We start from the raw sequence: 288358 nt of genomic DNA on the forward strand, positions 1-288358 counted from the left end.
ACCAGTAGGGAAGTAATTCCAATATATATTGTTGAATAATTATTGTGGCAATATGAAAAATATTTCCACAATTCTTTAGTCTACACATGTACTTTAAAGCTTTAATAAATGAGGATGCGCTTTGGTAATGAACCTATTGTCATGATGTGCACCAACTACTGTGGTTTCAGTAGTTAAGGTGCTTATGCAACTTGTGGCGTTTGTTGCAAATTTCTCTACTGAGCATTCTCCAATTTCTTGATCTCTGCTCATACCATACGTAGTGATTAGTATCGCATTGCAGCCTTTTTCCCTATCTATTGGTTTTTATACTTTACCGAAACAGAACTCCACTTCATATACAAACAAACCAAAACCTGTGGAAAAGTACAAGTAATATTTTCTTGTGCATTTTAAACATCCAGAATACAATCTACTAATATTTCAAGTGATTTTTGCACTGAAACAATTTGAATTATCAAACCATTTCAGTTAAGCAGAAAAATGGGAACTTTGTGCTAAAATATTTGAATTATCAGATAATTTGAATTTAAAAACTTTGAATTAAGAATACACAAGTTCCTTTTCCATAACTTTATTACATGTTGTATTCTCAATGAGAAGATCGACCTATGCTGGCCCTCTGATAGCGCTAACTTAGTCCTATTTCCAATACCCTTTCCCTATACCATTTTAAATTTATTTTCCAAATATTTATCCACTTCCCTTTCAAAAGTTATTATGGATTATGCTTCCACCTCTGTTTCTGGTATATTCCATTGTCCCAACAAACTTTTGTATGAAAATAATTCTTCTAACCTCTTTCTTCATTCTTTTGGTGATCATTTTAACTTTATGCCCTCTAGTTCCTGACTCACCGACCAGTGGAAATAATTTTTCCCTAATTACTTAACAAAACTCATAATTTTGAACGCTCCTATTAGTTCTCCTCTTAACCATTGTTCTAACGAAGAGTCCCGGTTTCTTCTGTTTCTCCTCATATAATTAAAGGCTGAAGTCCCTGGTTTCATCTTAGTGAAGCTCCTTTGCACTCTATCCGTGGTCTTAATATCCTAATAAGGGCAAAGGAAGCATTGGAGTATTTTGTAGCACACATAACCTCATTCTCCAGCTGTAGGACTTTCTTTAGCAATTGCTCTGGTATCAGAACTTAAGTCACCTAAGTATGTAAAACTTGACCTTGTCAAAGCTTCCTACCTCAGGAATATCAAATGATGCTACAATGAGATCAACCTTGATGATTGTGCTAGCTTTGACCGATGCTACAGCAGTCATTGTGGCACCAGACAGCATGTAGCCATCAGCTATACATGATGCTGAATATTTGATTTTCATGTCTCACTCGAGGCTAGAGCTGTTCACATTGATACAACTGTTATTCCTGTAAATATTAGGACCAGTTGACAACCGAGAGCCAGCCTACTGAGAATAAGCTTTGATTCCATTTTCACAGCCATGTAAGAGCTCACCTCACATGTTGCAGGTCTGTTTTTGGGCTCTGTAGTCTTCTTCTTGGGCAGTCCCTCGGAACCGAGGATGACTTGCTTCCACATTAAAAATGAGTTCGCAGCTGACTGATGAGTCCAATGCGGGACCTACAGTCTCTGTCACAGGTGGGGCAGACGGTGGTTGAAGGGGCGGGTGGGTGGTGTGCCTGGGTTGATGTGCGCTCCTTGCGCTTGGCTTCCGCTTGCTCCCGGCGAAGAGACTCGAGGTGTTCGGCGCCTTCCCGGATGCTTCTCCTCCACTTTGTGCGGCCTTGGGCCAGGGATTCCCAGGTGTCGATGGGGATGTTACACTTTTTCAAGGAGGCTTTGAGGATGTCCTTGTAGCTGGAGAGACACATCGATTCCATCGTAAGTGTTCCCTCAAACTAGGCAATAGACCAGCTTTATAGAGCGAGTCCATGCATTTGAGTCATCCAAAACTCTGCTGCCCGTGCCCTAACTCTCACCAAGTCCGGTTCACCCATCACCCCTGTGCTCGCTGACCTACATTGGCTCCTGGTTAAGCAACGCCTTGATTTCAAAATTCTCATCCTTGTTTTCAAATCCCTCCATGGCTTTGCCCCTCCCTATCTCTGTAATCTCCTTCAGCCCCACAGCCCCCCGAGATATCTGCACTCCTCAAATTCTGCCCTCTTGAACATCCCTGATTATAATCGCTCAATCATCAGTGGCTGTGCCTACTGTTGCCTAGGCCCTAAGCTCTGGAACTCCCTCCCTAAACCTCTCCGCCTCTCTTTCCTCCTTTAAGACGCTCCTTAAAACCTACCACTTTGACCAAGCTTTTGGTCATCTGCCCTAATTTCTTATGTGGCTCGGTGTCAATTTTTTGTCTTAGAACACTCCTGTGCAGTGCCTTGGGAAGTTTTACTACGTTAAACGCGCTATATAAATACAAGTTGTTGTTGTTGAGAGTTGGTTGCGCGGATGGCTATTGTGAATCTGAAGTAATTGAGGAATACCAAGAATTTTCAGGAGGTAAGTGTGAGAAAGGTGAAGGTCACAGTCATATGATTAATAATACCTGCATTGTTTGTTATCTAGGCTTTTATCTTTCGGAGAACTATCAAGTGGTCTTGTCACATTGGTGTATTAATGGCTGTTCTTCTGAGACTGGTGTGAAGTTTAACTGGAGCGAGTGAAAATGTTCCCCTTTCCCTAGCATCAAAATACCCCTCGAAGAGTATTAAAACGGAATTTTACAAATGTGGTATGAATTCTGTTGAATCTCTCTAGCAATGGAGGTAGTCCTCTGTTAATATTCCACCTACAAAGTATGGTAAATCACTTATAGATCTGACATATGAAGTGCACAAGAAAATGTTAGATGAGCAATCAGCTACAATACTGTCTGGTGATAAATAGAATGTTAGAATACATGATAAAAGCTGAAGCAATAATTGCTTAAAAAACTTTAATTTGTCTGAGCTAGTGATTAGTTGTAATTATCTATGAGCCATTGAAAACATCATGTTTCAAGAAGGATTATCAGTACCTAATAATTGTGTTTTCAAACTGTAAGCCTCCCAATTAACATCTTAAATAGAATGCAATTTATTAGTACTTAGAATATACTTAAATTAAAAAAAATTACCCTTTTTTGTTTTTGAGATTTAAAAAAAGAACTTTAGAAGTGCAAGATGTACATTTTGTTGTAAATAATCCCATAATCACAGCTTATAAGAACACAAGATTTAGGAGCAAGAGTAGGCCATATGGCCCCTCGAGCCTGCTCCATCATTCAATATTGTCGCTGACAGATACGTCTGATTGAATTTGCAGACATGTACATTAGTTTAAAGGTTTTTTTTTATATGTATGAGAATACCAAATGAAATGTGTATAATCATTAGCATGTATCTGGTGAAGTAGCTGTGAATGCTGAATATAATCGGTCAGCTGCATAATTCAAGAAACTAGCCAAATTTCTGATCATATCAGCCAACTTTGTTTCCCTTAAGGGAGCTATATATTCCTGAAATAAAATTGCAGACAACTTTGCATAATAAAAATTGATAAATTTATAATGTCAATTATTTAAAAGAAACACTATTAAATGACTGGTATGGGCCTTAAGTGAAAGAGTTGGGCAGTCTCGGTTCTAAACCTAATAGGGTGAGGTGTGCAACACAAAACTGTTCATAATGGTAATTTTGGTCAGCATTGCCACAAAGGTGGGCTTATGTTGGTTGTGAAAAATGTCACACTGGCACACTAGGTGGGGCACTTCTTGAAATTTAATTCCTGAATCATGTGAAAATGTTACCCATTCACTAGCACTGACATTTTTCACCTTGAAGAATACTAAAATTAATGGCCCTGAAATTGCACCACACAATTGTAGTGTACAAATGCTTTATGCTTTCATCTGAAATTCCTCTTTCCAACATTTTAGTGAATGCATTAAACCATTTCAAATAAATGAGTTAACACTCCCACTAACGTCATGGAGGGAGAAATTTCAGATGAGCACATGAAATCTTCATATGTTAGGATAACATGGTGCAGTTTCAGGGCCAATCATTTTTTTAAACCAGCCATGGACAACATGATCTCTCTAGCATTCAGAGGCAACCAACTTGATTGCTGTTAGTGAAACTCTATAAATTGCTTTAAAAAATTTTTCTCACTTTACCATATTGAGGGATACTAAACAGAAATAACACCGAATATGCATTAAATTAAATACATCTTTATCTGTAGTGCTTTGTTCCCTTAGCGCGAATGCTTTTCAAAACATGATGCAGAATTTCTATATTATACCATTTGACCTAAAGGTCACCACTGATCATTTCATCGAAGAATGGTCTGAGCCAATGTCTTCTCTATACCGTTCTATGATTGTCCAATAGGAATTTTCTCTCTTTCCCTGAAGAAATTGATTACTCCACTACCTGAAGATTCATACATACTCATCTGCCTGAAAGACAGGTAGCAAAGTGTATATTAGGACTCTTTTGATTGAAGGAGCAATGGTGTACCGCTGCTCACAGGCTGTCTCGCGCTGTGATTTATTTAAAGTGTTGATTATTATATTTCCCTGGTTGATTGACTGCATTAAGCCACAAACATTTTGGTTTCTGGCGACACAAGATTCAAACAACTGCAGAATATTTTAACCTATTTTTCCACGTGTATTGGAATTCCCAGTCCTTGAGCCGCTGCTCCGCAGAATGTATCTATTGAACTTAAAATGATTTTTGTACTTTAGTGATTTGTACATGAACATCCTGTTCTAACACAGGCTAAATATAAAATTAAAAAAAATAAACTGCATAAAAATGTCACCGTGTTTGTTTCCACCATTTTATATCCATTATCTTGCCTATTACTGTAATAAGATAGTTGTGTTTTGTCTTGGCATCTTGCCTTAATCAAGCAATGTAATAAACAATATAATCTTGTTGATAATATTTAGGCAATGCATACTATATAATTCCATCTGTTGCAGCAAAGTTTTTTCCTCACTTTTGGAATATCTTGGATATCCCATATTTATTAATCTGCAGTGCTAGTGCAACGTATCTCTACTCAAATTTCCATATCCGGTAAAACTGACTGTGCCATTGTGTAATGATTTTGTATACAGTGCAGTAACTCCGCATTAGCACCTGGTCATCACGTCAAAAGACAGCTAGTCAAAGGCAGCGTTGTCACCATTAAATAGTATGTTCTTTCCTAGAGTTTCAAAATCCAGCCTAATAGTTGCAAATCAAGCTATCTGTCAAACAAAGAAGCCTATTTCACTAGTGATTTGGGTCTGTGGTACTTCCATATATGAATTATTTATTGGTATAAAAATCCAGTGTATAGATGTCTGGCATAAAGATTGCATCCATAATACGATAAAAGATTACACATATTGGTTTTATGATAGAATTTCTCTGAAACCCACAACCATTCTGCATTGGCATCTAATAAGTTTCTTAAACACAACACAATACAGTATTAGACTATCAACAGAAACACATTTTCAAAAATGTTTTCTGTTCTTTGAGTATATATAAAGTAAATAAAGTTTAAAAGGAAACAGTAGAAAATTAAGATTATGAAAGATTTGTATGTATCTGACAGGCCAGATGCTATTAAATCCTTTAGAGAACCTGTAAGAGTATGGAAGGTCCACTTTTTACTTACACTATATTAGCAAATTTAGGTGAAATGACATTTTGAATGCTGATTTACACATTCCCTATGTAACAACAGTAATTACACTTTAAGGTAGTTCATTGTATGTGAAGTGCTTTGCAATATTTGAGATGTGATCAGGTGCTATACAAATGTAAGCTTTTTGTTTTTTAACATGAGAACCTTTTCACTTTGAAGGCAGCTAATAGTTGTCCTTCACTTTTAGATATTCCACCTATGAATGAGTGAAATTCTAGCTCTGATAGTCTTCTTCATAGTTAGATAAATACAATTGTCAATTCAACAAAGAAAGTCTACACCTAACTTTGGAATACTCCATAAACTTTTTTTTAGGATACACCTGACACTTCATGTTTCTATGTTAATTATTTTGCCTTCAGCAGCAGTGACACCAATTATGCTGAAAAACTTGTGGTTTTTCCAAGTTGTTTTGGTAGAACGTGCATGTCACATACAGTACAAGCCAACAATGAATGGAGAAAACACTTTGAAAATCAATTTCTTAGGTAAATATTAGAGAAGAAAGGTTTTAACTGTGTGAGCTGTAAAGGTTCTATTCCAGAAATGGGCAGTAACAATCAGTGCCCAAATGCCTACATCTATAACTGAAGGAAATGCATATATTATATATTACAAAAAAGAACCAGAAACTTGCAGACAAATACTATAAAAAGATGGCGATGTCACTGTCCACAGCTAGCATTCTGCCATTCATAAAAAGGACCCAAGGGTTCTTGGGGAATTTTGTTCGTAGGGTCCTGAGTCAATGCTGATGTCCTTAAACCTGCTGTAAGTAAATTCACACCATCGCTGTAATTTTGAAAAAGAATGCCTATTGTACTCCTTACTCAAACTTGTTTTCAGCGAAGAAAAATAAAAAGTCAAAGTTAACCTTCCAAATAAAATCAAGTTGGTAACAGTGGAAGTTCTAGGCCATTGAAATTGACACCGAAGCCACAAGTCATTTCGGTGCTAATTGTAACAAAAATGAAGCATTTATATCTGATTTATGGTAGTATTGGCTCATTCCTTTCTTTCACAGTACATATGAGGTTAAAAGCCAGGTTCATTCACAGAAAATGACCCAGCTTGTTTTCATATAAAAACTCATGTTTTTTGTGTGACCAGGTACCCGAAGGAGAGGCCAAGCCATTCAAATACAAACTTCTTTGTTTGATTTTGAATTGAGACATATTTATATTTTCTTTGTCCTAATCATCGATTGAAAAGCATCTCTCCGTCTGTCTTGTCAAAATGAGGTAATCAGGGAGAGAGAGAGAATCTGTCCCATAAAATGTTAACATGCGGGGGCCCCCGTAGCCTTTGCAGTTCAGCACAGCAGACTCTTAACCTGCTTTCCGGGGGGCGGGGGAGTTAAACCTACAGCTACTGCAAATCTCGTCTCACATTCACTGGCCTGGTGTAGAAATTGTGATATTTTTCAAAGCCTGGTATCTTACGGCTGTACTCGGTCTTCCCAGTTGTGCTGCAGACCCTCTTAAAGACCGACAGTTGTGGGCCACCGGTGGGCGCCGCGGGGACTGGAGTGCGTAATCGATTTAAGAGGCCAAATTTTAATTTGATTAATCGGGTCATTTAAAGGGTTTATTTGTTTAAGGGTTTATTTTTGGGTTTATAAAAAGAGGACAGTTGTGGGCCGTGTGACCTAGTTACTCACATTTAAAACATCTAATTCCCATGGAATTGCCCCCTCTGTGTTTTGTTTAGCTGTATTGACCGGCTAGCCCTGCGTGGACTGATCAGGAGACAGCTCACCAGTTGGACGGTGTGGGACATCTGACTTCCCACATGCGTGACCATTTCCTGCGCGATCGAGGCCAAAAATGATCAGCATTTTGCCCGATTGCATGTTTTCTGAGTTAACACCCATATCGTCAAAACATCTTGGAACCACTTCTAGAAACCAAATCCCTTACTATTAATTGACTTACCCCTTATCAACTCTCTCACTCTTCCTATCTAGCTATAATTCCCAAATAACATGAAGCTGTCTGATTAGTTCTATCTAAATCCCATGAGGTTTTCCGCAACTTCTTAAATATTTGCCTGTACGCTTCAGGTGTTAAATCATTTGCATTAAGAACAGCACGCTTTACAGTGGCCTCGTTTGCACTGTCGATTCGATTCACATGGAAATATTGTGAGCGTTTTACCACGGAAGGCTGATACGAGCAATTTGGCTCAAACCTCCTCGTTCCACTTATAAAGAGTATTAAATATGAAGAAATAACAACAGATATGAAGAGTCGTGTTTACAATTATCGCAGGCTTTACTGTTACCCTTGCAATATCGAAAACGGCATTCAACATAAAACTGCCTGTTTTAATCTGGTCCCATATGCCTGTTCACTCGCATGGAGTCTATGGTTTGCCCTATCGCTGCGGGCATAAACGTCGAGGGCCTCGATTGCCAGTGGGCAGTGCCATCCCTTTGGCGGCGTTTGTCTGCAGGTCTCTCTGCAGCAGATGGCACGGCGTTGCAACTCCCTGCTGAACCGCTGCCAGGTCGCTGTGCCCCAGTCTGGAGATACGATCGCTGGGACAAGGGCAGGTGCAGTCGTCTGGCTCTGGTGCCAGCCGATGTTCCTGGCATGTCTTTGTTCTTCATCCTCTTGTTTGAAATCTTGTAATAAGGGGAGCATTGAAAGCAATCCCCATAGCTTTCAAAGGAATGGCAGGTACAAAATAACAGTCCACCTTTAAGGGATAATTTTACTGAAAATCGGAAACAAAAAGAGAAAAAGTTGGAAATATACGGCAGGCAATATATAAAGGAAAAAAAAGACTTGCATTTATATAGCGCCTTTCACGAGCACCGGACACCCCAAGGCGTTTTACAGCCAACAAAGTAGCTTTTGAAGTGTAGTCACTGTCCTAATGTGGGAAACGGGGCAGACAATTTGCGCACAGCAAGCTCCCACAAACAGCAATGTGAAAATGACCAATCATCTGTTTTAGTGATATTGATGGAGGGATAAATGTTGGCCAGGACACCGGGGATAACTCCCCTGCTCCTCTTCGAAATAGTGCCATGGGATCTTTTACCTCCACCTGAGAGAGCAGACAGGGCCTCAGTTTAATGTCTCATCTGAAAGACAGCACCTCCGACAGTGCAGCACTCCCTCAGCACTGCACTGGAGTGTCAGCCTAGATTTTTGTGCTCAAGTCCCTGGAGTGGGACATTTAAACGACAACCTTCTGACTCAGGCCTGGGTGCTACCCACTGAGCCACAGCTGGCACTATATATATGTATCATGGAGAAAACAGTCACCATTTTTTCTTGTACCTTTCTTCATAACTGAACGAGCATATTAATAGTAGAGGAAAGGAGAGGAACAAATAATCATTAATGGAACCATCGTCAGATGATGTAACAGATCATTTCCATCAAGCAATAGAAAGAAGTATCACATAAATTAAAAACATTAAATTAATAAAAGGACATTGTCTGGCCTACTTGATATGATGTCCAGTTTGACTGAAGCAACTGTCCCAAGATTCAATCGCACAACCGTGTCTCCCAAAAACAAAGTAACACACAACCCTGTTAATTGAGCTTAATTTGTGTCCGTCTCTTCCTCCTCCATGAAGGTACCAGAAACCATTAAGGAGTTTTGGTCCAAACAGTTCATTCTCCATAGGATATCATGTTTTGGATATAAAATGTGGAAATGTTGAAAAATAGGAAAGAAAGACCTTAATTGCAGCCACGAAGGAATACCAGACAAGGACAAGCTTTTGGCGTGAGAACAATGGATTCAATGAGAGGGGGTGGCTGGTCAATTATGTTGCCGGTTGTTTGAGGCGGCGGCGCCTTTAAATACCATTGTGGAGGGCGGGCTAAAGGAAATGACGATCTGTTTTGAAATCCAATTCATCTTGACAAGTCATCTGTGATTTAGACCAGCAGGATTAGCCATCGGCAGAGCTACTTAAACGCAGTTGCTGACGAAATTCGCTCACTTTCGTGCTCTCCTATATAAAAAAAAAGATGGAGGTGGCCGTGGATGCTTATCTGGCTGTGCCGCTTCTCTTCACCGTGCTGGCTGTTCTTATTGCTTCTTTATATTTGAAATTCAGACCTTCCGATGCTAAAGACGAGGCGACGAGTTCGAAAGTTGACGAGAGCAAAACCGCAGAGGAGCCAAAGGGCGATGCGGGGGAAGAATTGGCCAAGAAGCCCGAGGATGTGAGCGAGGAGAAGGCGGAGAAGAGCGCCGAGGAGTCGGGGAAAGCCAAAGGCAAAGTAACGGTGGAGGAGCTCGGAGCTGAAGAGGGGAAACTCCAGAGCGAAGACACGAATAAAAAGTCCGAGAAGGAGCCGGCACCACAAGAGGAGGAGAAGAGCCCCAAAACTAGCGAAGCGAAGCAAGAGCCCACTCACCCCGAGAAGGTTAAAAAGGTAGTTATTTTTTTTAAAAAATTCCAAGAATGCATTTTTTTGTGTTGCAAATGGGCTGCAGTTTTTGCACACGTACTATTACTGAAAGCGAAATCTGTGATTCTGCAGTTAGTAGGAAGGTGACGTGGAGCAGAAATCCAGATGTGGTCATGTGTCAAATACCCGTTCAAGGTTTTTTTTAATCTGAAGTTGCGGTTTCAGGCGGCCTTTGCAACAACTAACTGTTTGGGAGGCGAGTGTTGGGAGGCTGTCACTGGGGGCTGAGACGAGGCTGCGCCACTGCTGCATTAGACTGTCTGGCACCACCTCAGTACTCGATCAATAGCCCCTCCACTGCAGCACTCGGCTCGGCGTATTCCTCACTACACACCTTCCGCCACTTTCCAAGCTCCCAAGAATTGTGGGGGTTTTTGTTTAAAGAGATGGCCATGTCTCAATCATTGATCATTTACATTTTTAATCGACTGCACCTTTTTTTTTAAATAAAACTTTTCTACAGGATATTTTAACAAAGCGGTGACTTTTTTTTTTGTGTGGGGTGTTAACTACACATTTAAACCTGCATTCTGAATGCCAAGTTTGTCAAATTGCACTGAGATAACAATGGTCCCGTGGAGTGGTTGTGAGCTCGCAGTCTGGTCTGCCACACCCGGCTGCTCCGAATCCCAGTGCTGTCCTGGGCATGCAGCAGGTGGAACTGGACCAAGTCCCCACCCCTCTCCTCGCATGTGACCCCCCCCCCGGGCCCACTCTTTGGGAACTCAAGCCAGTTCACCTATTGGTTCTGTATGTCTTGGAGCGTTGCTGCAAATCGCGTTTTTGTTGATTTCTGGTCATTATTTGTTGATTTCTACACGAAGCCCACAGGTTTGCTTATCCTACTGCAGAACAGGAACTGGTCATTTGTTTATACCGCAACTCTAAGAATTATGTTTAAATTAGAGTCTTGTCTGATCTGACGAGTGAGCTAGAGGAGACCTGTTCAACACCACATGGAGTAGAAATCTGCTGTGATGTAATGTGTAGTTTAAAAGGTTCTCGAAGACCCAGTGGACCTTTTTTTGAGTCCTTGTTCTAAAATGTTTTGGAGTCTCCATACTCCTGCCTGTGCTCTCCACATTCATATTTACCAGTTGGAAAGGGAGCTTTGTGCATCCCAGGTGTTCATCTGAAGAGCGCTCTCCTGGGCAAAAAATTCCAGTTGGTGTCGGACACTAACAGATACAGCATCTACTGGCCAGCTCCTGTTTGCACCTGAAGGCTTGGGCCCATATTCACACAAGCAGTGTACCTCATTTCCAGGTTATCAGTCAGTATCCAGGAGAACCTCCTGTTTTTGGGTACAAACACTTTGAAAACATTTATTTACACCTTTTAAACACCAAGTATTATGAAAATAGTGGCATTCCATTCAGCATATTGTCCGGCCTATTGAATATAATTATCCTAATGTTCAATTTGACCCAACTGGGTTGGGGAGTGGAAGTGATGTCTCGTCGTGGTTGGGGGGTTCATCTATCTGGTTTATTTAATCTTATGACCTTGTGTATATCCTTTTTGAGGGGGAAATTCAAGGAAAAGGAAACTGGGTTGGCTTTTGGTAGGGAAAGGGCAGACATTTGGGTATTTTGATGTGGCCTGCTAATTCATGCAGTTTACTTAACAATTTGCAAATTAGTTAGAAGTGCATTTCAATTTGTAGTTCTGGGAGAGAAGTGAATAGGGGGGGGGAGAATTAGTTAAGTATCAACTCCTGCAATAATTCTAGATGTCTGGTATTAAACAACATTGATGCACTATCCCCAAGTGAAACTTTGCCTCCACAATTGATGTGCAGCCTGTGCTGCTGGGTATCTTATTTGTACAGTGATTTTATGTCTATTGGTTCTGCTTCTAAATTAAGTAGGTAGGATGGACACCACATTTATTTAAAAAAAAAAAAAAAAAATTAAAAATGGATGCTTCCAAGATGACACGACACCCTTATCTAATGAATAGCTGAGCTTAACAAATCAAGATGGTCTCTTGCACGATCCCTGATTTGTGCTGAGTTAGTTCTTCTCCACCAGGACAACAGTAAGGCTTTTACAGTTGATCTGAATGCTGCTGTTAAGGGAAACTTGGCTAGGGTTTCTGATTGCCATCCATTGATCCCAGCTCTGTGTGCATGTTAAATTTTTGGCTAGGATTAGATTTGGGTATGATTTTTCCCCTGCTCCCCTCTTTTGTGACTAGCTTTGATGATTCACTGTTGTAACTAGTGTCGTGGGCACTGGAGTGAGGTACTGAAGGACACCTGAGCCTAATTGAAATCTACCCAAAAAAGCAATCAATGGTATGAGCAAAAGATGGAAGACAATTAGCACTGCTTGGGGGGAGTGATGAAGTCTTAGAAGATTTTAGATACTTGATATATCAAGGAGATGATGAATCATTCTCCCTGGCTCCACTCCGGAGGAAAGTCAATGAAATGTCAATTTCTACAGAATTGGAATGAATAAAACATTTGAGAATCCAGGGGTTTAAAGCTACAAAATTCAGTGTTCCATATACTTGTCCACCCATAAGCTGATCACATATCTACTTATACATGTGCATGCATAGCATATTTACAAGTTGAGTTGCATGGTGCAGTTTGTGATCTGTACACTTTTTTGGATTTGTTTTGTGAATATCATCCATAAGATAGATAGATATATTTTTCAGCTAAATGTTGAATTATGCAACAAATGTGCTTGGTAACTCTCTTGGGAACTTAAACTTAGTTCAGGAATGTATTGTATTTTAAATGAAGTAAGTTACACTTGCCACTATTAATGGAAAATCCAAATAGGATGGTTCAGTAGGAAACTCCAAATGTAAGTCGGTTGGATCACTTTTGAACCCCTGAACACACTGCTCCAAGCTTTGTTTGCAACACTTATAAATCCTGCATAATTGGCACAATTTCCACAAATTTACCTGCAACATGAGGAAAAACAGCATTTGGAATTTCTGAATTTGTGCAAGGATGATGGACACTTCTGATGGAACATAGTGATAATACAGTTCAAGGATTTAAGGTTACATATAAATAGTGAACGTTTTTAAAACTAGCAGGTTAAAGGCTCAAAGCTGAAGTGCAGGGCATCCCCAAAATATTGAGCTGAATTTAAGGATTTACTGCAGCACATTTGCCATGTCTTGCTGTTGTTTTCTTGCATTCATTGCAGGGGGATGAGTTACCAATTTTTATAGCACTGACGAGAATGAAGCAAGAAAGTTGGGTGGGGGGGGGGGGGAACCAATTGCTTGCAACTTGGGTGCCTGTTTTATTAAAGGGTTTTGTCATGTGTACTGAGATGCCATTCAGTTACTGTACCACTGTAGAGTACATTCCCAATTACTTGAGCCTTTAATAAACCTCCCATTCCTGCTATAATTCCAGTGATTGATATATATTTTAGCTGTGCCCTTTCCCTGGCTATAATAGGATGCCCAGAACTGCAGCCTAACAATACCTTGCACAAATCTGTACATTGTATTTATATTCAGTGGCCCTGTTTCACATGACCTGCCATTTACAAATCTTTGACTCTAGCCTGTGCTATTCAATTATTCACTCATATATTTTAAGCACAATTTTGGGCAGATTTCCAGTTGTGCTTGGTGTGGAGCCTTGCCTGCTGGGAGCACATATTGGGAACTCTGTGCAGCCCATGATTTTCATTCATTAAAATTGACCTTAATCTGTAAAGTTTACCTGCAGTCTAAATGACTTTGAATTGTGAAATAATTAAGTTTAGTACTGTAACCTTGTGAACATGGTCACGCTGAAAGCTTTATGCTACCTGTCTGTGCACCACACTAATGTCATTCTTTTTGCTTGTATGTGATTCGTTACTATTTTCCTTCACAAAATAAGAGAAAGACTTGGATTTATATAGTGCCTTTCTGGACCTCTGAACATCCCAAAGTGCTTTAAAGCCAATTAAGTACTTCTGAAGTGTAGTTACTGTTGTAATGTAGGAAATGCAGCAACCAATTTGTGCACAGCAAGGTCCCACAGACAGCAATATGGTGATCACCAGATCATTTGTTTTGGATGTTGGTTGAGGGATAGATATTGGCCAGGATACTGTTGGTCATCTGCCCCCCCCCACCCCCTCCTTAACCAGTGTCCAATGGACTTGGTGAGTGTTTTTTAAACGAGAACAGCAGTACTATGGTAACAAGTCTTCAGAGACCGGAAGCTTTTGAAACATTGTCACAAATTATTATATTTTGCATCATCTTGGCAGGAAGCAATCTTTTTGTGGGAATGTCTTATCTGTACTTGGCCTGTTCCAAACAATTTACAGACCTGTAAAGCCTTGCTCATGTGAATTTGAGAATTGCTTGTTTTTGTTTTGAAAGCTCAAGTAATGTGATGTTTGTCACTCTGGGGAAAATAAATTGCTTGAAATATTTAATAGGATTTGGAATTGGTCCCCCTATTTTTTTAATATAACAACAAATCTCTCCCAGCTTTTCCCCAGTGCCAATGTCTCAACACAAGTGAGGAACAGCTAGGGTTGCCAGCTCTGGACATATTCTAAGGGTTTCATCACAGGACCCCTACCCCACCATTTAAAAAATGTCCCATGATATTTCTCCTAGGTTGCTCGTAGCAAAGTTGTGGCAATCAATCTTTAATTCCTGGAGACACTGCTGGATCGGTCACCCGATAGCCTGCTAGGAATCTCAAACCTCAATTCAGTTGAGTGGTTTTGTTTCGTTTCCAAGATCTTCTGTGGGGAAGATCTAGTGGTCATTCAAAAGGCTTAATTGCAGTTTCAGATTGAAAGGCCAGATCCTTGCTTAATCTGCATCTGCTTGTTTTAGTTCTTTGCTATCTAATGATGCACAGTCCAGCCCTATGGTGAGAAATGATATTGGTGTTTGCACAGTGAGGAATATTCATTTAGACAAGGAGTGCATTTTCTCTGATTGATTGGCTAGGATGTTGATTCTAAACCTTCAGGTAAAAGTCATAGTTTGTGCAGCAATGTTTTTGAATTCTAAATGAATCTGCAGGAGTAAAACCTTTTTTAGAATTGATATGTATTCAGTGGCAAGCCCCCTTTTTAAAAGTGTCCTATGTTAGCCCTTGAAGCATAATGGCCACAAAGCTGAAATAAACTAAATGATTCTCCTCCAGTCTAGGTAAGAATTCCCTTGTCCATTAACCTTGGTAATCCTTTTTGCAGGTCCAAATACTATTCCTATTGCCTTTTCTGTTTTTTGCAAACTTTACAGCATTTTTTGCAAATTCAGTTTTTCATTTATGCTTGAAGACTTGTGGATGTCATGTTGGCCATTGACAGCTTTTGCATGCTTGAATGGCCTGAAATAGTCCAGTTTTTCCCTGAACATTACCGAATTGATTCCAATCCTATGTTAGACTGGCATGAGGTGCCATGTTTACAAAACATTGCGAGCACTTTGCACTTTGTCTAAAAAGGCATAAATCTGTTTATGCTGAAAAGCAAGCTCCACTGAATCACAATCCTGCCTCGAAGGGGAAAAATATTAAACCTAGTTGATGTCCACTCTGGTTCCAGTATGAGCCAAGAGAAAAGTTTGGTTTTTTTTCCTCCAATTAACTAGTTTTGTTTTAAATTGAACTGACAATGGGGTGTGAATCTACCATTTTGATTCTGTTGGTTAGTGAATGTATTCAATGTCCACTTCATTCATGTTGCCACTAGTCAATCTCTCAACTGAAGGCAACTTTTAATGTGCAGGGTTTTTTGTTTTAAACTAACTTCACTGACTTTGAATTCAATAAAAGGTGTCTGCCATTTTGGGAAGGGGGGGAAATTTTTTTTTTATATAATGTGAATGACAGCATACCATGTGTTTATAAACTGTAGGAGGAAGCTTACCCAGACCTCTTATTCCTTCTCCCCCCCCCCCCCCCCCCACCTCCTCCACTTTGGGTTTTGGGATCTGCAAGAGTGTGAATGTACAACAAATGTCAATGCTGCCTATTATCACCTAACAGCCAAATTTGTCATGTGGCCCAATTGAAAGCTAGTGGTGATTGTGTGTTTACACACTAAAGTCTCTGGCTGTAAGTCTTACATTTTTTAAGTTCAGCTGGGCAGCCTGAACCAAATTCCTCCTAGGAACATGCTCAGTGCAGAAATAAAGCTAATGGGAGAAATAAAAACAGTTGGAGGTGCAGGAAAATATGCTGCTCCAACTGGGGGTTGGTCACATTGGGTAGAGCAGAGGGAACTTTATTTTCTATCTGCCCAATGTGATGAAATATTCCATCATCACTCATCAGTATTTCTCTGCCTGTGGTTGGTTTCAGTTTCATTTCCATTGTATTGTACTGTGTGTAGGGCTCCGCCCATACCTGGCTCCTATGTAAGCTGGCCCAGCTTGCAGCACATCCAGTACGGCAGACCTCTGGATGGAAGATACATTCTCCTGTGTGTTACCTTCTAAGTCAATAAAAGCCTTGTTTTGTTTTGCTAACATCGAGTCTCTGATCTATTGAGGCACATCAATTTTATTGACTTAATTTTCAACACAATGGATCAACTCTTGAAACCCGAACGTTTGGATTTGGACCAGCATGCTTCGGACACATCGGCACGCTTCGGACACTGGTTTATGTGTATGGAATTCTTCCTGGACAATTCCGCAGCCGTCAAAGACGCTACAGACGCTGCGAGTATGAAACTCGGAATTCTGCGGAATTGGGTAAGCCACCGGGTTTACCCCCTCATCCAAGACGCCGACACGTACCCGGCCGCCTGCGACATCTTAAAGGCACATTACCAGCAGCCTACGAATGAGGTGTATGCTAGGTACCTACTCGCGCACAACGACCTGGGGAATCGGTGGAGGAGTTCCTAGGCACCCTGAAAACGCTTGGCAAAGACTGCAAGTGCCAAGATGTAAAAGCCGCAGTGTACAATGACGAGCTTGTTCGCGATGCCTTTATCACAAGCCTCAGCTCCACTTACATCCGGCAGAGACTGCTGGAAAAAACGGGATTGGACCTGAAACAGGCTGCGGACACAGCACGATCCCTGGATGTGGCCCAGAGAAACTCGGACGCCTACTCTTCAGTCCACGTTGCCACGTGTGCACCAAGGGCGCCGCCATCTTGGAAGGCATCTTCCCAGCCCGACACTGTCGGGGGGCCCCCCCCCCCCACCACCGGAAGCCCTACGAGAGCCGTGACGCGTCGGGGACCCAACTGCTACTTCTGTGGGCAGCCGAAGCACACCAGAAACCTGTGCCCGGCGAAAGGCACCACCTGCTTTAAGTGCGGTAAGAAGGGGCACTTCGGGAAAGTGTGCAGAGGGAACCCTGCCGGAAAACCCGCCACCGCCGCGTGTGCGCTGTGGAGCGGCCATCTTGGACGCCATCTTGCCTGACCTCGTGGGGTCTGCCATCTTGTGAGCAGACAGCGTGGACGCCATCTTGCCTCGATCAGGGCCCAAGTGGCATCGGTCACAGTGGACCAGACCAGGCCGCACCCGCTATCCAAATCAATGGTAGACATCAAGGTAACGGGTGCAGGGTTAAATGTTTAATTGACAGTGGAAGCAGTTTTATCCACCCTGAACTGGTACAACAACTCTCCCTAAAGGTGGTCCCTACTCGGGGTACCATCTCCATGGCTGATAAAACCCAGACATTGACCATTATGGGTTACTGCACGGTACAATTGTCCGTTAACGGAACTGTATACGATAATTTTAAAGTATTAATCATGAAGAATCTATGTGCGAGCGTGATCTTGGGCCTGGATTTCCAGTGCTACCACCAAAGCATCACGCTCAATTACAGTGGGTCCCAGCCGCCCCTCAGTGTGCGGTCTGGCTACCCTGAAGATAAAGCCGCCTTCGCTATTCGCGAACCTTACCCCTAACTGCCGGCCAATAGTGACCAAAAGCAGGAGGTACAGCTGGGAGGACAGGCGGTTTATCGCGACCGAGGTAGACAGGCTCCTGAGCGCATTATTGAACGCAGCAATAGCCCGTGGCGTGCCCAAGTGGTGGTGGTAAGGGGTAGCGAAGAAACGGATGGTGATCGACTATAGCCAAACGATCAACAGGTATGCCTACCCGCTACCCCGCATATCTGAAATGGTGAACCAAATCGCCCAATACTGGGTGTTCTCCACCATCGACCAAGTCCGCGTACCACCGGCTCCCTAGAGGACCGCCCGTACACCGCCTTCGAGGCGAACGGATGCCTCTACCAATTCCTCAGTCCCCTTTGGGGTGACGAATGGGGTCTCTGTCTTCCAGAGGGAGATGGACCACATGGTCGATGACCACCACTTGCAGGCAACCTTCCCCTACCTCGACAGCGTCACCATCTGCGGTCACAACCAGCAGGATCACGACTCGAACCTCGAGGTTCCTAAAAACCGCACAAAAACTCAACCTCACCTACAACGAGGACAAGTGCGTTTACAACACCACGCGCCTCTGCATACTAGGCAGCGTGGTGGAGAATGGGGAAATCGGACCAGACCCCCACCAATTGCGCCCCCTACGGGAGCTGCCCCTGCCCAACACTCCCAAAGCCCTGAAAAGGTGCCTGGGGTTATTTTCTTATTATTCCCAATGGGTCCCCAACTACTCTGACAAAGCCCGCCCCCTCTTGAAAGCATCTTTTCTGCTCTCTGCTGAGGCCCATGCCGCCTTCAAAAGCATTAAGCAGGATATTGAGTGGGCCACGCTACAGGCAGTGGACGAGAACACTCCCTTTCAAGTGGAAAGTGATGCGTCTGACTTTGCCTTGGCGGCCACTCAACCAGGCGGGGCGGCCCGTAGCTTTCTTCTCGAGGACCCTCCAAGGGCCCGAGATCAGACACTCCTCCGTGGAAAAGGAGGCCCAAGCCATCGTGGAGGCAGTGCGCCACTGGCGCCACTACCTAGCCGGCAAACGCTTCACCCTACTTACCGACCAGTGGTCGGTAGCGTTTATGTTCAATAATAAACAGAGGGGGAAGATTAAAAATAAGATTCTTAGGTGGCGGATCGAGCTCTCCACCTTCGAGTATGACATTTACCGGCCAGGGGCCCTTAACAAATCCCCCGACGCCCTCACGAGGGATGTGTGCCAGCGCCACCGGGGATCGGCTACAGACCCTCCACAATGACCTCTGCCACCCAGGGGTCACGTGGCTGTTCCACTTCATAAAGTCCCGCAACGTACCCTACTCGATTGAGGAAGTTCGGTCTCTGACCAGGAACTGCCACACTTGCGCTGAGTGCAAGCCTCGGTTCTACCGCCCAGATAGAGCCCACTTAATCAAAGCTACACGGCCCTTTGAGCGGCTCAGCTTAGATTTCAAGGGCCCCCATCCCGTCCGACTGCAATGTTTACTTCCTGAACATTGTGGACGAATACTCCCGGTTCCCATTCGCCTTCCCCTGCCCAGACATGACCAGCGCCATGGTCATTAAATGCCTCAACAGCCTGTTCGGTATGCCGAGCTACATCCATACGGATAGGGGGGCGTCCTTCATGAGTGAAGAGCTACGCCAGTACATGCTGTCCAGGGGGATCGCCACGAGCCGTACCACCAGCTACAACCCCTGGGGTAACGGTCAAGTGGAGCGAGAGAACGGGACAGTATGGAAAGCAGTCACTAGCTGTAAGGACCAAAGGCCTCCCTATCTCCCGCTGGCAGGAAGTCCTCCCAGATGTGCTCCATTCGATACGGTCGCTATTGTGTACTACCACTAATGCCACGCCTCATGAGCGAATGTTTGTCTTTCCCCGGAAATCCACCTCGGGCGTATCCATGCCGTCATGGCTCTCCACCCCAGGTCCGGTATTCGTGCGAAGGCATGAGGGGCCACAAGACGGACCCTCTCGTGGAGTCAGTGCACCTACTCCACGCCAACCCCCAATACGCGCATGTCCGGCACGCCGACGGAAGGGAGGACACCGTGTCCATAAAAGACATCGCCCCAGCCGGTAACGGCGACAACCACAACAGCAACGACCACGGCAACTCTTACCCACCCACTACTCTTTCATCACCCCCGGAAGAACACTGACCAATGGTACCCCCACCAACTACCCCTTCAACAACCCTGGCGGCACCCCCGGCAGAGACCCAGGAGGCCACCGGGGACACCCAGCCGACACCAGTGGCACCACAACAGCCACGTCGGTCGCAGAGGACTATCAAACCCCTGAACAGACTAAATCTATAGAAGGGGTGAATGTGATGAAATATTCCATTCATCACTCATCAGTATTTCTCTGCCTGTGACTGTGGTTGGTTTCAGTTTCATTTCCATTGTACTGTGTGTAGGGCTCCGCCCATACCTGGCTCCATACCTGGCTCCTATGTAAGCTGGCCCAGCCTGCAGCACATCCAGTACGGCAGACCTCTGGATGGAAGATACATTCTCCTCTGTTACCTTCTAAGTCAATAAAAGCCTTGTTTTGTTTCGCTAACATCGAGTCTCGGATTTTTTGAGGCACATCACCCAGGCTATAACTGACCAGTATATTTGGAGTATCTAAAATTGGAGTGTTCCATTCCTCAGCATTGACTACTCTTGCCTCAACCAGTACAGTAGTTAGCCACCGAGTATTGCTGGGAATATGGTTTTATTTGGAGGGGTCAAAAAATCTGGATATTTTGTGGAGCTGTCTGATCCTATTGGGCAGTTTTGTGAGAATTCTTGGTAATATACTCCCTATTGAGGCAGAGACCCCCTTTAGGAATCACTAATAGTTAACCACGGGAGTGTGATGAAGCTTGGGAGTGCCACTACTTTCTTTCCACCCTCATCTAGTTTTGTTCCCCCCCCCCCCCCCCACCCAACTAACTACCAAGAATGTGATTTTTATTACTCAAGGTCAATTGGACCAGGGAATGGGGGTTGGGGTGAAATTCTGTTACTGTGCGCGTGTGGCAACTGCTGAGCCACCTCTTTACCATGAGGAAACAGTGAGATGGTAGGTGCCAGTGTTGCTATTGACAGCCTGCTTTGTTTATGCAACATACTGCTATTTATTTATTAAATGGACTAACTTAACTTGTGAACACATGAATTGTACCATTTACTTCATGTTGCAATTTAGAGTCTAGCTTTGGATCTCCATGCTAACAAGCAATGCAAAAGATCAATCGAGTTGGGTAATCCAAAGCAAATAAGGAGATGCAGTAATAGAGCAATATAAATGTTGAAAAAGAAATGAGTGGGCTACCTTTGTTGGTATTTGTGGATATTCACATGCTAATTTGTGAAGTTCAGTAATGGCTAAAACTATCGTGATTGAACAAGGATATTATGACTTTAAATGGGACAAATTAAATAGGGAATGTTTGCTGTTTGTAATTGTGTAATTAGAAATGTTATCAGGAGTTTATTAACAGTGGCAGAATTTATTTCATTTCCAATTGTTGACTAGATCCATTGTGTGGGGATTGAAGACTATTGTACAGTTATAACTTGATATTGAGAATCATCCATGTTTGAACTAATGTAAAAATTAATGGTTGTGAAAATTAGCCTTTCTTAAATTGCTTTACATGCAACCTGAAAAATGTAATCTTTAGGGATGATGTGTACAGCACTAACAGATTAGGCAATGCATAGGAATGAATCTAATGTCTGACTTGAGTCATGTGCTTTCATAGTCTTTGGCTATGATTGATTATAACTGGGTTACTAGGCATGTTTCTAGGTCCAGGCATTTTTCCTTCCTGGAGGTTTTCCATAAATTTACTTGAATTCATTAAGGTTTTGGAATGCCATCTGAAAGGATAATGCTTCACATGATTTGTTGCATGGCCTTTTTTATCCCTCTGGTTTGCTCAAATTGCTTCTGTGGTGTCTCAAATTTTGGTTGGCTGTTGGCCCCAACATATTTGAATTGTTTGCATTTCAAATGATTTTGGGACAAGCCAAACTGAGTAATGCTTTTAATCATTGCAGTTAATAAGTGGAATATATACTCATTGGATTTTAAGCTTCAAAGTTGGAGCGGATGTGGGCTGCAGAATTCTGAATCTGGAGGTTATGAAACGAGTGAGGAAAGTATTGGACAGGTCAATCCCTCGGTGATGGTGTGGGAGAGAATAGGGATGTATGTGGGCAGTGTTCCAGAAATGGAAGATTGCAATCCTAGTGACAAACTGGATATGTGGTGATGAGCTCAGTAGCTGGTCAAATAGCATGCTGAATCTTGGCACTGTTGAATTTAGCTTTGGGGCAATCTAGGCCAAAGGTGTTAGTAAGACTTTTTAATTAATGACTCCTCCATGACTTGACTGTTCAGTTAAAGAACAGCAGCATTGGAGGTGGAATTGGGTGTGACTGGCAGATTTGTGGAAGCCTACCCCTGGAATGAGGTGGCAGCTCATCACCACTAGTATATCGCTATAATAATATGGATTTTTTTTTTTGTTCAGCTTTAAAATAAACATACCCAATAATTTGGATAAGTTTAAGTTGGTTAATATTACCTTTTTAATAAATTTGAAGAAAAACCACAACCTGTTTTATAAAGGTACCAAGCCAAATAAATTTGGACGTGAGCACTTGGCAGAAAAACTCAACTCTTCAAAAACACATTCATTGAAGTAACTGCAACAGAGGATGAACAAGATTTGAATTCTAACCCTAGTAACTGACGAGAGGATTTTTTAAATGTATAACCAGTCTGGTGAGATGCTTCTGGTCTTCCCAGCATTGTTAAACAATCTGATGCATGCGATCTACCATGCCAGAGATCAATTGAATCCGCTATCTTGATCCAAAATTTCAAACTTCTGGTAATTCTGCAGGATAGATAATCGTGAACCCTTTCTCCTGGAAATGCTAGGCTGATTGGGTAATTGGGTCTCTGGTAGATCTGTACAATTGGCCACACTGAAATATCAGGATGAGGTGTTTCTGAATCATGCTGTCTAGAATGTGATCAACCAAGCGGCAGTAAGTTCAGCATACAGTGGTAACCTGAAGCAGCTTTATTAATGCAGCTGAAAATGGTTTTTGTGTCCAGTCAACTACCTGGGTGTAATCTGATTTTAAATAACTAACTTTAAAAAAAAACTGTGCAATAACAGTAGTTTTAGTAAATTAAATATTTTAATAATTAAAAGGTTGGTGTCCTTGCCCAATAAAATCAGCATAATTAAGATCCTCAAAGGTCTCCATGTGGGTGCCATTAGCAGAAACTCACCATGGTGAATAATTTTGATCTGGGGTGTGGCCAGTTTTGTGGGTGGGACTGGCTTACAGCGCAATGTTTTTAAAACTAGTGCAAAAATCTCACACGCTTGCAATTTCTCTTGCACTAGTTTGGCTTTTTAATTTTGGGCAAATTGTTAAAACCAGCACAAAATGGCAGAAGCTCTAACCACTGGTCTTTTTTGAGCCAATTAACCTCCGTACTTCTAGGTTTATAGAGTAAGTTTAAGGAGTTAAACAATAGATTGAAATGCAAGACTTCTGTGGTGGTGGTCTCCCAATTGCTTCCAAAACCATGCACTGGAAAGATATTAAGGAGATGAAGATGCAAGTCAATGTGTGGCTGCAGTGCTAGTGCACAAGGGAAAAATTGGCTTTCTTGATGCATTTAGAAAGTTCTGAAACAAGACTACTGAAGGGACAGCATGTATCGCCACCAAAACCGCACCAATATCATAGAGAAGTGTAGTGGGGTGGGGAAAAGTCTAGAGCAGGGTTAATGGAGCTTTTAGAATAGAGATGAAAAAATATTGCCAGAGAAGAAAAGGAAGAGGCTGTTGAAGTAGAAAAGGCAAGGGGCAATAAATTCCAAAAAAGCAAACTAGGAAAGAATAAAAGTCAATGCAGAAAATTGGAGTCTGGATTGAGTGATACAGGAATGTGCAAATCATTCAAAATAAAATTGCAGAATTTGGAGCATTAATAACAATGGAGGAATGATTGTTGCAGTACTAGAAATATGGGTTATTTTTGGACATGACTAAGAACTTGATATTCCTAGTTTGACATTTTAACAATATGGTGACAAAGGGATTCAATATGGATGGAGGAAGGGAAATGATATAATTCTTTGTGTGCAATAGCATATCCCAAGATTGACCATGTTACCTTCCAGTTTAAGTGGAGGATGCTTTTTGAAATGTATCTCATGCTAATCAACTAAGTTTTTCTAAAGCCAACTTGTATTTGATAAATTTTAATCTTTAGATAATGGAAATGCCACAAATGTAGTGCATATAGATTTTCAAAAGTGTCGGTCTAAGGAAATGTAACTAAATTGTCAGGAAACACAAGGTTCTAATTAATAGGTGCTTCTGAGTACAGAATGTTTGGAATTGGTGTCCACAAGATCTGTGCTTGGTCCATATTTGTTCATTGAGTCTGTCTTGGATATTCTCTTGCAGTGGTCCTACCTGTGAGTGGTCAGATGGTCTTGCATTCAGAAGTGTACCTACACAGTCTAATACAGTAGCATAATCCAGACCAATGAGATCACCTTGTGATTGGAACTGGATATCCTGTCTTTCACAAATGTGACTGTGCCCTTCTCTTTCTGAAGGTGGATGCCAACATTTTAGTGCAATGAGGCCAGATACAAATCTCTAAGCTGCTTTATTTGATAGCAAGCAAATGAACAGACAGAATAAAATGTAACCAAATCTCTCCTTGTTTGAACCAACCACAGAACCTTTCTTGAATAATAAAATATGCCACTGTCCCTGTTAGGCTTGCATAACTGAGTCAGCCTTTGATTCTGACACAATCTAGGCTGAAAGATGGGTGAGCATCCCATTGCCAGGCATTGCTTCCTCCCCAGACCTAGTTGGCTGGTTGTCCTTTATCTGTGTACCTAGCCAGTGGGAGGGCTGCCTTTTCTTTGCTTTCAGTCAGTCTATCTGATGCATCTCCTGCTCTCTTCTCTCCTGTCTCTCTTCCCCACGACCCCCCTTCCCAGCTAGCTCCAGTACAGATTGAAAGAAAAGATTTAGGCTATTTTACACATTAAGGGTGTCCTGACTTAACTGGCTTGGGTTGAGACTATATAAGAACTTTCATTTATATCGCACCTTTCACAACCTCAGGACATCCCAAGTGCTTATTTATTCTCCTTGTATCTGTTTGAAATACCCAATGAGAAGTGACATTTCACAAACTGGTTTGTCTAATTTTAATACATATTTTCAATACCTATGGCATGTTAATGTGAATTGTCTATTTTTAAAACTCAGCACTTCAAGGAAAGGCTTATTGATACATTGAAGACTCTGACGAGCACAATATCCAACTTTGCTGCTGATGAAGACCTGCACAATACTTTAGGAGGATATAGCTGGGTTAGTGGAACAGCAGATGTGTGACCTATGCAATTTAATGTGGGGAAAAGTGAGATGCATTTTAGGAGGAGAAACAATAAATAGGAATGTGTACACTGGTGGTGGTGGGGGGGGAGAATCTGAAAGGTGTGAATGAACAGTGGGATCTAGGAGTTGGATTTGTCATATACGCTATGCAGAGCTGTAATGGCATCGGAGGAATGATTCTTTTGAGTCATGTGGCCCATATTTGTTCCAATACCCTTATGTTGAGTTTAATTTGATGCCCATCATTTCCTGCTTTAACTTTTTTGCTTTCACCTTGAGTAACCAGCACATCCCATAGGCTCTTAAACAAGCTTTGTTCACCATGCCCAGAAAAAATACAGATCTGACTCCCAGTTGCTTTGAGACCTTTTGTTTTGCCAGCTGAGACATTAAAAAAAAAAGAGAAATTGACATCTGCAACAGGATGACCATCTGACTCCCTAGAAGAAATCAAAGGCAACTTTAAGGGTGAGATCTCCTCCAAAGTTATAATCCCAGCTACCTGCACCTACTTGAGCTTCTGCCTGTGGTTCTAAAGTGTAGGTCACTTGGGAACACTTGAATAGTTTGAGGTTTGCACACACTGGTGTGGACATTTTATTTAAAAAAAAAAAAAAAATAAGCACAGGAAGCTTAATCCTCCCACCCTCCAGAACAGTTCATGCAAGAAATGCACACCTCAGCATGGGGGGTAAAGCCACTGAATATAGAATCCAGCTGCAAGGTTTCAGTTAACTTGAGGTGCAGTCCCCTTTTTCTCCTTTGTCTCCAGCCTCAAAATACTAATTGAGGTAGTGGGGATTTATGTAATAAGAAATTTACAAAAATGCACCCCAGATATGGCTCTAAGTTCTTTTATTGTATTTAATTTTTATCTTAGTCTCCATGCAACAAGTTAGAGATAATTAGATCTCTCTTGAACCTCCATTAAGAGGGCATTCTTTGATTTGGGACCAATTAATACAGGAGCCTAAAATCTCATTACGCCCAGCATGGAATATTACATTGCATATATGGGGGTGGGGAAAACTGCTTTGTACAGCAATGAGAATTTGATTTTTTTTTTTTTGGCACAGTAACCAATCTGGCTTTTATAAAAAAAAACCGTTACTATGCCAGCCCAACTCAGTCGAAGTCGAAGCCCTATGTCCCTCCTACTTTTGTAAGAAGTTTGCCTGCAGTCCTTGTCTGATTTGTTTCCTTATAAGTTGAAGTGTTTCTAAGGTGAATCATTCATTTCTTCATAAATGAATGACTTGCTCTAATATGAAGCATTCTTAACATATTAGGAATAGAGCTGCATTCCCAATCACATCACTAAACTAAATGTTCAATTTTATAACATATTTTAGCATGTGGATGGACTCGCCATTTTTTATGGCACAATTAGAAAAGATATGCAAAACTCAAATGATTTTCACTAACTTGCTGAACTAATGCTTTTTCTATCTATAGCCACCCTGTCTCCAGGCCACCTGTTTACACTTACTCTGTTCCTGCACTCTGCTGTTTTTTTCTGTAACCTTAATCCTTTTTTGACATCTCTCCCCATGCTATTGCAAATATCTTGCCATCACTAAAGTAGATAATTTTCAAATGTCTTTTCTCTGTTATAGCTGAGATTGTTGTAAGTGTCATTTACTTGTAAGTAAAAAATGGTGAAGGTTGTACTCGTAGATAGCTTCTCCTTTTTAATGCTAGCACAAAGATTAATCGAAAAGATTGTATAAAAGCAGAACATTAATGTCAGAGGAAAAATAGCTTGTGTTAAATGATAAGATTGAGGGTTTTATAAATGCACATTTACTAATATGGGTAAGTTTGTGTTTGGCTTCAATTGGAGATTTTTTTAATTTAGTGGCTAACTGATGGGAAAGTATATGGCAATAAAATATTCAAACTGTTTGCATTGCAAAGTTCGGAGTAGGCAGTAAAATAACAAACGCTGGGAAAAACCCAGCAGGGCAGCATCTGTGGCAAGAAACTGAGTTAACGTTTCCGGTTGAAGACCCTTTGCCAGAATGGGGGGGGAAAAAAAAAAAGCAGGGAATGAAATGGATGAAAAAGCAAGTCTGGGGGCTGGGAAATGGGGAGGGGATGAAAGAACAAAAGGGAAGGTCTGTGAGGTGAAGAGACATTGAGATATTCAAGGTGAGACGAGATGGTAATAGGACAAGTTAAACAAAGGATGGCTCTAGATGAAGTGTGAAATGTGCTGGCAGAATGAAAGACGGCTGCCATGTTTTTTCTTCTCCCACATGGTGGCTGTTTTTCATTCTGCCAGCGCATTTCACACTTCATCTAGAGCCATCCTTTGTTTCTTAACCTGTCCTATTACCATCTTGTCTCACCTTGAATATCTCAATGTCTCTTCACCTCTCTCAGACCTTCCCTTTTTGTTCTTTCATCCCCCTCCCCCATTTCCCAGCCCCCAGACTTGCTTTTTCATCCATTTCATTTCCTGTGTTTTTTCTCAGTTCTGATGAAGGGTCTTCGACCTGAAACGTTAACTTTTTTTTTTCTCTCCACAGATGCTGCCCTGACCTGTGGTTTTTCCAGCATTTTCTATTTTGGATTTCCAGCATTTGCAGTATTTTGCTACCGAGTAGGCAGTGAGGTTTTTTTCCAATGATATTGTTTGTTTAATTTAGATTTTAAAAGGCAATAATGAACCAATCCTTGTGTTGATTATGCAACTGATTTTGAAATGCAATCTAGTAGTCTCAGCTTACATTTTAGCAATGCAGTTCTGCAAGTTTTATTAAAAAAAAAAAAGAACTTTCCTTCCCAGTCCCCAAAGCCTTGTGGTACTCTTCACTGACCAGAGGCTGGCAAACAATCCTCTCCTTGGCCTCTGCAGCTCTTGAACTGACTGGAAAATGCAGAAAATTGAGTTTTCCTGGGGGGATGGCAGGAGAGGAGGGAGAAAATGGTTGCAACTGACTAAGTGGGAATTATAGGTGAATCCTGGACATGATAACATCTCTGGCTGGCTTGTGCTTGGTTGCTGTGCCTAAAATGATTTGGTTTTCAGTTTTTAAATGGATTTTTAGGTACAAGCTTAATCTGTCTTCCTCTGCACCCCCAAACTTAGCAAGCCACGTGCTTTCCTCATTGTACTTTAGTTCTGTGTCCCTTCAAAACTGCATAACATGCTGTGTCCCAAATCATTGTTTTTTCCACATACACCACTAACCAGTTTACTAATGTAAAACTGAAAAGTAAGACACTGCTTTTTATTAAATTTTAAAATATTTTTACCAAATTCTACCCCCTTGCCCTGACTGAGTTTAATTTTGAAATGGAAACTGAACAAAGAATGGGAATTGGCATATCATTAACTAAAATTGTGTGTGAAAGTGTTTGATGTGGACTACTAAAAAATCAAAAATGGTGGCAGAAAGATGTTCAACTAAATTTTTGGCTTACTCCTGTAGTGGCCTGCATTGCTTGACTAGGTTGCATATGTCAACTTTCTGGGTTTCATTTGAAGCTGCTGATGTCTTTTTGGGTGGGGGGGTGGTGGGCATGTTCTTTCTGACTGCACTCAATGTGGCTAGGACTTGCTGAGCATAAATGGAACAGTGTTCCAGGCACAGCATCACATTTGGAAAGTACAGCACGTCATCACTAACTGAAGAACAGTGAGCAGGAGTCAAACTGCACCTGAAATCAAATTTACTATTACTGAGCTTTACTTTTGCTGTTTTGTTCTTTCTGTAACCTTGTTAGAATTTTGGATAGGTAAGGTAAATCTGATTTTTAAGGATTGGCATTAGCCCTTTGCTCTTTGACTGACTGACTGACTGGTGATCAGTGCCCATAAATGGCTCCATGAAGTTGGTTGGAAGGATCTGTCCTACATGGCCTTCATTTCTGAACAAAGGGATGGAAATGGTCAAAGTTGCAACAGCTTATTTGAAATGCTGATCTATGCATTTGACAAACAATGGCATGTATGGTGTTCCACTTCTTGAATGCCAAGCTGTGATCAATGGAGGATGTTAACATCTAAATGTTAGCACTCGCCTTGCTCTAGTTGTTTGTTTCTGGTAGGAGTTCCAAATTTCATGGGTGCAATTAAATTTGCAGCATAAATATACAATATTGCATCTAGATGTACTAACAGACCAGCCTGACTCTTCATCCAAAAGTCTTGTGCTTATTGGACTTCCCTTTTGAAATGTTCTAAAGGAACATTAGACCTCTAATGATTTTAAGTCATGTACTTCTTTCAATGTCTTGATGTATCCTTTGGTTTCTGTGTATTCATTAGCCTGTAAGTAAATCTCCAAGTAGTTTAGCCTATAGTCTGTTGGCTTGGTATTTTTGGCTTTTTCAGAAGAGATGGGGGATTATGGTGAACATCTCAAGTGATCTCCAGTGAACAATTTGTTTTGAGGGTTAATTCTTAAATCTGGGCACTTGGCACACGTACAGGGCAAGTGTGTAGGAGACTTGATCTACATATGGATACCACATTTTTGGCCTGAACACTTGTGAAAATTCTCCCTTGGCACAATTGTACAGAATTTTAACTGTTAATCTCTTTTATATAAAAAAAGTGTACTGAATAAAATAAATTTTAGATTGATCTGGTCAGATTTTCATGTTGCCTGTAGTACTTAAAATTAGGTTAGAAAGTCTTTTTAGCAGTAAAACCAATATGGTTACTACCAACACCAACTTGCATTTATATAGCACCTTTACTGTAATTTTTATATTATAAAAATATGCACAAGGTTGTAGGGCTAGAGGTGGTTAGAGATGATGAGGGCTGAAGCCATGAAGGGATTTGAAAATAAGGATGAGAATTTTAAAAAATTGAGGCAGAGACCGGGAGCCAATGTAAGTTGGCAAGCACGGGTGATTGGTGAATGGGACTTGGTGCAAGTTAGGATATGAGCAGCAGAGTTGAGGGTGAAAGATGAGATCCAGCTGGGAGAGCATTGAATAGTTAAGTGTAGAAGTAAAACTGGCATGAATGAGGGTTTCCTTTAAGTAATTCAAAACGCTGAGATAATGCATTGCTCCATCTTTTTTCACATCTGATTTTTATTTTAACTGTTTTAATCTTATTTTGACTAACTTTTTCACTGTCTAGCTTGTGGATACTTGAGCTAGTGCCTGAAGGGGACCCCCCCCCCCCCACAGCTTTGTTCTTAAAACCTAAAATTTGAGATTGCAGTCATTAAGACATTTGAAGCACTTATTTAAGCAGCTGTTGGTAATCTTGCTTAGAATGGATCAAATGTGCTAAAAAAAAATCTTGACTGATCTTGGTGGCTCCTGAAGAAACTGCCTCTGTAGCAAAGCATCAAATTGTAGTCTTGGACATTAAAGGAATTGACCTTCAGCTGAACTCCAGTCTCTTTCCCTTTGTACTGAGGACCTGTGTTGTGCCTCTAATGTACAGTCCATCCAGTTTATCCAAGTTGGCTTCTGAACCACATTCTGGGGTAGTTTCGGCTCTGAATTTGTTTTGCTTGAATTTCTGCTCACTCATTTGCATATTGGCAAATGAACGCTTCTGTGAACCAGTGCATTTGGGCAGTGTTTCTGGAACATTGTTTTCCCCCCCCCCCACTTTATAAAAAAAAAACTTGCTATATCTGGTGCAATTTTATTAATACAGTTGAAAATGCTTAAACTAGTGCAATCTAGCAGAAACTCCAAGCTTCTCATTTAGAGTCTTAAAATATGTTGAGGGTGGGAGAAGGAGAGGGACAATGTTAAAATCTGTCTTGTCGATCAATTTAACTTTTAGTTACCTGGATGCAGGGGTTGAGGAGGGTATACTTGCTACCTTATTTTTGGAGGCTGGAGCAGCCCAGTCAGGCCCAGATCATAGATTGAAGACTTCAGAGATTAGGGACCAGAAACGACCAAGTTTATTTTTCTTAATCACTCTTACCTGGAGCACAGGAGGAGCTGGCTGAACAACCTCCTATTATCCAGAAGATACACATGTGCCTGAGACACAGCAGAATAGCCCTTGTATACTTTCAAAATACATCTCCACTGATCTACTGTGACAGATGCATTTTGGAAGTACATAATATGTATGAAAGGATTAACTTCATTCAGAGTAAATGTCACCTGTTGCACCTTCAGAACATAGAAACATAGATAGGAGCAGGAGTAGGCCATTTGGCCCCTCAAGCCTGCTCTGCCATTCAATGTGATCATGGCTGATCATCCAAATTCAGTACCCGGTCCCTGCTTTCTCCCCATACCCCTTGATCCCTTTAGCCTTGAGAAATATATCCAACTCCTTGAATATATTGAATGTATTGGCCTCTACTGCCTTCTGTGGTAGAGAATTCCACAGGTTTACCACTTGCAGAAATTCCTCATTTCTGTCCTAAATGGCCTACCCCTTAGACTGACCCCCTGGTTCTAGACTCCCTGACCATTGGGAACATCCTGCATCTAGTCTGTCCAGTCCTGTCAGAATTTTATAAGAACATTCTAAAGTGCTTCACAGCCAATGCAATACTTGAAGTTCAATTACTTCTGTAATGTGGGAAAACATGGCAGCCAATACCACACCACACTAACATGGACTGCTTTGTCTTGGATGGTGTCAGTCTTCCTCTGTTGCAGGTGCACCCATTCAGGGAAGTGAGTATCATCACACTTCTGACTGAGCCTCTGAAGCTTCCCCACATAACTTTGGTGCCTAATTCCAGTTTTCACCTTCTACAATATCTAAAATACCTTGTAATATAGTGGCTAGCATTGTGCACTGTATTCCAGGTAAGGCTGATCCCGCTCACTGTACAAACATCACCTTTTGTGATCTATGCTCAATTCCCCTCTATGTACAGCCCAGTTTCTAATTTATTTAACAGGGAAGTAATCTTTGCTTCTGCTTGTGTTCTCCACCAGTCCTTCCAAACTGCTTTCCTGTGGCATGTCATGTAGAATAATACCATGTAGAATAATACCATTCAGCTTGTGATGCTTCAGTGAATCACATGGAGGCCAAAAATGCATGAGTATATAAGCAAGAATGAATTTGGAATAAATATATTTTGCTTTTATATTACTAGTGTACATGATTCACTATTACAGCTGTTTTCAGTCCAGTTTAATGGGGTATATTCTCATGAACTAGTCCAAATGAGAGTTTGACTGACAGATTCAAAATACTGAAATGTACCAAAGTGTCAGCTGTCAATTTCTGCAAATATATCCAAACACCCTAATTAATATAAATACCTCCTACATGATGTACAGTGCCCATTTTTAAAAATTCACTACTGGTGAGCAGGCTCAAGTCATAACATTTACCCACATGAAATGACTGCTTAAAAAGAAGCATTAGAACTGACTGCCTGATGATTTTTGATATTTTTAACACATCTGCCTAGATGTGAACTGCCACACTTTGAATTAGGCAGCTATTTTGAGGTGTATCCACAGCAATGTTTTTATTTAAACCAACTAAATTGGAAAAATACCATTGTATAGGGTTCACTAATTTTAAAAGCCACAACTCTCAATGGACTTGCTTGAGCATATTTGATCCCTGATGAGTGTACAACAACTTGTATTTATATAGCTCTTTTAACATAGTAAAATGTCCCAAGGTGCTTCACAGTATTAAAAGACAAAATTTGACACCAAGCCACCCAAGGAGAAATTAAGGCAGGTGACACAATTTGGTCAGAGGTTGGTTTTAAGGAGTGTCTTAAAGGAGGGAAGAGGCAGTGACATTTAGGCAGGGAAATCCAGAGCTTGGGGGCCTAGGCAACAGAAGGCACGGCCACCAATGGTTGAGCGATTATCAGGGGTGCTCGAGGGCAGAATTAGAGCGTAGATACTTGGGGCAGGGGTGGGGCACTGAAGGAGATTAGAGATGGGGAGGGGTGAGGCCATGAGGGATTTTAAAACGAGGATAAGAATTTTGAAATCAAGGCATTGCTTAACCAGGAGCCAATGTAGGTCAGCGAGCACAGCAGTGATTGATGAACGGAACATCTTTCCTGCACAATAGCCATTCTAAAAGTAAGTTTTTGTTCTCTGCAGTTGCAGCCTGCAAGCATTTTGATTTGGTGAAACTTCCTTGCTCATTGCTAGTAGATTTAGACCCCTGCAAATTATTGACAGTATGGAGGTGAAATGTTGTCTCATCTGTTAAAGGAAGTTTTACTTCAGTGGGTTTGCTAGGAAAATCGGATGGTTGCAGAAAGTGGTAAATGTTCTATCAAGTTGTATAAGATTATCAAACAGCTGTATTAACCAAGTTGTTTAGTCATAATTGAATCCAGGAAAATGTACAAAGCAGTACTACTGTAACAGGATATAACTGTTCCAAGTTACTGCTATTTGAAGAAAGCCAGACTTGAGAGCCTGTTATGATGCCTTGTGTTGGTCAGAGGTCGTACAAAAAACAGAACTGGTTCTTGTTACTCGTTCAGTGCTTGATTTCTCCATTTGCTGCATTCGAGCAGGATCAGTTGCAGCCAGGTTTTTAGGCAAACAAGGGTTGATTGATTGCTGCACCATTTGGTGGCCCAGCTGAATGCTCCCTTCATAAGAGGAATGCTGGTTATGTTGGCATGGTGACCACTGACTAATCCCAGTTGTTATGAGTGGGAGACAATTTTGTCTGGAGATGTTAGAAGTAACTGGCAAGTCTGAAACTTTAGGTTATATGTGGCTAAGAAAAGCTAGATATTTGTAGTCAAAATGTGAAATGAATCTGAAAGGTGCTATCTTTGGTTCCGTGTATTAGGGTCCATGCTGAGATTTGGATTCTCTACAGGAAAACCAGCAGAGTTCATTTCTGGTAGGTACTGACTATTTAAGATTAGAAAGACTGGTCCGTACTACTGCTCAGCTGTATGTAACTGTTTTTTGGGGGTGGGGTAAAGGATACTGAGGGGTTTATCCAGGAATTGAAATTCTATATCTTAACGTTAAGCTTTGAGTGCTGTTGCTGCCTTAGGCTGAAGAAACTGCTTTTGTTCTGCAACAATTTTAAGTTTCTCGATCAACCCTGTAGAACTGACAATACAAGCCATGGTACAGTGACAGATGCATGGTGGAACTGATCTAGTTAACACGAGAGAATTGGGAGTCTTTGCTGATGAATCTCGACGAATGTTGTCCGATTGTACTGTCTGCCAGACAACTCACTATGAATGGGTCTGTGACCCCCACCTGCTATAAATAGCTCATTCTGAGCCTCCTCGTAAATGGCTGCTTTGTTTGTTCCTTTTGCCATGAATAGTGTTAGTCAACATTAACTCATACTTTTTGCCATGCAGTTAGACAACTGGGTTTGTACTCTTGCTGTTTGAGTCTCTGGACATGTGCAGTGCTGTTGACCCAGCTGCTGTTGCTGTTCGAGATGATCGCTTACTCTATTGCAGGCTGCCCAAACATTAATTGTCAAAGCTATCAATAGATGACCCAGTCCTTTCTAACCTGGCATTACTAAAATAATATTGTAAAAAAATTAAGTGAAATGCTTTTCTTGTGTTGCGCACTGAGTTTTATCCAAGGTCTAATGCATGTCACCAGGCTAGATTGATTTTTTTTTTTTTTAATTATGGAAACAGCAAGGGTGTGCAGCACATAATTGTTCACTACAAATATATAAATACAGTTAGACATTTTACTGACTGGGAATGGGAGACATACATTTATTTCTAGACCTGAATTAGTGAGGCCAAATGTTGAAAGTCAGGGGTTTGGGAAGTCTGGGGTTTGGGAGGTACACTTGGTTAATGAAATAGTTGAATACTATGTATTGACTGACGGACTGGACTTTTGTAGAAGATGTGAATAATAAACGAGCTTGACCTTGACCCCCAGTTGCCTTTAGGTACATTGCCGCTTCTTACGGATGCAGTTTCCATGAATTGACTTTCTCGGTTTTTTAATCAAACATCTGGTATGCATTGTGTAATATCTAACACATATATTTTTCTTGTGTAAAAGACTTGGATTGCAAAAAAAAAAAAAAATCTGGGGTGAACATGAAGCTTCTTTCTGTAGAAGCCACTGGTTTGGGCAAAATGTTTTTTGTTAAAATTGTCTGTAGGTTGTATTTATAAAATGGAAGTGGCTGTTTCAGCAATTCTCTTTGAATCTTTTATACCTTGCCCCAGGCAAAATAGTAGATGGCTAAAAACCAGGTGTTGGTTCTGAAATATAACAAAAAAACATTTCTACATTTTTGCTAGTTGTACCACATGGTTTTGATGAAACCTTTCTTCCAATTGGTTGTGGAATCTGATCTTTGTAATAGTGCAATGTATATTCCAGGTACTGTATCTACTGACTCTATGGGAATTATATTCATTGATCAATGGTGTGACAAGTCTTGTGTAAAGTATAACTGAAGATTCACATTCACTATTTGCTACCTACAGACTGCTTGAAAAATGCATTAAGAGCAGATTGTGCTGTTTGTAGTAAATTTCTCTTGTCCAAGATGTTCAGTTGCGAGTTGGTTACAACTAATTGCAGAATGTTGGCCTGTAATAAATGGAGTCTTGCACTGAAAGGGGGAGGGGAAGAAGGGACTTGTAGCAGCTAGAGGCCATTTCAGCAGTTACAAGTTGTACTTTGCCTGAACATTTTTCTAAGTATCCAAGGAAATCTATATAGTAGGGAAGACATTTTGCTAAATAATTGCATCTTTTTTAAAAATCCCTTTTTAGTAATTTCTCTGCCCTGATGCCACTCCTGTGGCTCCAGTCAGCTTGTCTAAATATTTTGTACCTCTTTTTGGACTAATGCTTTTAAATTATGGGCAGAGGAGGAAAATGGACCTTTATTGCATTTTTGAACTCTCCTAGCTGATGTAGAAATTACCATCTCGGTGGGCTGCAAATACTGTGATTGGCAAATAAGAGTGCCTTGGAAATTGGCAGACTCCAGTTAGATGAAAAATATTCATGAGTGGTTAAACTAAACTAACTGGAAAAGTGATAATGAAAATAATTGACCTTTCCCAATTGCTCAAACTGGGTCCAGCTTGTCAAACTGTGTCCTTCCATCAGTTGTATGGTATGCTGTCTGCTTTGATTGCTCCATTGTGTTCTAGCAATATAAACAAAGTCTAAATCCTGTCTGATCTTCTGTCCACAAAATGACTTGTTCTATTGTCAATGTGTACCTCTAATCTTAGCCTGGTTCTTTGCCATTTATTTTTCTAGTCTTTCTAATCTATATTAACATTTTTTTTTTAGAGATTTGGTAGTGTTAACCTTTACCCTATGATTACCTTTTTTACCATGCAAAACATTGTCCTTGCACCAGTACTTATGGAAGCTGCTGTTGACTCTCAAATTATTTATTTATCTTCAAAGCCCTGGCACCATGCACTTCAAAATGGGCAGCAGCATATGGCCTCCCACCAAAGTTTTTATGTTCATGGCAATTGCAGTAGCCCCTGATTTCAAATAGAACTACTTTGTGGTTCTCTTTCTCTTTTCTTCCCCCCCCCCCCCCCCCCAAAAAAAAAAATTGCCAAAGCTACCTCAAAGTTCTGTTTCCTCTTGGTGCCAAACACTACTTTTCCCTTCAACAGTCTTAACACTCAACCTAGATTTCCAGCATCTGCTGTTTTGCTTTGCCTATAAAACCCAACCCCTTGAGTGCAGTGTTGCTCTTATCAGAGGCCTTCAGTTTTTGGTTTGTCAATTTTTTTTAAATCATTGGTCAGTAGTTTATATTTCAAGCTTCAAAATAAAGGCTAGTGAAAAAGGGCTAGTCAGCCATCTAGTCTATTCCTTCCACAGCATGTGTACAATTTCTTATGATCTCCACCCAGCTTACCTCAGTTCCTATATTGAGAATTGTTAGCTCGGTTCCTCTAATTAAACTGACTTTCAGTATAGGCAAAAGCTAAATATTCTAACCTCCACATTGTTCCCTAGCCACTGGCTTCAATTGTTGCAGCAGAGATGCATTTTAGCAATCTGACCCTTGTATTTGGGTCAGTCTGGTGGGCACCCTGCACCAGGATGAAGAGCAGATATTGGTAATTTTGTGTGCAATCAGTGAGCACTGAAGAAAATCCTCCCCAGTATAGGGAAGCTGCTTGTGTTTGGTATCTGACTGGATGTCAGGAGGTGTGCAACTGCACTTCAGGTGGTGGCAGAGAGAAAGGGGAGTGTGAAGTATATTCCTCCTTTGACCTAGCCAAGATTGGGGATTGCCAGTGTGATCTACAGTAACTGGGCCCTGCAACCTTCATCTTGTGCGGCATAGCCTAGTAGCTTGGCAATATACTGCACCACTTGTACAGTATCGTAAATTAAATCTCTTTCTGCACACTTCTGCTGCCTGACATGTCTAACCAGAATAGTGTTCCACACTGCAATGTCATTGGAATGAGTGAATATTCCAAAGTTAATGTAGCCTCGTATCCTACTTCAGAGGGCTGGGTTTACTTTTGTGTTTGACATGTGGATGATTGGTTTATTTAGGTAGTTGCAGTGGTCCCTCACCATTTGGCAGAAGTAATTTGTTCATAGTGATGACTAGCATCTGTTGTTAAAAACTCAAGCACTACCATAAATGGTAATGTGCTTTGAGTAACACCAGTTGCTCTCTGAATCATGACTCAACAATATTCCTTTACTGTGATTTCACTTTTTTCTTGTGCCAGAAATGCTTGAGGTTGGTACTTAAAGGGCAGAATCCTCTTGAACTTATCCAAAATAACACTTCTCTTTAGGGGTTGTGTGATGTCTACAATAGAAAAGCCTCCTTATTGGTAAGCAGTGTAAATATGGTCAACATCAAAGGGCTTTATTTCTATTAAGAGCTTTAAACAAAAATCAAGTTGCTGAGCTTCAGGGTAGTAATGTCTGGTATACATCTACATTTTGCTTTTCATTCTTTGCAGGGGAATAAAGTGAATGTCTGTCTGATGCATTGAACCATATTGGCTGCTATGTAATTTTATTATTTTCCATGTTGAATATAGAATTAGTGTTTCAGATTAAAATGCATAAATCTGAGTCAGAAGGTTGTGGGCTCAAGTCTTACTCAGACTTGAGCAGAATCTAGGCTGACACTCTGGTGCAGTGAGGGTGCTGCACTGTTGAGGGTGCCATCTTTCAGATGAGACATTCAACCAAGACCCCATCTGCCCCTTTCAATGGCAAGAGATCTCTTGGCACTATTTGGAAGAAGAGCAGGGAGTCCTTCCCAGTGTCTTGGCCAATATTTATCCCTCCACCAACATTGCTAAAGCTGATTATCACAGTGCTATTTGTAGGATTTTGCTGTGTGCAGATTGGCTGCTGCATTTATTACATTACAACAGTGACTACACTTCAAAAGTACTTCATTGGCTGTAAAGCAGCTTTACATTCAGTGTGCATGAGGCCAGGGAGGGAAGTTAAGTGATCAAGGATTTAATAGAATTGGTTTGAGGGAGTAGGTGTGTGGGTGATGAGTATTGTGGAAAAACTAGAGATTCACTCAATGGTAAGGAGACTGGGGGTGGTATGGCTTAATGGGCAAGAGAGCAAAAGCATGTAGGTAGCTGGGTGCTCTTGATAACTAAGAGTCCTTTGCACTTGTAGAGGCAAAGATGGAGGAGATGGGCCTAAGGAGGTGGTCATGGTCAGTGTTTGAGGTTGTGGGGGGGTGGAGAAAGCATGGGAGTTGGTTTGCCCTCCAGGATGACTCCAAAAGCAGTGGCTGTTTTTAAATCTGAGGACAGCATATCTCTAAAGAGCTCCCTTGACATCAAACCAGATCTGGCAATGGATGCCTAAGTGATGCTTCCTCCTCTTTGCCTTGATTGGGGTTGCTGCTGTTGGTATGATCCAAAGTTTTGTGAATGATGTAAATGAACAAGTGGAGGACTTTTCTCTATGTAGTTTCACCCATTCCTGCTGTGAGCAGCATTGGCAACTTGTACTTTTGCTGGATCGGCCTCCTGTCGGTCCTCTCCTCGTCATTGCTTCCCAAACCGAACTCCAATTACAAAGTAACACCTACTGGCTCAGCTGACAGCTTGTTGATCTTGAACCATATTGATTTTCCAATTTTTTTTCTTTTCCCCCCCCCCCCCCCCCCCCGCACGCACAAGCAAGGCCAGCTATATTTATTATTTGACTGTCTGACCTGGGTTCATTGTAATGTCAGTGGGTGTGTGGCAAAGCCACCAAGGGACTCCTGTATATGACTATATAACTGCCTTTAACAGAGTGCTACAGCACGTGTGTTTACTGTTTGTAAATAACCTGTTCTCGGTAAGTTCCAGAACCAGCGCGATGACGTCATCATGGTCACGTGACATCCCAAACGGCAGGAAACGTCAGGCTGGGAGGTTCTCAGGTTAGACCTCGTGAAGCCAGCCTTAAGAAAAGACCTGTTTGTTTCTCCTGCATTCCGTTGTTCTTTAGTTTACATTAAACTTCGTTTAATTATCAGACTGACTCGACCTCAGTATTTCAGCTAGGGATCTGACGTTTCCTACAAGTGCAGCATTTACTGGATTCGGAGATCTGATTTAATGAAGACTGGGCCATGGGTGGGCAGTGTAATTTTTTAAAACTCTTGAAGGGACTGTGTCCATGGGGAAAATACTTTTTTTTTTTGTTTGAAGAGCTGTGAATTATTCTCGTTGTAGCAATGTCCTATACACAAGTGACTTGATGCAATTTGTCATCAGCAAAAAAAAGTTTGCCAACACCGTGCTCTTTAAAAATGTCTGCTCAGCCAGGAATTCCAGTGTGCTTAACATGAGAATATCTGAGCAGGAATTTGCATTGTTCTAATTAGATTGTGAATCAGGAGATAACTGACTGACCAAAGCCTGATTTGTTTTGTATGAGGCTGATCATGAATATATATGGTATAATTTGAAATCCTGTGAATATTTTCTAGCACACTTAAAGCATTCAGAATGTAAGTCAGCTGTGAGGATGGATAATGAAACTCGCTATTAATCCCAGTAACAATGCATTTTTGCCAACAAGTGTGGTTTCATAAGCCAAACAGTGATTCTGTTGGGAAGTGCTTAACCTTGGCGTACTACAGTAGTGTTTTTAGTTTAATTCTTGGACTGCATTAACATTTCAGTATCCAGCATAATTTTGTTCCTAGTATTTGAATATATTAATCCTCCCATGCTGTAAACCTGCTTGATTTGCTTTTTTAGTGAATATCAGGTTTTTTGTTGAAATTTACATGCCCATCCAACTTATTTTGACCCTGGTACCCACATCTTCAGTAATTGGTCTGTAGCTTTAAAGGCTGGTGGTGTCGACTGAATTTTGCTCTAGTCAATTATTGGTGCTGGTTCCATTGAGTTTCTAGTCATTGACTTCCAGGATGTCGATAGTGGAGGATTTGGTGATGGTAATGCCATTGAATGCCAAAAAGGTGTGATTAGATGCTCTTGTTGGAGATGGTCATTGCTTGGCACTTGTGTGGCACAAATGACTTGCTATTTATCAGACCAGGCCTCAATTTGTTGTCCAGGTATTGCATGCAGGCATTCTGAGGAATTGCAAATGGAACCAAATACTGATGGCTTAATGTAGAATAAAGATCCCTTTTTGTTCCAGCAATATGCCTTGGTCTCAACCTCCTGAAGAGTACTCCATACCCTCCAATGTGACTTTTAAAAGTTCCCTAATGCAGCCACATTTTTATAATTGAGGTTTCTGATTAGGGGCAATTTTGTGCTGTGGGCCATGCTCACTCATGAATTGAGTTCCCAAACTCCTAAATAGAAGTAAACCCACCAGCTGAGCAACTGTAACCAGTGAAGACTGACCAGTAGAATTATTGCACTATGGAACTGGTGTAAGGAATTCATGGTTTTTTTTAAGACACTGTTCCAGTTCAGCTGGAAATTTAGGAATTTGTGTAATGTTAAAAGCTCTCTGGATAACCAGGCAGTGCCATATGATCCAAGTGGGAGTGAAAGTGAAGACAGAATCAAGATCCACTATCGTAACTGTTATTTAGAAGCTATGCTGACTTCCACACCAGGCCAAGTAGTGATTGTTATTTGTAAGTAGGATGAGGTAAATATTAATGCCTCTTGGAAAATGATACAACCGATCATGCACTTGTGCCCTGTGATAATCTTTGACATTGGATGATGGGTGTGAAGGGCACTGCAGCCTCCCTAATGTTAATTGGGAGCAACAGAGATTAAATTGATCTATCCACATCAGCATGTCATACAATTTAAGTGTCCTTAACTGTCAGTCGTTGCAATTATCAAAGTTTTATTTTTGTTCTGTCCTTGTACTAGATGTGCTCCTATCTAGCAAGTTAAACACACATTCAAAAATAATTCTTCTGAAGCCGGTTGCTGTTTTGAAGCTTTACTTGAACAAATTTGTGAAACTAAACAAAGACAAAGTATGTTTTGTACATAAACTGAGTACTATACATTTGATATTACATAAGATATAAACATATTTACAACAGTAGAATGGACTAATTGTATAACTAACTAACATTTGGACTAACTTCTATAACTATCAAATTAACCTTTTATAAACATAGTATTATCAAAATATTACTCTGACAACGTTGCTATTATGCTAAGGAACAAAGATACTCACAGATATTGCGCTTAGCCTAACACATGAAATCAGATTACAGTGGATTGTGAATGGAACCTCTCATGGCAGATTCTCCATTACGCAAGTCAGGTTTTTCCTAGCAAAACTGCTTCCTGGGGCCTACAGGAAGAAAGGTAGGAAGGTCAAATGACCTCTCGGGAAGAAAGGAACAAAAGTCAAATGACCTCACACAGGAAGAAAAAGATCAGATGACATTTCCAGCATACAAACTGTTAGCACCCTCTGGTGGTGGTTATTGTTATCTGCACACAAATGTTCATTGGTCCAGAACAGTCCTGCTTTCTCTTTTTTCCCCTCCACCCACCCTTGGCTTCAAAATTGCACTTACAGGTGGCACTTTGAGGTACACCATCTGATTCTAGCAACTGCAACAAAAGTTGCTTCTGGTAGGGATTGTTCCTTTTTTGAATTGTGCAACAATGTGCTTTGTTTTGACTTCTATAAATGTAATACTCATTATAGTGGCGTGCATGAAGTATCTAATCCTGAGGTACTGAAGGTATTAATACACACCAAAATCACTGGTTTAATGTATATGTAATATGCAAGTTGATGGGAGGTAAGCTATCTGTACTTAAAAAATTTTAAAATGTAGTGTAACTTGATTCTAATTCTAAGTTAAATTCTGTGCAGTTAACTGGTCTCCAACAGTTTGTAGAATAACAAAGTTTAGATATTTTGGAAAGCTGACTGACCGACCAAGTATTTATTTCGTGAAGTGTATTGTCGGCTCTTTATCTTGTAGACATTGGCAGTGCCCAACAAATAGCTGTTAATGGTGTAGTTGCAGGTCCATTACTGCCTTCAGTTGCATTCTGCATTTATTAATTAGTCATAATTCCTTTCCATGTAAATATTAACATGTTAATGACTTCGCTGCCCTAAGAATGACTCGGTCCCCCCTCTAGGATGTGGAATGTAGTAGACTTCTGATACCATAATAAACCATGGAATCACTCCAAGACAGAACAAGCTCCCATATATAGCTGAAGGCTCTTGCATTAGTGGTTTTAAAAATAATGTTTGATTCAAAACCATGCAAGATTGGCAGTTTTAATTTTTGCATACTTTTCCTAACCATCTCTCTCAATCTTTTGTGGTGTAAAGTGAATTGAATTTTTTGTGATTGTCCTACTGTATGTGTATATTCTAGACATGCTATGTTTCCACAGTCCTACTTTAAATTTCTTGTCCTAGCTCATTTACTGGGACTTGCCATCCTCCAATCAACTCTCCCTTCAAACTAAAGACACTTCCAATTGTCTTTTTTTTTCTCCTCGCAGCTCAAGTTTGCACTTTGTTTTAAAGCTTGTTAACCTGGCACAAGTTTATGCAGAGGAGGACACTGTCCTGAAATTATAATGTATTTGCTGAATAGAGGAGTGAATGATTTCCATTCACAAAAACCAAACTCAATGGTGTCAAACTATATTTTCAGTGTGGCTACCAGGGAACTGGTGGTCCCATACTCTGTGGGTGCCATCTGCTCCCATTTCATATCCCTGCTTGTTCCCCCTGCCCTGTAATATTTCAGTCAACCTGGTGCAGACACATTACTTATGTCCATCTTTGAATTGTTTTGCAATTTCTTTTCCAACTTCAAATTCAAAATTAGACTTCAATTCCCTTTGGCTGTATTTTTGACCTAATCCCCAGCATACTTTACAGCTCCAACTTTGAGGGCCTAAAAGCTTCCAGGTGGTTTGATTTTAATTTGAGTAATACCATAACTCCATGCAACTTTACAGTGCCTATGTTTAAATGCTTTGGAAAGAAGTGTCTTCCTGTCATGAACAAGACAATGGCAGGCAAATAAATTAATTCCGTGCACCCTTAAAACTACATTTCTGGGAATAGGTTAGTGCAGAATGAATGCCTGAGTGGTTCATTAAGGCCTGGTTGTGTTTATTGAGCAGTATATTCCTTCTATTTGGCCAGATCTCTTGGTCAGCATTGGGTTAGTTTTAGGGAGCTGTTGTAGTAGCTCTCGGTTGCTGCAAAACTTTTTTCAATGTTCAGTGTAAAAGTGCCTCCATTCCAGAGCTAGCTCCTGATCCAACTCCAGAGCACAGTACTGCCAGCTCCCTTTCTTTCTCCCTCCTCCAGCTCACTTGGACATGATACAACATGGGAATAGAACTCATGGGATCCCAACAGTTGCTCTTGGGGGTCTGTTGGCACCTTTTAACATGAAGCAGAGATTTATGTTTATAGCTGCTTCTGCCTATACCCAAAACTTTAAAATTACCATCAGACTCATGGCACATCTTACAAATACCTGCTTTTCAGCACAGTTTATTGCATTTCCTTGACTAATGAACGAATTGAGATTGTAAATGACCTTGTAATCAGTTGACTCTCAAATTGACTTTGTTGCAGTGGTCAAAAGTAACATCACCCTGCTGTTGTTGATTCAAAGTCAACATATACAAAATGGCCTGTTTTCAACTCTGCTGGTGGGAGAGGAGCAGACTGAAATTTTCCCCTGAAGGGGGAAAAAACAGATTCTGCACCCATTTTGTGGCACAGTTTAGTGTTGTGTAAAGTCCACAAGCCATTTTTTGACTGGGAGAATTGGGATGTGGGTGAAGTGTACAAGGAACAACCAATGTACAGTGAGAAATGGAATGGAATGGTTGGGAGAGAAGAATTTAGGTAAAAGTTGAATTAAGCCTGTCAAATGCCTTGTGCTATAAGCATACCTTGAGTAGACTGGTCTACTTAAGTAAAGTATTGGTTGACTTAAGAAAACTACTAGGCACTTGGTCAGAGTATTAAAAAAGGCTTTAATTGACTGTTTTATAACATGGAAGTCCTTCGCTAGTTCCTGTTTACAATGTCCTGAGCAAGCTGGGCCTGTGCCAGAGTATTTATACTCTCCCTGGACAGTACCACCAGCAGGCCACCCAGTATATTTCATAAGTCATTTCTACATGAATGGCATCATTCATGTCACTGGTCTTTTTCACAAATGTTGTATGATCCAGTATAGGTAGGTACCAAAGCTTTTAGAGGCCATAATTGATTTAACAAGTAACTTTTTTTTTAAAATTTATCCTTGGATCAGCAATCATCTATCTCTGTGCAGCCTTTACTTGGATTTTGTGACCAAAGGAGTCTTTATTAAAAGTTGGTAACTGGCTGGGAGCTTGGAGACTGAGTAGAGATAAAGGAAATGTACATGACAAATGTGTTCCTGGGATCTGTACTGGGACCTTTGCTTTTCTTCTATATCAATGACTTGGATTAAGGATATATCCAAGTTTGCAAATTACATGAAGTTGTGTAGATGTGAGCAATTACAAAGGGACTTGCAGATCATGTTCATGCATGGGGAAGTGCAAGATCAGCAACTTTGGATCTAAGATACGTGGATTTATTTTTGTGATTAGTGTCTGCGGAGGAACAAAGGGATTTGTGTGTCCGAGTACACCACTCAAAGCTAATGCGCAAGCACAAAAATTATCCAAAGGACTAATGCAGTGTCAAGCAGGGTGGAATACAATGGGGAGGAAGTGATGCTTCAGTTGTACAGTACCTTGTTCAGACCCCATCTGGAGCACTACATTCAGTGTTGGGCACAACACTTCAGGAAGGCTCTATTGAACTAGTGTATTTCAAATAAATTGTGGTCTTTATGGTTGAAAATAAGATTGCAACTAAGATTCTTCTGAATGCTTGAAGATATTGGAGGATGCTTTTATTTATGATCAGATATTCTATCTCATCAAAAGGTACTTAAGTCATGTGTTTTATTAAACATACAGCACACGCCACAATACTGCAACATAGACTTACAACCATACCCGATGGTTGGGACTCCAATACATTACAGGTCTGAAGTGTTAGCCAATCAACCCTTACAAATCCAAGTACTCATTAGTTGGTCACTTATACATTTATCTCACCCTGACTATTTGACAATTTGTACATTTCTGCATTACATGATGTACGTTAAGTTTTGACAACAGGAGAAACTAACTGGACAAGAACCTTTGTGTCCTTGATTCTGTACCAGCCATCATTGATTAATTCCCCAACAGAGACTAATTAAAGAGAATGCCCAGATGCTTTCCTTTTGCAAGACTAACTTTTTTGTCCTTCACCCATTATTGGTGATCCCTGAAGCCTCTGAACCAGTATGTAATGGTACCTCTAATTCCCACCTTAAAGTGATTACTTCATACTGTAACTGGGCATTGCTGGAATGTTAGTCACTTTAAAATTGAATCATTTCTCAAAGGCTAAAAGTTAAAATTAAAATGAAGGAAAGTCAATAGTGGTCTTGGCTTGGCACATTTAGGTCATTCTGATTAACCCTTTCTTCATAGGGATAATTGTGATGGTGTGAATAAAATATTGTAACATGCAAAATGTTAATCACATGGCTTCAGTAAACCAAAACTGCTGTTTTTTTTCTTCACACCTATCTAATTGATTTTCATTTGATCGATATTCTATTTGAACACCAGGCATTATAAGCTTAATTTTCTCCATGTCTTAGTAATTTATAGTTGATGTAGCAAAGGACATACTTTAAGTAATGGAGAAAAATTTGAGTTCAACTGTGCACAAATGTTCCTCCAAGCAGATAAAGAAAACCAACCAGGTAACCCAAAGCACTTGGGGGAAAATCAACATTATTGACTCCCTTCCTCCTGGAAGACAGATAGGAGTCACTGACTTCTCCATGCTTGGATTTTAAAGTTACTGGACAAAATCACATCCATGGAACAGCTGCAAACTGATTAGTCCTGATTTTTGTCCTCCATAAATTAAGTACCAGTGGAAGACAATCCTCTGCTATGTCCTAGTTCCTGTCTTTCAAAAATAATTGTAAAGCCTAGTTATTGTATAGTCATGGAAATCTTGTGTAGCTTGAGGCAAATTTTTAAATTTTAAACTACAGGAACTCATGGCAAGAACTTGTCAAATCTCTCTTCTGGAGGTAATTCTTAATAGTTTAAAGCATTTTGACAGTAAAAAAGGATCTGACTCACTAATGCGTGTCACTTGCTGTCATTTCTGCCACAACCAAAATATTGGGTAATAGGCATTCAAAGCTTTGTTATAAAGGACGGAACCAGCATTGAATGAATGAATTGAGTTTACTTGGAGTTCATGGCACCTGGGTATTGCTCAAGGCAATTCGACCAATTTAAGGACTTGCTTATACATTACACTCTTGACACACATTAAAGCTTTTTTCCTCTAGTTTAAACATTAGAGTATATGTATTGAACTTTGTTTAATATGCCAATCTTTAGGAAGCATTGGATAGTTAATTGAGTCAGTGAACTTTGAAGGGCTCTGTTATTTTGGAATGGCTAGATGAGCTTATTCCATTTTTTTTCCAGTCCTGCAATTTCCTATGTTCCTTTTGACTGTTAAAATGTAGCTGCCTCCCCACAGCTCACCCCAATAAGGGACCTGTTGTAAAGGTGATGGAGGTAAAACTTGGCAATGGGGAAACTGACCAGATTGGGTGGAATGCCAGTTTTGCCCCTCCTGCCCAATATTAATCTACATTGACTTAAGTGGAGTGTCAAATCGGGGAAGGGGTAGTAAATCCAGCGTTGCACCCGAGCCCAGCAGTTTCCTGACTGGCAGGTTAGCTTAAAATTGCCCGCAATGTGTTTGCTTAATTGTTTCTTGAATTAACAAATCCGTTATATCTACTATTAAACCTCACCTGGCAACAGCTACATACTTTCCAAAACTAGCACAAGATGACTTTCAGTGTAGGTACTGTATGCTGGAGGCAGGGCTTGTTACTGGCATGATTACAATACTAACACAGTCTGCAAGTTTTTTGCTGATATCTCCCATAAAACTGCTCATGCATCTTCAGCATGATTGTAGCAATTACAACTGAATCTATTTTTACTCTAGTTTAAAATCTAGATCGCTGTATGCATTTTTAGGATGATTGTACATGTGGAAACTGTCATCCTATGCACATACCTGCACATGGGGTGTTAAACATGTAGAGCATTATATTATCATACCAAGGGAAATTGAGCTTAGTTTGAGTAGTTACTACATCTGCTTGCATTTATTTAACCTACTGCCTGTAAAAAAAATTCCATGGTGTGCTTCCCTCCTATTGCAGTCAGTTTTTCAGCATTGTACTGTTTGAAACTTGAAACCATATGCTGCACTGTGTCCAAGGAAAATCAGAAAAAATCTTCTGTCTAAGCACAGCAGAGTCTAACTTGCCGAGGTTAATGACAAAGATCGCCTTCTATTTAAGGCAACACATTCTTTCCATTCATGCCTTTCTTATCCATTAGTAATTCTTCCTAGAGAAGGAAGTGGAAAAAGATGAATGGAAAAGCTGGTGCTGATTTCCAATTTTGGGGCAGGAGGTGGGAGCACTTCTGTCCCAGCAGACTGTCCACAATGGTAACTATGCTTGTGTATTAGTTGCATCTAATTTAAACCTTGCATCTGTCTTTCTCCCTTGAGGTAATCTTTCATGAATATGTATTACTTGTAGCCCCAAGTATTTTCATTGTCTTGAGTGCAGCAACAGTACTTGTAGAAATAATAACCCTATTGTCAATTCCTAATGTAGCTGTATACACAGGGTCAGATGCAGCAACAAAGCAAATACTGCAGATGCTGGAAATCTGAAATAAAAACAACAAAAAAATGCTGGAGACGCTCGGGTTAGGCAGTATCTGAAGAAACAGTTAGCGTTTCAGGTCATGACCTTTCATCAGAACTGGCGAAAGGTCATCAACCTGAAATGTTAACTGTTCCTCTCCAGATACTGCCTGTCTCTTCAGATACTGCCTGACCTGAGTATCTCCAGCATTTTCTGTGTATACAGCTATTGCTATTCAGTGCTCTCAATTGGATGTGACTGTGCAAAGCACTGCATAGATTTGACCAAGCTTTTGGTCATCTGTCCTAATCCCCTTTGTGGCATCACATTTTGGCTTGTTGATCCTGTAATGTGCCTGGTGATGTTTTACTACATTTAAAGGCACTTTATAAATGAGTTTTGTCCTTGTGTATTGGGTGGGGGGGGGGGGGGGGTGGGTGGAAGGAAGATACATGCATGCAACAACTTGACAACCATTAAGAACACCTGCTTAAATTGAATGACAGCTGCCTTCTCCATTGGAAGTTTTCAACTATGGCTCAGTAATACTAAATTGTACAGGATTAAAATAATTTACAACCTTGCTTTACCAAGTAAACTGAGTGGAATGCCTTCCTGTGAGTCTGAACTGCTATATTCTTCCCACAAGGACCAGAGGAACCCAGTGCTTCAGGTTGTAAACAAATATTTGCCACAATTTGCTAAAGTAGTTCAGTTGTCAGGTGTGAATTGCAGTTGTCTGGTTGAGCTTGCAGCTGCAAATGCACCACATTCTTTGGATGACCCTTGGCCATTATGATTCAGCCTGCTGCTTGTGTGATACCCTGGCAAAAGAGCCTTTACTATTAAAAAGGTCTCTACAGCTCTGTCAATTGCAAAAAATAGGGTAGGTGCTTATTAGTGTTAACATGTTGTTTTCAAAGCTGTCAGCTTTTATGGTATGGGAGTCTAACGGCAACATGCATCAGTTTTAACACCAGTTGTAGTAATTTTCAAATTGACCAAAATGGTGCTGATGCTAGTTTGGCAGCATGCTAGATGGTGGTAGACACTAAGCCAGTTGCTTTAGTCAACAGTTAACTGCCTGGCTCAGTAAGAGTACGCTTGCAGGGAACATAAAAACTGACTGTAAAAGCTTCTATAGATATGTGAAGAGAAAAAGATTGGTGAAGTCAAGTGTAGGTCCCTTGCAGTCAGAATCAGGGGAATTTATAATGGGGGACAAATAAATGGCAAACCAATTGAATACTTTGGCTCTGTCTTCACAAAGGACACAACCCCTCAAATGTCAGGGAACATAGGGTCTAATGAGGGAGGAACTGAATGAAATCAGTACAGGAATCTTTCGATTTACCGGCACCTAAATAACCAGAAATCTCAGTTAATCGGCAAAATTCAGGAGTAGGTTTTACTTCACATTTGTATTTGCCACCTTCCATCTGTGCTGTGCAAGGGTGTGGCTGTTGCTAAGCACCACGTCGGTCCCTTCTGTGCCAGATTTTAAAAAGTTTCCTGTATTTGTAGGGAGATTGAAGGCCGATAAATCCCCAGGGCCTGATAATCTACATCCTAGGGTACTTAAGGAAGTGGCCCTAGAAATAGTAGATGCATTGCTGGTCATCTTCCAAAATGCTGTAGACTCCTAGTTCCCATGGATTGGAGGGTAGCTAATGTAACCCCACTATTCAAAAAATGTGGTAGAGAAAACTGGAATTATAGACTGGTAAGCCTGACATTGGTAGTGGGGGAAAATGCTAGAGTCCATTATAAAATGTAATAGCAGAGCACTTGGAAAACAGTGACCGGATCAGACAAAGTCAACATGGATTTACAAAAAGTAAATCGTGCTTGACTAATAGAAACATAGAAACATAGAGATAGGAACAGGAGTAGGCCATTCGGCCCTTCGAGCCTGCTCCGCCATTCAATGAGATCATGGCTGATCTTCGTCTGAGATCTTAGCTGATCTTACCAGTTCAGTACCCCGTCCCCGCCTTTTCTCCGTAACCCTTAATCCCCTTAGCCTTCAGAAATATATCCAATTCTCTCTTGAAAATATTTATTGAATTAGCCTTCACAGCCCTCTGTGGCAGGGAATTCCACAGGCTCACCACTCTTTGAGTGAAGAAATTCTTCCTCATCTCTGTTTTAAATGATTTGCCTGCTATTTTTAGACTGTGGCCCCTGGTTCTGTGCTCCCCTGCCATTGGAAACATTCTCTCTGAATTCAGCCTGTCCAGGCCTGCCATAATTTTATATGTTTCGATGAGATCCCCTCAATCTTCTAAACTCCAGTGAGTACAAGCCCAAACTATTCAATCTCTCCTCGTAGGTCATTCCCGCCATTCCAGGTATCAGCCTGGTGAATCGCCGCTGCACTCTTTCCATGGCAAGAACATCCTTCCGCAGATGGGGCGACCAAAACTGTACACAATACTCCAGATGCGGTCTCACCAGCACCTTGTACAGCTGTAGTAAGGTATCCCTATTCCTATACTCGAACCCCCTTGATATGAAGGCCAACATACCATTTGCCTTCTTAATCGCCTGTTGCACCTGCATGCTCTCCTTCAGTGACTGGTGCACAAGAACACCCAGGTCCCTCTGCACTTCCCCATCTCCCAATCTATTGCCATTTAGATAATCTACCCTCCTGTTTTTACCCCCAAAGTGGATAACCTCGCATTTATCCACATTATAGTGCATCTGCCACGTATCCGCCCATTCCCCCAACCTGTCCAAATCGCACTGTAGCCTCCTGACATCCTCATCAGAGCCCACCCCTCCTCCTAGTTTAGTGTCGTCAGCGAATTTGGAAATATTGCATCCAATTCCCTGATCCAGATCATTTATATATATTGTGAACAGCTGGGGTCCCAGGACAGATCCTTGCGGCACCCCGCTGGTCACTGCCTGCCACTCCGAAAACGAGCCGTTTATTCCAACTCTCTGTTTTCTATCCGCCAGCCAGTTCTCTATCCACGTTAATACTTTGCCCCCAATCCCATGAGCCTTAATTTTGCATGATAATCTTTTGTGTGGAACCTTATCGAAGGCTTTCTGGAAGTCAAGGTACACCACATCCACTGGCTCTCCCCCATCTATTTTACCAGTTACTTCCTCAAAAAATTCCAGCAGATTAGTCAAACACGATTTACCCTTTGTAAATCCATGTTGACTCTGTCCGATCCTTTCCCCATTTGTCAAGTGCTCTGCTATTTTATCCTTAATAATGGACTCTAGCATTTTGCCCACAACCGATGTAGGGCTTACTGGTCTATAATTCCCTGCTTTCTCTCTACCCCCCTTTTTAAATATTGGGGTAACATTAGCTACCCTCCAATCCACGGGTACTGTTCCCGAGTCAATGGAGTTCCGGAAGATGATCCTTAGAGCATCTGCTATCTCCAGGGCCACCTCAAGTACCCTAGGATGTAGTTTATCAGGCCCCGGGGATTTGTCGGCCTTCAGTCCCCTCAACTTACCCAACACCATATCCCTAGAGATACTAATTTCTGTCGGCTCCTCCCTCTCATTAGTCCCTATGTTTGCCGATATTCCTGGGAGGTTATTTGTGTCCTCCTTTGTGAATACAGAACCAAAGTATGAGTTTAATTGGTCTGCCATTTCCTTATTCTCCATTATATATTCTCCCGAATCGGACTGCAAGGGACCGACTTGGGATTTTACCAGTCTTTTCCTCCTGATATACCGATAAAAGCTTTTGCAGTCTGTCTTTATGTTTGCTGCAAGTTTACTTTCGTATTCTATTTTCCCCTTCCTGATTAATCCCTTTGTCCTCTTTTGCTGTATCCTGTACTGCCCCCAATCTTCCGGTCTGGTGCTTTTTTTTGCCAGTTGATATGCCCTTTTTTTTGATTTTATGCTGTCCCTAATTTCCCTCGTTATCCACGGTTGAGCCACCTTTTTAGGTTTATTTTTATGCCAAACCGGTATAAACATGTTCTGGAATTCTTCCATTCTATCTTTGAATGCTTGCCATTGTCTATCCACTGTCAATCCCCCCCAGAAACACCACCCAATCAATCTTACCCAATTCCCGTCTCATACCCTCGTAATTCCCTTTATTTAAGTTCTGGACCTTAGTCTCTGATTCAATTTCCTCACACTCCATCTCGACTGAGAGCTCGATCATATTATGATCGCTCTGACCCAAGGGGCCTCGTACAAGAAGATTGCTGATAAGTCCCTTCTCATTGCACAATACCCAGTCTAAAATGGCCTGATCTCGAGTCGGCTCCTCGACATATTGGTCCAGATAACCGTCCCGAAAACATTCCAGGAATTCCTCCTCCTCAGAATTTTCACTAATTTGGGTAGTCCAATCAATATGTAAATTAAAGTCACCCATGATGACAGCTGTGCTCTTATCGCACGCTTCTCTAATTTCCCTTTTTATGCCTTCCCTCACCTCCATATTACTATTTGGAGGCCTATATATCACACCCACTAACGTTTTCCTCCCCTTGCTATTTCTCATTTCTACCCATACAGATTCCGTTTCATCCGAGTTAATATCCTTCCTTTCCATTGCATTAATCCCCTCCTTTACCAGCAATGCTACCCCACCTCCCCTACCTTTTTGCCGATCCTTCCTAAATATTGTATATCCCTGGATGTTAAGTTCCCAGCCTTGCCCACCCTGCAGCCACGTTTCTGTAATCCCAATCAAATCATACTTGTTTACCTCTATTTCCACAACTAATTCATCCACCTTGTTCCTAATGCTTCTAGCATTAAGATACAAAGCCTTCAGGCTTGCTTTTTTCACACTCTATGAATTAGTTTGAGGATGTAACTGGTAGAATAGATAAGGGAGAACCAGTGGATGTGGTGTATTTGGACTTTCAGAAGGCTTTCAATAAGGACCTGCTTAAGAGATTAGAGTGTAAAGTTAAAGTACATGGGATTGGGGGTAAGGTACTGACTTGGATAGAGAACTGGTTTGCAGACAAAGTAGCGTTGGAATAAACTGGTCTTTTTCCTAGTGGCAGGCAGTGACTAGTGGGGTACCACAGGGATTGGTGCTAGGACTCCAGCTATTAATATATTAATCTAGACAAGGGGACTAGATGTAATATCCAAGTTTGCAGATGATACAAAGCTAGGTGGGTGTGTGCTGTGAGGAGGATGCAGAGAAACTCCAGTATGATTTGGACAGGTTGGGTGATTGGGCAGATGCAGTATAATGTGGATAAATGTGAGGTTATCCACTTTGGCAAAAACAGGAAGGCAGATTATCTGAACCGCAATAGATTGGGAGAAGGGGAAGTGCAGAGAGACCTGGGTGTCCTTGTGCACCAGTCACTGAAGGTAAGCATGCAGGTGCAGCAGGTGGTTAAGAAGGCAAATGGTATGTTGGCCTTCATAGCAAGAGGATTCGAGTACAGGAGCAAGGACGTCTTGCTGCAGTTGTACAGGGCCTTGGTGAGACCACACCTTGAGTATTGTGTGCAGTTTTGGTTGCCTTATCTGAAGAAGGATGCTCTTACCATGGAGGGAGTGCAGTGAAGATTCACCAGACTGATACCTGGGATGGCAGGAATTATGTGAGAGATTGGGTCGATTGGGCTTGTGCTCGCTGGAGTTTAGAAGAATGAGGGGCTCTCATTGAAACTTATAAAATTCTAACAGGATTTGACAGACTAGATGCAGGAAGGATGTTCCTGATGGCAGGAGTCCAGAACCAGGGGTCACAGTCTAAAGATAAAGGGTAAGCCATTTAGGACAGATGAGGAATTTCTTCAGAGTGGTGAACCTGTGGAATTCTCTACCACAGAAGGCAGTTGAGGCCAATTCATTAAATATATTCAAAGAGTTGGCTATATTTCTTAAGGGTATAGTGATTAAGGGACATGGGGAGAAAGCAGGGACAGGGTACTGAATTTGGATGGTCAGCCATGATCTCATTAAATGGCAGAGCAGGCTCGAGGGGCTGAATGGCCTACTCCTGCTCCTAATCTGTTTCTATGTCCTTTTTTTAGTTATCACAACTTGAGACTAGGGCCAGAGGGTTAATGCGGCAATGCTTGGAGCATTACAAACTGAACAGAAAGATCACTGCCATTTCCAACTGTCCTAAGAGGCTGTTTCTTTGATTTTTTTTTAAATAAGAGGTCCTTGGCATTAACAGTTCTTACTTTCCCAGCCTTCCTACCATTCTTTAGTAGGTTGTCAGAGGCAGGCTGCCACTGAAGTGTTCATTCAAAAGGATTTTCACCATCCTGCTGATTGAGCAAGATCTTGCTCAAAGACCCCCACCCGCACTGACCGACTCCTTCAAGTGTTTGCAACTGAAGTACTGCAGGCTTCATTAAAGCCCTGGTGGCTCTTTTTTTTTATTGGTTCCCTATTTAAAGCAATTGCCCATTTGTTCTATATGCACCAAGCATAATGTCTAATACTTAACCTGTCTCTGAAACCTGACTTGAGTTATGCAGCACTCCAGAAATTGGCTGAATTAATTGTTTCTTGCGTTTACTGGCCAGGTTCAGGAACTTGCTAAGCCAGATTTAGAGGCTGTAGCTTTGCAGGTCAACACCTATACTATTGAGCCCATATAGTGTACAGAGCACTTGTGTATGATTCAGGACCTGAACCACAGCCTGGCGCCACTGCAGTGTAATTGTGGCATGGTGCACATGGATCACCCTTGACCCTTGATTTTTAAATTCATTCTCTGGCTATGGGCATTGCTGGGAAAGCTGGCATTTGTTGCCCATCCCTAGTGGCCCTTGATGGTTGGTCACTGTCTTGAACTGTTGCAGTCTGTGGAGAAGCTACTCTCTGCTGTTTTGTCAGGAGTTCCAGGATTTTGACCCATAGACAATGAAAGAATGGCAATCTGTCCAAGCCAGGATGGTGTGTGACTTGGAGGGGAACTTGGATGTGATGGTGTTCTGAAGCATCTGTTGCCCTTGTCCCTTCTAGGTGGTGGAGGTCGTGGGTTTGGGAGGTGTTGCCGAAGAAGCCTTGACTAGTTGCTGCAGTGCATCCTGTATGCATATGCTGCTTCCCTAATGAGTTCAGTTAATACACTTGTATCTCTTTTCAATCAGGATATTTTCATTCTAAATGTTGGCTGGCAAAGCTGGCATTTATTGCCCATTCCTAGTCTCCGTGAGAAGGTGCTGCATTAATGAACCAATGCATAGTGGTTTAATACAACTGAAGCGTCTTGCTAGGCCACGTTAGAAGTTGAGGCAATAAAGAGCTGTTCCATTTTAATAGGAATAAAATGCTGGCAGTTAGACCAAGTGCCTCATTCATTCTAAGTTGCAGCCCTAGTGGATTTCTAAATAGGATGTTTTCTTGATGACTTTGCACAGTGGAACTTCACTGTTTGTTAATCTGAAGAATGCTAGAAACTTTGACCTGTCTGCTCTCAAGACCCTGACTGACCTGTGTATGCTGCATTTTGTTTATTTGCAGCTTTTTTTCTCTCTCTACCATAATAAACAGGTGCAACTAAGACAAATGCAGAATGATACTTCAGTTGTAATCTGTAACAAAGGAAGACTTGCATTTATGTAGTGCCTTTCATGACCTCGATGTCCCAAAATGCATTACAGCATAGTTGTGTTTGTAATGTAGGAAATGCACCAATTTGCTCAAAGTTCCCACAGCTGTGATCATGACTGAATAATTTGTTTGTGGTGTTGATTTGAGGGATGAATATTGGCCAGGATACCAGGGAGAACTCTCTGCTCTTCAAAATAGTGCCATGGGATCTTTATGTCCACCTCTGTTTAACATCTCATCTGAAAGACTGCACCTCTGGCAGTACTGCACTGGAGTGTCAGCCTAGATTTTTGTGCTCAAGGTCTCCGGCATAGGACTTAAACGTGCTACCTTAACTCTGGCGGGAGTACTACCAACTGAACCACAGTTAACACTGATGTCCTGTGTTCCTTTTATGAAAATTATTACTTGCTTTCAGATTTGCCTGGTCCACTTTGTGCAAATTAAATGAGCAAAAAGGCAATTTGCCTGATTTCTTTGCCTGATCTCCAGGGGAGTGTAGGGAGTAGAGGAAGAGGCTCTCTTCAAAAGTGAGCATTTATCCATCAGACAATATCCTTGAACATATTGAACTTTAATCTGATTTTATGCTTTAAGATTTGTTTTCAACCAGTTATTTTCCTTTCATAACTAGGTGAGCTGGGCAATCATGCCTGTATAATGATATTTGGGTAGTTTTCATTTAAGTTTCCTTTCCTTAAACTCTAAAGCTACAAAGTCACTTTATAAAGTGCTGGTTAGGCCGCAACTGGAGTATTGTGCCCAGTTCTGGTCACCACACCTTGAAGGATGTGAAGGCCCTTGAGAGGGTGCAGAGGAGACTTGCCAGAATGGTTCTGGGGATGGGGATCTTAGCTACAAGGACAGGTTGGAGATGCTGGATTTGTTTTCATTAGAGCAAAGGAGGTTGAGGGGTGATTTTGATAAGTGTACAAGATTATGACTGGTTTGGATAGGCTAGACAGGGAAAGGCTGTTCCCATGAGTTGATGGTGCAAGGACTAGAACACCGATTTCTGGATTTGGGCAAGAGATACAGGGGGATACGCAGCAAGTGGTGAGGACCTGGAACTCCCTGCCGATTTGAGTGACTGCTTTCACCATTTCCATGTTTTCAAGGAGACAGGATAGGCACTTGAGGGAATTAAACTTGCAGGGCTAGGGGGATAGAGCAGGGGGGGAATGGGACTGACTAGATTGCTCTAGAGCTGGCATGGACTCAATGGGTCAAATGGCTGCCTTCTGTGCCTCTGACTATGACTTAACTGGATTGATCTTCAAAATGAAGGTACTTGGACTGTGGCCTTGCTAGCACCTGAGCTACCAGCTGAACTTGCCAAATGTGAAGGTGTTTAACCAAGGTGCAAATTAAGCGCAATGTACTTGACACAAGCACAAGATGTACCTTTTTTAAATGGTATAAACATTCATTTACTTTGCCAACAGATCTTTCTGCTGATCCTTTTTTTAAGTAGTTGTTGCATGTCTGACTCTTTGCTTTGAGTTCAAGTTAAATATTTAACTGATTGCTACCTCTGCAAGGTAGCAAAGTAGAAACAAATGTTTTGGAAAAAGAAATGTGGAGGCCTGAACTGGGGCAATTTTTTGTTTTTGTTTTGTTTGTTTGCATTTTAGCTTTACAAAGATTTAAGTACTGGGGAAATTACAGCAAGGGCCCATGACCTAATTTCCTCTCTCTCTCTCTCTCTCTCTTTCTTTCTCCCCCCCCCCCCCCCCCCCCCCCCTCCAGTTTCAATTTCCTGTTGTCAGATGGCAATCAAGTGGCTAAGTTGAACTGGTCTGTGAAATTTGAGTGCATGTTGGCAAGTATCTGGGTTCTTGCTGAAGATATGGTATGAAGTGTAGGATGCAAAGAGGGAGACTTGGCAAAACCTAGTCTGATGTGCCTGTCAATCATTCTGAATGTTTCTCAAAGCCCAGGCAAGGCAGCAGACCTGCAAAAAGTATCTTTTAAAGTCACTATTGACTTGCCCACTTAATGTTTAAACATTTTATAATACATGGGAGGAATTGTTCTGTGCTTGTATTCTAGTAGGTTGACTTTTTCCCCATGATGTACACTGGAATAGATGGCTTTACCTTGTACTGTAACTAGATGAGGATTCAAATTGCAATGCTGTTTACACGCCCTAAGTGACACTAACAGCAGTGCTAATTTTTTTCTTGTGCTTCATTTTGATATTAAATTTTTCTAAGGTGTTTTCTTGTTGTCCTACTGTCTGGAATGAATCCTTGTTTGCATAATTCCTACAGAAAGCCATTAACAAAGCATGTTATTCACAGCAATCTGCTTCATTGCTTTTCTGTACCAACATGACATCCATTTCCTTTGCACTAATTCATTTGGCAGGTTTGTACTGGCTGTATAAAATGATGAGATGCTTGAGGAGCAGCTGTCAAACCGATTTGGGGTAGTGGGATGAATAGGGTTCTGGATATGGAGAACTAAATAGTGTAAAATGCAGTTCTTTTGAGCTTTGTTTCTGACTGCAGTAACCACACATGATGTCATGGTAGATGTTCTCATTTTGTTGCCCCCGGGAGAGACGCCATTCTTTAGTGCCAGTGCTGCTGCTAATAGGGTTAACAGCAATGGAGTGAGTATATTCATGCAAGTTTCACTTGACACTGGCTGCAGTGAAGAACAGAATACATCCAGCCTCACTATTTATACTGTACTGTGACCCTGATCACACCTAAAAAGCGAAGCACACAAACCAAAGAGAAGCTGTATTGTAGAGATTCATGTATCTGGTAAACAGGATCAAGTGCAAACCAATATGGTGGGTATGTTGTGTTTAATCTGAGTTTAGGATGGAATATAACACACTAGTAATACAGCAAAAACATACAACCGTGACAAGCAGCTGGTACCGAACCCACTTGGACAGACGGCTGGTGTGTGAACAGTTCTCTGGCTTTTGCTCTCGCGCGTTCAAGCAGCCCAACTTCTGTTCGGCTCCCTTCTGTCTGTGGGCAAGCCCTTGGTGTCACTTTTTTTTTCTCTTTAGGGGTGGGCCTGAGGCCAAGTTATTGACAAGACCATTTAATCTATAGAGGTTCCTCAAACTTCAACCCATGGCAGCTCAAGGTTTTGGTCTTGGTTCTTGGATGAAAGCCCTCCCCAAAAGAAGGTCTCATTACTTCATCCAATTTATCTTGGTTTTTACATGTTCAAGGTTCCTCCATTAGAATCATATCTCTCGATTCTATCTTAACCTAGCAAGTACAAGGCCTGGCCCAGTCCCTCTTATGGCCCCAGCCAGAGCTGTTGCACATTAACCAGTCACTATCTCACCGTCACCTAGCAAATGGCCCATTTGAAGATAGATACCTTAGCCCCCTCAAATTCCTTTCAGTCTGTTTTTTCCTAATTAACTTTTAATCTTCAAGCAGTTCAGTTACCATTCTCTGGAGATTATAATATGGTTATTAGTAATGGAAGAAACATCTAGGTTGGGCCTTCACCGGCCAAATTAAAGATACATTAACAAAGTTAAAACCCTAACTTAGAAACAACAGATAACTAGCCTAACAGGGCCATCCTATGGGCCCCTGTGTGGAATGTTTGTTTAACCTAGTCTAACTGATTAAAAAACCATCTCAAATTCTAATGCAAGCTTTCCAGGAAAATGAAACTTATTTAAAGTGTTATTCATGTAGCCATATACATTTTTAGGCACCCCCTAGTTTCTAACAGTATGCAATCTTATGTTTATAGTGAATGAGGTATTAATAAGGACATGAGTGTTGAGCCTTGTAATGCATACTGCTGCTTGCTGCAATTTAATTTGCACTTTTAACAACTTGTCACTTTTAAGACAGTGGGTCTAAATGCAAGAAGATTGCAAATGTTAGACCCCCCTACTCCCAAAAAAAAAAAAAAAGCAGAGGGATAAACTCAGCAATTAAAGGGTCATCAGCCTAAACTTAGCTGGTGGGGAAACTTTATAGATGCAATAATCCTAGACACAAATCAATCATCACTTGGGGAAAAATATGGGTGAACAAATGACAGCCAGCATAGGCTTGTTAAAAGCAAACAAACTTTATTGCTTGCATTCATTGATGTAACTAAGCGGGTTAATGAAGGTAGTGCAGTTGATGTGTATGAGCTTTCAAAAAGACTAAGTAATACACTTGTTAGCTAAATAGAATCCCATGGATTAAAGGGGCACTGACTCTGGATTTGGCTAAGGGAGTGTACTAGTGAATTTTTTCAGACTGAAGTATGCAGTGGTCCAGATGTCTGTATTTGGACCACTGCTTTTTGATTGTATATTAATGACCTGGCAAGTTTACAGGTAATGTGAATGTCATGAAGTGATGTATTGGTCTGAGTCCAGGAGAAATCTGAAAGGCTAGTGTGATTTGTGAAGCACTGGAATGCACTTGTCAAGAATGAGACAGCCAGAATTTCTCTCTCTATTTCAATATTGGACAAATTTGAATGAGGTGTGCTTGCACTGCAAATGGAACATGTTCTGATTTTTGCAATCTTCAATTTAAGAACTTCTAGGCAAAATATATGCTGGACCTGGTATGAATCAAAGTTCTCCCACTCTGGGCCAAACTCTTGAGCATCCCCAGTGGGCCATCTTGAATTACAGCACCTTGTCATAGATGCTCACAGTACCTGAGAACTGGAAGTCTGTCCTTTTGCTCTTGTACCCATGTGCAAATGCACACACACTGGATCAGCTGACTGCACCAGGACATTGTTGACTTGCCTGTGGATTTGTAGACCTACATTTTTGTGGGTCTATGATGCCATCAGTCCTCCCCAGGCAATTGGTGGGGAATTGTGCATCTGTTGTGTAAAATTGCCATATGTTCTAGTCCTGGTAAACAGCTATTCTGTCCTGTGCATGTATATGTAAAAGGATTCCAGAATTGGTTTACTTTTTTGGAATGGATGCATGTTACTTTATTTCCCCTGGGGCCCATTGTTTTGGATATGCCAGCATCTGAATAACACTAGAGATACATGGGTGGGAAAAAGGCAGGATTTAAATGAATTGGCAATAACTTACAGCAGTGAATGAGTAAGATGTTGGCAACTCAGTCAAATGTGTTCTGAAAATCTGTTGGTAAAATGTCCAGTCTGTGTCACTGTGTAACATCCAGGCAAATCAGTGTCTGTTTGCAACTTCCATTAATTCACATGTCAACGTTAAGTTTACTCTTTGAATTCTTGGAAAATTTAAATTACACTCTCTTTTGGTTGCATTTACACCTCACTCTGGACCTGCCTTTTTGTTTCTCTCATTCTCATATTTTAACCAGCATGCTTGCGCTCTCTCGCTCACCTTTTCTTACCCCCCCCCCCCCCCCCCCTTCCCCTGGCTCTGCACTTGCTTTCAAAGCTGCTCGTCTTGAACATGGTCCAGTTCTGATGAAAGGTAATTGACCTGAGATGTTAACTGATTCTCTTCCCAGATGCTGCCTGACTTGCTGAGTGTTGCATTATTTTTTCCCTTCATTTGAAGTCTGTTATACTACAGTGCTGGTTTGAAGAATGGATGGAATAATTTTGACAAATCATCTTGTAAATTGTTCTACCCTCTACCTTTCCCATCCCCCACTCTACCAGTCATTCATGTGGAAATATACACTGCACCATTCCCTCAGTGCTAATAAAAATTGGGGAAAGACTGGCATGGATTGAAATGTGCTACATTTCTCTGGCTGATGGCCAGGCACAGATCAAGAATGTTATGTAGGGATTTGCAAGCATGAACCCACATCCTGTAACCATAGCAACTTTGGATTTATGATGACCTTATTTCAATAAGACCTAAACATTCAAATAGCTTAGATCATCGTCATAGAGGTGGTTATATTGAATGAAGCTATGTGCTTCTGCAATCTACTGCTTGCTATGCAGTATTTAATTGCAATTTTTAATACTTCCCAATCCCACTTTATTCACTAGAATATAAACTTAAATTGAAGCCCAACCAAATTAACAAGGCCAATCGGTTGGATTTTTGGCTGGGCTTCACAAGCCTATTTAGGTATGCAAAATGGAGAAGATAAATGTAGCAGTCTACAAGTTAAAGGTCTGAAAGGGTGATGCAGATAGACTTCCACAATGTTCTTGTTATAAATTAGGACAAGGAATGCTAGACTTTATTGTCACTAATTGCTGTGCCAGTCTGTTGCCAAGTATATAATGGAAGGATGCACTTTTTTTATTTTTCAGGCCATATATGTAGCCAGTGTTAATCTAGTATCTAATTAGTAGAGCCAGTTTCCTTGAAGTTTTTTTAGTGTATGCTTAATCAGATTAAGATGCTACATAGAGCATTTTCCTTTCTCTAATTTTCACACTCTACTTTCTTATCCTCTTGCTCTCTCCCCCTTGAAGGGATTATTTTTGGAGTACCATTCCAATGGCCCAGTTGCCTTCCCATGTACCTTGGCTAAGTGGTGTTCATCAGCCTTGATGGCTGTTGCCCCTGCAAAAAGAAAATTGCCTGCCATCAGTTGTCTGATCCTGCCATTACTGACTTGCACATCTACAGTCATCCAGCAGGGTGCCATGGATACTGATCAGAATGGGGAAATTCAGCTGATCTCTCCTCCCCTCCATAGCTTGGAGTTGATGCCAATTGTTCCATTCCTACACTGACTGACTGATCTGTTACTCTGCCTAGACTGGTGATTGAATCTGGGACTTTGTGGTCTGTGTGACAGCTACTCCCTGCCTTTAAACTGCAAAATCACCTACTGCAGAGATGTGAAGTGGTGGCAAGTTACTGTAATGCAACTACATTTTCTATAGCTGTGAGCAGTGTTTGCCTTTCCTGTCTGCAACTTCAACTGAGCATTAAATAATTAATGCTAACTAGCAATTAAAAATGCATCCTGGGTATATTGCAGAATGGATTTATGCTAGAATGAGGGATGTCTTTTCTTGGTTTGACCTTGTCAAATGCCAACACTGCTTTTGCATAGTAAACTTTAGAATTGCAGTCCAGCAATTAAATCTCAACCTACCTTCTAGCATCTCGATCTGAAGATTGCTGAATCTTTTGTTCACTTTTTTTATTGACCCTGTATGCATTTTGGGATGCTCAACAAATTGCCATCATTATAATGGACACTGCTTGGCTCCTGCAGACTTCTATAGGGACAGATGTCTACATTTTTCTCTTTTTACCTCCTTGTGCCATGCCAGATGTCAAGAGCTGGATAGATAAAATAAGTGGTCTAGCCAGTAGATCAATTTCATGTCCTGATGTTGATGGGCTAGCCTTCTGACTCCATTGGAATTGCTTTTCATAATGTGGGTAAAGAAGAAAACTAATAGGGAACTGGCAGAGAACCACAAGACTGAATTTTCCTCTTGGCTTCCTCTCTATAATATCTGGTGGCTGTACAGCTCTATCTGCTCCACTTACAGGGGAGGTATGCATACAAGAGGTAAAGTGCAAGTGGCTCTGGGTGTCTGCCCTCCACTCTACTCATCAGCATAGTTGAGATCTGGAATGTGGAAAGTCAGTGGTTTCTTGCCAGACCACAGCCCTGCGTATTTAAAGTATTCCTGGGATGGAGGAGAGTGTGGCTACTGTTAAAGGGACTGTATACAAAAGTTAAAAATTGATGCTGCAGCCATGGCTAAGAGGGTGGAGCAGCATCTGGTTTGTGCTCGACTTTTTCCTGACCGTGCTGTTCAGGTTGAGCTCTGTGCATGGGGAAATGCAAAGTCCTATCATACCTCATAATGCAGCATCAAGGCTTTGAGAAACGAATGCATTTTTTAATAAACATTTTGGTCTATCCCAACTCGGTTTGTTGCTTTCTAGTCCTCAATAAATATCACCATGAATAAGACATTGGAGATGATGGCCTGCATTTGCCCTATGCTATTTGCTGTGTTTAGCACTTTTCCCATGCACAGGGTGACTGTCACTCCACCTATAATGCACTGGTGTCAGCTGTGGCTCAGTTGGTAGCAATCTCACCTCTCAGAAGGTTGTGGGTTCAAGTTCCACTCGAGGCTTGAGCACAAAACTCCAGGGTGACACTCCAGTGCAGTACTGAGGGAGTGCAGCACTGAGGTGCCATCTTTCAGATGTGATGTTGAACAGACAGGGCCTCTGTTTAACAAGTGGGTGTGAAAGTTCCCATGGCACTATTTTGAAGAGCAGGGGAGTTATCCCTGAAATCCTGGTCAATATTTATACCTCAATCAACATCACAAACAGATGATCTGGTCATTCACATTGCTGTTTGTGGGAGCTTGCTGTGCATGTAATGTAGGAAACTTGGCAGCCAATATAAGAGTGGCTACACTTCAAAAGAACTTGATTGGCTGTAAAGTGCTTTGGGACATCCTGAGGTCATGAAAGGTGCTATATAAATGCATGTCTGTCTGTCCCAGCTACAGTTCAACTGACCAGAAGTGACATGTGAAGTTTTTTTTCTACAAAGACATTCTAACACAACTGGCAGTATTACTAGTATTTATTAGCAATCTGATATTTTGTAGCATCTTTCACTTGAATGGTAGTTGTGTTGTGTCAGCAGCTGTGTGCTGTCTGGGAAAGATCTGGAACCTTATCAATTAATGGTTGATGTAACGCCATTGATTGTCATTTTGCCTTTTGAATTGCAAATTCATCAGTATAGCTTAGATTGGGTGGCTGTTGTAGTGTATGTACACATCTACCTGTAAGAACTATTGTATGTAACCGTTCACCTTTAAGAGAACTATTTTAGGTGTGGCACTACTTTGTTTGGCTTCTGTATACGGTAATACCGACGGTGACCACACCAGTATATAAGTGTTGTGCCAGGAGTTATTGGGCAGATTCGCCCTGACCTTCGAATAGTAAAGTCCTGTTTTAAGTTACTCCTTGGAGTCTGTGTATGAATTAATGAAACAACCCACAGACTTTACAGCTGTGATCAATATCATTCAATTATGTTCCATTCTTGTGATTTCCTGGCAAGTGCATTCAGCAGTTCTTGCTGCTCAAACTGAGGTTTATGTTGGAATGTTTAAGTTGATTTGACATTTGAACCCTCAACCTCCTGGAGATCTTTTTCAAAATTCTGTTTGAACTAGTGTTTTGCAGAGCCATTTGTGGTCTGGAATTGTGGATCAGTGATGGCCATGAGGACAGTGACCCCAGTGTCCTGCTTTCCTATCTTAAATTGGAAGTGTGATGTGCAAATAACCAGTTCTGAGACCTAAAGGTGAAAAATCAAGTCCAAGGATTCTGAATAACAGCACTTTTTTTTAAATGGCATTTCCAGAGACACACGAGAATTTTCTGCAGTGTTTAAATCAAGTGTTCATTAGATACAGGTCAGGGGAACCAGATGGTGCCCTGTCCTTAAGTTTGGGATATTTGTGTGATTCCAGTAAGGAACAAGGTGGCAGTCTCCTCTCTCCTAGCTGCAGTTGTCTTGCATAAAAGGAGTTTGGGCAGTCTCCATCCATCTCTTGGTGGGTGAATCCATGGGACAGATCTCTGCAAATTTCAGAATGGAAATGGGGGCGCAGCATAGCCTGTTTGGGAGCTGTCAATCTCAGACCGCAACTTCAGGATTTCCACTTGCGTCAAATCCCGAAGTTGCGGTCAGTTTCAAAGGTGGAATGACTGCGAACGCTACCAGTTTGCAGTCATCCATACTACAAATTCCAGGCCATTATATTTAACAATTGGATTTACAATTGCTATTTTAAAGGGTGAATGGCTGGGCATATAATATGCTTTTACCCTTTAATTATTTTGACTTGTATTCCTGTTGTGAAATGTTGTGCAGAAAGTAGATTTGTGAGTGTTAAACAAAAACCCTCAAACTGGTACTTTGTCTAGTCTGAACCCTTTCATGTAAAATATCAGCTTGCTTTATTTAATTCCATGGCTTTAATTGCTGTCTCCCCTTTGCCTTCATAAAGCAACACTGGGATTAATGAACTGTCTACACCACATTGCCTTTGACCTTCCATGGTGCATTTTTCCACTGAGTACTTGCTCACAAATGAATAAATTTGTACTAATCACAGGGAGCAACAGGTGTCACCTGAATTGAAACTGTCATTAGATAACCCTAACTATTTGACTAGAATTATTCAGTATTGGCTTCAGATCACTGGTTGAGTTGCCACGTTTTTGTTGCTAATCTACACACTTAAGTGGCATATCTTCTGTTACTTTCAAGGTTCGCCAAAAAATTTCAAGTCAATTACTCTGTCCAGCCAGTGCAAATCAGTTCAATGGAGGCATTCTTGAAGGATTTTCCACATCTGAAATCAGCTGTGTTTATTGCTGATGAAAAAAATGTCTGAGTAACAGAACAAAATGGGTTCCAGAATTCTTGCATAGGTTTTTTAAAAATCTGTAGATTTTATTTTCTAGAGGAGATATTGGCCCAAAATGAGCTGTTCAACAATGGTGAGGTATGTGGGGATCAATACTCAGTATGTTGGGGTCATGGGAAGAATGAGAGGCAATATAAACTAAAGGGTATAATTCTAAAGGCAGTGCAGGAACAGAGACCTGGGGGGGTATATGCACAAATCATTGAAGGGGCAGAACAGGTTGAATAATTTTTTTTAAATACAGGATCCTGGGCTTTATTATTAGAGGCAGAGTACAAAAGCAAGGAAGTTATGATCCTTTTATAGAACACTGGTTTGGCCTCAACTGAAGTATGGTGTCCAATTCTGGGCACTGCACTTTAGGAAGGATGTGTCGGCCTTGGAGGGTGTAGAAAAGATTGAGTGGTTCTAGGGATGAGACTTCCGTTACGTGGATGGACTGGAGAAGCTGGAGTTCTTTTTAGAGCAGAGAAGGTTGTGAGGAGATCTGATGGAGGTGCTCAAAATCATGAGGGGTCTAGATGGAGTCGATTAGAGAAACTGTTCACATTGGCAGAAGGGTTGAGAACTCAAGGACACCAATTTATTTAAAGTGGCTGGTCGAAGAACCAAAGGTGATGTGAGGGAAAAACTTTTTAGAGTAATGATCTGGAATGCACTGCTTGAAAGTGTGGTGGAGGCAGACTCCATCGTAGCATTCAAAAGGGAATTGGATAAGTACCTGAAGGAGAAATATGCAGGGCTTCAGGGAAGGGGCGGGGAGTGGGACTAGCTGATCATCTCTTGCAGAGAGCGGGCTCGACAGGCTGAATGGCCTCCTTCTGTGCTGTAGTTTATTTGAGACTAGAGCAATGTGGCTGGAATTTACCCAACTCAAGTCTTGCACCTACTCTAGGATTGCTTGATAATGCAATAGATGGCAGTTGGGGGGGTTAGGTGGAATTCATAATGTAGGTCTGACATCGCTTCTTCCTCTGTTGCTGTAAATTTTCACTGCAAAAGAAAGTGCTATGCCATGTTGGCATAGACAAGCAGTTCACCAATGTGGTTCTGTAATGCAACATTAGAAGCAGAAAACCACTCCAGATTAACTCAGAGCAAGAGTTCCAAAGGGAGGATGAGAAGTCTATCAGGAATTTTCCATGAATTATTCCAATCTACATTCTATTGTATGGCACCACTAGGCTGCCCACTTCATACAAGAATTTTAGATTTCACTTTCCGATTGAAAGAACGACAGACTTGTATTTATATAGCGCCTTTCACAATCACCGGCCATCTCTAAGCTCTTTAGTCAATTAAGTACTTTTTTGAAGTGGAGTCACTTGTAATGTGGGAAACGCAGCAGCCAATTTGGAGTACATTTTCTAGTTCATCCATTTGCAAAGCAAGATGTGGGGGTATGAAGGATGTTTATAATGCTAACACACTCTGCTCTAGACTTGTAATTGTTCCAATTTTTAAAGCAACCTTAAAGTGAACCCAAATGTACAGCAGTTATCAGTAACCATGCTGCAACTCTGCATATATACATTTCTATGAAGTTTGCCTCATTGCCGTAATCCTCTTTTATTAAGACATAATGCAACCTTGTAAATAAATTACTTTTCTACAATCCTATTTGCTCGAAGCCAAAAAGTCTGCTTGCTTAGTGATTTTCAAGATTTGGAAGGGAAAGACATTTCTAACCCAAATTGGCTGTGAACTTTGACCAGCAAAATCTTCAGTCCTTGGGATGGGCCCTCATAAATCTGTTTGGTTAGTCTCTTTCCAAGGCAACTGACTATGTATGTTTCTCTAAAATACATAATTTCCATGTAGCTTGAATGCAATGTCATAAGTAACATAAGCCTAAAAGTAAACTAAGCACAGAATTCTATAGTTTGGTATCCTACAGTGTAGAAATGCTGTCTTGACTTGAGCATTTGCAGAGGATTGTACAGCAGTTTACTATAAGATTGCTATGTTCATATGTAAATCAAATGATCAAGAAATTAGATGAGCCCATATTACACTTCCACATCAGTCTGCTAACCACCTTGTCTCCAATCTTGCATCCTGCATCAACTTTTGTTGCTTGGCTTTAGTAGTGCAATCATCTCTGACAGATGGTCATGGGTTCGAGCCTTGCACTCAGATTTGAACACAATCTCTGACAATTCGGTGCAGTACTGAGTGCTACATTGTCAGTTGTGATGTTTTGGATAAGACATTAAACCAAAGTCACTTCTGCCTGATCAGGTAGATGCAAAAATCCCATGGCACCATTTGGCAAGGCATTCTCCTGGCTGTGTTGGCTGACGGATAGTTGTTGGCCAAACAGATTGGGGTAGAAATTGGACCCCATTGGGAGTCTTGGGAAACATTTTTAAATCATCTTTGATTTCCAGTGTCTGTTAGAAATGCAAAGGAAAAGGCCAGTCAACAACAAAGACCTGTTCTAAAGAAGGGTCTCCTGTGACACATGAACCTTTTCTCTTTCAGATGCTAATTGACCTGGTTTCCAATTCCAACATTTTTGGCTTTTATTTCAGCTTTATTTTGTATTTTTGCCTTCAATTGTATTTATTTTAATTTTTGTGTATACCACCAAGGAAAAATCTTACACTTGGCTAACTTTCAAGCCATACGAAAGCATTCTGTAGCTATATAATTAGAGCATTCCCTTTTACACTAACCAATTCTTTTGCACAAAATTCAAATTGCCATTCACAAACTGATTTAAGCTTTTGTAAAAACATATCAAGTTAATGGATGTGAAGGAATGTGATTGGATCATTGTACAGTATTTCTATTGCCTAAGATGCTGTAAATTGATCATTTTGATGTAAGGTTTTTGTGCTGCTGCCTAGTTTAGTTGACCATTAAACTCAAACAGGAAATCAAATCTGTAACTGCCTTCATAAGGCACAACTAATATAATTAAAACACAAGTCTAATCTAACAAAAGGAAACTTACTTTTTTTTTTAAACCTAAATCATAACATTGGCTGTCTCTACCAGACACTCTTCCGTGTGGTGCCCACTGGTTGTGGAATAGTCCAAGTGACCGATAGACATCACATGCTCAGCTACCCAGCCACGACGAGACCACTGAAGAGAAGCAGGCAGCCAGACACCCTTGCCATGGACCCATGACTAGCTGTCTTTGCCAAGCTCAGGATCAGACTTGAAGGCCCTCTGCACCAGGTGGCCAAAGATCAGAGCATAAAATAAGAATCGGCCCCTTTTTTAAATAATGGGGGCTGCAACCACTGAACTACATAAATATGAAGAGCAGTTTCAATCACGCTGCTGATGTACCTTCTAAAGCAATGTTTAACAGCTTGCATTTATATAGTGCCTTTAACATAGTAAAATGTCCAAGTGCTTCACAGCATTGTCAAACTGCTATAAGGAGCAATTGGGACAAGTGACCAATAGCTTGGTCGGAGGTAGGTTTGGCAGAGAAGTTCAGGGAGGGAATTAGTTTGGGGTCTGGACAACTGAAGGCACTGCCATCAATGGTGGAGTGATGAATCTGATGTGGAAGAGGCCAGAATTGGAGTGCAAAGATCGTGGAGGGTTATACAGTTGGAGGAGGTTAAAGATGTGGTGGAGTAAGGCCATGGAGTGACTCTGATCAAGGCGTTACCAGGCCAGGGGTCAGTGAGCACAGGAGTTTTAATAATTGATGGCCTGGCTGTGGGTCCAAAGCTGCCCAGGTCACCAGAGCATGTTTAGGCTTGAAAGATGCCTTTTTTGATTTTAGTTGATCCTTTCTCCAGTTCAAGTGAGTGAGTGAGTGGTTTAAAATCTGTTAGTTTTTCCTGAAACCATCCCAAAGCACCAATATTATACTGGAGGATTTTTAATAAATTACTGTATTGAAAAATGTTCTAAACTTGGATTTGCCCATGTGTTGAGGTAAAATAGTTCCTTTCTACTTGTCAAATGCTAGAGTTGCATTGCTGTACATTATTAGCAGCTTTCAATTATGGGAAACTTTGGTTTATCCGGAGGTTGTATGGCCGGAAACCTCGATCTAACGGCAGAAATCAGCAGCTGTTTTGTTAAACAGTCAGTCTCTGGAAAGCCTCTCTGAAGCTGTTGCTAAGCTACAGACGCTTCCAAGGTATGGGCTGACTGTTTACAAGCTGTTGCTAAGCAACAGTGTCAGATACAGAGACGAAAACCTCCATCCTTCAACATTAGCACTAGTCTGTCTGGAAGTTTTCATAGATCGGCATCATGTCGGTGCCAGCTATCGTGAAGTTTCCTGTAATTGAATATCAGTGTTCATTATTTAACCTGTGTACTCAATTTTTCCTTTTTGGAAAATATCATTCTCCCCAACATTGGCCACCTGGCCTTGTAGAGGATTAGAAGCCTTCTCCTGTTCCTAAGTGATAACAGTAAGTAACTCCACAGATGACTAAAGTTCCACTAGTCACTGCCCTTGAGGGCATCTTATCTCCAGAGGCTGGATTTGCAAAAAGAGCTCGACAACGTTTTAAAATTCTGTACAATACCTTGGGCTATGGCGCACAAGTGAACTAAGTCCCAAACCAAAAATGTATTGCATGGAAGAGATTTATGGTCTCTGGTGGTAGTGTAACATTAGTGGCTTTAGGCAACATTTAGTTTGAAACAAAACTATAATTCATTTTGAGTAAACCTGAATTACACTATCAAAGGGATTGTTTTTAATGTGCATTATGGAGCTTTTAATGTACCTTCAGTCTGATAATTACTTTAAATGGCTGACTCTATGCCCTTGTTTGATCTAATTAATTATAAAATGGTTACATTTTATTCAGTCTGATTAGGGGGCAATTTAATTCTAGACAATGACATTCCATTTTAGTTCTGAGGATAACTAACACCAAGTGCTTTCCTGGGTTTTCTGTTGAGCAGACAAAATGGCCTCGAGTAAATTGAGTAAAAAATTTTTGAATAGTATTTTGCACAATCCTGTCAACGATGGCACTTTCTCAGCTCCTTGAATTACTTTAGCTTCATTTAAAATCTTGCTAGAAAAGTTGATCCTGGGAAATGAACATGCAGCAAGTATTTGTTTTTAATATTGTAACTTTGGTCTTTTGATATTGGTATGGTTTGGAAGTATTGATAACTGTTCTAACTTTAAATTTTTTTTTTGGTCAGGAAGAAGATGAAGCAGAGGTTGAAAGCACTAAAAAATCCCTTCCTGATTTAGACAATGGTAAGATCATATGCTAAGATAATTGGTTTTCTTTTTATCCTTCAGCTTTTAACATACTTTTCAATGAAGTGTTCATTATACAAGATGATTCAGAGAAATATGGGCAATGCAGAGTTGGAAGGCAAATTCTTCACTGATTAGTGGTTGACACGGTTTTGTTTGCAAACGCAATGTGATCATATTTGTAACTAGACTGTTGAGCTATAGCATGTAAAAACCCTCACTCACATGGTATTGCCTTCCAAAAGACACATGTAGTGAGTGCCCTTTTAAAGACCAGTAGTTTTTTGAGTTGTATAGCAATCCATGTTGAAATGCAGGTCACCCAGAAGAGCATGTTTTAATGAGGGGCTGAAATGTCATTTTCAGCTTAAAATTCAATATCCTTGCTATTTAAAATCACAGAATCTACAGTGCAGATAGAGGCCATTTCGGCCCATCGAGCCTGCACCGACACATATCCCACCCTATCCCCGTAACCCCATGATCTGGTATGTTATCAAAATATAAGTCCTTGGGTGCAAATACACAGTGCACAATGAGGGATCATATGAAGTGGCTTTTTTATTCATGGGATATGGGCATTGCTAGCATTTATTGCCTATCACTAGATTCAGCCAAGGTTTTCACTACTGATTTGTCACATGGTAATTCTGTGAGCAGGGGCATGTGTAAAAGCCAGAAGCACAGTTGATATGGGGGGTGGGAGAACACCATGGCTTCAGTCAGCCCAATATTTAATTGGAGGAAATTTCTGCTCACCAATATGCCTGGAGCAGTATGACATCAGTGGAGGGGTAGTGAGGTAGAGCTGGGTGTTGGCGTACATGTGGAATGAGACATCTTTTTGGATGTTGTCATTAAGGGGCAGCATGTAGATGAGAAATAGGAGGGGGTTGATGGATCTTTGAGGGACTCTAGGTAACTAAGTGGGAGCTACAACTGGATGGGTAAGAATAGAACCAGGTGAGGGCAATCCCACTCTGCTAGATGTTGGAGGATGGTGTGGTCAACTGTCAAAGACTGCAGACTTGTAGAAAGATGAGGAATATGTGGTCCTATTCACAGATGTCATTTGTGACTAAAGTGGAAAAGTTGTTCTGCAGGTGATGCATACTTCACTCTAGTGCATTACAAATTCAACTGTTGACTCGTTCAGTTGCTTGATTATTCTTGCATTGTCTTCCATGTTCTCCATGCTGACCAGACAATGAGTATTTCCTGTCCCAGTGATTGATAACATTTGATCTAGCATCTCCCTAATGCTCTGCTTCCCCCACCAGAATCTTTAAGGCCAGGATCTTGCTGCTCATATAAATCCCTTGCACATTCTTCCTTGTAGATGTTCAAAACCTTAATGTGTTCGGTTGGTATAAAACATAGTGGGGGAGAAATTCGGTGGGCTGCGCCCCCAGTTAGTGCCTAAAGAGGGCACTCGGTGGCTTTAGCGCCATTGGCCATGCCTCCCGCGATATTTAGCTGGGGCGCTAATGGCGGCGTTAGCCTGTTGCGCCGCCACCGCTGACGTCATCGGTGTGCGCAGCGCCCCGCTACCGCCTTGATCGCGATATTTGGCAGCGACCGCCTCTAGCGCCGCTTGCTAATCGTGTCCAGTTCACGGGGCCCACCTGTGGCACAAATTAAGGTGGAGCTGCGGGGCGGCCGTTTTTTTTTTTCAGCCGCCTGCCAGCACCTCTGTCCCTGGCCTCCTGTTCTCTCTTCCCCCCCCCCCCCCCCCCCCCCGTGGCATTGCCAGCTGCTTTCCGAGAGCCTGGCACTTCTCAGTGCCGGGCTCTCTCGCTGGCACTCTCGATCGCTCATTGTGCTGGTGCAGGCCCCTCCCCCTTAAGAATGGGAGGAAGGCCTGCAGTACGTGTCACTGCGGCACGTTGCGCTGCGATATTCAGTTTCAGCGCCTTAAGAGGGACGCCTCGCCCCGTGTCCCTCTTGGGGCGCTCAAGCTGAATTTCCGGCGATTGCTGCTGCTCCGATCACAGTGCAAAATCTGGCACCCAGGCAAGTTTGGCGCCCCGTTTACAGCTCCACCCAATTTCTCCCCCCCCTAATGTTTATCAACTGTCCAGCTATGCTTCAAACAAAAAACCATATGATGGGAATCATTTCCCTTTGCCCTTAATACTGATGTAAATGAGCAGTCATGCATAATAAATATAATACGCTGTCAACTTTTTGCTTCCTTCTATCTTCACTCCTGCATGCCACCCTCCCACAACATGCTAAATAAATGTGAATTTATGTTGCAGATTGGGAGGCCAGTTGGATTTTTAAATCTGTGCTATCTTCATAGATACTGTCTTCACTAATTTATCCTTCTCTTCTCATTATACCTTATTATCTCCTCTCAATGCCTGGCAGCCTCAATATTAAATAACATTGCCCTGTACTGGTCCCTTGGGTGGCTGTCTGTAAAACTTGCCTTGTCTGCAATGCCTCTTTAATTATTTCCTAACAGATGACTAAGTAACTTTAATGCTTTTCTAGCCCAGTGTAATGAAATTGTCTCTCCCCTGTCCATTGCTATGTAATTATTGCATTATCTCCTTGACTTGTATTATCTATTTTTTTCATTACTGGGTATGCAAACCATGTTCTAAGATTTCTAGAATAAATTGACCTGACTGTACATCAGTTTAATGTGTTAGAAGAATTACTCTTGTCAGGTTCTCCTAGAATGTAACCTTGCACATCTTAGGGAAGATTCAATTTTTTTTGATACTTTCACACAGAAATCACACAGAAACCCCACAGTGCAGATAGAGGCCATTTCGGCCCATCGAGCCTGCACCGACACATATCCCACCCGATCCCCGTAACCCCTGCACCAACACATATCCCACCCTATCCCGCGTATTTAATCCCCCTAACACTAAGGGTCAATTTATCATAGCCAATCAACCTAACCACATCTTTGGACTGTGGGAGGAAACCGGAGCACCCGGAGGAAACCCACGCAAACACGGGGAGAATGTGCAAACTCCACACAGTCACCCGAGGCCAGATTCGAACCCAGGTCCCTGGCGCTGTGAGACAACAGTGCTAACCACTATGCCACCGTGCTGTCTTGCAGTCATTTATAAACTGTCCAGACTGGGAAATATTAAACCAGTAGAGAAAGTATATTGGCTTTAATATCCAGAAGATTTTTTATTTGTCTAATTTTTTCCCTTGGGTTTAAAGGTCCCAAATTGTACTTGTAAAGATTAATCTAAATCTGATTCTTCTATTTAACCTGAAGATGTTAGTTCTCCATTGTTTCCCCTCAGTTGAAGGAAGGTGTGAGCGAGCATTATGGTTAAGAATGTTGCTGTTTTCAGTTGCATTCTTGAATTGGACAGTGAGCACCTTGCCTAGAATGTCATCGCCACCTGTGCCACCCCCCCCTTCCTCCAACCAAACCTGGGGGTCTCTATAGTTAACTAGCTGGTGTTCTACAGTAGTTCAGTAAAATGTAGCAGTACATGTAAGCAATATATGCTTCAGAACCAAGTAAAGTGTATTGTCTGTCTGGTGTAATAGAATCTTCCAGTATGAAACTACATTCAGAATTGCAAATAGGATCTTTGCACATTATCAATGTACTAGATCTCAATCATAGAATCTTATAGCACAGAAGGAGGCCATTTGGCCTGTTGTGCCCCTGCTGGCTCTTTGAAAGAGCTGTCCAATTTGGCCCTACACCAGCTTTTTCCCGACAGCCTTGAAAATAAGTCCTCGTCAAGTACATGTCCAATTGCCTTTTGAAAGTTTGTATGGAATCTGATTCCACCACCCTTTCAGATAGTGTTCCAGATCTTAACCCTGGGGGGGGGGGGGGCAAATCTCTTGATTTCCCCTTGTTCTTGCCAATTATTTCAAATCCATGACATCTGGTTTGCAACCCACTTGACACAGGAAACAATTTCTCCTGACTTGTGCTGTCAAAACAGCTCATCATTTTGAATAATCTTAAATCTTCCCTTGTCCTTTGCTCTAAGAACAATCTCTACTTCTCCAATCTTTCCACATAACTGAACACACTCATCCCTAGTAAACCTCCTGTATCCTCCTCTTAACATGTGGTATCCAGAATTGTACACCATACTACAGCTGAGGCCTAACACTGATTTGAAGTTTAGCTTGACTTGTTTTTTGTATTCAGTGCCCCTATTCATAAAGCCTACTATCCCATATGCTTAATCACCTTATCAGCTTGCCCTGTCACCTTTTTAAAGATTTGTTGAATATGCACCCCCCCCTTTTAGATTATACTGCACCTCAATGTTCCTCCCAAAGTGATCTCTTCACATTTGTCTGCATTAAATTGTGTCTGCCCATTTCACCAATCTGTCTTCCTCAAGTCTACTACTATCCTGCTCACTATTTACTACATTGCCAAGTTTTGTATCATTCACAAACTTTGAAATTGTACTCCCTACATCTAAGCCCAGGTCATTTATACACAGGAAAAGCTGTGGTCCTAATACCTGACCCCTGGGGGACCCCACTGCACACTTCTCTCCAGTCAGGAAAAATATTTGTTCACTCTCTGCCTTCTATCTCTCAGCCAATTTTGTACTCCAGTTACTGCTGTCCATGTAATACCATGTGCTTCTATTTTCCAAATGTGTTGTGGTACTTTTATCAAATGCCTTTTGAAAATCCATGTATACAACATCTACAGCACTACCTTCATCAGAGAACACAAACCAGGTTAATCAGTCACAATTTGCATTTAACACATCCATGCTGCCTGTCCCTTATTAACAATACTTCAAGTGAGAATTAATTTTGCCCTTGACGATGGTCTCTAAGTTTTCCCACCATTGGCATTGGACTGATTGGCCTGTAGTTACCAGGTTTATCCCCCTTTTTTTAACCGGGTTTAACATTTGCGATCGTCCAGTCCTACGGCACCACTCCTATATCCAAGGAATATTGAAAGATTGTGGTCAGAGCTTCTGCTATCTCCACCCTAGCTTCCCTCAGCAACCTAGGATTCATACCATCTGGACTGGATGACACGTTAATTGAGTGATGTCAGCCTATTTATCACCTCCTTTCTATCTTTTTAATGTTATCCAATATCTCTTAAACCCCCCCCCCCCCCCCCCGCAACATTAATGTCCTCTTGTTTACAGATGCAAAGTACTCATTAATACCTCATTTCCTCTTTATCCCTAAATTGGCCCTGTCATTCCTTTAACTATTTTTTATTTTTTGTTGTTTACCTGCTAATCTCTTCTCATACTGTCCTTGTATCCTTTTTCAATTCCCCTCCTCTACTTTGTATTCTGCCTGCCTGGTTTTCAACTGCATTCTGTACCTGACATTTTTCTGTTTTATTTTAACCCATTTCATTTGTCATCCAGGGAACTCTAGTTTTGGATGCCCCATCTTTCCTCTCTGGGAATATGCTTGGTTTGTACTTGAACTATCTATACCTTGAAGGCCTGCCATTGCTCATTTATTTCCCTGGCCAATCTTTGTTTCCTGTCCACCTGTGCTAGTTTGCTTCTAAAAGTGCAAACTGGCTCTCTTCCAGGTGGGTATTTTTACCATGGATTTTTCTTTTGTCCCTTTTTCCATAAGTACCTTGCACCTAATTATATTATGGCCACTATTACCCAGATGTCCTCCCACTGAAACACTCCACTTGCCCTACCAGATCTAGATCCAGCACTGCTTCCTTATTAGGCTAGAAACATACTGATTGAAGAAAGCTCTCCTGTATGCATTTTGGGTATTATTCACCCTCCTTGCCCTTTCCTTCCCCCTGTCTATTAGGATTATTGTTTAAGATTAGTTATTGTAGTGGTTGACAATACTTACTATGATATATTACATTAATTGGTAAATATTCTATTTACTTATTACTATTCTAGTCATAGATGATGCCATCATTCCGAATGTTGCAGTAGTTTGCTTCCTGATCTCAGCAAAGCTTTGCTTTAAATGTACATCAGTCAAACTAATTTGCCTTCCTTGTAATTGAAATGAGCCTTTACACAGTAATTCTGACATGCACTTTCTTGCATATGTGCTTATTTGGGTATGAGAAGACTGGGTGAAATTCCACTGACTATAGAAAATGCACAACATTCTGAATAATGGGAAAGATGCAAATCCAATTAGGAAGGGAGGGTGTAACTTGTATGTGGTGTAAATCTTGGTGCTGGCTGGTTGATGGTCCACCAGCCTTGTGGGTGATGCTTTTATTTCAGAAAAATGTAAGTAAATATGTACTGTAATTTTATTGACTACAGCATGATGCTTTCTCTTTTCCTTTCCCCTCCTGGAGGTGGTGATTCCTGCTCCTGTGTGGATTCCAAGGTGGTGGCAGCCATTCAGTATTTTGTCCCATATGTCTGTTCATTTGAGAGTTTGAACAGAATTTTGGGAGGCTAATGTGGCTCAGACACATCCAGAGTGAGAACTGATCCATCCTTAACTGCCATACATGTGCACTTTTAATGCAATCAAAAGCTGGGGTCTTGGCCTTTTTCCTGCCCCTCACTCCCTTTGAGTTTTGGGCAGAGAGTCCAATTGTAGCACTCCTGATTATCTTCTGACCTAATTAGCTAAAGAGACCAACACTTAAGGCCAAACATGTCTCCATATATTTTACTTGCTGAGCCATCCTCGGCCCAGTAAGCTTGGATACAAATGTCTAGATCTTAAAATCGGAGGCACCTTGCCAGAATTGCTAACTGCCTTGCATATGTTGATCAATAAAAAGGCCTCCTCCTATTCTCCAGCAAATTGGGGCAATAAACTGAATCGAAAGACTGTCTACCATAATGTTAGCTACACAGGTAAATTGTGCATGCTTTTGTGAATAATTTGAACAAATAATGTGGAAGAAAAGCAAACCCAATGAACTGTTTTCAGCTGGTGATGCTAACTCCATTGACTTTGATTCTAGTGATGATTTTTTAGCAGCTACTTGAACTTTTTTCTAGGCATTTTGGGTATAGCAGTTAAAACCTCTTCCCCAACAATGTGTTCACCCATTTCTCTCCCTCCCTTTCCCCCCCCCCCCCCCCCCCACATTTTCAATTCCCCACACTGGCCATCCTGTGTTCTTTTTGAGCGAGTGCCCTTGATTAGGTACTAACTTGGAGGTTAAGTTGACAGCTGCACAATAGGAATTAGAATGAGACTAACATTATTTTGCCACAAGAACCTTGCTGTCATCCTATTTAATCTCTGTTTTAGTCGAAGCTGAATTCTGGCTTGAGGTGAAAGCCAGCATCAGCCCAGTCCCCCAGGACAACATAACTTTGTAAAATATGCCTGCATTCTCCTCATTTCAGATGCTTAGAATTGTGGTTGTGACGTGCATGAATTTGTTCTGTGGAATGCTTTGTTAAACATACTTGGATAATATTCCAGAGACAGTTGGTGTTTTTTGTGGTCTGCCCTAGCACGCTGTGTGTAACAATGCAAATGCTGCTCTTTTAAAAAATAAATATATAAATTTAACTTTGAACAAATTAATAGAATTTCCACCCTGATTTTAATAGCCAGACTCTGAAACACAGGAAGCTTGTAATTAAATAAATTGTTTTTGCTAGAACAACTATTCTTCTTGCACCCCCCACCCCTTTTTCATTTGACTCCAGTAACTTGTTTTAAATCAACCAAAGGTGTGTATCGTCACTGCTGTTCCTCATTGTGTCGTGCATGCCAACCTCTAACATGAGCAAGTAACTTCTGATTGCTTTTCATCCCACCATTTAACCAATTTAATCTTTTTCATACTGATGGCCTCCAATCCAATGTAAATCCTACTGATTTTTTTAAAAACTTATTAAAATGCTGACATGTTAGTCTTTGAAAAGGTTTGGCACTATGCACTTTTAAGAAAACATTTGATCATCTGACCTCTCATCAAAGCTATATTTATGGTTGTTCAGTTTCTCAAATCCCCAGTATCCCTTTTTACATTAACTTGGGTGGGTTCAGCGAGGAACTCCGCTTTTCTCTGTTCAGATGTAAATCGCCATCTCATCTAGGTTATCTACTTGTGATAATTGCATTCTTTTTCACCACTATCAGATTGCAGTTACTGTGTGCAAACTCACTTTTTCCATTGTGCAATGGATGAATTTTCAAGAGAAGTCTGTTGGTTTCTTGCAAGCCTAACCAATAGCTATACCATCTCCTAACTTGGTTGTACTGTTTAGTCTTCAGTTGATGTTCATTGTTTCCTATCTCGTAACTGCAACTTGCACTCCATTGATTGGTAGCCACAACTTTATGCTCTACAACTTGTATAAAGCTCATCCATTCAAGATTTCTATATTTGAACAGTATGCTCTTAACACCTCACACATCAGATAGCATACAAGAAAAAGTTGGTCTAAACTGTGATTTCCTCTCCCCTTAAGACTCCAACATTTCTCCCCATGCACTTATGCTCACTTTCTGTGGTAACCTTTCTTGTCCCTATTTCATTGATACTACTATCTTCAATGTTTCCTCTCCACTGTTCCTTTTAAGCTGCAGGTATGTTGTCTGCAGATTCTTCTGCTTCATGTGTCCTTACTGAATTGAAATTGAGACTCATTGTACGAACATCACTCGTTCTTTCCCAAGACCTCAGAACTGTGCAACTTTTACCTGCCTCCATTTTCCCTTCTTTGACAAATTAGGCTTTTTAAACCTGAAGCTTGGTATTGCTAGAATTGCTTTTTGTTCTCTCTCTTCATGGTTTTGCAACTTGAGAAAAGCCTGATGACTTTCTATTATTGTGGCTCAAGCTTTGTGGCGATGTTGCAAACAGGCAGTTTCTAATAAGCAGACTAAACCCCTCATGGACCAAAACCTGTGCCCTTCTGTGTTCCATGGAACTAATTTACCACCTAAACTATGGTGCATCGTACCATAGACCCTGTCCAATCAGTCCAAGGGCTAAAAGGCACTTTGCCAGAATTTATTTTTGCTCAGCTTGTTACTTGATCAGGTTTTTAGATGACAGTCTCTTGTAGATATTGACATCTTTAGGCTGTGCTTGGATTATGTACTTCCATGTCCACTTGTGGAGTCTAAGTGTTGATTCCAGGAACTGATCACTGGGGAAAAACTTCACTACTTGATTTTTTTTCCAAAGAAGTTCCATCACCCAAAGACTCATGGAAGGATTGTTAATTGCATATTGATGAACAATTTGATGTGCATTGTCTGTATTTCCCCTGCCAATCCCTTAATCCATGGACATTTTGAACTCCTGGGGGGGGGGAAAAATGCCTATTTGCCAAATCGGGCTTACTTTAGGTAGCCTGGCTCCAGCCTTCATTTAAAAATAGTGTAACATAAAATCCAGTTGGTTTTTCCCCTATTTGATGCAGTATGGATGCTTTGCTTTCATCATGCACAGCAAGTATGGAAAGACTATTTATGAAGGTCCAAGGAAAGAATAAATCTAAAGTAGGAAACAATATTTAGCCCTCCTTTTTAACCATGATGAGCAAGTGTATGGAGGACAGTTCACTTTACAGCTTAAGAACAAGTGGGGGATAATTCTGATGGGTAATGACCAGAGCTGACAAAATTAGACCGATGTGGAAGACCGACAGGGGTTGGAGAGTAGAGGTGGGAACAAATTCCTAACTGGCAACAATAGGTGTTTGAACTTGGAATAGTTTTGGGCTTTAAGTTTTGGGTGGGGGGGGGTGCAGTGGAAAGGAGTGTTTGGTACAAAATATGAAACCATGACTTTTGGAGGGAGCTTTATCAACTGGGTTATGGGAATTTGATTTTTAGATCACATTATTGGGCAGAAAGTGAAGTTTTTAGCTTTGATGTGGGACACTGTCCCCAACCACCCATGCAACGCTTTTTCCTGATGCATTCAAAAATAATTTGGCCTTCCATGGCCACAGCATGGATATATTCCTCGATGTTCTTGGTGAGATTATACACTATGCTCCAGGCCACATTCATTCTGTACTCCCTGGCTGGCTCATTATAAAAACACCCTGATTTAATGTAGGTACTAAATTGCCATCAAGACCACATTTGTTCCATTTTGGAGAGTGCCATCTTGTGTGTCAGACAAATGTTCAGGCATCTGTCAGGTATGCAGTGGGCTCATGAACCATGGTTTCATGCTGTCCCCTAAATGCCCATCAATAATTGCAGTCAGTTTGTTTAAATGTTGATGCCAAATTGAGGATTATGTAGTATTGATCCAAAATAGTGTGCTCATGCACAAACAAGATCTTTGCATTGCAGACTGCCTGTACATAGACTGAATGGCGATCTGTGTGGTTGATGTACACCTTTGGATTGTCTGAACGGGCTTTATCGCCATGCATGTGGCCAGTCTGATTTTGAGAAGGTAGCAATGACATAAATTCTTCTAACGGCATTGGAGTCCCATTGTCCTGTAACCTGTCAAGCAATGGGAGTCTCCGTTCACTCCATGATTCTCATGGTACTGCTGTTTTCAACAAAAATACCAACAGTTGGCAACTTAAGCCCTAGAGAATGACTGGTACAGAATTTGAATCTTAATGATTTTGAATATGGTGCGAATGCAGTTCTCAAAGGGTGGTTGATGTGCAGGAGTAACTTGAGATTTGAGTCAACCTGATAATTGTGTTTATTTATTAACTGCCAGTTGGACCCAAGCATTGAATACAGTGTAATAGCAGATTTCATGTAATTATGGGAGCATACTAATACTGAAGCAAAATCAGTGGTGGTTAAAATCAATTTTTTCAAATACTTGAGGGATGAGCATTTGTCTGTCTGAGCTGGGCTTAATGCTAAATGATTATGCTTACCCCAGATCAATCTGGTTGCTGCTACAGATTGCTTTTGCCCTGTGCATCATCTAATTGTGGCTCTGTGCATCTACTGGATGTCGTCCAGACCTTGACAAAGCTTTCTGGTTTGCTGAGCAGTCCACAATTCGTGCTGCTGTTTTTTGTGAAATTAAATTAAAGCCCAATTAACTGCCAGTCATTTGGTGACTGGCTTCAGTTCAACAGAAGATGCAATTTGTTTGTCATTTGCTTTGGTTTGCTTATCTTCAAGGGATTTTCAAATTAAATTGGACCATTTTTGATGGAACTTGTACAAAGAAATTGGTACATCTAATGGCTCCCTAACTATTTGTACATAAAATAGCTCTCCCTAACATTGCTGACTTACCTCAGCTTCTAATGTATAGTGCACTGTTCATGGTTTCTGTAGTTGAGGAAGACATGCAAAATGCCCTCATCTAAATACCCTCCTGGTGGTTGTGATTTTTGTACAACTTCAAAAGCAGCACTGGATCTAGTCTATCCTTTCTCCCATGCCTTACCCCACCTCAGCTACTTGTTGCAGTTTCTTGAGGTGTCTTTTCTACCCTTACGATGGACATTTTGGCTCTTGTATCTTGGATCATGCTCATAGATGCACCCCAGTTTCCTCTGCCTGAGTATTTTCATTAGCCTTTATCTAGATATGATTTTGGTAATGTGCAGAGTAATGAATAGAATAAGCATTGTTAATTGCTTTTGGCTACTGGAGTTATGCTGAGCCTCCATGGGATCGCTTCAGCCAAGATATTCTTGCAGAATATTTTAAGTATACAAAGTATTAATTTTTGCCACTGAGCTAATGCAGGCTGACCAACTCTCCAACTAACTCACTCTGAACTTTACCTAGTCCAAGTCCTCTCATTTTAGCTCTGCTCTGAACACCAAAAACAATTGCTGAGGCTTTCTGGACTTTGAACAACTGATAATTAGGTTCAGAAATAAGTGGCTTTCATACAATTGTTTGCTCAACTAGTTTTGCTCCTCTCATTAAGCCTGCGATTTGAAAACCAGTTTGAACTTTCCTTACAACACTTGTTAAATTTGAGTGGAATGTGTTTTTTCCTCTGCACTGCCTGGGTTTAAATGGACAGCCACCAAGCCAAAATTAGGCAGTCATTTTTTGTCAAACTGCCTACTTGAATGGCTGAGTTGAGATTCTCTAGTTCTCTGGTATAAATGGTGGGTGAGGAAGTTGAGTTTCAACAGCTTCTCTATTAAATCTCAATGCCCATAATTGACTGACTTTGTGCATTCTCTTACCTCTTCTAGCATTCAACTTTAAGAAAAACAACTGAACACTACATTTGTGGTTAATGCTATTTTGCAGTCTAGAAATTTACAAGATTGCCTCAGTTTCCACCTACAAAGGTTCATGCTTGTTGAAAGTAAATTAATTCCAGAGCAATTCTTTCAAGAGAAAGAAGCAAGACTGCCCCCCCCCCCCCCCCCCACAAGTCTTTCAGACATAGCTTGCTTGGGGGGGGGGGGGGAAGAAATAGACCATTTAAACCAAAAGGCTTCCCACTAGCATTAAAGTCGCACCAATCAAAAACCTAGGCCCAAATGTTTTAACAAATGGGATTGCAATGATAGAAACTAACGTGGATTATTAGTGCTAATGCCTGTACACATTCTATGAAGTACTGAGGTGAAGATATCTAATACATGATCTAAAATTGGTATATCATACTTTTGTACATTGTGCAAATTGTATGATGCACTTGATTTAGTATAGTTTGGTAAAAAGCGTGCATGTACTTCAATCAATGGAGCAGAGTCCCCCAAGCAAGGTTCCCTGTAAATTTTTTTGGGGTGTGGCCCCTTTAAGGGGCTGCACAGCCCATTCAAAATGCCACGAATGCATGTTTTTTCCTATTAAAGCTGATGAGCCGGCTGCGAGAGCTGTGGCCACGCCGCTTAAAGGGAATACTGGTCCCAAGTATTGGAGGTATCTTCAAGTAAGAAAATTGAAGTCTCTTTTGTATTTGTGAAGCTGACAGTGTCAATATTTTGCCTGCTGTCACACCTCATTCCTTTACCTAAATCTCTTTTACAGTTATAATACTGTAATTTGCTGGAAAAACCCAAAGGCCTGCATTGGTTTAGTTTTGTTGATTTTCAGTACATGTAACCCTCTAATACAGTTTTGGTAATATTTTTCTTTCAGAAGACGTACTTGATGAGTACCGTCCAGGCAAGATTCGAGGCAGCAGCTATGAAAAAACACTGACTAGAGAAGAGCTGGAGGAATGTTGACCAGACCAAATTGCACCTTGGGAGTTCAATTTAAATTTTAAGTTGCGCCTTTTTTTCTTGGCTACCCACCACCTTTAGTTACAATACTGAGTTTTTTGCATTTGTATAATGCATCATTCTTGGCAAAGTTTAACAGTACATAGTATTTGAAGTTGCCTTTCAGTGTGGAACTAATGCAAGTTTATTACACTGGCCCATGATGGACCAAGTTTTGCTGAAACTCTTTGCACCAGGGAGACACCTGCCAGACTCCTCAAAGTTGTGAGATGGCTACTTTGGGAACAGCAGTGACATTTTGTCAAGGGCCCATAGACCTTGGATATAATGGGGAAACCCAAACCAGGGTTACATGTGAAGACCACAATACTGAATAATCTCCATGAGGCAGACAGATACAGGCAAAGTTGGTGTTTCTTTAAACACTACCCAAGGACTATTGATGGGTAAGCCTGTACAGCAAGAGAGCTCCTGGAACAGGTATGTGAAAATCTGAAGCAAATATGAAGCTAGACCAGTTGATGACTTTTTTCTAGTTGATGTTTATACCAATCTTTGTGCACTTCATGGTGGTAGTAGTACACTTTGGGTGATGTCAAGGTAGTGGGGAAAGATGTGAAAGTTATATTCTTTATCCCAGCATAACACTCTTTACTATCTGTCTTGTCTCCTGTTTTTTTTTTTTTTGTTGACCACCTGCCTTTCTAGTACCTCCTATCTTAAGTTTCCAATTCAAAAGTGAGTTACAAAAATAAACCTATAAATAAACTTTGTTTTAAGCACTTGAACTCAATAGTCCTTTACAAACTTGTTTACAGTTGTCTTTTATAGTTTGTTTTTCACAAAGGAACTAAATAATCACATTAAGTGCAACATTGCCCTTAAGTCGTGCAGTGGCTCGAGCAACAGTTGACATTCAGATTTGCTAGTTGCGCACAATGCTTCTAGTGTTGAGCTAATAGATGAGAGTAACATGGTGAGAGGAAATAAAGGGGTTTAACATCTTTGATAAATTGCCAGGCCCACATGAAATGTATCCCAAGCTGTTGAGAAGCAAGGGAGGAAATAACTGAGGCTCTGGCCATTTTCCAATCCTCTGGCTGCAGGTGTGATGCTGGAGGGCTGCTAACATTTTACTGATGTTTAAAAAGGATAGACTGAGTAATTACAGGCCTGTCAGCTTAACCTTGGGTGGTGAGCAGATTATTGGAAAAAATTCTGAGGGAATGTATTAATCTTTTAAAAAGTCACAATCGAGGGTCATCCGCATGCTTTTAAGGGAAGGTTGTGTCTCCTTTTTGAGAAGATAACGGAGGGTCCATGAGGGTATCTTGTTTGATGTAGTCTACTTGGATTTTAGCAAGGCTTTGACAAGGTCCCACATGGCAGGCTGGTGAGAGTACAAGCCCATGGGATCCAAGGGCAAGTGGTAAGTTGGATCCAAAATTGGCTCAGGCAAGAAGTAAAGGGTGATGGTTGGATGTTTTTGTGACTGGAAGGTTGTTTCCAGTGGGGTTCTGCAGGGCTCTGTACTAGTCCCTTGATTTTCATGGTGTATATAAACAATGATTTAGACTTCAATGTAGGGGGCATGATTAAGAAGCTTGCAGATGATACAATAATTGGCCGTGTGGTTGACGGTGAGTAAGAAAGATATAGACTGCAGGAAGATAATGAACTGGTCTGGTGGGCAGCAAAGTGGTAAATGGAATTCAATCTAGAGAAATTAGGTAATTTATTTGGGGAGGGTTAACCAAGCAAGGATACCCAATAAATAGTAGGATACTGAAGTGTAGAGGAACAGAGGGACCTTGGAGTGCATGGCCACAGATCCCTGAAGGTAGCAGGACAGGTAAATAAGGTGGTTAAGAAGGCATATGGGATTCTCCTTTTATTAGCCAAGGCATAGAATATAAGCAGGGAGGTTCTGCTTGAACTGCATAAAACATCAGTTGGGCTGCAGCTAGAATACTGCATACAGTTCTGGTCACTACATTACAGGAAAAATGTGATTGCACTAGAGAGGGTATGGAAGAGATTTATGAGGATGTTGCCAGGACTGGAGAATTTTAGCTGAAGAAAGATTGGATAGGCTGGGGTTTTCTTTGGAACAGAGGAGGCTGATTAGATTTAATTGAGGTGTATAAAATTGAGGGGCCTAAGATTGTGGATAGGAAGGACCTATTTCCCATGGCAGAGGGGTCAATAACCAGGGGACATAGATTTGAAGTAATTTGCAGAAGGATTAGGAGAGTTGAGGAAATATTTTGAGGTTGGTGGGGGTCTGGAACTCACTGCCTGCCGGTAGAGGCAGAAACCCTCATCGCATTTATATTTATATATATAAAAGAAAAAAAAAAAATTCCTGCATCCGTGTCAGTTATGGTATTTCAAGTGCATATCCAAGACCTGGCAAGTGGGATTGGGCTGGACAGCTCTTTTTTGGCCAGCACAGACACGATGGGCCAAATGGTGGCCTTCTGTGCCATCAACTTCAATGATTCCAGTAGTTTGTCTCCAAGTGGGAAGCAGAAGGACATGCACCTCAATGTAGGTGAGGAAAAAGTGGCCTTGCCCATGTTTACCATGCCTGAAGAGTTTTAGGTTGACATTGTGGTTAATGGAACTTGAGCATGTTTACTTTCCCTTCAAAAAAGGCAATATGGCTAAAGATGAAGCTCATGAAATACTAACAGGAGTGACTTAAACAATTTATGGAGCAGTTAATTCTAAGCACCAAGTGGTGTGGCCATTTTGCTTCAGTTATCAGAATTTTTCCTTTCATTTGTTTCCTTTTTCTCTCGTCTGCCCTCCCTCACTCCCCTCCACTCACTCCCTCTTGTGCTCTTGCTTTATTTTTCTCATTATAAACCCCAAACAACTGAATGTAATTGTCACTCCAGCAAAAATGCTAGTTCTGTTTTCAAAGCATATATTTTAACAAAGCAAATTTGTTTGGTATACCTGCTGAATTATGATTTTTTTTTAAATCTTGCAGTACAAGCAAAAGTGCTGGTAGATTAAATTAGATATCTACTGCTTAAATAGAATGCAAATCTGATTACACAGCATAATGTAGAAATTGCTTTTTGCACCAGATCCTCCACCTGCCTATATAAATCATGCAAGATATGATCATTCCATGCACACAGATTAAGAGTGCTGAATAAGCAGTAGATATATAGTCTGCTGCATGGAGCCTCAGGTGATGTAGTTAATGGCAGTAGTTTTTCTTGCTCTCCAAGATCATTATGGATGAGGAGGACTATTTAGCCCATCTTGGATCTTCCATGCAGGAAGATCCTAAAGTCAGGATTTTCACATTCAATTAAATTATTCCAAGATTTGTCACCTTCACTATTCATATCTGGAAGACTGTTTTGGTGACCAGAACTGGACACCCTACGAAAGGTGTAACCTGACCAGAACATTAATGTTTTAGCACAACCTCCTCTGACTTGTACTCCCTTGTTCTAACATCGTATTTGCTTTATTGGTTGCTGTTCCACAATGGTTAGGCAGGTAGATTCAACACTTAACTAAAACCCTTAAATCTTTCAACTTCACTTGGTTATTTCAGCACCAGTAATGGAGTATAAATGTCCATTATGCATTTCTTTGCTTATGTGCACAACTTCAAGCTTGTCCATATTTGGTTCAATCTGCTATTGCTCTGTCCATGTACATGCCTAATTCAATTCATTTTGTAGTTTGAGAGTGGTGGCTTCAGAGCTAACTGCTCTTCCTAATTTAGTAGCGGCTGCAGATTTGACCAATTTGCATAAATTTTGGGTGGCTCGAGGCATCCATATCGCCTAGCGCTCACCCTGACATAACATCCCTAACATATACATGAATGTCTGTTGTTCCAACCCTTCTCGATGGTTCAAGGATGGAAAGCATTCTCCAGTTTTACCCCCCACCATTTCTCAGCTTATCCAATAGCTTTTCATGTGGAATTAAGTCAAGTGCTAGGTAAATAACATTAAGACATTCCACAATGTACTTGGAATGACACTTTCACCAAAAAACCCTCAGTTTGTTGGGCAAGATCTTCCCTTCAGAATCTGTTAGCTGTCTGCTGAATTGTCCTAAAAGTAATTTGAGTTTATTCCTGATTAATCCCAGAATTGAACTAAGGTGAAGTGGTCCATAGTTGCTTGTATCTGCTTTGTTGTCCCTCTTGTGTGTACCACATTAGCCTGTTGGCAATCCACTGATGTTTCCCTGGTATTTGATTCCCTTAATGTGCATAGATCTCCTCCCTTGTCTCACCCAGTACTCAAGGATAAATGCATTTATTGTTGTAGATTTTTGACTAGCTTTTTAAATCTTGATTAGAACTTTCTCTCAGTTCTCAATTCTACTTGCTGTAATTTTAAGGAGATTATGTTGCTTTTATTTTCCTTAATGAATGTTTGGAAGTAGTATACTTGGGAACAAGCAAGTTTTTTTGACCTCATTTGCATCATTTATAGCTCTGGCCTCTTACTGTTTTGACTTGTATCAACAGCTATGCTGTTTTTTCAAACCCCTCTTTGCAGGTCTGGCTACCCTTTTATAATATTTCTGAATGTTCTCCATTTCAGTGAATCCTTTCACTTGTTTCTCAATTTGTTGAGTCACTACTACTTCACAATTTTGCTTATGATTTTAATTTGTTAACCCAATTGTGATCACTTTTATTCTGTGCTTGCTGATCCTAGGTACATATTTAGCCAGCCTGTTCAGCATTACACCTTTTAAAGGAGTTCCACTAGTCTGAAATGGACTGTTAAACAACCCCCTTGGGCCACTTGCTTAAGCTGTTCTCTCAACTTTCAAGTTAACTTTTTTTTGAAATTATCTACTTGGCTCTTGGAATTTGATGGATCTATAATTCAAATACCATTATTCTGTGGTTGCTATTTCACAACAATGCCATACCTTCCATTTCTTTTATTTTGTCTCACTTATCAAGTCAAGATGTGGCCTGCCCCTTGTGGTTTTACTGATGGTGAATTATCAAGCAGTCATGCATTAGATTTACCAACACAGAATCTGAACCATTTGGGTATTTCCAGTTTAGATCTTAAAATGCTGGTAGAACACCTTGCTAAAAAGATCTGCTATAGAAATTGGGGGGCCAATGCAAAGTCTGGCATCAACCAGCTATTTTAATGTTGACTGGTGAGGCCCAAGAGCTGCACTGCCTGAAGCCTCATTCTGAATAAATTTTGGGCAAAGTATAGGGAAACCCCAGAACCCAATTGTGTGTTTTTCTTCCCTTTTTTAGAAAGCCCATAGCTTCACTATCTTCAGGAACAGAAGTTAATTTGACAAAATAGCAGTTATTCACCAGAGTACTTGGCTTTATTTGCACCAACAAAGCTACAGTTTGGCATTCAGAAATGTCCAAGACTGATGTGCACACTGTCTCACACTAATGTTATCCTGTTCTGATATTTGGCATTAATGTGAACACTTGGGTGCCAGCGCAGTACCCCATTTATTGTTAGCATCGGGTGTAAAGTGAGATTTTAAGCAATGCCACCTATGGTTTTGCAAACAGCAGTACAAACTAGGCCTGCCATCATTTGCTGGGAGGGTGGTTTTATTTGTCCAAAATGGAGCAGGATCCCACTGGAAAAATCAGGAGTAAAAGAAAATTGGAGAGGAGAGAACCTTTCTGTTCTGTTAGTGTAAATTTTGCCACATTTTCCAAAGAGCTTACTATTTCTGTACTCTGGAAACTAGAGTTTCCATTATCTATTTTAGCTTGGCAAATACATTAGTTGTTAAATGAATACTGTTGTACAGCCTTTCTGCTACTGTCCTGACACTGGCACAATACAGCAATTGTGCAATGAGAACGATGACTGGAATGAGCTTCAGTCTCGTGCTTTGGGATTTGCCTGCATTCATTAAGAACCATTAACGGTCCTGTTTTCAATTTTTTTGAAAGATTACCAGACCTCAGTTGACACCTAAAAGGCAATGAAGTGATTTTAAAAATGGACAAAAATAGCATCTGACTAAGGCATTCTCAAGTTAAAACTGAAAACATTCTGGTTCTTGTGTGGAACTTTTTTTTTGTATTGGGTTCAATAATTAATTATTTCAGATACTGTTTAAAGTGAACTATCCAAATAAATTGAATTTAATGCTGCAGTGCAGATTTTAGACTATCTTATGTCAACACTCCCATGATTCCAACAAAACAGTTTATTTTGGATGGTCACTGTTGGCAAGCAGATATCTTGACTGCATCTGGCTATCAGATTGTAAAACTTTGGACAGTGAACTGACAGGTTGAGAATCATGACCTAATTAAGAGCAAGGTCTAGACATTCCAGCAGTGGAACTTCTGCCTGTCAGTCTGGCCTTGCTATGATCCCATCCCAAGAAAGATCATTAAGTATTGGGGTGGTGCTTGTGTATGCTCACCCATCAAGCAGACAGGATTTAGGAGCAGCCAAAGATCTGCAGGCCTTGCGTTTTCTTTCTAGATGCTCCATAAACAGTATTCAATCTCTCTGGGATCAACTGTCATTTCAATAAGGAATTGTATGTGACCACCTATGGCCTACTTTCTGCTGCTCATACAGGAGGTGAAATGTCCAGGGGAGCCTGGGATCTCTTGACATGCCCCCAAAAGTGACATCCGGATGGAGGCGAGAGATGGGCAGAAGTGCTAAACCCCTGTCAGAATTTCTCTTCATTAGCCATTATCCCAGTTCCAATAATCTCTTGCAAGGAAATCCTAATCTCAAACCTTGGGCTCAAACACTTTCCTGAATTTGACAATTCTTTCATGAATTTACTCAAAGCTGCATTCAACAAATTTGACATGCAAGAAATTTGACAATCACTGCTTTTGTTGCTGCTTTGAAATGTCAGTGTTGCCAGATTTTCTCTTTTTTTAAAAAAAAAGGGACAAGCCAGTGTAACTCTGAAATGACCTAACTGTGTTCATAAATCAGGTCAAATTCTGTTGGGTCACTTCAGATGACTAATTTGGCTTTATGCAGATCTATATTTGTATTTGCTGGCTGGTTTTACAAGCTGAACAATTGTGAATAATGACCTTTTTTACAAGTTTGAAAACCGTATCAAACATGGGGTTATCTAGCCTGAACTAGTATCAATTCTGTCTTCTCGCATCGCAGTTCTAATGCCAGCAAAATCGACTATCCTCTCGCTGCCTTGTCAGCTGCTTGCAGATTTAAAAAAAAAGTTTTGTGGCTCTACATGACGTTAGAAATACTTTGCAGTCCAAAGACCAGGATTTTAAAATGTGTAGAAGTGACATTCAAAGCAACCTAATGTTGAGTAACTTGAAGAGCAGCCAAGGTCAAATATGAGGCCTCTGCTTGGAATAAACAAATAGTCTGTTTAGGGAATATGCTGTTTATTCCTTAAGATATGAAGGAAATCTCTTGTATAATTATTTATTACTTGGGTGGATCAAGTTGCTAATTATTTGGGATGGGATCACTTTGAAACTGCTGCCTTTGAGCATTTTACTAGCTTTGGCTTAGCCTGATCATTCCTCTGCAGATTAGGTGTGTGTTTAAAAGCCCTGATGGTTTTTTTTTTTTTTTTTTAATAAGTGGCATTTGTTGAAGTAGCAACAGAACTTAATTCACTAATTGAACAAGTTGCTTCGTATAATTTAACTGCAGTTGTGCGCATTTAAAATGAAGATTGAAAACTCTTTCTAAATGAGACTTTTTATTTGGGAGTCGCTTGGTCAGGCCCTGTTGGAATTTCAAATAACTTTACCTCTGGAGTCCTACATCAGTCATTCCAACCCATAAACATTTTGCTTCAGTCAGCTTGGGATTTACAAACCTTTAATGTTTCACTTTTTTTTGCATTTCTGGGTACAGAAACCAACTAGTAAAACATGATATTTGAATACTATAAAAATACAACTCTGCTTATACTTTCTCATCCAGATTAATAGGCACCCTGACTATATTTGTGGCATCATGCTACTTAATTTGACATCCTTATGCTTTTAATAAGGAACCGTTCCCCTATTTCAGTGTATTGCATGTTTTCCAAACACCTTGTATCTTGACTCATTATAATATTTCTAAAGCATGAGGATTTTTCTCTCAAATATATATTGTTGCTTTCCCTAGAGAGTACATTTTCATTTGTATTTTCTCCCTTCTCTTGGTTTCTCCCCCCCCCCCCCCCCCCCCCCCTCTTTATCATGCACTATTTCCCACTCAACCTGCTTCCAAGCCTTTGCTTATGCTGGTCTTTAGGCAGCTGTTAGCAAGTAAGCGAGAGTGCTCCCGACCACATGTCTGTCTTTTCACTCTTGACGCATCACCTAAGATTGCCCACATGCTTTATGTATCGACCAAGCTTCAATACTAGTGTGTGGCATGCAGGTGGTAGCTCTACTGGGTGGAAGTTGGCCTTGAGAAGGATGATGGGCAAATCGTAGCTGCCATTTAAATTTGCACTTGACCTCCCTCAGGAGGTGATTTAGCCATTTCTGAGCTAGGCTACTAGATGGGTGGCTTTAAAGTCTGACCGATGGGCAAACTGGCAGGGCAAATGTGTAACTTTTGGCAAGTACTTGTGGAGAAGGCACATGCTATGGAGAAAACTGACCCAGACTAATGATTCTCTCTAGCAAGGTTTGTGGAGATGAAAATAGGGTGAAGTTTTGGAGGAATAGAATAGTTAAGTGTGTGACAGTATGAATGTTAAAATGTGGTTTCATGTGACCGTGACACTTGTGGCTTCGGTTTGATGACCTCACTGGATTCAGCAATCGGTTTGGCAAGTTCTTGTGCAGTCTATGGACCATTCCAGTTAACCTGGTGTCTGCTAATCCTTCTGTACCAGACTTGACAGGCCAACTCATTGATTCTGTCATTGTGAAATATATTTGATCTGTTGCTCTTGATGGCTAAGCTGAAATCTGAGCTTCATTTCTGTGGAGATAAAGTCCTGTCCTACCGCTGCAATCATAATTCTCATTTTTAAATGGACTGACGTGTAGGATATGGACTAAGGGTTCGACCTGAAACATTGGCTCTGTTTCTCTCTCCTCGATGCTGCCTGACCTGAGTTTCCAGCACTTTGTTTCAGATTTCCAGCATCCGCAGTATTTTGCTATTGTCTTGTAGGATAGTTTGGCATTGGTTGGGTTAAGGATTAAGCTGTCAAACATTCTGGATCAAGCACCTTCTTTGATGTTTGGTTAGTTACTATGGAGTCAAGGTTCTTAAGATGCAGAAACAATGAAGTAAGCCGAATTGGCTCAGTTTGAAGGTTTAAGTATGTGTAAATGTTGCTGACGGGTCCAGACATCCTGTAATGTAGTTGGTATGCACTGGTGAGTGGCATTTTACCTAGTTTAAGGCTGTATCTTGTGTTAAGTGGTTAGGTTATGTTAAACCTATGAGATAACTTGGTTTCCTATTGGCACTTTTGCAGTTTTGGTCAATTTCATGCAACTTCCTAAATAGGTTCTGATTTGGACTGAAATGGAATTCCCATACTGACTAGCAAGTCAGGACAATAATATGGACATTATTCAACTGCTTCTGTTCGGGTGACTGTTATACTGACAATAAAAAGCATTTGTCAGACTGAACAGCTATTGGTTGTGATTTAGGCCCTGATTTTTAACTCTGGACAGGTTTTGGGCAAGACTTTTTAAGGAGAAAAATATTGGTTTCTCATTGAGGGCTGGAGTTTGAGCCCCAGTCGCTGCTGTCATTTGATTTTTTGGTATCTAAATGAGTTCTTATGCTGGTGTTTCTTCTGGCAGCCCTATCTGGGCCCATATATCCTACTGCTGCCATCGGTGGTATTCCAGGAACATTTTACCCTCTCTGTGCTTATGGCATGTCTGTGGTACACCATGTGCTGTACTTGGTGACTGGACAATACTCTGAGCTGGCTTAAAAAAAAAAAAAATTTAAAAATCTGTAATCTGACTGTTGTAGGCATCTTCACCTTTCTGTGTTTCATCTTCACCTTTCTGTGTTTCAGTGAAGTTCAATATAACCTAGAAATTAATGTTGCTGATCTCAGCAGACAAGCACTTGGCGCCTTCATAGAATGTGTTTCTGCCCAGATTTTTACTGGAGGTGTTGATCTCCACTGAATCTCGGGCAGTGGAATGTGACACACACATTCCGCATCTGCCTGCTGATATCGCCACCAATAACTTCTTGATCTAAACAGTATAACAGCAATTAAATGTTACAATATCATGTGTTGAGCATAAGGCTCCTGTGTTGCTGTGAAAACATTTCAGTCTTGCATTTATTCACCAGTGTCATTTTGTACACTACTTCATTGATTTTTAAAATGTATTGCATGTATATTTTTGTTTGACCATGAGTAAAATGCCTATCTGTTTTTGTTACAATATTTAACATTGCTGTGCTTTTTTTTTTTGGGATGAGCTTTGCAAACCTTTTTTCCTGACCTTTCATTGCAGGGTTGAGTTAACCCCTGACTTCACCTCCGTGTAGGTTCTAGGCCTGATGACACTATTTCTGTAACAATGTATTGGTAAGGTTCTTTTATTTTTAGTATGCCCCATGCATGTCAGTCTGTCACATCATAACACTACCTGCGTCTTGTTCTTTTTGAAGTATTGCCTGCCTAATAAATTAACCACTTTTGTCAGAACCTGCTGCAAGCCTATATTAACTGGTTACTTCTAAACTGGACAAGCTGGGGTGAAGCCACAGTACAAATTTTGTAAAATGGCACCAATCGATTATTTAAACCAGGATTCAACTAATGCACTTGACCATTTAATACAGGCTTCATAAAGTCACATCCAGTGTGATAGTACACATGTTTAATGGGCTGTAAATTCCACATCAGTACAGCTTAGCTAAGTGAAGTATAATTGACTGACTGACTGATACAAACACAGGGCTTGTACTAATGGTAGTGATGGTGTCCTTTCTCCCCCCCCCCCCAAACCTGCCTGACCTTGTCTCTCCCCTCCCTCCCTTCCCCCCCCCCCCCCCAAAATTATCGGTATGTTCCAGTACAGTAGTGTTCTTGTCCTATAATTACCATAGATTAATCTTTATGAATTATTACAAAGACCCAGATGTGGTAATTTCCTGGAAAGGGGCAATTTCTTAACGCTATCAATTTTTTTTTACTGCAATCTGTATCCTTCCTCTGCTTTCTTCACCACCCCCCCCCCCCCCCCCCACCCACCCAAAGACACTTTGCCCATGCATGTACCCATTCACAAATTGGGTTTGAAAGTGACATGTTCCCTAGTCGTTGTCCTCCACTGCAATCTCATTTTGGTTACAGTTGCATGAGTGTCACTGGTAAATTTGCTAATGTGTTTTTTACTTATTTTTTGACTTGCTGCCTACAAATTGAACTGGTGTTAATGTAAGGATGTTTCAGGGATGCATGAAAATGACTGCAGTGACATTTTTTGTGCTGCCTTTGGCTCCTTGTGATGCCATAAATGAAGGCAAAGGTAATTCTGAATATAAACTTGTTGTCTGCCACTCTAGCCCAATCATCAGGAGTCAGAATTGATAATGATGGGATATTTTGTGCTACACAAGCTTGGCTCATTATTACAAGTGCAATCTGTCTTCCCTGACTGCTGCTGGACTGATTGAAAGCATCCAAATTGGAGGTGGAGTGGTAGTGAGGAACATTGGTATAAATGAAGTGGATGTCCAAGTTATTGGTGTTTCCTTTTGTTAACGGAGGGCAAGAAAGCACCTACAACTTTTATTTACATAACATAAAATGTCCCAAGGCACTTTGGGAGTGTTATAAACAAAATTTGACAACGAGCCACGTAAGATGTTGGGCAGATGACTCGAAGCTTGGTCAGAGGTCGGTTTTAAGGAGAATCTTAAAGGAGGAAAGAGGGGTAGAGTTTTAGCAAAAGAATTTCAGAGCTTGGGGCCTTGCCACTGAAGGCATAGCCACCAATGGTGAAGCAATTAAAATCGGATGTGCACGAGGTCAGAATTGGAAGAGCGCCGATGTGTGTTGTAGGGCTGGAGGAGGTTAGAGTTGGGAGGGCTGAAGCCATTAAGGGATTTGAAAACCAGGATTAGAATTTTTAAATCGGGGGGGCAAGAATAATTGGTGCAACATTAGGGTTTAACATTTCTTCTGATCTCCTTGGACAATATACCTGCTTGTTGATACCAAAGGAGGACTCCAAGTTGTGCAGTGTTGTGCTACTTGTCCAGAACAATTTATTTTATACCTATGGAGATAGCTTGTGGTGTACAAGCAATCTTTATACATCACTTTTAGCCATATATGGTGTTGGAGTTTCACTGCAAATCATGCACAGCTGCTTACAGCCATTAAAGGTGGCTGCCACTCAACGTGCTGAGCAATAGCATTTACTGATGCAGAAGCTATGGCATTCAGTAGCATGTGAACGTGCTGCGTCCCAACTGGTTGGTTGTAACCCCATTATGCAGTCACTCATTTTGGGACATCTCTATAAATCTTTTTGTGCAATTCAGCATGCAATTGCCTTTCTGTAGTTATATTTCAAAACAGATTAAAATCTACTTGTGTCCAATGCCCCCTCTAACCTGGTTTCTGTCTCATATGGTTTGCTGTCAAGGTCCTGTTGCTGCTTACGATAGTGTTTTTTTTGTTGAAAAGATCTATTAACCTTTGGTAAGGGACTTCCTCCCTCATGAAAAAGCATTAATTCTCAAGCACATTAATCTGTGAAAATATTTAATTTACTATGGACCAGATGGGAGAAATGAACTAAGACTTTAATCTCTTATTCACTGACTGCTTATAACGTGTATTTCATTTTGATGCAGAAATGTAACTGCAGCCTCAGTAAGTTTGAAATGTTTGTAAATGAGCCTGTGCTTTTTGCTGTGAAATTGTGGTGTTTGTGCTTCTTGCACAATGCATCATGTGATGGATGGTGTGTAGAATATTCCCAGGTACATGTGCTGTATGATCGAGCCCCTTTGGGATTGGCTATAAACACTTGCAATCCAAGATGCACTGCATGACTGAGGCCGTGCAAGATAATGTTGATGAACTATGCAGAATCAAATGATATGTATGCTTCTAACTGATATGTGCTTGCAAGTAGAGGATGAAGTGGACAATTGAAGCTTATCAATATATTGTACATTTCCTTGGTTTTCATAAGTGTTTTATTTAAACGAAGCCTCTCCAGGACCCTGGTCACATTTTAAAAATCTCATCTCCAACATATTTATTTCCTGATCAGAAAACTACACACAGGGATTGAAAGGGGCCAGGGTTCAAGACCTCAGCTGACAGATGACTTGGGATAATGGGAAGGATTTGGAAGTACTCTTACAATTGGTCCCTGTGCAAATGCCAGCTCAAAATAATATACCACACCCCTCTGGGGATGACTGATCGAGTGACTCTGGTTTTACAACCACTCTAATTCTAGTTTTGCTCCTGCATTGAAGGCTTTTGGGCAGCAGTCTGGAGGCCACAATGCATGTTGGGGACTCCTGGTCCCTGCAGGTCTATTGGGCATGCCCACTGATGGAGCTCCCCTGCAGTGCAAAGGCTGGCACAAGATTTGTTCCACCACTGGTGAAGTGCAACCCTTTCCAGGAGGAACATGCATGGAATATCTTTGGGGCAAATGCCAGGCAGAAGACAACTTGGCCTGGAAAGGAGGAGGCACCAGGCAATCTGGAGCCCATTCCTGGAAGAGCCCATTCCTGGAAGCCCACAAGACCGGCACCCACCTTGCAGCAGCAATAACTACAAATGACTTTTTTAGTGTCTCCAATGTAGAATTTTTTTTGCAGAAGTGTAATCAAATAATTGATAAGCTAAAGGAAATATTGGGAGTGGTGACCAAAAGCCTAGTCAAGAGTGGGTTTGGCCTTGGAAAGGATGGGAGGGAGGTGGAGCAGTTTAGTGAAGGAACTTCCAGATTATGGGGGCTTATGTGGCTGGAAACATGACTGCTAATGGTGAAGCCAATGGAGGCGGGAGATGCACGAGGCCAGAGTCAGTGTGGGGTTGGGGAGGGATGGTGTAGTGTAGGCATGTGTTTTACATGCCATCCAATAACCTCCTGATGCCCCACCAGAGCCCATGTGGTGCATTTGAGTTTATTCATCTTTTCCCACCACCCTCTGACTCGCGTGCCTGCTTCTTTACGCACCCTCCTGCTCTCTTGCTCTACCACTCGCGCTCTCTCCTGCTCTCTCCCAGCTCTCCCTTAATCATTGAGTAGCAGATAGCATGAGCTGTCATTTTCAATACAGTAACGGTGCATTCGACAGTGGTTGTCTTGTTGCTGGATAGATGATTTAGCAATTATTTTATGTAAACATTTTTAAAACTACTAAGCTAGTTCCCTGTCCAATCCCAAAACTGTGTGCTCACTTAACTACTCAACAATGTAAAAACAAATGTGAAAATCTCATTTACAGGAGATTCCTGTCCAAATACTTTAGTGCCCTCAACTGGAAAGAAAATGATAATTTGCGTAAATACACAAACATCACTTGGAGAAAAGTAGCACACTAGGAAAGCACTAGAGGGCACCAACGCCCATACTTTAATGTGTTTGAATTAATGGGCTTAAATATGCAAAAACAGATTCCTCCCTGAGTTTAAACCAATTAAAATTCTCAATTCTAAATATTGTGCTCAATTCAGGAGGGGAAAAACATTTATTGTACTTGATCAAAATCTGGAAGCAATTGTCTTTTCCTCATTTGCCTGTTGGTCACAAGAAAAAAAGTTGAGTTGCTAAGGGGAAGTTTTAAGTGATTTTTATCGTGTTTTTTATGTTATGCGTGCCACCAAGTATGTAGTAGTGAATTGCTTTGAGTAAAGGGGCTAATACAGGCAACAATTCATGTATCATTACACAGCCACTTAATTTTTTTTTTTTTAAATTGGTAACTTGTATAAAATCCTAGCCCCAGCCACGTGCGCTCTCGCACGCGTTCTCGTGGTTAATTGATTTCAGCAGAAGGCTCCAATGTTAATAACCAGACTATCGCTACCTTTCCATAGTGTATTCTGATGTAAAACAGGAGCTGGTTTTTAAAGTTGTATAAATACAATGAAAATTGTATTTCCCAAATTAATCTGTAGACTGCCTGGTCCAGTGGCATTCCAGTCTCCTTGGGCTGCTTATTTAAATTTTCAGCTCGTGCATGGAGATTCTGCAACAAACCATAATGCAGCCGCTTGAATGATAATAGCTTTATTCTTGTAAAATTAAACCTCTGTTGCAAAAATACATTTGTACTGTTAAATTTTATAAAATAAGCTTGCTCATCTATCTTGCCCCCCCCCCCCCCCCCCCTTTGTGTGCCTAGTAAAATTAAATGCATCCTGACTATTGAAATGGCACCTCAAAATTGCAGTCAGGGCTCTCCATCAATGGGGTGCAAGTGACCAAGGCTATTTTCATGCCATTATCTGTTTTCTGAAGAATTGCAAGTGTTGGTTAATGTGGTGTGATGGGGGTTTCAGTGCAGGTGGAATGTTCATTGTGGGTATTGATTATACGTTGAGGAGCAACAGGCAAACCTGGTCAATTTTGACTACAGTTTAAGAACTGTCAAAGATTAAATAACTGGAATATCGTGGTTAAGGAATTTTGCTGAAAATGGCAATGCAGTATGTGCCACAATCAATTTTGGGAGGTACCAATTTTAGAATTCACCTGCATACAATAGAAATTTAGACTACATGAGTGAAAGATTCAGTACTATGGGTATTTTTAAACATATTTAAAAAAGCTATGCAGTGGTTTTCAATTTGGTTGAATTTCTTACAAAGATTATCTTGACTTTGAATGGAAGGGGATCTTGCAACATACCAACATGTAATGCACCAAGGGTGACCGTTTATAGAAATTACTTTTAAAGCTGTTTTGGCTTTGCTTGGTGAGGTGATGGGCATGTGACTGTTCAGCACTTTTTTTTTACAAGTCAGTCATTTAGTTACCATGACTTGCATGTGATTAGCTGGAGGACACTGACATTTGGAATGTGTGACTGAATTATTGACTAATATGGGCCTTTGAACAAGCAAAACACTTCTAGAAATGGAAGGAGCTAGTGGGTGGGGAGGCGGGGGGGAGAATATCTGAATTTACTTTTTTTTAAATTCCTCATCATCAAAGTGGCTGCTCACTCTGGGGTACAATTCCATGGGTGATGGCCAACTGACATTCACCCAGGTGGCTATTCTTTGTGCAAGCCTCAATAGTGATGCCCAAGGGTGTCAACAGTTGACCTCAATCCTGGCCATTCTAGTACACTTCCAGCAAGGTCATGACTGAATTTGAGACCGCATTGATCTGAAACCATTGCGTTTGCAATGTTTCCACGCCATACAAAGCAGTTGATTTAATGGAATTGTCGGTGCTTGTGAGGGTGACCTGTATTCAGAAAAGCATTGCCTAAACAATGAGTTCTCCTAGAATAGCACTTATTGGATGCACTACACTTTTTTTAGAACCCTTGCCCTCAGGCTGCACTGCCAAGGCAAGTTGAGACCAAACACTTCCTAATTTGTGGGGTGGTGATTAGAAGGTGGGGGGGAAACTAGTGGAGTAGAGAAAAAGGAATATAACCTGGGTTGAGTTGTCCAGGGACAGACTTGCTGATCTTCTGGTAGCAGAAGCATTCCTTAGCTCTTAACTCAGGGATGGTATGTGACCTGGTAATCCTATGCCATTTCATTTCCCCATCTCAAGATCTTCCATTCAGGAGAACTCCTGTGGAAGTTCTACCCCCTACAGTTTCATCTATTTGTGCAGCGGCTGGGAGGAACTACGGAGGCAGGCATCAGAAATGCAATCGTGCACAGACGCTTCTAATTTAATTGAATGTCAGTTCAGTTATGGCCCAGCCAATGTCCTCCGCATTGTCAATTTATATTTATAAAAAAAAAAAATGCACTAACCCTTTGAGTGGATTACCAAGGATGCTAGCTTATCTCTCTTCCCATGTAGTACAGGTAGTGTTTGATGCGTGAGGGTCTGGTTAGTGAAGTCCACAATGCAGCTGCTCAATTCCTTTAGAAATGAGTTTTGACAGGTTACTAAAGAATGCAGAGTTTTGACTGGTTGGTTAGTTTGCTTGAATTGTTGACGTGTGGTTTTTCTAACTTGTACCAAGATTTTAAAACATTTCAGCCAGTCATCTGTACCAAAGTTGAATTACTTCTGTTTTCTCACCTTTTCCCCTTTTTCGCAATGTTTGGGTAACATGACACCATACAGATTGCAGGTCCCTAATGTTGCTTGATTTGAACACCTATATTAAAATAAATTCAAAATGGAAGTGCTGCTGCATGTGTCCAGTGCTCGGCTCTTGAGCTATGCTTGAGCTGTCTCTGGAGCTAGCTGAAAGCTTGCAGTGCTGGAAGGCCAACTCAAAATTAAATGTCAATTTGTAGCACGATGTGAAGTGTGGGGCCTGGGTTTGTCTTTAACTTCCCCATGTACTGAGTTTCTGAGCTTGGCTGCTAAAATGTGGTGAGATGCAGGCCATCACCCAGGTAGCGAGAATTTGAAGGGACTATATTGCTCTAGATACTTTGCACACAGTGGTGGAAGAAATAATTACATAACTTGGAAGAGAGAGGCCTCTGGCTGGAACAAGAGCAAAAGTTCTCAGAAATCCTGGTTGATTGTAAAGCAAAAACTTCATTGACTTTAATGTGAACATTTGTGAAAATGTCCATTACTGTAAGGCAATGAGAGTTGTAAACACTTTGCACACATGGACTTTGACAAGTGTTCATGGTTCAAAAGTTTTTATTAAGCAGTTGCAGTTAGTTATCGTATACAATTTCAAAAGGCAGTCTGTTGGATTGGCATTTTCCTTTTGTCAACCATGTACATGCCCTGAGGATCTGGAGGTGTTCACCGTTTTATGAAGTAAAAGCTTTGTTGGTGTGACCGCTACTGAGATTATAGCTGCACCAACAGATTTACAGAAATTGTTGCAATTGCACTTTTTCATATCTTTGGAAAGGTGAGATGTGCACATTTAAATGCGTTTAGTAAAGGAAAGAGGTGTTCCCGTTTCAAATGCTAGCCTTTTATTGGGACTGGTACCTGAAGAATGACGCCCTTTAAATCTGTGCCTGTTGAGAACCAAGCAAAATCTGCAACAAAAAAAAGTGCTTCATTTGTATGTTTTCTCCATTCTCGGTCATTTTTTTGGGGGTGGGGGGGAGGAAGTCGCCACTGAAATCCCTGACTAATACAAACTTGCCAGTTGTCTGAAAAGATGCTGGTACTGGCCATCAGTGTTCGGATTTCTCTTCTAGGCAAGAGGGAGGCTGATTCTCCAGCATGAAGTGTCCTGACTACCTTAATTACTGCAATATGGGCAGTAAACCTGAATTATTTGAGCAGTTAGTCCAATTATATAATCCCACATTTTATCAACAATTCCTGGAGTAGCCAAGTTTGTATTGTAAATTTGAGAACCTTTGTTTTTAAAAAAAAAAAAAAGTATATCGTATGTACTTTGTAAAAATAGATGCACTTATTTAAAAAAAAAAAAAAACAATTCAGCACTGCAACTGGAAAAGTTCTTTATAAATGAGGGTGGCACTCAGTTCCTTCAGAGCTACACGTATGACTTGCTCTCTACCTCCTAGTTTTCCTTCAGCAGAGATGGGAGTGGGTGGGCAGGAATTTCTCTTTCGGCGAGTAAACTTTGCTGCGGCTGAATATCTGCCCTCCCCACGGCAGTGGCTCAAAAGGTGACCTCCCTGAATGCGGGGCTGGAAGTTGTTTTACCAAGGGACAGACTACTCAAAACATGGCTGGCGAGGGAGCGGGGTGTTCATTTATACCTTTTGATGCTTAAAACAAGTATCCAGTTTCTGTGTTCATTGAAACATCCCAAACTGTGGAGGTGGCTCCTGGTAAGTCTCTGAAATGATCATTCACTTGACTGTACATAAATGAGAATTGAGGTGAAACTACTTTTAGTAAAAGAAAGATTTGCACTTCAATAGCACCTTTCATGACCTCGACATTGCAAAGCGCTTTACAGCTGACTAAGTACTTTTAGTCACTTGTGATGTAGATTATTGACCTGGTTCAACTTTAGGGGCCCATGAGAAATTTTAGTGCATGTGAAGATATATTCTCATTTAAAGCATGACTAATTTAGGTTTGTGGGAAAAAAGCTCTTAGCTGCTAACTCACTTGACTACTGGGACACTTGACTTCAAGATCATGCTCCACATTCTTGCATCTTTATCTTGTCCCTATTGCACTGTGCCAACATCTTCCTGCATGTGTTCGTCTACATTGCTTTGCTGCACTCACCTTTCCCCAGCATGATGGTGCATACTCTCTAGGATGCCAAGAATCTCTGGTAAGTCCAGGTTTTACTTTATCATATCCAGTGTATGCTCTACTCTTTGTGTGCTAGTTTCCTTTGTCATCAGCATGAAGAACACAGTCACATTTTGTAGAAATCTCAACCCAAAAGGGAAAGTAAACAGATTATTTCAATGCCAAATATTTTTTCTTGCCAATTTTATTTAGAGTAATCCTTTGAGGGACTCCTAGAAAGCCTAGAAAATGGATCTTGTGTCCAAGTGGAAGAGCTCCACTAATGTCAAGAAGCTTGTTGATTAGCAGCTAATCAAGTTTAAAAACAAATTGCAGAATATAAATGGTCATTTTCTGTAATGCAGTTAGTACTGGGGTTTTGCTGTGTTCATCATATGGAAGCTCTCGAGTGACTATTAAAATGATAAAGGGCTCTTGGTTAGTCTTGGAAATGGGTGTCGGAGTTGGTGTCAGTTAGCAGTCTTGATTAGGAATCTGTGACTGATGTATTAGACTCTGCCTGCTTCTCTTCCACTTGAGAAATTAATGCTTCCTAGGTGCTCCCAAGAACTGTTAATATAAGAATTATCAAAAGTTGGAAACTCTATTGAAAGTAGGATTAGAGATGTGTGGTTGGTTGGGATGCTGTTCTTTCACCCCTGGAATGTAGGTTTGAATCCAGCTTTTAAAGCCTTTCTAATTGAAGTAGCTACAGGGATAACTGGTAAGAAATGGAAAATTCACATTACAGCCAGCGTGCTCCTCCTGAAGAACAGCATATGCCAGTTTTACTGTTTAGCTAACCTGTGATGTCTGTTCTGGGAGTGCTTGATGATGACGGTATGATGGAGTTCCATTTCCTAGTCCTAACATCCCTTACCTTGTATACATATTTTGGCGTGCAGTGGAATACCTCACCAGTTAAGTTCTCTATTTAGCAGGTTTATAAAACATTCTACACTAGTGTTGCGTACAAAGCTTTTTTTTAAAACTGAAGGTGATACCTTTTGATTGTTTTCCCCTCCTACCTGGAGTTCCTAATGTAATTTTAATTAGTTAGTCCATGTCCTGGAGCATTTCTGTGGCATTTGTACTCTTAATCATTGGACATCAATCCAGTATTTGCAAAAATCTGTGCAAAAACCAGTTTTTGGTTTGTGTGGGGTACTTTACTGTCCAACATTCTTACCATCAAGATATATGAAACTTCCCATAACTAGTCTGTTATAAGAATGTTACATTACCAATGTAATGTCTTAATGAACTTTATGAATATAGGTATCTCAATTTTTGTATTTCATAGTTTTGCCAGGTCATGGTATGGTATTGCCCAGGATGCCAAATATACATAGTTCTCTCCACCCTACTTTGGCCTTAAAGAAAAAAAAATGACCAATATTAAACCCGAAATAATTTCTGATCTTAAACTGAGTAATCTAAAATTGCAGAGGGCCTTACAAACCAATGCATCATTTCTGAAGGGTAATACTTGGATCAGGAGCAGTTCACTGCACACCAGCAACAAACTGTTTTCAGGATGGAAACCGTAATTTTTTTTTCCCCTGTTGAAATTAAACAGAGGTAGTATATTTTAAGAGTACTTGCTGTAGAACCGAACTGTCTTTAGTCACAGTTTACCTAGTCTGCATTGATAAATGTAGTTAGTGTAAAATATCTTTCTCCATTTTAAATCCAATTTGCATAATGAAATAGTTGATATACTTGTGTGAAAATTCAGCAGCCCTTCATTTTGAAGATAATTAGCCTGAGAGAATTTGTCAGATTGTCCAAAATTGCATTGGGAAAACATGTCATTGCAGAAAAGGGTGAGAAAATGAGCCTAATGGCTGTCTCCAGGGAACACATAACTGCACATAACCAGAAAATGTCTAGTATTTGTGGCATTTCCTGTCATTTCTTGCAGAAATTGGAACAGACCAAGACACTTTTTTTGGAGACTACCAGTTTTTTTTTTAAAAAGGGTAACCACATCAAACATGCCACTTATTTACAAGTATTTATGCATTTATTTAACATTTTGGCAACATGGGTTCTGCGGCATTGCTTCAGCAGACATGACTAGATCTGGCAGGTTTTGTGCCAGTTCAGTGAATTTAACATTTTAATTGTACTCTGTCCCAAACAAATGTTGGTTGACTTGAATTGATTTGGAACTGTTGTCAAATTGAGCAACCTATTCTGACTATTAGTCTGGGCAAAATGTTTAAATATTGTGGTTTAGCCCTGGAACTTTTAAAACTTAAACATTGAGAAATTCCGGTCCCTACGGGTGTGTACGTGCTGTGTACTCACCCGTAGGGCCAACGGAAATGCCTGTTTTAGGCATGCACTGCACATATGCTGGTTCCAGCATTTCTGATCTGTGAGAAAGCTCTTGACAGATCCTCCGCCTGCCCTGGAGCAGGGCCTCTGCGGGTGGATAGTTCTGCTTTTTTGGAGACCCTCCGCCCGCAGAAAACACTTAAAATTCTTGTGCCTGTAAAAGCTGGCGTAAGGCCTGCTTTTACCAGATAAGAGTTGAAGAAAGTGGGGGGAAAACAAGGTTTCCCACTGATTTATCATTTCAAAATACTTTAAAGAAAGGTAAGTTTATTTTTAGCCCAGTTAACTTTTTTCAAATTTAAATTTTTGTTTTAAAGTTAATTTATGTAATTTTAGTCATTTTAAGTTTTTTTTAAAAAAAGTAGACGCTGCGAACTACCTGCGCCCCTGGGATACGCGTGCAAAGGCAGTTTGAAGAGGCACAGCAACGGAACTCTGTACCTCCTGGGAGCCCTCCGGTCCAGGTGGAGATTTTTCCAAATCGCAGCCCTCTGCCTGTGGGAGGGCTGCGAATGGAATTTCTGGGCCATGAGCTATTTTGAGGGGGGGGGTGGCAGGGATGAGGGAGCGATCTGCAAGTGCTTGAATTTCAGCAGTGGCATTTGCTGTTGCAATCTGGTATTTTGTGTGGTAAATCTTAGAATAAATTAACTGCTTTTTGAGTTTGTGACTTGAGTCAGGTAGAAGATAACCTTTCAGTGATTTGTACGGTAACAGAATTCGGAGGTTTATATAACGGCCTAACCATGCATCAGAATTCATGGCCATCCAAATGGAGATCACCAGATGGTCTGGAGCTACTCCCTCTGATCTTGATGGGTAAAGCACAGGGTGAAGTTGCAGGTGGGTTCAATGGCTGCAAGGTAAAGAGGGGGGAAAATGACCCAAGATTTCCATTCCTCCTCTGCTGCAAGTACACTGTATATGCATGGACATTGGCCAAGGATACGATTGGGCTTCACCTTTTGACAACCTTTGCATTCTAGTGACTTGGCAACATTAACTATCCAGCCTTGCACATAAACTGCAGCCACTGGGTAAGGTACCAAGGGCAGCTGTTGTGTGTGTGTGGGACCACATGCCTGAACCGTAAGTCACTGCTTTCAGAAAAGGTGTAAAGGGAGAAAGTTGGAGGGGGGGGATATGAGCAGTTTTTTTGTATGTGGAGACTTTGAACAAATATATTTTGTCTTCGCCCCATACTAGATAATCAAGGGACTATAGGGAGGGGGAACTTCACTATCACTAAAGAAAAAGTACTCTAAAATAATGGGACTAAAGGCTGACCAGTCCCCTGGACCTAATGGCCTGCATCCTAGGGTCTTAAAAGAAGTGGCTGCAAAGATGGTGGATGCGTTGGTTGCAATCTACCAAAATTCCCTGGATTCTGGAAAGGTCCCAGTGGATTGGAAAACTGCAAATGTAATACCCCTATTTAAGAAGGGAGGGAGACAAAGCCGGAAACTACAGACCAGTTAGCCTAACATCTGTCATTGGGAAAATGCTGGAGTTCATTAAGGAAGCAGTAGCAGGACTTTTAGAAAATCATAAGTCAAGCAGAGTCAGCATGGTTTTATGAAAGGGAAATAATGTTTGACAAATTTGCTGGAATTCTTTGAGGATGTAATGAGCAGGATTGATAAAGGTGAGCCAGTGGATGTTGTATATTTGGATTTCCAGAAGGCATTAGATAAGGTGCTACAAAAGTTTACTGCACAAGATAAGGGCTCATGGGGTTGGGGGTAATTTATTAGCATAGATAGAGGATTGGCTAACTAACAAAGCAGAGAGTCAGGATAAATGGGTCATTTTCCAGTTGGCAAACAGTAACTAGTGGGGTGCCAAAAGGATCAGTGCTAGGGCCTCAACTACTTCCAATCTATTAATGATTTGGATGAAGGGACTGAGTAATGTAGCCAACATTGTTGATACAAAGATAGGTGGGAAAGCAAGTTGTGAAGAGGACACACACAATCTGCAAAGGGATAGACAAGTTAAGTGTGTGCAAACATTTACCAGATGGGAGTATAATGTGGGAAAGGTGAGGTTATCCACTTATATAGAAACATAGATCGGAGCAGGAGTAGGCCATTCAACCCTGCGAGCCTGCTCCACCATTCAATGTGATCATGGCTGATCATCCAAATTCAGTACTCGGTCCCTGCTTTCTCCCCATACCCCTTGACCCCTTTAGCCTTAAGAAATATATCCAACTCCTTCTTGAATATATTTAATGAATTGGCCTCAACTGCCTTCTGTGGTAGAGAATTCCACAGGTTCACCACTCTCTGGGTGAAGAAATTCCTCCTCATCCCTGTCCTAAATGGCCTATCCCTTACCCTTAGACTGTGACCCCTGGTTCTGGACTCCCCAACCATCGGGAACATCCTTCCTGCATCTAGTCTGTCCAGTCGTCAGAATTTTATAAGTTTCAATGAGATCCCCTCTCATAACTCCAGCGAGTACAAGCCAAATCGACCCAATCTCTCCTCATATGTCATTCCTGCCATCCCAGGTATCAGCCTGGTGAATCTTCACTGAACAACTTCCATGGCAAGTACATCCTCAGATAAGGCTACCAAAACTGCACACAATACTCCAGATGTGGTCTCACCAAGGCCCTGTACAACTGCAGCAAGACATCCTTGTTCCTGTACTCAAACCCCCTCGCTACAATGGCCAACGTACCATTTGCCGCCTTAACCGCCTGCTGCACCTGCATGCTTGCCTTCAGCGACTGGTGCACAAGGACGCCCAGGTCTCATTGGCAACAGATTGGGAGAAGGGGAAGTGCATTCAGATAATCTGCCTTCCTGTTTCTGCTACCAGTGGACCAGTGGATAACATCACCTTTATCCAAGTTATATTGCATCTGCCCAATCACCCAACCTGTCCAAATCATCCTGGAGTTTCTCTGCATCCTTCTCTTAGCACACACGCCCACCCAGCTTTGTGTTGTCTGCAAATTGAGATATTACATCTAGTTCCCTTGTCTAGATCATTAATATATATTGTGAATAGTTGGGGTCCAAGGACTGACCCCTGTGGTACCCCACTAGTCACTGCCTGCCACTCCAAAAAAGACCTGTTTATTCCAACTCTGCTTTCTGTCTGCCAACCAGTTTGCTATCCAAGTCAGTACCTTGCCCCCAATCCCATGTGCCTTAACTTTACGCACTAATCTCTTATGTGGGACCTTATCGAAAGCCTTCTGAAAGTCCAAATACACCACATCCACTGGTTCTCCCTTATCTATTTTACCAGTTACATCCTCTCAATGCCAGTAGATTAGTCAAGCACGATTTACCCTTTGTAAATCCATGTTGACTTTGTCCGATCCTGTCACTGCTTTCCAAGTGCTCTGCTATTACATCTTTTATGATGGACTCTAGCATTTTCCCCACTACCGATGTCTGGCTTACCAGTCTGTAATTCCCCTTTTTCCATCTACCACCTTTTTTGCATAGTGGGGTAACATTAGCTACCCTCCAATCCATGGGTACTGTTCCAGATTCTATCAAATGCTGGAAGATGATCAATGCAGCGACTATTTCTAGGGTCACTTCCTTAATTACCCTAGGATGTAGATTATCAGGCCCTGGGGATTTATCGGCCTTCAATCCCATCAATTTCCTTAACACCATTTCCTTACAAATACTGATTTCTTTCAGTTCCTCCCTTTATCAGACCCTATGTTCCCTGACCTCCTGGGAGGTTATTTGTATCCTCCTTTGTGAAGACAACCAAAATATGTATTTAATTGGTCTGCCATTTCTTTGTTCCCCATTATAAATTCCCCTGATTCTGACAGCAAGGGACCTACACTTGACTTCACCAATCTTTTTCTCTTCACATCTATAAAAGCTTTTACAGTCAGTTTTTATGTTCCCTTCAAGCTTACACTCATTCTATTTTCCCCTTCTTAATTAATCCCTTTGTCCTCCTTTGTTGAATCCTGAACTGCTCCCAATCCTTGGGTTTACTGCTTTTTCTGGCCAATTTATGTCCTCTCCTTGGATCTTATGCTATCTCTAATTTCCCTTGTTGGCCACAGTTGAGTCACTTTGTTTTATTTTCATGCCAAACTGGGATGAACAAGTTCTGTAGTTCATCCACGCGGTCTTTAAATGCTTGCCATTGTCTATCCACTGTCAACCCTTTGAGTGACATGCCCAATCAGTCCTACCCAACTCATGCCTCGGAACATCTTAGTTTCCTTTTTGTTTAAATTCAGGACCCTAGTCTGAGTCAACAACTTCATTCTCCATATTAATGAAGAATTCTCATGATCGCTCCGACCCAAGGGGCCTCGTACAACAGTTTGTTAATTAATCCTTTCTCGTTACATAATACCCAGTCTAAGATGGCCTGGTCTCTAGTTGGTTCCTCCAACATAATTGGTCCAGGAAACCATCCTGTAAACACTCCAGGAATTCCTCCTCCACAATATTGTTACTAATTTGGTTAGCCCAATTTATATGTAGATTAAAGTCACCCATGATGACTGCTGTGCCCTTATTGTACGCTTCTCATTTCCCTTTTAATGCCATCCCCAACCTCCGCATTACTGTTTGGAGGTCTATATACCACTCCCACTAATGTTTGCTGCCCCTTGGTATTTCTCAGTTCTACCCATACAGATTCCACGTCAGAGCTAATATCCTTCCTTACAATTGTGTTAATCCCTTTAACCAGCAATGCTACCCCACCTCTCTCTCCTTTTTGCCTATCTTTCCTGAATATTGAATACCCCTGGATGTTGAGTTCCCAGCCTTGGCCACCCTGGAGCCATGTTTCTGTAATCCCAATCAAATCATAATAGTTTACCTCTATTTGCACAGCTAATTCATCCACCTTAAGAATGCTCCTCTCATTAAGACACACAGCCTTCAGGCTTTTTTTAATGCTTTTAGACCTATTAGAATTATTATTTACTGTGGCCATGTTTGATTTTAAACTGTTGATTTCTCTGCCACTTGTTTTTCTCCTTCCTATCTTTTTCTCTCATCCTTGTTTCCCTTTCCTCTGTCCCCCCCTGCTCAGGTTCCCAACCCCCTGCCATTTTAGTTTAAACCCTCCCCCCAGAGCACTAGCAAACACTTTTCCCCCCCCCCCCCCCCCCCCCTAGGACATCGGTCCCCCAGAACTGGTTCCAATGTCCCAGGAATTTGACTCCCTCCCCCTCGCACCATTCCTCTAGCCACATATTCTTCTGAAATATCCTTCTATTTCTACTCTGACTAGCACGTGGCACTGACTACCTTTTTTGAGGTCCTAATTTTACCTCCTAACTCCCTATATTCAGATTTGAGGACCTCGTCCCATTTTTTACCTATATTGTTGGTACAGTACCTATATGCACCATGACAACTGGCTGTTCACCCTCCCCCTCCAAAATGTTCTGCAGCCGCTCTGAGACATCCTTGACCCTTGCACCAGGGAGGCAACACACCATCCTGGAGTCTCATTTGCAGCCGCAGAAACACCTATCTATTCCTCTTAAAATAGAATCCCCTATTACTATAGCTCTACCCCTCTTTCTTGTCCTGTGCAGCAGAACCATCCCTGGTGCCAGGAAGTTGGCTGCTGGTGCTGCCTTCCTCTGACAAGCCATTCCCCCCCCCCCCCCCCCCCCCCCCCAACAAACAGTACACAAAGTGGTGTATCTGTTTGAGAGGGGGATGTCCACAGGGGATCCTTGCACTACCTGCCTGCGCCTAGTATTCTGTTGGTCACCCCGTCCCTGTCCAACCTTTGCCTGCAGTGTGACCAACTGATTAAACGTGCTATTCACAACGTCCTCAGCATTGCGAGTGGTCCAGTGTGCATCCATTCGCCACTCCAGCGCCGCAATGAGGTCTGCCAGTAGCTGCAGCTGGATACACTTTCTGCACAGTTGTCAGGGACACAGGATGTGTCCCTGAGTTCCTACATGTTAAGTCTGTGTGTTAGTGAGAATTACTACACAGACCACAAGAGTAAATTCAACAGGTCTTTACTGGTTGGAGGTCAGACTATACTGAATACAATATTATTACACTGCTTATATACCGGTGTGGTCACCACCGGTATTACGTATACAGCAGCCAAAGAAAATAGTACCTTCATTAAGGTGGACCAGGCTTAAGTTCTCTTGGTGGATCAGGTTACATACACCACACATTGCAGGAGGAGCATACCGCTGGGCTGACCTGCCATGACTTACCCTTTAATTGCAATTAAATCAAATCAATCCCACCAATTATACTACAGTTAAATAGTATATTTAAGGGCCCTGGTTTTACAAACACCTCCTGCTACACCACAGTGAGCTTTAACTCTGGTTTATAGTTTAAGTTCTGTAAAATGACTTCTGGTTTAAAAAAATAAAAATAAAAAAGCAAATTAGAGATTACAAAATGCTGCAGTACAGAGGGACCTGGGGGTCCTTGTGCATGAAACACAGTTGGCATGCAGGTGCAGCAGGTAATCAAAGGCAAATGAAATGTTGGCCTTTATTGCAAGGGGGTTGGAGTATAAAAGCAGGGAAGTCCTGCTACAACTGTACAGGGTATTGAGACCACACCTGGAGTACTGTATACAGTTTGTCACCTTATTTAAGGAGGGATATACTTGCATTGGAGGCAGTTCAGAAAAGGTTCACAAGGTTGATTCCTGAGATGAAGGGGTTGACTTATGAAAGGTTGGGCCTATACTCATTGGAATTTAGAAGAGGTGATCTTAAACATATGAGATACTGAGGGGGCTCAACAAGGTAGATGCAGAGATGTTGTTTCCCCTCATGGGGGAATCCAGAACTAGGGGGCATAGTTTCAGAATAGGGGGTGTTCACGTAAGAGGATTTTTTTCTGAGTTGTAAATCTGTGGAATTTTGGGTCATTGAATATATTAAAGGTGGAGATGGACAGATGTTTGAACAATAAGGGAGTGATGGGTTATGGGGAGTGGGCAGGGAAATGGAGCTAAGCCCAAGATCAGATCAGCCATGATTTCATTAAATGGCAGAGCAGGCTCAAGGGGCCAAATGGCCTCCTGCTCCTATTTCTTATGTTCTTGTGTTAATTTTTGGGTTCCACCTGTTCAGTGTTGGATTGACACCTTGCTGGAAATTTTGCAGTTGAATAATTTTTTGCTGTGTATCTTGCTGTCCTCTGCAATGTAGATTTTGTTAATAAAGGAACTTTTTTTTTTACAGAGCAGAAGAGTAGAACCGATTGGGAGTCTTTTCTTGCACATGAAGAAATTGTCTGAGTGGCTGAGGGCTTGAATTTTGCCAGACATCAAGCAAAAGAACAACCCATAAGCTTATCCTCAGTAGGGAGGTGCTGTTAAAGATTCTGTAATAGATGTTGCAGTAGAGTCTAATCCAGTAGTATGCATTTACTTTATAGTCATTTATAATTCACTGCTTTCAGTTATGAACAATATAATGCAGTTTATCAAATACAATGTTAAAGTTTATGCACAGCAAGCCTTATATCTTTGTGTAACTAATGCAAGACGGCCATTTTGTTTCACACACGAATGCAAAATTGTTTGGTTTGTTTAAGCCTCAATGGAGAATTTGTTACAGGTTTGTAGTACATTAACTATTTTGGGGATGTTTTAGTTTGTAAACATGGATTTGTAATTCTGAAACAGCAACATTTGCTTGAAATCTATTACATGTCACTACCTTTGACGATGTTTAATAAAGTCTCAAGAGGTTACTAGTGTGATGTGGTGGTTCATTATTTCACTTTTTTCTTGACTGGGATGCTATCCCTTTCTAAAGACGGGCATATTATGATCTGCATATCACCATATCCTGTAATTGAAGTGTTTCAGTGCTTCAGGAATTATTATTTATCTTAGTCAGGATGGTGTGTGACCTGAAGGCAAACTTGGAGGTAATGGTATTCCCAATTTTGTCTTTCTCTGGTAGGGGAGGGAAGTGCTGTCAAAGTTACCTGGGTGAGTTGCTGCAGTGTATCTTGTAGACTGTACATCCTGCAGCTAGTGAGTCAGCAGTGCAGGGAGTTGATTTTCAGTCCAGTGACAGGTGCCAATCAAGTGAACTACTGTTCTAGCGTCGAGCTTGGCTTGAGGGGGGAAAATCAATGAGCGCTTCTGCTCACTATCCAGCAAGCCCCGTTTTAAGGAAGTTGGGGAGGGGGGGGAAAGGGGGTGTGAGGACCGAATCTGGCTTAACTAGTAGTTCAAGGCAAACTGTTGCTGTCCTGGTTCACATGAAGAATGGTTGTGTGGGCAGGGTACTGGAGGGCACCTGTGGAATCCATTCCATCATGGAGTCAATACCTACAAGAGAGAGGATAAACCTTGACCAAAAAAAGGGTAAAATTAACCTGTTTAATCAACATTACTGCAAAACATTTGAGCGGAGCCTCATTCAACTGATTTTCGCAGCTCTGTGTAGTTTTTGTCTTGCATTCAATGGGCAAATTCAGAATCTGTTAAACTGAATTGAAAATTTGAACTGCAGCCCAACTATTCAACCTGGAACCAGTGAAAGCGGTTATGTCTAATACTATTACAAAACCAAATGCACATTTAAATTTGACTCAATGTATGATGTCTAAAATTGAATTCTATATCCTAGTTACTTGTGCATCAGAATCCATCTTTGATCACAATGTATAGGATGGTCATTGGTTCACACCCACAGAGACCAGATTGAAGCCAACACTGAAGGTGATCGCAGACCGTAGAATCCTAATGTTACAGCTCAAAAAATATACGCGCACACTTAATCCCCTTTTTAAAAAATAATTTTTGCTATCTGATTCAACAGTGGTTTGTGACTGACCATTCCACATCCTAACCACCAGATTCACTGGTATAATTCCACATTCTAACCAGAGTTCACTATATGGTAATCCTGTCATGTGACATTTGCCGGGATGCATTACAGCTCAGCACTTGGAAACTTTGTATTGGATGGAAAACACAAGTGGCAGCTTTCACCATTCAAATGTTTAACTAGACCATTGAACCGTGCTGGATGCTTTCATCATGATTCAGTATAATGGGGACTAATCAAAATCCCAAGGGTTAAATCTTAACCAAATGAGTTGTTTCTTGGCCGATATATTGTCATTGAATGCTGTGGAGTGGGTAACATCCTCTTTCAGTTACTGCCATTGCAGGCAGAACGAGAAAGGTGGAGCGCCAATAAAATGTTTGTGGAATATTCAACCAGTGATCCCATGGGCTGATACCAGTTTATTAATGGACTTGGATGCCTTGTTAAAGATGTGATAGTTTGGGCATTCTAAATCCATTATGCACCATCAGTGACTGGGTACCTGCCATATTCTACATCTCTTGTCTCTGAAAAGGTGGTGGGTACAAGTCCCACTCTAGGGACTTGAGCACAAAATCTAAGCTGACACTTCAGTGCTGCACTGAGGGAGTTTGTGGGACCTTGCTATGTGCAAATTGGCTGCCGCATTTCCTACATCACAACAGTGACTACACTTCAAAAAGTACTTCATTGGCTGTAAAGCGCTTTGGGAGGTCCTGAAAGATGCTGTATAAATGTAAGTTCTTCGAGGTCATTGTTGAAAATAACCCTAAACTGCTGGTATGCCGTATGTCCTGTACAAATTCAGGATTAGAAAACCGGTGAACTGCATAATTGGTTTTACATGTTGAAGTAAAATGCCTGTTGGGCAGGCCACCATTTTGGGTGCAACACCCGAGCAATGCGCTGCTAAAATGGAAAAAATACAACCAGCATCTATTGCAATGAGATGTTGAATCAGATGAGCCTGCATTTAAGACCGCTATCCTAATTTCTCCTCTTCTGCACTACAGATACTGCAGTGTAATTTATTTAACATGCCTGTGTTGTCAGCAAATTTTGTGCTGTAAAGCAAAGATTCCCGCTGGTAAACAATGGCCAATATGTAATGCCAGTACCACAAGTGCACTGCAATCTTTACAATAACATTTGGTAGAGTTTTTAAAAGAGCGAGCTTCACATAACTGATTTGCAAAGATTCGGGGAACACTCCCGTTTCTCATTAGTTTATTACAAACCTATTTTGTGGCACTAAGCAGTTACCTAAGCCGATGAGGTAGCAACTTTAAGAACCATACACGGCACTTTTTTAGGCAAATCTAAAACATTTCATTAAGTTGCTGCTATCTGAGAACCAAAGACTTCCCGATGAAGCACATGATAGATCATTTATATCATTTTAGTTAGCATCATAAATCTCTCAGTTGTGCATTTTGCTTTCTATTCTAGGATCCAGCGCGAACAACTGGCTGCCATTTTCAAGTTAATGAAAGAAAAGAAGGAAACCTTTGGTGAAATGTCAGAAGGAGAGATGGAAGAACAGCTCAGACTTTATTCTCTTTAGATTGCAACTCTTTGAAGGTTATTTAATAATCTAATGTAGGGCTACCATTGCCAAGGCAAGAAAATGCTCATGTTACTTAAATTTAATTGATAAATAGTGTTTTAGATATATTAACCATTATGCTTACAGTTGCAATGTCCTCTTTTAAACAATTATTTTCCATTTAATGAAATGGGAAGTTTTTCAGTGACATAACCAAAGACATTGTAAAGATTCATGTTAAAATTTAGTCCATTTATTGTCTCTATAATGTGCAGATGCCTGCGCGAGATAGTGAAATCATTCTGCTGTGTTCCCTGCAGTCATATTTTTTATTTCCATAATGTATAGATTATAACCATTTTATAAAAATAATTTTCACAACCAAGACATTGCTATGAATGGGCGCAGGCTACAGTAGTACACAAGTATCATTTTCTTTTGCAAGTCCCCAGTCAATATCTTGGGGTAGACCATTGTGCAGATAGAGTTATGAAAGAGAAGCGTTGGGCAATCTGTATCCTTCATTTACTCGACTGCATTTATTGAAGTGTCCCTCATTTATGGGAATTTATTCAGACGAGGCTGGTAGATCACCCATCACGCTGTTCACAGTCTGGGATTGAAGTGTGTTTCCTGATGTTTACATCAGTCCCCAATGCATCAGCGGTTCTTCCATTACTGTGATACATGTTTAGCGAATGACTGACAAGGTGAAATTTTACTAACCTTACTAACATTGAAAGATACAGGCCTCACGTAGAATGTTTGTAATACTATTTCCCTGCCACTTTCCAAAACTTGCTTAAGATGCAGTCAACATTGTTCTTTCCTCCTCAAAACCTTATTCGCAGTTCCTTACATTATAAAATATTTCTATCCTCATCAATTCCTCGATCTATTTGAAACATTTGGGTTATGTATCCCTTCTATTACGTCTTAGTTTTGACTGCATAGCAATCAGTAATGGTAAAACTTTCCCCTGTGAAGTAGAAATCGCATCACATTTGCTATTGTTTCTTGTGGTCTGCGAGGGGCGGTGCCATGCTTTTAAAAAAAAAAAAAAAATTCAATAAAAAAATATCTAAGCTTTGAAGCATCAAATGAGCATTGTGCCATTGTAGTGGATGTAATATTTTCACTTATGAATTCTGCATTTATTTAGAAACCGACAGGAAGACCCAAATTCTGAGAGATTTTGTTTCTTGGTATTTTTTTTAAAGGCCTGGAATTTTTTGAAATTTTGTGCAGTAATAATTAAAAATAAAAAGCACTGCCCACTTTAACTACCTTCATGTGATCCGGTGCTAAAGCCAAGAGACAAACTTGAGCTTGGGGACTCTGTAGTTTGTTGTGCCTCCCTTCTAATTTTCTTTAAGGTGGAACTGGTAGAATAGGTAAAGAAGTTTCCTTATCTGAGAATATGTAACCCGTAATATTTTATTCCAAAATACCACAAATCAATACTTTTTACATATCCGATCTACCTCAGATAATTTCACATTTAACTATCTTAAAAAAGGCTTGTAAGCCATTTTGGAGTCTGACTGACTGAAACAGATGAGAAACAAAATATTTGACTGGGAATAAATAAACTAATCGGCTTAATTGCTTTTCCTGAAAAATATAGGCTTTATTTGTAGATTTTGTTAAAAGTTGTATTACATTGACAGATATGTAAAAAATGTTCATGTTCTGTAAGAAATACAATTAAACAGTGTGGTAGTTTGAAAGATGAAATGTGTACATAGATGAACCTTGTTACTCTTGTGAAGTTTAATTCTGATGGTTATATTTCTGAAAAAGGTAAGTGAATAACCAATGTTTATTGAAAATGGGGTTAGAAGTACAAATGAGTTTTTTTATTGTTTGGTCCAATTTGAGTAATATGCATATTTTAACAGTAATCTATTCTGAAGAAATTCTGATTTCTGTTAGCTTTTCCAAATTACTTTAGGTGGATTTATCTCTATCTCTTCAACCAAGTGTGGAGGTGAATGGTCTGCACCACATGTTCTTCAGGGTAAACAGCTTTAGTAGTGCAATTTTAGAGGTATAGAGATAACCAGGGTGAGATTGGAGGCTGGCAAAAATCAAATAAGGAGTTGAGACTGAAATTTGGTTCCAACAGGATTACAATATTTTACTGCGGGAGATCCAAGCCACTCTTTCTTTGCAGCTTTTGAACTCCACACTGAAGGTGAAAGAAAAAGATGGCCAATTTAACTGACCGTTGATAATCACAGGTAATATTTAGTGGGGTAGAGTTTCTGCTTTGGGCATGATCAGTAATTCCAGCATAAATTGCACCCAAAATAGCACCCGTTTTGAAAAGTGTTCACCACCACCACCCCCCCCCCCCCCCACCCCCACTTGAGTTTCTGCTCAAACTCATTTGCATATGGCTGAATACAACATCTGCCATGAACCAGCGGCAGCGTTTTATAATGTAATTTAAAAAAAATTGTTGCTTTAAAATATATTTGTTGACCTATTTAAGAGTAGTAACTTGGTAAAGTTTGATTAATACAGCTCAAAATGGGTTTATTATTTTTAAAAAAAATAAGCATTTTAAGTCACAGTCAATTCACCACCTGTGAGTAACTCGATTTTAAATGACTAAAAATGACTTTTAAAAAATATACAAAACTATTTTCTAGTTAGATTGGGGTGCAGTAGTGAGTTCCTTAGTAAATTTAAACCAAATTACATTCAAAACCTTTTAAATCGTGCCTATTAGTGTCCTTGCGCCCAAAAGCTCCAGCTTAATTTTTGGAGCCTCCTTCAAAGGCCTGAAAAGGAGCGCAGTTAGCGGAAACTCCCAGTGGTGATTAATTTAACCTGGGGGGCATGGGCAGTTTTGTGGATGGGGCCTGCTTATAGAGCGATGTTTTTAAAATTAGGGCAAAAGATTGTGAAAACTCGATTTGCGCTGAACCCAATGAGTTTAAAATTCTGTGATCTTTTGTGCCGATTTTGGGCCAAATGCACGAAAAAAGCAGTGCAATCGAGCAGAAACGTCAAGCCAGTGTCTTTCTAGGTTTGTATAGATGGGCATTCACAAGCATAACTTGATGGCAAAAGTGAAAAATGGTTCTGGAAATAAGTATTTGTGAACACCCTGTTCAAATGCTAAACATAGTAATTTGAAGTGCTGCCATTATTCCATTCAAATTTTGTGTAGTTTATATCCAAGAATCAACAATAAATAGGTATATGGAAAGAACATCTGCCTATAGATTAAACTTAATTTCTGGATTTAATTTGCCAATGTAATAAATGGTGTACAGCAGTCATTATCCTTTATCATAACATTGAAGAGCAACAAAGTGTTTAAGGCAAATCTATAATCCACTCTCCGCACAGGCTGAGAGTTATCTATTGGACTTTGCAAGACCGGTAAGCCTGACATCGGCAGTGGGGAAAATGCTAGAATCCGTTATAAAAGATGTAATAGCAGAGCACTTGGAAAACAATGACAGGATTGGACAAAGTCAACATGGATTTACAAAAGGTAAATCGTGCTTGACTAATCTGGAATTTTTTGAGGATGTAACTGGTAAAATAGATAAGGGAGAACCAGTGGATGTGGTGTATTTGGACTTTCAAAAGGCTTTCGATAAGGTCCCGCATAAGAGATTAGCGTGTAAAGTTAAGGCACATGGGATTGGGGGCAAGATATTGACTTGGATAGAGAACTGGTTGGCAGACAGAAAGCAGAGAGTTGGAATAAACGGCCCTTTTTCCGAGTGGCAGGCAGTGACTAGTGGGGTACCGCAGGGATCGGTCCTTGGACCCCAGCTATTCACTATATATTGATCTGGACAAGGGAACTAGATGTAATATCTCCAAGTTTGCAGACGACACAAAGCTGGGTGGGCGTGTGTGCTGTGAGGAGGATGCCGAGAAACTCCAGGATGATTTGGACAGGTTGGGTGATTGGGCAGAAGCATGGTAGATGCAATATAACGTGGGTAAATGCAAGGTTATCCACTTTGGTGTCAAAAACAAGAAGGCCGATTATCATCTGAATGGCAATAGATTGGGAGAAGGGGAAGTGCAACGAGACCTGGGTGTCCTTGTGCACCAGTCGCTGAAGGTAAGCATGCAGGTGCAGCAGGCAGTTAAGGCAAATGATATGTTGGCCTTCGTAGCGAGAGGGTTTGAGTACAGGAACAAGGATGTCTTGCTGCAGTTGTACAGGGCCTTGGTGAGACCACACCTTGAGTATTGTGTGCAGTTTTGGTCGCCTTATCTGAGGAAGGATGTTCTTGCCATTGAAGGAGTGCAGCGAAGATTCACCAGGCTGATCTCTGGGATGGCAGGAATGACATATGAGGAGAGATTGGGTCGATTGGGCTTGTACTCGCTGGAGTTTAGAAGAATGAGAGGGGATCTCATTGAAACTTACAGAATTCTAACAGGACTAGACAGACTAGATGCAGGAAGGATGTTCCCGATGGCGGGAGAGTCCAGAACCAGGGGTAACAGTCTAAGGATAAGGGGTAAGCCATTTAGGACAGAGATGAGGAATTTCTTCACCCAGAGAGTGGTGAACCTGTGGAATTCTCTACCACAGAAGGCAGTAGAGGCCAATTCATTAAATATATTCAAGGAGGAGTTGGATATATTTCTTAAGGCTAAAGGGATCAAGGGATATGGGGAGAAAGCAGGGACAGGGTACTGAATTTCGATGATCAGCCATGATCGCATTGAATGGCGGAGCAGGCTCGAGGGGCCGAATGACTTGCTCCTGCTCCTATCTTCTATGTTTCTATGTTAAAAGCCTGATGAAGATAATTTCAGGTCATCTTGTACTCTGAAAAGAGAAAAAGAAATTTCTGTATTATAAACAACTCTTGCACTTTATTTCCCAATTAATGTTTTTTATAGCCCCTTTTTATTCCGTAATCCTGCTTCAACTTAAAGGTTGGGTAACCCCATGATGTGGGTTTCTCTGCAATTCCTAATAGTTTTCTTCCATAATTGTTGACTTCCATGCAATGCACTGCCATACACATTGTGGCAGGTTCTCCTCTTCCTTTCCTTCCCCCTTCCATAATGAGCTGCTTAGCTAGCATGAGCTGTGATTATTATACTGGAGCCAGCACAGCAATACTACAGTGCTGTACCAGTGGGATCCTAGAGTAGTTCAGTCGAGGCAGAGCAACCATGTCAATGTAATTGATGCACGGTCCTGGTATCTGAGAACTGACAAGGGCAGCAAATTGGACTGGCAGAGAGACTGGTGATGGTAAACATCTAAGCGTTGGACCTCTGATTTTTTTAAAGAATGACACAATGTGGGGGAACTGAATAAAATCTTTCAGTCTTGACAAGGGGTTCGCCTGAAACGTTGACTCTATTTTCTCTCCACGGATGTTGCCTGGCCTGCTGAGTTTTTCCAGCATTTTCTGTTATTTTGAATAAATCTTTGTGCTGGCCTACGATTTTCATATTGAATTTATACCCGTTGTGGCTTTTATTTAAGACAAAACGTTTAGTCTATAGTAACTGAATAGCACTTGATCTGGCTGCTCTGATCTACTGAAACAAAGCCAAGTAGGTACTGTATTAACTCCATTATAACAGTCAGAGCTGACGGAGTGTTCCAGAAAGGAATGACGTTAAAACTGCTCCATATACATCTACAACTGTACTTGTATCCTTCCCCTGCAGAGTAACTCACTAAGTAAGTAGTCAGTAGATTCTACATCATAAGTAGATTCAGTATTCATTTGGCAGGTGAATTGGGCTGTGCGCACTAATTGCTCTAGTTATCCCTGAAACATGGAGTGTTGCTGTGCATCATCCGACGGTGTGCGTGTTCCTGCACACATGAAGTGCGAATCAGTCAAATGATGCTGTAGCACCGCCTCATGGGGCTATTGTAACCTGGTCAGGGTGAGTGATGGGCAGAATGTCGGTAACTACGCAATCATTAGTCTAGGATATGTATCGTGATTCGAACTGTCACTCAGAGTCTCACCTCAACTCAATTCCTGCAGGTGATATTCGCACTAAGCAAAAATATTCATTTAAATCCCCCCCCCCCCAACAAAATATCAATAAAAAGCATGAGAATATTTAATTCTTCTATTTAGTGCAAGTACATTTATTCTTCACACAATCTGGTCAAAATGTGCATGTCACTGGTGTTTTGTCAGTTCTTAGTCAAAGCTAGCGCTGTGCACTATTCAAGCCTATTATCTTATGTCTTTGTCATCTCCATCTATGGGATTTTTTTTTGATTGGCATGAAATACAAAGCAGCCATTAACCACTTTATCATGGCAGCAAAAGCTCAAACATCAAAGGAAATTTCAGTTGCCCTGTGCGAGAGGAGAAACTGTAGCTGGCAGTGCAAAGAAGCATTCTCTTCACATGAAAATGTGAGGCAAATCTGTTTTATTTGAGGAAGTAGAAAAATCTGTCATTTTCATCATCATAATGTAACTTACAAGAGACATGGTGTATTTTAACGCCATCCACATCATGCTGTGTGTTTGCAACCCAAAAAAATGTTTAGCAAACACTTTTTCATGGAAAAGGTGCCTTTTAATCTTAGAACAGATGGTTAAAGTCGAAGATAATGAATCGAATACTCTGAAGTAATTACAACGTGATACTGAAGATGAGGAAAACAGGTTACACTCGGTATGAGGACTGTTTTCACCTTCATTGTTTGGAAATTATCCTCTGCGCTGATTGACACCACTTGGGATCTGTGAACCCACAAATTAAACTGTCACTGGCAGATGAGTTCTGAAAAGAAAAGAACTGTTCCACTGAGCAGATGGACATGAAGTAAATGGGATACACAGCGTTGGAGAATGTAATAGGATAGCAAAATACTGCGGATGCTGGAAATCCGAAATAACAACAGAAAATGCTGGAAAAACTCCGCAGGCCAGGCTGACATTTCCCAGCCCCCAAACTTGCTTTTTTTCTCAGTTCTGACGAAGGGTCTTCGACCTGAAACATTAACTCTGTTTCTCTCTCCACAGATGTTGCCCTGGCCTGCTGAGTTTTTCCAGCGTTTTCTGTTATGTCGGAGAATGTAACTCCATCTCTCAACTGATAAATTACTAAGTTGGGAGTCACATAGAACTTTTATGTGAGGGAATCAACTTGGGAGTCCACTGTTCTCTTTTGTCAGGGTGCTTTAGGAGAGATGCCTGGAGGAGGGACAGGTGAAAGGCGAACGATGTGGGGACGACGGGGGAATAGCTGTTTGGGCACAATGCTGTAATGAAAGTACATAGGCCTAAGGGAAGAGCTGAAGCTACTGACTATATTGTTTGTGGCTGGCTTTCTGATCTAAAAATGTAATCTCAATTCCTGGTTTTCCATTTGCAAGCACCTGGAGATACTTACCGTCGGGCGGTCTTTCTTCGTTTGTATAAGGAATGAGTTGCGACAATAAGAGCAACCAGAACCAGCAAACCAACAACTACTGCTAAACCCACAAGCACCTGAAATAATGTTGACTCCGTGCTTGTGTCCTCGGAGGCTGAAAAGAGAAAACCAGGATATTAAAAAGAACTGAAGTACTTGATTATGCATAAGGCATCAAGAGCACATTGGAATACTGGTACAAGTATTTAATGAAATAAGGCTAGAATTAGCATGATTGTGGCAGGAATTTATTGCACCTCGTTGAATACAAGTGTGTGGCAAAAGAATAGAAAACACGTTCTAATTTAATAGCTTGTTAGTTTCATATCCATAGAGGAAATATATAAAGAAAGAACTTAAAAGGCATTTAGCAGGAATAAATGCAAGAATTCAAAGTCACCGTGGATTTAAAAAGGCAGGTCATGCTAAATAAATGTATTAGAATTCTCTGGTGTGACATAATGGAATTGATGCATGCTTCAGATACATAGATATACCGTTCGTGCATGTGCGTATAATAAATATCTTTCAGAAAGCATTTGATAAAGTCACAAGAAACTTAAACCGGCGAAATCGCTTTGCGGGGGTAGGGGAAAGGAGGGATTAGTAAACTGAATAATAAATTGGTTAAATAATAAGAAACAAAGGAAGTGATTGATGAAAGTTGTTATAACTGTGCCTGTGATGAGCAGAGTGCCCGAGAGATCTATCAGGGATGTTGCTTTTGACATGGTGTTTAAAATGATCTTCATGAGTGAATTAAAAGTGGAATATCTGAATTTGCAGAAAGCACCAGGTTGTGTGCAAAGGTGAGATTTTAAGAAGAGCAAAATAACCAAAATCAATAAAATCATGGAATGGTTACAGCACAGAAGGACACCATTCACCCCATCGAGCCCACGCCGGCTCTCTGCAAGAGCACTTCAGCTAGTCCCACTCCCCCGCCCTTTCCCTGTAGCCCTGCAATTTGTTTCCTTCTGGTACTTATCCAACTCCCTTTTGAAAGCCATGACTGACTCTGTCTCCACCACCCTTTTCAGGCAGTGTATTCCAGATCCTAACCACTCGCTGCGTAAAAAAGTTTTCCCTCATGTCGCCTTTGGTTCTTTTGCCAATCACCTTAAATCTGTGTCCTCTGGTTCTTGACCCTTCCGCCAATGGGAACAGTTTCTCTCTCTCTCTACTCTGTCTAGACCCCTCATAATTTTGAACACCTCTATCGAATCTCCTCTCAAATCTTGTAAATGGGCCAGATAAGATTTAATATTTAGGGAAAAAAGGTGATGCGAATTGCTACTAGAGGTAGGGAATATAATAAAATTAGGGGTATATTAAATAAGTTGAGTCACAAAACAAATGTGCATTTTAAATTAATCCACAGAATGCAATAGTGTCCCACAATGACATCATCCTACAACATTTATGTTTTCTGCCCTTATTTCATTGTTCTGTAATGTTCATTATCAAAAGAGTAATGCTGAGCTTGTTTTGGAGTTGTTCCTTACCATTGTTGTAGTTCAACATTCCTTGGGTATATTCCAATGATCCATTGTTTGGCTCAGGCCGGATGCCCAGAAGTTCACACATTAGTGGATAAATGTTCACATTTTCGAATGGCTCAGCCAAATAATTCTTATTGAAATCCGGACCAAATGCACGAAAAATCATTTTCATGTCCATATGCTCATTATCAAACCCATGCTCGCCTTTGTTAAACTGGAGTTTGAATCTCTGACAGAAGAGAAATAGAGCAAAAATATCAATGTCACCCCAGGTAGGGCGTAAGAGAGGACATTGAGAGAGTGTTACACGCCATGGAGTTCAGATACCATAAACTGCAACCATGACACTCGTGGTTTATCAGTGTGTCTTAAACCCCAGCTATGTTTCAAGAAGTAATACAATCTTACCTATTTTGTAATTAGATTATAAAAATCAATACACCAGAGAAAGAAGTTTAGCAGCACAGAAGGCAAATGTGTCAAATATCAAACAAAATGGAATCACACCATGTGACTAAGACTAAAACTAGATGAAGTTTTATGAGTTTGATGTGAAGGAATATCATAGCTTATATAAAAAATTCCAATATTGGAAAATGCAAACTAGTCTAAAATTTGCAGAATAATTACTACTGTACTTTATAGTGTTTCTGTTGTCTATGTAAAATAACAAATGCTTAATTATGAAATAATTAACCTTAAAGAGATATTGGAATCAGGCCCTATATTCCTGCAAAGCCTACAACCTGAAGGATCAAACCTTCCTCACAAACACTGGACAACCATCAGTCACCTCAGAACTGGTCATGGTAGACGCTGCCACCTTCTCCATAGCTGGAAGATTAAAGCATCCCCATCATGCGACTGCGGAGCTCCTAATCAGACCTTGGAGCACAGCATCGAGCACTGCCCTCAGACGAAATTGGCAGGCAGGCTACAAGATATCCACGCTGTTACACCGGAAGCTTTGGCCTGGATATCTGACTTAGATATTGACATTTAATTTGTTTTTAAAGAGGAAGTTTCATTCAAGTATCAGGCTGAAACCTTTGGCACAATTGTTAGGAGCAGGAGAAAAAAACAATTATTTTCAGGTGGCAAGAACAAGGGGCCTTTGTGGTTTCCATGCAGCTTAATTCTGCCCCTGCTAGCTCGCAGTAGAAAAGACTACAGTGCCAGCCAAGTGTTTCTCTGACCATGTAGTGGATTCTAATTGACATTGCAGTGGCAGTTTCACTGAATAGTGTAAGGAAGACAGGGACTACCATGAAAGACCACATCCATAAAGATGCGGTCAAAGATAGCTGACCTTTGGAGAGATATAAAACAATTAAATGGAGACAGCATGTCCAGCATTTCAACTGCCTGTAAGAACTTTATTACCTAGGTTACATTCCAAGGTATCTTTTAATTAGCATTCAGCAGTTTGAGCGATTGATTGAAGCGGCAGTTTATATACATGTTTATATATTAAGATTCGTAGCCAATCCGTGAAGGTGCATGCAGGCCAAGATCCAATCAGGTGGCAGGAATGAATTTAACATGAGGTGGCCATGCTTATTGTTAATGTATAAAAATGTCGTGTTTTCTGTAATAATTTGGAAAAGTCTGGCTAAGGCAGAGCAGACTGTTTCCCCACCGGTGCAATAAAGACGACTTGACTATCGATCTAAAACCTTGTGTTGAGTGTTGGTTTAAAATACTCCACAACAACATTGACAAGGAAATTGTGCAACAGACCCCAGGAACCATTTTACTTCCTAATTGATTTGATGATGGACACAATTGAAGTCAAAAATGAGGGAGAATTATAGATAATATAAGTGAGTGAAATGTTTGATGTGTAAACCATTTTGTTGGCAATAGTTTCTGTTTTTAACCAACGTACAGGAAACTTTGGTTTATCCGGAGGCTATATGTCCGGAATACTCGATCTAACGGCAAAAATCAGGAGCCGTTTTCTATAAGTTTTTTTAGTTCTCGTTGCTTTTTTTTCCCCCAGTCAGGCACTGCAAGGTTTGTAGCTATAGCAACAGCTTCAGCTAGAGACGCTTGCAGCTGCAGCCGACTGTTTTGAAGCTGTTGCTAAGCAACAGTGTTTGTTGATTCACATGGAGCTTTTCAGTTCCGCATGTTTCAACATTAACGCTGGTATGTCCGGCACTTTTGATGGTACGGCACCAGCTCGGTCCCGTCAGTGCCGGATATCAGTAAGTTTCCTGTAATATATTGTGCACATGCCAGCTTGATTGACTAAACATAGAATTACATAGAGTTTACAGCACAGGAACAGGCCATTCAACAGACCTAGTCTGTGCTGGTGTTTATGCTCCACACAAGCCTCCTCCCACCCTACTACATCTCGCCATATCTGCATATCCTTCTATTCCTTTCTCCCTCATGTGTTTATCTAGCACCCCCTTAAAAACATCTATGCTATTCTCCTCTAATACTCCATGTAGCGAGTTGTACATTCTCACCACTCTACCAGGGTTACTGTCCCTGAAACACGGCAGATAAGGCAATGCAAATGCTGCTGTTATGTAATAACAACATAATCTCACTAACATACAATCTGCAAACGGGGGGCTGGATTTTGCCAGCCCTGGGGAGATGGGTTTGGAGGCGAGGCTGCTGGGAAAATGGCAGAATCTGGGGGTGGATATCCAACCCCGCCTCCGTGCCATCTTTCCAGAAGGCGGGTAGCCGACCCACGCCGGGTCTCGTCTCCTGGAGGCGGGAAGGGGATGACAGCCATTTAACTGCCTGTTAACAGGTAGTTAACAGGCATTTGAGGATTATCCCCATTTTTCCACCAGAGGCGCGGGCTTCCCGACGTCGGGAAACCCCACCAGGGTCAGTGAGGCGAGCAGTGGGTCTGCGGGGTGCAAAAGTGTGCTGTGGAGGTAAGTGATGGGTGCAAGTGTGGAGAGGTAGGTATGTGAGGTGAGTGAAAAGTGATAGAAAATGTTTACTTACCTTTGTTTCTTCCTGCAGGCTTCAACAGTTGAGGATGCGGAGAGTCTCGCATCTCACCGGCAGAGATGACAGAATGGCTGCTTCATCCTCTGATGCAACATCCATCTCATTTCTGCTAAAGAAAGAGGTTTGATGAGTCTTGAATACAAGAACTCATCAAACAACAGAGAATGTCAGTGTTTGACAGCATCACAGAGCTGTCAAACGATGACAATTCATCTGTCAAAAATTTTTGACAGATGAAACATCATACGCTGACGTTCTCTGTAACAGGCTTCCCCTTAATTGGCCTGTTGAGCATGCTGGGCAGGCTTAACAAGGTCAATCAAAGGAAAATAGCGTGGGTTGGCCACAAGTCGATGGAGGCGGGACTAAAACCCAAGAAGCAGCAGTCCCGCCTCCAATGCGCCCCCATTGGCCAAATCACCCCCAGGATATCAGGGCTGCTTTAAATATGATTGATTGTATGTGGCAAGCCATTTCATGAGTAAAAGTTTTTTATCGATTGGCAGGATAGGCGCACCAACATCAGTGTGCTCGCTCAGGCCAACATCCCCAGCATCGAAGCTTTGACCACGCTCGATCAGCTCCGATGGACGGGCCACATCGTTCACATGCCCGATACGAGACTCCCAAAACAAGCGCTCTACTCAGAGCTCCGGCGCGGCAAGAGAGCCCCAGGTGGGCAGAGGAAACGCTTCAAGGACACCCTCAAAGCCTCCTTGAAAAAGTGCAACATCCCCACTGACACCTGGGAATCCCTGGCCCAAGACCGCACAAAGTGGAGGAGAAGCATCCGGGAAGGCGCCGAACACCTCGAGTCTCTTTGCCGGAAGCAAGTGGAAGCCAAGCGCAAACAGCGGAAGGAGCGCACGTCAACCCAAGCACCCCACCCACCCGCCCCTTCAACCACCGTCTGCCCCACCTGTGACAGAGACTGTTGGTCCCGCATTGGACTCATCAGTCACCTGAGAACTCATTTTTAGTGTGGAAGCAAGTTATCCTCAGTTCCGAGGGACTGCCCAAGAAGAAGAAAAGTTGGTACATGAAGCAATATTGACACCTGCCAGTTTGATTTGAAGAGTATTTAGTGAGGAGTAAGAAGCTTACACACAGCATACAGTAACAAGTTAAGGAATCTCCACTGTGCTACTCCACAACATGGCCATCACCTACGTCTTTGCACTCGTACAGGATTTAAAAAATGGAAGACTATCGGATGGAACAGGTGGCACAAAACCTCAACCAAGGCTTTAAGGATTACATTGTCTCAAGTTTTGTAATGATCATTTTCTGATTTTGATACATCAGGATTTCAAAAAGTAATGGTCCACTTGTGTATGACTGAAGTGCATGTATTCAGCTGGCTGTCATGCAGTTGGTGAATTGTAACCACGTAACAAAATGCAGTGGAGCGTCTGCCAACTGCTTTTCACCATTTGCAGATTAAGCACAGAATATCTATAACATAATAAAATCTTACATCTGCACACACTTCCTGTCATCTTTTTCTGCTATAAATTCCTATGTCCATATTTATAGTAGAAATTGCCTTTGTAAACTGCAGCACACTCGCTCCCCACTGGTAGGAGGGAGTAATTACAGTCTGACAAGTTTGCCTCTGCAATTTTTATTGTCAGTGTGGACATAGGAATTTATAAAATAAGGACAGCAGCTATGGCTTTACAATAGAAACATAGACATAGAAGATAGGAGCAGGAGTAGGCCATTCGGCCCCTCCAGCCTGCTCCGCCATTCAATGCGATCATGGCTGATCATCCAAGTTCAGTACCCGGTCCCTGCTTTCTCCCCATACCCCTTGATCCCTTTAGCCTTAAGAAATATATCCAACTCCTTCTTGAATATATTTAATGAATTGGCCTCTACTGCCTTCTGTGGTAGAGAATTCCACAGGTTCACCACTCTCTGGGTGAAGAAATTCCTCCTCATTTCTGTCCTAATAGGCCTACCCCTTATCCTTAGACTGTGACCCCTGGTTCTGGATTCCCCGACCATCGGGAACATCCTCCCTGCATCTAGTCTGTCTAGTCCTGCCAGAATTTTATAAGTTTCAGTGAGATCCCCTCTCATTCTTCTAAACTCCAGCGAGTACAAGCCCAATCGACCCAATCTCTCCTCATACGTCATTCCCAGCTATCAGCCTGGTGAATCTTCGCTGAACTCCTTCCAGGGCAAGAATATCCTTCCTCAGATAAGGCGACCAAAACTGCACACAATACTCAAGGTGTGGTCTCACCAAGGCCCTGTACAACTGCAGCAAGACATCCATGTTCCTGTACTCAAACCCTCTCGCTATGAAGGCCAACATACCATTTGCCTTCTTAACCGCCTGCTGCACCTACATGCTTACCTTCAGCGACTGGTGCACAAGGACACCCAGGTCTCGTTGCACTTCCCCTTCTCCCAATCTATTTCCATTCAGATAATAATCTGCCTTCCTGTTTTTGCCACCAAAGTGGATAACCTCGCATTTATCCACGTTATATTGCATCTGCCATGCTTCTGCCCAATCACCCAACCTGTCCAAATCATCCTGTAGTTTCTCGGCATCCTCCTCACAGCACACACGCCCACCCAGCTTTGTGTCGTCTGCAAATTTGGAGATATTACATCTAGTTCCCTTGTCTAGATCATTAATATATAGTGAATAGCTGGGGTCCAAGGACCGATCCCTGCAGTATCCCACTAGTCACTGCCTGCCACTCGGAAAAAGACCCGTTTATTCCAACTCTTTGCTTTCTATCTGCCAACCAGTTCTCTATCCAAGTTACTACCTTGCCCCCAATCCCATGTGCCTTAACTTTACACGCTAATCTCTTATGCGGGACCTTATCGAAAGCCTTCTGAAAGTCCAAATACACTACATCCACTGGTTCTCCCTTATCTATTTTACTAGTTACATCCTCAAAAAATTCCAGTAGATTAGTCCAGCACGATTTACCTTTTGTAAATCCATGTTGACTTTATCCGATCCTGTCACTGTTTTCCAAGTGCTCTGCTATTACATCTTTTATAATGGACTCTAGCATTTTCCCCACTACCGATGTCAGGCTTACCGGCCTGTAATTCCCCGTTTTCTCTCTACCACCTTTTTTGAATAGTGGGGTAACATTAGCTACCCGCCAATCCTTGGGTACTGTTCCAGATTCCATCGAATGTTGGAAGATGATCAGCAATGCATCTACTATTTCTAGGGCCACTTCCTTAATTACCCTAGGATGTAGATTATCAGGCCTTGAGGACAGAATTACTCCTGTGTGCCTTGGTGCAAATATTGCCTGGCCTTTAACCCCTTTTCCCTTGAAGATTACACTAGGGCTTGTGATGCAATGATAGACCGACATAGTGATTGGATGAAAATTACATGGACCATAAAAATAAAGGTTATTTCATCATTTCTTTGGCAAGGGTCTTTTCTGGATCTGTATAACCAGTTATCTCACCACTTGTACATCAGAAAATTAGTAAAAGACATTTCACTGATTTTATTTCCACCAGTTTCTCTCCTGCCCTGAAAGTACTGACTCATGCTGAGCTACATCTCCATTAAAAAAAAAAATTATTTCACAGGATGTGGGCATCGCTGTCAAGGCCAGCATTTATTGCCCATCCCTAATTGCCCTTGAGAAGGTGGTGGTGAGCCGCCGTTTTGAATACAACGGAGTGGCTTGTTAGGCCATTATCAGAGGGCAGCTAAGATTCAACCATATTGCTGTGGGTCTGGAGTCACATATAGGCCAGTTTTTCTTCCCTAAAGCACATTAGTAAACCAGGTGGGTTTGTAGAACAATCCAGTAGTTTCATGGTCACCCTTACTGATACTAGCTTTTTATTCCAGATTTATTTAATTGAATTTAAATTCCCTAGCTGCCAGTGGTGGGTATCCTTACCTAAGAAAGGATATACTTGCCACAGAGGGAGTGCAGCGAAGGTTCACCAGACTGGTTCCTGGGATGGCCGGACTGTCGTATGAGGAGAGATTGGGTCGATTAGGCTTGTACTCACTAGAGTTTAGAAGAATGAGAGGGGATCTCACTGAAACGTATAAAATTCTGACAGGGCTAGACAGACTGGATGCAGGGAGGATGTTCCCCCTGGCTGGGGGGTGGGGGGGGGGGTGGTGGGGGTCTAGAACGAGGGGTCACAGTCTCAGGATACGGGGTAGGACATTTAGGACTGAGATGAGGAGAAATTCCTTCACTCAGAGAGTGGTGAACCTGTGGAATTCTCTACCACAGAAGGCTGTGGAGGCCAAGTCACTGAATATATTTAAGAAGGAGATATAGATTTCTAGACACAAAAGGCATCAAGGGATATGGGGAGAGAGTGGGAATATGGTATTGAGATAGAGGATCAGCCATGATCGTATTGAATGATGGAACAGGCTCGAAGGGCTGAATGGCCTACTCCTGCTGCTCCTATTTTTCTATGTTATTTGAACACACATCTCCGGATTATTAGTCCAGTAACATAATCACTATGCTACCATACCCCATACCGACATGCTTTGTCCAAGTTGCCTAGACAATGAATGTTGGCAGGTTATTTTATCTTGGGGCAGGATGGCATTACAGCTGAACCCTATCTTGTGTCCCCTCCCCTCAGGGACACTGAGCCTATGGCCTGGAAATCTCACTTTACATAAGAAGTGGGAGCAGGAGTAGGCCATACGGCCCCTCGGGCCTGCTCCGCCATTCAATAGGATCATGGCTGATCCGAATCTAGACTCACGTCCACTTCCCTGCCCTCTCCCCATAACCCCTAATTCCCTTATCTGCTAGGAAACTGTCTATCTCCGTTTTAAATTTATTTAATGTTGCAGCTTCCACAGCTCTCTGGGGTAGCAAATTCCATAGATTTACTACCCTCTGAGTGAAGAAGTTTCTCCTCATCTCAGTTTTGAAAGGGCAGCCCCTTATTCTAAGATTATGCCTCCTAGTTCTAGTCTCACCCATCAGTGGAAACATCCTCACTGCATCCACCCGATCAAGCCCCCTCACAATCTTATATGTTTCGATAAGATCGCCTCTCATTCTTCTGAACTCCAATGAATAGAGGCCCAACCTACTCAACCTTTCCTCATACGTCAACCCCCTCATCTCCGGAATCAACCGAGTGAACCTTTGTTGTAACATCAGCATAGCACTTATGTTCTGAACAGCGGAACAGAATTACTCCATGGGGCTGACTTTCCGAGCATGCGCTGGGGGCAGGAAACCACGGCTGCCAGCAACTCATGTCGAAGAATTGTGTACATTGCAAACTTGAAAAACTGCCCCCTATCTGTAATATTGGCAGAATCGGATTTACGTTTCACTGATGTTCAATTAGAGTTTTACTTATTACTGGGGAGTTACACTTGAAGTTACACATTTATTACCAGTTTATGGACAATTCTAAGGTCTGTAACTTTCACACTTTGAGTATGAAGGATTGGTCAAACATGATCATCTTCACTTGCACAAATGGGAATGAATGTGGAAATTAGGCATGTAATGATGAGTGGCAAATACCTCACAAATTATGGAGTTTAAATTCTACAGCTCATTAATGACAACAGATAGATTTGTATCCAGTTTTACTTTCTGAACTGAAGGCACTTTACACCTAAATGATGAGGGAACAAAGGAACTCGAAAGCATGGTTGCTGTGGAAACAAAGGTAGTTATGATTTGCTGAATACATATTAAATCAGGAATTTAGTGTCTTTATTGTGTACGTGTCATTGTTTAAGCTATATTTATGCTATTATATCATATTCAGGTCAGAACAAGGTAATCAGGAGAATAGAAAGTGATCATCATCTCACTCATTCCATTGCAATCCGAACCTTATAAAAGATGCATTTGCTCAAGATACTTTCACAACAGTCATAACTCTGAGCATCCTCTCTCTTCCCTTTCTGAAGTATCACTGCTGTCCTGATAATAAAGACTAGAACTGGATGCACTATTTGGAGTATAATGGTGAAATTTTACTTTTCCATTCCTTCCCTCCTATGCTATTAACTTTTTCCCAACTTGGAAGGTAGGCAAATGACCAGAGCCCTCTTGCCAAATTTTAGGAGGTGCATAGGAGTGACATGAGACTCCCTCTTTGTCCTCGGGGGACATGACACGCTTTGTCTCCTCAAAAAAATGTCACTGAGATAAGTGTTGTTTGCAGAAATGTGATAACTTTTCAATCTTTGGCTAGGCAGAATTGTGAGGCTGAGTGTTCAGGTCCTGGCCTGCAACCTGTAGAATCTGTGAAGCCAAAGATTGATGCGTGAGCACTGTAGATAATCATAGAATGCAAATTGGCCCCATTAGATCATTGATAATTCACCTTTACACTACCAGCAGTTGGATTTTGATCCCTCTCCCCAGCCCAACTCCCCCACCACCAAGATAAGCAGATGGAGCTTGTTATCAGATTGGTAAGAAATTGTTATCTGTCTGCCTCCCTGGAACTCCAAGAATTTTTCCCAACCCCAACCTCAGCAACAATCGCCTCCCCTGACTAGAATGTCAAGAATGAAAAAATAATTGCTTCAGTGGCTTAGTTGCAAACATAGCCAGCTGGAAGCTAAAAACAAATACACAAATGGCAGTGAGAATGCTCAGAGAGACGCAAAATGTGGTTCAGCTAACCCCAATGTTTTCCACAATGTCAATATTACTTCTTAAGGGTACTGCATTATACTTCTGCCTATATCCCTCATCAAGTGTTTTCATACTGTGGGAGCTGTTTTAATGATTGGTTCCATTCATTTCCCAAACCATTTTCAGTCCATCAAGGTTTTGCATTTCACTGCATAGCTGTCTTAATAGTGTAGTACAGGTAGACTACCCTTTATCCGAACTTCCGAAAACCGAAACCCTCTAAAAACCGAAGGTTTTTTCGTTCAGCGTAAGTCGTGCGCACGACCCCGACCCCGACCCCCGCCGACCCCCCACCCTTTCGGATAAGGGATAGTGTATCCTTTATCCGCACTTCCGAAAACCGAAATCCTCTGAAAACCGAAAGGTTTCGTTCAGCGTAAGTCATGCGCATGACCCCGACCCCCACCCCCGACCCCCCGCCGACCCCGACCGCCGACCCCGACCCCCGCTGACCCCCACCCCCGACAAATTTCCCAGTCTTATAAAATACCTTCTGAAATCCGAATTTTTCCGAAAACCGAAACACGGCTGGTCCCGAGGTTTTCGGATAAAGGATAGTCTACCTGTAGTAATATCTACCATACAGGTATCAACATTTGTCAATAACTTACAAACTGTTTCTGTGAGGGGCTTTACATAAGACTTTCACACTTTAAGAAATCTGTTTAAATGCTTACAATATAACTATTTCCTCAGTGCTCTTAAAGGGACACTGCCTCACAAAAGGTGTTTGGCAAATATATTTTCATGTTTGGGAGAAGAGCTATATGTTATTTTTGTGAAGTGATGTGACTTGCATCAGCACATTGCTGTCTGTAAACAAATGATTAAAAGTTTGCCAAACACTCTTTGTGAAGATAGTTCCCCATTAAATTGAGTAACACATAAAACGTTTGTGCTGAGTAATGAGACTGATGTTTAAGTTTCATTATGGGCTAGAATGTTAAGTTCAGTAGTACTGTTGAATGGCTCTTGCAGTGAATTATCAGCTAAAAGTTTTATTTTCTGTATTAGGCAAGGAGTTGGGTACCTAAACCCTCACTTAATTCTCCAGTCAAGGGCTTTCAGGAGTCAGTCAATCAGTCACTTCCCAGCAGAAGACAACTCTTTAGCAGCTGAACTAAACCGAGTTTCAGCAGAATTATGTGAATGTGCATAGAAGGAGCTGTTCTAACTAAAGGGAACAGCTGAAAAAGGAACCAAACTGTTCTTTTTGAATACCTGCCTTTCTGTTCTGGTGTTGTATTCAAACTTAGTACACTCTTGCAATGCCAAATCCCCCTCCACATTTTCTTCTTGATTCTGTCTCCTCTCTAGAAGATGGTGACTTGTACAAATAATGGAATAAGTGGCTATTCCTCGTATGTAGGCCGTGGTGGTCAGTGGTACGGGATATTGGAGGGTATCATTAGCTTGAGCTCAAGCCTGTCCTCCTTGACAATGTTTTCCAGTAGGGAGTCACTGGATATTGATCGGGAAGGACGGCGACTTGATTCCCCCCTCCTCCCAGTCTGAGTATGTTGTTGCCAGTTGGAGCACCCCACGCGATAGTGATCGGGTAACTCAGCACAGACCAGGGATTCAACCTGGGCCCTTTCTGATCTGCCTGGTTTAAATGACACCAGTTAGTGCAATTACCCACTGATATATTGGAGGAACCCCACCGTTGTCCAGTTTTGTTTTAGGTAGTATTAATATATGTGGTGCTTAACTCATTAGCTTATATTTAGGGGCTACTGGTTTAGTGACAGAATATGTGAAATTCAGTTTTTATTGCGTGGGATTTTGGCAATTTTAGCATTGTTTTGGGAGTTGCATTAGCTGATTCCATTAATTTTTCTGTGAAAACTCCACAGCAGTGGCCTTGATTGTATTGCGCTTCACTTACCTGCTGGACATGAGCTGAACCTAATCTCAGGATTTGAAGTTGGCAGCCACTGTTTGAACTGGCCTGTTTTAGGCAGCTATAATTGGGGAAAGAAATCTGTACATATTCCTACTCTGCTGGCCTGCCGCCACCCCCACCCAACCATTGCCACAGTCCTATCTTGTTAAAATAAGGTTAGTAATTTTTTTAAAAACACCATGGGGTCAATTTTATCTCAGGTGCGGGGAATTGGCGGGTTCCCCGAATTTAGTGATTCCCACATGATTCTAAATGGGTCTATGAGATTGATGTAATTTTAACTCAATTGGCCAATTGATTTCTAGCATGTGGGAAACCTTGGCAATTGAGTATTTCCAGTCAGAAAGTCGCAGAATATGACATCATCATTGCTGCTGCTTTTGAGGTCCACAGCAAGCCTTGCTTCCTCTGCAGGCTCCCAAACTTCACCATTAAGATGGCACAGGAGCCACGGCCAGCGGGAGGGCCAGATCTGCCCCCAAATTTGATGAGGCTTCACTGCAGGCATTACTGGATGGTGCTAGGGCCCACAGGGAGGTCCTGTTCCCTTCTTCAGGGAGGAAGAGGCCACCCAGTCAGACCAAGGCTGTGTAGCTACAGGTGGCAGGTCAAGTCAACTGCTTGGGGCTCACACGAAGAATGTGGTTGCAGTGCAGGAAAAGATTCCATGACCACCTTCGCACTGGAAAAGTAAGTACTGTGTGATGTTTCCATCACCCTCAATCTGATCCCCATTGCCTTTCCTCACCAGCACTCAGCTTTAGCAATCTCTTCCTGCACATCCCACTAGACACTCACATCCATGCACCCTTACCCATTCCCTCTCTCTCTATGCTCACATTCACAGAACTATGCCACCATGCAGCCCTCACACTCTCTCACTCTGATGCTTTGAACACAACTGAAAACACACAGGGAGGGCCCTTGGTATTGCAACCTCACTCCATATTTGTCTCCTTCTAAGTATCTATGCTATGCAATCTCTGCACTCACTCCTTCATTCTCACTCAACCTCCACTTGTCTCCCTCATTGCAGGAAAAGAGAGCTCACAACAGGAGAGAGCGAGCCAGGACAGGAGGAGGGCCGCCCTCATTAGCCCAGCTCACCCCCTGGGAGGAAGGCGTCCTGGAGATTGCCGGATCTGACCGCGATGTGGACATTGGGGAAGGACAGACAGGAGCATCCCCGCAAGCTGGTGACAGAATAGTTTTCCATCTCTCTCATTGGCATTGCATGAGTCGCTGATAATGATTCTGAAGCTACATCATATGGACTTATGATCATCTGCACAATGCAATGTGCATGTAACCTTGGCATCACATCTCTAACTTTTTCCTTGACTCCCCCACAGGACCATCGAGAGCCCCCGTCCCCACTGTGCAGGAGGAAGAGCCTGAGCAGCCAGACTCCTCGGGAATCTGCAACCACTGAGGGCGCAGCACCATCAGAAATAAGCGCACCCAGCACCAGCGCAGACCCTCACACCTCGGTGGGACCTTCGGGACATAGAGTAGAGTTGTCACCTGGTGTATCACAGCTCACAAGTGAGCATCAGCAGATTGTGGAGACAGGGACAGCAGTGGAGAGTCCTCGTCGGAGGGCGCAGGACTCTGCCAGCTCGGCTCAGCTGCATGTCGACCCTTTGCCTCTGGGTCCATCTGTAAGATCAGAGGTGATGGAACTCCATGCACAGATGCAGGAGTCTCTGGCAGGTTTTGTCTCTAGGGTCGCTGCGAGTGTGGAGCGAATGGAGGAGTCCATAGCAAACATGAGCAGAGCCTTTGTGGAGTCATTGGCGCATGAACGCATCAACACGGAAAGGATGGCTACCTACATGGAAATGATTGCTGCCTCCATGGTAAGGCTGGCTACCATAGAGGAGAGGAGGGCAACGGTAGAGGAGAGGAGGGCTACGGCCATGGAGGAGGTTAGTTGCCAGGGTATGGAAAACATAGTGAGTGTTCAGAATAGAATGACATCTCTTGAGGAGCGATGGGCATCTATTGAACAGAGAAACCAGGCCTTCATGGAAGTCCTTCTGAGTAGGACTGCCATTGTAGATACGGGTCCCCATGGCCCCCCCTGATGTGCAGCAAGCTGCTCTCAAGCCACTTGCAGGCACTGAGGGGGACCTGACCCATGAGAGGGAGGTTGGTGGCAGACCTCAAGGAAGTGGGGGCTCTTCTCCAAGCGCTCACACTTCAATGCCACTGCAGAGCCCTCGGTCAGAGCCCCGCCGGAGTACACACCCAACGGAGATGGAGGTTTCAACCCCTGCACAGCCGCAGGAGCAGCAGACTGCTGGCAAGCCCTCACAGGCTCGCCATCCCAGAGGACGCCCGCCAAAGATGTCGAGACAGGAGCAGCAGGAAAGTGAACAAGGAGCCTCCACATCTGCTGAAGCCACAGGGGAACCACTATGTAGGAGCATGCGTAAGAGGAAAATAAAGCACAAATAGTCACAAGGGTAGTCACTTGGGTGAAATGCTGTGTATTTTGTAAAAGTGCCATCAGTTGTTTGTTTTTCATAAAAATTCTGATGGCAACTTCTGCAGTTGTGGCGTGTGTCATTTCGCGAATGGGGCTGGAGCTCCTCTAATGCCCATAGGGGAAGGAAAAAAAGGCCTCCCATGCTTCTGGTAGGTGCCTCAGTTGAGGAAGCACTGAGTGAGGGTGTCGAGAGGGGTCTCGCAGGAGGTCACACTGGAGAAGTGTGTGAGGCTACAACCTTCCACAGGTGTGGTTAAGCCTGGTAAAAGTTGCCCCAGACCTGAGACAACAAAGTCCTGCCACCTGCAAATGATGACTGATCAAATATCCTCTTTAATGTTGGACCTGCAGCTGATAGTCAGCAAGCCAATAGTGTTCACGCCAGGTTTCACAGGCGTGATCCCCACCAGGTGCATTTTACGTGGGAATAGGGTTAAACAGGCAAGGGCCTGTTAAAATGGGATTATAAAGGCCAATCAGTGCTGTTTAAGGGCCCTAAAGACCAGTCCCTGATTCGGGTCAATCAGTCACACCTAGGTTAAAATGGCGTGGAGGCGGGAACCAGGCGGTTGGGGGGGGGTCCCGACCCCCAGGTTTTGCGATTTTAACCCCCCGCACGCCTAAAAGCCCGCCTGTCAGCTGCGTTAAAATCGAGCCCCATATGTCTATGCATAACTGAAGGCTTGAGATGAGTGAGGAACAAGTGGATGAGGATTCAGAAAGCAAGTCTATTGATAGTTTGCCTAGGCAGATGTCTGAATCAGCCTTAACTGAGATTCACCTCTTCTTTCCATGTCACCTTCCTCCCACCCCATCTTACCTAAGTGTACCTCATTGGCCCAGGGCCTATTTTGGAGGGAAAGAAGTGTTCAGTAGGTTTATAGTGAGGAATGGCCTGGATTTTAGAACAAACGCAGCCCTTTTTGTCACACAATAGGTATTAGTGATTTTTTTTGCCAAATCTCCCCTGCTTGTGTTTGCTTCCTTCATCTGTGATACTTTAGATCATCTCCACCTGTTGTTGTCTTAATCCTTTACACTCAATTTACAGGTTATATAAAGGTCTGTTAAATCCATTACTATTCAGTAATGTTATCACTGCCTGTTGGTAAGGCCTGTCCATATGAGCTTCATTCGAGCACCAGCTTTAAACTCCAAAATAACTGCACCATCTACACTAGTAATGGTACTATGTTCAGATGCACTCTGGGTGGGTTTAATGTAGAAATTGGTATAAGAAAACTATCTATTCCGCCTAAGTTGGTTTGTAATTGACATTACTGAGATTTGATTTGCCCCTATTTTGATTTAAAAAGTCTTAACTTTACTGAACTTGCAAGGTTGCTTGTGAAGTACAGAAAATAGTCTTGATATACATTATAAATGCATTTTACTGGAGATGTTAAGCTGGGTGGGAGGGTAAGCTGTGAGGAGGATGTTGTGAAACTCCAGTACGATTTGGACAGGTTGGGTGATTGAGCAGAAACATGGCAAATGCACTATAATGTGGATAAATGTGAGGTTATCCACTTTGGTGGCAAAAACAGGAAGGCAGATTATTATTTGAATGGCAATAGATTGGGAGAAGGGGAAGTGCAAAGAGACCTGGGTGTTCTTGTGCACCAGTCACTGAAGGTAAGCATGCAGGTGCAGCAGGCGGTTAAGAAGGCAAATGGTATGTTGGCCTTCGTAGCAAGAGGGTTCGAGTACAGGAACAAGGATGTCTTGCTACAGTTGTACAGGGCCTTGGTGAGACCGCACCTTGAGTATTGTGTGCAGTTTTGGTCGCCTTACCTGAGGAAGGACGTTCTTGCCATGGAAGGAGTGCAGCGAAGATTCACCAGGCTGATACCTGGGATGGCAGGAATGACGTATGAGGAGAGATTGTGTCGATTGGGCTTATACTCACTGGAGTTTAGAAGATTGAGAGGGGATCTCATCGAAACCTATAAAATTCTGTCAGGCCTGGACAGACTAGATTTATGATGGCCGGGGAGTCCAGAACCAGGGGTCATAGTCTAAGGATAAGGGGTAAGCCATTTAGGACTGAAATGAGGAGGAATTTCTTCACCCAGAGAGTGGTGAACCTGTGGAATTCTCTGCCACAGAGGGCGGTGGAGGCCAGTTCATTAAATATATTCAAGAAAGAGTTGGATATATTTCTTGAGGCTAAAGGGATCAAGGGATATGGGGAGAAGGCAGGGACAGGGTACTGAATTTGGATGATCAGCCATGATCTCTTTGAATGGCGGAGCAGGCTCGAAGGGCCGAATGGCCTACTCCTGCTCCTATCTTCTACGTTTCTATGTTTCTAGGTACTTGGTTTGCACAATAACCTCTATTTATATAGTGCCTTTAACATAAAAATTGTCCCAAGTTGCTTCACAGAGGCATATCGAAAACAGACACCAATCCAAGAAAAGAGAGATTAGGGGGATGAGTAAAAACGTGGTCAAAGGATAGAAACATAGAAACATAGACATAGAAGATAGGAGCAGGAGTAGGCCATTCGGCCCCTCCAGCCTGCTCCGCCATTCAATGAGATCATGGCTGATCATCCAAATTCAGTACCCTGTCCCTGCTTTCTCCCCATATCCCTTGATCCCTTTAGCCTTAAGAAATATATCCAACTCCTTCTTGAATATATTTAATGAATTGGCCTCCACTGCCTTCTGTGGTAGAGAATTCCACAGGTTCACCACTCTCTGGGTGAAGAAATTCCTCCTCATCTCTGTCCTAAATGGGTTACCCCTTATCCTTAGACTGTGACCCCTGGCTCTGGACTCCCTGGCCATCGGGAACATCCTTCCTGCATCCAGTCTGTCCAGTCCTGTTAGAATTTTATAAGTTTCAATGAGATCCCCTCTCATTCTTCTAAACTCCAGCGAGTATAAGCCCAATCAACCCAATCTCCTTATACGTCATTCCTGCCATCCCGAGTATCAGTCTGGTGAATCTTCGCTGCACTCCCCCCATGGCAAGAACATCCTTCCTCAGATAAGGCGACCAAAACTGCACACAATACTCAAGGTGTGGTCTCACCAAGGCCCTGTACAACTGCAGCAAGACATCCTTGTTCTTGTACTCGAACCCTCTCGCTACGAAGGCCAACATACCATTTGCCTTCTTAACCGCCTGCTGCACCTGCATGCTTACCTTCAGAGACTGGTGCACAAGGACGCCTAGGTCTCGTTGCACTTCCCCTTCTCCCAATCTATTGCCGTTCAGATAATAATCTCCTTCCTGTTTTTGCCACCAAAGTGGATAACCTTGCATTTATCCACATTATACTGCATCTGCCATGCTTCTGCCCAATCAACCAACCTGTCCAAATCATACTGGAGTTTCTCAGCATCCTCCTCACAGCACACACGCCCACCCAGTTTTGTGTCGTCTGCAAACTTGGAGATATTACATCTAATTCCCTCGTCTAGATCATTTATATATATTGTGAATAGCTGGGGTCCTAGGACCGATTCCTGCGGTACCCCACTAGTCACTGCCTGCCACTCGGAAAAAGACCCGTTTATTCCAACTCTTTGCTTCCTGTCTGCCAACCAGTTCTTTATTCAAGTCAGCACCTTGCCCCCAATCCCATGTGCCTTAACTTTACACGCTAATCTCTTATGCGCGACCTTATCGAAACCTTTCTGAAAGTCCAAATACACCGCATCCACTGGTTCTCCCTTATCTATTCTACCAGTTACATCCTCAAAAAATTACAGTAGATTAGTCAAGCACGATTTACCTTTTGTTGACTTTGTCCGATCCTGCCACTGTTTTCCAAGTGCTCTGCTATTACATCTTTTATAATGGACTCCAGCATTTTCCCCACTACCAATGTCAGGCTATAATTCCCCGTTTTCTCTCTACCACCTTTTTTGAATAGTGGGGTAACATTAGCTACCCTCCAATCCATGGGAACTGTTCCAGAGTCTATCGAATTTTGGAAGATGACCAGCAATGCATCTACTATTTCTAGGGCCACTTCCTTAATTACCCTAGGATGTAGATTATCAGGCCCTGGGGATTTATCGGCCTTCAATCCCGTCAATTTCCCTAACACCATTTCCCTACAAATACTGATTTCTTTCAGTTCCTCCCTCTCATTAGACCCTGTGTTCCCCGACATCTCTGGGATGTTATTAAAGGAGGAGAGAGAGGTGGCAAGGCAGAGGAGTTTAGAGAAGGAACAAGCACATAAATAAAAATAGGGATTACCACACAAGATTACTTCATCTGATTTACCAGATTGTGTCCCCTTTGGGACTAATCTAATCACCAACTTGTTTTAATATTTTATTAGTTAAATGATACATATCAAAGACATGGCATGCCAGGGTGTGTGCTGTAGAAAAAGACTCCTATGTTGTGTTGTAAATTCTAATCTGTTTTTCTGCAGTCTCTTTTTCCATGACTGATACCCATCATAGTCATATAACTTATCTAATATCTAGCTCGCTCCCAATCCTGAATAATCATTTTATAACAGTTCTGTTTGTTTATATACTCACCCCATGAATAACATAACCGAGATCACCATACATGATAATAGGGAGAATTCTTTCATTGTTGGAATATCGAAGTCTTTTTGGAAGATCTTCTTTTTTAAAAACATTTAGATGAGGATGGGCACCTTTCAGAGCCTGGTACACTTTTTCTAACCTTCCTTCTTTAGGTAAAAGCATGGCAGAGGGTCCATAATCAACTAAATCAAAAACAGTGTCTTTGAATGAAAATTTGGAGAACCTTGACAGCACAATTTCTTCCACTGCTGGCTCTTTCAGCACTGTAGTCATTCCATGATCGGCAGTGATGATAACATTGAGTTTGGATTTCAAGCCAGATCTTTCAATGCATTGCAGTAAATAACCTACTGTTCTGTCTACTTGACGGACCATGGTTTTTCTCTTTTCCGATTCGGGTCCACTTTTGTGGCCAGCTCCATCTGGTTCACCAAAGTAGAGTGTGACAAAATCCAGATCCTCCACAATGAACCAACTCAATACCATGTCGATGTTTTCTCTCCACGCTGTTTCATTGTTGTACTTGTAGGCTGGAGGCTCTACTACTTTCAGGAAAATATCCTCTCCGTCATAGCTGGATTTGGTCCCAGGGAAGTGAACAGAACCTGTCTTTAAACCCTTTGGAAATAGAATAGGGGTAATGTTCTGTGAATAAAGTCTCATTTATATATCAGTACAGTAATGCTGTTTTTCGGGACATATTTATCTGCTGAACTTGCTGGACTCGGGTCCTGACCTAACTCTAGGGAAAATAGTGATGTGAGACTCATTGGAGAAAGTAATCTCACTGTGTTTTGGTTTGACGTGACCAGGAATGTAACTTTATTTACAAAGTGCTCATAGGATTTATTAGACTTTTTTTTTAACATATGTGACCTTAAATTAAATGTTCAGAGAGCTGGGATGCCCCCCCACCCCCAGTGCTCTCTGAACAGTTAAACATTACCTTCTGGTTACTCTTGGTTATATTCTCCTGGACATGACATTTGGAGAAGATGCACATTTGGTGTAGACAGACCCTGAGGCAGATTTTTTGCTGCTCTAGAGTGGCTATGAAACTTTTTTTTATATGTTAAGGAGCCATTTCCCTTCTACGTATTCTACTTCCATACTATTAAAGAAATTCTCCACAGAAACAGACAATGGAAACTCTTTTTTGGATAAAGTTCAATTCTGCTGTGCCTATGCAACCTTGCTTCATGACAAAATGTGATGCCATGGAAATTGGATTGTGCCACGCCCATTGTGCGCTATAAAACGGGCAACTGTGGGACCAATATGGCAGGTGGCGCACGCGCTCATTCCACAGCAGCTGTGCGCTGTCCGCCATATTGGTAAAGGCTCCTGCACGTCCGAAACAAGGGTTAGGCTCTTTGCGTGTGCTTGCAGCCGCCTGTTTGAGGCCCCCTTTGCAAAATTCGTTTGCAGCTGACCACAGCATGCGGCAGTCAGTATTCTCAGGAGCTTGGCAGCCAAAGGGACCGCTGGGCATTGCCACCAGGAAGGTAAGTTTTATTTGTTTTTACTTTACCCTACTGTGGAGCCGGGGGGAACAGGAGTGCCCGTCCTGGCTCCATATGAAAGTCATTGCCGGCTATCACTCGTACGCCTCCTGCTCACATAGGATTAGTTGAAATATTCCAGTGTTACGTTTTACCTGTCGCTGGGCAGTGATCCAGATGGGAAGTGTTCCATTGTCCCAAAACTCATTGACGCTCTGTGTTTGGTAATATGTTTTTTTCTGTCCAGTTGTTGTATTGTACCACATATTGTGGATCACTCCATGTGACTCTATATATCTTCCTTTAGAGAAAATAGATGTTTATTTTCTTATTTTGTAATGCTGCCAAATGTGCCAATCAAGATTCACTACCATTGAAATATTCTAATGTAATGAATTATATCTGGATTTCAGCAGTGTTCTGATGCTTACACAGTGATTATAAACTTTTACTTTATTTATTTAATAGTGAACAGACCTACGTTTTTTCAGATTTTCTACAGAAGATCTTTGGGTGAAAGGTTCATTTAGTCATTACACCTGCACTGTTTCTGTTCAAGGAGAAGTGGCTTTTATTGAATTGACACATCCCTAAATATTATAAAGGGAAATACCCGAAACAGTTACTAGTGTTACTCAATCCTCCTTTGTGTTTATACTTTCAACTGCTGGCCAGAAGCAGTGTGCGACTGACACTTTGTGTTGCAGCTCCTGACTAGTAACACATTGAGAGATACAGCTAACAGCACATGTGATTTAGCACATCACTAAAGAAAGGGTTTTGCACAAATTATCTGATCCAATGTTGCCACAGACCAGCAGTTTGAAAGACTAATACACAAGGGAGGATCGAGTAACAACAGTACCTGTTTCAGATTATGTGGAAATTCATCAGAAAACCCTTCCCTTTAAATTGCATTGCTGGTATGATTTGTGATGGTATTGTGATACTTTTGTGTATAGTTATGCATAACCTCCAATTAACAACAAAAACAACTTGTATTTATATAGCCCTTTTAATGTAGTAAAATGTCCCAAGGCATTTCACAGGAGCGTTTTAAAACAAAATTTGACACCGAGCCACATAAGCTTAGGGCAGATGATCAAAAGCTTGGTCAAAGAGGTACATTTTAAGAAAGAAAGACTTACATTTATATAGTGCCTTTCAAGACCACTCAAAGTGCTTTATAGCCAATGAAGTACTTTTGAAGTGTAGTCACTGTTGTAATGTGGGAAACGCAGCAGCCAATTTGCACTCCGCAAGCTCCCACAAACAGCAATGTGATAATGACCAGATAAACTGTTTTTGTTATGTTGATTGAGGGATAAATATTGGCTAGGACAGCAGGGAGAACTCCATTGCTCTTCTTCGAAATAGTGCCATGGGATCTTTTACATCCACTTGACAGAGCAGACTGGGCCTTGGTTTAACATCTCATCTGAAAGACGGCACCTCCGACAGTGCAGCACTCCCTCAACACTGCACTGGAGTGTCAGCCTAGATTTATGTGCTCAAGTCCCTGGAGTGGGATCTTAAGGAGGGTTTTCAAGGAGGAAAGAGAGGCAGAGAGGTTTAATTAACAGATAACTGTGCCCTTGAAACTATAAGCTGTTTGTTTTTTTAAAAAGGAAAGGATTTTGCAGTGAAATGCTAAATAAAGATTGCCAAAGGGGTAAAAGATAAGCGGGATTTGAATTTAAAGTACTAAAATAGATTACAAAAATTCAATTAGCATATACCGATATCCTTCTGGATGGGGTTAATGTTGATAAAATTGTACGATGCATCTATCTCTCCCTTCTCTTTCTCCCCCTAACACACGCATCCTCACCCTGGAAGACACAGGCTTGAGGGAAGAAAGACTTTCTCTCAAGACTTTTTGCAGTGAAATTGTAAAAACTATTCTTTACACTCACAGTTGCAAAGGCAATCCTCCCCAAGGTGTCAAAAACATGTGGAGCTTTTAATAAGTCAGCGGGAATAATAAACATAGAAAATTGATCCAAAGTAATTCTAAGGCTGAAAATATGCTTTACATATTTGATCCTTTGCAATTGGTAATACAGATAATGAGTTAAATTACAGTGAATGGGAATAATTTTACATATGGGCGGTGGGGAGACAGTTACTCTTCACTAAGAGCCTCTTTTATCCAAGTTGATTTTAAATGTTTCCCTACCATATTTAAAATGAAACCAGATTATCTGTATTACCACAGCAGTCAGCACTTTGATTTTTGTTCTGGTAATATAAGTGACATTGGGGAGGAGATCGTAAGAAAACTATCTCGTAATACTAAGTGGTGAGCTAAAGTAAGGCCTGCGGAGGAGTTGCATTTCACAGGCAGAAAGGGAATGGGTGACCACCAGGCAGAGTAGTAGGCGCAGGCAGGTAGTGCAGGAGTTCCCTGGGGTCATCCCCCTCTCAAACAGATATACCGCTTTGGATACTGTTGGGGGGGATGGCTTATCAGAGGAAGGCAGCAGCAGCCAACTTCCTGGCACCAGGGGTGGTTCTGCTGCACAGGACGGGAGGAAAAAGAGGGGTAGAGCTATAGTGACAGGGGATTCTATTGTAAGGGGAATAGATAGGTGTTTCTGCGGCCGCAAACGAGACTCCAGGATGGTGTGTTGCCTCCCTGGTGCAAGGGTCAAGGGTGTCTTGGAGCGGCTGCAGAGCATTCTGGAGGGAGAGGGTGAGCAGCCAGTTGTTGTGGTGCATATAGGTACCAACCATATAGGTAAAAAAACGGGATGAGGTCCTAAAAGCTGAATATAGGGAGTTAGGAGGTAAATTAAAAAATAGGACCTCAAAGGTAGTAATCTCAGGATTGCTACCAGTGCCACATGCTAGTCAGAGTAGAAATAGAAGGATATTTCATATGAATACATGGCTAGAGGAATGGTGCAAGAGGGAGGGATTCAAATTCCTGGGACATTGGAACCGGTTCTGAGGGAGGGATGACCAGTACAAACCGGATGGTCTGCACCTGGGCAGGACTGGGACCGATGTCCTTGGGGGAGTGTTTGCTAGTGCTGTTGGGGAGGATTTAAACTAAAATGGCAGGGGTTTGGGAACCTGAGCAGGGAGACAGAGGAAAGGGAAACAAGGATAGAAGCAAAAGACAAGAAGGAGAAAAACAAAGTGGGCAGACAGAGAAATCAAGGGCTAGATTTTCAGTTGCTTGCGCCAGCAGTTAGCGCCTTAAGAGAAGTGATTTTCGGGCGCTATGCGTGTAGCGCCCGGGCGCAGCGCAGTTTGCGCCCCGCCCCAAATTAAGTTGCCCGTTAGCGCCGGCGCAAAGTTTAGCGGCCGCCTGGATGCGCGCGCAGAAAATGACGTCACATCCTCGTGCAACGCCCTTTGGCCGCCCCGAATCCAAACTTCAGTTGGACCGCCCCATTGTGCGGCTGGCGTCCAGAGCGTTTGTAAAATGGAATGCAACACACCCTGGGGAGCGCAAATTAAAGGGCACTCCTCCTGCACTATACAAGGCAGTCTGCATGTGTTGTGTGGAGGGATCCAGTGTGTTGTTGTGAACGGTGTATTTATGTTTCCGACCACCACCACCACCACCACCACCACCACCACCACCCTCCTTCCCCTTTAAGAGCTCACTGGCACCAGAGTGTCTGCCGTGCGCTGCGCCCGAGCTCGGGTGTTGCGCTCTGCACCGCCGGCTTAGCGCCTAAAGATAGTAGTGGAACGCCTCTTTTAGCGCTCCACCAACCTCTTAGGGCGAAGCCACTGAATTTCCGGCAACGGGGCGCTACTTTGGGGCGGGCGCTAAGGTTAGCGCCCCAAAACTGTCTATAGTGAAAATCTAGCCCATAGTGTTTAAACCAAACATGGCCACAGTAAATAATTCTAAAAGGTCTAAGAGCGTTAAAAAAAACAAGCCTGAAGGCTTTGGCCTAGAAATTGGGTATAGCCCCGCTTGAGGCGTTAGAATTGGCGCTGCGCAAAGTTTATAGCCAGACGCAACTTATCGTCGCCTGGCGCGATATTGGGTTGCATCGCCCCCAAAGGTGATTGAGGCGCGAATTCAGGCATTGCACGGGACTCCTAAGGCGCTAAACTTCCGGCGCAACCCAATATCGGCGCGGACGGGCACCGCGCAGGTGCTCTCAATTACCAATAACCACGAGACTTCCAGGCGCCGGCCGGCTCTTAAAGGGGTGGGTCAGTCAGCCTCAGCTTCCACACTCAGCGCCTTGCAGGCCTCAGAATTGGCGCAGGCCCTTCTCTGGCGCTAAAAACTTGGACCAAATGGAGAAGGTGAGACAGAGAGCAGAGCGCTTCAGCAATGAGGCTCTGGAGCAATTGGTGGCTGCAGTGGAGCGCCGTCGAGATGTTCTGTACCCAGACAATGGCAGGAGGCCGAATCATAAGGACCACCGACGAGCTTGGAGGGATGTATGCCAGAGGGTCAACTCCAGCAACATGGTGACCAGGAGCCCTGTCCAATGCAGAAAGAAATTCAACGACCTCACTCGGGTCGTCAGGGTGAGTGTTGTTTCTGCAAACTTCTGCATCCCTTTATTTGCACCTGTCTTTATGGCTACAGGGTGGCCTGTGCTCCATTGGCCATCTGCCAGCAAGCACCGATGGCCCTTTCTGGGCACACACATCCACATTTGACTCAGGACATCATGTAAGGGCTCTTGCACCATGGGGGGCATGAGATGCTCACTCAGGGCATCATGTAAGGGCTCTTGCACCATGGGGGGCATGAGATGCTCACTCAGGGCATCATGTAACATAACTTCCCCTCCTTTCCCCTGCAGTCCAAGCTGGCAAAGATTCGCAAAGACCAGCTTCGAACCGGTGGAGGACCTCCACAAGTGGTCACTCTCACGGATCTCGAGGAGAGAGTGCACCAGATTCTTGGAGGACATCTGAGTGGTCCTGTTACCACTGCAGCTGCCGACCCCATTGTCGACAGCGATGGTAAGGTTCTCACCTTTTACAACTGTCTCCTTCCACTTGGTCCCCCCGCCAGCATGCTTTCTCACTGTGGACCCATGTCATAGCCTTGCCGCAATCTGGCATCCCTTGCTGCCAAGCTGTCCTTTTGCTAAAGCCACTCTTCCACCTCCCTGATTTCAGATGCTGCATCACCAGCTCAGGAGCCGGGCCCTGAAGCTGTCAGTGCCAGTGCCTCCGGAGGCGAGGATCAGGAGGAAGCCGGACCCTCCGTTCCAGCCTCAGGGGAGCCTACACATCTGCAGACTGGGGATAGTAGTTCCCTGGAGGGGAGGGGGTGGGGGCTCTGATGAGGAGCCAGTTGCCGGAACAAGCGGCCTGCAGCAACGCAAGGGGGGTAGGCAAGTTCGGGGACCGGCTCCCCGGAGGGCAAGGCAGGGCACAATGACTGCTGCACAAAGTGCAGAGGAGGTGCGTAGCCTTGCCGAAATGAGCACCCAGGCCCGGCTCAGGCACACTGAGCTTATGGCTGCAGTGGGGAGGATGCCTCAGTCGATCGACAGACTGGCAAAGAGCGTGCTGGGCTTTGGGGCAGCAATGGAGAGGACTGTCCAGGGCTTCGGGGCAGCAATGGAAAGGACTGTTCAGAGCTTCGGACAATCCCTGGAAAGGTCTGTCCAGGGCTTGTCCGAGGCAGTGGAACGGACTGCTCCGGCCTTGTCCGAAGCAGTGGAAAGAACTGTCCAGGGCTTCTCCGAAGCACTGGCACCTGCCACACAGGTCCTCACTGCTGCCACGCAGTCACCTGCTGGCCTCGTCCACACTCAAATTGAGGCAACGCGAACTCTCACTACTGCCACCCTATCTGCATCAGCCAGGATCACCCCGGGCCCTTCCAGTACCACAGGAGGCCATGAATCAGTGGAGCAGTCGATTGTGGCGGATGATCCGAACCGGTCCCCTCAGAGAGCCAGTGTGTCGTCCAACCATGGTGCAGGTGTCCTCTCTCGGCAGGTGAGCATTGCTCATGCCACCGCTGGAACGTCTGCAGTGCAGCTGCCACCACCTGCAGTGCACACTGCTTCCAGCCATGCCCAGTTCAAGCAGCCAGCTTCCCCGCCCTCCAAGCCCAGAGGTCGTCCAGGCCGTCCCTCAGGGGCTTCTGCGCTTCCAGACACTCAGCAGGCGTCCCCCCAGCCTTGACGCCGCCACTGGGGTTCAATTACGTAGGAGCTGCAGGGAGGGAAGGGGCTGACCGTGAAAGAGAAGTCGGTCTCCATCAAGGGGCCAGCAGTAGAGGGAGGTGCTGAGACGTATCTTTCTCCAAATTCAAGGACGCCCTCACCTGTTGTGATTGTTTGTGATGGTTTGTTTAGTTTCGCGGCTTTGCCAGAGAGTTATCTGTTATTCTGTTAGTTATGGTTTCTGTTGACATGACGTTGTTATGCTGGAAGGAAGCACTTTTTTGACAATAAAGAATTTTTTTTATTTACAATGGTACTCGGAACTATTTACAATCATGGTGGCCTTCATCGGCTTTGTACGAGCCGAAGTGCGCGGTACGAATGACATCCATCATTCCGTCAGAGGGACTTAGAACCGAGTCCTTATGAGCCTCTGACGGACGGCCCTTCCAGTTTCAGGAGCCCTCCCATCTTCCTCCTCCTCCTCCTCGTCCGCATGCTCCTCCTCCTCCTCCTCGTCCGCCTGCTCTTCCTCCTCCTCCTCCGCCTGCTCTGCTGGACCTTGAGGGTCGGCTGGCATTGGCTGGGTTCGTCGAATAGCCAAGTTGTGGAGCATGCAGCAGACGACGCCGATGCGACCCACTTGCTCCGGCGAGTACTGCAGGGCTCCCCCCGAATGGTCTAGACAGCGGAAACGCTGTTTGAGCACACCAATAGTGTGCTCCACAATGTTCATGGTCGCCTGATGGCTGCTGTTGTAAAGCTCTTCTGCCGGGGTGGCGGGCAAACGGAGTGGGGTCATGAGCCATCGGCAGAGAGGATAGCCCTTGTCACCAAGAAGCCAGCCTCGTGGGTGAGCCGGGCCCTCAAAAAGGTCAGAAACTGAGGTCTGCCGCAGGATGGACGCATCGTGGCTGCTCCCAGGGAATTGTGCGTTGACTGCCATGATCATCTGCCGGTGGTCACAGACCAGCTGGACATTGAGGGAGTGGAACCCCTTGCGGTTGCGGAACTCCTCAGGATTCTGTAATGGCGCCCGCAAAGCCACGTGTGTGCAATCAATGGCCCCCTGCACCATGGGGAAGTCCGCGATAGCAGCGAAGCCCTGCGCGTGCTCCCCCTGCTTCTCCAGGGTCACAGGGAAGGTGATTAATTCACGCCTCCTTCTATAGAGGGCAGCTGTCACTTGCCGGATGCAACAATGCACTGCAAATTGTGATATATTCGCGATGTCCCCAGTGGCTGACTGAAAGGGTCCGCTGGCGTATAAGTTGAGGGCAACAGTCACTTTGACAGCCACCGACAGAGAGGTCCTGCACCGTAGACGTGGCTGCAGATCTTCAGCAAGCAGGTGGCACAGCTCAGTCACAACCTCCTTACCGAATCTGAGCCTTCGCAGACACTGCTCCTCCGACATGGTAAGGTATGACACCTGCTGCCTGAAAACCCTCGCAGCGTATCGTCGGATTGGGCGACCCATTGCCCCTCCTCCTTCTGGCCAATCCCGGCCCTCTCTCCCGCCGTCTCTGTGCCCCTTCCAAATGTCCGGCCATGAGGACGTTCCCCTCCAAAGCAGATCCCATTGCTATGCCAGACGGGCAAGACGCAGTAATGTCTAGCGCTCCAACTGCTCCGGACAGGGCTCCGAAGGCTAAATCAGAAAATTACTGTGCAACAGAAGGTCAGCAACTCTCTCTAGCAACGATCAGAATGACCAGGCCAAGTGGCTGCAGCTTTTATACTAGAGCTGTCTGATGCGCTATCAATTACTCAAAAGACTGAGGTTAAGCGAGTAACTAACAGGCTTTTATTAACAAGAGAATGAAGGTGTGCCTCGAGTGGTCGACCAGTCCAGAATACAGAGGGACTGTGGAGCAGTCACCTTTATACCTGGACTCGTGGGAGGAGTCAGCCGAGGCATATACAGACATGTACACAGTGGAATACAAACACCCACACAGGCAGGTATAACAGTGGTTTACCACATTCACCCCTTGTTTAAAAATGAGTCCGGCGGGGTGAAGTGTATTAAAAGTTTGTGTATTGGAGTCTCTCCGGAGGTCTTGTCTGCCGCTGTGATCGATGTGGCGACGGCAGGGGTAGTGAAGCTTCCGGCGTCGAGTCCCGCGTAGGCTGGGGCACTGGTGTGTAGTCCTCGTGGGTGTCGAGCGGGTCGCGGGGCCCAGGCGTGCCGTCTGCTGGGGTTGGATATTGGATCGTGGGGGGGGGGTGGTCATGGGTAGTGGGTTACTGGGGCCCCTGAGGGTGTGAGGTCTCGTATGGAGACTCCTCCCACCCGTCCGGGTACGCAATGTAAGCATACTGGGGGTTGGCGTGGAGGAGGTCGACCCTCTCGACCAGGGGGTCCGTTTTATGGGTCCTCACGTGTCTTCTCAGTAGGACCGGCCCTGGGGATGTCAGCCATGGCGGTAGCGATGTCCCCGATGTGGACTTCCTTGGGAAGACAAACATTTTCTCATGAGGGGTGGCGTTAGTGGCAGTGCAGAGCAGTGACCGAATAGAGTGGAGCGCATCGGGGAGCACATCCTGCCAGTGGGAGGTCAGAAGGCCCCTAGACCTTAAGGCTAGCAGGGCGGCCTTCCAAACTGTCGCATTCTCTCTTTCCACCTGTCCGTTCCCCCGGGGGTTGTAACTGGTGGTCCTGCTTGTGACAATACCCCTAGCGAGCAGGTACTGGCGGAGTTCGTCGCTCATAAACGATGAGCCCCGGTCGCTATGGATATAGCTGGGGAAACCGAACAGGGTGAAGAGGTCGTTCAGACATTTAATGACCGTGGCACTGGTCATGTCCGGGCAGGGGATGACGAACGGGAAACGGGAGTACTCATCAATAATGTTGAGGAAGTACACATTGCGGTCGGAGGAGGGGAGAGGCCCTTTAAAATCAACGCTCAGGCGCTCGAAGGGGCGAGAGGCTTTTATCAGGTGAGCCCTGTCTGGTCTATAAAAGTGCGGTTTGCACTCAGCGCAGACTTGGCAGTTCCTGGTCATGGTCCTGACCTCCTCAATGGAGTAAGGCAGGTTGCGGGCCTTGATGAAGTGGAAGAACCTGGTGACCCCCGGGTGGCAGAGGTCATTGTGGAGGGCCCGCAGTCTATCGATCTGCGCGCTGGCGCAGGTGCCACGCGATAGAGCATCCGGGGGTTCATTGAGCTTCCCGGGCCGGTACAAGATCTCGTAATTGTAGGTGGAAAGTTCAATTCTCCACCTCAAGATCTTGTCGTTTTTGATTTTGCCCTTCTGCTTGTTGTTAAACATAAAAGCAACTGAACGCTGGTCAGTGAGCAGGGTAAATCGTTTTCCGGCCAGGTAGTGCCTCCAATGATGCACAGCCTCCACAATAGCCTGGGCCTCCTTCTCAACAGCGGAGTGTCTGGTCTCCGGGCCCTGGAGGGTTCGTGAAAAGAAGGCCACGGGTCTCCCCGCCTGATTAAGGGTAGCGGCCAGGGCAAAGTCGGACGCGTCGCTTTCCACCTGGAAGGGGATGGATTCGTCCACTGCGTGCATGGTGGCTTTGGCAATGTCTTCCTTGATATGGTGGAAGGCTAAGCAGGCCTCTGCCGTCAAGGGAAAAGAGGTGGACTTGATCAGCGGACGGGCCTTGTCCGCATAGTAGGGGACCCACTGGGCGTAATAGGAGAAAAACCCTAGGCACCTCTTCAGGGCCGTGGGGCAGTGGGAGTTCCATAAGGGGACGCATCCGGTCGGGGTCGGGACCGATGACTCCGTGTTCCACAACACAGCCAAGGATGGCGAGGCGGGTTGTGCGGAATATGCACTTCTCCTTGTTATACGTCAGGTTCAGGAGTTGGGCGGTGCAGAGGAATTTTTCGAGGTTTGCGTCATGGTCCTGCAAGTCATGGCCGCAGATGGTCACATTGTCCAGATATGGGAAAGTGGCCTGCAACGCATTTTGATCGACCATCCGGTCCATCTCCCTTTGGAAGATGGAGACCCCATTGGTGACGCCAAAGGGAACCCTAAGGAAGTGATAGAGGCGGCCGTTTGCCTCAAAGGCAGTATACTGGCGGTCCTCAGGGCGGATAGGGAGCTGGTGGTACGCTGATTTCAGGTCAATGGTCGAGAAGACGCGGTACTGCGCGATCTGGTTGACCATATCAGCTATGCGGGGGAGTGGGTAAGCGTCCAGCAGGGTGTAGCGATTTATTGTCTGGCTGTAGTCGATGACCAGGCGCTGCTTCTCGCCGGTCTTAACGACCACAACCTGGGCTCGCCAGGGGCTGGTGCTGCCCTCAATAATCCCCTCCTTCAGGAGCCGCTCCACTTCGGTTTTAATGAAAACCCTGTCCCCGGCACTGTATCGCCTGCTCTTTGTGGCGATGGGCTTACAGTCGGGGGTGAGGTTAGCAAACAGTGGGGGGGGGGTGACTCTGAGTGTGGAGAGGTTGCACCTGGTGCGCGGCGGGCAGTTTGGAAGCTGCTGGCTGCGGACTGTGAGTGGGGGGAGGGGTCCCCCGTACGCCATCGTAACACTTTTAAGGTGGCACTGAAAATCTAACCCCAGTAGAACGGCAGCGCAGAGGTGGGGCAGGACCAGAAGTTTAAAATTATCATACACAGTCCTGTCTACTAAGAGTGTCACCACGCAGTAGCCACCAATGTCCGCTGACTGGGACTCGGAGGCCATAGAAATCCGCTGGTGCGCAGGCAGGACTGGGAGAGAGCAACGCCGCACCGTGTCGGGGTGGATGAAGCTCTCTGTGCTCCCAGAGTCAAAAAGGCAGGTTGTTTCGTGACCATTTACCTTAATGTCCATTGTGGACCGGGCCAGTTGGTGCGGTCTCGCTTGGTCCAGCGTAACGGAGGCCAGCGTAGGGGTCGGTGTGTCGCTGCGGGTATCAGATGAGGCGGTGTTGGGGGCCTGCTGCGTCCCGGCTGTCGTCCAAGATGGCGGCGTCCATGATCCCCATGTGGCTGGAGGAGTCCAAAATGGCTGCTGTTCCGGTGGTTCGCACATGGCTGGGGAGGCCCAAGATGGCGGCCCGCACGGCCCACACACGGCGCTGCTGGGGTTCGGGGTGGCTTTGGCCCTGCAGACGCTGGCGTAGTGTCCCTTCTTTCCGCAGCGCGAGCAGATCGCATTTTTCGCCGGGCAGCGCGCTCTGGGGTGTTTGGCCTGGCCACAGAAGTAGCATTTCTGGCCTTGGGACACTGCTGCGGTAGTTGGGCCGTTGCTGGGATGTGGCTGGGGTGGCACGGCGCTATGAGACGGTCCTACCGTGTCCCAGGCTGTCGTTCCCCGCGGCGTCCACGGTGCAGAGGAGTAGGCCTCCATGCCCCGGTAGGCTGCGTCCAATGATAGTGCGAGTTCAGAGGCCTTGTTGAGGTTGAGGTCACTGTGCTCCAACAGTCGCTGTCGGGTGTAATTGGACCTGTGGCCCGCTACAAAAGCGTCCCGGATAAGTTCCTCCATGTACACGGCGGCCTTTACATCCTTACAACCACAGGCCTGGCCAAGCACAGACAGTGCCTGAAGGTATTCCTCGGTCGATTCCCCAGGTTGTTGTTTACGACTCCCCAGGAGGTGCCTGGTGTACACCTCGTTCACTGGGCGCGTGTACTGGTCCTTGAGGAGCTTGAGAGCAGCCGTGTACGAGGTCGCGTCCTGGATGACCGAGTACGCTCGGTGGTTCACTTTGGAGGTCAGGACATCCAGTTTGTCCTCATCCGATTTGACCGTTGCAGCGGAGGCGATCAGGAATCTTTCAAAGCACCTAAGCCAGTGAGCAAACTTGGTGGATGCGTCCATCTCCCGATGGTCTAAGTCCAGGCATGCTGGTGTGAGGATCTTCTCCATTATAAAAAACTCTTGTTAATAAAATTGATGCGCTATCAATTACTCAAAAGACTGAGGTTAAGCGAGTAACTAACAGGCTTTTATTAACAAGAGAATGAAGGTGTGCCTCGAGTGGTCGACCAGTCCAGAATACAGAGGGACTGTGGAGCAGTCACCTTTATACCTGGACTCGTGGGAGGAGTCAGCCGAGGCATGTACAGACATGTACACAGTGGAATACAAACACCCACACAGGCAGGTATAACAGTGGTTTACCACACTGTCCCTTTTAAATAGCGCCCCCCCGACTCCGAGAAGGGCCTGGGAATGTTCCATCCAACTGTCACTAATAGCGCCAGGTGGAAAGGTTGCGGGCGCCACCGAATATCTGGTCCGGGGCGCCAAAAAGGCGTTGCACACTGAAATGACGTCATGATCTGCCTGCGCACGCGGGCGCGCGCAAAGAGTTAGCGCAGGCGCTAAAAGGATACTCAATATGGGAGGTGGCGCTATCTTCATTGCGCCGCCCGAACATTGGGTAACGCCCCAATTCTCGGGCTCTTTCGGCGCTAATCGCTGGCGCAACCAACCGAATTTCTAGGCCAAAGCAAGGAGCATTTGAAATAAGGTGGATGAATTCGCTGCGGAAATAGAGGTAAATGAATATGATGTGATTGGGATTACGGAAACATGGCTCCAGGGTGACCTAGGATGGGAACTCAACATCCAAGGGTATTCAATATTCAGGAAAGATAGGCAAAAAGGAAAAGGAGGTGGGGTAGCATTGCTGGTTAAAGAGGGGATTAACACATTTGTAAGGAAGGATATTAGCTCTGATGAGTGGAATCTGCATGGGTAGAAATGAGAAATACCAAGGAGCAGATAACGTTAGTGGGAGTGGTGTATAGACCCCCAAACAGTAATGCGGAGGTTGGGGATGGCATTAAACGGGAAATTAGAGACGCGTGCAATAAGGGCACAGCAGTTATCATGGGTGACTTTAATCTACATATAGATTGGGCTAACCAAATTAGTAACAATACTGTGAAGGAGGAATTCCTGGAGTGTATACGGGATGGTTTCCTGGACCAATATGTCGAGGAACCAACTAGGGATCAGGCCATTTTAGACTGGGTATTATGTAATGAGAAAGGATTAATTAGCAATCTTGCTGTGCAAGGCCCCTTGGGTCGGAGCAATCATAACATGATAGAATTCTTCATTAAGATGGAGAGTGACATAGTTGACTCAGAGACTAGGGTCCTGAATTTAAATAAAGGAAACTACGATGGTATGAGGCGCGAGTTGGGTAGGATTGATTGGGGAATGTCACTCAAAGGGTTGACGGTGGATAGGCAATGGCAAACATTCAAAGATCACATGGATGAACTACAGAATTTGTTCATCCCAGTTTGGCATAAAAATAAAACAAAAAACGTGTCTCAACCGTGGCTAACGAGGGAAATTAGGGATAACATAAGATCCAAAGAGAGGACATATAAATTTGCCAAAAAAAGCAACAAACCCGAGGATTGGGAGCAGTTTAAGATTCAGCAAAGGAGGACAAAGGGATTGATTAAGAGGGGGAAAATAGAGTATGAGAGTAAGCTTTCAGGGAACATAAAAACTGACTGTAAAAGCTTTTATAGATATGTGAAGAGAAAAAGATTGGTGAAGTCAAGCGTAGGTCCCTTGCAGTCAGAATCAGGGGAATTTATAATGGGGAACAAAGAAATGGCGGACCAATTAAATACATATTTTCAAACAAATCAAATCAAATCAACTTTTATTGTCATTGTTAGTGCACAAGTGCAGTACAACGAAATGTAGGCTTGCGGCTCCCGAGAGCGTACATTTGGATTAAGACATTTAAACATTCAACATACATTTGGCTTGTAGTATATTAACAGAAATATAACCATAATAAAGTGCATTGGCAGATGTGCAGGCTTTAGAGTTTATTTGTGGAGTTCAGTAGGATGACAGCCCTGGGAAAGAAACTGTTCCTAAATCTGGTCGTACGGGTGCGAATGCATCTGTAGCATCTCCCAGATGGCAGGAGGGCGAACAGACTGTGGCTGGGGTGGGTAGGGTCTTTGATGATGGACCGTGACCTCCGTAGACAGCGTTTCTGGTATATGTGCTCTATGGTCGGTAGCCGGGTGCCGGTAATGCGTTGGGCAGTTTTGACTACCCGCTGCAGGGCTTTCCAGTCATAGCAGCTACATACCATACTGTGATACAGTTTGTCAGGATGCTCTCTATAGTGCAGCGGTAAAAGTTGGAGAGGATCAGGGGTGACAGGTTACATCCCTTCAGCCTCCTTAGGAAATATAGGCGCTGCTGGGCCTTCTTCACCAGAGAGGAGGTGTTGAGGGACCAGGAGAGGTCTTCCGTGATGTGGACTCCGAGGAACTTAAAGCTGTCCACCCTTTCCACCACAGCCCCATTGATGTGGATGGGGGTGTGACTTCCGCCTTTGGACTTCCTGAAGTCCACAATGATTTCTTTGGTTTTCTTGGTGTTAAGGGCCAGGTTGTTATCGGCGCACCACTTCACGAGATGCTGGACCTCCTCCCTGTAGGCTGACTCATCGTTGTTGGTGACCTGGCCTACTACCGTGGTGTCATCCGCAAACTTGATGATGGTGTTGGAACCATTAACAGCCACACAGTCGTGGGTGAAGAGGGAGTAGAGGAGGGGGCTCAGCACACATCCTTGTGGGGCCCCCGTGTTCAGGGTCGGGGGGGGGGAGGTGTGGTTACCTAATTTGCCAGACTGGGGTCTGTTTGTTAGGAAGTCCAGGGTCCAGTTGCAGAGGGAAGTGTTCAGGCCAAGAGTTTGGAGTTTGGTGGCCAGCTTGTTGGGGACGATAGTGTTGAATGCTGAGCTGTAGTCTATGAACAGCATTCTGATGTAGGTCTCCTTACCATCTAGGTGATTCAGTGCCGAGTGTAGAGCAGTTGTGATTGCATCCTCCGTTGATCTGTTTGCACGATAGGCAAACTGGTGTTGGTCAAGAGAGGCAGGAACACTGGCTTTGATGTGGGCTAAGACCAGTCTCTCGAAACACTTCATTATGATGGGTGTGAGTGCGACAGGTCGATAGTCGTTCAGGCACATCACAGCCGTTTGTTTTGGCACAGGAATAATGGTAGTGGTCTTGAAGCATGTAGGGACTACTGCCTGGGCCAATGACAGATTGAAGATGGCGGTGAAGACATCAGCCAGCTGATCAGCACATTCCTTGAGTACCCATCCAGGGATGCTATCCGGTCCAGCAACCTTTCGTGTGTTCACTCCGCGTAGAACACCCCTTACGTCGGAGGTCGACAGAGTGAGCACCTGGTCTTCCGGGGGTGGCAAGGCTTTGGTAGCCGGCTCCCTGTTGTCCCTGTCGAAGCGAGCATAGAAGTTGTTAAGCTCCTCCGGAAGGGAGGCATCGCTAACCGGGGGGCTGGTGTTTTTGCCCTTGTAGTCAGTGATGGACTGGATGCCTTGCCACATGCGCCAGGGGTCCGAGTTGTTGCGGAAGTGATCCTCTATCCGCAGTGTCTGTTTCCTTTTGGCAGTCCTGATACCCTTTTTTAGGTTGGTCCTAGCTGCACTGTAAGCCGCCGCGTCACCAGATTTAAATGCTGCGTCGCGTGCTTTCAACAGTGAGCGGACCTCTCCGTTCATCCAGGGTTTCTGGTTGGGATATGTCCTGATATTTTTATGGGTCGTGATGACCTCGACGCAGCTGTTGATGTAGAATAGCACTGTGGATGCGTATTCCTCGATGTCGTTATGGGCAAACATGCCCCAATCAGTGCGTTCGAAGCAGTCCTGAAGCTCCGATACTGCCCCCTCTGGCCATACTTTCACTGCTCTCACTGATGTTCTCCCTCTTTTGATGAGCGGTTTGTATGCCAGGGCTAGAAACAGGGAGAGGTGGTCAGACTTCCCCAGGTGGGGGCAGGGAATGGCCTTATAAGCGTCTACAATGCTCGTGTAGACTTGATCCAGTGTGTTCTCCCCTCTTGTGGGGCAGGAGACATTCTGGTGGAATTTCGGTAGTACAGTTTTTAGGTTTATGTGATTGAAGTCCCCCGCGACGATAAAAGCTCTGTCTGGGTGCGCAGTTTGTTGTTCGCTGATGGCCCTGTAGAGGTCCTTCAGTGCTAGTTTGGCATTAGCGTGTGGTGGGATGTAGACCGCAGTGATGATAACAGCCGTGAATTCCCGAGGCAGGTAGAAGGGTCTGCACCTTACCATGAGGAATTCCAAATCAGCCGAGCAGGATCTATCAATTATGTCAGTGTTAGTGCACCAGGCATTGTTAGTGTAAATGCACAAACCGCCTCCCTTGCTCTTACCGGAGTCTGCAGTTCTGTCGGCGCGGAAGACCGTGCGTCCTTCCAGTTGGATGGTGGTGTCAGGGATGCCGTTGTTCAGCCAGGTCTCTGTGAAGATCATGGTGCAGCATTCCTTTGTCCTTTTCTGTGTGGAGAGATCCAGTTTGATCTCATCCATTTTGTTCTCCAGTGACCTGACGTTGGCCAGGAAAATACTTGGGTGGGAGGGTTTGTGTGGGGCCCTCTTCAGCCTGTTTTGGATACCGGCCCTCTTACCCCGCTTCTGCTTGCGTTCTCTGCGCGGTCTGCGCTGACTTCCGGCTGGGGAAGGACGCCACGCTGGTCCCGGGGGTCGGGCGATGTCGGGAGGCAGATCGATGTCGCCGAGTGTAAGCCGCACGCAGTCGGCCCCGATGTCTAGGAGCGTCTGCCGGCTGTACGGTAGGTCAGCCTTTAATTCCTGAATCAGCAGAGTCCAGAAGAGACTCAGAAGGAGGGTGAAAACGCTCAGTCTCGGGAGAGACAAAGCCGCTGCGTCCGTGCGCGCCGCCATCATGTGCTAATTTTGGTTCTGTCTTCACAAAGGAGGACACAAATAACCTCCCAGAGATGTCGGGGAACATAGGGTATAATGAGAGGGAGGAACTGAAAGAAATCGGTATTTGTAGGGAAATGGTGTTGGGGAAATTGACGGGATTAAAGGCCGATAAATCCCTAGGGCCTGATAATCTACATCCGAGGGTACTTAAGGAAGTGGCCCTAGAGATAGTAGATGCATTACTGGTCATCTTCCAGAATTCGCTAGACTCTGGAACAGTACCCATGGATTGGAGGGTAGCTAATGTTACCCCACTATTCAAAAAAGGTGGTAGAGGGAAAACGGGGAATTATAGACCAGTGAGCCTGACATCGGTAGTGGGGAAAATGCTAGAGTCCATTATGAAGGATGTAATAGCAGAACACTTGGAGAACAGTGACAGGATCGGACAAAGTCAACATGGATTTACGAAAGGTAAATCGTGCTTGACTAATCTACTGGAAGTTTTTGAGGATGTAACTGGTGAAATAGATAAGGGAGAACCAGTGGATGTGGTGTATTTGGACTTTCAGAAAGCTTTCGATAAGGTCCCGCATAAGAGACTAGCGTGCAAAGTTAAGGCACATGGGATTGGAGGTAAGGTATTGACTTGGATAGAGAACTGGTTGGCAGACAGAAAGCAAAGAGTCGGAATTAACGGGTCGTTCTCTGAGTGGCAGGCAGTGACTAGTGGGGTACTGCAGGGATCGGTCCTAGGACCCCAGCTATTCACAATATATATTAATGATCTAGACGAGTGAATTGGATGTAATATCTCAAAATTTGCAGACAACACAAAGCTGGGTGGGAGAGTGTGCTGTGAGGAGGATGCCCTGAAAATCCAGTATGATCTGGACAGGTTGCGTGATTGGGCGGAAGCATGGCCGATGCAATATAATGTGGATAAATGCAAGGTTATCCACTTTGGTGGTAAAAACAGGAAGGCAGATTATTATCTGAATGGCAATAGATTGGGAGAAGGGGAAGTGCAACGAGGCCTGGGTGTCCTTGTGCACCAGTCACTGAAGGTAAGCATGCAGGTGCAGCAGGCGGTTAAGAAGGCAAATGGTATAATAGCAAAATACTGCAGATGCTGGAAATCCGAAATAACAACAGAAAATGCTGGAATAACTCAGCAGGCCAGGCAACATCTGTGGAGAGAACTTAGAGTCGACGTTTCGGGTCGAAACCCTTTTTCAAAACTGGAAAGGAAATGAAATAGATTGAAGGCAGGGCTGCGATAGAACAAAAGAAGTAAAGAGACATTAAGAGGTATTCAAAACCAGACGAGATGGTAATAGGACAGTGGAGACAAAAGACGGCTCAGATTAGGTATGAAGTGTACTGGCAAGCTGAGAGACAGCTGCCATGTGGGAGAGAGAAAAAAAAGGAAAGGGGGGGGGGAGGGAAGACCCAAAACAAAGGGGTGGAAAAAAAATATAAGTAAAAATGTAAAAGGGGCTGAGGTTATGACCTGAAATTGTTGAACTCGATATTGAGTCTGGAAGGCTGCAACGTGCCTAATCGGAATTAGGCAAATGGTATGTTGGTCTTCGTAGCGAGAGGGTTCGAGTACAGGAACAAGGATGTCTTGCTCCAGTTGTACAAGGCCACACCTTGAGTATTGTGTGCAGTTTTTGTCGCCCTATCTGAGGAAGGATGTTCTTGCCATGGAGGGGGTACAGCGAAGATTCACCAGGCTGATACCTGGGATGGCAGGAATGACGTACGAGGAGAGATTGGGTCGATTGGGCTTGTACTCGCTGGAGTTTAGAAGAATGAGAGGGGATCTCATTGAAACTTATAAAATTCTGTCAGGACTAGACAGATTAGATGCAGGAAGGATGTTCCCGATGGCCAGGGAGTCCAGAACCAGGGGTCACAGCCTAAGGATAAGGGGTAAGCCATTTAGGACTGAGATGAGGAGGAATTTCTTCACCCAGAGAGTGGGGAACCTGTGGAATTCTCTACCACAGAGGGCAGTGGAGGCCAGTTCATTAAATATATTCAAGAAGGAGTTGGATATATTTCTTAAGGCTAAAGGGATCAAGGGATATGGCGAGAAGGCAGGGACAGGGTACTGAATTTGGATGATCAGCCATGATCTCGTTGAATGGTGGAGCAGGCTCGAGGGGCCGAATGGCCTACTCCTGCTCCTATCTTCTATGTTTACAGATTTGATGCCTAAGTAGGTGAGTGCCAAATGGAGATCATTATTGTTAATGAAAGGCAATATATATGGGTGCTAAAAATACTATGGTTACACAGAGAGAAGACTGTAGTGTCAGTCACAAATTGAAAGCATAATTGCCAAAGGAAATAGAATTGGATGTTACATTTTCAGTATACGTACAAAGAAATGTTGTAATTGGAGTAATATCTAACAAAAGTTTAAGCAGAAACTACTCTTAACATTTTCCTAACCACAGGAAATATTCCATGAGATCTATAATTAAACTGTATATCAAAATATGCAATTATATATAGATCACACATTAATTTCAATAGCTGGTGCCTTTGCTGCATAACATTTAGATAATATTTTCATTACTCTTCATCAATCAATACACTTTTGCGGTAATCTAGTTTTTCACTTAATAGGTATAGGTGTAGTGAAAGGAGACTGATTCTAGAGGACTTACCTGTTATCAGTGTGAAATGAGATGGAGAGGTTAGTGTAACAAAGGCGGGTGTAATATATTTTGCCTTTACACCTTCTTTGACTAAGTTTTGCAAATTTGGAGTTTCAACATCTTGGTCGTAATCCCAACGAAAACCATCAAAGGAAATAAGTAGCAGTTTGTTATGACTTTTCCCTTCACCTTCAAAAAGAGGAAGGCTGAATGTTAGTGACAGAGAAAGACCCAAGCACAGGATAGAAGACATTCCCATGGCTTCTGTCAGTTACTTCTGCAACCAAGAACAAAACAAGGATAAATTCACCTCTCAGCAGGTAGAGCTTATATAGCTTTATCTTATCCCAAAATAAATCTTTATAGCAGAAAAAGATTTCAAAACAAGCTAACTTACAGTTTTCACTTGGAATAGCTCTACTGGAGATTAGAGCTGTGTAATCATTGCTACATGATATTTGTCCTTTGTCACAAGGGATTTTTATAGCTTATCCCTTCGTGACAGGAAAATTATCTGCCAAACAATAAAGGATAGAGCTACTTGAGCAGATTTGCAAGCTGTTTGGACTATTCTAAAGCAAGGCTTAAATATTATTATATAAGTATATATTTATATAAGCCAAGTTGGACAGGTACGAAACAAACTAGAATGTGAGCATTTGATAGGATTCGCACCCCCTCACCAGGTGCAAGTTGCTTTAGGACTGTTCTCATAACAGATGATTAAGGAATGAATTAGTTCTGAGGGTACTGGTATGCACAACAGTTGTGTTTCTATGTTGCCATATAAATGAATGAGAAACATAATCATAAACATAAGAAATAGGAGCAGGAGTAGGCCATTTGGCCATTCGAGCCTGCTCCACCATTCAATAAGATCATGGCTAATCTTCTACCTCAACTCCACTTTCCCGCACTATCCCCATATCCCTTGATTCCCTTATTATCCAAAAATCTATCGATCTCTGTCTTGAATATACTCAACAACTGAGCCTCCACAGCTCTCTGGGGTAGAGAATTCCAAAAATTCACAATCCTTTGAGTGCAGGAAGGTGGAGATAAGGTAGAAAATCAGCCACAATCTTATTGAATGGCGGAGCAGGCTCAAAGGGCCGAATGGCCTAACTCCTGCTCCTATTTCTTATGTTCTTATTAAGAATATATGGAGGTAACCTTGGAAAGTAAATGCATATTCCTACAGAAATGGACTATTAAGCAGCAAACAACTGGATCAAGGGATACATACATCAGAAGACTTACCTATCCTACTCTCCCCCAAGTCCTGATCTCCCGACTCCTCCCTCCTGAGTCCTGGTTCTTTCAGTGGCACTGGGAATCTTTAACCTCCACTACCAGGACCTCATTTAATCGTCTCTTCTAAAACGTGCTGGCAGTTATCTTTCAGGACTGCACTGAGCTGGGACACTAAATGCATTAATGAAATCAATGGCCCGGAATTTGCGGCGGGTATTAACAGTGAACGAACAGCGTTTGCTGTCATTACCCCTTTGAAACTGACCGCAACTTCAGGATGTAGCGCATGCACATCCTAACGTGGAATTCCTGAAGTTGCGGTCAGTCATTCACTGCTCTGACACTGGCTGCGCTGTGGCCCCTCCCCCCTCCTCCCATAACCAGCAATCGGTGTAATCAGGGAAATCAGTGAAACTGATGTAAATATTGCTGTTAAATACCCCATTAGTGGTAGCTGTGGCTCAGTTGATAGCACATTTGCCTCTGAGACAGAAGGCTGTGGGTTCAAGTCCCACTCCAGGTTCTTAAGCACACAAATCTAGGTTGACACTCTAGTGCAGTACTGAGGGAGTGCCGTCTTTCAGATGAGATGTTAAACCGATGCCCCCGTCTGGTGTCTCAGGTGGACGTAAAAGATCCCATGGCACTATTTCGAAGAAGAGCAGGGGAGTTATCCCCGGTGTCCTGGCCAACATTTATCCCTTAATCAACATAATAAAAACAGATTATCTGGTCATTATCACATTGCTGTTTGTGGGACCTCGCTGTGTTTAAATTGGCTGTCGCGTTTCCCACTTTACAACAGTGACTACACTTCAAAAAAGTGCTTTGAAACATCTGGTGGTCATGAAAGGCGCTATATAAATACAAGTCTTTCTTTCTTTATTAAAGAACCCTTTTGGATGAGGTTAAACTTTGGTTTTAACAGTGTATTGACTGCTAAACAAAGGTTATGGCCCTGAAAAATTCATTTGAATTTTGCGAGAGTCAAATTTATCCATTTTACTAAAAAATTTAACTTTTAAGAAATTTTATTGTAATGTAATTTTTAAAATAAAATTTGTTCATCTTTTGTTCAAGTTTGCCTTTTCCCCATGTGAGAGCCCCCATCTTTGTTTTTTGCTCTCTAACATTTTTAAAAAGTTAGAAAAAGGGGCTTATCCAATTCCTAGTCGCTGTCTCTGAGAATTCTGCATTTTAATTGGCTGCTGAGACAGCTTGTTGATGTCACAGCAGCTCGCGTTAGGGAATCCCCATTAACTTGCGTTGATTTCGATTGCGCGTCGGAAAAGCCGAACTTCTCACCACAGAGATCGCGAGATCTTTGTGGGCAACTTACTTCGGGGCCAGCGGCAAACGCCTTTGCTTCGCTGCTGACCGCAAATTACGGGCCAATACTTTAAACAGAAAGCACTCGTCCCTCCCACATCCTGATACATTAGTGTTTCTGTACTTTAGTTATTGTTTAATTTGCGCCCCCTGCGCGTGTCGATCTCCTCCTCCCTAGTCTGTCCACACTTCCAGCTCAGCACCACTCTCCTCACTCTTGTCTCTCTCCCCTCCACCAGCTGATTCTGTTTCTGGCCACCCCTCGAGGCAGGGACCAGTTCTTTGTGAAGAGAGAAACAGAGTTAACGTTTCTGGTCAATGACCTTTCATTGGAACTGGGAGATGTTAAATATTAACAGCATTTAAGCTAGAGCCAGGGAAAAGGGAGGGGGCAGGAAAAGAAGAAAAGGGAGAGGTCTGTGATAAAGGGGAGGGCAGGAGTGATTAAATGAAAAAAGAGATGATGGTGCAGGGCAAAAGGAGGTGATAATAGGACAAGTATAGAAAGAAATGATGAGTCCAGAGGAGGTGTAAATAGTTGCAGCAGAATAGCAGAGGGGAGGAAAGCATGGAAAATGTGGCAAAGAGAAGGTTCCTGTGGCCTGGGAATGTGGCGGAAGAAAGATAGGTAGATCCCAGAGTTGTGGGCCACTCCACCGGCCATGTACCAGTAGATGACCCACACCCAAGCACCAGTCCACATCTCCTCCACTCCCAGTAGCGCTGGTGCAGTCGTTCTCCATTACCTGCTGTCCCAGAGAAAAAAATATGGGAGCAGTGATCAAGATCTAAAGTTGTTGATAGAGTGAGATGAAGTAATGTGAGAGGAGGCTCGTGTGGAGCATAAACACTGGCACAGGCCTGTTTCTGTGCTGTATGTACTATGTAATACTATGTAAAGTTGTTAAACTCAGTATTAAGGCTGTAAAGTGCCTAATAGAAAGACGAGGTGCTGTTCCTTGAGCTTGCATTGATTTTCATTGGAACAGTGTTGGAGACCAAGGATTAAGAAGCCAGAGTGGGATGGAGAATTAAAGTGACAAGCGACTGAAAGCTCAGGGTTATGTTTGCGGACTGAATGGAGGCGTTCAGCAATCACCCAATCTGCATCTAGAGCAGCGAATACAACATACTAAGTTGGGGAAGTAAAAGTAAATCGTTGTTTCACCCCGAAGGAGTGTTTGGGGCCCTGGACGGTGGGAAAGGAGGAGGTGAAAGGGCAGGTGTTACATCTCCTGTGGTTGCATGGGAAGGTCTGTGGCTGTGTACTCGCTTAAAAATGCGAGGGGTTGGGGGGGGGGGTGCTGGGTGGTGATGATATCACAGAGCGGAACTGTTCTGCTGGCCAAATCTGGCCCACGGGTTGTGTGTTTGACACCCCTTTCTAGTGTTGGTGCAAACATTTTTGAAACTGCCAGTGAGTTGGCATCTCAACAGTGTCATCTATCTAGCTTGATTCGGGTTATCATTGTCTGGACTAGCTAGTCTGTTTCCTTTTCTTTGTTATGTGGGTGAAAGGGTCCCCCAAACGCAGCAACAACACCCGGTCAACTAAGACTGAAAATATCACTCCTTTTGTAATTATTCTCAGTCAATTCATCTGGACCTTTATCTGAGGCCATGTCATAATCTTTGTCTGAGCACCCACTACTTTCATTACAACATCAGCGTATGCTTATGCCTCATCTATTTTTGAAGGCATACCTGCATGCAGTGTCTTGGATAAGTTTGGTCTGGATCTCTCAGTCTGATTTATATACAGTACACTGTTCCACAAACAGTCCCACCCATCCTCAAATTTGAATACCCAAATCTCCCTTCACCTCAGCCAAAGGAGGTCCCTGTTCCTCTTCGGACCCGGGTACCTATATGTTCTGAAAGCTATAGGTTCTTTACCAACCCATTCTCCATAGATAATTCCAGGGTGGAAATCCTGACAGTTGTCTTCCACATAGTAGATTTGCCATACTGTGCACCTGCAGATATTTTAAATAAATAAGTTAACAATTCTGCAGTTGACTAAAAGAGAGCAGAAAGCTCGCACTCCAGATTAATTTTGTGAGCGAAACCATTCTCTTTCTGGGTCATAGAAACATAAAAGATAGGAGCAAGAGTAGGCCATTCGGCCCCTCGAGCCTGCTCCGCCATTCAATGAGATCATGGCTGATCATCCAAATTCAGTACCCTGTCCCTGCTTTCTCCCCATATCCCTTGATCCCTTTAGCCTTAAGAAATATATCTAATTTCTTCTTGAATATATTTAATGAATTGGCCTCAACTGCCTTCTGTGGGAGAGAATTCCACAGGTTCACCACTCTCTGGGTGAAGAAATTCCTCCTCATCTCTGTCCTAAATGGCTTACCCCTTACCCTTAGACTGTGACCCCTGGTTCTGGACTCCCCCGCCATCAGGAACATCCTTCCTGCATCTAGTCTGTCTAGTCCTGTTAGAATTTTATAAGTTTCAATGAGATCCCCTCTCATTCTTCTAAACTCCAGCGAGTATAAGCCCAATCGACCCAATCTCTCCTCATATGTCATTCCTGCCATCGCAGGTATCAGTCTGGTGAATCTTCGCTGCACTCCCCCCATGGCAAGAACATCCTTCCTCAGAAAAGGCGACCAAAACTGCACACAATACTCAAGGTGTGGTCTCACCAAGGCCCTGTACAACTGTAGCAAGACATCCTTGTTCCTGTACTCGAACCCTCTCGCTACAAAGGCCAACATACCATTTGCCTTCTTAACCGCCTGCTGCACCTGCATGCTTACCTTCAGCGACTGGTGCACAAGGACACCCAGGTCTTATAATAGAAGGATCTCCCTACAATCCAGAGAGTCTAATTGTTCCACAGTGAGGCTTTGTTAATTCTATCTTCTCTCCGCTCTTCAACCTTGGTGGTATCCTGCATATTGGACTTGGATCTTCACTTTCCATCTAAGTTTCTCAAGCTTTAGAATAATATTCACCTGAGCCAGCTTCTGTACAGGGATCAACTCAGTGCTGCTGAGCCTTCTCTATTATCTTGTTCTCTTAGGCAGTCCCTCGGAACCGAGGATGACTTAAAGGGTGGAAGATGCCTGTGCTTGAATTATTTTATCGTGGGGTGGCTGTTGCACACCAGCTACCACACGGGCTTGACAGAGCAAGGTCTTGGTCCAATGGCAAGGGGATCCAAGTCGATTGGAGACCAGGCTCTGCTACATCACACACACACACACACACACACACACACACACACACACACACACACACACTGACAGAGACACACACCTCCTTCCCGTAGGTCCTCTCTGCCTGGGTGTCATCGCTGTTGGCCCGTGCTGCACCTTTCCTGGGCCCCAACCCCGCTGCTGGTCCACGCTGCGCCACTCCTGGGCCTTGATCTCGCTGCTGGGCTCGTCCTCGCTCCTGGGTCCCGGCCTCGGACGTGAATGATGTTGTCTCTCCCAAGATCAAATTAGCACTGATATTCTCGTGATCCCTGGCATGATGCATGCCCTGTGTTAATCTACCATATTACCAACCTAAAATGGAAGGCTACTTAGCAGTGTGTTACCTGCCTGAAGAGGCTGTTTGAGTGTATCAGCTTTGCTCAGCTGGTAGCAATCTTGCCTCTGGGTCAGAAGATCGTGGGTTAGAGCCCAACTCCAGGGCTTGAGCACATAATCCAGTGCAGTACGGAGGAAGTGTTTACATCATTGGAGGTGCTGTCCTTTGGATGAGACATTAAACTGTAGTCCTGTCTGCCTGTTCTAGTGCTTGAGGTGGAGATTAAAGACATGGATTTCTTGAAGATGAGAAGGAAGAACTGATATCCTGGATAGTGTTCCACTTTGTTTGTGGGCCATTGCTGATGCAGAATAGCTACTATTTTTGCCTATAAAACAGTTACCGTGCTCCAATGTAACTTATTTTCTGAAATGCTGAGATATTTTGACATGATAAACTGCAGTGTAAATATTAGCATTATTAGTGACCTGAGTTGGTGAGCCCCAACTTTCCTTTTTCTTGGTTTTCATTGGAGTCAGGTTATTGATCTAGGCCTTTTCTGGCGTCAGATAAATACATTGAACAAACTAATTGGTGTATCAAAATAATATGATGTATTCATCAGGATCAAGCTCAACGCATAATTAATTCTGGAATGGGGTCATTTTGATGCATTTGTTGCATTTAAGTTTAGTATTAGTTGGATTTGCCCATATTATTCTTTGTAGGCTTTGAGTCACATTGGCCTGGAAATTCAGTATCACCACGTTTGGGGCGCTACAGCAACTTAGCACCACCTTCGCCGAAATTGAGTTGCATCACCCCAAGAGGTTGCTGCTGCGCTAAAGCAGGCGATGCACGACTATCATAAGGCACTAAGCCGGCGAGCCGAGGCGCTAACACCGAGGGCGGGCGCAGCGCAGGTGCGGCGAGTTGCTGATTGAAGGCAGGCACGCTGGTGCCGGTCAGCTCTTAAAGGGGGAGGGTCGATTTGTTTGGCTGCAACACCCTGCACACTGCAGCCCTGAAGCAATGCCTGACCATTGCTGGTTCAACAGTTCAACGCTCAGGACCATGGGGAAGCCCGCTATTCTTCCAAATCCCATTGCACACTCTTGCTGCTTGTCCAGGGTCATGGGGAAGGAGATGTACTGACATCTCCTTCTGAAAAGGGCATTGGTCACCTGGCGGATGCAGCAATGTACCGCGAACTGGGAGATGTTGGCAATGTCCCCAGTAGCGGATTGGAAGGAGCCGGTGGCATAGAAGTTGAGAGCCACCATCACCTTCACTGCCACCGACAGAGACGTCCTGCTCCTCAGCTGTGGCTGCAGAACTCTGCGAAGCAGGTGGCAGATCTCAGTGACCACCTCCCTTCTGAATCGCAGCCTCTGAACACACTGCTCCTCAGACATGTTCAGATATGAGAACTGCTGGCGGTATACCCTGGGTGGGTAAGGCCTCCTGTGCCGACGCCTGTTGGCCCTTCTCCGTCTGGCCATGATTGGCGCACTCTCACGGCATCTCTGAGCCCTTTGAATGCAATGCAGAAAACCAACGTCTCCACCCATTGCAACCCCCATTATATGTGGCGACTCTAGGCTATGGCACTGAAAGTTAAATCCAAGTGCAAAGCTCTGGCCTGAAGCCAGAAGTACCTGTGCGAGCGCTGAGTCAAAGCAGAAAGCTCTCTCCCTTTGTCTCTCTCCAAATATCTGTCTCTCAAACAGAAGGATTGGCACAAAATCGCTACCACTTATAATGCAGGACGAGTCCCCTTTAAATAGCGCCCCCTGCGCCCTGCAGCGACTGGGAACCGTTCCCCTCTACCAGTTGCTGGGGGCGCCAGGCGCAAAGAAGGGGGGCGCCACTGAAGTTCCGGTTCGGGGTGCACCAAGGGCGTTGCACCATGAAATGACGTCAGGATCTGCGCGCGCAGCTGAGCGGGCACTGCGGTTTTGCGCCGCCGCTAAATCTTGACTGAAGTTTGCGAGAGGCGCAGATTGCGCCGCGCCTGGGCGCTAGCCGCTTCGCGCCCCACTTCTCGCCCTCTTAAGGCACTAGCGGCTGGCGCTAACAACTGAATTTCTAGGCCATTGTGTTTTAAGCTCTGCAAAATGTGTCTAGATATTCCATCCCCTTCAGTAACTAGGTGAAGGGCAGTGATCTGCCACTGACATTGAAATAGTATTTATTCAGTGGTCCTATTAATTATGTATCCTGATGATGTTGAGTAGTAGTCCACTAGCTTCAGTAAATGAAACAAAGGTTCCAGGATTAGATAAAAAGAGAATGGCATAAAGTACAATCTTATCGCTTCTACACACTTTTTGTTTGTGCCTTCTGTTCTTCTCTCCTACATGGCAGCTGTCTTTCATTCTGCCAGCGCAATTCACACTTCATCTAGAGCCATCCTTTGTTTCTTAACCTGTCCCATTACCATCTCCTTTTGCCTTGAATATCTCTTAATGTCTCTTAACCCCTCCTGCCTTCTATCCTATCACAGACCTTCCCTTTTGTTCTTTCATCCCCTCCCCCATTTCCCAGTCCTTACACTTGCTTAAAAATCTGTTCCATTTCTTGCTTTTTTCCAGTTCTGACGAAAGGTCATCGACCTGAAACATTGGCCCAGTAATTCCGGGCACAACACGTGAGTACGGACGGGGTACTCACGCGTGTGCCCGGAGGAATTGCCGGTGTTCAGCATGCACAGCGCATGCGCTGAAAACCGGCATTTCCTGTCCTCTGACCCAAGGGGTTCAGAGGCAGAACGCGTGCGACTGCACAGGCAGCGCGTGCGCAGTAAAATTCCTTTTTTTTTTCAGAGTTGCGCACGTGTAAAAGCCTCCGGTCTTTACGCGTGGAAAAACAAGACGTAAGTATTTAGTTTTTCAGGTAAGTGGGCTTTTAGTGCAATGTACAATTTTTTTTTCCCACAGGTTTGTTATTTTTAAAGAATTTACAGGATGGTAAGTTTAGTTTTAGACCCTATTTTTAAAAAAATTATGTTTTTCAAAAAATTGATTAATTGTTTAAAACATTTTTAAAAACTTATTTATAGTTATTATAATCAGTGGGATGTTTTTTAAAATTTTATTTAAAGTTAAAGTAGTGTTTTGGCAGCCCATACTTTTCATGAGTTTGACAGCTTTTACTGTCAAACTCATGAATGAGTTTCCCCTCCCCTGATTGGCTGCACAGTGCTCACCTGATCCCAGCCGGCACATCGCACTAACTACGCCGCTGGATCAGGTAAGCACAGCGCGCTGACAGCTGAACCGGGCCTGTGACAGGAAATGCAAGCAGGCCCGGGCTTCAGATGTCGGCGCGTAGGGTGAGTGCACGCGCGGCAAGCCCCCGATCCTAAGTTCAGGGCCATTAACTCTGTTTCTCTCTTCACAGATGCTGTCTGACTTGCTGAGTATCTCCAGCATTTTCTGTTTTTATTTCAGATTTCCAGCATCTGCAGTATTTTCTTTTTGTACATATATTTAGTAATTTGTTCAAAAAAGGTGCAGTGCCAGAGGACTGATGGATAGCTAACATAATAATACCTATATTTAAGAAGGGAGTTAGAACATGTCCAGGGAATTATAGACCAGTCAGCTTAACATCGGTGGTAGGAAAAATAATGGAATCCCTACTAAAGGGGAAAATGGAAGAATATCTCAAAACCAAAAATATAATAATAAATAGTCAGCATGGATTTCAAAAGAGAAAGTCTTGCTTGACTAACCTAATTGAATATTTTGAAGAGGTAACAGAGAGAGTAGACAAGGGTAATGCAGTAGTTGTAATTTATTTAGATTTTCAAAAGACCTTCGATAAGGTACCACATAATAGACTAATGAATAAGGTCAGGGAATGCGGAGTCAGGGGACAAGTAGCAGAATGGATAGCTAGCTGGCTTCAAGACAGAAAGGTAAAGGGTAGCTGTTCAGAGTGGCAGAACGTGAGAAGTGGTGTTCCACAAGGATCAGTGCTGGGACCACTTGTTCACAATTTATATTAACGATTTAAACTTTGGAATCAAAAACACAATTTCTAAATTTGCAGATGACACCAGATACTGAAGAGGATTGCAACAAATTATGAGAAGACATTAATAAATTTGCAGCATGGGCATATAATTGGCAAATGAAATTCAACACATAAAATGTGAGGTATTACATTTTTATAAGAAAAATAGGGAGGTCACATATTACTTAGAAAATAGGAATCTAAATGGTGTAGAAGAGCAAAGGGATCTCGGAGTACAAATACACAAATCACAAAGTATCGACACAGGTTAACAAGGTCATTAAAAAAAGCAAACTAAGCACTAGGGTTTATTTCTAGAGGGATAGATGAGAAAAGTAGTGAAGTTATGCTAAACTTGTATCCAACCTTGGTTAGACCACACTTGGAGTACTGCGTACAATTCTGGTCGCCATATTATAAAAAGGATATAGAGGCACTGGAGAGGGTGCAGAGAAGATTTACAAGGATTATACCAGAAATGTGAGGGTACACCTATCAGGAAAGGATGAACAGGCTGGGTCTCTTTTCTCTTGAAAAGAGAAGGCTGAGGGGTGACTTAATAGAGGTCTTTAAAATTATGAAAGGTTTTGATAGAGTGGATACAGAGAGAATGTTTCCACTTGTGGGGAAGAGCAAAACTAGAGGTTATCAGTATAAGATAGTCACCAATAAATCAAATAGGGAATTCAGAAGAAACTTCTTTACCCAGAGAGTAGGGAAAAATGGTAAAAAGACAAAATTAAAGGCTCTTGTTACGAATGCTGCGTGCATTCAGATAAAGATAGATGAACTAATGGCACAAATAGAAATAAATGGGTATGATCTGATAGCCATTACAGAGACGTGGGAGTCAATTTTCAGTGTGCCGTGAGGCGGGCTTTTAGGCGCGTGGGGGGGCTAAAATCCCGAATTCGGGGGTCCCGACACCATCCCGGCCAAAACCCGCCTCCATGTAAGTTTCAAAGGAGGCGGGTACCCGCCCTGCACTGGGACCCGCCTACCCGAGGCGGGAAGGGATTAGTGCCAATTAACTGCCTGTTAACAGACAGTTTTTAGCCTAATCCCTATTTTGAAGGTTGTCGTGTGGGATTCCCAATGGCTCCAAACCACGCCAGGTTAGAGGAGTCGGGCCGTCGGGTTGAAGGACTTGGAGGGGTCGAGATGTCGGTGTTCAGGTGAGTGATGGGTGCATGAGTGCAAAGGTAAGTGTGTTTGGTGTGTCTAAAGTGTGTAAAGAAGTTTAAATTACCTGTACTTACCTTTACAGCCTTCCTTCCTCTAGGCTTCGGGAGTCCATCATTCAGCCGGCATAGAAAGCAGAATGGCTGCGATCTGTCAAAAGTGACAGCCTGCAGCTTTCAGTGCCGGCGAGATTTCTAACTGAGTCTGTGTAGAAGGACTCAGGTTAGAAGTAAGACTGTCAGTGTTTGACAGCTTCAAGCAGCTGTGAACCACTGATATTTCATCTGTCAACACGTCGTGACAGATGAACTTTCAGTCTGTGACGTCACCTGTTGCTGGGTGGCCCATAATTGGCCTGCTGAGCCCGCTGGGCGGGCTCAACAAGGTCAATCAAATGAAAATCGCGTGGATTGGCCACATCTCGATGGAGGCGGGAGTACAACCTGAAAGTTGTAGTCCCAACTTCTGAATGAAAATCCAGCCCGTGGTTGCAAGGCGACCAAGGCTGGGAACTGAATATTCAGGGGTATTTGACATTTCAGAAGGATAGGCAGAAAGGAAAAGGAGGTGGGGTAGCTCTGTTAATAAAGGATGAGATCAGTACAGTAGTGAGAAATGATCTTGGCTCTGAAGATCAAGATGTAGAATCAGTTTGGGCGGAGATAAGAAATAATAAGGGGAAGAAGTCACTGGTGGGAGTAGTTTATAGGCTCCCTAACAGTAGCTACATTGCAGGACAGAGTATAAATCAAGAAATAATGGGGGCTTGTGAGAAAGGAACTGCAATAATCGTGGGTGATTTTAATCTTCATGTAGATTGGGCAAATCAAATTGGCAAAGGTAGCCTGAGGACGAGTTCATAGTGTATTCAGGACAGTTTCTTAGAACAATACGTTGTGGGACCAACCAGGGAACAGGCTATTTTAGATCTGGTAATGTGTAATGAGACAGGTTTAATTAATGATCTCATAGTGAAGGATCCTCTAGGGAAGGGTGATCATAACATGATAGAATTTCACATTCAGTTTGAGGGTGAGAAACTTGGGTCTGAAACTAGTGTCTTAAACTTAAATAAAGGCAATTACAAGTGTATGAAGACAGAGTTGGCTAAAGTGGACTGGGAAAATAGATTAAAAGGTAAAACGGTAGATAAGCAGTGGCAGACTTTTAAGGAGATATTTCATAACTCTCAACAAAGATATATTCCAGTGAAAAAGAAAGACTCTACGAGAAGGATGAACCATCCGTGGCTAACTAAGGAAGTTAAGGAGGGTATCAAATTGAAAGAAAAGGCATACAATGTTGCAAAGATTAGTGGTAGGCCAGAATCTTCAGGCGAGACAGAGGGGGGTGTAAAAGGGGAGGGGGTGTTGCAATATTAATTAAGGAGTCAATTACTGCTGTAAGGAGGGATGATATATTAGCGGGTTCCTCTAATGAGGCCATATGGGTAGAACTTAAAAACAAAAAGGGGGCAAGCACTTTGCTGGGAGTGTACTATAGGCCCCCAAACAGTCAGGGGGAGATAGAGGAACAGATATGTAGGCAAATCTCAGAAAAGTGCGAAAATAATAGGGTAATAATAGTGGGGGATTTCAACTTCCCCAATATAAATTGGGATAGTCAGAGTGTGAAAGGCTTAGAGGGTGCAGAATTCTTAAAGTGCATCCAGGAGAGCTTTTTGAGCCAACATGTAGAAAGTCCTACAAGAGAGGGGGCGGTACTGGACCTAATTCTGGGGAATGTAGCCGGGCAAGTGGTGGAAGTGTCAGTAGGAGAGCATTTTGGCGACAGTGACCACAATTCGGTGAGATTTAAGGTGGTCATGGAAAAAGACAAAGACGGCCCGGAAATAAGGGTTCTAAATTGGGGGAAGGCCGATTTTAATATGATAAGGCAGGATCTGGCCAAATTGGACTGGGAGCAGCTACTTATAGGAAAATCCGCATCAAAACAGTGGGAGACTTTCAGAAGGGAAATAGAGAGAATACAACGCCAACATGTTCCTGTAAAGGTCAAGGGTGGGACCAACAAGCAAAGGGAACCTTGGATGACAAGGGATATACAAAAATGCATTAGAAATAAAAGGGGGGCTTTTGGCAGTTACAAAAGACTAAAGACGGAAGAAGCCCTAGAGGAGTATAAAAAATGCAGGGGCATACTTAAAAAAGAAATTAGGAGGGCGAGGAGGGGCCATGAAATAACACTGGCGAGCAAAATAAAGGAAAATCCTAAGATGTTTTATAAGTATATTAAGGGCAAGAGGATAACCAGGGAAAGGGTAGGGCCCATTAGGGACCAAAGTGGCAATCTGTGTGTAGAGCCAGATGATGTAGGCGGGGTTTTAAATGAATTTTTTGCATCTGTGTTCACTATGGAGAAAGACGATGCAGACATAGAAATCGGGCAAGGGGGCTGTGACATACTTGAACATATTAGCATCGAGAGGGAGGAGGTGCTAGCGGTTTTAGCAGGCCAAAAAGTGGATAAATCCCCAGGCCCAGATGAGATGTATCCCAGGCTGCTGTGGGAGGCAAAGGAGGAGATTGCAGGGGCTCTGACACAAATTTTCAGAACCTCTCTGGCCACAGGGGATGTACCAGAGGACTGGAGAACAGCTAATGTAGTACCATTATTCAAGAAGGGTAGCAGGGATAAACCAGGGAATTACAGGCCAGTGAGCCTAACATCTGTGGTAGGGAAATTATTGGAAAAAATTCTGAGGGACAAAATTAGTCTCCACTTGGAGAGGCAAGGATTAATCGGGGATAGTCAGCATGGCTTTGTCAAGGGTAAATCATGTCTGACAAATCTGATTGAATTTTTCGAGGGGGTGTCTAGGGGGGTGGATGAGGGAAATGCTGTGGATGTGGTTTACATGGACTTCAGTAAAGCTTTTGACAAAGTCCCGCATAGGAGACTGGTCAAGAAGGTAAGAGCCCATGGGATCCAGGGTGCCTTGGCGCGTTGGATCATAAACTGGCTGAGTGGCAGGAGGCAGAGGGTGATGGTCGAAGGTTGCTTTTGTGACTGGAAGCCTGTGTCCAGTGGGGTACCTCAGGGATCGGTGCTGGGTCCCTTGTTGTTTGTGATCTACATAAATGATTTGGATGAGAATGTAAAAGGTATGATCAGTAAGTTCGCAGATGACACGAAAATTGGTGGGGTGGTAAATTGTGAGGAGGAAAGCCTCAGGCTACAGGACGATATAAACGGGTTGGTCAGATGGGCGGAAAAGTGGCAAATGGAATTTAACCCTGAAAAGTGCGAGGTGATGCATTTTGGACGGACAAATAAGGCAAGGGAATACACAATGAGTGGTAGGACCCTAGGAAGTACAGAGGGTCAGAGGGACCTTGGTGTACATGTACATAGATCCCTGAAGGCAGCGGAACAGGTAGATAAGGTGGTTAAAAAGGCATATGGGATACTTGCCTTCATTAGCCGAGGCATAGAATATAAGAGCAGGGAGGTGATGATGGAGCTGTACAAAACGCTGGTGAGGCCACAGCTGGAGTACTGTGTGCAGTTCTGGTCGCCTCACTATAGGAAGGATGTGATTGCTTTGGAGAGGGTGCAGAGAAGATTCACCAGGATGTTACCTGGGATGGAGCGCCTCAGCTATGAAGAGAGGCTGGACAGGCTGGGGTTGTTTTCCTTGGAGCAAAGAAGGCTGAGGGGGGACCTGATTGAGGTGTACAAAATGATGAGGGGCATAGATAGGGTAGACAAAGAGGAACTTTTCCCCTTAGTAGGGGGGTCAATAACAAGGGGGCATAGATTCAGGGTAAGGGGCAGGAGATTTAGAGGGGATTTGAGGAGGAACTTTTTCACCCAGAGGGTGGTTGGAATGTGGAACTCAATGCCTGAAAGGGTGGTAGAGGCAGGAACCCTCACAACATTCAAGAAGCATTTGGATGAGCACTTGAAATGCCATTGCATACAAGGCTATGGACCAAATGCTGGAAAATGGGATTAGACTGGACAGGGATGGATGGGCGGCGCAGACACGATGGGCCGAAGGGCCTCTTTCTGTGCTGTAAAACTCTATGACTCTATGACTCTAAGATTGGGAAATTTTTAGAAACTTGCAAAGGATGACTAAAAAAAAATAAAGAGGGAGAAAATAGATTGAGGATAAACTAGCAAAAAATATAAAAACAGACAGTAAGAGCTTCTACAAGTATATAAAAAGGAAGAGAGTAGCTAAAGTAAACGTTGGTCCCTTAGAGGGTGAGACTGGGGAATTAATAATGGGAAACAAGGAAATGACAGAGAATTTGAACAAATATTTTGTATTTGTCTTCACAGTAGAAGACACTAAAAGCATCCCAATAATAGTGGAAAATCAAGGGGCAAAAGGGAGGGAGGAACTTAAAACAATCACTATCACTAGAGAAAAAGTACTAGGCAAACTAATGGGACTAAAGGCTGACAAGTCCCCTGGACCTGATGGCCTGCATCCTAGGGTCTTAAAAGAAGTGGCTGCAGAGATAGTGGATGCGTTGGTTATAATCTTCCAAAATTCCCTAGATTCTGGAAAGGTCCCAGCGGATTGGAAAACCACAAATGTAACACCCCTATTCAAGAAAGGAGGGAGACAGAAAGCAGAAAACTATAGGCCAGTTAGCCTAACATCTGTCATTGGGAAAATACTGGAATCCATTATCAAGGAAGTAGTAGCAGGACATTTAGCAAATCATAATACAATCAAGCAGAGTCAACATGGTTTTATGAAAGGGAAATCGTGTTTGACAAATTTATTAGAGTTCTTTGAGGATGTAGCAAGCAGGGTGGATAAAGAGGAACCAGTAGATGTAGTGTATTTGGATTTCCAGAAGGCATTCGATAAGGTGCCACATAAAAGGTTACTGCACAAGGTAAGAGCTCACGGTGTTGGGGTAATATATTAGCATGATTAGAGGATTGGTTAACTAACAGAAAACAGAGAGGCGGGATAAATGGGTCATTTTCAGGTTGGCAAACTGTAACTAGTGGGCTGCCACAGGGATCAGTGCTGGGGCCTCAACTATTTACAATCTATATTAATGACTTGGATGAAGGGACCGAGTGTACTGTAGCCACATTTGCTGACGATACAAAGGTAGGTGGGAAAGCAAGTTCTGAGGAGGACACAAAGGGTGGAATCTTACCTTCCAGGCCGAGTTTGAGGCGGAACTGCTGGTTTTCGGTCCCGCCCCCAGCGATGCCTGACAAACAGATGCTATTTTGCCTTGATTGGCCTTGTTAAGCCCGCCCTGCGGGCTTGCCGGCCAATTAAGGGAAAACCAGTGTCAGATGACATTTCATCTGCCGGTTTTCTTAAATGCATATGCACCACACTTGTTTGACAGATGATTTGACAGTGTTTGACAGCATTGAGGTGCTGTCAAACACTGACAATCACTGTCCAAAGGTGAATCCTTTCACCCAGGCTCTCCAATTACTCTCTCCTTAGGATAAAACAGATGGCAGCTGCAGTTGAGATTGCAGAAGTCATCTGTCACTTCTCCCGATGAGATGAGGCTACACAAACACTTCACAGCTTGTCACCTGCAGAAACATCTAACCACATTATAAATGACTTTCCCAATGTTTCCTTACCTCTGATACGAACCAGTGTCCCACCACTTGATACGAACCAGTGTCCCACCACTTCACACCACTTCTGCAGCTGTCATCCAAACACCAACATAACAACAGACCCACAGCATGCCTCACTTACCCTGGTGGGGTTCCCCGACGTCGGGTCCTTGCGCAAATCGGGGACCTGACTGGTTGGAGGCAGGTTGGGAGCGGGTTTGGGACCTGCTCCTATTTTTGGGCATTGTCCCAGCAGTCCCGCCTCCAGCCCGCCTCCTCAGGGCTGGTAAAATCCAACCCAAAAAGTCTGCAAAGGGATACAGATAGGTTAAGTGAGTGGGCAAATATTTGGTAGATGGAGTATAATGTGGGAAAATGTGAGGTTATCCACTTTGGTAGAATAGAAAAGCAAAATATTATTTAAATGGAGAGAGTACAGAATGCTGCGGTACAGAGGGATCTCGTACATGAAACACAAAAAGTTAGCATGCAGGTACAGCAAGTAATTAGGAAGGCATATGGAATGTTGGCCTTTATTGCAAGGGGGAAGGAGTAGAAAAGTAGGGAAATCTTGCTACAACTGTACAGGGCGTTGGTAAGACCACACCTAGAGTACTGCGTACAGATTTGGCCTCCTTATTTAAGGAGAGATATGCTTGCATTGGAGGCAGTTCAGAGAAGGTTCACAAGGTTGATCCCGGAGATGAAGGGATTATTTTATGAGGAAAGGTTGAGCAGGTTGGGCCTATACTTTTTGGAGTTTAGAAGTGTAGTGTCCGCGTATCAATAACACACGGACTGCAGGAGAACGGTAATAACAGGTGTTTACTGAACAGAGGGTATGCTGGAACTGAAAGTACAGAAGCCTGCTACGGCTTTATATACAGGTGTGGTCACTGCCGGTACTACAGTATAAAAGCAGTTCTCTCTTAAAGGTACATACACAACAATTCCTCCCCTTTTAGATAAACAGTACATAACATTCATTTAACAATTAAATAATAACTAATTACAATTACAATTTTCTCTGTACTATATACATCAGCTGAAGTAATCATTTATAAATTCAGTCTTTGAGGAGGCTTCCTGATCCTGTCTGGATAGCGCCTTTCTCGAGTATCCTGTTCTTGCGGCGGAGTCGATTCTGGCTCATTGTCATTGGTTGGTTCGTTAGCTTCCAATACCACTGATTCTGAGGTAGACGCAATCTGTACTTCGGGTTCATCACCAGGTGCGCATGCTCGTGGTATGGGTTTGACTTGTTCCTGTGACTCTAGAATCTGGTCAGCATGGCGTCTCACGATGCTCTCTCCAATGTCCACTGTGTACATTAGTGGTCCCTGCTGTGTGCATATCGTTCCTGGCTGCCATTTTTATGTTCGGTAGTCGCGGGCCAAGACTGGTTGCCCTATCTTGAAGCTCCTGGTTGGCTTCTCATTGATGTGCTGGAATTGCTTATCCTCAACATCTCGTCTTATGTTTGGTTTGAGCAAATCCAGGCGACATCTTAACCTGCGGTTAAAGAACATTACGGCTGGAGCTTGGTTGGTGACTGCATGTGTCGCATTCTGGTAAGCAAACAAGAAATTATCCACCTTGTGTTGTAGTGGTATGTTGTCGTTATACATCGCCTTTATTGCTTTTTTAAAGGTCTGAACAAACCTCTCAGCCAATCCATTTGTGGCTGGATGATATGGGGCAGATGTGTAATGCTTTACCCCATTATTCCTCAAAAACCTCCGGAAATCCTCGGACACAAACTGTGGTCCATTGTCGGAGCAAATCTGTTCTGGCAAGCCATTCCTGGCGAAGATGGTCCGTAGAACTGCAATCGTTTTCTCTGTGGTGGTGGAGGACATTTTGATGACCTCTGGCCATTTCGAATGTGCATCCACGGCGATTAAAAACATTGAGTCCATAAATGGACCAGCAAAATCAATGTGTACCTGTTGCCATGGAGATGAGGGCCACTCCCATGGGTGTAGCGGGGCCTGTGGTGGGGTGTTTTGGACTTTCTGGCATCCTGTGCATCTCTTCGTCATTTCCTCGATTTCTTTATCGATTCCCGGCCACCACACAAACGCCCTGGCTAGGCTCTTCATTTTTACCCCTCCCAGATGACCCTCATGAAGCTCATTGAGCACTCTATCTCTCAACTTGGGTGGAATTACCACTTGGGATCCACACATCAAGGTCCCCCGACACACTGACAGCTGTTCTCTCCTTGGCGAGAATGCTGGCAACAGTGAGTCGCCATGTGCTGGCCATCCCTTCACCGTCAAATCATAGACCCGAGAGAGTGTCTGGTCATTTCGGGTTTCCTTCTCTATACTTGAGTTTGTAACAGGTAGACATTCGGCTATGGTCGAATGGAATATCTCAACAGGGTCCATTGCAGGTGCTTCCTCCACCTTAGGCAGCGGCAGGCGCGACAGCCCATCAGCGTTTCCATGCTGTTTCGTACCCTTATACTCTATGTCGTATTGATGTGCCCCTAGAAAAAGGGACCATCTTTGCAGCCGTTGCACCATCATCACCGGAACGCCCTTCTTTGGGTTAAAAATGGAGACAAGAGGCTGGTGATCAGTCAGTCAGGTGAATTTCTGCCCGTGCAGATAGTGATTGAACTTCTTCACCCCCCACACCAGGCTGAGGGCCTCCCTGTCAATCTGGGCGTAGTTACGCTCGGCTGAGGTTAACGAGCACGACGCAAAGGCTATTGGCCTCTCTGAACCGGCAAGGAATTTGTGTGACAGCACCACTCCAATGCCGTAGGGAGACGCATCACATGCCAACCGAATCGGTAGTGTTGGATTGTAGTGGGCCAATACTTCTTTTGAAGTGATTAGGCATTTACATTTCTGAAAGGCATGCTTACACTCATCACTCCATTTCCATGCTACTCCAGTTTGCAGCAGGGCGTTCAGTGGGTGCGGAATTGTAGATAAATTTGGCAAGAACTTATGGTAGTAGTTCACCAACCCGAGGAACGACCTCAGTTGCGACACCTTTTCTGGTGCTGGAGCCTTGACTACTGCCTCAATCTTGTCTGGGGACTTATGTAACCCCTCTTCATCAATCACGTGGCCACAATACGAGATTTGTTTCCTGAAAAACTCGCATTTGGGGCGGTTGGCTCGTAGCCCATATTCTTGTAATCTAGTGAGCACCTGCTCCAGGTTGGCAAGGTGTTCACTGACATTTTCGCCCACAACCAGGATGTCGTCCAAATAACACTGGGTCCCCGGGATCCCTTGCAGGACTTGTTCCATCGCCCTCTGCCAAATAGCCGGAGCTGATGCTACCCCGAATACCAGTCGGTTGTACTGGTAAAGACCTTTGTGAGTGTTTATCGTGAGGTATTTTCTGGATGCTTCTTCTACCTCCATTTGTAGATACGCTTGGGCCAGATCAATCTTCGTAAAGCATTTCCCTCCAGATAGTGAGGTGAAAATATCTTCTATCCGCGGAAGTGGATATTGTACTGTGTGCAGGACTGGGTTCACAGTTACCTTAAAGTCCCCACAGATGTGAACCTTCTTCGGCTCCCCAGGTGTGCTGCTCAATGATTTCTTCATTACAGGAACGATGGGTGTGGCCCACTCGCTCCAGTCCACCTTGGACAGCACACCCGAACGCTCCAGACTCTCCAGCTCTGCTTCGACGGCTGGGCGGATCGCATACGGTACCGGTCTGGCCTTAAAAATTTTTGGGTTTGCGTTATCTTCAATTTTGATCATTGCCGTTACGCCTTTTAGAGTCCCAAGTCCTTGCTGGAACACCTCTTTCGCGTCAGTTAGAATTTTTGACAGTCGTCCAGGTGTGACGTCGTCATCCTTTTTGTCAGCCACAGTTAGCGCCTGAATGGAATGCCAATCCAATTGTATTTTTTGGATCCATTCACGTCCCAATAATGGTGGTCCTCCATCTTGTAGTATATATAGATACAGTTTCTGTGTTTCCTTGCCGTTGTATTTAACGGGCACCCTTATTTTTCCTCTGGGGTAGACTTTTTGCCCCGTATATGTCTTCAATACAATGGACGTGTCCTTCAAGGGTATGTGTGAAAATAGCCGCTAGTAGTCTCGTCGATTCATGACTGTTAGGGCTGATCCTGTGTCCAATTCCATCTTTACTTGGGACCCTGCTATCATGAGGGTGACCCAAATGGTTCGGTGATCCTCCTTCGCGATCACGTTGTGTAACTTTAGACAACTTAGTCTGCTGCTCCCGGAGTCATTATCACTCTCCTGATCTTCTGAACTACTGTCTGTCATTTTTTTTACTTTCTTGTACTTTTCCTTAGTAGTTCTTTTAGTGTTGGTTTTCTTTCCCGACCTGCAGACTCGTGCTATGTGTCCCACTTTTCCACATTGCCTACATACTTTGTCCTTAAACCAGCAATCCTTCTGGTCATGGGTTGTTCTGCCGCAGCGATAGCACTTTTCTGCTCCATATGCCATTTCGTTGGTGCTATATTCTTGCGGTTTCTGTTGTATTTCCGCAGCTCCCCGTGCTGCTGCTTCGTAGGATACTGCCACGCTGAAAGCCTTTTCTAGCGTAAGGTCCTTTTCCGAAAGTAGTCGTTTCTGGGTTCCTTCACTCTGGAGCCTGCAGACAAACTTATCCCTTAAGGTATCTGCCAGTCCTGCTCCGAACTGGCAGTGTTATGATAACTTGCGTAGTTCCGTAAGATAGTCAGCATTACTCTCATCTTTGTGCTGGTTTCTTTTATGGAACTTGAATCTTTCTGCTATCAGCAGCGGTGTAGGGTTTAGATGTTCCTGTAAGATATTGACAACCTCTTCAAAGCTTTTCTCCATTGGTTTAGCCGGGGTAATTAAATTCCGCAATAGGCCGTACGTTCTCGCGCCCATCAAATTTAATAATACCGACGCCTTCTTTTCATCGGCCACCTCATTTGCCTTGCAGTACACTTCAATTCTTTCCACATACATGGTCCAGTCTTCTATTTCGTTGTCGAAAGCAGTGATGCTGCCACTCTTCGGCATCTTGGGTGGTTTAAAATGGCGCCTCCCGCGCTTTTCCTTCTTCCCCAATGGATTAAAATGGCGCCTCCCGCGCATTTCCTTCTTCCCCCTGCTGCCAATGCTGCTCCTAGTGTTTTAAATAGTAATGGCGGCGCCCCGCGGCTTCTGCGCGTCTCTCTTTTCTTAATTAATTTCCTTAGTTTTATTCTTCTTCGACGCTGTCCACTACGCGTCTCTTTTCCTTCCCCTCTTTTTATTTTCTTTAACGCTGCCCGGCTCTTGAGCACCGACTGCGCCCTGTGCGCTCCACCCTCTCTCTCTCTCTTCCTTCCAGACGCCGCTGCACGGCCCCCTTGCAGAGCCGCTCGATCGAGCTCTAGCCCGCCGCAGTCCGGACGGGTCAGCGCACTACCTACTACCATCACGATTTGCTGGAACACCTTGACTGGGGAGCCAAGCCCAGCTCTCCACAGCTTCCCCTGCGATTCACTGAACTCCGATGGATCACTGGGCGGTTGCCCATGGTCGACGCCCGTTGCCCTGGCTTCGACCTCCAAGAGGCTTCTTTTCAGGGATGGATCCCCGTGAGGCGATGCAGTACTGCAGGTGAGTTCGAACCTGCTCGTCGCCACTGTAGTGTCCGCGTATCAATAACACACGGACTGCAGGAGAACGGTAATAACAGGTGTTTACTGAACAGAGGGTATGCTGGAACTGAAAGTACAGATGCCTGCTACGGCTTTATATACAGGTGTGGTCACTGCCGGTACTACAGTATAAAAGCAGTTCTCTCTTAAAGGTACATACACAACAAGAAGAATGAGAGATGATCTTACTGAAACATATAAGATTCTGAGGGGGCTTGACAGGGTAGGTGCTGGGAGGATGTTTCCCCTTGTGGGGGAATCTAGAACTAGGGGGCATAGTTTCAGAATAAGGGGTCGCCCATTTAAGATGGAGATGAGGAGGAATTTCTTCTCTCAGAGGGTCGTGAATCTGGAACTCTTTACCCCAGAGAGCTATGGAGGCTGAGTCATTGAATATATTCAAGGCTGAGATGGAGAGATTTTTGAACTACACAGGAGTCAAGGGTTATGGGGAACAGGCAGAAAAGTGGAGTTGAGGCCAAGATCAGATCAGCCATGATCTTATTGAATGGCGGAGCAGGCTCGAGGGACCTATTTCTTATGTTCTTATGAGTGGTGAGAATGTGGAACTTGCTACCACAGAGAGTATTTGAAGTGAATAGTATAGACGCACTTAAGGGGCGGTTAGATAAGCATATGAGGGAGAGGGGAATAGAGGGTTATGCTGATAGAGTTGGATGAGTAAAGCAGGGAGGAGGCTCGAGTGGAGCATAAATGCTGGCGTGGACTGGTTGGGCCGAATGGTCTGTTTCTGTGCTGTATATCCTATATAATCCTATTTATCTGATCCTAATGTGGCTCCAGATTACCTTTGCAATGTGAGATACAAGATGACCCTGACTCATTTCATAGTCCAAACATAACTGACCAACAACTTGTATTTGTATATAACCCCTTTTATTTTAATATAAAGGAAGAGGCTTTTCAGATTCTAGTGTTTCTGAGCACACTTTGTCCTGTCTCCAAGTCTAGCACTCGGCTATTGATGCAATAAGAAGTTAAGTGTACAGGAGAAAACATCTCAAGCTGCCTTTAAATTAACAACGTTTGAGTTAAGAGATGGCTATCACAGACCTACCAAAAATCAAATGCCTTGAAGATAAATTTGTAATCTTGCTGATTTGAAATTACATTATCATAAATAGAGCAGATCTGATGGGAGACTTGAATGATTCTGCTACCCAAGCTAATTACAATATGGTCAATCATGTTACAAAGTACGATTTTGTATCAATTTAATGGCAGGGAGGCTCCCAGAAATGCAGATATGTGCGCTGATTCTATAAATAACCCGGACTGACAAAAAAGCTTTAAAATAATCGATCAAATTAAAAGATTGTTGTTGCACCAATGAGCTAGAAGGAACTGGAGAAAACATTTTGCATGAAGTATGTTGTAGACACAGAGGAATGTTGACCATCTGAAACATGGTTTTACTGCACCTGAAGATACATTGCACCGTCATGTTTATTATGAGAGGAATAGTGCTCTATTAGCCTTGTGGTATCTTGCACCAGATAAGAAAATTCTGATACAGACAAATTGCAGCCCAACAAACCTTGGACCTCCCATAAATTAATTGACAGATATAAGATTCACTGTGCAAAATGATAATGTCAGCAACATTTAAGTTCTTTCAAAATTGATTTTGAGAAACGGACCAATATAATTCTTAGAACTGAGACAACAAATGTGGGCATGTCATGCACTTTGAGAGTTTAATGCATATTAAAAGTTAACCCCTCGAAAAGGAAGCCCGTCTTTAGACTATTCAGTTTAGAGAGTGATTCTGCATTTGGATGTGAATATGACCATTCTAGACTTGTAGTGGAGGGCTATTTGTAGTGTATGTACCTTTAAGGGGAGAACTACTTTTTACAGCTCCTGTATACTGTAGTACCGGCAGTGACCACACCTGTATATAAACCCTGAGTAGGGATCTGTACTGTAGTTTTAGAGTAACCCTCATCCAGTAAACACCTGTTGATTGTTCCCCTGCAGTCTCTGTCTAGTTATTGAAGGACACACAACATCAAGATACACGGATCTAACATTGGCGACGAGTCGATTCGAACCTACCTGCAACTCTGCATCACCTCCCAGGGATTCGCTCCTGGAGAACAGTGCAAGAAGAAGGCCGAGTCCAGAAGTACGGGCGTCGACCATCCAGCGGAGACTTGAGCATCGCAGAGGAGGCTGTTGAGAGCTGGGCTTGGTTCTCCAGTCACGGTGGTCCAGCGAAACGGGCTGGCAACAGGTACGGCGCAGACCCTTCCCGGACAGCGGCGGCTAGAACTGACCGACGGCACAGAAAAAGGCCGAGCAGCGTCGACGGGATAAGAGAGAGGGTAGAGCGCACAGGGCGTAGCTGGTGTTCAAGACCGAGCGGCGTCGACGGGAGAAGAGAGAGAGGGTAAAGCGCACAGGACGCAGCTGGTGTTCAGGACCGAGCGGCGTCAACGAGAGAAGTGCGCAGGAAAATGCGCAGAGCGCAGCCGGTGTTCAAGGGCTAAGCAGCGTCCGCGGGGGAAGAAAGGAAGCACGGGAGACGCCATTTGAGCCGCAGCGGAGAAGAAGGAAGAGCGCGGGAGACGCCATTTTTTTTGAGCCGCAGTGGAGAAGAAGGGAGAGCACGGGAGACGCCATTTTGAGCCACAGCGGAGAAGAAGGGAGAGCATGGGAAGAAAGGAAAGTGCGGGAGACGCCATTTTGAGCCACAGCGGAGAAGAAGGGAGAGCGCGGGAGACGCCATTTTTAGCCAGTCTAACCACACCCAGGGATGCCGAAGAGTGGCAGTGTCACAGCGTTCAACAATGAAGTCGAAGATTGGGCGACATATGTCGAACGCATAGAAGTGTACTGCAAGGCGAATGAAGTGCCAGATGACAGGAAAGCACTGGTATTGTTGAATTCCATGGGTGCAAAACCATATGGCTTACTGTAAAACCTAGTAACCCCAGAGAAGCCAGTGGAAAAGGATTTTGAAAGCATAGTGTCAATCCTACAGGACCACTTAAATCTTTCTGCTATCAGCAGCGGTGTGGGGTTTAAGTTTCACAAAAGGAACCAGCATAAAGATGAAAGTAATGCTGAGTATTTAACGGAACTGCGCAAGCTATCGAAACACTGCCAGTTTGGAATGGGACTAGCAGATACTTTAAGGGACAAGTTTGTGTGTGGGCTTCAAAGTGAAGGAACCCAGAAACGGCTTCTATCAGAAAAGGATCTTACGCTGGACAAGGCTTTCAGCATGGCAGTATCACACGAAGCAACCGCACGGGGTGCTGCAGAGATACAACGGAGACCGCAAGAATATGGCACAAATGAAATGTCATATGGAGCAGTGAAGTGCTATCGCTGCGGCAGAACAACACACGACCATAAGGATTGTTGGTTCAAGGACCAAGTGTGGAAAAGTAGGACACATAGCAAGAGTCTGCAGGTCGGGAAAGAAAACCAGCAGCTAGAAATCTCCACAGGAGAAGTACAAGAAGGTACATAAGGTGACGGAGAGTAGTTCAGACAAACAGAAAAATGATACAGACTCCGGAAGCAAGGAGCTGGGTTGTCTGAAACTACATAATGTAATCAAAATGGAGGATCACCAAACTATCTGGGTCACGCTCAAGATAGACGGAGTCCAAGTGAAAATGGAATTGGACACAGGATCAGCCCTAACAGTCATGAACCGAAGGGACTACAAGCGGCTATTCTCACATATACCCTTGAGAGGTACAGAGATTGTCTTGAAGACGTACACAGGGCAAAAATGTACCCCAAAGGAAAAATAAGGGTGAACGTTATGTATAACGGCAAGGAAACACCAAAAATGGACCTATATGTATTGCCAGATGGAGGACCACCACTACTAGGACGTGAATGGATCCGGAAGATACAGTTAGATTGGCATTCCATACAAGCACTGATGGTAGATGCCAAAAAGGATGATGACGTCACACCTGGACGACTGTCAAAAATGCTAACTGACGCACAAGAAGTGTTCCAGGAGGGACTCGGAACACTAAAAGGCATAACAGCCTTATGCGATCCGCCCAGCCGTCGAAGCAGAGCTGGAAGGTTTGGAACGTTCTGGAGTACTGTCCAAAGTGGACTGGAGCGAGTGGGCTACACCCATCGTTCCTGTAATGAAGAGGTCGTTGAGTAATACGCCTGGGGAACCAAAGAAGGTTCGCATCTGTGGGGACTTTAAGGTGACAGTGAACCCAGTCCTTCACACGGTACAATATCCGCTTCCATGGATTGAAGATATTTTCGCCTCGCTATCTGGAGGAAAACGCTTCACTAAGATTGATCTGGCCCAGGTGTACCTGCAAATGGAGGTAGAAGAAGCCTCGAAAAGTATCTCACGATCAACACTCATAAAGGTCTCTACCAATACAACCGGCTGGTGTTCGGGGTAGCATCAGCTCCGGCTATTTGGCAAAGGGCAATGGATCAAATCCTGCAAGGGATTCCAGGGACCCAGTGTTATTTGGACGACATCCTGGTCACGGGCGAAAATGACAGTGATCACCTCGCCAACCTGGAGCAGGTGCTCACTAGATTGAAGGAATATGGGCTCCGAGCTAATCGCCACAAATGCGAGTTTTTCCAGAAGCAGATCTCGTATTGTGCCACGTTATTGATGAAGAGGGGTTACATAAGTCCCCTGAAAAGATTGAGGCAGTAGTCAAGGCTCCAGCACCGGAAAATTTGTCACAACTGAGGTCGTTCCTCGGGCTGGTGAACTACTACCATAAGTTCTTGCCGAATTTGTCTACAGTACTACACCCACTGAACACCCTACTGCAAACGGGGGTACCATGGAAGTGGAATGACGAATGTAAACGAGCTTTCCAGAAGTGCAAAGAATTGATCACATCAAAAGAGGTGTTGGCTCATTTCAACCCAGCACTACCAATTCGGTTGGCGTGTGATGCATCACCCTATGGTATTGGAGCGGTGCTGTCGCACAAATTCCCGGACGGCTCGGAGAGGCCTGTAGCCTTTGCGTCTCGGTCACTAACCTCAGCCGAGCGTAACTACGCCCAGATTGACAGGGAGGCCCTCAGCCTAGTGTGGGGAGTGAAAAAGTTCAACCACTATCTGCACGGGCAGAAGTTCACCTTGCTGACTGACCACCAACTACTTGTCTCCATCTTTAATCCAAAGAAGGGCGTTCCGGTGATGACTGCGCAACAGCTACAAAGATGGTCCCTTTTTCTAGGGGCGAACCAATATCAAATAGAGTATAAGGGCACGAAACAGCATGGAAACGCTGATGGGCTATCACGCCTGCCACTGCCTACTGCGGAGGAAGCACCAGCAGTGGACCCTGTCGAAATATTTTATTCGACTATAATTGAACGCTTGCCAGTAACTAACGCGGATATAGAGAAGGAGACCCGAAGTGACCCGACACTGTCTCGGGTATATGACTTGACGGTGAAGGGATGGCCAACACATGGCGACTCACTGTTGCCAGCATTCTCATCCAGAAGAGAACAGCTGTCAGTATGCCAGGGGACCTTGATGTGTGGATCCCGAGTAGTAATTCCACCCAATGAGCTTCACGAAGGCCATCTGGGAGGGGTGAAAATGAAAAGCCTTGCTAGGGCTTATGTGTGGTGGCCGGGGATCGATTAGCAAATCGAGGACCTGACAAAGAGCTGCTCAGGATGCCAGAAGGTCCAAAATGCACCACCACATGCCCCTCTACACCCATTGGAGTGGCCCTCCTCTCCATGGCAACAGGTGCATATTGATTTTGCTGGTCCATTCATGGACTCAATGTTTTTAATAGCCGTGGATGCGCACTCGAATTGGCTGAGGTGATCAAAATGTTCTCCACCACCACGGAGAAAACGATTGCAGTCCTACGGACCATATTTGCCAGGAACGGCTTGCCGGAGCAGATTTGCTCTGATAACGGACCACAGTTTGTGTCCGAAGAGTCTCGGAAATTTATGAAAAGGAATGGGGTAAGGCATTACACATCCACCCCGTATCATCCAGCCACAAATGGATTGGCTGAGAGGTTCGTACAAACCTTTAAAAAGGCAGTAAGGGCCATCTGCGATGACGACATTCCACTGCAGCATAAGGTGGACAATTTCCTGTTAGCCTACAGAAATGCGACACATGCAGTCACCAACCAGACCCCGGCCATGATGTTCTTTAACCGAAGGTTGAGATCTCGTCTGGATTTGCTCAGACCAAATGTACGAAGAGATGTTGAGAATAAGCAATTCCAGCACATCAATGAGAAGCCGACAAGGAGCTTCAATGTAGGGCAACCGGTTTTGGCCCGCGACTACCGAACAGAGAAATGGCAACCAGGAACGATATGCACACGGCAGGGGCCACTAATGTACACAGTGGATGTTGGGGAGAACATTGTGAGACGCCATGTCGACCAGATTATAGAGTCACAGGAACGAGTCAACCCCATGTCTCGCGTACCTGGTAATGAACCCGACATACAGATAGCATCTACCCCAGAAACAGTAGCATCGGAAGCTGATGAACCAACCGACGACAGGGGGGCCAGAATTGCCTCTGCACCAAGAGCAAGACACTCAGGAAAGGCGCTATCCAGAAAGGATCAGGAAGCCGCCCAAAGACTGAATTTATAAATGGACTATTTTCAGTTAATGTTGCATGTTAAAAGTGTTAATTGTTAAATGAATGTTATGGTACTGTTAATCTAAAAGGGGAGGAATTGTAGTGTATGTACCTTTAAGGTGTGAACTACTTTTTACAGCTCCTGTATACTGTAGTACCGGCAGTGACCACACCTGCCTATAAACCCGGAGTAGGGATCTGTACTGTTAGTTTTAGAGTAACCCTCATCCAGTAAGCACCTGTTGATTGTTCCTCTGCAGTCTCTGTCTAGTTATTGAAGGACACACAACATCAAGATACACGGATCTAACACTATTCATTCAATGTTTTGTTGAATGTTGCAATCGCACCAATAGAGGTAAATTTTAACCCACCTTAGCTCACGTGGCAGGAAGGCTTTAAAATGGGGCATTCTGCCTCACCGCCCCATTCCCGCTGGAATCCTGCTGGCCACCATTTTAACTGCTCACTGGATGCCGGTGGGAGCTTCATGAATTAATTTGAATCCAGGTCCTATTACGTCAATGGGCAAGAGTGGAATTTCTGGAGGTCAGAGGCTGCCGGCTGGCCCCAATGGAAGGCTCGCCAGCAGGAAGGTAAGTCGTGGGGAGGGAAGGGAGCAAACCTCATTTACTTCACAGCATTGCTGCTAAAATGCAACATAAAGATGTTTTATCTTTCCAAAAGTCCATTGCCATGGTTGTGGGATGGAGAGCTCCCGAATAAAATTGGATGTAGCTCTCATGACAATGAGAACAGGAAATTTGGCTTCTTTCTTTGTCCTTAAATTGACTCTAGACTCCTCTCCAGATAACGTTTCATACATGTGATATATATATCCTATAGGTTAATACTATTTGGCACATGATTCTATGGCATTACTTCTGAGGTCAGTGGAAGAATATTCACATTTTAAATTTCTCCGTTTTCAAAAATATTTTCAGCTTCGAGCTTCTACAAGGGATACAACTGCTGTTATCTCCAAGTTCATTTGACTGTCAAATTACCGTTGCTAAATTTATAACATTGGTTCGATTACTGCCCTGTATTTCTTCTCTGGCACGATTGTTTCTCGTATTTATTCAGTGTCAGCATATGTAAAAATAACATTGGGATAGTTTCAAAGTCTGTAATGTTGATTATGTATAAAGCCAGCAGGTCAGTCTTTATAAACTTGCCATTCAATTGTTGGAAGATGGCCCCTTAAATTTACTACGTAGCAAAATATCTTAATCTGGCTTCTGTGTTTTTTCCCTCTTGGTGCACTTTCACTCTTTTATATACAAGTGCTGGAAAACTGTGAAGGAAATCAGGACAGAAAATTCTTAATTTACAGTTAAAATCTGGTCCGAATCTTTAGAATGAATGGGCTTTTGTTGTTGCATAGTTCCCCATGTTCTTTGACAGTGTTACGATAACTTTGCTTGTCTCTAGTCATGCTCACCTAGGTAAATAGATAATATTATATTTCAATGGTGGTATTCAGTTTTCTCTGTCCATTGCTTAGAACCGAGAAATTCAGTGCACATACAGTAAATTGTCTCTTCAGGTTTAGTGTTAATAGCAAAATCCATGGATTATAATCAATACAGTGCAGTTTTCAGTAGCCATCACTTAGGTGAGACCACTGTGACTGTCATTTTAATCTGATTTGTGAATATGAGTCATTAATATTAAACAGACAGCCTGACTGGACTCAACATTATTAACGAGTGAATGTTTGGTACTTAGTCTGACACTTGTGTCAACTGCATTCATTAATTGAGATTTTAATCTCCTGATCTCTGTCAGAAAATGGAAATGTTTTGATTTAGACTAAGCTGGTGAAGCACCACAGAATAGCGTTATCTTGTGTGACAGCCTTCACTTCCAATTATAAAGAAACCACATCAGACAGCAAGCACAAGAATTATTGATTCTTAAACTGAAAGACCAGAGGTGGAAGTACAGTGGTGTCTACAGACACCAGGTAGGCCTCAGTGCGGCATCAGCAGCGGGTGGAGGCAGAGCAGCGCGGCAGAGCAACTACAAGAGGTCCCAGAGGCTCAGGTAGGCCTCAGTGCGGCATCGGCAGCGGGTGGAGGCGGAGCAGCGCGGCAGAGCGACTACAAGAGGCCCCAGAGGCTCAGGTAGGCCTCAGTGCGGCATCGGCAGCGGGTGGAGGCGGAGTAGCGCGGCAGAGTGACTACAAGAGGCCCCAGAGGATCAGGTAGGCCTCAGTGCGGCATCGGCAGCGGCGGGAGATGGAGCAGAGCGGCAGAGCGACTACAAGAGGGCTCAGGTAGGCGTACCAATCTCCAATCTCAGGCAAGGAGAGAGGTAAAAAGTATTCAAGGTGTGACGTCACCAGAAAACAGGTAGGTGATTGGTTGGAGTATTTCTCTTGTTTTAAAACTTTAAGTCTGTGGTTTATAGTTTTTAAGGTTGCTGTGGTGTACCAAGGCCTTTCTGGTGCAGAGTGACTGTTGGTAAACCATTTAACTGGTGTAACTAGAGGGATTGATTTAATTTAAATCCAATTAATTAAAGGGGATACTAGCATCTAAAATCAGGCAGAGGGTGTCCATAACTAACAGTAAAAAATTTAATTAATTACATAGAATGGAGCAGGTGATGTGTTACTGTTGCGCGATGTGGGAGCCGGTGAACCCCATTGAGGCTCACGGTGATTACGTCTGTGACAAGTGTCTGCTGCTACAGGAACTCCAGCTCCGTGTTGATGAGCTGGAGTCTGAGCTTAAGACATTGCGACACATCAGGGAGGGGGAGAAGTACCTGGACTCTGTGTATCAGGAGGTGGTCACACCTATGAAGTTAAGTAATTCAGCCCATGGTCAGGGACAGGACGGTGTGACTACGAGTGAGGCAGGTACGGGGATCCAGGAGGTAGAGCTTGAGGAGCCGCAGCCCTTGCTCTTGACCAACAGGTTCGAGGTTCTTACTCCCTGTGGGGACAGGAGCAGGGACTGCAGGGAGGATGAGCAACCTGGCCACAGCACCGTGGAACGGGGGGCCATTCAAGAGGGGGGAGTAAATAGAAATGTTGTAGTGGTAGGGGATAGTATTATTAGGGGGATAGATAGAGTTCTCTGCAGCCGAGAGCGAGAGTCCCGAAGGCTGTGTTGCCTACCTGGTGCCAGGGTTAAGGACATCTCCTCTGGGCTAGAAAGAAACTTGCAGTGGGAGGGGGTGGATCCGGTTGTCGTGGTCCATGTTGGGACAAACGACGTAGATAGGACTAGGAAGCCAGTTCTGTTAAAGGAGTATGAGCAGCTAGGGGTCAAATTAAAAAACAGAACCTCAAGGGTAATAATCTCTGGATTATTACCTGAGCCACGAGCGAATTTGGCTAGGACAAATAAAATTAGAGAGTTAAATGCGTGGCTCAAAGACTGGTGTGGGAGAAATGGGTTTTGCTTCCTGGGACACTGGCACCAGTACTGGGGCAGGAGGGAGCTGTTCCGTTGGGACGGGCTTCACTTGGCCAGTGCTGGGGCTAGAGTCCTGGCGGATCATATAACTAGGGCTGTAGAGAGGGCTTTAAACTAACTAGTGGCGGGGGAGGTTCCTAGAGAGCAAATAATAAAAATGACAACAGAGAAGGTCATAGACTTAGGTAGCAGTGGGGAAATTAAAAACCAGAGCGTGTCAGGAAGGGGCAGAAGGTATGGAGTAAAAGGTAAAGTAATAAAAAGGGCAAAAGCAGGAACTAAGTGTCACAAAACATATTTGAAAGTTCTCTATCTGAATGCACGTAGCATTCGTAACAAAATAGACGAGTTAATGGCACAAATAACTACATATGGGTATGATCTTGTGGCCATTACAGAAACATGGCTGCAGGGTGACAATGCCTGGGAATTAAACATACCAGGTTATTTAACGATCAGGAAGGGCAGGCAGGAAGGAAGGGGAGGTGGGGTGGCTATGTTAATAAAGGAAGGAATCACTGTAATACAGAGAAATGATATTGTGTCAAAAGATCAGGAAAATGAAACAGTTTGGGTGGAGGTAAGGAATAATAAGGGGAAAAAAACACTAGTGGGCGTAGTCTATAGGCCTCCGAACAGTTGCAACTATGTTGGACGGAGTATCAATCAGGAAATAGTTGAGGCTTGTAATAAGGGAACATCTATAATTATGGGGGATTTTAACTATCATATTAATTGGACAAATCAAATTGGGCAGGGCTGCCTTGAGGATGAGTTCATTGAGTGTATTAGGGATGGGTTTCTTGAGCAGTATGTAACTGAACCGACCAGGGGGCAAGCAACCTTAGATCTGGTCCTGTGTAACGAGACAGGATTAATTAAAAATGTCCTAGTAAAGGATCCCCTTAGAATGAGTGACCATAACATGGTTGAATTCCATATTCAATTAGAGGGTGAGAAGGTTGGATTTCAAACAAGCGTGCTAAGCTTGAATAAAGGAGACTATGAAGGTATGAGAGCGCAATTGAGTAGAGTGGATTGGGAAAATAGATTAAAGGGTAAGACGATACATGATCAGTGGTGTACATTTAAGGAGTTATTTTACAATTTCCAAAAAAAATATATTCCACTGAGAAGAAAAGGGTGTAAAAGAAAAGACAGCCATCCGTGGCTAAGTAAAGAAATTAAGGATAGTATTCGACTAAAAACAAGGGCATATAAGGTAGCCAAATATTTTGTATCAGTCTTTACAGTAGAAGACACTAAGAATATCCCAACACTGGACAAACAGGGGGCTATAGGGGGGGAGGTGCTAAACACGATCAAAATCACTAAGGAAGTGGTACTCGGTAAAATAATGGGACTCAAGGCGGATAAATCACCTGGACCTGATGGCTTACATCCTAGGGTCTTGAGGGAAGTGGCAGTAGGGATTGTGGATGCATTGGTAATAATTTTCCAAAACTCCCTGGACTCAGCAAAGGTCCCGGCAGACTGGAAAACTGCTAATGTAACGCCCTTATTTAAAAAGGGCAGCAGACAGAAGGCTGGAAACTATAGACCGGTTAGCCTAACATCTGTGGTAGGTAAAATATTGGAGTCCATTATTAAGGAGACAGTAACAGGACATTTGGATAATCATAATTTAATAGGACAAAGTCAGCATGGTTTTATGAAGGGGAAGTCATGTTTGACAAATTTGCTGGAGTTCTTTGAGGAAGTAACATATAGGGTGGATAAAGGGGAACCAGTGGACGTAGTGTATTTAGACTTCCAAAAGGCATTTGACAAGGTGCCACACAGAAGATTATTGCTTAAGATAAAAAATCATGGGATTGGGGGTAATATTCTGGCATGGATAGAGGATTGGCTATCTAACAGAAGGCAGAGAGTTGGGATAAATGGTTCATTCTCGGACTGGCAATCAGTAACTAGTGGTGTTCCACAGGGGTCAGTGCTGGGTCCCCAACTCTTTACAATCTATATTAATGATTTGGAGGAGGGGACCGAGTGTAACATATCAAAGTTTACAGATGATACTAAGATGGGAGGGAAAGTAGTGAGTGAGGAGGACATAAAAAACCTGCAAGGGGACATAGACAGGCTAAGTAAGTGGGCAGAGATTTGGCAGATGGAATACAACACTGGAAAGTGTGAGGTTATGCACTTTGTCAGGAAAAATCGTAGAGCAAGTTATTATCTTAATGGCAAGAAACTGGAAAGTACTAAAGTACAAAGGGATCTGGGGGTCCTGGTGCATGAAACTCAAAAGATTAGTATGCAGGTGCAGCAAGTGATTAAGAAGGCCAATGGAATGTTGGCTTTCATTGCTAGTGGGATAGAATATAAAAATAGGGAGGTATTGCTTCAGTTGTACAAGGTATTGGTGAGACCGCACCTGGAATACTGCATACAGTTTTGGTGTCCATACTTAAGAAAAGACATACTTGCTCTCGAGTCAGTACAAAGAAGGTTCACTCGGTTAATCCCGGGGATGAGGGGATGGACATATGAGGAGAGGTTGAGTAGATTGGGACTCTACTCATTGGAGTTCAGAAGAATGAGAGGCGATCTTATTGAAACATATAAGATTGTGAAGGGGTTGGATCGGGTGGATGCGGGGAGGATGTTCCTGATGATGGGTGAAACTAGAACTAGGGGGCATAGTCTTAGAATAAGGGGCTGCTCTTTCAAAACTGAGATGAGGAGGAACTACTTCACTCAGAGGGTGGTAGGTCCATAGAATATGCTGCCCCAAAAAGCTGTAGAAGCTACATCATTACATAAATTTAAAACAGAAATAGACAGTTTCCTAGAAGTAAAGGGAATAAAGGGTTATGGGGAGCGGGCAGGAATTTGGACATGAGTCTAGGTTCGGATTGGTCATGGCCCTGTGGGTAGCGGAGCGGGCCCAGGGGCCGTGTAGCCTGATCCTGCTCCTATTTCGTGTGTCTAATTCTGTTAGATTCAGGAGATGGTTCTGTGATAGTAGATTGGCGGTTAGGATCAGATCAGCCATGATCTTATTGAATGGCGGAGCAGGCTCGAGGGGCCGATTGGCCTACTCCTGCTCCTATTTCTTATGTTCTTATGTTCTTATGACATTTTGTGTAAATATGAACAATAAGAAACATCATACCTGATATAAAATACAAACCATAGCAAGGGTCCATTCATGCAAAAGAGCAGATTTACACACACAATTTGCATTCTGTTGATATACAGTCAACATTAACTTCATCTTTTAAAGAAAAAAAGCTATGACTTTATTACAAAATGAGAGCATTTGTGATCAAAATAATTGAAAATACCATTTTAATATATAATGGGCCTGCAGGATATTATCGTCAGAACTGTTGTCCTTGGGCTGGAACCCCATCAGCAGAGGTGCATGTGTATCTAATTCTTAACTCCAGGGGGCCTGATGAAATGCTGATAACAGTTCAAATGTCAATAATGATTGATTATTTTTCTTTGTATTGGTTTAATGTTTCTGGTTTACAGGAAGGACATTTATTTTTGCATAACTGTTTTATTTTTTTCTTTCTCTTTCTCCCCTCAAGAAGCACACACATTGAAACAATGATATATAATCAATAAATCGTCAACAAAATCATGCTCTTTGATGTAAGAAAAAGGAGTCTTACCATCAAGTAACTTTAAAGTAAGCTTTAAGTAACTTATAAACACACTATATACAAGAGAGGTCTGTACCATGCCTCTGGTAGAAGCCTCTTACAATACTGAACAGTCCAGTATTTATACCAGTCCAACAGGAAGTGACATATGACAGGAAGTGAGGTATGTACACAGTTCATAGTTCATAGTTCACAGTTCACAGGAAGTGACGACATAACTTCCCGGAAGCTATTATTATTATCACACTCTACATGTGAACATTTTTCTCGATCTGTGTAATCTCTGTCATCTGCTTGCAGAAAATGTCATTTATTGCCACTGCTACAGTGGAACCCAAGTGTCTAATAACATAAGAAATAGGAGCAGTAGTAGGCCATTTGGCCCCTTGAGCCTGCTCCGCCATTTAATGAGCTCATGGCTGATCTGATCGTGGGCTCAGCTCCATTTCCCTGCCCGCTCCCCAGAACTCTTCACTCCCTTATTGTTCAAAAATCTGTCTATCTACACCCTAAATATATTCAATGACCCAGCCTCCACAGCTCTCTGGGGCAAAGAATTTCACAGATTTATGACCCTCTGAGAGAAGAAATTCCTTCTCATCTCAGTTTTAAATGGGTGACCCCTTATTCTGAAACTATGCCCCCTAGTTCTAGATTCCCCAACCTTGTCGAGCCCCCTCGTATCTTATATGTTTGAATAAGATCACCTCTCATTCTTCTAAACTCCAATGAGTATAGGCCCAACCTGCTCAACCTTTCTTCATAAGTCAACCCCTTCATCTCAGGAATCAACCTAGTGAACTTTCTCTGAACTGCCTCCAATGCAAGTATATCCCTCCTTAAATAAGGAGACCAAAACTACGCAGTACTTCAGGTGTGGTATCACCAATACCCTGTACAGTTGTAGCAGGACTTCCCTGCTTTTATACTCCAACCCCCTTGCAATAAAGGCCAACATTCCATTTGCCTTCCTGATTACTTGCTGTACCTGCAGGCTAACTTTTTGTGTTTCATGTACAAGGACCCCCAGGTTCCTCTGTACTGCAGCATTTTGTAATCTCTCTCCATTTAAATAATAATTTGCTTTTTTATTTTTCTTACCAAAGTGGATAACCTCACACTTTCCCACATTATACTCCATCTGTCAAATGTTTGCCCACTCACTTAGCCTGTCTATATCTCTTTGCAGATTCTTTGTGTCCTCTTCATAACTTGCTTTCCCACCTATCTTTGTATCATCAGCAAATTTGGCTACATTACACTCGGTCCCTTCATCCAAGCCATTAATATAGATTGTAAATAGTTGCGGCCCCAGCACTGATCCTTTTGGCACCCCACTAGTTATCGTTTCCCAACCGGAAAATGACCCATTTATCCCGACTTTCTGTTAGTTAACCAATCCTTTATCCATGCTAATATATTACAGGAAACTTTCGATTAACCGGCCCCTAAATAACCGGAACGCTCTATCCACCGGCAAAATTCAGGAGTTGGTTCAGGTAACTTTTTTTACTTTTAGTTACATTTTTTTACTCCATTTGTTGCTGTGCAAGGGTATAGCTGAAGCTGTTGCTAAGCTACAGAGACGCTTGCAACTTGTGCCGATTGTTTTGAAAAGCAACAGGGTTTGTTGCTTTATACGGAGCTCTGAGCTCCGTATCTTTTACTATAGCGTTCGGTTATCCGGAATTGTTGATGAATCGGCAACACGCCGGTCCCGTCCGTGCCGGATACCAGAAAGTTTCCTGTACCCCCAACCCCATGAGCTCATATCTTATGCAGTAACTTTTTATGTGGCACCTTATCAAATGCATTCTGGAAATCCAAATACACGACATCTACTGGTTCCCCTTTATCCACCCTGCTCGCTACATCCTCAAAGAACTCCAGCAAATTTGTCAAACATGATTTCCCTTTCATAAAACCATGCTGACTCTGCTTGACTGTATTATGATTTTCTAAATGTCCTGCTACTGCTTCCTTAATGAAGGACTCCAGCATTTTCCCAACGACAGATGTTAGACTAACTGGTCTATAGTTTTCTGCTTTCTGTTTCCCTCCCTTCTTAAATAGGGGCGATACAATTGCGGTTTTCCAACAATAACGTTGATCACAATAAAGTATCCTGCTCTGTGAGCAGGATAAACAATGTTCATATTATTAGGCTTGTCTGAGACTTACTCCACCACTTGTGAGTGATAACATCACAAATATGCTTCTCACAATGTGATAGGCATCCCTTATACAGTTAAGAATGAAAGACTTGCATTTATATAGCGCCTTTCATGATCTCCGGACGTCCCAAAGTGCTTTACAGCCAGTGAAGTACTTTTTGAAGTGTAGTCACTGTTGTAATGTAGAAAACGTGGCAGCCAATTTGCGCACAGCAAGCTCCCACAAACAGCAATGTGATAATGACCAGATAATCGATTTTGTTTTAGTGATGTTGATTGAGGGACAAATATTGGCCAGGACACGAGGGAAAATTCCCCTGCTCTTCTTTGAAATAGTGTCATAGGATCTTTTACATCCGCCTTAGGGAGCAGACATGGCCTCAGTTTAACGTCTCATCCGAAAGACGGCACCACCGACCATGCAGCACTCCCTCAGTACCGCACTGGAGCGTCAGCCTAGATTTTTGTGCTCAAATCTCTGGAGTGGGACTTGAACCCACAACCTTCTGACTCGGGCGAGAGTGCTACCCACTGAGCCATGGGTGACACACCAGACGCAACATTGGCAGTGTATTCAGCTGTCTGAAGTACATGCAGAATCCAAAAATTTCTGAATAACATCCACATGGCTAGGCCAAGATAGCCCTTTTGGTTGCAGTTGGCCATTTGTTCCCCCAATTGCTTAAATTTGTTAACTTTCTGATGCAAACCTACTTTAAAAAAAATGTAAAAACTGTAAAGTCCGCGCCTCAATAATACATGGACTTCGGGAGAACAGTTTAACAGGTACTTTACTGAACAGGAGGCAACGTCAGACTGAAATACAGAAGCCTGCTAGGGCCTTTTATACAGGGGTGGTTACTGCAGTCTAAAACCAGTTATTCCCTTAAAGGTACATGCACAACAATTCCTCCCCTTTTAGATAAACAGTACATAACATTCATTTAACAACTAAATAATAACTAATTACAATTACAATTTTCTCGGTACTATATACATCAACTGAAATAGTCATTTATAAGTTCAGTCTTTGAGGAGGCTTCCTGATCCTGACTGGATAGCGCCTTTCTCGAGTATCCTGTTCTTGCGGTGGAGTCGATTCTGGCTCATTGTCATTGGTTGGTTCGTCAGCTTCCAATACCCCTGCTTCTGAGGTAGACGCAATCTGTACTTCGGGCTCATTACCAGGTGCACATGCTTGTGGTATAGGTTTGGCTTGTTCCTGTGACTCTAGAATCTGGTCAGCATGGCGTCTCACGATGCTCTCTCCAACGTCCACTGTGTACATTAGTGGTCCCTGCTGTGTGTATATCGTTCCAGGCTGCCATTTTTCTGTTCGGTAGTCGCGGGCCAAGACTGGTTGCCCTATCTTGAAACGCCTGGTTGGCTTCTCATTTATGTGCTGGAACTGCTTATCCTCAACATCTTGCCTTATGTTTGGTTTGAGCAAATCCAAGTGACATCTTAGTCTTCGGTTGAAAAACAGTACGGCTGGAGTTTGGTTGGATACTCCATGTGCCGCAGTCCGGTAAGCAAACAAGAAATTATCCACCTTGTGTTGTAGTGGTATGTCGTCATTATACATTGCCTTTATGGCCTTTTTAAAGGTCTGAACAAACCTCTCAGCCAATCCATTTGTGGCTGGATGATATGGGGCAGATGTGTAATGTTTCACCCCATTATTCTTCAGGAACCTCCGGAAATCCTCAGACACAAACTGTGGCCCATTGTCGGAGCAAATCTGTTCTGGCAAACCATTCCTGGCGAAGATGGTCCTTAGGACTGCAATAGTTTTCTCCGTGGTGGTGGAGGACATTTTAATGACCTCTGGCCATTTCGAATGGGCGTCCACAGCGATTAGAAACATTGAGTCCATAAATGGACCAGCAAAATCAATGTGTACCCGTTGCCATGGAGATGAGGGCCACTCCCATGGATGTAGCGGGGCCTGTGGTGGAGCGTTTTGGACCTTCTGGCATCCTATGCATCTCTTGGTCACATCCTCGATTTCTTTATCGATTCCCGGCCACCACACAAACGCCCTGGCTAGGCTCTTCATTTTTACCCCTCCCAGATGACCCTCGTGAAGCTCATTGAGCACTATCTCTCAACTTGGGTGGAATTACCACTCGGGATCCACACATCAAGGTTCCCCGGCACACTGACAGCTGTTCTCTCCTTGGCGAGAATGCTGGCAACAGTGAGTCGCCATATGCTGGCCATCCCTTCACCGTCAAATCATAGACCCGAGAGAGTGTCGGGTCATTTCGGGTTTCCTTCTCAATGCTTGCGTTTGTAACAGGCAAACATTCGACTATGGTCGCATGGAATATCTCCACAGGGTCCACTGCCGGTGCTTCTTCCGCCGTAGGCAATGGTAGGCGCGACAGCCCATCAGCGTTTCCATGCTGTTTCGTACCTTTGTACTCTATGTCGTACTGATGTGCCCCTAGAAAAAGTGACCATCTTTGCAGCCGTTGCGCCGTCATCACCGGAACGCCCTTCTTTGGGTTAAAAATTGAGACCAGGGGCTGGTGATCAGTCAGTAGGGTGAATTTCTGCCCGTGCAGATAGTGATTGAACTTCTTCACCCCCCACACCAGGCTGAGGGCCTCCCTGTCAATCTGGGCGTAGTTACGCTCGGCTGAGGTTAGCGAGCGCGATGCAAAGGCTATTGGCCTCTCCGAACCGTCACGGAATTTGTGTGACAGCACCGCTCCAATGCCATAAGGTGACGCATCACATGCCAACCGAATCGGCAGTGTTGGGTTGTAGTGGGCCAATACTTCTTTTGAAGTGATTAGGCATTTACATTCCTGAAAGGCACGCTTACACTCATCACTCCATTTCCATGTTACTCCAGTTTGAAGCAGGGCGTTCAGTGGGTGCAGAATTGTAGATAACTTCGGCAAGAACTTATGGTAGTCGTTCACCAACCCGAGGAACGACCTCAGTTGCGACACATTTTCCGGTGCTGGAGCCTTGACTGCAGCCTCAATCTTGTCCGGCGACTTATGCAACCCTTCCTCATCAATCATGTGGCCACAATACGAGATTTGTCTCCTGAAGAACTCGCATTTGGGGCGGTTGGCTCGTAGCCCATATTCCTGCAATCTCGTGAGCACCTGCTCCAGGTTGGCAAGGTGTTCATTGTCATTTTCGCCCGTAACCAGGATGTCGTCCAAATAACACTGGGTCCCCGGGATCCCTTGCAGGACTTGTTCCATTGCCCTCTGCCAAATAGCCAGGGCCGATGCTACCCCGAATACCAGTCGATTGTACTGGTAAAGGCCTTTGTGAGTGTTTATTGTGAGGTATTTCCTAGATGCTTCTTCCACCTCCATTTGTAGATACGCTTGAGCCAGATGAATCTTTGTAAAACGTTTCCCTCCAGATAGTGAGGCGAAAATATCTTCTATCCGCGGAAGTGGATACTGTACTGTGAGCAGGACTGGGTTCACAGTCACCTTGAAGTCCCCACAGATGCGAACCTTCCTTGGCTCCCCAGGCGTGCTGCTCAATGCTTTCTTCATTACAGAAATGATGGGTGTGGCCCACTCGCTCCAGTCCATCTTGGACAGCACACCCGAATGCTCCAGACTCTCCAGTTCAGCTTCAACAGCTGGGCGGATCGCGTATAGTACCGGTCTGGCCTTGAAAAATTTTGGGGTTGTGTTATCCTCAATCTTTATGGTTGCCTTTACTCCTTTTAGAGTCCCAAGTCCTTGTTGGAACACCTCTTCCACGTCAGATAGAATTTGTGACAGACGTCCAGGTGCGACGTCATCATCCTTTTTGTCAGTCACAGTTAGCGCCAGAATGGAATGCCAATCCAATTGTATTTTTCGGATCCATTCACGTCCCAATAATGGTGGTCCACCATCTTGTAGTATATACATATATAGTTTCTGTGTTTCCTTGCCGTTGTATTTAACTGGCACCCTTATTTTTCCTCTGGGGTAGACCTTTTGCCCCATGTATGTCTTCAATACAATGGATGTGTCCTTTAAGGGTATGTGTGAGAATAGCTGCTCATAGTCTCGTCGATTCATGACAGTTAGGGCTGATCCTGTGTCCAATTCCATCTTTACTGGGGACCCTGCTATCCTAAGGGTGACCCAAATGGTTCGGTGATCTTCCTTTGCGATCACGTTGTGTAACTTTAGACAACTTAGTCTCCTGCTCCCGGAGTCCTTATCACTCTCCTGATCTTCCGAGCTACTGTCTGTCAGTTTCTTTACTTTCCTGTACTGTTCCTTAGTAGTTCTTTTAGTGTTGGTTTTCTTTCCCGACCTGCAGACTCTTGCTATATGTCCCACTTTTCCACATTGCCTGCATACTTTGTCTTTAAACCAGCAGTCCTTCTGCTCATGGGTTGTTCTGCCGCAGCGATAGCACTTTTCTGCTCCATACGCCATTTCGTTAGCGCTGTATTCTTGTGGTTTCTGTTGTATTTCCGCAGCTCCCCGTGCTGCTGCTTCGTAGGATACTGCCACGCTGAAAGCCTGTTCTAGCGTCAGGTCCTTTTTTGAAAGTAGTCGTTTCTGGGTTCCTTCACTCTGGAGCCCGCAGACAAACTTATCCTGTAAGGTGTCTGCCAGTCCTGCTCCGAACTGGCAGTGTTTCGATAACTTGCGTAGTTCCGTAAGATAGTCAGCATTGCTCTCATCTTTGTGCTGGTTTCTTTTATGGAACTTGAATCTTTCTGCTATCAGCAGTGGTGTAGGGCTTAGGTATTCCTGTAAGATATGAACAATCTCCTCAAAACTTTTCTCCATTGGTTCAGCTGGGGTAATTAAATTCCGCAATAGGCCATACGTGCTCACGCCCATCAGATTTAATAATACCGACGCCCTCTTTCCATCGGCCACCTCATTTGCCTTGCAGTACACTTCAATTCTTTCCACATACGTGGTCCAGTCTTCTACCTCGTTGTTGAAAGCAGTGATACTGCCGCTTTTCGGCATCTTGGGTGATTTAAAATGGTGCCTCCCGCGCTTTTGCTTCTTCCCCAATGGAATAAAATGGCGCCTCCCGCGCTTTTGCTTCTTCCCCTTGCTGCCACGTTGCTCCTAGCGTTCTACAGGGTAATGGCGGCGACCCGCAGCTTCGGCGCGTCTCGCTTTCCTTCCCCCCGTTTATTTTCTTTCCGCTGCCCTGTTCTTGAGCACCAACCGTGCCCTGTGCACTCCACCCTCTCTCTCTCTTGTTTTCTTTTCCCAGCGACGCTGCGCGGCCCGTTTTGTAGAGCTGCTCGATCGAGCTTGAGCCCGCCGCAGTCCGGAAGGGTCAGCGCGCTACCTGCTACCAGCACGATTTGCTGGAACACCTTAACTGGGGAGCCAAGCACAGCTCTCCACAGTCTCTCCCGCAATTCTCCGAACACCGATGAATTCTTTGGGCGGTTGCCCTCGCTCGACGCCCGTTGCTCAGACTACGACCTCCAAGAACCCTCCTCTCAGGGCGAGATCCCCGTGAGATGATGCCACACTGCAGGTGAGTTTGAACTTACTCGTCGCCACTGTAAAGTCCGCGCCTCAATAATACACGGACTTCGGGAGAACAGTTTAACAGGTACTTTACTGAACAGGAGGCTACGTCAGACTGAAATACAGAAGCCTGCTAGGGCCTTTTATACAGGGGTGGTCACTGCCGGTACTGCAGTCTAAAACCAGTTATTCCCTTAAAGGTACATACACAACAAAAACTTTCTGCACTTTCAATGGAGCCACACCTTTAATTCCATAAAATGAACATAATCCAATTTTTAAAAAATATTCATCATATATCATCAAGCTCCCCTGTGGAAGGTACTGGTCCTGTTGGTTTAAAATATGAACGATTTCACTGCTGTAATCCTCACTTTACATCTGAGTAAGCTGTGCTTCAGATGCTATTAATATGTCATTCTGTCTATTTTAACCAGAACTGTAACATTATCACTGCCAACAGACCAGGCTAGCATGCACCAACATTTTATGTTTCTTATTTCATAACATCCTTTCTATAAATTGTGTAACATTGTTTATATCATCTTTGATATAAGGATGATGATAGAGCTCCTTATTCTTTGGGGACTGTAATTCTTTGGGGATTGGACTATCAAGTGTAGCTGCAATGAGAGTATTTCCATGGTTAAGTATCGACACAGGTCTAGCATTGAGGTTCAGTATTTCTACAGACAGCTTCTAATGTGATGAATGCTTTCACACTTTGCCGAATAAATTGTTGCCCGTGAGTATCTATCTTCTTTTGCAAACTGCCAGTGGCAGTGCCTTGAGACAAACCATTACTAATCAAACACATTTTCTGTTGTTATTTCAGATTTCCAGCATCCGCAGTATTTTACTATTGTAAGAGGCACATTATGCTCTTTACAGAACAATGGGCACTAGGACTACATATTTCAAAAGTGAAAACTCTACTTTTAATTTCTCGTTATTTTTACAGTTCTATCAAAACAACCCTTCTTGCCATTCCTTTGAAAATATTTAATCTGCTTTTTCTACAATCTATTTATATCAATTTCAATGTGTAATGAGATTTCTGGAGCATCAAATGAGCTTGGAGCTGACACCATCATATCAGATTTATCCACTCTGATCACCTTCATGCAATTGTTTTCATTACTAAATGGTTTTAATTATTAAAATTTGGATTCCATAGAAAACAATTTTGATTATTATCTCTTAATCACTCATTTTTGGATGGTATTTATATAGTGAATAAGGTTGATCTCAAATGGATTGAACAATTGTTGGAATCATGAATAGGGCAAGGCTGTGTTCAATGTATCACGTTCATTCTGTAACATCATGATTGCAGCAACAGTCCAATAACCGCTGTAATCATCTATAATATATAAACATTGTTATATCTACAGTATAACTGCAGCCTAAATGTCACAGCCATCCTGAGGAAATACACAGGGCCTTCAAAAGACAATGCTCTATAGTAACTCATTAAATACTCCCATTAATACTGTGGCCCAGATTTTCCTGGGGACTTGCGCCATTGTAATGGCACATCTACTGTGTGGGGACCTTTGAACGGCACAAAAAGAGCAAATTATGGAGTGACTTGCATAGTAATTATGCCACTCCATATTTTCCTGGAACTTTTGTGTAGCTCTGCTATTACCGTCGCCGAAAACAGTTAGAAAGTAATTACCACAGCCCTGCTCCCATTAGAATCAATGGTGATGGCGATTTTCCTGCATTTAAGCCAGTTTTCATGCTGCTGCCACTTAGACTGAATGTTTGTGCTGTTGATCCGGCAGTGCGTGATTTACTGTCTTTAAATGTATTCTCTGATTGCGTTTAAATAATGCACTAAATTTTATACCGGAAAATATTAAGGGCCAGAATTTGCAGTGGGTAAAAACGGTGAACTAACAGCATTCGCCGTTATTACCCCTTTGAAACTGACCGCAACTTCAGGATGTAGCGCATGCGCATCTAAACGCGGAAATCCTGAAGTTGTGGTCAGTCATTCACTGCTTCGAAACTGGCTGCGCCGTGGAACACCCCTCGCCCCCATAGCTGATGAAAACTTGGGCTTTTTCGCGGTAATATCGCTGTTAAATACCCCATTAAATGTTAGGCCTTGTTGGATCAGGTGTAACTGGGGCTTTAACAGCGTATTGACTGTTGAACAAACGTTATGGCCCTGAAAAACTAATTTTAATTTTGTGGAGTATCAAATTTCTCCATTATGATCAAAATTACAATTTTTAAGAAACTTTAAAAAAATGTTAAAAATATTTTTTTAAAGTTTGTTCGTATTTATTTCAGGTTTGCCTTATCCCCATGTGAGAGCTCCAATCTTTTTGCTCTCTGTAACATTTTGAAAAAGTCGGGATAAAAGCAGGTTCTCATTTCCTGCTTCCTTGTCTGTGAGAATTTTGCAATGTGATTGGCTGCTCAGACAGCTTGTTGACGTCACAGCAGATCGCGGTAGGCATTCTTAATTATATTGCACTGAAATCACTTGCGTGTCAAAAAAGGCAAACTTCTTGACACAGAGATCTCGCAACGGTGGAGAATCTACATCCTAGGGTACTTAAGGAAGTGGCCCTAGAAATAGTAGATGCATTGCTGGTCATCTTCCAAAATTCAATAGACTCTGGAACAGTTCCCATGGATTGGAGGGTAGCTAATGTTACCCCACTATTCAAAAAAGGTGGTAGAGAGAAAACGGGGAATTATAGACCGGTAAGCCTGACATCGGTAGTGGGGAAAATGCTAGAGTCCATTATAAAAGATGTAATAGCAGAGCACTTGGAAAACAGTGACAGGATCGGACAAAGTCAACATGGATTTACAAAAGTTAAATCGTGCTTGACTAACCTACTGGAATTTTTTGAGGATGTAACTGGTAGAATAGATAAGGGAGAACCAGTGGATGTGGAGTATTTGGACTTTCAGAAGGCTTTCGATAAGGTCCCGCATAACAGATTAGCATGTAAAGTTAAGGCACATGGGATTGGGGGCAAGGTACTGACTTGGATAAAGAACTGGTTGGCAGACAGGAAGCAAAGAGTTGGAATAAACAGGTCTTTTTCTGAGTGGCAGGCAGTGACTAGTGGGGTACCGCAGGGATCGGTGCTAGGACCCCAGCTATTCACAATATATATTAATGATCTAGACGAGGGAACTAGATGTAATATCTCCAAGTTTGCAGATGACACAAAGCTGGGTGGGCGTGTGTGCTGTGAGGAGGATGCCGAGAAACTCCAGTATGATTTGGACAGGTTGGGTGATTGGGCAGATGCATGGCAGATGCAGTATAATGTGGATAAATGCGAGGTTATCCACTGTGGTGGCAAAAACAGGGAGGCAGATTATTATCTGAACGTCAATAGCCAGTGACGAATGCCTTTGCTTCACCGCTGACTGCAAATTCCAGGCCTAAGTGTTATACTTACAGTATTTCTATACAACACACAAAATGTTAATTGTACTGTGGTGCATTAATACCACATATACTGTCTTTAAATGCTGTACTGTTATATACAATATTATATTAAACAGCACTAAGCATATCTGTAGAGAGCACTCAAACATTATACAGAACTTTATTAATCATATCTCTACAGATATATCTTTTTATATATGCACTAAATATTGTATGCAGCACCTTACACAGCATACTATACTTTACAGAATAGTTATAAAACAGTGTGCATTATATAATATTGCATAATGGTTATGTATATCACTTTCCTCACTTTACTTAATTTTAACATTAAATTTAATTTCATTAAATTAAGCAATACAGAATCAGCAATGGTAATGAATGAGATTAACTTGAGAACAATCATGGTCCTGCAGTTTGTACGCCTACACCCAATTCCATTAGGATTGCCCAACAAGTAGTTGTCTTTTTGTGCACAATACGTCGGGCCAGCAGTTGTGAATGAGCTCTGCTGTTCAACTTCTAATAATGCAGTCATGAGAATCTGAGGCTGCAACTTGGAGCTGCAACTCTATGTTTAAAAGAAAAGTATCTGCCGAGACCTCGCAAGTAAGCTGCTGAAATGTATGAAGTAATATTGGGCTTGAAATTCGCTACGTGTCACCCATTATTTCGGTGCTACGGGTGCTGTTTTGTGTCCAGAATGGCATCCGCGCTGCATGCGCACAATTCTGGTGTGGGCCGCGCCAGACGCCATCTTGGTAAAGGCTAAACAGGAGGCATCTTTTACCCACGTCCGAAGCAGGTATTGGGCCATTAGGATATGCAAATAAGGGGCTTAATGCCTGCTTCTGTTCCCTTTTGCAACTTTGGTTTGAGCCTGAGGCAGCCAGCGCCAGAGCTGATTGCCTCTGGGGAAAACCAATGCTAAACAGCACAGAATTTAAAAATGGTATGTACTTATCATAATCGCTGCTGATCCCAGTCTCGAGATCTCCCTCCTGACTCCAACCTTCAGACCCCCGCGATCTTCTTCCCTGACCTCCGCCAGCCCTCCGATCGCACTCCGAGGCCCAGCCGTTTCTCCTCCAGACCCCTGCGATCTTTACCCCCGCGATCTTACCCAATCACTTAACTGAAAATTGGCACACGAACCTGCGCGGGCTCCTAGCGCTGCGCCATCTACATGATAGTGTGGTCCGAGGCCCAAAATCCCGGGCTCCTCTGACCTCCCCATTTGAGCACGGGCTGTGAGCACTCTGTAGGTAAGGCGCCCAAAAATGGACGCTACCTGTAAGGGTAAACCGGGAGAGCTTCTTCTCCCTGAGACGGACCCTCTGATATAAAGGATCGACGTCCGCCTTATTCCCAATCAATCACTCAGAGTCCGGAGGTTTGTTCAGTAAAGCAACTTTATTAACAAGTCAACAGGGAAGACACTCATCCTGGGATGAATGCTCCCCGATCGTTGAAAATCTCCTGCCTTATATACAGGTTTTGTTCTGAGTCGTGGCTACTGTTTGCAATTAGGTGCATTACACGTATACATTTCTTTCATCATACAGTTGGCTTCGGGTACAAATTCTTGTGACCTGTGTGCATTGGTCTTGTGACCCCATACGTTATCTCTCAATACATTCCTCAGTTAGTGATTCACGGTTTGTGCACTTTGGCCACGACTACACCAGACTTCCCTTCTGGACATTGTTCATAACCATTCCTTATATGGTTGGATATATGCTCTGTTCCTTAATCCCCTCATCTTAGCTCGTTTTAACCCTTTCAGTACCCAATTTCTAGGCCAATGGCCCAGAAATTCAGGTCGGGGGCTTCCCGCGGGTGCAAGCCCCCGACCTGCACTTACCTTGCGTGCCGGCCGTTGAGCTGTAGGGCCCCATGGAATTCTGATCCGGGGCCTGCTGCAGCTCCCGGCGCACAGTGCTTGCGTGTCCCAGGGGCGTAGTTAGTTTGATGCAGCCCCTGGGATCACGTGGGCCATGGGCAGCCAATCGGCGCAGGGAAAAGCCCATTCATAAGTAGTGACAGGAAGACCTGTCAAAACTTATAAATACTACTGCCCCAAAATAGTAGTAAACCTTCAAATAAATTTTAAAAAATCATCACACTTTTTAAATAAACTATAAATTACATTAAATAACTATTTTAAACAATAATTTAAATTTTTGAAAAAAATAATTTTATATTCTAACGGGGCTAAAAATAAACTTACCTTGCTTTAAAGTATTTAAAAATAATAAACCTGTGGAAAAAATGTTTTAATTTTAATTAATTGACCACTGACCTTTTAAAATGCAGGCCTTATGCCTGGTTTTTACATTTCTAAAGACTTACCCTCACAGAAAAACCTGTAAAAAAAAGTAAGTTCAAAGCGCATGCGCAGACTCCCGTGCGCACGTGTTCGACCTCTGAACCCCTGCTTTCAGAGGAACGGAAGTGCCGGTTTCCCGTGCATGCACAGTGCATGCAAGAAACCGGCACTTCCATCGGGCCCACACGTGAGTACCCCATGCGTACTCACCCACGGAGACCCGAATTTCTGGGCCATTATCTTTACAAAAAATAAAAGAACAAAGAGGAACTGAAGGGATATATCTGTATGTTATACAAGCTATTAGAAATTACCTACCCTTTCCATTTCATTAAAACAAAAGCAAAATATTGCAGATGCTGGAAATCTGAAATAAAGAGAAATACTCAGCAGTTCGGGCAGCATCTGTGGAGAGAGAAACAGAGTTAACGTTTCAGGTCGGTGACCTTTCATTAGAACCTCTGCCTGACCTGCTTCCCATTTCATTGCCATGTTCATCATAGTAAATTACTTGTCGATGTTTAAGTGTGTCAAAATGGTTCCAAAATAACACTTGATTCAATGGCCATTGGCTGCGCAGCTTCTAGTTCAGCTAATTGACCTGGAAGAAAGCTGCCCACGAAGATTTAGCAGGCTCTGAGGTGTCGATTTCCCTTATTACAACATCCAGTTAATTCTGGCGCCATCTATAGGGGATCTCTGGCGTCCAGGAACAGGGAAGTCATCAAGCAGGCGGAGCAGCCAATCAGATTGAAGAATTCTCACAGACAGCAAACCAGGAAGTAAAAAGCACTGATTATCCTTCACTTTTTAATCTTTTTACAGAGAGCTAAATAAAGATTGGGACATACATATGGGATTAAGGTAGAACCTGAAATAGCATAAACTTGTTCAGACTATAGGATGGGGTGGAAAGATAAACAAAATAATCAATAATTGAATTTTCTTTCCTATTCTTTGATTTTACTTTCTCTACTCGGAGTGGGCATTTGGCGTAGCGGTAGCATCCCCGTCGCTGGACCAGAAGGCGTAGGGTTTCGAACCCCGCTCCAGACAGTCCCAGCAAGTGGAGTCGGAGTTCCGGCTCTAAATTCTGGGTTGACATCCAGCGGGATACTTGCGTCCGTGGGTGTGGGTGGCCCCCCCCCCCTCGTATGGGTTGTGGGAGCCCGTAAAACCCTCCCGCCATAGGACTAACCACCCTAATGGCTGGTATGAAGATGGTTACGGTCACGGAAGGAGCGTTAATTGCGGCCAGAAATCCTTCCACCACTTCGTACAGTTCCCCAAAGGGAACAGTGTGAAGACACGTGCGACGACGACATTCTCTACTTTCCAAGTGCCTTTATAGCTGGATGTACATCCTGGGGCAACACTTAAGTTTGTGATGTCACATGTTTTGAATCGGCTCTTTTTAAATTAATGTCTGATATATTTTAAAATAAACTGATTTAGCTGTAGATTCCTAACTATTTCAGTCTGTGGTAAAAGGGTTTGCAGGCTGCGAGTCCGAGTGAAGTGACTCCACACAGTGGGTTGCTGTTCCACTCTGCCTGAAACCAAGTGTAAGCTGTTAAACTGCCTAACAGGAAAATGCCACCCAGTGGATAATGGCTGAAAATGCCTGTCAAATATTTCTGCAGACTGCAGTCTGCCTGTAAAATGACACTGCCATCCAGTGGATAGTTATTGAAAGATCCTGCTGTAAAATCTGCACACTTACAGATAGCATGAGGAAGGAGACAATTCAGTTGCTTCTGTAAAGTGCCTCCTGGTGGACTGTAAGGAGTGGCGCTCATGATACCTGCATCAATCCATTTAAGTTCCATTTACTTGCTGAGAGTAGCTGATTAACATTTATTATTTTTATTGATGACTCCAAACATCATGGCCTAGAAATTCAGTGGCCTGCACCACCTGTTAGCGCCCTAAGAGGGCACTTAGTGGGTTTTGCGCCACTGGCCACGCCTCCCGCTAAATTTAGCGGGACGCTAATGGCGGCGCTAGCCGTTAGCGCTGCGCCGCTACCGATGATATCATCGGTGTGCGCAGCGCCCCGCTACCGCCCCGATCGTGAAATTTAGTAGCGCCCCCTGCTTTAACGCCGATCGCAATTTGCGACCAGTTCAGGGGGGCCTACCTGCGGCGGTAGAGGCGTTGAGGTGCGGGGCGGCCATTTTTTTTGCTGGCCGCCTGCCAGCACCTCTCCGCGCCGTCGTCTCCGGCCTCCTGAGCCCCCCCCCCCGCGGAGTGCCGGCTGTGTCCCAAGAGCCCGGCACTTCTCCTCGGTGCCGGGCTCTTTTGCCGGCACTCGTGCTCTTTGAGCGCGCTGCAGCAGGCCCCTCCCCTTTAAGGGGAGGAAGGTCTGCAGTACCGCAGCGCGCCGTGCCGCAGCGTGTGGCACTGCGGCATGTTGCACTGCGATTTTCAGTTGCAGCACCCCAAGAGGGACGCGGGGCGCCTCGAGTAGCGCCGCGCTTCCGTCTGGGGCGCTGAAAGTGAATTTGCGGCGGGCGGCTGCGACTCCTTCCAGGGCAGTACTTCCGGCGCCCTGGCGAGGCTGGCGTCCCAAACGAGGCGCCAGTGAATTTCTAGGCCCATGTCTCTTAAATGCCAGATCCCATCTGCTCTTTGGTGGGAACAAAGGATAGGCCAGAAGATAGGTAAATAGTTAGCGGTGTTTAATTTCATTATCTTTCCTGTGCTTAGTTTTCAATATTTTCCTTTCCTCTTATAACAGCAACCACTTACATTTGTATAGCATCTTAAATGTAGAGGAACACCCCACAGCACTTCAGAGATGTAATCAAACAACAGCACCTTCCAAACCCGCGACTTCTACCACTTAGAAGGACAAGGGCAGCAGACGCATGGGAACATCACCACCTACAAGTTCCCCTCCAAGCCACATACCATCCTGACTTGGACCTGTATCGCCGTTCCTTCACTGTCGTTGGGCCAAAATCCTGGAACTCCCTTCCTAACAGCATTGTGGGTGTACCTACACCATATGGACTGCAGCGGTTCAAGAAGGCGGCTCACCGCCATCTTCTGAAGGGCAATTAGGGATGGGCACTAAATGCAGGCCTAGCCAGCCAGCGACACCCACATCCCATCAATGAATAAAAAAAAAAAATGGATCCCAAGCCAAAGAAGGAGATAATGGGAGGGCTGGCCAATAGCTTGTTCAAGAGGTAGATTTTAAGAAGGGACTTAAAAGAGGAGAGGGAAGTGGAGAGGCAGAGGGGTTTAAAGAGGGAATTCCAGAGCTCGTGGCTGAAGGCACAGCCAACACTGGTGGGGCAAAGTGAGGGAATGCACAAGAGGCCACAGTCAGAGGAAGAGAGAGTTCAGGGGGATTGTGGAAGGTTCAGAGATGGGGAGGGGCAAGACCATGAAGGGATTGAAACACAAGGATGAGAATTTTAAATGTGAGGCATTAGGAGACTGGGAGCCCGTGTAGGTGAGTAAGGACAGGGGTGATTGGTGAGCGGGATAGGATATGGGCAGCAGAGCTTTGGATGAGCTGAAGGTTATTGAGAGTGGGGGATGGGAAGCCAGCCAGGAAAGCACTAGAATAGTTGAATCTGGGGGTAATAAAGCCATGGATAAGGTTTTCCTTGGCAGATAGGCTGAGTTAGGGCTGGAGGTGAGTATTGTTCTGGAGATGGAAGTAAGTGATCTTTTTGATGTAGAGGCTGTGGGTCAGAAGCTCTGCTTGGGATCAAATAAGATGTTCCATTAGTGAGCAGTCTTATTCAGTTTGAGACAGTGGCTGGGGAGGTGGAATGGAGTTGTTGCCAAGGGTATGGAGTTTGTGGTGGCAGTCGAAGATGCTGGCTTTGGTCTTCCCAATGTTCAGTTGGAGGAAATTGTGGCTCATCCAAAACTGGACGTTGGACAAACAGCTTAATAATAGAGACAGTGGAGGGCTCGAGAGAGAGGTGACAGAGAGATAGAGCTGGGTGTTTTCGGTGTACATTTGGAGGCTAATCCTATGTCTGTCTTTTTAATTCCGTCTAATGGTATTTTCATTCATTAATATTTGCCAGAGAGAACGGCTGGAGATTTAGTTGCTATTGTGGCAGAGACCACATAGGGACAATAACACAATTCACAATGTATAGCCAATGTGGTTATATGTACGTACTTGGTTGGGTTATCGGGGCAGGGTCCCTTTAAGAGCGTCGGTAGCATGATGACATCATGCGTCGGTAGCGTGATGACATCATAGCCCTGCAACGAGGCTGAGAACCTCAGCCCTCATGGAGAGTGAATAAAGTAACACGCGTTTTGCCTTTGCTGCAGCAAAAGTCTCAGAGCCTGTTGATTTCTAGCGACTCCAACATTGGTGACCCCGCTGCTCTTTTGGACGATTCCAAAGACCGCATCCGAAATGGCGACGAACGCCGTTTCCATCAAATTACCCAAGTTTTGGGAACGACAGGCTGTTGCTTGGTTCGCCCAGGCCGAGGCTCAATTTGCACTCCGGGACATCACCGCGGACGACACGAGGTACCACTACGTCGTCTCTGCTCTCGGCAACTCCACCGCGGCCAGAGTTGTGAGCCTGCTCGAGAACCCCCCGGAGCTCAACAAATTCAAAACGCTGAAAACGCACCTCTTAGAAACTTTTGGACTCACCGAAGCCGAGCGCGCACGTCGGCTTCTCTCTCTACCCGGGCTTGGCGACTCCAAGCCCTCGGAGCTGATGGACCACATGCTGGCCCTCCTGGGCACATACAGGCCGTGCTTCCTCTTCAAGGAACTGTTCCTTCAACAGCTGCCAGGTCAGGTACGGTCGGCTTTAGCCAACTCTTCCATTACCGATTTCTGCGACTTGGCCAAGGAGGCCGACAAATTTTTCTCCGCCGGGCAACAGTACTGCGCGGCCACGCGGAGCCCTGCCCCCACTGATACAGCCCAACGGCGGCAGCCCCCAAGCCTCTGCTTCTACCATGCGCAGTTCGGCCCCAAAGCCAGGAAGTGCCGGCCCCCGTGCAGTTTTCCCGCGTCGAAACAAACGAAAGACCACTCGTCAGCTGCTATGGCTGTCGGCCGTTCAGGCAGTTTGTTATTTATTACGGACACTGACTCCGGACGTCATTTTCTTTGCGACACGGGTGCCCAGGTGAGCGTCCTGCCCGCGTCAACCATAGACATGCAAGGGGGGAACCACGGCCTCGTCCTCGAAGCCGCCAACGGCAGTTCCACCCGCACCTTCGGGAAACGGAGCATGGTGCTTTGTTTTGGCGGGCAGCGGTTCACCTGGGACTTTGTCACGGCAAAAGTGTCCACCCCCCTTCTCGGCACTGACTTCCTCTGCGCCAATGGCCTTTTGGTGGACGTCAAGAACTGACGCCTCATCAACGCTGAGACTTTCAGCTCGCTCCCATGTTCCCTCAGCGGGTCCAGCACAACAAAGTTGTCCAGCGCACTCTCGGCCTCCGACGCGTTTCCCCGCCTCCTCGCCGAGTTCCCGGACATCACGAAGCCCACGTTCTCGTCCGCCACCACCAAACACGGGGTAGACACCACATTGCGACCACCGGTCCGCCCGTCTACGCCCGTGCTCGGCGCCTCGACCCGGGGAAACTCGCCATCGCTAAAGCCAAGTTCGACACCATGGAGCGCCTCGGCATCATCCGCCGGTTGAACAGTCCATGGGCCTCGCCCCTCCACATCGCTCCGAAACCAGGCAGCGGGTGGCGCCCGTGCGGCGATTACCGGCGCCTCAATGACGCTACGACCCCCAACCGCTACCCGATTCCACACATCCAGGACTTTTCTGCCTGCCTGGCCGGGAAAGTGGTATTCTCGAAAGTTGACCTCATCCGGGGTTACCACCAGGTCCCTGTCCGGCCGCAGGACGTCCCGAAAACTGCGGTGATCACCCCATTCGGGCTGTTCGAATTCCTCCGCATGCCATTCGGCCTCAAAAACGGCGCCCAGGCTTTTCAACGCCTAATGGACACCGTGTTACGGGACCCGACATTCCTGTTCGTATACCTGGACGACATCCTCATTGCCAGCGCCTCCAGGACGGAGCATGTGTCGCACCTTCGGACTCTCTTCCAACGCCTCAGCCAGCACGACCTAATCGTCAACCCGGCCAAGTGCCAGTTTGGGCTGTCCTCGATCGACTTTCTCGGGCACCGCATCACGAAGGACGGGGCGGTGCCACTGCCGTCGAAAGTGGAGGCCGTGATGGACTTCCTGTGACCCCTCACCGTGAAGGCCCTGCAGGAGTTTTTGGGCATGGTGAACTTTTACCATCGCTTCGTCCCCCGAGCAGCCCAGCTTATGCGGCCTCTTTACGAGGTCCTCAAAGGCAAGCCCGACAAGCTCGCCATCGACTGGTCCGAGGAGATGGCCAATTCTTTCACGGACACGAAAAGGGCCCTGGCTAACGCGACCATGCTGGCGCATCCGTTACCTGATGCGCCGATCGCTCTCACCACCGACGCCTCGGACTATGTGGTCGGCGCCGTCCACGAACAGTGGGTCAACGGCACCTGGCAGCCGCTCGCCTTCTTCAGCCGGCTGCTCCGCCCCAACGAGCGGAAGTACAGCACCTTCGATCGCGAGCTTCTCGGCCTCTACCTCGCCGTCCGACACTTCCGTTTCCTACTGGAGGCTCGCCCGTTCACAGCGATCATGGACCACAAACCGTTGACCTTTGCCATGGCCAAAGCTTCTGAGCCGTGGTCGGCCCATCAGCAACGCCAGCTGTGCTTCATCTCAGAGTTTACAACGGACATCCAGCATGTGGCTGGGAAAGACAACCCCGTCACCGACTGTCTCTCCTGAGCCATCGCCAGCGCCGTACACCTCGGCATCGACTACACCTGCATGGCAGCCGACCAGGCCTCTGACCCAGATGTCCAGGCCTACAGGACGGCAGTCACGGGCCTTTAACTAGCGGACGTCGCGTTCGACGATGCCGGCACCACACTCCTGTGTGACGTCTCGTTAGGCAGCCACGTCCCGTCGTGCCCGACAGGTGGAGACGGCAAGTTTTCGACACCGTCCATAATCTTTCCCACCCGGGCAGGAAGCCGTCACAGAAGCTGGTGGCGGCTAAGTTCGTCTGGCACGGGCTCAGGAAAGACGTTCGCGACTGGGCCAGCACCTGCGTGGTATGCCAACGCTCGAAAGTGCATCGCCATACTAAGGCCCCGTTGGCGCCTTTCGCGGTGCCCGAGAGGCGGTTCAATCATATTAACGTGGACCTGGTGGGGCCCCTGCCGCCCTCCCGCGGGTTCGCCCACCTCCTCACAATGGTCGACAGAACCACCCGATGGCCGGAAGCCGTCCCGCTGTCTTCAACGACGTCCGCCGATGTGGCTCGGGCATTCATCAGCACTTGGGTCGCCCGGTTCGGCGCCCCATCTGACATTTCCTCCAACCGGGGGCCCCAGTTCACGTCGGAGCTCTGGAACGCTGTTGCCCGAGGCCTCGGGTTGAGACTCCACCGCACCACAGCATACCACCCTCAGGCTAACGGACTGTGTGAACGGTTTCATCGCTCCATGAAGGCCGCGCTCCGGGCCAGCCTCCGGGATGACAATTGGATCGACAGACTCCCGTGGGTCATGCTGGGACTCAGGACCGCCCCCAAGGAGGACCTCCAGTCCTCGTCCGCCGAGCTCGTCTACGGACAGCCGCTGCGGGTTCCTGGGGATTTCGTCCCCAACGCAACGGAACCTTGGTCCGCAGCCCGTCAGCGGTCCGACCTTCTGGACAACGCCAAGGTTTTCGTGCCGGTGCACACGTCGCAGCACGGCCTCCCGCAGTCCCACTTTCCGCTCGACCTTCGTGCGGCGGAGTACGTTTTCGTCCGCCACGACGCCCACCGGGGACCTCTTCAGCCACCCTACGATGGACCATTCCGCGTCCTGGAAACCGAGGACAAGACCTTCGTAGTGGATGTTGGCAGTAAGCCGGACTGCATTTCCGTGGGCCATCTTAAGCCGGCCCACCTGGTTCTGGACCGACCCGTTGAGTTGGCACAGCCCCCGAGGCGGGGGCCGACCTCCGGTTTCTGCACCCTCAGTCCACCACCGAGCGCCCGAGGTCCCTCCGACGAAGCCCCTGGTCCCCGCCCCGGAATTGAGGAGCCGTTCCGACCATGTGATCCGGCCCCCCCAACAACTGACATTGCCAGTGCTAGTGAATTCTGGGGGGACGTATGTGGCGGAGACCACATAGGGACAATAACACAATTCACTATGTATAGCCAATGTTGTTATATGTACCGAAACACAATTCACTATGTATAGCCAATGTTGTTATATGTACGTACTTGGTTGGGTTATCGGGGCATGGTCCCTTTAAGAGCGTCGGTAGCATGATGACGTCATGCGTCGGTAGCGTGATGACGTCATAGCCCTGCAACGAGGCTGAGAACCTCAGTCCTCATGGAGAGTGAATAAAGTAACACGCGTTTTGCCTTTGCTGCAACAAAAGTCTCAGAGCCTGTTGATTTCTAGCGACTCCAGCACTATAGCCATTAGTTGCTATTCCAGGACGATGCTCTTCCCCTCAACTCTCTTTCCCCCACCCCCCCATTTAAAAAAAGTTTTGTTCTTAACAAAGTGAAGGAATTGAGAGCTACAGAATAAGAATACTAGAGATCATGAAAGAAGAAAAGTCCATTAATTTTATGGTCTAGCTGATAATGGATTCACCCATTTTATGTCTTCTGGGAAGGTTCTGCAGAAATAGTCCCCGATTTCTAGAGGTAATCAAGCAAAAGGCCAGAATATTTATCAATCCCACATCTACACTGTTCAACCCAGGCTTGCTGCTCTCAACGTGCATTAAGGAGCTGGGACCAAAGAAGCATTGTGTTACATGCAGCATCTGATCATCTTAGTGTATGCCTATTATTTCATATTTTGTATAGGGAACACTTTTTTCCAGTTTAAGCATTCGGTGTCAGCATGAAGCATTTAAATCGGTTATTACAGGTCAAAAGTAGGGTAAAGTGCTTTCTACTCTGTTCTGACTGTGCCTTGACCCAAATCTCTGAAAAGCACCCTCAATGCATGAGTATGACATTTCAATTTTCCACACCAGTTATTCTGTGACCTTTTCAGGTGAGATTGACACTTAATGGCCAGTCACTGGTTTAGGCAGGACTTTGCAGTGTGCACAAATGTGTATACTTCTTTTTCCATTGACGTGACAACAACACTAACTTGCATTTGTATAGCCTCTTTGACATAATAAAATATCCCAAGGTGCTTCACATAGGAGAGAATAGGCCTAGAGATGGAGGAAGAATTTAGAGAGATGACGAGAGCATAGGTGAATAGTTAAGCTTTGAGATGGCCTTTAAATGTAGGGAGGGAAATAGCAAGATGAAGAGATTTAGTGAGGGTTCCAGAAGCTAGAACCTAGACAGCTGAAAGCTTTGCCACCAAAGGAAGAAGGACAGGGGGATAGACGCACGAGGACAGTGTTGGAAGATGGTAGTGCACAGTCTGGGACATAGGGCTGGAAGAGTTTGTCTAGGTAGGGTGGGATAAGGTTGTGGAGGGATTTGCGATCATGATATCTTGGTGGGCTCTTTCATTATCTGTTCTCTCTTCCCCAACTGGAGCTTTAATGCGGCCTAGTGTGGGGTACGTCACGTTCTGTAGAACTGCAGCTTTCAAACTGGACCGTTGTTCTCCACTCCCTGATGTGTTCCTCACTACTGATCTTGGCTCTGTCTCCATGTGTAGACTCCGGTGTTGCAGGCTGCAGATGAATATTCCTGAGTTTGCACTTGCTGTAGATTCCCTGAATGCATCGTGCAGCAGCATTAGGTAGGAGCTGGGGCCAGGATTGACATGAGGAATGCAATAGAGGGGGTGGGATTGACCCTTCATGGATGTTGGGGAGGGGAAGAGAAGGGGAAGCACGGTGGCATAGTGGTTAGCACTGTTGCCTCACAGCGCCAGGGACCCGGGTTCGAATCTGGCCTCAGGTGACTGTCTGTGTGGAGTTTGCACATTCTCCCCGTGTTTGCGTGGGTTTCCTCCGGGTGCTCCGGTTTCCTCCCACAGTCCAAAGATGTGCGGGTTAGGTTGATTGGCTATGATAAATTGACCCTTAGTGTTAGGGGGGGATTAAATACGTGGGGTTACGGGGATAGGGTGGGATATGTGTTGGTGTAGGGGTTACGGGGATCGGGTGGGATATGTGTCGGTGCAGGCTCGATGGGCCGAAATGGCCTCTATCTGCACTGTGGGGTTTCTGTGATTCTGTGAATGCCTCCATGAAGGAGTTTGAGGGATAAGAGTGTTCTGTGCTGGTAGGAACAAGAGTACCTCCGTGAATGGGTTTAGGGGCAGCGACGTGGAGAATGAGTGACATGAGTCATATCAATGAATTTGAAGAAATACCCCCTTCCATTAATTTTTCTCAAACAGTTTTTAGAGAAATGCAATTTAATAACTTTCTGACATCTTGTCTTTTCTGCCAACAGAAGAAATCTGCCTCAAAAGAATCACAAGTTTACAACTGCTTTTGAGTCATTGCTAATGTCCACAAGTTGTAAACTGTTCTACATTGGGCTGAAGTGAAACCCTGCATTTCTGGGAAACTTCAAGCAGAATAAATTGCATCAAAATTGTTTTTTTTAAAAAAGTTTACTTGCAAAGCATGAAGATTCATGCGATTGGCAAAAAGTACATTTTACTTGGAGAGATGTTGTCGTCTTTCCTACTTGTTTTTTTTGTGACTGGGCCAATGGAATTTATCTGTTGCACAGGTATTGCTATTGAGGCATCTCCAGTTCTTCCTACAAAATCAGTCTTGCAGGTATTAACTGGTTTGTCGGAGATGCTGAAAAAGGTATGAGGGACTGAAACTGGACTACTGAGGTTTTCATTCTATCTGATACTCCCTTTTTCTTTTGTAAAACAGTTGTGGGTTGGGCGCTTTAAATGTGTGTGAATTGTAGTATTGTGAGGACTGATCAGCAGTTGTGGCTCTGGATTGAGCAGAGTAACTACCTTTCTAGGATTGACACCAATATTCCAATCCAATTCTGTAGAGGAAACCCCCCCTCTTTCCAATCTACAACTCAAGCCATCTCAAATTGCCAGAGCAGATTACAACTCCAAAATGAATCTGACACTTTATTAGACACTGACGCTGTTTTAAAAAACCTTAGAAAAGAGTGTGTGAAAAGAAGTGTTGTGCTGCCACGATAATTATGGTGAGGGAGTCATTTTTGCATATTAAGCCTGAGGCTATTGTAGGTGGGCTCCAGCACTGAAATGTATGTGACATCTGACAAAGCAGGATTTTATGCTGTCAATAGAAAGAAAAATAATTTTCTAACACCATCTCTCACTTTAATGTACAGCCCAGAATGAGGTAGTTCAGGAGGAAGGTCTGTGCAGTGTTGGACAGTTTGGGAAGTATGGCAGGATGGCTGTACGCTTTCATGTGAAGGCAACATTCTCAACTCCCAGCTAATTCTAACCGGTACTTGCATTTCTTTAGCATTAGTCTGTAGGTGTTTGCTCTGAGGAAAAGAATGACTTAAAAAAAAAATTCTACATAAATCACTGCCTTTCAATAATTTTGAGAAATGTTAATGTTGGTGCCTCTTCCATCTCACTTATGCAAATCAGTAAAAGTAATTAATTGCAGCTGTTGTGAGTCGCCATTTCCTGTTATACAGTGCAAGCTCACGTCAAAGGATCATCTCCCACTTTTAGACTTTAATCAGCATTTGAGACATGCTGTTTTAGTGAATAATAGCCTCTTAATTAGGTAACCCACATCTAACACCTGTAATGGGACTGGCTGTTAGGAATGCATTATATTACTATATACTGACCCCATCCTGCACTAACTTTCTCGAGAAAATGTTAGCAGTAATGTTGGATCATTATGGAGTCAAGGGCATTAGCTGTGGTTGGCCATTACAGCATTGTAAAATTTTTGGCATATTCCGAATGTTGATTTTTCCAGGATTTTAATTGCTTACTTTGCACCTTTGCAAAAAGACTGCCAATTACTATTACAACTCGTATTCTGAGTTTGAACTCTCTTTTTTTGTTTTGTAAATTCATTAACAATGAAGCTAGAGGTTGATATTATTCTTACCATTTTTTTAATTAACAATTTCGGTTTCCTTTTGGAACCCAATGAAGAGCAAAACTGATCTGATGAGGTAAAAAATGGGGGGGGGGGGAAGCATATAAAGAGCTGAAACAACCACTGGATAACAACATAAGAAACGTTAGGGAAGAGAAAAGACCATTTAGCCCATTGATGGTAAAATGTCTGACGTAAACCATCTTTCCCGTTCATCATTACCTAATTTTGGTAAGAGGCAAGGAAGATTCCAACCTGCTATGAACCACAATAAAGCCCGGATATGTATTTAATGTAATCTTTTAAACCCCTTGCTCTGCCTCAAAGCTAATTATGTAAGAGGAAGAGAATCTCAGAAAGCAACTGAAAATAGATTGAGGTCTGTCTAAAATAACATATCAATGATTTAATGATAAAACCCTGGTTTTGATTTCCATGGTTTAGGTTTTAGCATGCCAAGGTTTCCTTTAATACTCTGTTTCGCCTTGTACAAATATCTTTGTCTTTATTGCTGCCAAAACATTTCATTTTATTTTTCCCAAGGTTTACATACAGGCAACTCTGGATGAACACTGTAATACTGTCCACGGGAAACTTGACTGAATCTAAAAGTGACCAAATGTACCGACAAGCTTTGAGGCAAGAGCCTGCTTGGCTAAAACATGATGTGCTGGTATTTTTCCTTCAAAAGATAAGGGCCCAGAAATTCAGGTCCCAACGTGTGAGTACGCACTGGGTACTTACCCGTAGGCCCAACGAAAGTGCCAGTTTTGTGCATGCACTGCGCATGCGCGGGAGACCGGCACTTCCGCTCCCCTGAAAGAAGGGGTTGACAGGTGGAACACGGGCGTCGGAGAGGCAGCGCGTGCACATCAAACTTACGTTTTTTTTGCAGGTTTCTCCGGGAGGGTAAGTCTCCAGCAGTTACACTTTTAAAAAGCAGGCGCAAGGCTTGCTTTTAACAAGGTAAGTGGTGAATTAATTAAAATTAAAACATTTTTTCCACAGGTTTATTATTTTTAAATACTTTAAAGAAAGGTAAGTTTATTTTTAGCCCTGTTAGAAAATGTAATTAATTTTTTCAAAAATTTAAATTATTGTTTAAAATAGTTCATGTAATTTCTAGCTATTTTAAAAATGTGATTTTAAAACAAAAATTTATTTGAAGTTTTAGTGATGTTTTGGGGCTTATAGTATTTCTAGGTTTGACAGCTCTTCCTGTCAAACTTATGAATGAAGCATTCCCTGCTACCATTGGCTCTCCATGGCCCACGTGATCCCAGGGGATGCATCGAACTAACTGCGCCCCTGGGATACGCAAGCACTGTGCGCTGGCAGTTGGAGGAGGCCCAGGATTGGAATCCCACGCGGGCCCACAGCTCAACGGCCGGCGTGCTAGGGAAGTGCAGGTCGGGGGCTTGCACCCGCGGGAAACCTCCGACCAGAATTTCTGGGCCAATATCTTGAAAATTCTGTGAGAACCACGAGTCAACAATCTGCAAATGTGGAAACAACGACTCTCTCCAATCCTTGAATGTTTGGCCTTGGTTAGCTAAGCGTCAAAACAGATAAAAAGGAGAGAGAGAGAAGAACAACGTTAATCACACAGTTTGGGACATGAATGCTGTGGGCGAGTTGCCAAATTTTGGGGTATAAGTGATATTGTAGACTGGCACTGGTGGCTGCAGTCGATGGCGACCTGGTCAGGTGCCAGTTAAAGTCATAGGTCTAGTCATCGTTGAATTGACTTCTGCTCTGGTGTTAGTACGTATGTGGTGCTTATAATCACTTGAGCTTAAAGTAAATGATTTTAGATGCTTTCTTGTAATAAGTACATGAATTGAGTACAGTTTGAATTCTGGTAATTACTTGTAACCTCTTGTTGATTTTTAAGTAAAAGAAGTTTCACAGATTCATTGGGTTTTGTGTTGTCTGTTCCACGGGTCTGAGCTCTATAAACGGTCAGACAATCAGAACGTCTTACAACATAAACCTTAGAGAAGGAAAATTCTAATGTGAGGATGGAGCTCCAATTTATTTATATTTCACACTCACTGGGGCCAATTTCAGTCCCCATTTTCAAGCAGGAGTGGGGCAGTTGCACAATGAAATTGGGGATGCAGAACTTGCCACCCTTTCCACCTGCCGCCAATTGATTGGGGCCTAGATGTAGGCAGTCAAAGCACCTGCCTGAAACAAGTGGGAGCATCATTGATGTATGCAAATTAAGGTCCGATGATGTCAATTGGATCTCAATGCCATTTTCATTAACTTCAGTTGAAAATGTATTTTATTTTGTATTTCTTTGTATTTCAAATAGTCTTTTAGCACGGAGGTGTTTGCTTTACTGAAGGATGGGAGTGATATTGACCACCCCTTACTAACCGCAGGAAGAGTCGGAACGGGAGCAGCAGCAACAAATATGGGGAGGGGGGGTGCTTCAGGGAGCAGCACTTGACCCTGCAAGTTCAGGACAAAGGAGGGCTGCTCACATGCAGCCTTACTGTGTTCATAGGATCTACAGGCCCCTTAGGAGGAGATGGCGCTCTTCACGAGAGGATGTGTCAGAAATCTACATACTGCTGCAGCCAACTCCCATAGCTGGTACTGCATTGCTTGTGGCAATTAAGTTGAGCACAGTCCTGAATTCCAGTGCATCAGAGCCATTCCAGGCTGCAGTTGGAGACATATGCAATTATTATAAATATAAATCGGGTTGCAATGCATAATGTAGGCCACTGTTTGCCAAAGCTAATGAGTGCAATTTATTCCCCATAGACCCTAAGAGGTGGAGGGTAAAGGGCTGTGGGTTCTGCAGTGCTTGCAGTATTCCCATAAGTGTTAGGGCACCATCGACTGCACGTATGGCCACCTGGGCTCCTGCCATTGAGCCTGCACCTTAATAAACCACAGAGAGTTTCATTTTCTTAATGTGCAGCTGGTATCTGGCCACTGGCAGCGGTTCATGCATGTGTGTGCCCGCCTTGCAGACAGCTCTGGTGATGCCTACATCGTGCGACAGTCTCACATTCCACCTTTCTCTTTGATGAGGAGCAACACATCAGAGACTGGCTACTAGGAGACAAAGGATATCCCCTCCAGACCTGTCTGATGATGTTGCTCCGAAACCCATGAATGCCATCAGACAGCCATGACTCAACCAGCACAGTCATCAAGCAGTCCTTAAACAATGATTCCAGTCTGAGGTTTCCCTACAGTGCAGCCCTGAAAGATTGTTGAGGATAATGGCGGTTTGCTGTCTCCTGCATAACTTTGCCATGCAACGAGAAGACCTATGAAGCCAACAGATGAAGAGGCCCACCAGCCACATGATGTGGAAGAAGCCAATGAGCTGGAGGATGCACCTGCAGGGGGAGGCCTGCAATATCACCCCACAGTTCCTTCCCCCACCGCCATTTTCCACCCAGAACATCATTGGAGATGATCTGAAATTGGGGGAAGGAGCTGTCATCATACAAACCCTCAGTCATAATGGTGTGGAGATGCCGGTGTTGGACTGGGGTGGACAAATGTAAGAAATCACACAACACCAGGTTATAGTCCAACAGCTTTATTTGAAATCAGAAGCTTTCGGAGCGCTGCTCCTTCGTCAGGTGAAGTGGAGAGATGCATAAAAAAGGTTTTTATGCATCTCTCCACTTCACCTGACGAAGGAGCAGCGCTCCGAAAGCTTGTGATTTCAAATAAAGCTGTTGACTATAACCTGGTGTTGTGTGATTTCTTACATCAGTCATAATGGAGGAGGAAACATTGGAGATTACCAGGGCTGTAGGGGGCACAGAAGAAAACTCTCCACACATACATCTCACGCAGCAGCCATCAAAGGGGAGGCCAATTGCTAGGCTGTACTGTCACATGTCTGCAGTCTTGTGTTTTCACCTACAGATCCCTTTTCCTTCGCTCTGGCCTGCTGCCTAATCTTGTGCCCTCTCAGCCGTGGCAAAGATTGCTGATGAGTTTGAGATGCCTTTTATTGCTCACCAGAAGCTTTCTAACTGTTCCCATCCCTTTAAATTTGACAATTCCCGTCTGCTACCAGTGGTGTCACCCCTAGAATCAGTGGTGATTGCACCTGGAATTGTGAATCATTATGCAAATAAGTTATGATGTGAAAATTGTATGATATTAGCACTTGGGATTCTGGAGGTTCTTTAAGCAGTGTAAACTCGGGTGTGTGTCCTTCACAATGAAGCAATGCATTATTTTAATTATGAACCATTAACATTGCAAAAAGAACCCATCAAAGGTTGGTGCAGCTTTTTAGTCTGAACATCAGGCACAATGTACAGATTACTGAAGCATTAAATTTGACAGAATATCTTCAGCACCAAAACAAAATACTATGAATATAGCCTTCGACCTGGCAAAGAATGTAGTTGGAATGCAAGATCTATTTCTGCAGAGGGATTAACAGTGGCTGCGGAGAAATCCATTGTCTAGGCAATGCCAGCTGAAAAAGGAAGCATGATGACTGGAGATGAAAGCAGAGAATCTTAATACAGTATGATGTTAAGTTGGGTATAATGCTGGGTCAAAATATTTATTTGTTTCTATATTTGTCTCATTCTCATTTATACGCAGGAAAAACGCAGAGTTTACAGGAGGTCAAGTCTGGGTTTAGGATTACTGTCCCATCTCTATTTGAGGTTAACTCCATAGATGGCTAGTTTCTGTATTGATCGAGAAACTCTGTTTGATATTAATATTAATGATTCCTTACCTGTCATATCAATGGATGAAATGTCAGCTTCATAATATCAGGGAGATAAAAGCATTTAAAACTAAGAGCAAAAATGGAAACAGGCCAGTGAATCAATCCAATTGATATTGCATAAGTGGGTAGTTTTGATATTAAGAATATTCTCCCGTATTGAAAAACTGAAAACTAGAAAGCAATTAATTTATGTGACAATATGCCATCATTGTTGGAATGTTGTACTGCGCATGCAGTATGGTTCTATTATATTAAATCTATTTTGGTTCTAACTGAGGGAGTGAAACACTTTCTACTCCTGTTGACCAGTGTCTGTATCAAGCACTCTCAGGTCAAGTATATCATGGGCACAGGCAGAATAAATTTCCTTCTAGTCTGTCCCAGAAGTAGTCCTTGGAGGCAACCTCAGAAAAGTATTCTCTGTGAAATTTCCACTTCCCCTACAGCCATCTTTATGGTCTCTGTAATATTTGTGAGCAGTTTTGTGATTTGGTCCATGTAGCTGAGTTGAGATTTATCAGCCTCACTTCACATTGGACATCTGGCCGGCAGAAGAGACTACCTTCACATCAGTCTAGGATGGATTTGAATCAGTGATGAAAAGATAGTGCTTAACCCATTTGTCTTCCTATTCTTTTAAGTATCAAGTAAAGCCACCTTTGCTCTATTTTTCACCTGAACATCAGTGTCTTGGTGCGTTCTTAATATCTTTCTGATGCCACCTAAGTATTGGTCTGACTGTATTTTGTGGTAAAGTTGTTGCAATAGGTCAACTGCACACTTAAAATAAATGAACATTTTATTACTTTAACGGTCTGTTAAATAACCCCTTCATGGTAGTGCTCTGAATCTCACATTCTTCTGCTACAGTATTTGTATTGGATGGACCTCATTGATGCAGCAGTTGCTTGAAATTAAATGGATCGAGCTTTGGATAATAATAGGACACAAAACTTATTGGGACTACAATCAAATTGACTTAAAATCACTCAGTGGGGGCTAAATTGAGCTCTGCAGCGTGTGTTTTTTAGGTGCGACACGGCAATCTAATCGAAAATGGGGTCCGAGATGCGCACACGCACTTCCAACGGGAAGCGCACAGGATACCCTTTTGGTAAAGGGGGTTGCAGATGCACACACCTAATGATCGCTGGCAGCATGCGGAGCAGGCAGATTATGACATCAATCGTTGTGTGCAATGCAGATTTGATGTAAGCACTGCCATTTTTAAATTCCACACTCCAGCCAATGTCCTGTCTTAACCTTGCACAGCTGAACATGATGTTAAATGGAATGAAGGACCTCCCACCAAAGCTATTTAAAGAGATCATGAACTACTTACAGGTTAGTTGCTGGATTATTTCTTTTGCCTGCTGATGCAATTATACGTGTTTTTGAAGCTTTCCTATACTTGACTAAAGTTTGAACAGTTGACAGGCTGGTGCTGAAGTACTTTTCTGTTCATTTAAAAGCTTTTGCTGATACAAGTTGCTTTCCGACATGAGTGGCCTGCTAGGGATTCCTCTGGGAATTGAGCATCACTGTGAGAATGAAAAGAGGCCACGCAGAGAAGGACAAGCTGCTAGAAGAGGGAAAAGGAACTGAAGGAGGAGGAGGGGAAAGTGCAACAGAAAGTGGAGGAACACGAAGAGGAAGAGAGGCTACAACGTAGACAGCCCCTTTCTGCCTGGACTCTAAGTGATCAAATAATTCATGAGCGACACCAGTAACCTCAACCACACCTTCCCATTCACCAACAGGCCCACGCTCCTTACCTTTCCTCAATCACTGACCATCACATCGTGCTCTTTCCAACAACACAAAAATAAAAAAAACAGAAAGTACACATTGTAATCCAATTTTATAAATTCAATCATTACGTAATGCATACAAAATTAAACGAATCACCCATGTGCAATCCCTTTTTGCCTGTCTTCGATTTGCCTTTGCCTGTCCTCGTGCTTCTACAAGATGCTTCCCCAGTGGCTGCAGCATGGGTGGTGGAAGGCTGCTGAATTTCAATTGAGGAGACTGCAGATGGCCTTGGAGGGTGACCACGAGAAGCTCTGGGTCTAGAAGGCCCGGCTTCAGACCACACCATCTCGGCTTGGGCTGCAGCAGTCTGGGCTGGCTCACAGACGGGCAACAGCAAGGGCACTGGCGGCGTGGCAAGGGTGGGTGCAGGAATGCTGTCATCCTGTGGGAGGACAGCAGGTTTGTGGAGCCACTGCCACTCTCCAAGGGTGTTGGAGAAGAGATTGATGGACTGCTGTGATGTCCTGGAAGCCCCTTTGAACAGTGGTATCCACAGCCACGATGGCAGCAGTCTTAGCTTGCAAGGCAGCACTCAGACCTCTGATGGAAGCTGTTTGTGCTGCAATGCAAGCTGTGTCATCATCAGACACTGCATCATGGTGGGTTCCACAGGTGTGCTGATCGAGGTAACCACCCATTCCATGTTGGAAAGGATGGGCTCCAAGGTCTGCGCAAAGCCCTGTGCTAAGTTAGTACTGGACTCGTCAGGTTTTCCAGTGCACCAAGCATTTGTTTATGTATGCCCATCGAAGTCCTCATCTGACATCTCTGCAGCAGAACCAGTGTGCGACCTCGCCCTCCGGTGAGCTGACACCTGCAATATCCTTTCCCCCCGCCCTGGCTCCTGCGCACTTGTGCCCGGTGTCTCGCCACATGAAGATCCCTCCCCCAGCCTCTAAAGTAGGCGCAGTGTCAGTCTCTGAGCTGGTGGCTGCGAGTGTAAGTTCGAGTGACGGTGTCTCTTCCTCTTCCTCCTCTGACTGACTGAGAAGGTTCCAGTTCTTAGGTATAGAATCATAGAAAGTTACAGCACGGAAGGAGGTCATTTCGACCCATCGTGTCCGCGCCGGCCAACAAAGAGCTATCCAGCCTAATCCCATTTCCCAGCTCTTGGTCCGTAGCCCTGCAGGTTACAGCATCCCAAGTGCACATCCAAGTACTTTTTAAATGGGGTTAGGGTTCCTGCCTCTACCACCCTTTCAGGCAGCAAGTTTCAGACCTCCACAACCCTCTGGGTGAAGAAATTTCCCCTCAAATCCTCTCTAAACCTTCCACCAATTACTTTAAATCTGTAGCCTCTGGTTTTTGACCCCTCTGCTAAGGAAAATAGGCCCTTTCTATCCATTTTATCTATGCCCTCAATAAGGTCTCCCCTCAGCCTCCTCTGTTCCAAGGAAAACAGACCCAGCCGATCCAATCTTTCCTCATAGATAAGATTCTCTACTCCCGGCAACATCCTTGTAAATCTGCTCTGTAACCTCTCTAGTGCAATCACATTTTTCCTGTAAACATAGGAAACATAGAAGATAGTAGCAGGAGTAGGCCATTCGGCCCCTCGAGCCCGCTCTGCCATTTAATGAGATCATGGCTGATCATTCAAATTCAGTACCCTGTCCCTGCCTTCTACCCATATCCCTTGATCCCTTTAGCCTTAAGAAATATATCTAACTCCTTCTTGAATATATTTAATGAATTGGCCTCAACTGCCTTCTGTGGTAGAGAATTCCACAGGTTCACCACTCTCTGGGTGAAGAAATTCCTTCTCATCTCAGTCCTGAATGGCTTACCCCTTATCCTTAGACTGTGACCCCTGGTTCTGGACTCCCCGCCATCGGGAACATCCTTCCTGCATCTAGTCTGTCTAGTCCTGTTAGAATTTTATAAGTTTCAATGAGACCCCCTCTCATTCTTCCAAACTCGAGCGAATATAAGCCTAATCGACCCAATCTCTCTTCATACATCATTCCTGCCATCCCAGGTATCAGTCTGGTGAAAATTCGCTGCACTCCCTCCATGGCAAGAACATCCTTCCTCAGATAAGGCGATCAGAATTGCACACAATACTCAAGGTGTGGTCTCACCAAGGCCCTGTACAACTGCAGCAAGACATCCTTGCTCCTGTACTCGAATCCTCTCGCTATGAAGGCCAACATACCATTTGCCTTCTTAACTGCCTGCTGCACCTGCATGCTTACCTTCAGCGACTGGTGCACAAGGACACCCAGGTCTCGTTGCACTTCCCCTTCTCCCAATCTAGTGCCATTCAGATAATAATCTGTCATCCTGTTTTTGCCACCAAAGTGGATAACCTCGCATTTATCCACATTATACTGCATCTGCCCAATCACCCAAACTGTCCAAATCATACTGGAGTTTCTCTGCATCCTCCTCACAGCACACACACCCACCCAGCTTTGTGCCGTCTGCAAACTTGGAGATATTACATCTAGTTCCCTCATCTAGATAATTAATATATATTGTGAATAGCTGGGGTCCTGGCACCGATCCCTGCGGTACCCCACTAGGCACTGCCTGCCACTCGGAAAAAGACCTGTTTATTGCAACTCTTTGCTTCCTGTCTGCCAACCAGTTCTCTATCCAAGTCAGTACCTTACACCGAATCCCATGTGCTTTAACTTTGCACCCTAATCTCTTATGCAGGACCTTATTGAAAGCCTTCTGAAAGTCCAAATACACCAGATCCACTGGTTCTCCCTTATCTATTCTACCAGTTACATCCTCAAATAAATTCCAGTAGAGTAGCCAAGCATGATTTACCTTTTGTAAATCCATGTTGACTTTGTCCGATTCTGTCACTGTTTTCCAAGTGCTCTGCTATTACATCTTTTATAATGTAAGAAGTCACACAACACCAGGTTATAGTCCAACAGCTTTATTTGAAATCACAAGCTTTCGGAGCGCTGCTCCTTCTTCACCTGAAGAAGGAGCAGCGCTCCGAAAGCTTGTGATTTCAAATAAAGCTGTTGGACTATAACCTGGTGTTGTGTGACTTCTTACATTTGTCCACCCCAGTCCAACTCCGGCATCTCCACACCATCTTTTATAATGGACTCTAGCATTTTCCCCACTACCGATGTCAGGCTTACTGGCCTATAATTCCCTGTTTTCTCTCTACCACCTTTTTTAAATAGTGGGGTTACATTAGCTACCCTCCAATCCATGGGAACTGTTCCAGAGTCTATAGCATTTTGGAAGATGACCAGCAATGCATCTACTATTTCTAGGGCCACTTCCTTAAGTACCCTAGGATGTAGATTATCAGGCCCTGGGATTTATTGGCCTCAATCCCGTCAATTTCCTGAACACCATTTCCCTACAAATACTGATTTCTTTCAGTTCCTCCCTCTCATTAGAACCTATGTTCCCTGACATCTCTGGGAGGTTATTTGTGTCCTCCTTTGTGAAGACAGAACCAAAGTATGTATTTAATTGGTCTGCCATTTCTTTGTTCCCCATTATAAATTCCCCTGATTCTGACTGCAAGGGACCTACGCTTGACTTCACCAATCTTTTTCTCTTCACTTATCTATAGAAGCTTTTACAGTCAGTTTTTATGTTCCCTGCAAGCTTACTCTCATTCTCTATTTCCCCCCTCTTAATTAATCCCTTTATCCTCCTTTGCTGAATCCTAAACTGCTCTCAATCCTCAGGTTTGCTGCTTTTTCTGGCCAATTTATGTGTCCTCTGCTTCGATCCAATGCTATTCCTAATTTCCCTTGTTAGCAATGGTTGAGTCAACTTTTTTGTTTGATTTTTATGCCAAACAGGAATGAACAAATTCTGTAGTTCATCCATGCGATCTTTAAATGTTTGCCATTGCCTATCCACCGTCAACCCTTTAAGTAACATTCCCCAATCCATCCTAGCCAACTTGCGCCTCATACCATCGTAGTTTCCTTTATTTAAATTCAGGATCCTAGTCTCTGAGTCAACTACTTCACTCTCCATCTTAATGAAGAATTCTATCATCATATGATCGCTCCTCCCCAAGCGGCCTCGCACAACAAGATTGCTAATTAATCCTTTCTCGTTACATAATACCCAGTCTAAGATGGCCTGATCTCTAGTTGGTTCCTCGACATATTGGTCCAGGAAACCATCCCGTATACACTCTAGGTCCCTTGCTTTTTGTGGTATATATCAATGATCTAGACTTGAATATAGGGGTATGATTAAGAATTTTGCAGATGATATTAAACTCGGTAATGTGGTGACCAGAACTGCACGCAGTACTCTAGCTGAGGCCTAACTAGTGTTTTATACAGTTGAAGCATAACCCCCCTACTCTTTTATTCTATGCCACGGCTAATAAAGGCAAGCATTCCGTATGCCTTCTTAACTACCTTATCTACCTGGCCTACTACCTTCAGGGATCTGCGGACACGCACTCCAAGGTCCCTTTGTTCCTCTACACTACTCAGTGTCCTACCATTTAATGTGTATTCCCTTTCCTTGTTAGCCCTCCCCAAATGCATTACCTCACACTTCTCCAGATTGAATTCCATTTGCCACTGTTCTGCCTACCTGACCAATTTATTGATATCTTCCTGCAGTCTACAGCTTCCTTCTTCAGTATCAACCACACAGCCGATTTTAGTATCATCTACAAACTTCTTAATCATACCTCCTATATTCAAGTCTAGATCATTGATATATACCACAAAAAGCAAGGGACCTAGTACTGAGCCCTGCAGAACCCCACTGGAAACAGCCTTCCAGTCACAAAAAACACCCATCAACCATTACTCTCTGCTTCCTGTCTCCGAGCCAGTTTTGAATCCAACTTGACACTTTGCCCTGGATCCCATGGTCTTTTAACTTTGTGACCAGTCTGCCATGTGAAACCTTATCAAAGCCTTGCTAAAGGCCATATTCACTACATCAAATGCACTACCCTCATCTACCCTCCTTGTTATCTCCTCAAAAATTCAATCAAGTTTGTCAGACATGACCTTCCCTTAACAAATCCATGCTGACTATCCTTGATTAATCCGTGTCTTTCTAAATGAAGGTTTATCCTGTCCTTCAGAATTCTTTCCAATAATTTTCCCACCACCGAGATTAGGCTGACTGGCCTGTAATTACTCGGTCTATCCTTTTCTCCCTTTTTAAACAAGGGTACCACACTAACAGTCCTCCAGTCCTCCGGCACCACACCTAAAGCCAGAGAGGATTGAAAAATGATGGTCAGGGCTTCTGCTATTTCCTCTTTTGCTTTGCTTAACAGCCTGGATTACATTTCATCTGGGCCTGGGGATTTATCCACTTTTAAAGCTGCTAAACCCCTTACTACTTCCTCTCTCACTATGTTTATTTCATCTACTATTTCACACTCCTCCTCCCTGATAGCAATGTCTGCTTCGCCCCTCTCCTTTGTGAAAACAGACGCAACGTATTCATTAAGAACCCTACCGACGTTTCCCACCTCCACACACAGACTACCCTCATGATCTCCAATAGGCCCTACCCTTTCTTTAGTTATCCTCTTATTAATATATTTATAAAACATCTTTGGGTTTTCCTTGATTTTACTTGCCAAGAATTTTTCATGCTCTGTCTTTACTTTCCTAATCTTTTTAATTGCACCCCTGCACTTTCTGTACTCCTCTAAAGATTCTGGAGTATTTAGCCCTCGGTATCTGTCATACGCCTCCCTTTTTTTCTTTATCCTACCCTATATGTCCCTAGACATCCAGGGGGCTCTAGATTTGTTAGTCCCACCTTTTTTCTTTAAGGGCCCATATTTGGTCTGAACCCTCCGGATCTCCTCCTTGAATGTCTCCCACTGCTCTGACACCTTCAAGTATCTGTTTCCAGTTCACTATGGCTAAATCCCCTCTGAGCTTAGCAAAATTTGTTTTTCCCCAATTTAGAATTTTTATTCCTGGTCTATCCTTGTCCTTTTCCATAACTACCTTAAATCTAATAGAATTATGGTCACTAGCACCAAAATGCTCCCCCACTGATATGCCTTCTACCTGCCCAGCTTCATTCTGTAAAACTAAGTCCAGAACCATCCCCTCCCTTGTTGGGCTTGCTACATACTGGCTAAAAAAGTTCTCCTGGATGCATTTTAGGAATTCTGCACCCTCTATACCCTTCACACTAATTTTATCCCAGTTAATATTGGGGTAGTTGAAATCCCCTACTATTACTGCCCTATAGTTTTTGAACTTCTCAGAAATTTGTCTACATATTTGTTCTTCTATCTCCTTCTCACTGTTTGGGGATCTGTAGTACACTCCCAGCAGTGTGATCGCCCCTTTTTTGTTTTTCAGTTCGACCCATATGGCCTCTTTTGATGATCCCTCCAACAAATCATCCCTCTTCACAGCTGTAATAGTTTCTTTAATCAATCCCCCCTCCCTTTTTACCTCCCTCTCTATCCTGTCTGAAAATCCTGTAACCAGGAATGTTGAGCTGCCATACCTGCCCCTCTTTCAGTCGCATCCCTGCAATAGCTATAATATCATAGTCCCAAGTATCTACCTGTGCCCTCAGCTCATCTGCCTTGATGAAAAGTGGTTGAGTTGTGGTGAGGGGAGAGGAGAAAGTAAGAAGTGTGTGCCTACACCATCTGGAGCTTGTGAGTCAGAAGAGATTGTAGGATGAGAGAAGGAGAATTAGGTATGAGGAGACTCTCCTCATCAATCCCTTCAGCCCTGCCAGTGGCTACGGCCTCAGCTGCTATGATGGCCAGCACTGTCTCCTTAATGGGGGTTAATGAATCTGGGCTGTGATACTTTGAGTAATTGGCTGAACATGTGAGACAGTGAACACCAAGGTTCTCAAACAAGGTTCTCCTCCATGTTTGTTCCTGCTGCCTCCTATTATGTGCCACCTTCTCCTGCAAGAAAGAGGGAAGTGTATCAGCGAGTGTCCTGCAATATGTTTGGGTGATGTGGCTGTCATGGTTGAATAGCTGCCAGTGTGCATGAGCTGGGAGTTGTGGGTGTGAGGCTTGCAACAGTGTGAGGGTGAAGTAAAGCAGGTGAATTGAAGGATTGAGTACTGGTTGAGATTGTTGGTAGGTGGGTGATGGGGTTTAGCAGATGAATTGAGCAGTAGATGAGGCTAGTGGTGCAGTTGGTAGGATATGCCATTTGAAGATGAACTAACTCACCTTGACAACTCGTGTCAGATTGTTAAACTTCTTCCTGCACTGCATCCATGTTTTTGTAGCAATACTCCTGGCATTGACCTCCACCGCTACTTCTTTCCACTATCTCCTGAACTTCCTGAGCAAATGTCTGGAGGGTCTCCTGCCTCCCTGCAGATACTGGATGTCTCTTCTTTCCACCTCTTGCACCAAGACTTCCTGTGCATTGTTTGAGAACCTTGGTGTTCACTGTCTCACATGTTCAGCCAATTACTCAAAGTATCACAGCCCAGATTCATTAAAAAAAAACTCCCATCACTTCTTACAGCCGCAATGCACCCCTCCTTTAATAGGTGCAGGCTGCCTTTAAATAGCACAATCCACTCGCGATATCTGGCCCCCTGCTGATGTGTGCAGCCAGTGAACAGTGCAGGTAGCGCTGGCGGCATGCAGAAATCATATAAAACAGTAGGCAGCACCAATTTACCATGCTGCCTGCAACACAGTGAACGGGCGCGGGTTAATCGCATACAACGATCCCCATGCCCGTTTTTGATGGTTTGTCAATTTAACCTCCAGCATGTTTAAATAGCATCAGAAATTGTAATGAAAAAGATAGGGTCTGCAGCAACTATAACAATTCAATAGAGACTAAAACATCAGGCACCATGATTTTTTAAATCTAAGTGAAATAAACTAGTGATTTTATAACACTGGAACAGCATCATGAAAACAACAGGACTGTGGAAATTTGATGAATACACAGTGGGGTCGATTTTGTCGAACCTGTCGGGAAGAAGGTGGGACTTCCCCTTTCGGGTTTCTGACCTGCCTACTTCGACGTCCGGCCAATCCGCGTGATTTTCCCTTGATTGACCTTGTTGAGCCCACCCAGCGGGCTCAGCAGGCCAATTAAGGGCCACCCAGCAACAAGTGACATCACAGACTGAAATTTCATCTGTCAAGATTTCTGACAGATGAAATATCAGTGTTTCACAGCTGTTTGAAGCTGTCAAACACTGACAGTCTGATTTCTAAGATGAGTTCTTCTGCGCAGACTCATTTAGAAATCTCAGCAGCACTAAAAGCTGAAGGCTGTCACTTTTGACAGATCGCAGCCGTTCAGCTTTCAATTCCGGCTGAGTGCTGCGCTCCCGACGGCTACAGGAAGAAAGGCTGTTAAGGTAAGTAAAGGTAAGTAAAAGTTCTTTACACACTTTAGACACACCAAACACACTTACCTTTGCACTCATGCACCCATCACTCACCTGAGCACCGACATCGCGACCCCTCCAACTCCTTCAACCCGACGGCCCGCCTGCTCTAACCTGGCGTGGTTTGGAGCCGTCGGGAATCCCACACGAAACCCCTCAAAATGGGGATTAGGCTAAAAGCTGCCTGTTAACTACCTGTTAACAGGCAGTTAATTGGCACTAATCCCTTCCCGCCTGGTTTCGGTGGGTCCCAGTGCGGGGCAGGCACCTGCTGCCCCTGAAACTTACGTGGGGCGGGGTTTTGGGCGGGATGGTGTTGGGACCCCCAAAGTCGGGATTTCCCCCCCCACCACACGCCTGAAACCCCACCTGACGGCTCCCTGAAAATCTCGCCCCGTGTGTGTATTCAGGCCCATGTGGGTAATTTTCAATGTTGGCACCTGGGAAGTAGACTGGCGGAGCAGATCACTTGACCATTGTAGAAACTCGTCTTCTTTTCATCTCACATAATTATTAAACCCCATGTGTCGTAGTACATTAAATTTCTAAATGCTGGGCCTGAACTAATTAATACATAGCTTCACATTTATCACCAGTAACATGCAAGCGGCTAAAGAACTGCCAACCACAATGCTTCCCATTGCATAGGTGGATAGAATGGCTGTCTGGTAGAACTACCCCAAAACCCATCAGATCAAGATTTGAGAATGATTCCCAGGAACACAAGATCGTGCCATCCAGTACAAAGTACAAAAACATAACAGATCAAATAATAGGCTTTTATTCATAAAAGGATTGGGACCTTCCAAGTGCACGTGATCCTCATTATAGGCTCTAAAACAGAATCTTATGAAATCTTTTCTTCATTGATAAATGTAGCATCACTGTTTGTTTTTAAAATCATCAATACTGTTATGACAAAAATTGTGAACTTTTTGTAAATCAGAAAATAATTATATAAGAACAGCTCGTGGTTCTATGTTAATATTGGTTTCTATCACAGTCTAAGCATAATAAATAGAAGTTTTAGTGTGCAATCTACAGTTCTGAAAGTTTTAGCTATTTGTTTCTATTTAACATAAAGGAACTTTTATTTGATGTAAAACATTACTTTTTAGGTATCGAGCATATTGTGCCTGTCTTATATATGAGAAGGTCAAAGCTACAGCTTTGACAAATCTCTGGGCAATAAAGAAATCAGTTGGGTAACAGAAAAATCCATCTGCCTTCGAGAGAAATCAATGAAAATATTGCCAGCAAGTAACAACCAAAACTTGTGGAAATAGACAGCAGGCCCAGTAGCATCTGAAAAAAAAAGACAGGACAGGTATTTGTTTAGACTACGTCAGAATTTCTAATGAAGGACCTGTTACAATTCAGGCCTTCTGCAACTCTTCACAGCAAATGTTTGCGTAGACAGATCTGGATTCTCCTACGTTCTCAAATTTACACCTACTGCATTCTGGGAATAGGACCACAGGATCAAAATGACCAATTTATGATATTTTGCACCAGAGGTTACATGGGCTATCCACCACGCACTCTTGTCCACTCCAAAAGAGCCATGCTGTCAGGCTGTGTCATTCAGGTTAAAACTAGTAGTCTCATTTATTCACAACATTTATAATTACACAGAATACAGTAGATAGTCAGCAAAATAATGCTCGACTTACACAAAACTTTAAGCTATCTCAAAAATAATAGTGTCTGAAATATTAGTGTCCTTTTCAGGATCTGTTAACTGAGACTTTGATGAATGTGATGTGGGTGCCTCTTGGGTGCACAGAATCCCATCTCACTGATGCGACATAGAAACACATAGTTGAAGCAGGCAACTGCAGAATAGGGAAAGCTAGTAGCACTTGTATTGCTCCAAGGAGGCTTTGATATACCAAATCAAAACAGTCCTTTCACACTAGGCAGACAATCACGTTATTAATTAGTTTTATCATTCAGGTAGATCTCAGACTTCTGGTGTTTTTGATGCCTAATTTGCATATCTGTTCTCAGACAGGTAGCTTGGCACCGATATGAGATTGCGAGCTTGCATGTATTATGATATCACAACGTGAGAGAATTGTTGATTAAGTTACTTTGTAACTATAGGTAATCAACAGCACTGTGGGTAACTAACTGATCAATTTCTCCCCAAAATACATAGCTATTGCTAAACAGGTCACTATTGTCACTTTTCCTCACACTAAGACAAATGAGTTCCATTTCCAATTTCCAATGTATTGGCCTATATAAAATTTCATAGGAAAAGATGTAATATAGAGATTGAACAGTTCCCAGTAAGATGGAGAAATGCATCCATCACCGAGCTTACTCCTGAAAGTCTTTTATCCTTTCATATGATGATGCATCTGCTATGTATTTCTGCTATTTTCTGTTTTTTATTTCGGATGTGCGTTACATGTAGTATTTAAAAAAAATTTAACTAACAAATATTAAAGGTATAAAAATCAAAAAGACATCAAATTATATTAGAGCACCATGAGCAGTTTGATGAATTATCTCCTTTGTCACATCTAAATTTGGTAGCTTTAAAGATGAATTTTATTGGAGACTGGGGCTGTTGAGTGTTTCCACGTTCGCATTACTTCACCTCCTCTTACACATGGGGCAATCCAAAGAAATGGTTTAATATGACTCTGTATAAGCTGACCATGGGCTCTGGAGTTTAAAAGAAAGTGACTGGCAGATTGCAGATTACCTGTCTGGCCATATCTGCAATGATGTACACAGTGAAGAAAGTGGCGACTAAACTTTTTGTCTGTTGTTTGGGATTGGGCCCACATATCAGTGAGTTTGATATTTGCAGAAGTGGGAAAAGGCCATCAACCAATCTCAATGTAAAAATGGATAAGAACACCATGGCCTAGAAATTCAGTCACGTTTGCGCCCACTTAGGGGCGGAAGAGTGGGTTGCGCCGGAAGTTTTTTAGTGCCTGAAATTAAGTTGGTCCCTAACAGCAGCGTTAGCCGGTAGCGCTGCGCCGGCACCGATGACGTCATCAGTGTGCGCAGCGCCCCGGTTCCAACGCGATTCCGTGCCGAAGACCAAATTCAGTTGCGGCCGCCTCGCCCGCAGCGGCCGCAAACAACGTTTGAAAAATGGGGCCTTGCAGCTCCGAGAGGCCGGCGCATAAAGGTGGAGGGGCGGCCGGCCGCTTTCCCGGCGGCCGCATGGCCGCACCTCCCTCCCCGGACTCCTGCACCACCCCCCCGCGGCATTGCTGTCTGACTCCCGCGAGCCCGGCACTTCTCCGTGGTGCCGGGCTCATTTGCTGGGGGAATCCAGCGGCGATCTCACGGCTGCAGGCAGCTCCTCCTTAAGAGAAGGAGGAGGCCTGCAGTACCCCAGCCTGCCGCACCGCATCAGGTGGCGCAGCGGCAGCTGGACGCCTGAAATAGACTTTCATCGCCCCAAGCGAGGCGGCCAAACCCTGCAATAGCGCCCGCCTCCGTCTTGGCCCGTTGCAACTGAATTTCAGGCGGGCGCTACGGGAATCCGGGCGAGCGCTAAATTTCGGGCGCTAAAGACCTGGCGGGGCCTTACTGAATTTCTAGGCCCATGTGCTATAGGATTACATCAGAGAATGATTGAAGCCTCATAGCTGTTATATCAAGAAAGTAAGGGGAGTGTTTCTGGAACATGATGCAATGCTCTTGTAAGAAATCTATAGGGGAAAAAGAGGCCTTATTAAATTAAAGTCTTGTCAAGAAAATGTGTTTCAAGTAAAATCAAAGAGACAATGGGGAGAAATTCACTATCGCCCCATTTGGGGCACTAATTTTTAAAAGTTTGAAAAGTTAATGCCAGGCGCTAATGATTTAAAACTTTTTAAAAATCCTCCATTTGCACTCCAAGAGGGAAGTGAAGAGCTAAATCAAGCTCCACTTCATTCCTGGAGCACTATCGGCAGCAGGCGGGGCGGAGACTTCAGCAGCGCTGCACACTGGGCCGTGCCGCGCTGCCGTGTTCAAAGGCTCCTTCCCTCCCTTAAAGGGAAGGGCCATCGCTGCAGGCTCTGTGATTGGACCACCAAGGCAGCCGCGATCCCGCATGATCAGCCTGGCACTCGAGCAGAGTACCAGGCTGATCGACCGCGGGCAGGATCCCGCGAAAAAAAGCGGAACAAGAAAGATGAGGTTTTTGTTTTACTTACCTCGGCCACCTCACCTTTAATCATCGGCCCCGAAGTAGCCAGCCACCCGATGCATGCCTCCTGCAGTTGTCAGTGTTTTCGACCAGCGAGGCTGCAGGGGATGGAAGTCAATATCGGGTCCGGGGCGATGCGCACGGCGATGACGTCACGATTTCCGGGCGAAGGAGATCGGAGCACAACGCTGTAGTGCTATCACAAAGCACCCGCCGAATATGGCGGGAGTCGATGTCAGCGCCGCGCCCGGTCGCAAAGCCATTTGTGCCCCATTAGCGCCCCCTGAGGGATGCTAATGGGAGGCGCAAAGGCACCCAGTTTCAGCCCCCAAAGGTAATATTTCCATATTCAAGAAGTAGCAATAATCTGAAATCGATTATAAAAACAAAAAATGCTAGAAATACTCAGCAGGTCAGGCAGCATCTATGGCAAGAGAAACAGAGGCCGCCATTTTCTCCTCGGTGTCGGAATGGATGCGGGTCAGCTGGTTTCCGGGTTCTGGTCCTGCCCCAGCTGCCTCCATTTGGGCAGCACGGTGGCATAGTGGTTAGCACTGTTACCTCACAGCGCCAGGGACCCGGGTTCGAATCCAGCCTTGGGTGACTGTCTGTGTGGAGTTTGCACATTCTCCCCGTGTTTGCGTGGGTTTTCTCCGGGTGCTCCGGTTTCCTCCCACAGTCCAAAGATGTGCGGGTTAGGATGATTGGCTATGATAAATTGACCCTTAGTGTTAGGGGGATTAAATATGTGGGGTTACGGGGATAGGGTGGGATATGTGTTGGTGTAGGGGTTACGGGGATCGGGTGGGATATGTGTTGGTGCAGGCTCGATGGGCCGAAATGGCCTCTATCTGCACTGTTGTGATTCTGTGATTCTGTGACTCCACAAACGTGATTTTCCCTTGATTGGCCTTGTTACCGGCCAATTAACAGGAAGCGGGTCTGATGACATCATTTGATGACGCGTCATCTGCCGGTTTCCTTAAAGGGACCATGCACAATTTTATTTTGACAGTTGAATTTTCAGTGTTTGACAGCATTGACAGCACTTTATTATGGTTATGTCTATGTTAATGTATTACAAGCCAAATGTATGTTGAATGTTTAATTGTCTTAATCTAAATGTACACTCTCGGGAGCCGCAAGCCTACATTTCGTTGTACTGCACTTGTGCACTAACAATGACAATAAAAGTTGATTTGATTTGATTTGATTTGAAAACACTGACAATCACTACACAAAGGTGAACTCTTGCACCCAGGCTCTCCAATGACTCTCTCCATATGCTGGAATAGATGACAGCTGCAGGTGAGATGATAGACGCAATCTGTCAATGGTGAGAGAGGTTCTCCCAATGAGGTGGCACTGGACATATAGTTGGATTTAAAAACTTGTAAGCTAAAGAAATCTGCATATGTTTTAAAAATGCAGTAACCAACATTTTCTTTGCTCTGAAACTCATCATGTGCAACATGGCATCCTTGACACCACTTCTGCAGCTGTCATCTTTTCACAAACATTAGACCAGACTCTCAACACGCCACACTTACCTGGCGTGGTGTCCGGACGTCGTGAAACCCGACGCAGAAGCTGGAAAATCGAAAAACAGCCTGAAAACTGCTCACAAGTACCTGGTAATAGGCGGTTAATTGCCTTTAATCTGTTTCCCACCGCTAGGTGTTGGGTCCATTCGCAAATCAGGGACCTGACACTTGGGAAGGTTGTTTGGAGGCGGGTTGACGGTGGGTGCGAAGCCCGCCGTCAATCAAAATGACTTTAACCTCTGACCCGCCTCCAAACCCGCTCTCTGAGCATTGGCAAAATTGCGGCCAGAGTTAACGTTTCAGGTTGATAACCTTTCGTCAGAAAATCGATTGTTATTTATAAGAAATGTGCGAGTACAATCGCTCAAACATATCCAGTAAACTTTCAAGTTGGAAAGGGAAAGCAAAATAAATTCTGAACAATGGCCAACTGCTGTAGCTACTGTGACAGCTTCAGGAATTTTTGATCAGTTTAATTACTCCAGCTTTGGAGAGTATCCCACCTGAGAACAGTTTGAGGTAAATTAACAATTTCAGAATCTGTGCAAAGACATCCTTCAGTTTAAAATTGAGACCACTAAATTGCATACAACCATAAATTTAGGATCATGTTTCAAAGCCTAACAAAGAATGGTTATAATTCCACATGACATCATTGGTTTTGTAATGTATATACAATTATTGAGGTATGTACCATGTGCCTATATCTGGTATACATGTGATCTGTGCTGCATTTTTGGCTATTCGAATTCTGGAGAGAATGACCAATCCGTTACTTTGATACTCTGTGGGATAGTGGGTATGCTTTGCCTGATGTTGTTCCTGTTTAATATGTCACTTTTCTTCCTCTCAGTGAAAAGCTATGTGTCTTCTTTTGGGAACCACTCAGCGGAGTGACCAGTTTATCTTTTCTTGACTGTAATCCAGTAGATGGGTTCATACATATGAGGACTACCTGTGTTATAAGTGAAATGAGGCATTAATTTATCTACCTAGGTGAATACAGGAAGCATTGAATCCAAGTTTTGAAGGAGAATATCTGTGACTGTCACCAGCATAATGGGATGGTCTGGGTCTCGGGCTTTACATCTAACTGTGTGATCTTTTTTAGTATTATTAGGGCTTTGTCCTAGAAGGCATGTATTTTGGCACACATTCAGAATACTCGGTGTAATGTTCCTCTTGCCCCACAGTTCCTCCAGCAAACTGATGGGTTATAGCTGTGGAACGAGGTTGGGTGCAATATATCCATTGTAGAATTTTGGAGCCCATAGCGCATCGAACTTTGAGAAGTGGTTGCAGATATTTATCATTCCTTTCCTCTCCTTCATTCTTCCATCTCCTTCAGGTCATGGTGGTGTATTAGCATAAAGCAGAAGTAGTACAGATTTGTTGGTTTTGGGAGGATCATATCTCCTTCAGTTTACTGGAGATATAATTGATGTACCTGTTTGGAGATATATTTGGCGATTTTAACCCTACCCATCGGGCAGAAACTGGGTGAGTAGGCAGTTAAAATGCCGCCAGTTACTTAGCTGCTCTGGAGCTGCCAGGATCCCGCTGTCTGCGATTTTAACCTGCTTTCCTGATCAGGCGGCAAGGACACCTGCCCAAAGCCAGCAGGGTCCTTCTTTACTTATGCATGTCGGGTACCGATGGCATCATCAGGATCCTGGTGTAATTTTAACTCGGGCCTGAGTGGGCAAGCCCGTAGCCCACTGGCCGAATGCTAATGAGGCTCGGCCCTCCCACCGGGACTATCGAGCGGACTGGCCGCCCGAAGTCTGCACCGGGGGGAAACATCTATCCCGAATTGTGTATGTTGCCTGACCTGATCATGAGCTGATGGTGAAGCTGCTGGTGCACAGGTTGTTGTCAAAACTTTGCACCCCAAAAAAATAAAACCTGGTCCGCATTAATAAATCAACAGGGGATATTATCTACAGACTTCTGTTTGGCAGATAGGACTTTGCTACTATAATGGTAATTGATACTGTTGCCAGAGTTCAAAAGGTTATATACTGTTTATATAATCAGTGCACTTCCTGTCACAGCTGGCCTGCATAAAAGCAGGTATTTACTGGGGGTAATGGAAACTTTTCCCAGCGGTGTGACGGGCAATTTAAAGGAAAATTGGTCGGGGTGTATAATGGGTGTCTGATCAAATATCGTCCATTTTGTGCCATCACCAAAAAGTTAAAATGACCCCTACTAGAGCTTTGGGGTACCAACGATTCTGACCAAGTCATCCAGAGTTCTGGGACTTCAGTGCCTTCCGCCCTCCATCCACTCTTCCAAAACTAACACTGATGTGGTGTTTACCATGCGAAATACAAAATATAGATATTGTTATATAACAAAACACATTCAATTAAAAGTGGAAATCTATTACAAACATAAGTAGAATAATCAAACACTACAGCACAATTTGCAGCTAAGTTTCCTTTCCGAGGGGCAGATGAGTATCTTGAATAATGGTATCGGCAAAAGGCCTATTAATGAAAGTATAATGCCCCCTCCATTGTATCTTGCTCATTGTGCATGTGGGAAGGGGAATAATGCCTGTAATATTCCTCTAAGCCACTAGATGGTATAAGAGGGCAGGCAAAGCAAACATATTAATGCTTCTCACATGAACGGCTGAGATAATGAAGCAATAGTTCGTAGTGGCTAGAGTTTGATTTATCAATATGGAAAGTGACCTGAAGTAAAGCAAGAAGTTGTCCATTTTCCACAGTCACAATCAATGTTCCCTCTAATTTTTTGGGGGGGCCACATGGCCTCTTTAAGGGGCTGTGTGGTGCATTCAAAAATCTGCGCATGTGCAATTTTTGCATTTAAAAGCTGGTGAGCCGGCTGCGCGGGAGGTCCAGAGCGCTGCGCAGCCATGCAGCTTAAGGGGATTATCGGTCACAACGTGCATAACTAGATAATACAACTGAACAGAAATCATTGAGTTTACAAGAAACAATGTTTAATTCCAAATTTTTTATTGATACAGGAATGTACATGTCTGGGTCTAGCTTTGTAACTTTATGTATATTTAATCGTATCTGGAATGAATATTTTAAAATTCATCCTTCCTGGGCATTTGTAAGTTGAACTTTGCTCCATATCATTCAGGGAGGGTTGACTGTTTTTTGTCAAAAGTCCCAAACTGAATAGGGGCCAAAAATTAAGGATATGGATGGTGGTGGTGGCAGGGGTGGGTTGGGGAGAGGGTGGGGTTAGACAGGACGCATTGTGACTTGATTTCAGATTCATTCTTTGCTGATGATGGGAAATTAATTAAAAACATAAATAACTAAAGCTTCAACATAAATAGACATACAAGTAAATTAGGGAAAAAGGGTTTCCATGTTAAAAAAAAACTTGTCTAGTTTACATTCTAGAAATTTCCAGTCAGTACACTCAAAAGAAAGAGCATCTAACCTAAAATTGGATCAAATGCAACCCTCTATACATTATTCCTTGACCAATAGTGTGGTCAGACAACTTGGTCCCAGCCTCTGCCAGAGCATTCTTGAACTAACTATTAAGACGGTGTATTGTATCCATGAAAATGACTCAACCATTTTTTACCTTTTCCCTTCTCTCCCTTCCCATCTTTGGTGGAGCTTCACTTGGTAACTTGCTCAGGTGGTCCAGGCAGGTATGGAGTTCTCCACATGAGCGGTGTCAGGGGCGAACCCTCATAGCGCTCTGTGATTTAAGACACTAGAAGCACCACAGAACAATAGAGTAGTTACAGCACAGAAGGAGGCCATTCGGCCTGTCGAACCCGTGCCAGATCAGTATGCCTTTTGAAGTTTGTTGTCAATCTCATATCTGTTTATGGTGAAATTGCTATGTTAAGTGTTAATTATTGACTATGATGGAAGTGATCCAATTTCTCTGGTAAGATTTAAATATTGGAGTCTCAGGATCCAATCTTTTAATTTATTGATTAGATTATCTTTATAATCTTTAACTATAATAGTGCCAAATGAAGATGCAATTTTGGTTTATGAAAAGGTAGAATGCATTATCTTGTTTAAATACTTGGCTTCCATGATCCAGAACATTACATGGAATCTTGGACTTTGTTCCGAGCTCCATAACAATCCCAATGGGCAACATTGGTATATTGCCCTGTACTTTAATATGCCAAGAATATTTAAACATCGAAGTTTGAGCCTGCCTAATAGGGAGGCAAGCTGTTACTCATTTTAATAATTGCTCAAGAGATTAGGAACATTTATACTGAGATAATTTAGTTCCAAATCATTATGATAATTCAGCAGGCCTGTACTGGAACTCCATACCTCAAGAAATATTTTTTTCTTCACAACAACATTAAGTGTTTTTTAAATTGTTTTCTCCAGTTACTAAAGTACAATGAACGACAGCTTCCTTTTTGTAAAACAACTATGTGATTAGCAGTAACTAGTTCAAATGATTATTTTTTGCCCCTTTGTGTTTTTGACATGTGATGATCAGGTTTATAAAACAATACTCGAGTATCGTCATTATGAAGATGAATATACAAGTTTAAATCCATTTCTCTCTTCTGTTTTTTGACATGAAGTGATCAGGGCTGTAAACCAGTACTTGGGTGTAGTCATTATGAAGATGAATACGCGCAAGTTTAAAGTCATTCCATGCTAATGCTCTGGAAGCGCTTGATTGTGTCTGCGAGGATTCATTGATATGCAAACAAACTTGCATTGATGCTGTTTAGAAAATTAATAATTATGGCTCATTGACCTTCTCTTTCACATCTACATTTAATTGAGGGTTCCTGTAAGCTCATGGTATAAAATGATTTGTGGGGGACAGATTGGTTCAGTGAATTAGCACGCTGTCCTTCTAACTCTGTTACTTGGGTTCAAATCCAGGCCAGATTGATGGGATAAAAATCGTGTGCGTGTGTGTGTGTGCGTGTATGTGTACGTGTGTGTGTGTACACGTGTGTGTGTGTGTGTGCATGTGTACGTGCCTCAGCCATAAAAGTCTGACATAAGCTGAGTTTTCATAGTCTCAAACAGGTTTCTGGCCGATGTGAGTCTACTGCATAAAATCACTTACATTTCAGCACAATAAACAGTAAGTTGGCAGCCTCCATCAACAAGGTAATGAGGAGTGGGAAATGGAAAAATTTACATTGATGTGGTAGAGAGTGCTCTTATAAGGTTAGGAGTAAAACATATTAGGGCAAGGCAGAAAAAGCATTACTTTCAACCTGGAATTTATGTACCTGATGTGGGAGTGCTTGGTGCTGATAATCGGTGGCGGAAGTGTTGCTTTCCATAACACCTGAGTGGGAACAAAAGTAGGCCAAAAATAAAGAGTTCCCATGATTGCTCACTTGGGTTGTCTAGTGAGTGGCTGAGCTATGTAGCTCATTAAGGTCCTGGGTTTGAACCCTGGTCTGTGGTGATTGAGTTTATCACAACCAGGGCTGCAGGCGGGGTAATAAAACTGGCCACGGTGTACCTGGGTTAAGAAAGGGAAAATTGTGGTTTTGTCTGCGCTCACTACTCTGTGTGCCTTGATCCCTGTTGAAATGTGTATGTCTGTATGTGTGTGTACATACACATACACACACACACACACACACACACACACACCACACACACATACATATATTGTTGTTTACAGCAACTTAAATGCTCCCCATGGTCGAATAGCCTGGTGACACCTACTGCTGAAATTTGCACATGAATACCACTTTAGGATGGCCATAGAGCCGTACCCCAGCATCGAGTCCATCTTCAGGAGCGCATGAGGGAGGGGGGAGATGAATTTGTGAGTGGGGGGAAAAAAAGCACATTTAATCCCTTTACGTGGGACTACTAAAAGTGAATTTGTCACCCGTCCAAGAACTATTATCCATAAGTAAAATGTATTACAAATGCTTCAGAGATTCAAAAAAAATCCCCCAAAGCACCAGCTGCAATTTTTGATTAAATAAAAATCAAATGATGGTGTACAACATTCGGTGTGGCAGCCATTTTCTTATTTGTAAATTATTGATTCAGTGCCAACACTTAGCGAAGTGGCCATTCGTCACTTGTTAAATATTCAGAATTGGTCAGGAAAAGAAATAAAACGAGGCAGTTGTGCCGCTGTCGGTAAAAGAATCTTTACTTAGGGGCCCTATTTATTTATTTTCACTACCTGATGACATTAGGCTTATAGCTTATTGTGTGAAAATGGGAATGTTCTGACATGAGAGGCAACCATAATTGCAGCAGTGAAGCATGGTCCTGCTGAAAGTGTGTTATTCAAATGAAAAACAGGATCAGGCTCAACTGTGAGGTTTGCTGTAGACAGCCAGCCCGCCAGCTGGCGCGAGCTGCCTGGGCTCGCATATGAAGGGAGGCCACTTGGGCAGCGCACGGCTGACTGGCCTCCTGTGGAACTGTAACCCGGTTAAAAAAAAAAATCAACTCCTTCAACAGAAGGGGTGGGGGGGAGGCGGGGACAAAGGTACTCATTTTCAACAAACGCTAGTGTCACCGTGCAAGAACAGATTGCAGCCCCCCAGGTTTGCTCCGTAGCTAATAGTTTCGACTGTCGGTATCGCACCTGAAGGAAGGAGCAAGCGGCAAAAGCAAAGGCTATGCTGGTTAGTTATGTAAAAAGGATTTAAATGACAGAGGGGTTATTGACAAAACAAAATGGAATAGGTCTTGTGGGAGCCTTGTTCACTGAACAGATGTATTCCTGTACACACCCCTGAATAATAAGAAAATCTGTTGCCTTGTTATCTTTTCATACAAAATCTGTGAAAATGCTTTTTCATACCGCTCAATGCGAGAATCAAGAAGTTGAAGGACTCTTAGATGACGCTGTCCCCCCAGCTCTTTCCTCATATTTAGATTAAAATATTCTGTACCTGTATGAAATGCCAGTTTTTATGGACCTGTTAATCTAACAAAATTTTGCTGCACTTTCGCTCAACATTAGAAAAGGCCTGGAATTAATTGGCGCCCCAACCTGCTGCAGCCCAAGGATTTCTTTTCCCTCAATCATTCATTGTGAAGATGAGGATGCTCCTGGGAGATCCCTGTCATTATTTCTAGCAGTTAATGCCTGTCCCCCATAAAGGTGAAATGCTTACATTGAAAGTATTCATCGACTTGCTGGAAAAAAATGGCCCTGCCGCTTCCGATTCGCAGCTATGCTCGCTGCGACGTATTCGAATTAGACATGCAGGAAGATAAGGAGTAAGTTACCAACGGCAAAATTTACAATATATTTTGCCGATCTTGTCGATGCAGGAATATCTGGGCTGGTATTTTACAGCTGCAGTTCACACAATATGCAAAGGATGTTCTCTAGTCAGAACAATGAATGTATGTTTTGATTGGGTCAGTATTTTGAAATGGTTTGGATCATTTATTAATACTTGAATCTGTACAGAAGACCTAAAACAGGTCATAGGAAATATTCATTATTTAGCGATTAAACTTGGAGTTAACACACAATATACACTTCCATACTGAACTTTCATTAATTAAAATTATGTTTACTTGAATAGAAAGTAGATTTGAGAGTAATATTGATGCTGTTAATTGTAGCGTTGACCAAATTGCATCCATGAAATTTATAATTCCTTTGTCTGGCATTCTGTTTACACAATGCTTATTTAAAGAGCCACCTTTTCTTAAAATCTGTAAAAAGTAAAACATCTTTCAAATGATGAATTGATTTGGATTCTTTTCACTGCTTACACATTATTAGATAGGTTTTTAATGGCCTTTCTAATTCAGAATGTAAAGCTTTTTTCTCATTGTTTTCTTAACCTAATCCCTGGATACTTCGAGTTCAGATTGAGGAATTTAGAAAGCGAGAGAATTAAGTCAAGAGTATAAAGCAAATGATCCAGGTGAACCTTTCAGTGTGTAGGATGGACAAAAATAAGTTTCAATCTGAGCTCGCATCTGTGCACTGGTACGTACAATTTTCTTGATTTATGAGAAAAAAATGATGAAGTCTCTGTTGCATTATAGTTTTACCCAATTTGGAAGTGAATCCTCCAAGATTTGTGCCGATGACTTTCTTCTTTACTTGTCATGCTTGATATTTATGATAGACAGATCTCCAACTTGAAAAATGATGTACCAATAGATTGATAAGGGCACCATGGTAACTGCCAAACTACAACATGATCCAGAGAAAAGAGGCTGTAGCACAAACTCAATTACAGGCTGTGATGCATACACAAATGGGACATTGTAACGCTAACTCAATTACAAACAGAGGCACACAGTCAGAAGGATAGGACACTATACTACTGGCTCAATTACAAGTGGTGATAGACATATGAAGAGGGGCACTATAACACTGACTCAATCACAGACTGAGATGGGGCATTATAGTGCTGGGTCTGTCACAGTGATACACATAGATAGACAGGGACATTGTAGCGCCTTATGTTTATATTTTGGATTTCAAACACAAAAATACAATTTTTTTGTGTCTTTATTTTGTCTATCATACAGTTTTTGTGAACTTGCTGAAGCAAGTATCCAGAACTATTACAAGTTCTAGCAATTTTCAGTATGAATAATATAATGGTTAGATCTCTGAGAAATTTAGAATTTGAGTACAATAGTTCATAATTTTTTTGTATGGTGAGTTTTAAACATTTTTTTTATGATTATCTATTCAGTTTGCAAAATAGATTGATGTAAATTAAACCTAAACCAGGATATTAGTTACAAGATTGTGTAATAGTTTTTCTTTTGTTCTCAAGCCTAAGAAATCGAATGGCTACTACATGTTAAATCATGACAAATGATGGCGTTCTGTTTAAACACATGTTTATGGACAGATGAATGATGGAGCTTCTCACTATATTAGTGTGCTAAACCATGGCATTGTAGGATTGAAATGATTTCCCACAGGAGGTGCGAAGTGGAGCACAGCTACACCCCATCGGCACCATTTTTAAACATCAAACCATTAATGAATTATGATTAACGTTCATTGTTTTTATTGCTGATTATGGTTTTACATGTAGGTACTAATAACATCAGAGAAACTGGCTCAGATTTGGATGTCTGCAGTGTTGGTGAGCTGAATTAACACTCACAGTTGAAAATACCAAATTAATGAAGCATTCTGGGCTAATGACAATGCCTGCTGACCTTAACTCAATTCCCTCAAATGAATGGAGCTTCACTCCTAGTCAGTTCCCTAATCAGCTCTTTAGCTGTTTACAGTATTAATATATAAAAATACAAATGCAACAACCACTTGCACTGATATAATGCCTTTAACCCCTGTGCTCGCTGACCTACATTGGCTCCCGTTTAAGCCATGCCTCGATTTCAAAATTCTCATCCTTGTTTTCAAATCCCTCCATGGCCTCACCCCTCCCTATTGCTGTAATCTCCTCCAGCCCCACAACCCCCCCGAGGTATCTGCGCTCCTCTAATTCTGCCCTCTTGAGCATCCCTGATGATAATCGCTCAACCTTTGGTGGCCGTGCCTTCTGTTGCCTCGGCCCGAAGCGCTGGAATTCCCTGCCTAAACCTCTCCGCCTCTCTACCTCTCTTTCCTCCTTTAAGAAGCTCCTTAAAACCTACCTCTTTGACCAAGCTTTTGGTCACCTACCCCAATTTCTCCTTATGTGGCTCGGTGTCAAATTTTTTTGTCTTATAATACTCCTGTGAAGTGCCTTGTGACGTTTTACTACGTTAAAGGTGCTATATAAACACAAGTTGTTGTTGTTGTTGTTTAACATGGAAAAATGCCCATGACACTTCGCTGAGGCGGAAGAAAACAAAGATTGCTGAGCCAAAGGAGAGGTGACCTAAAGCTTGGTTAAAGAGTAGGTTTTAAGGAATGTCTTAAATGAGACACAGGGGTTTCAGGAGAGAATTACAGAGCTCTGGGCTTCGGTAGCTGAAGACACAGCAGGGGCCAGGGGTGGGAGTGATGCACATGAGGCCAGAGTCTAGGGAATGGAAAGTGGGAGGGAGGGCTTTGAGAAAGTTTAAAAGATTGGGAGGGGTGAGGCCATGGAGACATTTAAACACAAAGATGATAATTTAAAATTTGAGCCACTGGAGGATTGCAAGCCAATGGAGATCAGCATTGACAGGGTGATGGGTGAGCGGAACTTCATGCAAGATAGGATTTTTGGATGAGCTGAAGGTTACAGAGGAGGAGGATGGGAGGTTGGTCAGGAGAGCATTGGAATCGTTGAGTCTGGAAGTGATAAAGGCATGTTGAGCATTTCAGCAGCAAAGGTGCTGAGATCAGGTTGGAGGTGGGTGATGTTCTGGGCAATGGGAGTAGGTGGTCTTTGTGATGGAGGGGATATGCGGTTGGAAGCTCAACTTGGGGTCAAATAGAATGCCAAGGTTGCGTTCAGCCTGAAACATTGGTTGGGGAAAGGGATGGAATCAGTGACAAGGGTAGGAGGTTTGTGGCAGGGGCTGAACACCATGGTTTCAGCCTTCCCAATGTTTAGCTGGAGGGAATTGCGGTTCATCGGAGATCGGATGTTGAACAAGCAGACTGACAACACAGAAACAGTGGAGGGATCGGGAGAGGTGTTAGAGAGGTACAACAACTCTTTGCCGATAATGTGGCCAATGGGCAACATGTAGATGAGCAAGAGGAGGGGGCTTAGAATAGATTCTCAGGGAACATGAGAACCCTTCTTTTGTCTTTATAGATGCGGACTTGCATGCAGTGTATCTCTGGGATCTGCTTTTATTTCCAGAATTTGCAATTTTTCTTTTACATATGTGGCCCTTGGGTGATTGGGTTTGTCTGTAATGTCCCTGTTGGCTCTTGGGGTTTTGTTACTTAGCTTTACTCTAGATATCTTTGCATTCAGTATTTCAGACTACTCTGAGAGGTGACCATTAATTCGTCTATGTTCCTGAGACAGTGTTTTCACTTGCTTGGATACCTAGGTAGCTTTGTAGTGTTTCCCAGGGAATGAACAGAGAGCTGCCTTCAGTTTTTTTCAATCATTAGTTTTACCACATAATTTCAAGTGATCTTTCTCATCTTTAGTAGTCAGCAGAATAACACTACCGTTGACTTTGACATGGACTTTAACTCTAAATAAATGTAGTCAGCAGTAAGACAACAAATAGTTTTACTGTAGTTAAGCTTAGCTAATTCCTCAAGGAGTAGAAAATAATAAATAGTTTGTGACTGCTGCACTGAACTGTGATAAAAGCAATATTCTGGCATGTTCCTTTCTTTTTCTCCCTGTTTTTGGATGCGATTTGCTTGATTATCTCCCTTTACAGGCTTCAGACAGACTCTCCAATTTGAACATGACTAGTTGATAAATATCTTCAAAAAAGCTTTAAATGTTAAATTCCAAAAAGCTGTCAATAAAATACACGTTTAAACACATCCCACAAGATGTTTACATTTGAATTGAATGTTTGGCCCCTCGGACACCAGGCACCGAAACTGAGTCAAATCTGCAACAATTGTACCAATTTAAGCTGGAATGAGATTTCTATGGGCGAAGCAAGGTTTCAATTCCTTATGTACTGTGAAATAATTAAACAAGTGAGAGGTGCTTTAGTTTTGTCACAATCATCTATGGTTGACACTCACCCAAGACCCACACATGAAGAATGGCCACTTGTATGAAGCACCAGAAGGTATTTGGCATGCATGGAATGCACATCAGCAAGGAGATGGCTACCTCAGCAATGCTATTAGGACATGGGGAAAATTGTTGAGGGGAAAAAGGGAAAAAATATATATCTTTTATGAAAAATCTTTTCAAAAGCCCTCAGAGTCAGAATATCTCCAACATGTTGCTTTTATGCACAACCTTTAACATAGTGAAACATCTCAAAGTACTTCACAAGAGAGGATGCAAATTTGGGTATTGAGCAGGGATTGCGAGAAGAGCCAAGGAATTGACAAAGAGCAAGGTCAAAGAAGAAGGTTTTGAGCAGACAGTGGAGAGAGGCGAGAGATGAGGCAAAGTGCAGCGACTTTGGGAGAGAATTTCAGCGGAGGTGGACTGTCATAGCTAAAGTCTGTCTACAGATGGTGAAATGGAGGGAGTAGGAAGGGGGTGGGGCATGCTCATAATTTCAGTCTCAGATGAGCAGAGGGTGCTTAGCTGGGGTGTAAGATGGCGCAAGGCTATGGGGATTTGTAGAGGAGGGCTAGAATTTTGGATTTAATCATTGGGGAAAGGTAACACAGTGGAAGTCAATGGAGATGGGGAACTAGTTGAGCTGGACTTATTACAGGATAACCCCCACACCTAGTCCATCACCAAGACCACCTATTGCCACCTCAACAGTATCACCCACCCCCACCCCCCACCTCACTGTCATCCATACTGTTATCATCTCCAGAGCTCCTTGGTGCACAAACCTCAACTCAGCCAAAACACCACCACTCACATCCTAACCTATCGGACCTTCTAATATCCCCATTATCTTTTTTATAAATTAACAGGGTAATACTTCAGACTTTATTGGAAAAAATTGGAATGGCATTAGTTATTTCCTATTCTGCCCTTGTGTTAAATGAGCTTTGAAAAATACTTTACTACAGCTACACTGCTTCAGGGTATCCAACTGAACTGTGACAGGCTCTGGGTGCCAATAATTTTTATTCAAAGTCTGCATTCAGACAAATATAGCAACTGATTTTCAATTACATACAAAGGAAATTGGTCTTCCCATGTCAGTGGTATTTTCTGTATTTATACAAGAAATACAATGACCGTATGAACAACATACATCTAATTGCTGATCATTGATTCCATTCCTTTTGGAAATAAATCTATGTGACAAATTGTGTCTTTTGTCCGCAGATGTTGTTTTAAAAATCTGGATGAAATCCAGGCAGAGCTGTACAAAAATACTGCTGCATTGTTTATCTTTAGGTTGCCTGCTATCTATTCTTGATGAGATTCACTTTGGAAAGGTTAAGTCCAAAAATGGAATTATCAATAAAACTAAGGCAACTCGTCGTGAGACTGGGATAGTTGTCACTACAAACACATTTCACTTTTGAGTGTGTTTTAAATCAGTGTAATACTATGTCTACTTACAAGTCATTTTCATTTGAGCTTTGGCTTGCTTCATATCCAGTGGCATCTTCAACCGGTACAAGGCTCTTCTCGTACCCAGTTACGTAAAATTTCTCCATACACCTGTTGCAGTAGCTAGATAATTCAACTTGAAGAATCAATTTGAAGATCTTGTTTGATTCGGGCATGTGCATGAACATTGCTGTCCTCTGTCCTCAAAACTCTGTCAGGAATGCCCTTATCTCGCTGAAGAGTTCACAAGTAGTTGAATGATACGATTGCTGAGCCAACAGATGTTATCATTTATGAGGCAGTTATCAAAGCTGTTGATGAGCAGAATTCAACGTCAAAAGTTTCTCAGGCCTGGAACATCCCTCACCCAGTTGCCCAGCCTCTTTTCATGCCCGACCATCGTTCAGTGAACCAACTATGGTAATGGTTATCGCTTAATGCATGTTGAATTTGTTCATGTTAAGGAAGTTGGACACAGCATTTTATGTATTCTCACTTATTCTGTTATAAACTGGAATTAAACAGAGCACGATTTTCCACAAACCACTCACAGCTGAAGAACGAAACAGCTATGCAAAGCTTGAGTCGTACTGCATATTTGGCGATTTAATCAATTGCATTTTTTCTTCACCTGTAGCAGCAGCTGATCAAATCCATCCCCTGAGAGAAGTTCCAATTGATGAACATCAGTCATGCAATACATAGGGATCTGTTGTATGTCTTGAATGAATGATTTTTCATCTCTATACAAAATGATATCACTAGCAATTATACATTCTTTTACAAGTTCAACATCTATGAAAATGGCCATGCTTCACGTATGAGGCTTGCCAGCAGGTTACTGGACAGTGGGGGCCATCCCCCATGGGCGCCAACCTGTCTTTGCCCAAAGTCCAGGTATGAAACAAATCGACTTGCCTTGGAATGTAACTTTCTTGGCAGTCAGCATTTATTCTGTTCTGCTTGGAGCAGAGGGAGCCATTTCCTCTGCTTTGATTAAAAAGCATGAAATAAAGTTGTTTTCTTAAAAAAGAAAATCCTGGATACCAGTACAAAATGACAGCATCATTTTTGATTTTTAGTAGTAATATTGCTGAATATGGAGTATTACTGAAAACCTTGATACATGAAGCAGATACAAGGGCAGCAATCTAAGTGGGAACACCCAGTAAAACTGAAACAGCTCCCACTGACAATGTATTTGTGCTCGATTTACAAACTGGTGAAGAATATGGGTTTATTTTAATGTCAATAATTTTGTTCACTAATAGTGATTATTCCACAGAACATACATTTCCAAATTTGTCAAATAAATAAAATTTACACAGTTGTTCCTTCAAATAATTTTAGGTTGTTTGGTACAAAAATGCTGCGTTTCCATATCTTTTAAAAAGTCTCCCAAACCTGTCAATTATTTCAGTATCCAATATGTTTAAAGCCAATTGGAGGAAAAAATCTTTATACAAAGGGTTGTGAGAATGAGGAATTTGTACTGGATGCAAAGCAATTGAAATGTTTAAAAGGGAGCTTTGCTTATATATGTTCTTGTTGCTCTTCTCAGCAACCTATCCAATGCGTGTTTCTCTTGCTCCTCTTTGCATGATCTCCAATTTAGGAAGTAGTGGTATTAATATCGTGAAAGGATGGGGAATTGAGATTAAAAGATAAAGAGCTCCCATGGCTAACAAAATGGTGAAGCATGCTTGATGGGCTGAATGACTTTCTATTCCGATGTGGAATAAACTAATTGTAGCGAAAGGATAAGGCTGGTCTACAATGCCCAATAATACCAGTGGAAACCATTTTTGCCAAATAAAGCACATGGGTAGTTTCCAGTGGCTGGACATTGCCTAATGCATATTTGCCGACTTGCCTAGCACTATACCATACAATGATAGGAAGCTGGTTCCACATATCTTCAGGTATGCCATTAAAAGACAGTGAGTGGAAGACAGGTATTTCCCCACGGCGATAAATGAAAAGGCTAGCCTCTCCAACCTGCTCTTGCATACCTCTTGTGAACCTCTTAGCAGCTAGAGCAAGAGTAGAATTGACAGATGCCTTGGAGCAGATATGCTGCCTTCACTCAGCTGTTGAAGAAATCCCATAAATCTCATCTATTAATTATTAATTTAGCTTTTGCAAACACACTGACCTGGTGTTTGATTTCCCACTATGCTCAGTTCCTTTTTAATCGTTTATGAAAATGTAAATGTTAAAAACACTGCATGTTTGTCATTACTTCCTTCTCTTATTTGTTTCTGTATTGTATCCTACTTTATATTTTGTCATGATTTTTTTTTTTACTCTGTTGATCGTCTATGTACACAACTTAGATATGGCCAGAATTATAATATGTTAAATTCCTCTCCAAGCCCACTCCAATTTTCAAATTAATAAAATTATATCTATGTTAAATAATATATGTAGTAAAGGGTGGACCTTTCTGGAATGTGTGGTGGAAGGATGGCGGGATGGGATGGGGTGGGCAGGATGGGATGGGGTGGGCGGTGTGTGTTTTTTGGAGAGGGTTAGATGTTTTTTGAGGATCATATTATGTGCTGAGGAGATCTCGTTCCTACAGAAAATATTTTTGTATGTGAGGGGTGGGTAATGTTAAAGGATGATTTTCTGGGTTGCAAAGTTTGTTGGGTGAGTAGCTTGCTTGGGACAGAGGTGAGGATTGAAAGTCATTTGCAGGAATGTGAATACATGGCTAAGCTATTAGTCAGAGCTGTTGGGATATAGAGAAGCAGTAAAGTGTGGGCGACATTAATCAGGTTTGATATGGCGTCACAATGATTGATGCAAGGCTCTCAGATTTAGCATCTCATTTTATTGGTGTTCTTATTAGATATGAGATGCACATATGTTGTGATGGTGTATACCTCTTAATTCTATACAGTTATGCAATGAACATACTACAGACTTAAGAGGGATGTACATATTTAAGAAGATGATATTTTGTGGAACAAATCTGAAGATTATTAATAAGGCTTACCTCTTTAGGTTTAGCTAATAAAACCACACTGAATTCGTCATGGAAGTATTTGGGATGCATTTTGTTTGTTTACAAAGGAACGTTTTTTTCCGTGTGAATATTGGTGATGTCTGCCGTGGGTAATTCATTGGAATATTTAAACTTGTTATTCATCTCATACCTTGCTTCTCCCCCTCCACTAAAAAAGCTGAATTCTCTTAATTTAAAAGAATATGCTTAGATACAGGAACATTTAAACAGTGTTATTTTGCCAGATTGAGTGCTGTGAGAATGTCATTTTTTAATAGAATTAATCACAATAAATAATAGCAATAATAGATTAAAATTAGTGTTTAAGATAGGGTTGGTGTCTTTTGGTCAGGTTAGTGTAAAAAGCTAATGCTTGCCCTGGAATAGTTTAAGAATTAATTGGTGTTGGGATCAGGACAGAGTGAGGATTAGTTCAGATTCTGATTCTGATGGGAAAAGGACTGTTCAGAGGGGCTTGTTATGTTGCTTGTGAAACATTCAAATGAATGAAATCTTGGACAATGAAAGGGTACTGTCTTCAGGAAAGAGTGCTAGCTGTTGTTCTGTTTCTAAACACACAACGTGATGATATAAATTGCATGAAAATGCATCATTATGTCACTTATCTATGATATGGCAACACGGTGGCATAGTGGTTAGCACTGTTGCCTCACAGCACCAGGGACCCGGGTTTGAATCCGGCCTCGGGTGACTGTCTGTGTGGAGTTTGCACATTCTCCCCGTGTTTGTGTGGGTTTCCTCCGGGTGCTCCGGTTTCCTCCCACAGTCCAAAGATGTGCGGGTTAGGTTGATTGGCTATGATAAATTGACCCTTAGTGTTAGGGGGATTAAATACGTGGGGTTACGGGGATAGGGTGGGATATGTGTTGGTGTAGGGGTTACGGGGATCGGGTGGGATATGTGTCGGTGCAGGCTCGATGGGCCGAAATGGCCTCTATCTGCATTGTGGGGTTTTTGTGATTTGTGAAGTTAGAACCATGGCTCTCCAACCCAAATAAGATAAAGTTTGACAATTTATTTTTCATTTTAGACCCCTTTAAACTGAAAATTAGGATCAAGATGGGGTCTGATTAGTTTGGGCTAGAATAAGATTCATTGGTATTAGGATCAGGACAGGATATGTGGGTTGGCATTGATTTTAAGAGTACAAGTACAGTTGTGGTGTGGTTATACACATTGAACAAATTAGAGATACTCTCATAAATAGGACTGCATCAATACAATGACCTGTTTTGTGGCTGTAATCTACAAATCTGTCTGCCAAAACAGAACTGACGTAACAGTCTTAAATGTTAAAATCTGATTTTAATCTAAATTTTGTATTAAAATACTGCTTTTGAAATTTAGAACCTTACTGGTAAGTACACAAGTTATTTATATTGGTGTATAAATCGGGAATAGTCTGTGATTGCAAGTGGAATCATAAAGATTTACAGCACAGAAGGAGGCCATTTGGTTATTTGCTAGAGTAATCCATTTCACTGCCTCGTTCTCTCCTTATTTTCTTGCATCTTCTGTTGTTTCAAATATTTATTCACTTTTCCCTTAAAAGATCTAATGGTCTATGCCTCAGCCACTCCCTGTGGCAAAGCAATAAATGTTCCAACAACCTGCTACATAAATAAATTATCATTCTTCGTTTTCCTCCAAAAAATGTATTACCACACATTTATCACCATTAAAATGCATCTTCCACCTATCTGCCTATTCTGCTGTCCTGAAGTATTTTAGTCCTCTTCCCTGCTGGTCAAACTGCCTACACAATTGTGCTCTCTATGCCAAAGTGCAAATCATCTATATACCAAGAATGAAAGTGGATCTATAACTGACCACTGCCATTCCACTTCCAATCGGAACAATACTAATTTATCTGAACTCTTGGCTTGCTGTCCATCAGCCAACTTTCTAGCAATACTGCTACATTTCCTCTCGTACCATATCTCATGGGTTACTTGGGTTACATAGAATTTACGGCACAGTCGGCTCAACTAGTCTATGCCAGAGTTTATGCTCCACACAAGCCTCCTCCTACCCTACTTTGTCTAACCCTATCAGCATATCCTTCTATTCCTTTCTTTTTCATGAATTTATCTAGCTGCCCCTTAAATGCATCTATGCTGTTTGCCTCAACTACTCCATGTGGTAGCAAGTTCTACATTCTAACTATTCTCCTGGTAAAGATGTTTCTCTTGAATTCTTTATTGAATTTATTAGTGACTATTTTATATTTATGACCCCTAGTTTTGGTCTCCCCCACAAGTGGAAATATCTTCCCTATGTCTACCCTATCAAACCTCTTCATAATCTTAAAGACCTCCATCAGGTCACCCCAGCCTTCACTTTTCTAGAGAAAAGAGCCCCAGCCTGTTCAGTCTTTCCTGTTAGTTATAACCTCTCAGTTCTTGTATCATCCTTGTAAATCTTTTTTGCACCTTCTCCTGATCCTCTCGATCCTTTTTGTAAAATGGAGACCAGAACTGTGCACAGTACTCTAAGTGCGGTTTAACCAAGGTTCTGTACAAGTTCAACATAACTTCTCTGCTTTGTTTGCATTTTGATGGCTCCTACAAATTTCTTGTTTTAGGTACAGTGCATCCTTGAGAATGAAAATACTTTGTAGCCATTTATTATCCTTTAGTGACCTATTGTTACAAAACAAAATGGATTGATAGACCGTTAATATAAGATTATAACAAGCTGCTATGCCATGTACAATAACCTACATAGTTCTGGATTTTCTTAATGTGAGCCCTAATTTTTGAGTCTGTGTGGAAATAGTGGGAGATGGGCATGGTAGGCGTTGTAGTAGCCCAATTGGATGGGTGCTGACCCCAAAGGAAGTTCTGGAGCTGGCCTTATGTTAATATTGAGCTTGATGCTGGGAGCACGTCAGAAGGTAAGGTTGAAGATTACGGCCTAGAAATTGGGTTTTGGCTTAGCCAGGGCTTTAGCGCCGGAAGTTAGTGCTGGCGCTAAGTCCCCTGCGCGCGCCAAAAATTCAGTGGCGCCGCGCCCAAACGGCTGCCGGCGCTACTGAAGGGTCTTTGCGGCGGTACATCGGCGCTAACTGCCGTTTCGCGCCGCAATTCCGGCGCTGCGGCACCCGATGCGGTGCGGCAGGCTGGGGACGTGCAGGCCTCCTCCTCCCGTTAAGGAGGAGCTGCCTGCACCCGGCCGCGGCCCGCGCAAATCAGCTTAAAAATGAGCCCGGCACCTCGGACAAGTGCCGGGCTTGCATCTGTTCCGGGGGGGGGGGGTGGAGAAGTCCGGGGAGGGAGCTGCGGGCAGGCGGCCGGCGGGAAAGTGGCCGGCCGCCGCGGGGCCTTTAATGCGCCGGCGCAAACTGGAGTAAGGCACCTCTGCCAGAACGTTGCTTGCGGCTGCCACGGGCGAGGCGGCCGCAACTCAATTTCGGAGTTCGGGCGGGTTACCACGGCAACCGGGACGCTGCGCACACCGATGACGTCATCGGTGCCGGCGCAGCGCTACCGGTGCAACGCCGATTTAGGGCCCCAGGGAATTTTTTAACTGGCCATAACTCTGGCGCTAGTCCCTCTAGCGCCTCAAAAGCGGCGCTAAGGCTAGTGAATTTCTAGGCCTGTATGTCCTCATGGGAAACTTAAGAAAAGCAGCTTATTAAATGTAAATGGCTACAGATGGGAACAGAAATTGGGTCAGTCTTAAAAAGGCTGTGAATATTTAAAATATATGGTTGAGCCTTTCCAAAAGCTCTTTACAGCAAAAGTATCTATCTGGAAATAATTAGTGGCTGATAGAATAAATATTGAGGCAGGGAACCATGTCTCTGGACCGGTCAGTTTGTTGACTGTTGAAGAGGCGGTGCTGCCGCATGAGATGGGTGGAAAGGAGGTTTCCCGGTTTCATGCCCTAGGGCACCACTCCAGAAAATAGCAATGCAGTGCGCCTGAAAGGAGCTGATTGCCAGGCTCAATGTTGCATGCACTACGCACGGTAGCTGGGAAGAGATACAGAAGCTGGTGTTATGTTTTTTGAGTCTCTAATCAAATATTTTGCTCATGCTTTATACCAAAGACCACTCTCCTAAGCAAGTTCTCACTCCCAATGAAATGGAGTGCACTTAGCTTCCCCCAATATCCAGTAATATAGCAAGTCCTAACGTTGAACAGAAATCCTTGTTAATGTACTTGGCTTACTGGAAATGACACAAGCCCTCTAGTGATCTCCTAGACTTCGGAAAACATTCAAGTGCACACTCAGAGACTGTGGTTTAGGCTAGAAACTACCGAATAGGTTTATTAATAACATACAGTAGCCAAGGCAATACAGAATACTGTAGTTTACAAAACATTTAACACATGCCCCTTACGCAGTTACAAAAAAAAACCAAATATGGTACTTTGCTCCCTCTACTGATATTAAGCCTGCACTAGTATCCTTGAGGTAACTCTTTAAGCGGTGATTTGTATGGTCCATGGAATCTCCTCTCTGTACATGTTGTGAAACTGTACAGCCAGAAACAATGAGCTCAGAGGAGGCCCCAAGAAATACCACTGCCTGGGCATGGAGCTGTCAATCAGCTCCGAAATCTCAGACGCCTTAGGGGGACCTCTTCCCACTGGAAGAAATGGGCTCCTTGATTTCACGTCTTTTCATTTGTTCCAAGGACAGGGGAATTGAAATAGTATTGAGGTAAACAAATACAGCTGTCACTCACATTAGAGTTCAAAGACAACCAACTGTGCTCCCAGCCTATGCGTTTTGACCCAACCGAGGTGGCGAGCTGATGATCATCCATATTAAATAGCTAACACCTATGCAGATCATTATCAGGAGTTGCTTCAGGTCAAAACAACAGTAATTGCTACAGGCATTAACATACCAAGGCCAACTAGTGTCACGGTAGCCATATGTGGCACTGTCATCTATGGACCTGATTTTTCTCGCACTACAATTTATAGCTAGACTTACAGAAGTGGATTCTAGCTCAGTTTGCAAATTTTTAAGTGACCAGCTACCTCTCAAATAGATATTTTAAAAAACATTTAGGGGTAACTTTCAGTTGGGGGCAACCAATGGAAAGATAAGTCAGGCGGGGTATATAATGGGCAGGGGATTCGATACCGCCAGTTTTCCACCCCTGCTAAAGTTGAAAGTCACTCCGTAGACTTTATGATTTGAATTGTGATTAAGCTCCTATTTGTTGCACCTTAAGAAAGCAGCCAAGCTAAACCTACCCAATGGTTCCATTTACCAGCTAGGTGGCCTACATATTTATGCCACAGTTTTGCAAGGCAACCTGTTTCCCATTTACTGTTGGCCCATGACAAATTCTTGTATAAGCTTACAGCTCTTTTAATGCTGACTATGCATATCCAAGAGTGTCAGCCTTGGCTCAGTGGTAGCACTCCTGCCTCTTAGTCAGAAGGTCATGGGTTTGAACCCCACTCCAGAGACTTAAGGACATAATCTAGGTTGACACTGCAGTAATGAATGCACTGCAGTCTTTCGGATAAGACTTTAAACAAAGGACTCATTTACCCTCTCAAGTGGATGTAAAATCCCATGGCACCATTTGAAGAAGAGAAGGGGAGTTGTCCCAGTGTCCTAGTCAATATTCATCCCTCAACCAACATCATTAAAACATTATCTAGTCATTTATTTAATTACTGTTTGTGGGACCTTGCTTAGTGCAAATTGACTGCCATGTTATCCAACATTACAACTTTAACAACAATTCAAAGTTACTTCATTCACTGTGAAGCACTGTGGGACATCATGAGGTCCTGAAAGGCACTATATAAATGCAAGTTTCTTTCTTTCATTCATTGTACATCGAACTTTGGAAAAGTGAATGCTGGTAAGGTCAATTTTGGCTAAAGCTGGATTCTGTGTTATTTTTCCTTAAAATCATTTGGCACTGTAACATTAGCTTAAAAAGATCAAACTTTACATGTTGGAATAATGCACAGTTTTCATAAATGTAGCGTTACACAGACTTCTGCTCGCAATCTCAATCACAGCAGACTATCTCCAACTACCCTTTCAGTATACAGCACATGCTTTATTTCTTGACAACTATGGTCAAGGTTGTCAGATTTGAGTTTCCGCCTTCTGAAAAGCTCATCTCAGGTTCGTAACCATGCTATCAAGATTGATAAATGTGTTACCAGTCCATGCACACCTGGAAAACCACCAAAAAATAATGCAGGCTGTAGGAACATAGGAAGAAACATAGGAACAAGATTAGGCCATTTAGCCCTTTGAGCCTTTCCGCCATTTAATCAGATCGTGGCTGATCTGTGTCTTAACTCCAGCTACCCGCCTTGGTTTCGTAACCCTTAAGACTCTTGCCTAACAAAAATCTATCAATCTCAGTTTTGAAATTTTCAATTGACCCCCAGCCTCAACTGCTTTTTGGGGAGAGAGTTTAAAATTTCCATTACCCTTTGTGTGAAGAAGTGCTTCCTGACTCTGGATGTTCTGTACTGGCAAAACAACATCACGATTTTCTTAATTACTTGCTTGTTCAACAGGTTGAATTCCTACCTCTGTGTGTGCATCAACTTAAGTATGATCGAAGGATCTCAGTTCTTGTGCGGGAAGAAACTGGCAAAATTCTAATCCTTGTAACTTCCAGGTTCTGATGCCATGCCTGTGATCGTACTATTACAATAGCGACATATTTCAGAAAGCAGAGGTCACCTCAGTGTTATGTACTGGGCAATTATTTGTATATATTTAAGAAAATATTCAAGTTGCCATTAGCATAGAGTACAACAGTAAAAAGTTATAAGCTTGTACAAGGCAATAGTGAAGTGGTAGTTAGACAATATTGACGGTTTTGGGAGTCCATTGTACAAAGGACATTAAAACCATAGTGATTCACCCAGGATGACACCATGGATGAAAACTGTAGTTATAAGGAGAGACTTGAACGTTGGAAACATTTCACTGGAACAGAGATTTAATAGAGGTTTTTAAAAATTACAATGGGTTTTGCTAAAGCAAATAGTAAAGGACTATTTCCTTCACTTGGGGAGTTAGTGATGAGGGGTCATTAATTTAAAAGTTTCATTAACAAAGCAAAGAGAGAACAGAAACTTCTTTACACAGAGTTATTGGAGCATAACTTTTTTGCTGTAGGGAATAGTTGAGGGAGAGACTATTGCATTTTTAAGAGGAAAGTAGATAAATATTTGAAACCGAGAAAGATACAGGGCTATAGGGAGAGAGCACAGCACTAAGATTGGTTTTGAATTGCCCTAGTAAAGACCTGGCGTAAGTACAAACACCACGCTATAAACTTCTGTGTTTTAGTAAAGGAATGGTTCACACAGGGAAAAGGCGAGACATTTGATGTTCTGAAAAAAACTGCTAATTTCTTTTTAAAAATAAGTTCAGGATCTCCTGGTCAAGGTGGGAGGTAATGATAATTCTACCTTAGATAAATTTAAGAACATAAGAGCATAAGATGTAGGAGCAGGAGTAGGTCATTTGGCCCCTCGAGCCTGCTCCGCCACTCAATAAGGTCATGGCTGATCTGATCTTGGCCTCAACTCCACTTCCCTGCCTGCGCCCCAAAACCCTTGACTCCCTTACCGTTCAAAAATCTGTTTATCTCCACCTTAAATATATTCAATGACCCAGCCTCCACAGGTCTCGGGGGAAGAGAATTCCAAAGATTCACGACCCTCTGAGCGAAGAAATTCCTCCTCATCTCCGTTTTAAAAGGGTGACCCTTTACTGCAGACTTCCAACATGGTTCACTGGTTAATCTTCTTGTGTGAGGGACCTGGCTGACTTTCCTGTCTCCAACACAGGCACGCTGTGGCCAACGGTAATTCCCATTTTGCAGGCTCAGGTAGATAACTGTAGAACACATTAAATGCTTAGAAAAGTCTACTTGCTATTCTGAAGAATTGAGTGCAAACATTCACATTTTCCTGCTAAATCTTCAAAAAGGTATCATGTTCAGCTCTCGGCCTGTGGTGAGCTAGCAGATCTCAGCTGGTGTGCTTGTCAGGGAGCTCAAGTTGGCGTTGGTGCTCTTGCGTTAGGGAGGAGGAAATTAAATGTTTCCCACTCCTGACTCTGTCCAGTGACCCCCCCAGCTGGAAAGTGCATGTGTGACAATAGGGTCAGGCCTAACTGTGATGCCGCCTATCATTATTAGTTCATTAATTAGTGCTAAACCTACACTTAAAGGTATCTAGTATGGGGAGAAAGATCTTCCGTGTGATCAGGGCAAATATACCAAAGAAACATATGCTTACATCAGCTGTTTCTGTGTAGTACCAGAACAGCAATTTTTTTCCAGTTTGTAGCAAATGCATTCAAAATAGTGCTCACACCTCTTCAGACACATTACTTCAACCATGACTCCATGGCGATTCACTTTTTTTTTCTTTCCAATCTTTTCACCTGAAGGCATTGATTCCTGCCAAGGTATAGTTCCACAAGTGGCAGTCACCAGTATTGCACCCAAGTAGCCATTTTTGATGCATGATCCTAGACAGCGAGGCAGGCTATTCAATCACAGGCGCCATCGTAATCGAGCAAAATCCCATGCTTAGCCAATGTTCACACACACTGGCGCACTCCTAGCACCCATCACGTTAAACCGGAGGTAATTTCCTCCCTGCCCCTTTCATTCCAGAGATGCTGAAGCTAATTGTGGCACCCCTTCTCTGTCCTGTTCCCCTGGCACAGACCACGAATTGAACCTGGGACTTTCATGGGTTGTTTAGCTCCGTGCCAAAGCACGTGATGCAGTAAGGGTAATTTTGTATGGATTTTTTTAATAGTGACAGAACAATAAAATAAATGAGCTACCTGAGAGGTGCTAATATATTCTCAAGCGTTAAAGCGACCAGCCAAAGTATTTACAACCTTTCTGCTGACCTGATTGTTTAGGAGCCTGCGCGCCAGCAACTGTGTGCTCTGTTTTGCAAAAAGAAACTGACAGTGAAACAATTCACTTGGGCAGGAGAAAATATTCTAGTGCCAAAGGTTAGAAATGTATTATACTTTAATATTATTTAGTTAGCTCTTGAAAAGTCCTCTCCTGAGTGGATTAATGATTTATAAAAACAAGATAGCAGCAGCTAGAAAAATGTATTGATAGTGTAATCTCTTGACTGCATATGAGAGAGCTTCAAAGGAAGGGGATATCTCCGGGAAAACACTATCAAAATCTTTCATGGAGCTACAAAGTAATCTTGGCTGCAGCAACAGTTCTGTTCCATGAGTCTAAACATGCCGTGTTTCAGAACAATTATCTTTGTGATGTGGACAAATAGTAAATATTTCAAACCTTTTTGTGGTACGGATCATTTACCAGATTTTTCTTTGCAAGCTTTTGGGAAGAAGATAACTTGGGGAGGTTAGCTGTATCTCTGCAAAAGCAAATCGGCACAGCTGTTACCGACGCAATAGTTCCAAGTTGTGGCATAAGACGCCAACTCACACATGCTAATGAATGAACTTCATGGCAAAAAAGAAGCCCCTTGACATTGATAACTGAACCTAACACAAAGATAGTACGGGGGCAGTGGGGGGGGGGGGATTCGGGGGGGCTGCGGGGGTGGCGGTGCAAGGAGAGAGGAGCAAACCTCGAATAGAACAGCTCCAACGTGTTGTACCACAGAATGGCAGTTCACAAGTCCATACTCTCAATGCGGTAATTTCTCTATTATAAGTGCCTGTTGCCAGCTTCATGACCACTGGCAATATAGGTGAAGTGACAGCATCAGAGTGCAACTTGTCTTGCAATTGCTCATGAATCAGTAAGAACAAAATAATTTAAAACAAAAAGCTGGAAACACACAACTGTTCAATCAGCATCCACGGAGAGGACAGACAGGTGACATTTTAGGCGTATATCCTTCTTCAAAACTGTCTTGAAGAAAGGTTCGCACCTGAAATTTCACCTGTTCTCTCCATGGGTATGAATTGACCTCCCATGTGTTTCCAGTTTTTTCTGTGTTTTTTGTTTCAGATTTCCAGCAACTACAACAGTTTGCTATTTACAAGAGAGTTTAGCCTTAGCCAGGAGCTCTGGGGTTAGACACTGCCTTGTACCTGTCCTATAGATGACCCTTGGGGGGGGGGGGGAAATTGAGTCATGCCCCCTTTGGGGCATTAACTTTGGCGGGCGCTACTTCGAGCGCCCTGAAAAAATTAACAACCCCGCGGCCAATTTTCCCAGGTAGCGCCCCGAGAGGGAGGAGGGGCGCTACTGGAAGTGCCCGCGTCCCTCTTGAGGTGCTGTGAGGAAATATCGCGCCTCAGTACTGCAGGCTTCATCCCCTTATTAAAGAGGAGGGGCCTGGCGCAGCGTGACCCGGGGCCTAGCTGGGCCACCAGGGATCGGGAATGCCAGCAAACGAGCTCGGCACTCAAAAGGAGTGCCGGGCTGACGGAGAGCAGCCGGCCCCCCGCAAGGGGGCTTCACGGGGGCCGGGGACAGCAACGGGGGCAGGTGCTGGCAGGTGGCCAGCAACAAAAATGGCCGCCCGCTACCGCCTCTTTAACTAGCGCCGTCCCGGCCGCAGGTAGGCCCCCCTGACCCTGTCGAACATAGCGTCGGGTGGTAAGTCAGGGGGCACTACCGAAGATTGCGGCTGGGGCGCGAGTGGGGTGCTGCGCACGGCGATGATGACATCGCTGGCGGTGCAGTGCCGCGGGGCGCTAACGGTACCACCGCCGCTAACCTCCTGCTGAATTTTGCGGGAGGCGTTGGCGGCGCCATGCCTGGGCTCTAGTTGCTTTGCGCTCCATTAGCGCCCTCTTAGAGCGCTAACGGGAGGCGCAAAGCAACCGAATTTTTCCCCTTTGTTCTTTGGCAGCTGCTAAAAAAGCATCAGCTTTGTTCATAGATCAGAGACCATGTTTTGATGAATATTTGTAGTGGATCTATCCCTGATATCCTCCTCTTTCTCATTTGCATGCTGTCCCTTGGCGACCTCATTGGTAATTGTTTGGAAGCTAGGAGACAGAGAGTCGGGATAAAGGGAATATTCTCTGATTGGCGGGGTGTGACAAATGGTGTTTCCTAGAGATCTGCACTGGGGCCTCAGATATTCACCATGTACATTAATGACTTGGATGTAGGAATAAGGAGTTGTATATCCAAGTTTGCAGGTAATACTAAGTTAGGACGTACACTATGTTGTGTAGATGGGAGCAGGAAGTTACAAGAGGACATAGACAGACTAGTGAGTGGGCAACACAATGGCAGGTGGAGTTCAATGTGGGGATGTGTGAGGCCATCCACTTTGAATCTGAGCAAGACAAACTGGAGTATTTTCTTGATGATGAGAGACTAGGGGCTGCGGAAGGGCAAAGGAATTTAGGTGTCAATGTGCACAAATCACTAAAAGCTAGTGCACAGGTATATAAAGTAATCAAAAAGACTGATTGGTTGAATGCTGACCTCCACCTGGAGTACTGCATTCAGTTTTGGGCACTGAACCTCAGGAAAGATATATTGGCCCTGGAAGGGGTATGGTGTAGATTCACAAGAAGAACCATACCAGGGCTTAAAGGGTTAAATTATGAGGATAGGTTGCATAAACTTGGTTGGTTTATGGCAATGGTGTGGAGTTTAAAAGGCTGAAGGGTAATCTAATCAAGGTGTTTAAAATGATAAAGGGATTCAATAGTATAGATGCAGAGAAACTATTTCCTCTGGTGGGGGGATTCCTGAACAAGAGGGCATAAATCTTAAAATTTGAGCTAAACCATTTAGGAGTGAAATCAAGAAGCCTTTTTCACGCAATAGGTAGTGGAAATCTGGAACTCCCTTGTCCAGAAGGCTGTGGGTTCCTGGTCAATTGAAATTTTCAAGATTGAGACCAATAGATTTTTGTTGGTTAAGGGTATCAAGGCAGGTAAATGTGTCTGCCCCCATGTCTGCAGGTGAACATAGGAACAGGAGTAGGCCATTCAGCCCCTCGAGCCTGTTCTGCCGAGGGAATACAAACCAAGTTTATGCAACCTGATCAACGTATCCTTCCCGAGAATATATTTTCTGTTGCACACCAGAATTTTTTAATTGGCTTAATCGCACTGGTGTTGAGTACTGGCAATGATGTGTAGCTCAAAATGGTAACTTCAGATAATAAAGTGTCACCTGAATATTTGCCATCTTGCTGCTGATGTTAAGCTAATACACTTCCTCAGGCCAATTGCAAAAGCTGGATCCACGTTTCCCCACCAATCCTGGAGTGTTTAGAAAGGAGCAAGCATCTTTGAAATCAATGACCGCGGTCTGATGCAGAGGGAAACTGAAGATAACCAGCTTACAGTCTTGTATCTGTTTCAGCTCTGTGAACTCTTGTTCCTCTGTTTATAAACACTGTTGTACAGGACCTAGCTGCTGATATAAGAGCTTGTTTACTTAAAGCAGGTCGAATAAGCCAACTGTGATTTTATGCTGCTTATTCATTTTTTTCCTGTTACACCACAGCACCCTTATTTGGTACAGCACTATCTTTAGCAGAACTGCATCTGCAGCTGTATTAAGCTGTACTTGTACAGAGCCATGTTTGTTATCTATTTTCCCAACTATGATATTACAACATATCTCTGTTGCTAAGAGAGATGGCATCAACTGTGCCATTATGAATGACTGAGATAAATACAGCAGTATGAGTGGTGTGACTGATATTATAAACAGTGCATAATAGAGACACTCTGACATATAAAACACCACTCCCCAAAAAGGTGTGGAGTACAAAATTGTACTCCACATAGGAGACAGCACATAAACACAACCTTTGAGACAAATTGGAGAGGGAGCAGGGTCTGTTTAGCAATATAATCTTACCCAGTTCCAAAGAGGCCAGTGCAATCTTGGTTCTGTTAGGGAGGGGGTGGTTGGAGAGACAGAAATTGTTCCCAAATCATAGGTAGGTATTTATTTACACAATTTTCTCCGTATTTCCTTCCCAGATGATTTTCCTGTGCATATGAGAGTGGACAAAAGCACATATAATGGGGTGGGAATGAGGCCACAGCAGTACATCACATTGCAGCCCACATTTGCTACGGTTCTGATGGTGACAGGATATAGATTTGTGTTTGTGATCCCTCATATACAGTGTTCCTGATCTGGGGTGTGACTTTGCGGGTTGACATGTGGCAGAGGTAAGGGGCTGGATTTTGATACTGGGGCGGGCTGGGGTCATGTAATCCGCTTTTCGTGTTAGCCACCCGATTCTAAATCGATGTGGGAGAATGAAACGATTTTAACTTAAGTGGGCAATTGAGTTCCAGCGTGTGGGAACCCATGGCCAATGAGTTTTTTCAGTCTGAAACTCGCCTCTGATGCTGTCATCATTGCTGCTGCATTTAAGGTCTGCAACAAGCCTTGCTTCTTCTGCAGACTGCCAACCTTTTAGCCTTTCATGCCTGGAGGCAGAATGACCAGCCAGAGACCTAGGTCTGCTCCCAGGTTTGATGATGCTGCCCTGCAAGCTTTAGTGGAGGGAGCAAGAGCCAATAAAGAGGTGCTCTTCCCTTCTTCAGGGAGGAAGAAGCCTCCCCAGCAGACCAAGGCTGTGTGGATCCAGGTGGCAGAGGAGGTCAACTCTTTGTTGATAAGCCGCAGAACCTGGCTTCAGTGCAGGAAGAGGTTTCATGACCTTCTGCGCACTGGAAAAGTGAGTGCAGTATGACTTTCCCATCGCCCTCAATCTGATCCCCATTCCTCTCATCACCAGCACTCAGCTTTAGCAATCTCTTCCTCCACATCCCACTTGACACTGACATCCATGCACCCTTACCCATTCCCTCTCTCTCGATGGTCACATTCACCTAACTATTCGAATATGCAGCCCTCACACTCCCGATCACTGTGATGCTATGAAAACAACTGACAACAGACAGGGAGGGCCCTTGGTCTTGCCACCTCACTCCATCTTTGTCTCCTTCTAAGCATCTATGCTATGGATTCTCTACACTCACTCCTTCATTCTCACTCAAACTCCACTTGTCTCCCTCATTGCAGGAAAAGAGAGCTCACAATAAAAGGGAAAGAGCGAGGACAGGAGGAGGGCCACCCTCAGTAGCCCAGCTCACCCCCTGGGAGGATGCGGTCCTGGAGATCGTGGGAGTGGAAGATGATGCGCAAGTGGGGGAGGGACAGACGGGTGAATCACAGCAAGCTGGTGACAGAATAGTTTTCCATCTCTCTCATTGATATTGCATGAGTCACTGATAATGATTCTGAAGCTCTAACAGATGGACTTATGATCATCTGCAATATGCAATGTGCATGTACCCTTGGCATCACATCTCTGACTCTTTCCTTTACTCCCCCACAGGACCATCGCAAGCACCCGTCCCCACTAGCCAGGAGGAAGAGCCTGAGCTTCCAGACTCCTCAGAGGAAGCTGCAACCTCTGAGGGTGCAGCGTCAGCAGAATTCAGCGCACCCAGCACCGGCGCAGACACTCACACCTCGGTGGGACCTTCGCGAGATAGAGTAGTGTTGTCACCTGGCGTATCACAGCTCACAAGTGAGCATCAGCAGCTGGTGGAGACAGGGACAGCAGTGGAGAGTTATCGTCGGAGGGCACAGGACTCTCCCAGCTCGGCTCAGCTGCATGTCGACCCTCTGCCTCTGGGTCCATCCATAAGATCAGCGGTGCTGGAACTCCAGGAACAGATGCAGGAGTCTCTGGCAGGTTTTGTCTCCAGGGTCACTGCGTGTGTGGAGCGAATGGAGGAGTCCATTGCGAACATGAGCAGAGCCTTTGTGGAGTCATTGGCGCATGAACGCATCACCATGGAAAGGATGGCAACCTCCATGGAGGTGATAAGTCGCCAGGGTGCAGAAAACCTGGTGAATGTTCTGAATAGAATGACATCTCTGGAGGAGTGATGGTCATCTAATGAACAGAGAAACCAGACCTTCATGGAAGTCCGTCTGAGTAGGACTGCCAGTGCAGATACGGGTCCCCATGGCCCCCCTGATGTGCAGCAAGGTACTCTCAAGCCACTTGCAAGCGCTGAGGGGGACCTGACCCATGAGAGGGAAGTTGGTGGCAGACATCAAGGAAGTGAGGGCTCCTCTCCAAGCGCTCACACTTCCATTCCACTGCAGAGCCCTCGGTCAGAGCCCCACCAGAGTCCACGCCCAACTGAGATCGGTGTCTCAACCCCTGCACAGCCGCAGGAGAAGCAAGAAAGTGAGCAAGGGGCCTCCACATCTGCTGAAGCCACGGGGAAGCACCACATAGGAGCACGCGTAAGAGAAAAATATTGCACAAATAGTCACAAGGGTGAAATTTGATGTTTAATGTTAAAAAGCCATCAGATGGTTACTGTAAATAAAAAATCTGATGGCTCTCTCAGGTGGATGTAAAATATCCCATGGCACTATTTCGAAGAAGAGCAAAAGGTGTTATATTCTGTGTCCTGGCCAATATTTATCTCTCAACCAACATCGCAAAAACAGATGATCTGGCCATTATCACATTGCTGTTTGTGGGAGCTTGCTGTGAGCAAATTAGCTTCCGCCTTTCCTACATTACAGCGATGACTACACTTCAAAAGTGGCTGTAAAGTGCTTTGGGACATCCTGAAGTTGTGAAAAGCGCTATATAAATGCAAGTCTTTCTTTCTATTGGAACACCATGATATAGCTTCCTTCTTTGTCTCATTTCTTGGCTGATTATAAGGTTTTTCTCTTTCCGTATTTGCATACGAGTAAATCTATTCTCTTAAATAACACAGGAATGTATTGATATGGAAATAATGGCCCAGAAATTCAGGTCTCCACGGGTGAGTACGCACGGGGTACTCACCCGTAGGCCGAATGGAAGTGCCGGTTTTCTGCATGCACTGCGCATGCGCGGGAAACCGGCACTTCCGAGCCTCTGAACGAAGGGGTTCAGAGGTCGAACGCGCGCGCAGGAGGGGCTGTGCATGCGCTTTGGACTTAAGGTTTTTTTTGCAGGTTTTCCCGGGATCATAAGCCTGCAGGATTTAGAAATGTAAAAAGCAGGCGTAAGGCCTGCTTTTTACAAGGTAAGTGGTCAATTAATTAAAATTAAAACATTTTTTCCACAGGTTTATTATTTTTAATTACTTTAAAGCAAGGTAAGTTTATTTTTAGCCCCGTTAGAATATAAAATTATTTTTTTCAAAAATTTAAATTATTGTTTAAAATAGTTATTTAATGTAATTTATAGTTTATTTAAAAAGTGTGATTTAAAAAAAAAAAATTATTTGAAGGTTTACTGCTATTTTGGGACCGTAGTATTTATAAGTTTTGACAGGTCTTCCTGTCAATCTTATGAATGGGCTTTTCCCTCCTCCGATTGGCTGCCCATGGCTCACGTGATCCCAGGGGATGCATCGAACTAACTGCACCCCTGGGACATGCAAGCACTGCGCGCCGGCAGCTGGGCCAGACCCTGGAGTGGAATTCCACGGGGCCCTACAGCTCAACTGCCGGCGCGCAAGGTAAGTGCAGGTCGGGGGCTTGCACCCGCGGGAAGCCCCCGACCCGAATTTCTGGGCCACTATTTTTTCCCCTTTTTCTATGAATTGAGTCTGAGCAGTGGTGGTTGGGGCAGCATTTGCCACTGTCCTAGCTAAAGACAGCTTTTGCTGTAAATACATTGGTGCAACTGGCCAGAAGACCTCTTTTTTAAAGCTCTTTCTCCATTGTTTTGTGTATCTATTCCCACTACAGAAACTCTAATTTGAGAGCAACTGATTCATTCCAAGGCCAGGGTTAGTGGACCTGTGAGTAGCCAAGTAGAAGAGTTCCACTATGATTAGAAAAATGTATTTTCAGGCATTGCATAGAAGAAACAAAACAGTGATCTGAATACTAATAGCATAGCTGTGCAAAACTCTTAAGGAAGATAAATAACTGCAGATGCTAACAGAATCTAATGACTTAATTTTTTAAGCTGCAGTTCAGATGCTGAACGAAGGTTGGTGTGAATAGCTCCTCTTTATCGATCCTTTTGTTCAGTAGATGATGTTGGCCCCGGCAGAACACAACAGTTTCTCAACGCGTGACATTTTCATGAATTATGTTCAATAAGAACAGACTTAATGCCTTCTAGGACAGGAGAATAAAAGATTTTGCATTAAAACATTTCTGTACACAGTAGATAGAATGTGTTCAAGTGACAGAACTGAAGAGGTTGAGCGTGCTTCCCTCGTTAAAACAGCGGAAGTCTTCATTACTCAGAAATGATGGCGTGGAAATTTCGCTTACATATGCCTCCGAACCGCAAGAAGACTATGGCCTAGAAATTCAGTGGGCTGCGCCACCAGTTTGCGCCCAAAGAGGGCACTCAGTGGCTTTAGCGCCACTGGCCACACCTCCCGCGATATTTAGCGGGGCGCTAATGGCGGCGTTAGCCTGTAGCGCTGCGCCGCCACCGATGACGTCATCGGTGTGCGCAGCGCCCCGCTCCCGCCCCGATGACCATATTTGGTCGCGCCTGCCTCTTTAACGCCGGTCGCAAATCGCGACCAGTTCACAGGGCCTACCTGTGGCGCTAGTTAAGGTGGAGGTGCGGGGCGACCGCTTTTTCGACGGCCGCCTGCCAGCACCTCCGTCCCCGGCCTCCTAAACCCCCCCCCTCGCGGCATTGCCGGCTGTTTCCCGAGAGCCCGGCAGTTCTCCTTGGTGCCGGGCTCATTTGCCGGCACTCGCGAGCGGGGATCGCGCTGTTGCAGGCACCTCCCCCTTAACAGTGGGAGGAAGGCCTGCAGTACCGCAGCGTGCCGTGCCGCAGCGTGTGGCGCTGCGGCCCTTAGCGCGCTGATATTCAGGGTGAGCGCCCCAAGCGGGGCGCGGGGAGCCTCGAGTAGCGGCCCGCTTCCGTTTGGGGCGCAGAAACTGAATATCGGGATGGCGCAAGTGGCTCCGCTCGCAGCGGTAATTCCGGCGCCCAGGCGAGCTTGGCGCCCCAAACGGCGCCCAACTGAATTTTTAGCCCTATGTACTTAGCTGATGGCTCTGGAGCTTCAGACTCCTGCACTCCTGGGCCTGCAGGTGTGCTCCTGCGTAAAGGCCCACGTATCCCAGGGGGTGCACGCAGTTCACAAGCGTCCCTGGGATCACATGGGCCAGGCCGACCCATGACAAAGGGGGATTCCCATTCTGCTTATGGGATCCCCATTTATGTATGGAATCCCCATAAGCATAATAGGAATCACCTATTAACTACAATTTCACAACACTGAAATAAAAATAAATAATCAAAGGTTCAAAATTCATTATAATACACTTTAATTAAACATTTAAAATAAAAATGTAATTTTTTGAAAAATAAATGTAAACATTTTTAAACGGGACAAAATTAACCTAAACTAATTTTAAATGTAAGTGAATGTATAAATCATTTAAAAAAATGTATTTTAACCCTTACGCTGGTAAAAGAAGTCTTTACACCTGCTTTTACCAAGCGTAAGGGTTTTGTGGGTATTCGCTGGGCAGTAGTTGGGCAAAAAGCGCATCTCTGCGCCAGTGAAAAGTGAATTTACAATGCGCATGGCGTGCGGAAACCTGGAACTTGCGGGGCACTTACGACGGCCTACGCTGTACATACATCGTCATACGTCCCATAATGACCGGGCCATTGACTGGAATTTCAAGTAATTTTGATTAATTAACTGAGCAGTTTTGTGTTCGGTTATATCTATTTATGTTTACTATTATATTTGAGTTGTTTTGGGAATTTGTGTGCAAGAATCTTTCAGTATTCAGGTTTTCCACAGGTGAAATTTCTGGTTGAAGGGAGAATTCTGTTCTAAAGCGATGGTTCAGATGTTTGTCTAGAGTAAAATCAAGAGAAACGGGGCGAAATTCCCCTCGTTTGCTCCTCCGGTGGGAGACACTAATGGGGCGCAAATGTCTTTTCGTTGCCCCCCCCCCCCCCCGAGGTGATAACCGGGCCTCCTGTGAAATTTCGCAGGTGGTTAGCAGTGGCGCTACCAGCTATCGCCCCGATCTTCTGCACTCGGAGATCATGATGTCATCTCCGGGCGCAGCGCCTCGGAGGAAATATTCCCCCTCGCGCCTCGTAGCAGCGCCGGCCGATGTTACCGACTGTTGCAGGGGTCGCGAACAGTGAGGCCGGCTGCTTGCAGGCCGCCATTTAAAGGCGCGGTGGCCGGCTGACATGAAAAGCAAAATCGGCGATTTGAAAAAAAAAATTCTGAGCACCGGACGCGGGCTGAATGCCGCGATCGGGAAGCCCGCGCGGCACTCCAGCACCCTGGTGCTCCAGCAGATGCCAAAAAAAATGCAGAGCTCGCAGCGGGGAGCCCTTCCCTTTAACTGAGGGAACAGCCCCTGCAACGTGGCGCTGCTGAGCACTTCACTCCGGATCGGGACATTCCCCGCCTCTTGCGCTCGAAGAGGCAAGTGAAGCGCTTGATTTAGTGCGCCACTTCCCTCTTGGAGCAAAAAATGGGAATTTCTTAAATGTTTGAAAAGGCTAGTGCCCGGCGTTAACTTTTCAAACATTTTTGACTTAACGCCCCAAATGGCCCTCTCGGGGAATTCCTCCCTCACAATATGCCAGAAGGAGAAGCATATGATCATTCTGTGGAGGGGATTTGGCAATGATTGCACTGGGGTAACATCAATAATCCTAGTGTGTGCTTCAGGTTTCTTAGCATAGACTCTGTTTTATGCGCTGGATTGACAGTTAACACACCTTATTCAATAATTATTTGAAAAATCAATCCACTCATTTTTTAATAAAGTGGATCAATTTCCCTGAGGTTTTTTGGGAAAGTGATAGTTGTGTGCATGTTCATGCATCATTGAGGTAGTTCCTTTGTCATTAATCATGTTGAAATCCCATTATTTTTGGAATGGACTCAGCAGGTATCATTAATATGGACTGGTTTATGGATGATTGAATGAAACTATTTGATTAATTAGTAAAATGCATGCACCTTTTAAAATCACTTGTAGTCCTGCTGCATGCTGATGGAAGCACAGTCGCACATTCTGCATTTTATCTGCTCTGAATGAAGCAGTACATTCCCAAATGCTGTGTCTGGCCTTGGAACAAGTCTAAACTAACCGCTCTATCCCTGGTTCTAGAGAAACCACACAAGATTCACACAACCTAACACTGCAAGTCCTAGTAACAGCCTCACAGGATATTTACCTAATATTGCTTTATGTCAGTGAATTTTTTTTTTCCAGGATATGTTTCTGTTGGAGAATTGGGAAACTTCATACAGGAATCAATGGGAGAATTGCTCTAGTTGCTTTGTGTAGCAAGATTGTAAATTCATTTAAAAAGGATGCGTTTACAACTTCGCTACACAAAGCAACTAGAACAATTCTTCCACCTGTGTGGTTTTAGACTTCACCAATATTGTGATAAAGGGCAAAAGACTTCTTTGTATATTTTCTGCAGAAATGCTAAAAGTTGTTTTTTTGTAAAAATTGATCTGCTGCAAAGCACTGATTTCTTTGAATTTGCAAGTAGATGAAACAGTTTTTGATGACATTTTTGATGAAGCAGTGATATATTTGCAAACTCTCAAGTAAACAAATGTTAATTTGTCAGAAAACATCAGAATCTTAAAACAATAATTCTTTGAAAAATAAAAATTAAAGATTAAAAGGTTGATAATTCTCAAGGTTAACATTTTTCTTTAAAAGTTCACCTTAACATTATAGATAGACTGTAAATATCAACAGCCTTCCAGTGATTTTACTTCTTCATCCTCTTGACATGATCTCCCTCAAACGCATAACCTTCATTGGTGTAGCTGATAGTTCCTTTCACATACCCTGAAACATTGTGATATCTCTTTCACCATTAAAACAGGACAGTGGAATAACAAACAGGCTTTCTGCAGATAGTCCCAGTTTCTGTCCAACAAGGCAATGTTAATCTTTGCAGAAATGATGATTCAAACAAAAAATGTGATAAGATGTGTGTGAGTTTCTGTTTGTTTATAGAGCGTGTGTAAAGAATGGTCAGTGATTGTCAGATGGAAATTGCTATGGAATTGTGGGATACTGTCAATACAGATGGTAGAAGATATGGGGCATTTTATTTATACCTTAAATTGCTTTGATTTAATCAGCTTGACTGCAGCACTGCTGAAAGGCAAACTTGAGCCTTGGATTCAATTGCGTGTAATATATTGTGTTCATCCCAGTCAGTCAGGCGGCAGTACAGTAGATTTTGGTTTTGTGATCTGATAGCAGGTGGCAAGCACAGTTTATTGGAAAATCCCGAAGTCCTACATAAGGCCACCTAGTCTGCCTCACATTTCCAGGCAACCCCAGGTGTGCCTTGCTGATTGGCTAAGGAGAATTTGCGGTCAGATATGATGGTGATCAGCATAAGGAACAAAAGGGGTGAAGTTCCCCATGAGGGCCGTTTGGGGTGCTAAGTAAAAAATGTTTGGAAAGTTAGTGCCAGGTGCTAACCTTTTCAAATATTAGTTAAATTCCCATTTTTTCTTACAAGTGGGAAGTGGAGCAGTAATCAAGCACTCCACTTCCCTCTTGGAGGGCAAGAGGCGGGGAATGTCCCGATCCGGGGCGAAGTGCTCAGCAGCGCCGCAAGTGGCCAAGCGTGGTGCTGCCGCATTGCAGGGGCTCTTCCCCGCATTAAAGGGAAGGGCCCCACGCTGCGAGCTCTGCAGGTTTATTTTTAGATATGTGGGCCACCGGGGAGCGGGAGTACCATGAAATCAGCAGAGTGCCGGGCTGACCGATCGCGGCATGGCCAAAAATAAATATTTTTAAAAATCGGCAGATTTTTTTTGGCAGGCCGCCCACCGCACCTTTAAGTTGTGCCCTGCGAATGGCCGGCCTCAGTGTTCGCGGCCCCTGCAGCAGTCGGTAACATCGCCTGGCACTGCTGCGGGGCATGATTGCGAATTTTTCTTCCGAGGTGCTGCGCCCAGAGATGACCTCATGATCTCTGGGCGCAGAAGATACCCGGTAGCGCCGCCACTAACCTCCGGCGGAATTTCGCGGGAGGCGGGGTTATCGCCTCGGAGGGCGGGGGTGTTGGGTGCAAAGCCATTCGCGCCCCGTTAGCGCCTCCCACCAGAGGCGCAAACGAGGGGAAATTCGCCTCCAAATTGTTTACCGAAAGCCTCACAAATTATATTGGAAGGGGCCATAAACCATCTATACTGTCAAATGAGAGATCTGCCTTAAAAATGGATGGAAGTAGCTCTTGTCAAATAGCAACTGTTATTAACATGGATCGAAAACTTGTTTTACATTTTGCAAACATCTGTGGCCTTCGAGCAAACCTGTCAGCTCTTGTTGATGTTGCAGTTTCTGACAATCTTGACATGCCAGCTATCTGTGAATCATTCTTAATCAAATCGCTAGGAAATGAGGTTATATGTATCCCTCGCTAGCATCTCTTTTGGAGGGACCACAGCACAGATGGTGGTAGAGTTACTTAGAGCTCCAAGCATTGGTTGGCAGCTTTCTGCGGACAAGATTTGGAATCAAATACTTTCAAAGTCTTTGGACTAAAGTACTTCAAGGACAGGACGATCCTTTTGCCTAGAATTCACTAGAATAATTTGCAGACAATTCCATTTTGCCGCCTTGCTGAATACCTTTCGCAAAATCCCATGTTGTGCCTCTAAATGCATTGTTCTCCTTCAGTGGTAACTTCAATTTGCCACCATGAAAGTAAATTTCCTCTGTGGGTGTGTGTGTGTGTAAAACGAAATTATAAAACTGATTATAAGGAAGAGGATTACAGATTTGTTACACTTAATGGAAGGAGGAACTTGTCCTTCATGAAAACCAATTGCTATGAACCTGAAGTACTGTTCTTCAAAATTCCTAACATTCTTACTAACCAGAGGTAATTCCTGCCTATATCTAGCATTATGACAACTGCTGGGCTGCATTATCTTGGCCTTTCATTCGGAATACCAAGCACAAGGTAGCTATGTGACCAGGCTAATTGAAATGGTCTCGAGCCAAAGCTTACAACGTCATACTGGCATCTAATCTAGTTGTCAAATAAATCCACGCTTCATCTGGGCTTTACACCAAGCAGATCTTATTCAGAGCCACCGAGCTCCATATTCCACCAATGTTGTTAAACAAACATTGGCATTAGCTCATTAATGAAAGACATATGTAGCATTTGCCAAAAGGAAGAAACATTTTGGTAGATGGAGAAGATGGAAAAAATAGATTGCAGGAAGCCTGCCTTCATACAAATCCAATATGGAAAGACCATTTAATTGTCTGGCTAGAAGCACAAATCCAAGTTCAGTTCCAAAATTGTGTGACTCTCAGACAGACATTCAAGGAATGGTGAAGGACAGTGAAATCAATTTCCAATAAAGTTCAATCTCACTATCCATGCTTTTGAGAAAGATGAAGTCACCTAGCACATCAATCTGGATAAGGTAGAGCTATTAAAAAAACTTGATCTCTGAAAATCTACTGGCCCTGATGTCATAGCTATTTAGTCCAATAAAACTGTGTTTAAGGAGCGAATTCCTCTCCTAACTTATCTATTTCATCTGTTCCCGTCAAACTGTGTTGTCCCATCTGAGTGGAAAGTAGCAAATGCCCTATTTATTCATGAGAAAGGATCAAAGTTAGACCTTGAAAGCTACAGACCAGTATTCTAAATGCCAGTTCACAACAACCTGCTATACTGTCACCAATTTGACTCTCTCACACTCATGATCCCGAACTGGAATGCTAGTCCAAATGGGAGCAAAGATCTCATTTTTATAAGTACCTGAATTGTGTCCCAATTTGGGCCAATTCAAAACTAGATCAGCTTTGACCCTTGTATTCAGCTATCTTGATACACTGCTAGTGAACTGAAGATGTCCTCACTGAGATTAAAGTTTATTCTTTTCTTACAATGTAATAATCATGCTGTCAGTCAGATGCAAAAAAATAGAAAAAGTTTCAGTGCTGAGGTCTGCATTTTAGTGCAGGTATTTTTTGATGCTTTTAACCGGGGGAAAAAAAATTAAACAATTGATTTTCTGTCAGTATTTTTCCTGTGGGAATATTAAAATGGATTGGATATGCTCTGTTCTGTTCAATGTTTGACACATTGCAAGGCTTGTAGTATAACTCACTGATTTGTTTTGTAATGACAGATATGAAATTCCATTAATTGATGTGGTGATATGAATAGCCACTGACACCAGTATGCCCAATGTGAGTGTTGTATGCTCTTGGCAAAGGGTTGGGTGGGGGAGGGGGATATAGTTCTAGGTCATACTAGTCAAAATGAAGTTTGAACTATGAAAATGACAATGGTTTTAAAAAAAGGTCAGTGGTGATTAATTTGCACTGGGTTCTTTATCATTTCTATACTCTCCCCCATTGACAAGATCCATTCATGTGCGCGTAAACACTGGAACAGAACACATAAGCACATAGGAACAGGAGTAGCCCCTCGAGCCTGTTCTGCCATTCACATAATCTATCAATATCCCTTTGTAATTTTATGCTTTCATCTACACTGCCTACAATGCCGCCTATCTTTGTGTCATCAGCAAATTTGGATATATGGCTTTCTATGCCATCATCTAAGTCATTAATAAACACTGTGAATAGTTGAGGCCCCAACACCACTAGTCACATCCTGCCAATTACAGTATCTACCCATTATCCCTATACTCTGTTTCCTGCCGCTCAGCCAATTTCCTAACCAGGTCAATAATTTGCCTTCAATTCCATGGGCTTCAACCTTAGTTAACAGTC

General features: G+C 43.6%; 2 protein-coding genes and 1 long non-coding RNA gene across 3 annotated transcripts; 2 read left to right on the forward strand and 1 right to left on the reverse strand.

Moving 5' to 3' along the window:
- The first annotated feature begins 9616 nt into the window (after positions 1–9616).
- mxra7 (matrix-remodelling associated 7) lies at positions 9617–116861 on the forward strand. Its single transcript, XM_085964105.1, has 5 exons — positions 9617–10078; positions 71682–71739; positions 84721–84804; positions 114962–115113; positions 116667–116861. Exons 1-5 carry the CDS (start codon positions 9668–9670, stop codon positions 116844–116846), a joined length of 885 nt encoding a protein of 294 aa, XP_085820231.1. The 5' UTR covers positions 9617–9667; the 3' UTR covers positions 116847–116861.
- Positions 93007–114188, forward strand: LOC147102772 (uncharacterized). Its single transcript, XR_015073095.1, has 2 exons — positions 93007–95339; positions 113675–114188. It is a non-coding gene; the product is annotated as an uncharacterized LOC147102772 (long non-coding RNA).
- Positions 116862–118433: 1572 nt separating the features above from the next.
- Positions 118434–165550, reverse strand: LOC147102773 (ectonucleotide pyrophosphatase/phosphodiesterase family member 7-like). The gene is made up of 6 exons (XM_085963556.1): positions 165278–165550; positions 145949–146094; positions 144280–144909; positions 125728–125953; positions 124202–124337; positions 118434–121644 (listed from the first exon to the last, which is right to left on the reverse strand). The coding sequence occupies exons 1-6, from the start codon at positions 165525–165527 to the stop codon at positions 121605–121607; spliced, it is 1428 nt and encodes a 475-aa protein (XP_085819682.1). The 5' UTR covers positions 165528–165550; the 3' UTR covers positions 118434–121604.
- Positions 165551–288358: the final 122808 nt, after the last annotated feature.

Source organism: Somniosus microcephalus, chromosome 21 (assembly GCF_052327205.1).
Source record: "Somniosus microcephalus isolate GS21.2 chromosome 21, FLI_Smic_1.0, whole genome shotgun sequence".
NCBI lineage: Eukaryota > Metazoa > Chordata > Chondrichthyes > Squaliformes > Somniosidae > Somniosus > Somniosus microcephalus.

Coding starts and splice junctions, on each gene's coding strand:
- LOC147102773 (XM_085963556.1), bottom strand. CDS start 165,527: ATGGGAATGTCTTCTATCCTGTGCTTGGGTCTTTCTCTGTCACTAACA. Junction 146,095..165,277: donor TCATTTCACACTGATAACAG/GTAAGTCCTCTA, acceptor TTTTCTCTAAAG/GAAGATATATAGAGTCACAT. Junction 124,338..125,727: donor AATGTTGAACTACAACAATG/GTAAGGAACAAC, acceptor TTCTCTTTTCAG/CCTCCGAGGACACAAGCACG.
- mxra7 (XM_085964105.1), top strand. CDS start 9,668: ATGGAGGTGGCCGTGGATGCTTATCTGGCTGTGCCGCTTCTCTTCACC. Junction 10,079..71,681: donor ACCCCGAGAAGGTTAAAAAG/GTAGTTATTTTT, acceptor TTTTTTGGTCAG/GAAGAAGATGAAGCAGAGGT. Junction 84,805..114,961: donor TAGAGAAGAGCTGGAGGAAT/GTTGACCAGACC, acceptor TTTGAACTGCAG/CCCAACTATTCAACCTGGAA.